The sequence below is a fragment of the Podarcis gaigeae genome (genome assembly GCF_964106915.1).
Source record: "Podarcis gaigeae genome assembly, chromosome: 3".
Classification (NCBI taxonomy): Eukaryota; Metazoa; Chordata; class Lepidosauria; order Squamata; family Lacertidae; genus Podarcis; species Podarcis gaigeae.
Window position 1 is genome coordinate 117,168,322 of NC_139680.1, and position 288,358 is coordinate 117,456,679.

Genomic DNA, 288,358 nt, shown 5'->3' on the forward strand with positions numbered 1-288,358 from the left:
GACGGGTCACTGATCTGATATGGCAGGCCTTTCTTAGGTTCTTATGAAATCACTGAAGGTCTTGGTCAAGGTTCATCAAACTTTTTCAGCAGGGGGCCAGACTATATTTTGGAAAAAAATTAATGAACGAATTCCTATGCCTCACAAATAACCCAGAGATGCATTTTAAATAAAAGCACACATTCTACTCATGCAAAAACAAGCTGATTCCCGTACTGTCCGGGGGCTGGGTTGAGAAGGCATTTGGGCCGCATCCAGCCCCTGGGTCTTAGTTTGGTAGACCAAATATTTTTTTCCAGCCTATAGTAGCAATTGCAGTGCCCTGTGCTACATGCTGTATCATTTTCAATTGCATTTTATTGCTTCCTTTAATTTTTGCATTGTATTACAATTTGCATTCCACATAACTTGTCTTAGTTTTCTGAGAGTTTCTATTGTTGCCTTAATAGTTTTAACTGTGTTTGGGGGTGGGGTGGGGGTGTCTATGGATAACCCCACGTAGAGAGTGACTCTGATAGAGCCACCATCCACATGGCAAGTTGCTCAAAGGTATTTCAGTGTGGGTGGTATTTTTCTTAATTTGGTGAATAAATCTCACCTGAACTGATCCCAATGGAAAGCTGGTCCATTATCCCATTTTGGATGTTCCTTACTCGTGAAGATTTTATCAGCCAGAAACAACAAAAGCCCACTTATTCAATTTATTTATAATAAATGATCATGTTCCACATCTACTGGACCTCTGAAAAAAGAATAAGACCCAAACAATGTCAGATTCTGTATTATTGAAAGTGAGTAGCTGATGAGCCTTCATCATCGCTTCCTAGAACTGCCAGGAGGTCAAAGGTCTTTCTCAATCTCCTTTTGCAACGACTTTTAATCTCTCTGAACAAATTCAAACTGCTCCTTCCCTGTTCCTCTGCTCAGATTCCAAATGTGATTCTGCTCCTGACCACTGACTGCAGCACGTTCAGTTAAAAGGGTCTCAGGCAGATGGGTGCTGAGACACCCCCTTTTTTTGAGGCATTGGAGAACTTTTCAGCTGTGACTTGCGACCAAACGGTCTGCCCATTTCAGCTCCGTCACTTTCTCTGTTTTCTAATCTTAGCCATTTTGCCAGCCAAATGGCTATTGGAATAAAGAAGATATTTCCACCATGGGTCTCCTGAGGGAAGGAGTTCCACAAGTGCAGACAAAAAAGATTGTCCCACATCCCATCTGTAATATCCAAGGCAACACGATGACCAAGTACAATGATATGATGTCAATATAAACTCTTTATATAATCTGTACAGAACATTGAATAGTATGAAATATATGAAATGCACTCTTTGCAAAACCAAATAAACAGAAATCTTATAAATCTCTGAAAGTCACAAAATATGCACTCTTGATGGATTCCCTTGAAAACATGGAACCAAATGAAAGTCTTATAAGTCTCTGAAAGTCTTTGTAGACTATGCAAGTCTCTGAAAGAAGCAATGGATCAGATTCTTATCTGGTGAAAACAAGCCGTAAAGCTTTGTTTTATGACGCCCAATGCTGCCGAAGTACAGTGTACCTCAGGTTAAGTACTTAATTCATTCCAGAGGTCAGTTCTTAACCTGAAACTGTTCTTAACCTGAAGCACCACTTTAGCTAATGGGGCCTCCTGTTGCCGCCGCGCCACTGGAGCACAATTTCTGTTCGCATCCTGAAGCAAAGTTCTTAACCCAAGGTACTATTTTTGGGTTAGCGGGGTCTGTAACCTGAAGCATATGTAACCTGAAGTGTATGTAACCCGAGGTACCACTGTAGTCCACAAACAGACGTAGTGAACAGTGATTCTGGATATACCTACTGCTTCGTGGAATTCTTCTTCAGCACAGCAGAAGGATACAAAAATACTTCATAAACTGCAAGTGAATTAATGAAACAATGACCTGCATATGCATGGTAACTTACAATAACTCAAATTATGATAAACTGTACGCATGAACTATCATGTCAATTCAATATGAAATAAAACCAAAAGTACATACCCCATCTATATAGTGAATGGAATTGTATAACAACAATTGCTATGGAGTAGTGGTCATCCCATCTGAACAGAGCTTGGATGCTGGAGGCGGGGGTCAGGATCAGGATGAGGCAAGAATCCCTCCAGTTGGTCTTCAAGAGAAGAGGGACCTCTTGAGCTAACATGGTCCTAAGCTGGTTGCCCCACTCTTCCAGATGTTCACAGCTCTCACCAGCCTAGCCAACGATCAGGGATGATGGAAGTTGGGGGAGGTCTGCAACATCTGGGGAACCACAGCTATCCTGTTCCTGATTCAAGAAACTTCTCCACCTGCTTCTCGTGAGCCTGAAACCCTTGCCTGATTTCTTCTCAAGTACCTTGTGTGGATAATGTCAGGGAGGCAACAAGGAGAGCAGGTCATTTGCAGATCAGAGAAAGATAGTGAAACACTAGCTAACTTAGTTTCTCTATTCAGGAAATAGAACAAAGAACACACAGAAACCTCTAAGGGTTACTGCTGTCTAGATCATGGGTAGGCAAACTAAGGCCTGGGGGCCGGATCCAGCCCAATCGCCTTCTAAATCTGGCCCACAGACGGTCCAGGAATCAGCCTGTTTTTACATGAGTAGAATGTGTGCTTTTATTTAAAATGCAACTCTGGGTTATTTGTGGGGCATAGGAATTTGTACATTTCCCCCCGCAAAAATATAGTGTGCCCCCCCCAAGGTCTGAGGGACAGTGGACCGGCCCCTTGCTGAAAAGGTTTGCTGACCCCTGGTCTAGATTAAGCAGTTGCCTGGACTGGCTTGTAACTCCCCCTCCCTTCCCTATCCCTCGGCGTCAGGCCCTCCTCTGTCTACGGTGAACCCCAAGGGACCCTTTCTGTTTCTGCCTGGTTCTCTGCTCTGAACATGTAATAGATTCCTCGTTCTGGGAGTTGGCCCGTTTCCTCCCTCGAGGATCCAAATACTCGACCTCTGTGCTTTCGCTGGGGGGCTGTTGGTCAAGAAGCATCCACCCCTCCCCCTCATCCAGATAAGCACAAATCAGAAGTCAGCATGAGTTTAAGGTGTGAAATCTGGAATATTTAGTCTAGGAATTAGCAGTCAGGAACCTCAGAGCAGGAGCAGAATGCAGCCTCCAACCTTCTCTGTCTGACCTTCAGAACTTTTCCTAGGCCACACCCCTCCCTGTCCAGACCACACCCCTCATTAGCCCTGCTGCACACCCTTCTGCTTGGCTGGAATATGTCCTTGCCCTCTGATCACGCCCTTCACTTGTCTAGATGGAGGTTCAAGAAGGGTGATTGTAGGAACTAGACTACTTTACATTTGTTGTTGTTGTTGTTTAGTCGTTTCCAACTCTTCGTGACCCCATGGACCAGAGCACACCAGGCACTCCTGTCTTCCACTGCCTCCCGCAGTTTGGTCAAACTCATGCTGGTAGCTTCAAGAACACTGTCCTACCATCTCGTCCTCTGTCGTCCCCTTCTCCTTGTGCCCTCCATCTTTCCCAACATCAAGGCCTTTTCCAGGGAGTCTTCTCTTCTCATGAGGTGGCCAAAGTCTTGGAGCCTCAGCTTCAGGATCTGTCCTTCCAGTGAGCACCCAGGGCTGATTTCCTTCAGAATGGATTGGTTTGATCTTCTTGCAGTCCATGGGACTCTTAAGAGTCTCCTCCAGCACCAGAATTCAAAAGCATCCATTCTTCGGCGATCAGCCTTCTTTATGGTCCAGCTCTCACTTCCATACATCACGAGTGGGAAAACCATAGCTTTAACTAGACGGACCTTTGTCGGCAAGGTGATGTTGCTCCACTCAATTTTACCTCTGGCCCCGCCCACCACTAGCATGCCCCGCCCACCACGAAAGGAATGCAGCCCTCTAGCTGAAAAAGGCTTCCCCTTTCCTGGGGTGGCGTAAACAGGACTGAGACTTATACCTGCTCAAGATTCCTGGCACATTGTTATATGCCTTAGCTAACCCACTGCCATCGCTCGCTTGGCGTCTGGCCAGTTCAGGTGTGACCAGGGAACAATAGCTCCACTCCCTAGCAAACTGTTGAAACACAATAACTATTTCATAGTAGAACTAGCACCATCCTCTCCTTGCTCTGGCAGGCCCCGTGTGAGCAGTCATGGACAGCAGCTTCCATTGCTTATTCACCCTTGAAGGGATGTCCCAAAGGATCTTCCCCCTATGCTTGTGAGAAGTTGAGCTAGGAGCTCTCAGGCTTCCCAGATCAATGGTGTGAAGCCTTCTCAGAGCTGAACGTGTGGTTGCCTTCTTGCCACAAAGCAGAATCCCCAGTGATTTGTGCAAAACAGCTGCATGGGAGCCCTAGGCTGCACTCATAATTTGGGGTCATATGCATGTGCAGGGGGAAGAAAACCACTAGTGTTCAGAAACTCCTGTTCTGTTGGTGAATTTGAGCCTACAAAGGGATCCAGTTGTTTGGAAGTTTTATCCTTCCATGATGCTCAGAGTTCTATTCAATAATAATAATAATAATAATAATAATAATTTATTATTTATACCCCACCCATCTGACAGGGTCTCCCCAGCCACTCTGGGCGGCTTCCAACCAAATATCAAAAACAATACAGTGTCAGACATTAAAAACTTCCCTAAACAGGTATTTTACTATTAAAAGTAAAATAGTTGTTTATTGTCTTGACATCTGCTGGGAGGGCATTCCACAGGGCAGGCGCCACTACCGAGAAAGCCCTCTGCCTGGTTCCCTGTAATCTCACTTCTTGCAGCAAGGGAACCGCCAGAAGGGTGTTGGAGCTGGAACTCAGCATCTGGGCAGAACGATGGGAGTGGAGACGCTCCTTCAGGTATACAGGACTGAGGCCGTTTAGGGCTTTAAAGGTCAGCACCAACATTTTGAATTGTGCTCAGAAATGTACTGGAGCCAATGTAGGTCTTTCAAGACCGGTGTTATGTGGTCTCGGCGGTCGCTCCCAGTCACCAGTCTAGCTGCCGCATTCTGGATTAGTTGTAGTTTCCAGGTCACCTTCAAAGGTAGCCCCACATAGAGCACATTGCAGTAGTCCAAGCGGGAGATAACCAGTTGTGATAGATAGCCCTGATATCAGCCATTAAAAAGAAAAATCCTCCTCCAGTATGTTAATAAACTACAGTTGTATTTATTTCAGGGATGGGGAACCTGTGGCCATCTGGATGCTTTGGACTCCCATGAACCCCAGCAAATGTATCAAATGGTGGGGGTTGATGGGAGCCTTAGTCCAAGAACCACATCTGGAGGGCCAGAGGTTCTCTGCCTATTATTTATTTCATTGTGAACATCGTCACAGGAAATACTGAAGTGCCTGAGTGATTGACTCACTACTAGTTTTCTGATGAGGGTTTCAGAAGTTGTTATGGCACATTCCCCATGAGCTAGAAACCTGGTATTTGGTATGCATGTCGCCAAAAACGCCCTTAACCGTGGCACAATGCCTTCAAACAAGGGATTTCAAATATGTTTAAGACCCTTTCACAGCACCTGGGGATATGAAATTTGATACACACCTGGCCCAAGACACTGATGCCTCCGTTCTGATGTGACCTGCATATATTTCTCCCTTAAAATTAAAATACCTCCATGCTAAATATGGTAGCAAAATAATGCTCATAACTGAATATCTGCATATTTAATTGTCAAATTTGATGTCTGTTTGTTAAACCTTTTAGCTTTTTATGTTATTTCTTCTACAGCCTTTATGTTTTATGGCTACTTTGATTTTTTTTTTATGACAAAGCAGCGTATAAATATTTTTATAAATAAAATAAAATAAAACTGGAGACTTTTCTCTCTCCTAACACTCAAACTCGCGGACATCCGATGAATGTTGGAAGGCATAAAACTGTAAACGTGTTCCCAGTTTCTTTGGTAACATTTTTTTTTAAAGCATCAGACCCACTGTGTGAAGCTTTCCCTGGACAATTTTCTTTTTCCCAGGCTCAGCTCATTTTTGAGTGCTGTTCTGCTCATGGAGCTCTTTGCTTGTCAGTTGAATTTAGCAGTCTCATCCAACTTTCAGTACATCTGAGATGCTTGCTACCTGCGGTGGCTGGTGCCCATTGGGACTGGTGGAGTGGAAAGCAGAGAGGCCAGTGGTAGGTAAAGCCAATGACATGCAGAGCCAACAGATTTCAGGTTTCTCTCCATCCTCCTCCCTGCTGAGTTTTGCAAGGTGCTACATTGAGGCAAAGGGACGCGGGTGGTGCTGTGGGTTAAACCACAGAGCCTAGGGCTTGCCGATCAGAAGGTCAGCGGTTTGAATCCCCGCGATGGGGTGAGCTCCCATTGCTCGGTCCCAGCTCCTGCCAACCTAGCAGTTCGAAAGCACGTCAAAGTGCAAGTAGATAAATAGGTACCACTCCAGCGGGAAGGTAAACGGCGTTTCCGTGAGCTGCTCTGGTTCGCCAGAAGCGGCTTAGTCATGCTGGCCACATGACCCGGAAGCTGTACGCCAGCTCCCTCGGCCAATAAAGTGAGATGAGCACCGCAACCCCAGAGTCGGCCACGACTGGACCTAATGGTCAGGGGTCCCTTTACCTTACATTGAGGCAATGGAGGAAGAAACTGCCCCACCTTGACTAGATGGAAACAACAAGGCAGGCGGATGAGGGCTGGCTATGTGCAAATTGAGGTTGGTGGGGCAGTGCCGCATTTGCCTCAATGGACCAGCTTCCTACAGGTGCAGAAGCGCAATCTTGCTTCTCTTTCGCATTGTACATGAAACAACAAAGCCTCCTGCAACGTTGACGTGAAGTACACTTTACCACTACAGCAATAAATGCAATGAGATTGAAATAATGCGATCAGATTCCTTTCCTTTATTGTGATATTATCCCGGAATGATCTTTGGCAAGCTGGCAAAACGTTTCTGTTTGACTTGAGCAACCAGGAGTGGAAGCATTATCCTATTCAATGGAAAGATTGGCCACTTCTAAGAATTTCTGTTGTTGTTGTTTAATCGTTTAGTTGTGTCCAACTCTTCGTGACCCCATGGACCTGAGCATGCCAGGCACTCCTGTCTTCCATTGCCTCCCGCAGTTTGGTCAAACTCATGCTGGTAGCTTCCAGAACACTGTCCAACCATCTCGTCCTCTGTCGTCCCCTTCTCCTTGTGCCCTCCATCTTTCCCAGGGTCTTTCCCAGGGAGTCTTCTTTTCTCATGAGGTGGCCAAAGTATTGGAGCCTCAGCTTCAGGATCTGTCCTTCCAGTGAGCACTCAGGGGTGATTTCCTTAAGAATGGAGAGGTTTGTTCTTGCAGTCCATGGGACTCTCAAGAGTCTCCTCCAGCACCAGAATTCAAAAGCATCCATTCTTGGGCGATCAGCCTTCTTTATGGTCCAGCTCTCACTTCCATACATCACTACTGGGAAAACCATAGCTTTAACTATATGGATCTTTTTTGGCAAGGTGATGTCTCTGCTTTTTAAGATGATGTTTAGCCACATTTATATCCTGCCCTTGAGGAGCCCAGAACTTATCCCTGTGGTTGGGGAAGGGCAAAAGCCCAGTGGCAGAACACGTTCTTGGCATGTAGAAGTTTCAAACCCCAACATCTGTAGGGAAGTGGAGGAAAGAGGAGATATCACCAGTGAGGTTAGAACAAGGCCAGGCTCCCTCAGGGCTGATGCATCAGGAGCTATTTTTCTGTTTTTCTTACGTTTATTTTGTGGTAGCCATGAGCTACATGTATACCAAATTTCAGCTTTGTACTTCATGTAGAGGTGCATTGATAATTTCAAGGGGAAAATACGTAAGAGCCGCAATACATTCATTTCACCAAGGAGTTACCCTACGTGCAGCAATCAGCACTATTGATTCAGCACCACGGACAACATACGGGATCACCAATTCAGGACCACGGACAGCGGCCACATGGGTTTGTATGTATGGTGGGAGAGAATTGTGAAGAACCAATTGGGAGTGCGGGTCTTTTTCCTCTGATGCTGTTTTTATTAATTTTTTGTTTGCTAATTTAACAAAGAAAGAAGGGGAAAGGTACATAAATAAAAGACAAAAAAAATAGTTCATATATAATACTAATAATAGCTTTATTTAAGCAAGCAAACAAACAAACTCTTCCCGGGCTTTTGCATCACTCAGAGCAAAAATATCACGCACACACATGTACAACCCAGACATAAAACAGCATAATATCAGAAATACGTTGGGCAGATTAAAAAAAAGCAAACATTTTAGAATGTGGGTCTACCACATAAAAATCATGGCAAGTATCCACTGATAATTTCTCTCCCTACATCTTTGCCTAATCCCCTTTCTAAACCATTTAAGCTACTGGCCATCACCAAACATCTTGTTGCAGAAAATGTTGTAGATTAATATAGTATTATTCTATATGTCCTGAATCTCCTGCGAATCAATCCCATTGGGTGAACCCAAGTTCCGGGGGGGGGGGGTCAATGAAAGAGGGGAAAAAGAGGGAAGAGGGAGTGAGATCTGCTTTCTGCCCACCGTCGCACGTTTTATAAATCTCTTATCTGTTGTTCGTTTTATTGTTGCCATTGCTATTAATTTATTTATTTATATCCTGCCCCTTTCCCCAGACCAGTACTCAAGGTGGCTCAAACAAATTGAAAGAACGTGGATGAATTACAAAAAGCCAAAAACATATATAAGAGCATCATTACAGAGTAATTAAACACTAATAGAATTAAGACAAGACAAAAAAGGCAGGTAATAAAAACAGCACAGCCCTATTAAAAGCCATTTCCTAACCGCCCCCCCTCAAAAAAAACCCCATTCAGTTCCCAAAGGCCTGTTGGAATAAAAGTGTCACCAGCTGCCTGTGGAAAGACAGCAAGGAAGGAGCCAGGCCAGCTTCTCTAGGGAGGGAGTTCCAAAGGCTAGGAGCTGCCACCAAGAAGGCCCTCTCCCATGTTTCTACCAAATGTGCCTGAGAGGGTGGCGGACTGAGAGTAGGGCCTCCCCTGAAGATCTCAGAGTCAAGACAGTTCTGTATGGGAGATGCAATCTTTCAGATAGCCTTTTATATGGTTTTATAGGTCAAATCCCACCTCTCCTCTGCACAAGATGATGTTTGTGGTTCTCCTCACCCCCATTTTTATCCTCACAACAACCCTGTGAGGTGGGTTAATTATTATTATTATTATTATTATTATTATTATTATTATTATTATTATTTTGTTTGTTTGTTTTTATACCCCGCCCATCTGGCTGGGTTTCCCCAGCCACTCTGGGCAGCTTCCAACAAAGTATTAAAATACAGTAATCTGTTAAACATTAAAAGCTTCCCTACAGAGGGCTGTCATCAGATGTCTTCTAAAAGTCTGGTAGTTGCTCTTTGACATCTGGTGGGAGGGTGTTCCACAGGGCAGGTGCCACTACTGAGAAGGCCTCTGCCTGGTTCCCTATAACCTGTCTTCTCGAAGTGAGGGAACCGCCAGAAGTCCCATAGCGCTAGACCTCAGTGTCCAGGCAAAATGATGCAGGGGGAGATGCTCCTTCAGGTATACTGGACCAAGGCCGTTTAGGGCTTTAAAGGTCAGCATCAACACCTTGAATTGTGCTCGGAAACATACTGGGAGCCAATGTAGGTTTTCAAGACTGGTGTTATGTGCTCTCGGTGGCCACTCCCAGTCACCAGTCTAGATGCTGCATTCTGGATTAGTTGTAGTTTCCGGGTCACCTTCAAATGTAGCCCCACATAGGGCGCATTGCAGTAGTCCAAGCAGGAGATAACCAGAGCATGCACCACTCTGGCGAGACAGTCTGTGGGCAGGTAGGGTCTTAGCCTGCATACCAGGTGGAGCTGGTAGATAGCCGCCCTGGACACTGAATTAACCTGCGCCTCCATGGACAGCTGTGAATCCAAAATGACTCCCAGGCTGCGCACCTGGTCCTTCAGGTGCACAGTTCCCCCATTCAGGACCAGGGAGTCCTCCACACCTGCCCGCCCCCTGTCCCCCAAAAACAGTACTTCTGTCTTGTCAGGATCTCAATCTGTTAGCCACCATCCATCCTCCAACCGCTTCCAGACACTCACACAGGACCTTCACTGCCTTCACTGGTTCTGATTTGAAAGAGTGTTAGAGCTGGGTATCATCCACATATTGATGAACACCCAACCCAAACTGAGGAACTGTGGCTGACCCCAAAGTCACCTGGTGAGCTTCATGGTTGTGTGGGGGATTTGAACCCTGGTCTCCCAGGTACGAGTTGGACAGTCTAACCAGTGCACCAAACTGGTTCATATGCCCTTGCCTTCCCTAACTTGGGAGGGGAGATTGTTCTTGGTGACAAGCCTGTTTCTGCTAGCTAAAAACCACTCCAGCTGAAGATTTTCCAGATACAGACACCTCTGACCTTGCTGCACACGGCGCACTCATCAGAAAGAGCCTGCCCAGCCAATACCCAAATTATTTGCCTTGGTTCTGACTTCCATCCTCCAGGACGACAGCTGGAGCTATGGGAAGTTGAGTATTTCAAGAGCAGTCGGAACTTCACACAACTTTTGAACTCCCCACGAACCATTTGTAAAAGGCCACTGTTCTTTTCAGTTTGGATACTACAGCTCTCAAGCACAGCCTCTGTGTTTGGCATTGTTCCCTCACTAGCCTTGACTTCAAATGCCTTTTGCGCCCCCCCCCTCCATTCAGTAGCATTGAATCTGAGTCAGAGCTTAAATGTGGAAAGACATCTAGTGAGAGATTTTGCTGGGAGAGGAGAAACTGAACTGCTGGATTGGTGGGCAGCCGAAGACATGCCCTCTGGTTTTTTTCCACCCACAATGAGGCAGGAGGGTAGGTTGCTTATTTTATTTTTATTAATTCATACACATGTTATATACACCACCTGGCCATCGAACTCACTGGATGACCTTGGGCCAGTCGCTGCCCCCTAGCCATAATAATAATAATAATAATAATAATAATAATAATAATAATAATAAATTTATTTAGACCCCGCCCATCTGGCTGGGTTTCACCAGCCACTCTAGGCGGCTTCCAACAAAGACCAAAAATACACTAAAATGTCACACATTAGAAACTTCCCTGAACAGGGGTGCCTTCAGTTGTCTTCTGAATGTCAGGTAGTTGTTTATCTCTTTGACATCTGGTGGGAGGGCGTTCCACGGGGCGGGTGCCACTACCGAGAAGGCCCTCTGCCTGGTTCCCTTTAGCTTTGCTTCTCACAGGGAGGGAACCGCCAGAAGGCCCTTGGCGCTGGACCTCAGCATCTGGGCAGAACGATGTGGGTGGAGACGCTCCTTCAGGTATACTAGGCCGAGGCCCTACCTCACAGGGCTGTTGTGGAGATTAAATGAGAAGGGGGAGAACCACAGACACCACCTGGAGCTCCTTGGAGGAAAAGGTGTGGCATAAATGCAATACGTAATAGGGGTTAATCATAAAAGAATACCAGTGTGGTGCACTATGAGGAATACATGCAGTACAAAGGGGAAAAATACTAAATATGTTCACCCAGATTCAACAAGCAGAAGCTAGCACAAAGGTGCCTGCTAGTGCAGGGGGCTACCCACCTCCCTGTGCAACCCCCCCAATCCCCCAAATTCACCCTGGATGTTCAAGAGAACCCCCAGACAGTAAGTGGAGGGAGAGAGGAGGGATAATTGGTCCATCTGGCGGACAGAAATGCTTATGTTGAAAGAACAACCAGAAGAGTGTGATGCTGAATTCCTTCCTTAGGGTTGTATCCTGTGTTGGTCACACTCAGAGTAGACCCATTGAAATGAAAGTGTACGACTTAGAATCATAGAATTGTAGAGTTGGAAGGGACCCTGCTGGATCATCTAGTCCAGGCACGGGCAAACTTGGCCCTCCAGCTGTTTTGGGATTACAAGGCCCACCATACCTAGCTAACAGGACCAGTGGTCAGGGATGATAGGAACTGTAGTCCCAAAACAGCTGGAGGGCCAAGTTTGACCGTGCCTGATCTAGTCCAACCCCCTGCAATGCAGGAATGTGCAGCTGTCCACATCGAACTTTCAACCTTGGCATTATCAGCGCCACGCTCCAACCAACTGAGCTATCCAGGCTGACTTAGGTCTATTAATTTCGACATGGAGCTGAATAGCAATGCATATTACTTTGCTTATTTCCTTATGTGCAATGGGGCCCCCTCTTTGAATGGCACTGTGTATTATTTCACTTATTTCTAAATGTAAGCCTTCTTGGCTGCTCTTGGAGGTAGTGGTTAAGAGCAGTAGTCTCGTAATCTGGGGAACCGGGTTCGATTCCCTGCTCCTCCACATGCAGTTGCTGGGTGACCTTGGGCCAGTCACACTTCTTTGAAGTCTCTCAGCCCCACTCACCTCACAGAGTGTTTGTTGTGGGGGAGGAAGGGAAAGGAGAATGTTAGCCGCTTTGAGACTCCTTCGGGTAGTGATAAAGCGGGATATCAAATCCAAACTCTTCTTCTTCTTCTTCACCCTGCTGAGAGGGCCCCTAGGCTCCTCCCCCAAAGTTCTGTGCCTAGCTGTCAACTTCTCCCTTTTTAAAAAGGGAAATTCCCTTATTCCGGATAGGATTCCTCACAAGAAAAGGGAAAAGTTAACAGCTATGGTTCTGCGCTGAGGACAGGGATAGACAGCAGCCAGCAAACTAGCGGGCAGCGCAGACCAGGCACTAAGGCAAGCAAAACTTCAGCACCACGGACAGCGATCAAGGGAAATAAATGCCCGTCAAAGGCTAGCAAGCCGCTCAAGGAATTCAGAAGCCTTTTGAGCTAAGAGATACTGTGAAGAGATTGAATCCAGCTCTCTGATCTTGAACTGGTCTGAGTCTCATGCTCTATGGACTGAGCAATATAAGAACATAGCAAGAGCATTAACGGATCAGGCCCAAACCCTGTCTGATCTATCGGAATAGATGGAGAGCAAAAAATGAGAGCTGTAGAAACTTATAAGGTTCTATATAGGGGTTTTTTGGGTGTGTGTGTAAGAATGTGGGGCTTCCAATTCAACAACGAGTGGGTTAGTCTGGTTGCTGTCATGAGAGGTGCAGTTAGCGGTGGGAGCAGAAAACCAATTTTGTTTTAGAGGAGTGGAATAATTTAAGAAGACGTGAATGCCTTTAAGTGGGTGTGCTTGGAACAGGAAGAACCAGAGACACTTATTCACTACTCCAAACCACTGCGATGTAAGCTAAAGTTACGTCTACAAAAAGGTGGGCTGCTCTGGGTCAGAGTAAGACCTTTGGAGGCACTGAACACTGAGAAGATTACAGTGCCCACCGCAGATGTAAATAAAAATAAATAAGGAATCAAAAGGGGGGAAGGGGGGAAGAGTGTGGAATGTAAAGAAAACTAACAAAGTTATGATTTTCCCCAAAATGATTAAGTTTTTTTTTGTTTTTAATAACAGGAACCTGGAAAACAGGTATCTGCTTTATACGCAGTCAGAACTTTGGGTCCATCTAGCCCAATAATGTCTACACTGACTGGTAGCAGCTCTCCAGGGTTTTCTCTCCTAGCCCTACCTGAAGATACCATTGGAGATTAAATTTGGGACCTTCTGCATGCAAAACAGATGATATAATTTAGCACTGGGGATGTTCCAGAGCTGGGAGGAGGAGGAAACAGAGGAGAAAGTGATCTAGCGCATTCTTTGCATCTGTGCTTTTGCAAAAGGTACCCAGATGAATAAAGTCAGCACAGGCTGCTGGACTAGGTGGGCCTTGGACCGGATCCGGCCCCATGGGGCTCTTGTGATGTTCTTAGGAAAGCTGACATGGAGGAACAGAACGGAAAGGAACCGTGCTATGATAGAGACCGGCTTTTCTGAAATAACTCAAGGGGGAGGATGACGTGGGGAAAATCCGGTGTTCCTGCTTGCAGGGCATCTTTGGGGCTGTTGGCATAGCCGGGGGGTGCAGGAAGAAGACCCCCCCTTAAGCGCTTCGGAGTGGGGTCACATACTCATTCCAAAGGAGGAAACCTGGGGCGGGGGTGTCTCCTTGGAGAAGGCGCCACTAGAGCAGGCCTTACGCTCGGCAGGTAGAGAGGCAGGCAGCCGGCGCAGGCTGCGCGCATCCCGGAGGGCGCCCCTCGCCCCCTTGCGGAGGGCGCCCGGAAGCACACATCTCCACCCCCTGCCCTCCACCCGCACCGCGGGAGGCCTCTCCGGGCCAGGGGCGTCGCAGGGACCGCCTCTCCCGGGATGGACGAGGCGAGGGGCGCAGAGGCGCGCGTGGCAGGGGCTGCAAAGAGGCCTGGCCGGGCGGGCCTGGGCGCACGCGGCCGGGGGGCTTCTTCTCGGCCGTGGCGGACGTGCCAGCCGGTGTGTCCGGTGGTCGCCTTCCTCCTCCTCCTCCTCGGCTGAGCGCCTGGCGGCTCTTCCCCGGCGCTGGCACTAGGGGTCCCCTAGCCAGCCTGCCTTGCCTGCCTGCCAGCCCCTTCCTGTGCGGCGGTGGCGGCGGTGGCGGCGGCTGCTGCTTGCGGGTCTGAGCAGAGGAGGAGGCGGCGAGCGCGAGCAGGCGGGCGGTGGGGAGGGGAGATGGGGGGCCCGGCCGGTCTGTAGCGCCTCCCTCCTCCTCCCCCGGAAGCGGAGGGGAAAGCAGGAGGAGGAGGGCGGCGGAGGCGGAGGCGGAGGAGGCGGCCGTGGGTGGCGGCGGTGGCGGCGGCGGGGAGGGCATCCCGAGCCCTGTGGCCGGAGGGGGCCCGGGAGGCGGGAGGGAGGGGCGGCAGGAAGGAAGCGGCGGGGAGGAGGAGGAGGAGGCGGAGGAGGAGGCCGGGGGAGGAGGAGGAGGAGGAGGGAGGGGAGGCAGGCGGCCGGGCAGGCGGCGGCGGCGGCGGAGGGAGCCGGGCTGCCGGCCCGGGCAGCAGCGGGGGAGCCCGGTGGCGGCGGCGGCGGTGGAGGAGGCGGCGGCGGCGGCGGCGGGGGGGCCCGGCGGCGGAGGTGATGGCGGCCAAGTCGGACGGCAGCGGCTTCTCGCAGCTGCACAACCTCGACGACCACCACTATCACCACCACCACCATCATCACCACCTGGCCGGGGGGGCCGCCGCCGCCGCTGCCGCCGCCGCCGCCGCGGGCCAGGGGGGCTGCGGTGGTGGCGGAGGCGGCGGAGGCGGCGGCGGGAGCTCGGACGACGAGGCCGGCGGGAGCAGCTCCATGCACATTTGCCACTGCTGCAACACGTCGTCGTGCTACTGGGGCTGCCGGAGCGCCTGCCTGCGCAGCCTGCTGGGCCGGGGGGCCGGAGGAAGCGGGTCGGGGGCCGGAGCCACCGACCCGCTGGCGCCGGGGGCCGGAGGTGGCGGCGGAGGAAGCGGCGGCGGAGGCGGCGACGGGCCGTCGGCGGCGGGGCTGGCGGTGGAGCGGCCGTGGCTGGACTGCCTGTGGATCGTGCTCGCTCTGCTGGTGCTGGTGGGCGACGTGGGCACCGACCTCTGGCTCGCCCTCGACCACTACGGCCGCCGCGACTACCTGTGGTGCGGCCTGACGCTGGCCTTCGTGCTGCTGCCCTCCGTGCTGGTGCAGATCCTCAGCTTCCGATGGTTCGTGCAGGACTACACCGGAGGAGGCCTGGGCGCCGTGCAGGGCCTCACCAGCCGAGGGCCTCCCATGATGGGATCCGTCGGGGCCGGCCGCCGCGCCGGGCATCGCCACTACCACGGCGCCGGCGGCACGCCCGGAGCTCAGCGCCTCTGCAGGCTCTCCGTCTGGATTTGGCAGTCCGTCATTCACCTGCTGCAGATGGGACAAGTCTGGAGGTAAGCGGGCTGGCGGGGCGGGTGGGGGGCTCTCTGCAGGTGGGGGGGTTAGGCGTCTGTCATATACCCCTCTCCCAAATATATGTAGGTACATGGAGGCAGGTTGGACAAGGCCAGTCTTCAAACGGCAGGTGGAGGAAGGATGACCTCAAAGGGTTATTGGATGCACTCAGGTAAAGGTGTTCTATTCCCTCCCCCCATGAAGGCTTTTGAAGAAGGGAGCAAGATTCCCCGTTCCAAGTAGAGACAGGAGAGTGACCCTCACCACTTCTCAGAAGGGCATGAGGGACAGTGGTGGGGGAGGCAAGAGGAAGCCCCCCCCGACTTTGCACATCTTTTGCCCCAGGAAAGGGTGACCCCCCTTCCTTTCTGCACCTGGAGGGCAGGTGACAGGTGGAGCAAGGTGATTTCCCTGCAGAAGCGTTTCGATGAGGTTATTCCTAGAGAGAAGGAAGACCCAGGCCGGGTGGGGGGAGAGAGAGGTGTAACCCCCCCTCCTCCTGTCCCTACATGCATCTACTGGAGTCATGGGAGAGACTGGGGACGAATGCCCCCCCTTCCTGAAACACAGGTAGGGAAAGGGGATTGCATCTTCTGATTCAAGAGCTTCTGGAGCAATGGGAAGCCAGCCTCCAGAATTTGGGCCAGAGATAGGGTGAGCTAGTCTGTGCATTCACTATGGTAAAGGATACAGACTTAACCCTCCTTAGGAATATTTCCTGTATGCACTATGAGGAAATAAACAGATAACAGGTTAGAGTGAACATGTACCTGGAGCCCTCTCCCCTCCCCCACCTCCCCCCCCAAAGGAAGCACACACAGCATATAATTGGGTGTAGCAGGAAAAGGGGGTGCTTTCGATGCACACCCATTCCCAAACTTAATCCCCATCACCCACCCCCAAAAAGCAGCAAGACTCACCTCCCAGACTGCGCTAGTGCAGTTGGGATATTTAAAGGAGGAAGGTAATTGCCCACTGCTATATAAGTTTCACGGATATTGGGGTGAGGAGAGATTCCCCCCCCCCTCTTCCAAAGACTGAGTTCACCCCATAAGAGAGGGTATAGTTGGCCTTGGATACTGGCACAGAGGAGAGGTGATATTCTGGGGCAATTGGCAGGCTCAAGGGCATCTCCACAAAGCGGGTCACCTGAAGAAGACATCTGGCCAAGTGTCTTTAGATCTAGAGAGAAAGGGTGTTCTGCACAGCTTCTAAAACAAAATATCGTTTTGTACAGGTGGACATAGGGAGGACTGCCCCACAAACCTAATTGTGGGGTGGGGAATTTGGCATTCTCCAATGCTTGGAGATGGAGAGGGTATGAAGTCAAAGGATAGGAAGGCCAGCCGCTGGTCCTCTACACTACTGCTGTACTACAATTCCCATCATCCCCTGGACCATTGGTCCTGCTAGAAGGGGCTGATGGGGGTTGGAGTCCAACAGCAGCTGCAAGGCCTGAGAGCCTCATCACCTTGTGTGGAATGAAATGCCTTAAAGCCATCATAGCAGAGAGGTGAAAGATATTCCACCCTAGATGCCTCCTGGGATGATAGAACTTTTGTAAGCATTTCCTGGAAGGGGCCTTTTTTGGACCCTGGTCATACCTTGAACCCAAACATGCATTTATGGAGCCTATTCTCTCTCTGTATGTAAGAAGATTCACACGACGCCAATGCTCCTGTTGTGGTGAACTGCAGGTCAGGCTGCAACTTAGTTGTAGGTCCTGACCCACCAGTTGAGGACCTGGGAGACGTGGGAGGGGAGCATCTTCTCCCTTCAGCCCTCCTCCATTTGGAAGGCACCAAGGTTGTAACCTAACAACACTCTCCCTTGTCCCCCATTGGACATAGGGGACTCTACCCTTGAATAAGGAACAGCTGTGGGGTGCAAAAAGGAAAGCACCTTACCCCGTATTTTTCTGGGGCTAGAAGACTGAATTTCCTTATGGCGTCTCTGTGTTGCAGAGAATATTTAAATGCATTTGTACCAAAGAGAGAGAGAGCCGTCGGAGAGTCCTCCAGGATGGGCTTTAATGATTTGAGATGTCCAGATAAATTCTCTGCACATGCAAGTGTGAGCAGAAAGTAGGGCAACAGAGAGATGGCTCCCTCCTTAAGACATGCACTTAGTGGAGAGATGGAGGCATCTTTAAGGGTGTGTGTGTGTGTGTGGAATTCAGAGTTGTAGCCACCAAAGGGTGGTTTACCTCCCAAATGCAACATTATATATAGGCCCAGAAGGGCTCTATCTCTCTCTCTTTACCTGCTATGCACAGAGCAACGAGGGCCTTTAGGGCCAGCTGTTCAAGAGAAGACGCAAACAGCAATATTCCAGAGAAAGTACTGATGGCCCAATCAGAACACCTGTACCTCACATCTCACACTGGAGGGTGGCCATGGGTCTTCCCTGTAGGACAGTGCTCACGTGTGGATTGACGTGAGGATTTGTGAATGTGGAGCTAGACTCCCTCCTCCCCTCCCTGTCCTTACACCTCCCTCCTCCCCAAATTCCACCCACATGGTTTGGCTACGTGAAACCCGGAGTAAGGAGGAGGACAGTCGATACCACTGCCGGACAGAGGGGGAGCTCTAGGGTAGGGTTGGCTTCGGCTTTTTGAGAGAGGAACTGTGGAGAAAGATGCAGAGGGTGTCCTGGAGAGACCTTTGCTAAGATGGGAAACCTTTGCAGGGAGAAGATGGAGAAGGAATTGCGGTGGGGGGGGGGCTTTTCTGGTGCACCCACCCAGGCTTGCCCACCACCTAACCGTTTCCCGCAAATGTGGTTGTCATGCGTCTTTCTGTGCACATGCCGAACCCTCTGGGGTTTTGCAAATTGAAATTAAAAGGGGGTGGTCGTAGCAAGATGCCAAAGTGAACGCTCTTTTCGTCTCAAGTTTTTGTGCAGAGATCTGAGAGCGCACGAGGCATTCTGGAGAGACTCTGGGCTTACGTAATCTGAATCAGAGAGGGTAGAATAAAGTTTGGAAGATGAAATGGTTTAGGAAGCCCCTTGCCTTAGAGATACGCCTATGTGCGTACGTGGATGCTCATCCACATGTGCGCATGAAATTAGCAAGTGGAACAAACTGAGCTCTCTTCCTTGCAATCATTTTATGTGTGTGTGTATATGATAAAGATGTAGTCAAAAATATAAATAAACAGGAGGAGGTTAGGAGCAGGAGGAAATGAAATGGAGGGTTAACCGATGTGTTCCTTTAATGACTGCCCTAAATATATATTTATATATATTGGTGGTGAAATAAGGAGGGTGGAGGGCTAGATTGTAACAATTTGAATTGGTGGGAGGGGAGCAGGGAGGTGGTTGATGCCCAGCGATGGTTTGATGCTCAGTGATGTTCAGATTAATTGGAAGGGCTAAACCAGCCCCGGCAGAATTCTCTGGATTGGCTTTGAACCGATTTAAGATGGAGGCAGCCTTTTTGAGAGGGTGGGGAGAAGCCAGGTTGGTGCTGGTGTGTGTGTGTGAGGGGGGGGAACATCCAAGGGGGGGGAAATGGAGATTGCACAGCAAAGATCGTTCGGAGAGGGGTGATGTAGGAAGGAAGGCACCCGCTTGTGTGTGTGTGTGTGGCTTGTATGAAATTGCAACCCTGGGAAAAACGCGACGGTGAAAACATGCATCACAGCAGCATAGATTTCCTTGCTTTCCCGAAATGTCATTTGCACCTCTTCTTGCAGAGGAGATCCCTTTTGCATGGCCTTATTTTTTCCATGCTAGCGTGTTTAGGGGAACGCAAGAGGGTTCTCCCCCCCTACACACAGACCTTCCCCAAGAGATTTCTGCTTTGCTTGTGGCACGAGAGAAACGGATGTGTGCCAAGTTCATTTCTCCTCCTGTGGTGTACCCAGGCACCAACCACATGCGCCAGTCCTCAGTAGCCGCTGGAGTAGAACACGTGTCTGGCATGTTGTGGGTCTCATTTTGGGGGCAACTGTGTGAGTACTTGGTGGTGTGTAAGGACAGGGCTGATCCCGATTCCACCTTCTTTCCCCACCCACCCTTCCCAAAATCCTGTGCCACGTTGGAACAAACGGTGCTGGTGAGATCCTGGGGTCCAATAGCACCCCAGCTGGATTCAATACATGGGACCACGCATTGCCTACTATGCGCTATTGCGCCGATCTCAGAGGCTCTGAATATTTGTTGCAACCAAGTTGAACACTTGGTTTTCCTCCAAACTTTGCTACCTGGAACAAGGGATGCGGGTTAAAACTGGCGTACGTTGGCTCTTTCGCTATGGATTAGCAGAGAAGGCTCAGTTTGGAATCCCGGACAGCCGTCATATCTGTTGAACAAATGCGTAGAGGTAACCGTTGTCAACCTTTCGTGGTTGTCATTTTGTATATTCTTAATTTTTTTTTTTTTAATGCCTCCTCGCTGGCTGTTATGACCGTCATTTGAATTACTCCTGGATGCCGCGGTGTGGCTAATCCGTACAGACACTGTTTAAAACTGCCTTTGCCAGCGGCGAAAATCTTTGCATATTGGACTGGTGAAATGTTTGCATTTGGAGGGGTTTGCTGGGGGAGAGAGAGCGGGGACTGACTCAGTCATTGCAAACGAATCAGTATCAAGCTTGCTTACCTTTCATGGTGATTGAGGAGAAGGGAGAGGGACGCTCGCTCACTGGTGTGGCACTTCCCTCACATGCAGAAGGTCCTCGGTTCAGTTTCCAGCCATGGCTGGAAATGTCCCCCTGCCTGAAGCCTCGGAGGAAAGCTGCCAGTCCGTGCTGGCAGTATTGATCTTGAAAGACATAAGGGCTGACTCAATTCAAGGGAGCTTCGTATGCTCTTACATTTGCAAACTCAAGCGCATGCATGCTTATCTATAATCCTTGTGTAGGGATGGATCTACAAACAGCGCATGGGTTCTTTTGTAGAGACGTTGATGTTATAAATGTATGAACCGAATTGCCTAACATGCTCTATAGAGGCATTGACCCTATTGCGAAAATCATTGTGCGGTAGTAGAACTTTTTCCTGGTGTTCGGAGCTGATGTGGTTGCAAGTTTAAGGTTGCTTTCACAGAAAGATCTAGGGATCTCTCACTGTGAACAGGGCATTTTGGGGAGGCGGGTTATTTACTTACTTACTTACTTACTTACTTACTTACTTATTTATTGCAGGGGAACAAGTTTATACAAATGAGAAGGTCTGGGTGGATGTGAGACAGGAACCCAGTTTGCACATCACTGTAAACTATGGGTAATAGTTTACTGGTCAATGCAAAAATCTGTGCCCGGGTGTTGAAATTGGGTGGTTATGGTTTGTTTCACTCCAACAAGTCACATTCCCCGGTTCAGACATAAAGCTAATCAAGGGAATGTGGTCTGTTCTCCCCCAATGTGGTAGAAGTGAAAAGCAAAGAGTCCAGTATATGAGTATGCACGGTAAACTATGGTTTGCCATGACACGTGAATAATGCCAGCATCTGAAATGTCATCAAGGAAAGTCTCGGAAGACTTAAATATTGCCATAGCTGCAAGCAGAGCTTTTTTTTTTTCCTGGAGGAACTCAAAGGTACGCAGTACCAGAACCTCTTTTTTGTTGTGTGACACTTCTGTTGCGTGGCAGTAAATATGGTGCTTACTGTAATAAATTCATGGTGAGTACCGGCACCTATCTTTCTAGGAAAAAAGCACTGACTGCAAGAATGTTAGTAGCTGCAAGTTGGCACGCGCTTATAATTCCTACCGTACAAGAACACAACTCAGTCAAACATGGTACATTGCAACGATGTCCTAAATTAACAGAAATTGTATGATTGGGGGAGACAGGAAAAGGAACAGTTTGAAAAACCCTATACACCTTTCGTTACATTTATGCAACAAAAGTTTAAAATTCATTGATAGGATGCCTTTTCACTGTGAAAATTTGTTGTGATTTATTTCTTGTTGCATTTTTATCCCACCTTTTGTCCAAGGAACTCAAGGCGACGTACACAGTTCTCTTCCTCCCCATTTTTATCTTCACAAGATCGCTGTGAGGTAGGCTAGGCTGAGAGACCATCACCCAGTGAGCTTCATGGCTGAGCAGTGATTTGAACTCAGGTCTCTTAGTTCCTAGTCCAGCACTCAAACCTCTACAGCAAACTGGAATGTTGTAATATTTAGGAGGTGATATACAGAGCAATAAATAATGATGTTGTGTATTAAATATTATTATTGTGTGTGTGTGTGTGTGTGTGTGTGTGTGTATATATATATATACACACATACTATATATATAGTATATACTATATTATATATAATACTATAAATATTATTATAGTATATATACTATAGTATAGTATATTATTATAGTATATAGTATATAAGATTAGGTTTCGTTATGTATTATATGCTATATATTAGTATCATAGGGTATGTTGTATGGTTGGTAAATTTAATTTTAAAAGATTGCCGTATGGAAACTTATATTTGATTGAGCAAAGTTATTTCATGTGGCTGGTTAGTCACACTGTTATTCCGCATGTAAGCTGCAGTTGAAATTCCCTCTTCCCTTTCCACCTTTTTTTAAAAAGCGAAAGACCAAAGTTTCCCGAATGTTTTAAGATTCTTGAAGACGAAACTCCCCCCACCCCCAATATGGCTGAAAAATTGTACTTGGTTGCATTTGAGAAAATCCTGCGTGGAAGGGAATTTGGAGAGGGTCAGAGCCTTAAAAACATCTCCAGCTGACTGTGAAAATGAAGGCTTGGCCACACCCAAGCGACATTTGCCAATAGGAATAAGGGGTACAGTGCAGATAACACGTCATGGGCACTCCTGAGATAGGTAAATGTAAAGGTAAGGTAAAGGACACCTTGGATAGTTAAGTCAAGTCAAAGGTGACTATGGGGTTGCAGCGCTCAACTCGCTTTCAGGCCAAGGGAGCTGGTGTTTGTCCAGCATGACTAAACCACTTCTGGTGCAATGGAACATCATGACAGAAACCAGAGCTCACAGAAACACCTTCCTGCCACAGCAGTACCTATTTATCTACTTGCACTTTGACGTGCTTTCAAACTGCTAGGTTGGCAGGAGCTGGGATAGAGCAGCAGGAGCTCACCCCTCGTGGGGATTCAAACCACCGACCTTTCGATTGGCAAGCCCAAGAGGCTCAGTGGTTTAGACCACAGCACCACTGCAAGCTTGGCTGACTTCTATGGTGGCCAAGACTTTGGAACTCCCTCCCTAAGACTGGCTTCCTCTTTGTTTCCCTTCTGCTGGCAGGTGAAGACTTTCTTGTTCCAACAGGCTATTGGGAATATATTGCTTTTAATGAAAGGGCTGGAACCATTTGGCTTTTACTGTAATTATTTGTTTGGTTTTAATACCAACACTCTACCAGTGTTTAACTGTTTTTTTTTTAAATTGTTCTTTCCTGTGTTTTTAGCTGTTGTCATTTTTATCTCTAAAATGCCTTTGGGGGGAGAAAGGCAGGGTATAAATTGTGGGCATCATTCTGTCTCATGGTACAATGGAATGAGCCTCCAGGGGTGAAGTCAAACCATTGTCTTAGCAACATTGACGTGACCTCACCTGGGCAGGATGTATGGAGGTCCTGGGCTACCTGGATGACAAGACCACCTTCTCGACCTTGCTGATGTGGTTCAAAGGAAAGCAGAGCAAGACATTTGGCACCAGCTTGGCTGCAGGAGTTGCTGGAAGGAGGCGTGCAATTGTGTAGCGTTTATTCGGCAGTTGTCTCTTCTCCTGACGATATCCCACAAAGCAGCGGAGGTTGAGGAGCTGAGTTTTCCTTCTCCTAGGTGGGCTACCTTCCCAGGTAGACGTGCCTCATTTGCTCCAGGTGTATAATTATACACAGTGGTACCTTGGTTCTCAAACTTAATCCGTTCTGGAAGTCTGTTCCAAAAGCAAAGCGTTCCAAAACCAAGGCACGCTTTCCCATAGAAAGTTATGCAAAACAAATTAATCCGTTCCAGACTTTTAAAAACAACCCCTAAAACAGCAATTTAACATGAATTTTACTATATAACAAGACCATTGATCCATAGAATAAAAGCAGTAATCAATGTAATATACTATACTATACTATACTATACTATACTATACTATACTATACTATACTATAAATAAGACAGTCAAGTGGTACCTCAGGTTACATACACTTCAGGTTACAGACGCTTCAGGTTACAGACTCCGCTAACCCAGAAATAGTACCTTGGGTTAAGAACTTCGCTTCAGGATGGGAACAGAAATCGTGCTCCAGCGGCGCGGCAGCAGCAGGAGGCCCCATTTGCTAAAGTGGTGCTTCATGTTAAAAACAGTTTCAGGTTAAGAACGGACCTCCGGAACGAATTAAGTACTTAACCCGAGGTACCACTGTATTGTAGATGATAATTTTTTTTAAAAAAAATTCTTACCTGCACTGATGATAGTCATTGTTTGATGGGGGGCTTTTATTCATTTCCGCAATCACATAATCAATCAATCAGTAGCTGAACTGGGTTTCACACAGTCACAAAAACAAATTAAGCAAAAAAGCCACAAAAACACAAAATAAATAGCCAAAACAAAAGTGCCAAACTTAATCCGTTCCCGAAGTCCATTTGACTTCCGAAATGTTTGAAAACCAAGGCACGGCTTCTGATTGGTGCAAGCGCCCCGGAAACAATAGCCGACAGCTGCGTCGGATGTTCGGCTTCTGAAAAACATTTGAAAACCGGAACACTTCCAGGTTTTCAGCGTTTGGGAACCAAGTCGTTTGAGAACCAAGGTACCACTGTACTGCAATCGTCGTTGTCGTTGTCATCACGCATTTACGTCCTCTCTATCCAGGCATGCAAGAGCGCTTAGCAGGGTTCAAGGACACTTCCCAGCCAGGAATTCCTAGTGTCAAACAAGTCCGATGAGGGATGTGGCTTGGGGAGACTTCTGAGGGCCAGATAAAGATGTCTGGAGGGCCATATTCAGTCCCTGGGACTGAATTCCCTCCTACTGTATTATAGAGGGCAAAAGTAAAGGGTCGCCATGAGCAGATGGCCGCCTCCCCAGATTTCTGCTGCAGGCCCCAAATGCCTTCCTTTGCTCAGAGAAAGGGAATATGTTGTCCCGTATCAGCTGCCCCAAAGTGGCACGCGGGTTCTTCGTTTCTCCAGCGGGTCCACCTTTTGTTTAAGCTGTGGCCACAAGTAGGTTAGTGGGTCATAATTTGCTCTGTCCTGAAAAACATAAGAAGTTTAGCTCGCAGCGGAGGCTGTATAATTTAATCCCCCTTCAGTCGGCAGCAGATTGCGGCATGGTGCGTCCAGAACGATGCGAATTCCCAGCTGCCCTTCTGGTGGACGGTCGCCGGGGGGAATCCCGCTCAGTTTACGTTGGAAGGTGGTACGGTTCTAGTGTTGGCAAACGCTCATGGGATCGAGTGCGACCCCAGGATGAAATCAAGGTCACAAAACCTGCCCTGTAGGGTGGCAATCCTCCTACTTGTGTGTACAAAGGAGGACAATGCCTTCTTTGCTGCTTCAAAGCTGAACATTGGGATGGATAATCATCTTTAAATGGTAATAATAATAATAATAATAATAATAATAATAATAATAATAATTTATTATTTATACCCCGCCCATCTGGCTGGGTTTCCCCAGCCACTCTTGGCAGCTTCCAACCGAATATTAAAATACAAAACCTATTAAACATTAAAAGCTTCCCTAAACAGGGCTGCCTTCAGATGTCTTCTAAAACTCTGGTAGTTGTTTTTCTTTTTGACATCTGGTGGGAGGGTGTTCCACAGGGCGGTCGCCACCACCGAGAAGGCCCTCTGCCTGGTTCCCTGTCACCTCACTTCTCACAGGGAGGGAACTGCCAGAAAGCCCTCAGAGCTGGACCTCAGTGTCCTGGCTGAACGATGGGGGTGGAGACACTCCTTCAGGTATACTAGACCAAGGCCATTTAGGGCTTGAAAGGCCAGCACCAACACTTTGAATTGTGCTCGGAAACGTACTGGGAGCCAATCTAGGTCCTTCAAGACCGATGTTATATGGTCTCGGTGGCCACTCCCAGTCACCAGTCTAGCTGCCGCATTCTGGATTAGTTGTAGTTTCCGGGTCACCTACAAAGGTAGTCCCACCTTCAAAGGTTCTGCAGAGGCATCGTGGCTAACGGCCTTCTAAACCAGCAGCCAAAACTATATGGCATGGCAGCAAATCTCACAAACTGAAGACGCATTGTGTGAAGAGGTACTAGCGAATTGCTATTCTGAGTCATCATTCAAAAAGCAAAGGCAGTGACTGAGGGACCAGGCCAAGGGTCAACTAGACCAGCACTCAACCAGATGCCTGTGGTACAGCCATAAGCAGGATCCAAGGACAAGAGCCCTCTCCCCTCCTCTGGTTTCCAACAACTGCTATTCATAAGAATTACTGTGTCCAACTACGGAGACACAGCACAGCCATTGTGGATAGCAAGCATTGGTAGGCCTCTCCTCCATGAATTAGTCCAAGACAGGCAGGTGGCCCTCACTGCCTCCTTCAGAAACAAGTTCCACAGTTTAGCTATGGATGGATGGCGGCTAACAGATTGAGGTTGAATCCTGACAAGACAGAAGTACTGTTTTGGGGGGACAAGAGGCGGGCGGGTGTGGAGGACTCCCTGGTCCTGAATGGGGTAAGTGTGCCCCTGAAGGACCAGGTGCGCATCCTGGGAGTCATTCTGCACTCTCCATGGAGGTGTAGGTCAATTCTGTGTCCAGTGCAGCTGTTTATCAGCTCCATCTGGTACGCAGACTGAGACCCTACCTGCCTGTCTCGCCAGAGTGGTGCATGGTCTGGTTATCTCCCACTTGGACTACTGCAATGCATTCTATGGAGCTGTTGTATTCTTCCTATATTCTGCTGTTCAGCTGTAGAGAATTGTCTCCCAACACATTTGTTCTCAGTTTCTCCTAGGTTTCAAATAATTAACACAGAGGCGTTCAGGCAGGTGAGGTTGTAAACATTTTTGCGGGCCATTACATTTGCAGGCTCCTTTGCAAGTCAAACGTTACCAGTTTACTTCCTGATCCAAAAAGATTCAGGATATGGGGGGAGGTGCACAGAGGTATTAGGGAAATAATATTTGTTTGTTTATAAAAAAAACTTACTCAGCGTGATTTATGAGGATAATAAAAGCAAAGAATGAAAAAATAAATAAAGCAGGATTATGCTCCTCTATAAAGTGTCTTATTCTTCTTTTTCTTTGGCAATCACTTGTAGCCAAGATTGTCTTCCATGAAAATGGTCTTAACAGTGAGTCCGTAAGTGACTGTGGAGGCCAATTCTGGATCCACACGTCCTTCCACAGTGGGGACATTGGTTTTGGGGCGGGAGTTGATCATGGTGAGGGTTTGCCAAGTGTACCTTCCTCTTATCACATTTCTCCCTTTTGTCCTGAGTTTGAGCATCTTCAAAGTCCATGACACCTTTGGTAAAGGCTGTTCTCCAACTGGAGTGCTCGCAGGCCAGTGTTTCCCAGTTGTTGGTGTTTATACTACATTTTTTTAATGAAGTTTCTTGGCCAGCCAGATATGTATTGATGGCTACTAGCCATGGCGGCAAAAGCACAGACTTCCTGCTGATATAGCTGATTGCCAGATGTTATGGAGTAGCGGGATGGTTGCCATGATCCTGGCTGTTGTTGGAAGGATGCTGAGTTGAATGGAACATCGTGTGAGCAAATGACTCTTAGGTTCTCGTGTTAAACCGGTGTGGGAAAGAGCATGGCATGGGTGAAGGGACCTGTCATGTGGAGAAGTTCAGAGGAGAGCAATTAAGGTGGTCTCCCCAGCCACTCTGGGCGGCTCCCAACAGAATATTAAAAACACGCTAAAACATCAGAGATTAAAAACTTCCCTAAACAGGGCTGCCTTCAGGTGTCTTCTAAAAGTCAGATAGTTGTTTATTTCCTTGACATCAGGTGAGAGGGCGTTCCACAGGGTGGACACCACTACTGAGAAGGCCCTCTGCCTGGTTCCCTGTAGCTTCACTTCTCGCAGGGAGGGAACTGCCAGAAGGCCCTAGGGGCTGGGCCTCACTGTCCAGGCTGAACGATAGGGGTAGAGACTCTCCTTCAGGTATACTGGGCCAAGGCTGTTTAGGGCTTGAAAGGTCAGCACCAACACTTTGAAATGTGCTCAGAAATGTACTGGGAGCCAATGTAGGTCTTTCAGGACCAGTGTTATGTGGTCTCGGTGGCCACTCCCAGTCACCAGTCTAGCTGCCAATTTCTGGTTTAGTTGCAGTTTCCGGGTCACCTTCAAAGGTAGCCCCACGTAGAGCGCATTGCAGTAGTCCAAGCATGAGATAACCAGAGCATGCACACTCTTGCAAGACAGTCTGTGGGCAGGTAGGGTCTCACCCTGCGTACCAGATGGAGCTGGGAGACAGCTGCCCTGGACACAGAATTGACCTACACCTCAATGGACTGCTGTGAGTCCAGAATGACTCCCAGGCTGCACACCTGGTCCTTCAGGGGCACAGTTACCCCATTCAGGACCAGGGAATCCCCCACACCTCCCTGGCCCCCCAAAACAGTACTGTTTTGTCAGGATTCAACCTCACTCTGTTAGCCGCCAACCATCCTCCAACTGCCTATAGACACTCACACAAGACAAATAGGGAGAACCTTGTTGTGGTGAGATCCTGCTTTTGGATTTCCCACAGGGGTCTGTTTGGTCACAGAACAGGATGCTGCACTAGACAAACCACTGTCCTGATCCAGCAGGCTCTTATCTATTATATGTTTAGCACAAAGGATCAAAAAGGGATTAGAGAGAGGATGGTAGCCTTCTCCAGGTATGTGATGTCACAAAGAAGAGAGCATAGATTTGTCTTGGAAGGCAAGGCTGGATCTAATGGGATTAAAGTACAGGAAGGTGGTTTTTGGTGGAATGTTAGAAGAAATCTTCTGATGGCAAGAACAGGTCAGCAGTGGAACCAGTTGACTAGAAGGGTGGTGGACCCTATGTGTCTGGAGGTCTTGAAGGAGAGACTGGACAACCATCCATTGGGCATGCTCTAGCTCAGTGTTAGGTTGCAGTCACCAAAATGAAATGTCTAGCTGGTATTTTTGGCCAAATGAGCTCTAAAGCCTTATTTTTCAAATGATGGGCTGTCTGTGATTGATTCTCAGTTAAACATCTGGCTAGTCCAGTGGACAACCTTGAGGTAGGTTAAGAACTTTGAGAACTTAAAGCAGAAAAGTCACTTTATCCAGGGACAGTCCATACCTACATTGGCCTATTCCTACCTCTTTTTCCTATTAGTGACACGGAACGTTCATAATGTAAGAATATTCTTCACAACTCTGAGCAGGGCAGTGGGGGTGGGGTAAGTGAAGACACGCAACGACAATTAACTATAATGTCATTCACTGCTCTGGCTCAGGCTGCATTTTGGTTCAGGGATTTTTTTCGGATTGTGCAGATAAAATATAATGGGTAGAATTCTGCAGGATGTATTGCTGGTGTGTGAAAACAACCAAGATCCAATAGTGCCCAGGTATATACCTCCAGATGGTGGAGATGTCAGGCATCATCCTAGTGACAAGGCTCTTCACTTGGTGGCAAGTGTCCAACAGTCAGGTGCAAAATGCGCCTGGCTCCTGGCTAGTTTTGAAAACTATTGAGGGCCAGACTAGATGACTTCCAGCACCCTCCCCAGTACTTTGATCCTGGGATACTTACTCTCATTGCTCTCCTCTGCAGTAAACTCACCAATCCACCTTAGGCAAGTGGCTTGGTCTCAGGCTGGCCAACCCTCAACCACAACTTGGGGATATTAACGCTGACCTACTTTGCAAGTTTGTTGTAAGGGTTGCAACAAAAATAGTTGTTGTTGTTTAGTCATTTAGTCGTGTCTGACTCTTTGTGACCCCATGGACCAGAACACGCCAGGCACTCCTGTCTTCCACTGCCTCCCGCAGTTTGGTCAAACTCATGCTGGTAGCTTCGAGAACACTGTCCAACCATCTCGTCTTCTGTTGTCCCCTTCTCCTTGTGCCCTCTATCTTTCTCAACATCAGGGTCTTTTCCAGGGAGTCTTCTCTTCTCATGAGGTGGCCAAAGTATTGGAGTCTCAGCTTCAGGATCTGTCCTTCCAGTGAGCACTCAGGGCTGATTTCCTTCAGAATGGATCGGTTTGATCTTCTTGCAGTCCATGGGACTCTCAAGAGTCTCCTCCAGCACCATAATTGAAAAGCATCCATTCTTCGGCGATCAGCACCCATATAAACAATAAGCACCAGCAACAACAGTAGTAGAATTATTAGCATCATCTCATCAAAGCTGTTTGTTTAGACTACATTAATGACGCATCTCCATGCCTGATAGTCACTGTGAAAGGCATGTGTTTGGGTGTTGCACGTGTATGCTAAACGAGGGATGCTTTAAAAACAATAACAACACAGCTCTGGAATGAATGGTGGAAGTGAAACCCTCAATATATTTAGAAGAATGGAGAATTGTTGCACATGAGCCAATCCCATGGTTTTCTTGGCTGAGCCTATGATGTCTCATAGTCTCGTGTGCCATATGGGGCAGGAGCCAGGATTCTGAATGGCCAGCTAGGGTGGCAGAGAAGACAGCCAAGAAGAGGGAAATTCAGTCTGAGATCTGGCAAAGGTGGTATGGAGAGGGCCAGAACCAAGCTGTATGGTGTTGGGTGTTTGGCTCAGCTGCAATGATGGCTCTGGGTGCACCAGCAATGATGTTGCCTTGATGGAGGTGGGCTCAGGTCTAAAGCACATTCTTTGCTTGCAGATGGTCTCAGGTTGAATTCCTGAATTCTCCTGGTAGGGCTGGTGAGAGACTCCACTCCTCAAGTGAAGATCTGGAGCATTTAAAGGGGCAATGCTCTGATTTGCAGCTGTGGTTTATAGTACCAAGCCCATCAATGGGACGTCCTCAGCCAGGGACCTCTGGAGTGGTTGGCAAAATGGTTTAGAAGGGCTTCTGTGCGCTTTGCTTAATTAACAGAACTAACTTTGCCAGAAGCCTGGATTAAAGTGTAAAAATGTCTTGAGTCAGCTTGGACATCTTTTAGAGGGAATTAGACAAACCCGTGTCAAATAAGTATTTTGTTGTGGCTGTGATTGCTATCTTCAATAGCCACCATAAGCCCCTTATACCAACTGTGAGAAGAATGCTCTTGCATCTGGTTGGCCGCTGTGACAACAGGAGACTGGATCAGCCTTTGGTCTGATCCAGCAGGACTCTTCTTCTGCACTAATAATAATAATAATAATAATAATAATAATAATAATAATAATAATTTTTTTATACCCCACCCATCTGGCTGGGTTTCCCCAGCCACTCTGGGCGGCTTCCAACCGAATATTAAAAACAATACAGCATCAGACATTAAAAACTTCCCTAAACAGGGCCGCCTTCAGTTGTCTTTTAAAAGTTGTTTATTGCCTTGACATCTGCTGGGAGGGCATTCCACAGGGCGGGTGCCACTACCGAGAAGGCCCTCTGCCTTGTTCCCTGTAACCTCACTTCTTGCAGCAAGGGAACCACCAGAAGGCCCTCGGCACTGGACCTCAGTGTCCGGGCTGGATGATGGGGGTGGAGACGCTCCTTCAGGTATACTGGGCCGAGGCCTTTTAGGGCTTTAAAGGTCAGCACCAACACTTGTGCTCGGAAACATACTGGGAGCCAATGAAGATCTTTTGGACCGGTGTTATATGGTGTTCTGTTATGTTCTTAGCGGTTGCAGATCTCTGCTTAGGGATGTCATTCAGGCATCCGGGTGGACCAAATAATTTCCCGGTCCTGTCTAGTGACCAAGTGGGGTGATGTCAGGGACTGGGCAGAGGAGGAAAGGGGGAGACTGCCTCCCCAGCCTGACCATTCCAGGGAAGAAGAAGACAGTTCAGAATTACAACAGGGGTTTGAGGGAGATCAACGCTCAGAGGAAGATGAGGGGGGAAGTTGGGAAACAATGGGAGAGGAGGAGGAGGAGCTGGCTGCCACGTTATCACTAGAAAGCATTGCAGACCCACCTTCTCCCACAACCTGGCGAGCCTTAAAAGTAGGAGAGCAAAGGCTCTTCTGCCGAGATGGTATGTCGGGTTGCCATATTTCAAAAAGTGAAAATCCGGACACAAAAGTTGTTGAGCTTTTGCATAATCTTTTAAGAAAAAGAAAAAGCTTTTGAGATATTTTTAAGGAAATTTGCAAAAAATCTAGACTTCCGACATAGGTTGCCATAATATAATAAAGCCTACATACAGCAACAGTGTTTTGTAGGCTCCTATGATGTAAGCCTGGCAGCCTGCTCCCTAAAATATCACTGGTTTGCTCCTTTCTATATATAGGGTGCCTACATTCTGCATGGACTGGTTGCATGGCCACACGCGCAAATGGCTTGAGATACCTATTAGGTCCATAAATTACCATATAGCATATTGTTGTTGTTGTTGTTTAGTCGTTTAGTCGTGTCCGACTCTTCGTGACCCCATGGACCAGAGCACGCCAGGCACTCCTGTCTTCTACTGCCTCCCGCAGTTTGGTCAAACTCATGCTGGTAGCTTTGAGAACACTGTCCCACCATCTCATCCTCTGTCGTCCCCTTCTCCTTGTGCCCTCCATCTTCCCCAACATCAGGGTCTTTTCCAGGGAGTCTTCTCTTCTCACGAGGTGGCCAAAGTCTTGGAGCCTCAGCTTCAGGATCTGTCCTTCCAGTGAGCTCTCAGGGCTAATTTCCTTCAGAATGGATCGGTTTGATCTTCTTGCAGTCCATGGGACTCTCAAGAGTCTCCTCCAGCACCAGAATTCAAAAGCATCCATTCTTCGGCGATCAGTCCAGCTCTCACTTCCATACATCACTTCCATACATACATATAGCATATATTCAACACAAAAAAACAGCGACAATTTGTTGTGACAAAGGACAGCTGGACATATAAAGTGCCCCATTGCCTTCAGTAGCTTAGGGCGTCATCAAACATAATCCAGCCCTGTATTCCAGCTATGTCTGGGAAATTCCGGGCGCATGACAACCCTGTGGTATGGGAAAGGAGAACACGATCAAGATGAATCCACATGATTGGAGTTTCCATATATTACCAAGGTGATTCAGGAACCCAATGTGCTGCTTTTTCCCCAGCAGACACCCACCCACCCACCACTTCAGTCATGCCTGAACTCGACTTAAGTGGCTTTTGTGCAAGTTGTTTGCTTTTTTACGTTCTTACATCGATTGAAGGTGATCTGTGGAATATTCTATGAAATGTGGCGGACTTGGAAGACACTTGACTCGAGTCGCTCAATATGAGGCTGGATTTGCACAATTGTTTACCGCATTGAAGCCTGCTGTTTTCTTAGGAGTGTTTTACACACAGAGAGAATAATGTACACACAAGCTTGGCAGATAAAGAGTCTAGATCCAAACCTTCGCAGCACATGTGTGTGGCGACAGCGTCCGAAATCTGCCAGGCACCGGGCTCATTTGGCACCCGGCTATCGGCCATGAAGGGACGCGGGTGGCGCTGTGGGTTAAACCACAGAGCCTAGGACTTAGCGATCAGAAGGTCGGCGGTTTGAATCCCCGCGGCGGGGTGAGCTCCCGTTGCTCAGTCCCTGGTCCTGCCAACCTAGCAGTTCGAAAGCACGTCAAAGTGCAAGTAGATAAATAGGCGGGAATCTGGCGGGAAGGTAAAAGGCGTTTCCGTGTGCTGCTCTGGTTCGCCAGAAGCGGCTTAGTCATGCTGGGCAGATGACCTGGAAGCTGTCTGCGGACAAACGCCAGCTCCCTTGGCCTATAGAGCAAGATGACCGCGCAACCCCAGAATCGGTCATGACTGGACCTAATGGCCAGGGGTCCCCTTTACCTTTACCCTTTATCGGCCACTTGCGACCATGCCTCTCCATCATCTGGAGGCAAATGCCTGGGGATAGTTGGATCTGGATTGTTTTCACACACTAATACCCCACCACGTAGGATTCTATCCATTATATTTTAGCTGCACAAACTGAATGAGTTTTAGGAACCAAAAAACCATATTGAAAAATATGACTTTCGAGCCATCTGGCCCCAAAATGGCAACTAGGTCTTCCCTTTTGGCAACCGTAATTCTGGTTTAAGGAACCATTTGTCACTCAGCTTATACAGTCATACCTCGGGTTACAGACGCTTCAAGTTGCGGTTTTGGTTTTTTTGGGTTACGAACCCGCCGAAACCCGGATGTACCGGAACAAGTTACTTCCCGGTTTCAGGGGTCGCGCATGTGCAGAAGCGCTGAATCGCAACCCACATGTGCACAGACACACCACTGCGGGTTGTGAACGCTGCAGGTTGCAAACGTGCATCCCACACGGATCATGTTCGCAACCCAAGCGTCCACTGTATATCTGAATTTCTAACTGCACAGCACGGGATGCAAGAACTCAGAGGTGTCCAATGACGTTGAACCTTGGAAGATGCAGGAAAGACAATGGGAGGCACTGCGCCGCATAAGCTATTCTTGATGAGAGACTTGTTTTATTCTTCAGAATTAAAACAGTGTGTGCTTTGAATCGTTTCTGGAGAAAACCAAAGAGCTGCCTTCACGTTAATATATAAAAGAAAGAAAACAGGGAGGTTATGAAGTTCAAACTGCATCGAAGCCGCACTTAACTTTTAGCTGCGTTGGCAAAAACCAAATAAATGGAGATCACCCTTCGAGGAATCGGTCTTGTCCACAATTGGTTTTAATTTACCTATTTAATAAAATGTACACACCCCTTTACTGTAAAAGCAAGCGAGCTAACAAAGAAACCTCAAAGCTGCTTACACAAAGAGAACGTTATCCGTAAAAAGAATTGACAATAATTTCAGACTTTGGAAAAGTTCAATTGGCAATAGACTAAAAAAAAGAGATTAAAACTCACATCAATTTTCTAAACATGTGGGCAGGGAGTTCCAAATTGTACGTTAGGGACCCCTGACCATTAGGTCCAATCGTGACCGACTCTGGGGTTGCGGCGCTCATCTCGTTTTATTGGCCGAGGGAGCCGGCATACAGCTTCCGGGTCATGTGGCCAGCATGACTAAGCTGCTTCTGGCGAACCAGAGCAGCGCACGGAAACACCGTTTACCTTCTCACAGGAGTGGTACCTATTTATCTACTTGCACTTTGACGTTCTTTCGAACTGCTAGGTTGGCAGGAGCAGGGACTGAGCAACGGAAGCTCACCCCATCACGAGGATTCAAACTGCCGACCTTCTGATCGGCAAGTCCTAGGCTCTGTGGTTTACCCCCCAGCGCCACCCACCAAAATACCAATTTTTTACAGTTATGCAGTGGGTGAGAGGCTATATGTGGGGCAATGGCTCCTAGCAGGCTAATCTTACGATCCCACGGAAAATGGCTTTATAAAAATGTGTATTTCCATGGGGTCCCCCCCCCCATTTTTAAATGTAAACTGATCTGGGGGGAACTGGAATTAAGACGAGGGGTTGTGGGTGGGTGTTGCTGTTGTGCCTGGCACCCCCTATCAAGAAGGGGGACCCGCCAGCTTAGCCCCCCTCCGGCGGTGCCGTCAAGTGAGATGGCAACCGCGTCAGCAAGCCAGCAGCCTCTGCGAGCCGCGAATGGCTTTAGGCTGGGATTGGACGCCATCCCAGTTCTGTCTAAGTCGAGGAAACACTCAACAGATTGTTTATGAACAGAAGGCAGCCAACAAAATGTACACACCGTCTGATGCAAAGGGGGGAGGTGGGAGTCGTTCCAGGAATAAAACATAAAGTACCTTTTGCAAAAAGAAAACCACACTAACATACGAAACCCTACGAAGAGATGGGGAGAGAAACAGGGAGACAGAAGTCAGTGAGACTCCTCAGTTGCCGACTCTTTGTCTGCTTCCTTCTACTGAGCCAGGGTGCAGCAACCTCACCACCATCTGATTAAATCCTTCGAAGACAGAGGTCCTATGGCTGGGTTGGGATGGTATGGGGATGAGGGACCAACTCCCTTCTCTTGCAGGGGCCCAATTAGTGCCAGTGCCTTCCATTAAGAGTTTGGGTGTAATCCTTGACGCCTCCCTTTCCATGGAGGCGCAGGTTACAACAACAGCCAAGGCAACATTTTTCCATCTTCACTGCATTAAGCAGTGGTCCCTTACCTTTCCCGCCCCAACCTGGCCACAGTGATCCATGCGATGGTCACCTCCAGGCTTGACTACTGTAACTCGCTCTACACAGGGCTGCCCTTGAAACTGTCCCACAAACTCCAGTGGGTGCAGAATGCTGCAGCGAGGCTCCTCACGGGGTCCCTGCCATGGGAGCCTATTCACCCAGTGCTCTACCAGTTGCACTGGCTTCTGGTGGAGTATAGGGTCAGGTTCAAGGTGCTGATTGACCTTTAAAGCCCTTTGTGGCTTAGGGCCCTCGTATTTACGGGATCGCCTCTCCTGGTCTGCCCCACAGAGGACCTTAAGGTGAATGAATAACCATAGTTTAGAGGTCCTGGGCCCTAAGGAAGTCAGACTGTCCTCCACCAGGGCCAGGGCCTTCTCAGTGATGGCTCCCACCTGGTGGAATGCTCTGTCCCATGAGACTAGGGCTCTTCAGGATTTAACCTCCTTCCGGCGGGCCTGTAAGACAGAGCTATTCCACCTGGCCTTTAATTTGAATTCAGGCTGATCTTTTATTTCCCTTCCCTTCTCTTCCCTCCCCCTCCCCCCTCCCCTTTTATGAAGATCACCCACTCTGAGACCCCACAGCTAATTCTCCCCTGGCCTCCTCGCTGGCCCAAGTAGGACCAGTTCAGCCAGCTAGCCCTGGGGATTATCTAATGCTTATTTCCCCTAAATTGATTTCTGAATTTTGAATTTTATTGTTATTCATGTTTTTATACTGTATTTTAGGCTGCTTTTACAATTAAGTGTTTTAAATTTGTTGTTAGCAGCCCTGAGCCCGGTTTTTGAAACGGGAAGGGCGGGGTATAAATAAAAAAATATTATTATTTATTATGATGTAAGAATCATAGAATCATAGAACTGTGGAGTTCTTCTGCTTCTCCTTCTCTCATAAGACTGCAGCCCCTGGACCTGCCGTGAAGCTGAACATTGGAAGATTCAAGGCAGTATAAAGAAAGGAGGTCTTCACATAGTGTCTAGTTAGACTGTGGAACTCTCTCCCACAGGAGGAAACCTTGATGGCATCAGAAGAGGGCTGGGCAGTGCTTCTGAACCCCAGTTTTCTGGAAACTCCAGGAGGGGAGAGTTGCTCTGGTGCTTGAATCCTGCTCTCTTGTCTCTCCCAGGCATCTGGTGGGCCAATGTGAGAACAGGATACTGGAACAGATACTTTGGCCTGATCCAGCAGGCTCTTCTTATATTCTCATGTCCCTGAATTTGTCCTCTTATAGCTGCCTCCTGTGGCAGTGAGTTCCTCAGTTTAACTACATGCTGAATATGCTCACATCCCCATTTTGTTATATTGGTTCCAAGTGGGGAACCCCTAGGTCAGGGGTCAGCAACCTTTTTCAGCAGGGGGCCGGTCCACCATCCCTCAGACCATGTGGGGGGGCAGACTATATTTTGGGGGGGGAATGAACGAATTCCTATGCCCCACAAATAATCCAGAGATGCATTTTAAATAAAGGCACACATTCTACTCATTTCAAAACACCAGGCAGGCCCCACAAATAACCCAGAGATGCATTTTAAATAAAAGGACACATTCTACTCATGTAAAAACACGCTGATTACCGGACCGTCCATGGGCCGGATTGAGAAGGCGATTGGGCCGCATCCGGCCCCCGGACCTTAGGTTGCCCACCCCTGCCCTAGGTCCTTGGCTTCTGATAACAGTAGTAGTGGTATGGAAATAGAGAGAGGGGGGCAGGCATTGAATGAACACTTGCTTCTCCCCCATGCTATATCAGATGACCATCTGGCGTGGAGAGGAGAGGCCCTGCACCAGATTAAAAGCTTTTTGGTCCCTGCATGAGGGCTGGACAGGGCTTTTGCCAGGCCCCCTTTGAAATAATTTATTGCCCGCACTGGGATACTAATCGACAGCTGCAGCCGTTTATTTATTCCCCAGGCCAAGCTTGTAGCAGGTAGATTTGAGTCCATTGATTTCAAACATGTAGACTTCGCTGGGGGAAGGTAAGGAAATTGTGTGCGCATGCACAAGCAGAGAGAGTGAGTATTTCCATATGAGTAGGAAAATGACAGTACCCCTAAATATATTTTTTTTTAAGAAAAAAAAGCACTGGGCCGGACTAATTCAGTCTGTGGTTCCTCACCTCTGTGTATCTTTATTTTTATATCTTTTTAGATGTATGTGGGAAATGTTCAATTTGTTTACTTTTTGATGAGTTTTATTTACTGTTTCTTCTTGGGATAAAAGCAATGACAAGCCTAGACAGCATCTTAAAAAGTCGAGACATCACCTTGCCAACAAAGGTCCGTATAGTAAAAGCTATGGTTTTCCCAGTAGTGCTGTATGGAAGTGAGAGCTGGACTATAAAGAAGGCTGATCGCCAAAGAATGGATGCTTTTGAATTATGGTGCTGGAGGAGACTCTTGAGAGTCCCATGGACTGTAAGAAGATCAAATCTATCCATTCTGAAGGAAATCAGCCCTGAGTGCTCACTGGAAGGACAGATCCTGAAGCTGAGGCTCCAAGACTTTGGCCACCTCATGAGAAGAGAAGACTCCCTGGAAAAGACCCTGATGTTGGGAAAGATGGCGGGCACAAGGAGAAGGGGACAACGGAGGACGAGATGGTTGGGCAGTGTTCTTGAAGCTACCAGCATGATTTTGACCCAACTGCGGGAGGCAGTGGAAGACAGGAGTGCCTGGTGCGCTCTGGTCCATGGGGTCACGAAGAGTTGGACTTGACTAAATGACTAAACAACAACAACAACATTCTACTGTTTACGACTACCTTTGTTATGTTTGCAATTACATACATTTTTTCATTTTGTAAGCTGACTTGAGCATGGATTTAACTATGGAAAGGTGCATGCAAATAAAATGATTAATAGATGAATGAGATCAATAGATAGAATGTGTGGTTTGGAGAAAGAGAGAAGCAGGAACTGCCCATAACTATCTTCCTCTGAAGAGGTACCTGGCTGACTGGTCTCATTCTGGAAGAAGAATATTGTTTAGCCTGGAGAAGAGAAGACTTGAGAGGTGATATTACAATATAGCAGGCCAAATAAGGGATGGGGACCCCTTGGCCCTCCAAATGGACTACATCTCCCATAATCCCTGGCCACTGGCCATTCTGGCTGAGTCTGATGGGAGCCAAACAACAGCTATTTTGCCCCTGGGATCAGAGGGGCATTGGTCTGATCCAGCAAGGCAGTTTTTAGATTCTCCTTGGTTGCGTCATTCCTGCGTTGGTGTTTTTATTTGCACTACGATGAGCCTTTGGTGGAGAATGTGTGTTTGCACACTGTTGAATCATTGGCAAAGATACTTAGTATAAAAAAGGTAAGAAAAGGTAAAGGACTCCTGGACAGTTAAGTCCAGTTAAAAGCAACAATGGGGTTGTGGTGCTCATCTCGCTTTCAGACAGAGGGAGCCGGCGTTTGTCCACTGACAGCTTTCCGGGTCATGTGGCCAGCAGGACTAAACCGCCTCTGATGCAACAGGACACCGTGACGGAAACCAGAGCGCACAGAAATGCCATTTACCTTCCCACCACAGCAGTACCTATTAATCTACTTGAACTGGTGTGCTTTCGAACTGCTAGGCTGGCAGAAGCTGGGACAGAGCAATGGGAGCTCACCCCATTGCAGGGATTCAAACCACTGACCTTCTGATCGGCAAGCCCAAGAGGCTCAGTGGTTTAGACCACAGCGCCACCCACATCCCTGCTGGTTGAGGAAGGACATCAAACAGTATTCATGGCTTGAGGAAATATGGTTTTTTGGGGTGGGTGTTATTTGCACGCAAAGTTGCTGTCAATGCCTCCTCCGAGCTGATGGCAAACATTTGTGCACAATGCGCATTACAATAAATGCTTGCAAAAATTGCTTGTTTTAGAGACAAGAGTTTGGAGCTCCTTGGAATGGGGTATAAACAACTTTTGCTTATGGCTTCCAATGGGACCTTCCTTAAACCTCTGTTGGGAATATTTATTGCAACCCAAAGGATTAAAATATTCATGTCTGGTTTTGGGATCTTTTGCCTGATAGTGACCCTTGTGATCAACAAAAGGTTTCCTGTCTTGATAATAGACTTTCCTTTGGGGATTGTATTAATTGGATGTGTGAATTAATTGCAGACTAAATTTCATTAGGCAGCCATTATCCTTGCATTTATATTCTTTCTGTCCCAAATCCTTCATGAAAACATCTGTTAGGCACCCAGAATAGAACTATGCATTTGAAGGAGCATTTTTACTGTTATAAAATTGGTGGATTCTACCATTAGATGTTTAAATTGCGAGTGTCCCTTTGAGAAATGTGTTTCTTCCTAGTCACTTCCTGAATGCTGCATGATTTCAAAAAGAAATTGAAATGTTCAACTACAAATCATCAGTATTACAATTCCTTATTTCTCTGCTGCCAGATTTGCCCAGGTTTTCGTCAAATAAACCACAGACCTTTGGTTCTCTCTAGAATCGTAAGAATTTCAGCTTTCTTTTAGAAGTTGCTAGCCTTCATTGATGCATTGCAGATTGGGTGAAAACATTTATTACTGTGATTTCCTTTCCTTTTTTCCTTTTAATATTTCCCATAAGCAGTTCAAGGTATAATAACCTCACATGAGCAGAGTTTTCTGCTGCAGTGAAATGCATGTATCTTCTTCGTGAAATGAAAATGGAATGTCTTATGTCAATATTACGAAACAAAAGGCAAATTTTAAAAGTAAAGGATTCAATCTTCTGAACAATTCAATTTCAAAAATCAGAAGCTTGACTGAATCTTCTTCACAAACTTAATTATTGCATATGTTAACTTCTGTTATGCTAATATAAATCAATGTTCCAGTATTTGTTTATTTAAGAGTATAAGAGCATAGTGTTCTAACAAGTTAGAGCACAGGAGGATAGTGTTATAACAAGTGTGGGCACAGGGGCATAATAGTATATCAAGTTAGACAACTGGTCCATTTCATAGAAACATAGAATTGTAGCATTAGAAGGGACCACGAGGGTCATCTAGTTCAACCCCCTGCAATGCAGGAATATCAGCTCAAGCATCCATGACAGGCGGCCATTCAACCTCTGCTTAAAAACCTCCAATGAAAGCGAGTCTACAGTCACCTGAGGGAGACTATTCCACAGTCAGACAGCTCTTACTGTCAGTAAGTTCTTCCAGATTTTAAGTCAGAATCTCATTTCTTGTAACTTGAAGCCATTGGTTCGAGTCCTACCTTCCAGAGTAGGAGAAAACAAGCTTATTCCCTCTTCCAGGTGACAGCCCTCGAAATATTTGAAGATGGCTATCGTATCTCCTCTCAGACTCCTCTTTTCATGGTAAACATACCCAACTCATTCAACCATTCCTCATAAGGCTCGATTTCCAGACAGTTGATCACCTTGGTTGCCCTCCTCTGCACACCTTCCAGCTTATCAACATGCTTCTTAAACTGTGGTGCCCAGAATTGGACAGAGTATTCCAGGTATGGTCTGGCCAAGGCAGAATAGAGTGGGACTTCCCTTATTCTGGAAACTTAACTTCTGTTGGGGACACAGGTGGCGCTGTGGGTTAAACCACAGAGCCTAGGACTTGCTGATCAGAAGGTCGGCGGTTCAAATCCCTGCAACGGGGTGAGCACCCGTTGCTCAGTCCCTGCTCCTGCCAACCTAGCAGTTCGAAAGCCCATCAAAGTGCAAGTTGATAAATAGGTACCGCTCCGGTGGGAAGGTAAGCGGCGTTTCCGTGTGCTGTTCTGGTTCTCCAGAAGCGGCATAGTCATGCTGGCCACATGACCCGGAAGCTGTAAGCTCCCTCAGCCAATAAAGCGAGATGAGCCCCACAATCCCAGAGTCGGCCACAACTGGACCTAATGGTCAGGGGTCCCTTTACTTTTTTAACTTCTGTTGATGCAGCCTAGAGGAGCATTGGCATTTTTTGCTGCTGCATCACAGTGTTGTGTGTTAAGACCCCTAGATCCTTTTCACATGTACTGCTAGTAAGCCAGGTGTCGCCCATCTTATATTTGTGCATGTGGTTCTTCCTGCCTATGTGCAGAACCTTACATTTGTCCCTATTGAAATTCATTTTGTTAGCTTGTGCCCAGTTCTCCAGTCTGTTGAAGTCCTTTTGAATTTAACTCAGCCTTTCTCCAACCTGGTTATACAACCCCCAAGTATTTGCAGCTAAGATTTCAGACACAACCAGGACCTGCAGACTTTGATAAAGGCCCCATTAGGACCACAAAGCCAGCTGCTCTAAAGATATTGGACGTGGGTGGCGCTGTGGGTTAAACCACAGAGCCTAGGGCTTGCCGATCAGAAGGTTGGCGGTTCAAATCCCCGTGATGGGGTGAGCTCCCGTTGCTCGGTCCCTGCTCCTGTCAACCTAGCAGTTCGAAAGCATGCAGTGCAAGTAGATAAATAGGTACGCTCCGGCGGGAAGGTAAACGGCGTTTCCGTGTGCTCCTCTGGTTCGCCAGAAGCAGCTTAGTCATGCTGGCCACATGACCCAGAAGCTGTATGCCGGCTCCCTCAGCCAATAAAGCGAGATGAGCGCCGCAACCCCAGAATCTGCCACAACTGGACCTAATGGTCTTTACTTTTTTTAGTCTTTTTTGGTCTTTACTTTACCTTTTGGGACACGGGTGGCGCTGTGGGTAAAACCTCAGCGCCTAGGACTTGCCGATCGTATGGTCGGCGGTTCGAATCCCCGCGGCAGGGTGCGCTCCCGTCGTTCGGTCCCAGCGCCTGCCAACCTAGCAGTTCGAAAGCACCTCCGGGTGCAAGTAGATAAATAGGGACCGCTTACCAGCGGGAAGGTAAACGGCATTCCGTGTGCTGCGCTGGCTCGCCAGATGCAGCTTGTCACGCTGGCCACGTGACCCGGAAGTGTCTGCGGACAGCGCTGGCTCCCGGCCTATAGAGTGAGATGAGCGCACAACCCTAGAGTCTGTCAAGACTGGCCCATACGGACAGGGGTACCTTTACCTTTACCTTACCCTTTACTTTTTTAACTTCTGTTGATGCAACCTAGAAGAGCATTGGCTGTTTTTGCTGCTGCATCACAATGCTGTGTGTTAAGACCCCTAGATCCTTTTCACATGTACTGCTAGTAAGCCAGGTGTCACCCATCTTATATTTGTGCATCTGGTTCTTCCTGCCTACATGCAGAACCTTACATTTCTCCCTGCTGAAATTCATTTTGTTAGCTTGTGCCCAGTTCTCCAATCTGTTGAAGTCATTGTGAATTTAACACAGTATTGTCTTTGCTAACCTTCCCCAATATGACTCCCAGCACCACTAAACATTTGCAGCTAAGATTTCAGACACAACCAGGACCTGCAGACTTTGATAAAGGCCCCATTAGGACCACAAAGCCAGCTGCTCTAAAGATATTGGCCATCCCTACATACTGTAAGGCTTCAGATGGCCTCAGCTCTGTGCTTAGACAACATCTCTCCATAGCTCCCATCCAAAAAATGCATCAGCTGGCTTGTGAGTACAAAGTGGTACCGTTCAGGAAAAGCTTCAATTCTGCCGATCGTATCAACTGGCCCTTTGCTTGTCAAAACTCGTAGGGTGCACAGATGCTGCAACACTGATGCACGTTGGGTTAGGCTCTCTCCGCCCCCCCCCAAACAACAAGCAGAGCTATTAATAAAAGCGATTAGAGACAAAATGGACTAGGTGGGAAGCTTTCGCCATGCCGAGGCAATCAGCTCATTTCAATTAATAATGTGGAGATTTGCTGCAATGGTGTCTGATTTTCTTGTTATGGTCGAAGCTGCATTAACAGTCCTTTGCGGTCGAGGCTGTGCATTCAAAATAACAACGGGGGTCTTTCTGTTGTGGGGGCATACCCCCTACACTTTTCCAAGTCTGTTTGTATTAGGTAGGAGCACTTCTATCCCCTGCTCCTTAATGTGGACTAGCACCCTGCTAGACCCTGGTGAGGAACCTTTGCAAGCTCGCTTTCCCTTGTGGCGAGTCTTCTCGGGGAGCAGTGCTGCCCCTTAAAAATCTCTCCATTTCTCCTCAAGGGGGTACAGCCTTAGAGGGGTAGATTGGCTGATGGAGCATATAAGCTCAGTTAGTTACCTGAAGAAGCGTCTCCACCCCCATCGTTCTGCCCGGACACTGAGGTCCAGCGCAGAGGGCCTTCTGGCGGTTCCCTCACTGCATGAAGCTAAGCTACAGGGAACCAGGCAGAGGGCCTTCTTGGTGGTGGCGCCCACCCTGTGGAACGCCCTCCCATCAGATGTCAAAGAAATAAACAACTACCTGACATTTAGAAGACATCTGAAGGCAGCCCTGTTCAGGGAAGTTTTTAATGTGTGACATTTTAATGTATTTTTAATCTTTGTTGGAAGCTGCCCAGAGTGGCTGGGGAAACCCAGCCAGATGGGCGGGGTACAAATAATAAATTACTATTACTAGTTAGCACCAACCACTCATTAGGGCAACCTGTCTGCTCCTTGGGAGCTCTCCAGGGTACTAAAGGGCAAATCTCCACCAGCACGTTTCCTGATTCCAAGCTCTGAACCATGGGTTCTTCCCATTGGTCCCCTGTTCATCCCAGCCAATTGCCAGTTCTGCTGCTGTTGTGGGCTCAGCCTCCCAGGACTGTATGAATTCAGATGTTTATTGGGGCCCAGAAAAGAGCCTACCTCCCCCCCCCCTCAATAATGCTGTCTTTTTAACTTTGGATAGACATCTTGTCTGTTGGGTTCTGATAACCAAAGTATGGCGCACATGCATTTTACTTAGGCTATAAGGGCCACACTCAGATATGTAAGGTGCTGGTAAGACCAGCCGTCTCTTGCATCTAGCCTGCACTCAGGCATCTTATAGATCAGTGTTTCTCAACCTGTGGGTCCCCAGATGTTGTTGGACTACAACTCCCATCGTTCCTAATCAGCATGACCAGGGGTCAGGGATGATGGGAGTTGTAGTCCAACAACATCTGGGGACCCACAGGATGAGAACCGCTGTTATAGATGAAAGGGCTGAGGGTAAGAAGACCACGGCTCATTGAAGGCTTTCTATTGTCCAAGGGATTTGAACTTCCTTGCTTACATGACATACTTTTGGCCACTGTGCTCCTTATACAAAAACCCTGCCCCTTTTCTTTCTGTTTGCCCCATTTGATATCCGTAAAGCAGAAGAATTGGGAATTGCAGTGAGAGCATGGGGAGGACGGGACTCGCTGCTGACCTATCAGGTTAAAAAACATTGTTACTTACACCTTCTGAAGGCTTGTGAATCTGATCCTCATTAGAGTAAGGGAACTCTTGCGCTGGAGTAAATTGCAAGCATGCATAATTTACAAGTTACATCATCTGTGGTTCACGGAAGGACCGGTTTGGGTGACAGTTCAGAACCTACGTTACGTGCAGATGTGTGCAACCCGACCCTGAGGCTCTTTATCCTTTGCAGAAGCAATTTATTGGAGGGGAAGGTTTAGACCAGAGAGACAGCGGGGGAAAGCGGTGCTTGACCCACCCAATCTTGCCACTTCTTAGTTCCAAATGCTTCCCTCTTTTCACCCCATTGTAGAAACATGGGAAGCTACACTATACTGAGTGCTTAGTGTCATACTAGGACCTGGGAGAGACCAGAAGATTCAGGAAAGATGAAAGAAACTAAATAATAATAATAATAATAATAATAATAATAATAATAATAATAATAATTTATTATTTATACCCCGCCCACCTGGCTGGGTTTCCCCAGCCACTCTGGGTGGCTCCCAATCGAGTGTTAAAAACAATACAGCATTAAATATTAAAAACTTCCCTAAACAGGGCTGCCTTCAGATGTCTTTTAAAGATAAGATAGCTACGTATTTCCTTCACATCTGAAGGGAGGGCATTCCACAGGGCGGGTGCCACCACCAAGAAGGCCCTCTGTCTGGTTCCCTGTAACCTCACTTCTCGCAATGAGGGAACCCCCAGAAGGCCCTCGGCGCTGGATCTCAGTGTCCAGACTGAACGATGGGGGTGGAGATGCTCCTTCAGGTATACTGGACCGAGGCCATTTAGGGCTTTAAAGGTCAGCACTAACACTTTTGAATTGTGCTCGGAAACGTACTGGGAGCCAATGCAGATCTCTCAGGACCGGTGTTATGTGATCCCGGCAGACGCTCCCAGTCCCCAGTCTAGCTGCCACATTCTGGATTAAATGCAGTTTCCGGGTCACTTTCAAAGGTAGCCCCACGTAGAGCGCAATGCAGTAGTCCAAGCGAGAGATAACCAGAGCATGCACCACTCTGGTATTGGAGAACAGGAAGGGACCGGGAGGAGGCTCATCTGATCCAGCCCCCTGCAATGCAGGAATCTCAACTAAAGCATCTGTGACAGATGATGAAGAAGAAGAGTTTGGACTTGATATCCCACCTTTCACTCCCCTTAAGGAGTCTCAAAGTGGCTCAAAATCTCCTTTCCCTTCCTCCCCCACAGCAAACACTCTGTGAGGTGAGTGGGGCTTAGAGACTTCAGAGAAGTGTGACTAGCCCAAGGTCATCCAACAGCTGCATGTGGAGGAGCAGAGACGCGAACCCGGTTCCCCAGATTACGAGTCCACCACTCTTAACCACTACACCACACTGGCTCTCTGCGAATCAGGCTGTGACGGCACTCTCTCCTATGGCAGTCAGTGATGGCGACAAACTAGGATGGCTTCAGTAGAGGACTGAACAAATTTATGATGATGATGATGATAATTTAGTATTAAAATACAAAACCTATTAAACATTAAAAGCTTCCCTAAAGAGGGCTGCCTTCAGATGTCTTCTAAAAGTCTGGTAGTTGTCCTTCTCTTTGACATCTGGTGGGAGGGCGTTCCACAGGGCTGGCGCCACCACCACCGAGAAGGCCCTCTGCCTGGTTCCCTGTAGCTTTGCTTCTCGCAATGAGGGAACCGCCAGAAGGCCCTCGGCGCTGGATCTCAGCGTCCAGGGAGAATGACGGGGGTGGAGACGCTCCTTCAGATATACTGGGCCGAGGCCGTTTAGGGCTTTAAAGGTCAGCAGCAACACTTTGAATTGTGCTCAGAAACATACTGTAGATCTTTCAAGACTGGTGTTATATGGTCTTGGCGGCTGCTCCCGGTCACCAGTCTAGCTGCTGCATTCTAGATTAGTTCTCTCTATGGCTACCATATCTACCCTCTGCCTCCACAGCGGTGGGGCAGTCATGTTTCTGGCTACCCGCTACTGGAAAGCACAGAGGGTGAGGTGGCTGTTGTGCTTGGGTCTTGTTTGCACGATGCCCACAGGCATCGGTTTGGCTAAGAAGAATTTCCGAGAGCAGGCCTGAGAGATTAGGCCGGGGTGGACAATCGTCAATGCAAGGAGCTTAAGGAAGCCCCTGTCCTAATTTTGTGATGCTGACAGGGTGAGGAAGATGTGAACAAAGGAGAGAGAAAGAGAGGGAGGGGGAGAGAAGGAAGGAAGGAGAGGGAAAGGGGGCTACACTACTTTTGTAAAAAAATGTATGCCACACGCATTGTAAAAATGTATGCCATACCAAGAATCATAGAAACAGAAATATAAAACAAACAATAAAGAAATATTTGATAACCCGTTCGAGTACAATAGAGTGCAATAAAATTGAACACCAACAAATAATAATTAGACAGCAATCCACTGTTAACAATTGCAATAAATAATGACTATCACAACGTTCAAACAAATTACTTCTACAAATTAACTAACTTAGAAAGCTAAACAAAATAAAATGCAAACGCAGATCAACACGTAACGTTCAAGAATAATTTGAAGCGACCCCCACCCGAATATTCATGTGTGTGAGGCTTGTGTGAGCAATTCATTGCCTTAATTGCTCCTGGTGGAGTACAGGGTCAGGTTTAAGGTGCTGGTTTTGACCTTTAAAGCCCTATGCAGCCTAGGACCCTTGTACCTACGAGACCACCTCTCCTTGTGCCCTCCATCTTTCCCAACATCAGGGTCTTTTCCAGGGAATCTTCTCTTCTCATGAGGTGGCCAAAGTATTGGAGCCTCAGCTTCAGGATCTGTCCTTCCAGTGAGCATTCAGGGCTGATTTCCTTCAGAATGCAGAGGTTCGATCTTCTTGCAGTCCATGGGACTCTCAAGAGTCTCCTCCAGCACCAGAATTCAAAAGCATCAATTCTTCAGTGATAGCCTTCGTTATGGTCCAGCTCTCACTTCCATACATCACTACTGGGAAAACCATAGCTTTAACTATTTGGACCTATGTTGGCAAGGTGATGTCTCTGCTTTTTAAGCCTGGCATAGGGTCTTCCCAAGAACGGTGTGTTGCCTTGGCAGTTGTCTGAGCCTTAGGAAAATCTCTACACGCTTTAGCCAAAGAAGGCTAGAAGATGACATGTTGCATTGATAGCCCACCTATTGCCAGAAAACTCAAATTGGCTTCGACCCACCCCAATTATGCCATGAAATCCAGTCTGATGGGTTTGATAAACTAATATAAACCATGCACAAACTCAAATTGAAATGGTTGTAGATAATTTATATCGTCCAGGATCTCTTGCAACTTCTCAGCTGCTACCGGCTTAACCAGGAAGCTGGTAGTTCATAGAGTTGTAAGGGACCCAAACGGCAGGGTGGATTTGATTTAAATCAAATTTATTTAAATCACAATTTAAATCTTTATTTAAATCACTACTCAGTATGATATAATCTTAATATTTACAACCAGATGAAGGTTTCATTTTTGGAATAATAAATTTTCAGAGTAGTTTTTACAGTTATATCAAAAATTACTGATTTGGTTATACTATTAGAAATACATTGACAGATAATTATGAAATCATTGTGAGGTTTAATAAGTTAACTGTTTATATTTGGACAACTTTTCTGTTGTACTTTATCGGAAGGAGAAAAATAATCATTTCCTTAATAACAATTTAAACAAGTTATTTAACTAAAACAATAACATTATAGCATATGTATCCATGTTTGTTAACTGATGTGGTTAAACAATTTTTTTAAAAAACCCTTAGACTGAGTTTTAGCACACATGAAAAACTTAAACAAATCCTTATTTGGTTTTTATCCATCCTGCCAAACGGTCAGCTAGCCCAAATCCCGTGCAATGCAACCAGACAGTAGTTTAAAACAACCATAGGAACCAGGCTAGGCTTCTTAACCAGGGTAGACTTCTTCATGAGCGCATGGACTTCTGTCTAATGGTAGCAGGTTCCACTCCATCCTGGACTGATCAGGCTAATCTCCCCATGCACAGACCATTGTTCTTCTTTTGATCTCCTTTCGAAGCCAGATCAACTTGTTGAAAGCCGTGCCATCGTTGCACCATTGGTTTCCTTTATCAACGGCAGATTTTGGGAGGGCAGAGTAAGGAAGAGCACGAGGTAACTTCAAGTTTGGGAGGGGTATTATATTATTGAGTTACATTATGGGGTGTTATGTTATGGAGATGTCAGGGAACTGCCATCGCAGCTAGCAGAGGAGGCGAGACTCAGCAGCGATGCTGGAGAGGGGTCAAGCAGGGAGAGAGGCGAGTCCCCGGCTGGGGAAGATAATCAGCGCTACACCAGGGATAGAGGGGGGCCAATGGGGGAAGCGGAGAGTAGGCTCCAGGACTCTTCACAAGAGACCAGCGAGGAGAGCACAAGTCCTCCGCTGCCTACGCCCACCCTGCGCAGAAGACTTTCGCGCAGGGAAAGTAGGCGGCGACTTGGCGTCAAAGAGCTTCTTTGCTGGAAGAGGTTCAAGAAACGCCCACTGACGGATTCTGCCAGCGACTGAACAGCCACGGAGTGGAGGGCTGTCCAGAGGGAAATGGCTTAACCAGGCAAACTAGCCCGCAGAGGCGGTAACTTACGCACAACCAACCCTTAAAGCCATTACAGGAGACCCAGCATGGATGGAGTTGCCCTCCTATGGAAGGAGCTTGGAGGTACTCCTGCATCCAACGTTGTCCATGGAGCTTCATGATGGCTTCAGTGGCTAGGAATTCCTATTCTCAGCTGTGACGGGTTCACCATCTTGGACAGAGATGACATGGCCGTTCCATGTTCTGATAACTTCCATGCGCTCTGCATAGGGCTGTCCTTAAAGGCAGCTCAGAAACCTCAACTGCTCCAAAATGCAGCGGCCAAAATTCATGAGTTGGGTTGCCTTTCAAAAATCATATAACCTGTGCTCCATAACTGCCCACTTTTCCTTAGGACGTTCCCATTTTCATTGGAGAAATGTTGGAGGGGATGCGACCTTCAGCCAAGGAGATAAGTAACTATATAACCTTCAAAAGACATCTGAAGGCAGCCCTGTACAGGGAAGTTTTTTAATGTTTTATTGTGGTTTTATATATGTTGGCAGTCTCCCAGAGTGGCTGGGGCAATCCAGTCAGATGGGCGGGGTACAAATTAATTATTATTATTATTATTATTATTATTATTATTATTATTATTATTATTGAATAGGACATCCCTATTTTCATTGGAAAAATATTGGAGCGTATGTGTTTATAGTGCCGCCTCTAGAGTTGTCCTTCCTTAGATGTGTATCGGAAGCTGTTTGTGAGGGACAATGGAGTATCGGGGAACAGGTGAGTCCATTTGAAGATTGGGATTGAAGAGCAATTATTCAAATTTGGAGCTCATTGTCATCGGGAGATTTATTTATTTTCTTAATAGAAGGAATATGGGGTTGCCTCATAAACCCGAGCCGTAGTAATAATGACGGCGACGAGAGCAACAAAACAAAAGGGCGAGGCGGGGATGGAGAGAGAGGAGGAGGTATAAAGGCTATTTTTAAAAATCAGGCCTGCTTCGCGTTGCAAGCAATCGTGTCAATTATATCAGAAGTCTGGCAGTAGTGAGGTAATGAAAAGGAGATTTGATTGCCGAGGCAAATGTAATTTACACAGCATTAAAATCAGGGATAAACGGCTCTCCAAAGCTGGCAGATCACATTCTTATGAGATGATTGTGGCTTTCTCTTCCCCTCCTCCTGCCCCGGCGTTCGCTGAAGAAAAAGGGTGCTGCTATTCTGGGCCTCTAATCCAGGTTCCTGGCAGCTATCAGGTCCACCCAGGCTCCAGGTGGTTTGTGCTGGAAGACTCAGCCGTCGCCACATTCATGCAGGGGTGGGAAAGAGCTGTTTTGGCTCGAGGGCCACATTTCCTCCTCAGCAACCTTCCAGGGGCCACATTGCAAGCAAGAAGTGTGTTAGAGTTCAAGGGTGCGTTATACACAAGCCGTAACATGAGAGGAGGGTGCAGAGAAGAGTTGGTGAAGGTGTGGCTCGGAAGAGAGTCCTGAGGGCCACGTATGGAATTCTGGAGGGCCACCATTGCTGCAGATATTATTAAATATTGTGCCGCTTGAATTGACTGGAAGCATAAGAACTGATTCCTTTGGAAACAAAGTGTTGTCCAGGCCCATGGAAATATTATTCCAACATTTATTTTATTGTTTTGACATCTTAGAATGGGGTACATGCAATGGTCAGTTCTCTGGTAATAATAATAATAATAATAATAATAATAATAATAATAATAATAATAATGGATGCTTTTGAATTGATGTTTTTGAATTAGAAGGGTCAGACTGAGTCCAAACCACAGGCCAGGCGGAACAGCTCTGTCTTGCAGGCCCTGCGGAAAGATGTCAAGTCCCACGGGGCCCTAGTCTCTTGTGACAGAGCATTCCACCAAGTCGGGGCCAGTACTGAAAAAGCCCTGGCCCTAGTTGAGACCAATCTAATCACCTTGTGACCTGGGACCTCCAAAATGTTGTTTGTGGACCTTAAGGTCCTCCGCAGGGCATACCAGGAGAGGCGGTCCCGTAGGTACGTGGGTCCTAGGCCACGTAGGGCTTTAAAGGTCAGCAACAGTCAACCCTTCTTCCCAGAGAATTCTGGGAATTGTAGTGCCATGAAGGGGATAAGAGTCTCCTGACTACTCCCAGCGCCCTTAATAAATTGCAGTTCCTTGATATCCTTTGGGGGAAGCCACATCTGTCTGTAGTGGTACGACAACGTGGCCTTTAAATTTACTTATTTTATTGCATTTATTTCTCACATTTTCCTCCATGGAGCTCAAGACGGCTAAAGAGCTCTCCTCACAACAACCCTGTGAGGCAGCTCAAGTGAGTACCTGGCCCAAGGTCATCCATTTCATGGCCTTGTGGGAATTCGAACCCGGGTCTTATCTCAGCACTCTAACCACTGCACCATACTGCCCTTGGCAAACACCTCATCTGAGCCTGGCACCGCCAGTAGCCCGAGGAGCAGGAGGAAGAGAGAGGATACACACACCCAGCAATTGCTTGCTAGCTAGCGCTGGCGATGCCCCTTTAAGAGCAAAACAATCTCAGGAAAGTGAGAGCTGACCTAGACAGAAGGAGAGACGTTTCAATGATCATAAATCAGCTCCTGATCAGACTATGGAACAGGGACGTCAGGGGAAGTCTTATTTATGAAGTGCCCAGGTAGAGTCGAAGGCACACAGAGGCTCATCTGTCCCCCAGGGCCCCCAGGCAACACTCCCTCATCGTTTTCAATATTGCAAGTTAGAATGGGCATTTGAAAGAGTTTGGGAGAATCCTAGGTAGTGAATTGCTTTGCTGCCATGCCTGGATCAGCTTTTGGCAGCCGGGTTCTCCCTGCCAGGCATGTGGAACTCACAACTCCCATCAGTGGAGGACGTCTGGTTGGCAGAGGCTGGTCTAGACCAGTGATTTCCAGCCCTTCCGCCTTGGTTCCATAAACTCATCCCCAGTGGTCACCACCCTATAAAAAGTGTTATACAGTACAGAGTAGAGGTTTGCACAACTCACTAAGGGAGATGTTGTTGTTGTTTAGTCGTTTAGTCGTGTCTGACTCTTCGTGACCCCGTGGACCAGAGCACGCCAGGCACTCCTATCTTCCACTGCCTCCCGCAGTTTGGTCAAACTCATGCTGGTAGCTTCAAGAACACTGTCCCACCATCTTGTCCTCTGTCGTCCCCTTCTCCTTGTGCCCTCCATCTTTCCCAGCATCAGGGTCTTTTCCAGGGAGTCTTCTCTTCTCATGAGGTGGTCAAAGTATTGGAGTCTCAGCTTCAGGATCTGTCCTTCCAGTGAGCACTCCGGGCTGATTTCCTTCAGAATGGATCGGTTTGATCTTCTTGCAGTCCATGGGACTCTCAAGAGTCTCCTCCAGCACCAGAATTCAAAACCATCAATTCTTCTGCGATCAGCCTTCTTTATGGTCCAGCTCTCACTTCCATACATCGCTACTGGGGAAACCATAGCTTTAACTATACGGACCTTTGTTGGCAAGGTGACGTCTCTGCTTTTTAAGATGCTGTTTAGGTGTGTCATCGCTTTTCTCCCAAGAAGCAGGTGTCTTTTAATTTCGTGACTGCTGTCACTTTTCCTTAGGATGTCCCTATTTTCATTGGAGAAATGTTGGAGGAATTGAGTTATGCAACCCACTAGGCAAAGAGAAAAGTAGCTGTACAACCTTTAGATGACATTTGAAGGCAGCCTTGTGAAGTTTTACTATGTTTCTATTTGAGGTGGAAGCCACCCAGAGTGGCTGGGACAACCCAGTCAGATGGGTGGGGAATAAATAAATATAATGATGATGATGATGAATGTCCCTATTTTCATTGGGGAAATGTTGGAGGGTATGCACTTCTAGACTGATGCCTAGAAAGCACAAGTCCAAGCGGTTTTGCTGTCCCCCTGCTGATTTCACGCTTTTTAGCAATAAATCAACACAACCGTCAATCCTGAGAAAGCCTGATTGACAGTCACTCCGATCTAGTGGTGAAGTCCGGGTGAGCCCTTGAGGAGCAGGATTTACTTCTGAGTAGAGATTCATAGGTAGGCATGCACATGGTTAGGGCACTGCACACAATATGTCCAAAAAGTTATCCACAAGCTTGGTCTGAGTGGGTGTATTCCTTCCAAGGCAATTCAATAATCACATCAACATTATTGGGTCCCTGATCCTTCCGTACCCCTGTTTCATTTCCGCCTCTCTCTCTGCACCAACACCAGAATCCTACAGTAGCCAAACTGTCATAAATGCTATTTCTGAGCATTAGTCACATGGTTATTGCTTTTTGCAAACGGAAAGGAACGCCAATTAGCGGAGAATAACTGGCTAGGACAAACCCCCGTAATTGGCGCAACAGAAGGTGATTTCAGCAAGGCTCCTTGATGGAGCCCGCAGCTGCTGGTTTTCCTCCTTTTCCCTCCCTTTCCCCTTTCCTCTCCCCCTCCAGTTTTCCTGAGCATCTAATAAATCGCTCATCTGCAGAGGCTTGTAAAAACGAACAGCGATTGCCTTTTATCAGCCTGTAATGTGCTTTCATCACCCAGGAGAAATATGTGATATTGATATTGAGTTGATCCCCAGAGAATTCCAGGAAGATGTCGTTAGTGGTTCTGTATTTAAGAACACACCAAGTTCCCCCAGTTAAAATGTCCGAATCCCTTTGTTAAAGCGGGAAGACAAATGGGCCCCATCACTGAAACCCCATTCCGCTCTAATGGACGGAATTCCTTTGATTTGACGGGTCGCCCTATACTCAGAGAGGTCAGCGTTCAGGGGACTCTAAAAGTTAACGCTGTTTGAAATGGCCCAACACTACCACATATGCACAGATGCCCCAAAGCATCTTGGTAAAATTTTGATAATAATTTGGGTTGAACAAATGATACGATTTGACTGATGCTTGTGCCACACCGGTAACATCTGAACCTAACGGTAACATCTGGCAAAGATTCCTTGACTCCTTCGGTGACCTTTGCCACTTCAGTGTAGGGATGAATCGATGGATGGATAGAAGGAAGGAAGGAATTTGTTTCAGTTCACATCCATAGGCGATCCTACCGAACTGACACTTTCTGAAATAATATGAGAACTGAAACACTTATTTGCACTTCTCCTAAGTTTGCTGTGTAGTTCTTCAGTCAAGTCAAGCAAATAATTTCTGCAGGCAGAAGTCAGTCAAGTGCCAGCCAGATGACTGCCAGAGAAGACTCCCTGGAAAAGACCCTGATGTTGGGAAAGATGGAGGGCACAAGGAGAAAGGGATGACAGAGGATGCGATGGTTGGACAGTGTTCTTGAAGCTACCAGCATGAGTTTGACCAAACTGCGGGAGGCAGTGGAAGCTAGGAGTGCCTGGCGTGCTCTGGTCCATGGGGTCACGAAGACTCGGACATGACTAAACGACTAAACAACAACAAAGATAGCAGAGCTGGGCATTTCCTCCAACTCTGGACTTTCCAATGGTAAAGAGCTGTTTTATAGTGGAGTGGACTCCCTTGGAAAAGTCTGGAGTCTCTTTCACTAGGGGTTTCTAAACAGAGTTTGGGTGGTCTCCTGTCAGGAACTACTGAGACATGAGGAACGGTTAAGGGAGTTGGGTCTGTTTTGCCCAGAGGAGAGGAAATATGAGAGCCATCTTCAAATATCTGAAGGGCTGTCTTGTGGAAGACGGAGCAAGCTTGTTTTCTCTTGCTCTGGAGGGTAGATCCCAAACCAATGGATTCAGTTCCAGGTAGGGTCTGGTGACTTCTGTTTAAGTGTATCTGAAGAAGTGTGCATGCACACGAAAGCTCATACCTAAAACAAACTTAGTTGGTCTCTAAGGTGCTACTGGAAGGAATTTTTTAATAATGGATTCAGGTTACTCAAAAAGGAGATTCCAACTAAACATCAGGATTCTGTTACTCTGTGATATGTCTGTGAGCCTTGCCTTCAGCTAGTGGTGGAGGGAGCAGAGAAGTAGTAGCTTGTCTTCAGGGATTGTGACTTTTGAGTCTCATGGGCCTACAGGTATTCCCAGATCATGACTAGTTACATCTCTATTCTCCAGTCTAGACTCCCTGAGTTTACGCACTATGGCTGGAAGGTCAACAGTCATGCTGAGATCTGCTAAAGTCCATGCCTATCTGGTCCATAGCTTTTTTACAGCCTACCAATTATAATAGTGATGTCCATTTCACATGCTACTTCTCTTCTGTGGTTGAGGGTCCACAATTCCCAGTGACTGACTGGGGTGGGTCAAATGCTCCTGCCAGGTCCCTGACACCACTGAGCAGCCATCCTTTGCAAGGAAGCAGCAGCTCCTGGGGAAAGGATGCTCAGCTCTCTCTCTCATTTCGTCCCAGGATAAATGACGGCAGGGTTGTTGCCTACAAGAGCTGGTACTAATCACTCCCCTGAGAAACGCCACGGAAACCTGTGAACAGCTTGTGAGAGCCACCAAGGGGATTTGGCTGCCAACACCCTGGAGTTCCCGATTTGGGTGCATAACGGGACGCGGGTGGCACTGTGGGTTAACCCACAGAGCCTAGGACTTGCCGATCAGAAGGTCGGTGGTTCAAATCCCTGCGACGGGGTGAGCTCCTATTGCTCAGTCCCAGCTCCTGCCAACCTAGTAATTTGAAAGCACTTCAAAGTGCAAGTAGATAAATAGGTACTGCTCTGGCGGGAATGGAAATGGTGTTTCTGTGCGCTGCTCTGGTTCGCCAGAAGCGGCTTAGTCATGCTGCCCACATGACCCAGAAGCTGTATGCCGGCTCCCTTGGCCAGTAAAGCGAGATGAGTGCCACAACCCCAGAGTTGGTCATGACTGGACCTAATGGTCAGGGGTCCCTTTACCTTTTTTAAGGAGTCTCAAAGCAGCTAACAATCTCCCTTCCCTTCCTCCCCCACAACAAACACTCTGTGAGGTGAGTGAGGCTGAGAGACTTCAGAGAAGTGTGACTAGCCCAAGGTCACCCAGCAGCTGCATGTGGAGGAGCCGGGAATCGAACCTGGTTCACCAGATTACGAGTCCACCACTCTAAACCACTACACCGCACTGGCTCTTAAGAGGGCCTTAACGGATCGGTGAGCTGGGCTGGTTCGTAACAAAACGAACTTCAATAGGGACAAAACATAAGGTTTTACCTTGGAAGGTGTTGGACTCTCCTCCATTGGACATTTTGAACAGAGTTTGGATGGCCATCTGCCAGGAATTCTCTAGCTCTGATTCTTCCATTGCACAGAGTTTGATTAGATCCCTTCAAACTCTATGTTTCAGCGACTTCCGAATTGAAAATGCTCAGCAAGGTCAGCTGCCCTGTTGCACAACAGTGGATTTACCTGCTTTTGACTCACTGGAGGGCAGAGAGGGCATTCCCAACCTGCTTTGCCAGCCCTTCCGATGGGTAAAAGGGCTACAAATTCAGCAAACCAATGAAGGAGGCATGGAAGGGCTGTACATCGGTGGTAGAGCATCTCCTTCACAGGCAGAAGCTCCCAGGTTCCATCCCTGACAACATCTCAAGGACATCTAAGAAACAGTCCACACCTGCAGCCCTGGAGAGCCTCTTCCAATCAGTGTAACAATACTGATTTAGAGTGACCAATACTTTGACTCTGTATAAGTGTGCTGGGCCCGGGGGTAACCCGTGAAACGCGGTCCAAGTCCAGTCCAGAATCTGTAGGTTCCACTAGGAGTCAGTCCAACAGGGTCAAGGCAGGACACAAGGCAGGAAACCAGGCAAGGAGAGGTACAGGATCTCAAGCAGGATCTGGCATACAGCAATGTTGCTCCTGCAACCTGGGGCAGGGTCCGACAGCCTTTTATCTTTGTAGGGGTAGCGGCCGGTCTTGATCCCCCGGCGACTCACCTCCCTGTCTCGCCCGAAGGCAAGCACTCCTCCTGTGAGTACTCAGGTCTCTCCTTCTCTCAGACCTCAGTCTCTGCAGCTCAGGAGACGTCGGTGGGTTACTAGACCCAGGGGCCGCCTCAGCCTCCCCTGATCCAACCAGTAGTGGAGCAGCTGTAAGTGATGGCGCAGCTGGAGGCAACGAGGTCATCCCCGCATCTGGAGCAGGGCAGGCTCAGGCCCCTGACTCGGCCCAGCTGGTGTTTGTTGCAGGGGAGCCTGTGCAGACTGGGACTCTTCAGGACCAGGCCCCAGACTTGGTTCAGATGGTGCCTGAGGCAAAGGATCCAGTGCAGACTGAGACTCCTCTGGTTCTGAGTCCAAGCCTGAGTCCCAGGCCATCACAATAAGGCAGCTTCCTATGCTCTTTCTGTGAGGCATGTGGAGGTGGAGACACCCCAGTGGTCGTTGGTCATCTTCCTGATGGATGGACCCAGAGTGTGTTGGCCACGTTCTTCCTCCACTGTCAGACACATCATGCCTCTGGATGCCAATTGATGGAACCACAGGGTTCCATCAACTGGGTGCTGTTGTGCTTGGATCCTGCTGGGGGGGGGGTTCATATGGGGGCATCTAGCTGGTCCCTTGGCCTGATCCAGCAGGGCTCTTTTTGGACTCCATTTGAAGGCTTCCCCTCTGAAGACAAAGGACGGCTGGTGTGTGTGTGTGCACGCACACGCACTGATTTATGGAGTCTCATATTTTCATCTTCTTTTCTGAATCTGTTCATGTTGCTAGCCTTTGGAGTAGGTGGGGGCCTGTAAGACAGCACTGTGTTCCATTTGTGTGTGTGTGTTTGTGTGTATGTGAGTGAGATAGAGAGAGGATCTCTTCTCAGCTCGGAGACTTAACTGCATGCCACGTACCATGCAGAACAAGTATTGCAAAGCTTTCTCATTATTGCATCCATTTGGGAGTTGCTTACAACTCTAACTAGTGTTGGATTTTCAACCCAGTGATTTTTGATACTTGGGAGAGGAGAATCACTTACATCAATGATTCGCTTTGTCCTCGCGAGAGGGATGGCTGAATCTGTCCACTTTAGCTTCTTCCAGTTTCTTGTTTCCCCAATCTTCAGTTCCTCTTCCCACATCAATCTGCATTTTAAAAAAATAGTGCTTGTGAAGCTTCGCATGCATTTCACTGCAAATTCCCCCTAACATTCACCGGTTGTACGCAACTTTGCCTAACACACATATTTCTGCAAAGTGATTTCCACCAAAATAATACATTTTTTCTGCCTTGTTTTCACCAATATGCTCATTTGAATGCATACCTTATCCTTGGCATATGCATTTTTGTACACACAATATGTTTTTTTTAAAAAAAATGCAACCTAAAAACCAATCAAACAATATAAAAGCCAAAAAGATGGAGATTCGGGAGAATTCATGCACATAGATCACGGTCCAATCTTATGGGTCAGGAAAAGCCCATTTTTGGGTCGCCAGCCTATGATAATATGTGTGTGATGCCATGTGCAGAATTTCCCCAGATGATCTAAGTGATCTTAGAGTGATCTTATTCAGGGGCAGGTAACCTGGTCCCATGAAATTATTAAATATTTCCATTCCAATGATCTGCCTCAGCATAAGTTATCTTCCTGTGTCATTATTTGGCTCTCTGAAGAATCACCTGCTACCTGAATCTTTCATTTGGCCATGCTGGGAATGGAACCTGGGTCTGCCTGTATGTCTGTATGTAAGTGTGTGCACTGGGGCCATAAGCGCCATTTCAGTAGGGAGAGCCTGTCCTCAGTTGCTCTCCCTCGATCTGGTCTTTAGAAGCTAAGCCTGTCTTGTCATTCCGGAAGAGACTTTCGTGCTGTCTGGGGCACTTAGGAACAGGGAGTTAATAAAAGTTCTTATAAAATGAAAATTCATTTACAGTGGCCGTGCTGAATTTTATTTTACAAGACCTTTGCTGCCCAGGAGTTTATTTAAACGTGTCAAAGGAATAGATTCCAAAGATTTCCATGATTTCCTCTTTCTTCTGGGCTGTTGGCAGTCGCCACGTTTGATCTTCTGCTTAGAATCGTAGAATCAGAGGGAATCTCGAAGGTCCTCTTGTCTGTCTACCCCATCCCATTCAGGAAATGCACCGCTGAATCAACCCTAGTAGACTTAAGCACTCTCAGCTACACCACACTGCCTTTTTCTGCAGCAAGGTAGGTTTGCAAGAGCTGAGCCTTGAGACATAAGAGCTTGCCTGATATTCCCGCGTTGCAGAGGGCTGAACTAGATCACCCTTTGGGTCCCTATGATAGGTCCTACTATCACTTGCAAATCTCCAGTGAAGGAGAGTCCCTTCCCCTTCCTAGGCCATATATTTATTTATTTATTTATTTATTATTTATACATACATACATACCGTATTTTTCGCTCTATAGGATGCACCGGACCATAGGAGGGGGAGAACGGGGAAATAAAACTCTCCCCCTCTCTGCTCAGCGCCCCTTCAGCGAAGCAGTAGGAGAAACGGAGCCCCTTCCATTTCTCCTCCCGCTTCGCTGAAGGGGCGCTGCACAGAGAGGGAAAACTGTGCAGCGCCTCTCCAGCGAAGCGAAGCCTGGAGAGCAAGAGGGATCGGTGTGCACCGACCCCTCTCGCTCTCCAGGCGGCTATCTGCAAGCCTTCGGAACGCGGCGGGAACTCCTGCTGTGCTCCGAAGGCTTGCGGATAGCTGCCTGAAGCCCCCGGAGCACAATGGGAGTTCCCTGCGCTCCGGGGGCTTCAGGCGGCTTCAACGAAAGCAGCATGAAGCCTCCGGAGCGCGGGGGGACCTCTCCTTCTGAGCTTAGGAGGTTTCATGTTGCTATCACTGAAGCCAAGGAGCCTGCATTCGCTCCATAAGACATACACACATTTACCCTTGATTTTTGAAGGGGAAAAAGTGCGTCTTATAGAGCGAAAAATAGGGTACATACATACATACACACACACATACCCTGCCCATCTGGCTGTGTTTCCCCAGCCACTCTGGGAGGCTCCCAACAGATAATTAAAAACATGCTAAAACATCAAACATTAAAAGCTTCCCGAAACAGGGCTACCTTCAGATGTCTTCAGCCGGGTAGGGCTGAGAGAGACTCCCTGCTTGAAACCATGGGAAGCTGCTGCCAGCCAGTGTGGAAACTACTAGGCTAGATGGCGGAACCATCTGACTTGGTCTAAGGCAGTGCCCTATGTAATTTGCTTTTCATCTGGGCAGGACAAGCAGGAGCCAAGGATTGCATAGCCCTGTTTCACTTTGGGATTTTTTTAATGGGGGGGCAGTCCTCTCCAAATCCCCCTTGTATCCAGTCTAAATTAAGAGTTACCAGACATCCCCAGTTCCTGGGGACAGTCCCCGGATCATAGCTGTCAACTTACAGATTTGAAAATAAGGGACCAGCAGCTTCGAAAATAAGGTTTCAGCAGCCAAAATAAGGGATTTTCCAGGCACAGGTATGAGCCCCTCCGAGCCAAAGGCAGAAAGCCCAGCCAGCAGCCAAACAAAGCCTCAATCAGTGGTTCCCACAGCGCAGCAACCCGGCAAAGGGGATGCAGCAAGGAAAACCACTGTCACCTCTCCGCTGGGAAGTGCTGAGCAAAGGCGAGTCCGCAGGCAACACGGCTGATTTGATTGGCACAAGGCATGCAAGCTCCACCCCCCAGTCATTCTTAGACTCCTTATTGGGTGAGCAACACAGCCAAGGAACCCAGTTGGAGGGAGAGGGGCTGCTTCCTTTGAAACCCGGGAAATTTAAGGGACATCATCAATAAGGGACAGTAGCGGGACACGGCACTGGGATAAGGGACTTTCCTGCCAAATAAGGGACGGTTGAGAGCCATGCCCCAGATTCACCAATCTGTCCCTGGACAAAATCTGTCCCTGGAATGTCCCCGGTTTTTAAATTAATGTCCCCGGATTTATGCCTGGGGACGTCCGGCGAAGCAACATGGGGGATGCCATGGGAGTGAGCAGCACCGAAGGTCCCGGCCACGTCAGAGTTCCAGCCAGCCAATCCACTGGCTGGGGGGGGGGGGTATTTACCCTTGATTTTTTGTTGGATACAAGCAGTGTCCAGTGCACAGCGGAATGATGAAAAGTACGTGCCAACATGCTCTATATTACTTTATTTACACTTCAAAGCTGGTAATTTACAGAAAAACATCTTCCCTCTGCCGGAGCAGAGAAAGGCATCCTCTCTCCTCTAAAGCACGGAGAGAATCACACTGAACTGCAAAGAACAGTGAAAAACAGGAAACCAGTGTACGTCACATCCAGTCTCCTTTCCCGTGAGAAAACCCAACAGCACTTGACTGTGGAATGTAAACATTGTCTTGTGACAAGCACTTCGCTGCTCAGTGAAGGAAGCAGAAACCAACATCCTCCCCCTTTCTGTGAACATCACTGGGCAGCGTGTTCGTACAATATCAGTACAAACCCAACTTCTGCACATAGGTACAGTGTTGATCCCTTGATACAATCTTGGACAATACATCAGCAGGAATTTCATTACCTGGCATATAGGACACCGTTACGAGTCCCTTTTGAATACGTTCCCTAGCATGTTGCAACTTCAATTGCAAGTGCTTCGTGCTTTGCTTACAACCTTCAGAATTCAGCAAAGCCAAACATGCTTTGTTGTCCTGGTAAACCTGGATTGGACATTTGACAGGAATTTTCATGTCTTTGCACAATTGTAACAACCATTCACCATCCTTAAGTGAATAAGACAGTGCATTCAGTTCAGCTTCACAAGTACTTAAGCTAACTGTTGTTTGCTTCTTGCATGACCAATCAAATAGACCCTGATTGTACTTATAGCAAACTCCAGACGTACTTTTCCTGTCTGTAGTGTCACTTCCAAAACTTGCATCTGCAAATATCTCAAGACCACCAGACTTCTGATTGTTAAATCTCAGTCTGTAATGCATAGTGCCTTTCAAATACCGCGCTATGCGTTTCAGAGCTTTCCAATCCTTAACAGTAGGATTGTTGACTTGTCTGCTTAGCAAATTACAGCTAACAGCAATGTCAGGTCTTGAACATCTGGCAATGAAGTTTAGCTTGCCTAGCACACTTCTGTACAGTGTAGTATCAGAAAATGCTTCTTCAGTGTCATCTACCTGATAACCTGTTGTCATCGGTGTGTCTACAGGGTTAGCATCCATCAGGTTTAGTTTGCTTAACACATCAGCAATTTTCCGTGACTGGTGTACTAGAATGTTACCATCTTGATCTCTCTCTATTTCCAGAGATAGGTAGTTGTTTACCTCACCAAGATCTTTTATGTCAAAGTGCTCTTTCAGTTGAGCTAGGGCGTTATTGTACATTGTGACATCTTCCCAAAAGAATAAAAGATCATCAACATAAAACAAACAATACAGTTTCTTTTGCCCCTCCTCTTTGACAAATACGCATGGATCAGCTTTCCCTTGCTTAAAACCTAGAGAAAACAATACTTCAGTGAGTTTTGTGTGCCAACACCGTGCACTTTGTTTGAGACCATAAAGGGACTTCTTCAGAGCACAAACAAATCCCTGTTTTACCTGTACGCCATCAGGTGGAAGCATATAAAGTGATTCATCTAGAGATCCGTACAGAAAAGCTGTATTCACATCATGGTGATTAATGTGTAGATTCTCTTCTGCAGCTAGCTTGAGCATAAGCCTAATGCTCTCATACCTCACGGTGGGTGAGTAGGTCTCGTGATAGTCTTCACCTGGTACCTGTGCAAAACCTCTGGCTACCAATCTGGCTTTGTGTCTGACTATCTTGCCATTTTGATCTGTCTTCGCTTTGAAGACCCATTTGCTTCCAAGCAGTTTCATTCCTGGAACTACTGGAACAAGGTCCCATGTCTTGTTCCTTTCCAAGGAATCAAGCTCAGCCTTCATGGCATTTAACCATGGCTCAGCTTCCTTTGAATCCAAATCCTGGATTTCTTGGAAACTTGAAGGTTCAAATACCTTCTTGGAGCTTTTAACAGCTGTTACTGCTATCTTGGCAAACTCATCAGCAAATCTCTTTGGAGGTCTGCCTTTTGTTGCTCTCTGTGACCTGCGAATTAGCCTTAAGTCTTCGACACTCTCCTCTTCCTTCTTAGGAGAAAAGTGACCTATTGTGAACAATGGTTCCTCCAATTCTTGATCAGAGCTTTCAGAGGGTCGCATAGAGGCTTTCGCACTCTTGAAATCCTCTGAATCACCCGATTCAGTTTCAGACTCAGAATCAGAACCTTCATCAGTGGGTGTGGGTTGTTGTGGTTGCTTTTGATTATCCTCAGTCTCATCACTGTCATCAGGATAACATTGGAAAATTCCCACATTCTCTCCCCACTTGGCATTGTACTCAACACTTCTTGTGAGCTTAATTGCCTTAGAGTCAGTCATCATTATTCTGTAAGACCCTTTCTGATAACCTAGAAAGATACCATGCAATCCACGCTTGTCTAACTTGGAGCTTTGTGGTGAGTGAACCCACATGTCAGAACCAAAAATTTTCATGTGTTTGATGTATGGCTTCTTGCCAAACATCTTCTCATAGGGGGTACAACCAATCGCTGAAGATAACCTGCGATTATAACTGTAAGTGAAACATGAGAGAGCTTCGGCCCAATAACTCTCTGGAAGATTGGCATCATGCAGCAAGGTTTTTAACCCTTGAAGCAATGTCTGATTTGCTCGTTCCGCAAGTCCATTCTGCCATGGCGAGCGAGGACTAGACAAATCGTGTTGAATTCCTTTCTCAGTCAGAAAAGCTTCAAACTGCTGAGAAGTGAATTCTCCCCCGCGATCACTGAAAAGAGTCTTTACCTTCTTACCATGCACATTTCCCAACCAAGTACAGAATTCCTTGAACCTTGGAAAAGCCTCTGATTTCTGCTTGAGATTGTACACATAAATATACCTGGAAAATGCATCAATGAGAACCATGAAGTACCTGTTTCCACCCAAAGAGGGCGCTAGTGGTCCAACCAAATCAGCATGAACAACCTGGTATGGTTCTGTAGCTTGCCTACTAGACACCTTACCTTTCGCAGCCATTTTCACTTTGTTTGCTGCGCATGCCTTGCACTTCATGTGGTACCTGCAGGGTTTAATAGTCATACCTTCAACCAAGGCAGGCATTTTAGATACTGCCTCAAAATGCAAATGACCAAATTTTCGATGAAAATCGTGAATACATTCTGCATGCAAACTTTTGTTAGAACCTGCAATGCAACAAGTGTCATCCTGCACAACATCATCAAAATACAAAACATACAAACGATCAACATATTCAGCATGCAATACATAATCATTTTTCTTTGTGATGATGCACCTTTTGTTCTTAAAGGAAACATCAATTTTCCGCTCATTCAGCTGTCCAACGCTGAGCAGATTATGCTTGGCATCTGGCACATAAAGCACATCCTGTATCGATAAGTCCAAACTGTGAAGAACAACAGTTCCGTAGCCTTTACTGGGAATTGTGTGGTCATCCGCCTGGTGAATCGCACCTTCCTGCGGTGTAAAAGACACGAACAGTCGCTTATCGTTGCACATGTGGTGGGTCGCCGCTGAATCAACAACGAAGAAAGATCTAGATGTCTTCTGGACCTCTGCAACCTTTGGAGTGAAGCGTGAGACCATTGCCTTGTGCTGCGTTGTCCTGGACACCGGACCTTTGCCTTTGCCTCGGCCTTTTCCACGCGATGAGCTTTCGCTGCGCTGCTCTGTCTTGGCCCTGGGATATCTGCATTCCCTCTTCATATGGCCTAGACGTCCACACGAGTAGCATTTCACTGCCTTCAAAGCTTTGGTGCCATCTGGTGGTTCCACTGCACTATGGGATGACGTCTGTGAAGTCTCCCCCTTGTTGATGCAGCTAGCACCCCGGCGATCCGCTTCATTCAATATCACGGCAGTAACATAGTCCACTGTTAGCTGAGCAGTTGGCTGTACAGCAATCTGAGTCGCAACAGACTCCCAACCTGAACCCAAAGATTGTAGTATCATAAAGGAATACACTTCCTCTGGAAAGTTGAGTCCTCTCTGTTGCAGCTCATGTCTCAGATTCTGCATCTCCATCAGATGTATACGCACATCTCCACCTTCAGCAAGAGCCATATTATGCAGCTTGTTAAAGTAAAACATTGTGGACCCAGCTTCTGTCCTCAAGTGAGCCTCTCTCAAAGCGTCCCAAATTTCTCTGGCTGAGGTCTTATCACGCAACAGACAGAGCTCTTCTGGGGATACTATCAACGTAAGAGTTCCCCTTGCCTTGGAATCCATAGCTTTCCATTCATCTGTAACTGGAGCTGGGGGGGTCTCTGTAATAACTTTAAACAGACCCTCTTTCCGCAGAATAGCCTCTGCATAGAGAACCCAGTCCGCATAGTTCTTCCTATTGAGCTTAGGAATCCCACAAGCATCCTGAAGGGCCATCATGACTTTGGCATTAGCCTTTAGCGTTATCTTTGCTGCTTTAAATCAGGCTGCTTTATACATGCTGCGTCTGTGTACAGCTGCTTCAATCCAAAAGCAAATTCAAAACAGCCTCTGCCTGTGAACCTGTGCCTTTCTGCTTAACTGCTTTGCTTATCTGCAGCTGCTTCAAACCGCATTCCAAAGGCAAGTTCAAAAGTGAAAGTTCTCTCTGCTGTCTTAAATTCATGCTGCGACACTGCTGCAGCTGTTTTACTTTCGATTTCCCCCAGCATAGGAAAAATTTATCCTTCTAGCCTTTTGCCTGTGCCACGGCAAAACCGGCTATAAAAGTTCAAAGTCCAGCCATAAAGCCATTAATTAGAAGCTGGCAGGCTGCCCGGAGCTGTAGCACATACCTCATCAAATCATCTTGACGCGCAGAGATATCGTCCGATCCGGCCCTCTGCATTCCGATCCTTTGCCGGCACTCCAATTCTTTGCTCCTTTGTTCCTTTGCCAGGAGCCCGACTTCTGGAGTCCATTCTCAAAACACTGCGTTTTTCTGGGCCCATAACCAAGTGTTGGATACAAGCAGTGTCCAGTGCACAGCGGAATGATGAAAAGTACGTGCCAACATGCTCTATATTACTTTATTTACACTTCAAAGCTGGTAATTTACAGAAAAACATCTTCCCTCTGCCGGAGCAGAGAAAGGCATCCTCTCTCCTCTAAAGCACGGAGAGAATCACACTGAACTGCAAAGAACAGTGAAAAACAGGAAACCAGTGTACGTCACATCCAGTCTCCTTTCCCGTGAGAAAACCCAACAGCACTTGACTGTGGAATGTAAACATTGTCTTGTGACAAGCACTTCGCTGCTCAGTGAAGGAAGCAGAAACCAACAGTTGGCAGTCGCCACGTTTGATCTTCTGCTTAGAATCGTAGAATCAGAGGGAATCTCGAAGGTCCTCTTGTCTGTCTACCCCATCCCATTCAGGAAATGCACCGCTGAATCAACCCTAGTAGACTTAAGCACTCTCAGCTACACCACACTGCCTTTTTCTGCAGCAAGGTAGGTTTGCAAGAGCTGAGCCTTGAGACATAAGAGCTTGCCTGATATTCCCGCGTTGCAGAGGGCTGAACTAGATCACCCTTTGGGTCCCTATGATAGGTCCTACTATCACTTGCAAATCTCCAGTGAAGGAGAGTCCCTTCCCCTTCCTAGGCCATATATTTATTTATTTATTTATTTATTATTTATACATACATACATACCGTATTTTTCGCTCTATAGGATGCACCGGACCATAGGAGGGGGAGAACGGGGAAATAAAACTCTCCCCCTCTCTGCTCAGCGCCCCTTCAGCGAAGCAGTAGGAGAAACGGAGCCCCTTCCATTTCTCCTCCCGCTTCGCTGAAGGGGCGCTGCACAGAGAGGGAAAACTGTGCAGCGCCTCTCCAGCGAAGCGAAGCCTGGAGAGCAAGAGGGATCGGTGTGCACCGACCCCTCTCGCTCTCCAGGCGGCTATCTGCAAGCCTTCGGAACGCGGCGGGAACTCCTGCTGTGCTCCGAAGGCTTGCGGATAGCTGCCTGAAGCCCCCGGAGCACAGTGGGAGTTCCCTGCGCTCCGGGGGCTTCAGGCGGCTTCAACGAAAGCAGCATGAAGCCTCCGGAGCGCGGGGGGACCTCTCCTTCTGAGCTTAGGAGGTTTCATGTTGCTATCACTGAAGCCAAGGAGCCTGCATTCGCTCCATAAGACATACACACATTTACCCTTGATTTTTGAAGGGGAAAAAGTGCGTCTTATAGAGCGAAAAATAGGGTACATACATACATACACACACACATACCCTGCCCATCTGGCTGTGTTTCCCCAGCCACTCTGGGAGGCTCCCAACAGATAATTAAAAACACGCTAAAACATCAAACATTAAAAGCTTCCCGAAACAGGGCTACCTTCAGATGTCTTCAGCCGGGTAGGGCTGAGAGAGACTCCCTGCTTGAAACCATGGGAAGCTGCTGCCAGCCAGTGTGGACACTACTAGGCTAGATGGCGGAACCATCTGACTTGGTCTAAGGCAGTGCCCTATGTAATTTGCTTTTCATCTGGGCAGGACAAGCAGGAGCCAAGGATTGCATAGCCCTGTTTCACTTTGGGATTTTTTTAATGGGGGGGCAGTCCTCTCCAAATCCCCCTTGTATCCAGTCTAAATTAAGAGTTACCAGACATCCCCAGTTCCTGGGGACAGTCCCCGGATCATAGCTGTCAACTTACAGATTTGAAAATAAGGGACCAGCAGCTTCGAAAATAAGGTTTCAGCAGCCAAAATAAGGGATTTTCCAGGCACAGGTATGAGCCCCTCCGAGCCAAAGGCAGAAAGCCCAGCCAGCAGCCAAACAAAGCCTCAATCAGTGGTTCCCACAGCGCAGCAACCCGGCAAAGGGGATGCAGCAAGGAAAACCACTGTCACCTCTCCGCTGGGAAGTGCTGAGCAAAGGCGAGTCCGCAGGCAACACGGCTGATTTGATTGGCACAAGGCATGCAAGCTCCACCCCCCAGTCATTCTTAGACTCCTTATTGGGTGAGCAACACAGCCAAGGAACCCAGTTGGAGGGAGAGGGGCTGCTTCCTTTGAAACCCGGGAAATTTAAGGGACATCATCAATAAGGGACAGTAGCGGGACACGGCACTGGGATAAGGGACTTTCCTGCCAAATAAGGGACGGTTGAGAGCCATGCCCCAGATTCACCAATCTGTCCCTGGACAAAATCTGTCCCTGGAATGTCCCCGGTTTTTAAATTAATGTCCCCGGATTTATGCCTGGGGACGTCCGGCGAAGCAACATGGGGGATGCCATGGGAGTGAGCAGCACCGAAGGTCCCGGCCACGTCAGAGTTCCAGCCAGCCAATCCACTGGCTGGGGGGGGGGGGGTATTTAAACCAAGGTGCAAGCCAGAGAGCTTCCAACACCGAAGTTGGGGGGGGCAAGCGAGGCGGTGAAAAAGAGGAGAAGCCTAGAAAAGAGCTGTGCTGCGTTGCAAGACACAGAGAGACAGAGCCTTGCGTGTGTGTTTTCATGCGTGTTTTCCCAAGACCAGCGAGCGCCTTTTTCTCAATATCTCTCTCCCCCCACCCCAACCTCTTTTTGGGGGGTGTTTGTAGATGGCCTCTCCGCCTGCCTTTTGTCAAGGTGCCTGACAACTTTGGGGGTCCCCCTAACTAAAAAAGGTCAAGAACTCTGGGCAACCCTTTCCTAAAATAATAAAGCATGAATTTTTATTTTTTTTAAAAGTGTCCCCGGATTCCTTGGAAAAAATATGGTAACCATAGTCTAAATGAAAGGCAGAGGCTCGTCTAAGAATGACCGTCTGTTCAGCTTCGTCATTGGCAGGAAACCTTTGCAGGATAAAAGTGATGACGTTGTGGAATCAGAAAATGGATTTCAAAGGATGCTTCTTCGTCTCCTCCTCCTCCTCCTCCTCCTCCTCCTCCTCCTCCTCTCAGTTATGGTTCTGCATTTGGGCTACAGGCTGAGGGATTCCATCTCCTGCCTTTATTATTTAATGTATTTCTTCTAAATATAGACGGAGAGCAGCGCAAACTCCGCCGGGAAGTTCTCCAGGGCAATCGCTACGCATTTCCCATTCTTCAGGAGTGAGCAATTAATGCTGCGAAGCTGAGCACCGCCCCACCACCACCCCGGGAGAAAAAAGCTCCTGGAGAAGGCAAGCCAGGATTTTCCCTGGAATGGCAGCTCCCATTTCAAGCTCCGCCTCTCCTCACCTCAGCCTCCAGGGCGGCTGTCCTTGCAAAATGGCTTTTTGAGCCTAAGGTGGGCAGGATGAGTGGCCAGAGAAGCAAATGAGGATTTTTACCTTTGTAGGCCACTGTCTACAGTCACACAACTCTATCTGTCCTCTATCCAAGCAAGTGAGAAGCGTTATTAAAGTTTAAGGGCGCCTTCCCACCAGGCGGAAACACTCAAGAAGGGTGTGCAGGAAAGGCAGTGAGGTTCAGTCCTGGGGAGAGGCCCAAGGAGCACATTGGGCCCCTGAGGGCCCCCACTCCTGGTAATGATGATGATGATGATGATGATACAATTTTTATTTATATCCCGCCCTCCCCAGCCGAAGCCAGGCTCAGAGCGGCTAACAACAATAAAAGCAACACAGCATTCTAAAATGAATTCATTCTAAAATAAATTCAAAATCAAATTAATGGCAACCATTGGGCTAGAGTTCTGCGAGGATTACCAAAGGATTACCAAGTGTTGGGTTCAAATCCTGCCTGCAGACTGAAATGATGTCCTGTCATTTATCCACCTAAACATTAGGAAGAACTTCCTGACAGTAAGAGCTGTTCGACAGTGGAATTTGCTGCCAAGGAGTGTGGTGGAGTCTCCTTCTTTGGAGGTCTTTAAGCAGAGGCTTGACAACCATATGTCAGGAGTGCTCTGATGGTGTTTCCTGCTTGGCAGGGGGTTGGACTCGATGGCCCTTGTGGTCTCTTCCAACTCAATGGTTCTATGATTCTATGTGGTGCATTTCAGGTTTCCAAAGTGCTTCTGATGCATTAGTTCAGGAGTCGCTGCAACAGCCCTGCAGAGTAGGCCAGCATGTGGAAGGGACCACGAGGGTCATCTAGTCCAACCCCGTGCAATGCAGGGAACTTTTTCCCAAAGTGGGATTCGAACCCACAACTCTGAGATTAAGATCCTATATTGACTGAGCTGATGATAGTAACAATAGCACGGTCCCACTCATTCTTTATTGAAGCTTACATTGTGCCTTCTGTGCTAATACCCCAGGGCAAATAAACATCACACAGTAAACATTGCAGAAAAATACAATATCCTTAATGCAATAAAAAAGGGGAGGGAGTCCATGAATATCCTGAGACCTAGGCACCCCTCCACCTTAAAAAGCCTTTCCCAAAGGACAGGTCTTCCACTGAGCTTAAAGCTGAACAATGTTGGCTAAACCTTTATGGGGTACTTATTGCATTGAGACCGAAGCTTTCATCGAGTTTGATATTTAACTGGCAGTCCGTGAAGATTTCTGAGAACTAATGTGATACAGTCTGGGGCATTCCGAGGCAGGGGGGTGCGCCCTGTGTGCCATTCCAAAGAGGGGGGGACAAAATGCCAACCCCCAATTGGCGGCACCTGCTGGGGCCTGCACCACTCGCCGCACACCCCCAGGACGCACATCATGCCCCCTCGGACGCATGCCACACTCCCTCAGATGTGCACCACGCCCCCTGGGACAAGCGCCGCTCTAGGTACCGGAGTGGGTTGCTCCGCCTCTGAATACAGTTGATTTGGTGTCAGGCCCACCAAGACTCTTGTTCGCTACACTTTGCAGTACAGTGGTACCTCGGGATGTGAACGGGATCCGTTCCGGAGCCCCGTTAGCATCCTGATGCGAACGCAACACGCGTCAGCACGTGCAAGGGTCACGTTTCGCTGCTTCCGCACATGTGCATGATGTCATTTTGGCCATCTGCGCATGCGCACGCGGCGAAACCTGGAAGAACAGTGGTACCTCAGGTTAAGTGGCTTGAGAGCAGTGCATGTGAAAAGGATCTAGGAGTCTTGGTTGACCATAAACTTGACATGAGCCAACAGTGTGACGCAGCAGCTAAAAAAGCCAATGCAATTCTGGGCTGCATCAATAGGAGTATTGCATCTAGATCAAGGGAAGTAATAGTGCCACTGTATTCTGCTCTGGTCAGACCTCACCTGGAGTACTGTGTCCAGTTCTGGGCACCACAGTTCAAGAAGGACACTGACAAACTGGAACGTGTCCAGAGGAGGGCAGCCAAAATGGTCAAAGGCCTGGAAACGATGCCTTATGAGGAATGGCTAAGGGAGCTGGGCATGTTTAGCCTGGAGAAGAGGAGGTTAAGGGGTGATATGATAGCCATGTTCAAATATATAAAAGGATGTCACATAGAGGAGGGAGAAAGGTTGTTTTCTGCTGCTCCAGAGAAGCGGACACGGAGCAATGGATCCAAACTACAAGAAAGAAGATTCCACCTAAACATTAGGAAGAACTTCCTGACAGTAAGAGCTGTTCGACAGTGGAATTTGCTGCCAAGGAGTGTGGTGGAGTCTCCTTCTTTGGAGGTCTTTAAGCAGAGGCTTGACAACCATATGTCAGGAGTGCTCTGATGGTGTTTCCTGCTTGGCAGGGGGTTGGACTCGATGGCCCTTGTGGTCTCTTCCAACTCTATGATTCTATGATTCTAAGTACTTAATTCATTCTGGAGGTCCGTTCTTAACCTGAAACTGTTCTTAACCCGAAGCACCACTTTAGCTGAGGGGGCCTCCTGCTGCCACCGCACCGCGGGAGCACGATTTCAGTTCTCATCCAAAGTTCTTAACCTGAAGCGTATATAACCTGAAGCGTATGTAACCCGCGGTACCACTGTAACACGCTCTGTTACGTCCGGGTCGCCGCGGAGCGCAACCCAAAAATACTTAACTTGAAGCACATTTATCCCGAGGTACGACTGTACAGTGGTACCTCGGGTTACATGCACTTCAGGTCACATACGCTTCAGGTTACAGACTCCGCTAACCCAGAAATAGTACCTTTGCTTCAGGATGAGAACAGAAATCACGCAGTGGCAGTGGGAGGCCCCATAAGCTAAAGCGGTGCTTCAGGTTAAGAACAGTTTCAGGTTAAGAACAGACCTCTGGAACGAATTAAGTGCGTAACCATAGGTACCACTGTATGCAGAACTCCTGAACCATCTTCAAGGGCTGTTCCATGCAGAGCACATTGCAGTAGTCTAAACGGGAGGTTGCTAGAGCATGGGCCAAAATAGCTCGGTTGCGCCTTGCATTTTCCACAAGGGACGGCAGCGTACGAATGAGGGTGGCGACACACTTATTTCATGATATGAAATAACGTTCATGTTCTGCTTTGATGTAGCAATTACAGTGTGTTGTGGGAAGCTTTTGTGTAAGTGGCGGAAAACCCCCGCCTGCCTCACAGTTCCAGGAAGGGAAGACCCCAACAGCCGGCCAGATGGTGTGTCAGAACCTATACGGCGTCCCGCAAGCAGCCCCCCAAGCCTCTATATCTTGGAAACGCAGGTGATTAGAGTTGGCAGTGAGCGAAGCTCACAGTGGCAAGCTGGCGTCCTCAGCAGTGGGATTGCAAAGTGAAATAAGGAGGGAGGAATTCTGGACGTCTTTAAACACTCGGCAGTCCCAGTTTGAGATTGTATATGTGCGTGTGAATACAATCCCCAAGAATGATGAGGGCAAACGACAGACACTGGTTCTTTCGGAAAGAATTCTGCATTGAAAGAATAGTAATTAAGACCACAGCACAATTAAAGACATCTCTGTGGGTTTTTGTATGAGGTTTACTTGAGTCTTCTAGTAACTGGCTAGTTGAATTTTTAGATTGGTAAAAGCAATGTTTCTGAAGGGAGAAGCATCTTTGGTTCCTTGTCTCCCATCCGATGTCAAGGAAATAAGCAACTATCCTACTTTTAAAAGACACCTGAAGGCAGCCCTGTTTAAGGAAGTGTTTAATCCTGTATTGTGTTTTTAATATTTGATTGGGAGCTGCCCAGAGTGGCTGGGGAAACCCAGCCAGATGGGTGGGGTATAAATAAATAATTATTATTATTATTATTATTTAGGTGACACACCCATCTATCATAACAGAGATCCTCTTAGAACAATCCTTCCTGTACAGGACAGAAGGGAGGTTTTAAAAGCACATTATTATTATTATTATTATTATTATTATTATTATTATTATTATTATTATTAAAAAAAATACTGCCTGATTAATCAGGGCACTTTCTTGAGCCAAGACTGGGGAGAGGATGGAGGCATTCAGACACTGACAAAAAATCCTTTTGTGACTATGAGATCCTGGCTTGCTAACTGTGGTTTGCGCAAGCCGCTTGTTTGAGTGAAACAGGTAACTGCGGTTTGTTGCAAACCACAAACGGAATATCCTCATGCATGAAGGTGGCGGTTGGCTGAAGGGTGCTGAAGGATGGCCCAGCTCAGGCAAAACTGTCTTAAAGTGGCACCTGAAAGCTGACAAAGCTTGTGACAGGCGTGCTTCCTTGGGGAGAGCGTTCCACAAATGGGGAGCCACCACTGAAAATGCCCGTTCTCACATGAAATATAAGAACAATATCTCGACTTAATAAAAACATTTTCTTTTTTTCTTTTATAATAATTTTTATTGATTTTAACATATAAATTATAATACATACCACAAAACTTCAGCACTTATACAATCTTTTTTTGGACTTCCATCAGCGCCTCTGATGACCCACCGTTTTAACCACTTCTTATGCATTTCTTAAATTCATATTGCCTTTAATTATCTTAACTATCCATCCTCCCCCTTATCCATTTTTGCAATAGTTCCAATAATTCTCCTCACAAAACTTCTTGCAAACCTACAAACATAGTTTTGATCATCACAAATACTTTTCAAGTAATTTGTAAATTTACTCCAGTCTTCTGTGAATTTCTGGTCCCGCCAATTTCGAATCCTTCCTGTTAGTTTGTCTAATTCTGCATAGTCCATTAATTTCATCCTCCATTCTTCAATTGATGGTAACTCTTCTTGCTTCCATTTTTGTGCCAATAATATTATTGCTGCCATTGTTGCATATAAAAACAGCTTACATTCCTTTCTATTTATATCATTTCCTACAATGCCCAGTGAAAATGCTTCTGGTTTCTTTATAAATGTATATTTCAACATTTTTTCCATCTCATTATATATCATCTCCCCGAAGTTTTTCACCTTTTTACATTCCCACCAAAGGAAAACACTTTCTTGAGCCAAGAGTGCCTCAGAGCTGATGGGTCACTAAGTTCTGTTCTGTGCATTAGCCTGGAAGGTGCAGATTGGGTGAGTTCATCTCAGAATGGGCACAGATTTAATTCCTCTGGCATCCCTACATTCCAGATCCCAAGATCTGCTGCTCTTGCAAGCTGCCTTCAAGGGCAGCCCCACCTGAAGCTCATTGCAGCAGTCAGTGGACTGATAGCAACTTGGGTGTAGGTAGGGATGAAGGAGAACCCAGCTGTGCATTAAAAAAATTCACTTTGGGGGATTTTGGCAGCTGGGATAATAATAGAACAGGCTCGGTGGAATACAGAGAGGCTGTTTCAGGCAAATGGACTCCCACTGATCACTGGAAAACAGCAAGAAAATAAAGCTGGGAAGCTGCGTCTCTGAAGAGAGAATCTTGGGTGCTCTCTGTGCTTTGAAAAGCAGCAGGATCATAGACCTTGAGGGATTCCTAGGGAGGTTCAACAACGGGGGGGGGGGGGGATAGATGTGTATGCATTAATACCTGTTCTCAGGAAAAGGTACGATTTGGTCGTGAGTAATTTTGCCTCAAAAGCAGGGTGTTTAATTGATGCAATCCTGAAGGCAAGAAAGAGAACATCTTGTTCTGTAGCAGCTGGGGTCAAAATCAGCAGATTATTATTATTATTATTGTTGTTGTTGTTGTTGTTGTTGTTGTTGTTGTTGTTATTATTATTGATTTTTATTAAGTTTTCCATATTTTTTATTATTATTATTATTATTATTATTATTATTATTATTATTATTATTATTATCATTATTAGCCAGCCTTTTCCCAGACTGGGCTTCAAGGCAGCTCACACAAATCAAAGCAAGACAGATAAAGCACAAGAAGATAAAAAGAGAAAATATAATAGGAATAGTAAACCTTTTCAGCAGGGGGCCGGTTCACTGTCCCTTAGACCTTGTGGGGGGCCGGACTATTTATTTTAAAAATAATAATGAATGAATTCCTATGCCCCACAAATAAGCCAGAGATGCATTTTAAATAAAAGGGCACATTCTACTCATGTAAAAACACACTGATTCCTGGACCGTCCGCAGGCCGGATTTAGAAGGGCTTAGTTTGCCTACCCATGAATTAAACTCTTAATAGAATTAAAAGTCTATAAAAAATACAAATCTATTAAAACACAGATCGTAAAACAGGACAGCGCTTTTAAAAGCCCTTTCCTTAAAAAAAGCAGTTGGTTTCCAAAAGCTTTTTGGAATTAAACAGCCTCTTATAAAGATGTCTGCAAATGTGGCATGAAGCCTGGAGACAGACAGTCAGGTTGTGTATCCTCAGCAGTGACCAGGGGAACAATGAGCGCTGGGAGGAGCACAGAGGGAAGAAATACCCTGGTGCATCTGCAGCAGCACAACCAGACTCCTCCATCTGCCCCAGCTGCAACAAAACATGTCTCTCCCGTATTGGTCTCTGCAACCTTCCAAAAGTTTGACTTCGTATATATAAAAAATACATAAATTACCAACAACCAAAACACAAACAGTGAAACCCCCCCAGGCGGCTGATACATTGGGTATACATAATCAATAATAACATAGTCAAATCAACCATATGTACAATTTTCTATTCTCCGTCCACAAGGTTTATTTAACTTTAAACATTTTAATTGCCCCCAAATTGTTCAAACCTACCCAAAGAATTCAGTATCTTCTCAAACCAATCCTCCTCTTTCTCACTGACCTTAAACTCTTTCATTCTGTGTATCTTGACAGTTAGATATTCTAAAATTATAATATTATTCAGTTTTTTCCTCCATTGGTTCACCCCTAGCTCTTCTGCATTTTCCCGGTTACTCGCTATAACCTGTCTGGCTGCAGTTACCATCAATTTCACCCATTTACATTCCTCTTTTGTTTTTAACTCGGTGCTACTCAGGCTAAAAAGAACCATTAATTTAGATATTCCCACTTTCCTACCCACAATTCCTGATATTTCTATACCAATCTGTTTCCAAAATTCATTAACTAACAGACAATCCCACCACATATGACTGTACGTTCCCATCACTCCACATTTCCTCACTTCCAGACTTGTACCAACAGTTTGACTTCATGCCCCAAAGAGCAGTCCTCCATTGTTTGCATTAGACAGACGGATGCCAACAATGTCTTAAAGCAGACACAGAAGAGCCCTCGCTGCCAAGCACCACTTGTCAAGTGGTTAGAGCAGGGTACCCTCCATATTAATTGATCTGCTATTCCGCCTGTTCCGTTGTCTAGTGGTCCCAAGCTATACAGGGCTTTGTCTTCTTCTTTGGCGATCCCTCGTAGCCGAGTAAAATTGTCTTCCATAAACACGGTTTTAACAGTGAGTCCGTAAGTGACTGTGGAGGCCAATTCTGGATCCACACGTCCTTCCACAGTGGGGACATTGGTTTCCGGGCAGGAGTTGATCACAGTGTGGATTTGCCAAGCGTGCCTTCCTCTTAGCACGTTTCTCCCTTGCGTCCTGAGTTTGAGTGTCTTCAAAGCCCATGACACCTTTGGAAAGGCTGTTCTCCAACTGGAGCACTTGCAGGCCAGTGTTTCCCAGTTGTCGGTGTTCATACTACATTTTTAAAGATTTGCCTTGAGACAGTCTTCGAACCTCTTTTGTTGAGCACCAGCATTTCCATTTTTAAGTTTGGAATAGAGTAGTTGCTTTGGAAGACGATCATCAGATATATACAGTCATACCTCATGTTGCGTTTGCTTCAGGTTGAGCGTTTTCAGGTTGCGTCCCGCGGTGACCCGGAAGTACCGGAAAGGGTTACTTCCGGCTTTCGCCGCTTGCGCATGCGCAAAATGATGTCACACGCATGTGCAGAAACGGCGAATCGCAACCTGCGCAAGCACAGACACGCAAACGCGGATTGCATTCTGCTCATGTTGCGAATGGGCCTCCGGAACGGATCCTGTTCGCAACCAGAGGTACCACTATACAGTGGGTTAAACCACAGAGCCTAGGACTTGCTGATCAGAAGGTCGGTGGTTCGAATCCCCACAACGGGGTGAGCTCCCGTTGCTCGGTCCCTGCTCCTGCCATCCTAGCAGTTTGAAAGCACGTCAAAGTGCAAGTAGATAAATAGATACCACTCTGACGGGAAGGTAAACGGCGTTTCCGTGCGCTGCGCTGGTTCACCAGAAGCAGCTTAGTCATGCTGGCCACATGACCCGGAAGCTGTACACTGGCTCCCTCGGCCAGTAAAGCGAGATGAGCACCGCAACCCCAGAGCCATCTGCGACTGGACCTAACGGTCAGGGGTCCCTTTACCTTTACCTTTACTAGCACCTTGATCCTGGATGGGAGTCTGGCAACCTTGAGAGGGCATCATGTTGGCTATCTAACACCAGGACCATGGGGACCCGGGTTCAAATCTCTTTATTTTTTTCAAAATAATTTTTATTCAGTTTTCCATCCATAACAAAGAAGACAAGACAATAAAGAAAACATACAACACGTATAATTTCAGGCTCTTAATTTCATGATCCTTACTCTCCCGACTTCCTCATACCTCCCCTTTCTGCATTCTCATGTCGAATTAGTTCAAATCTCAACCCACCTAGATGACATTGGGCCTGTTACATGCTTCCATCCTGACCCACATCACAGGATAGAATGGTAACTTCCAGACTTGGAACAGGAAGCGTTGGGCTCTCCTTCCTTGGTGGTTTTTAAGTAGAGGTCGGATGGCCCTCTGCCTTGGATCCTTTATTTGAGATTCCTGCATTTCAGGGGGTTGGTCTAGATGACCCTTGGGGTACCTTCCAACTTGATGACTCTATGGTTAATGTAGTGTAATTCCAGTTGCTGAAACCCTGGGATGGGAGGGGTGCTCTTGCGCTCAGTTCCTGCTTCCTGGTTTCCTCAGGCATCTGGCTGGGACACTGTGTGAACAGGATGCTGGATTAGATGAGCCATTGGCCGGATCCTGCAGGCTCTTCTTATTTTCTTAAATAGGGCAGAATGCTGCAGCTAGACTGCTCAAGAGCAGATTACTGGCGACGTCTTGCCCCGCTGCTGAGAGAATGGCACTGTTTGCCAATTTGCTACCAGGCCAGGTTCAAGGTTGTTGAGTTAATCCAAAAAGCCCTAAACTGTTTCAGCCAAAAGTACCTTAACGGCCAACTGATTCCTCAACTTACTGAGATCCCTTGATGAGATACTTCTGGTGTGCCCTTTGTGGCAGGAGATGCACAAGATCCAACAGAGCCTCAGTTTCCCTCTGGGGAGTGTAGGATTCTTCCCCAAAGGATTCCTACATAACCATTTGCATGAGCTTGGAACAGTTCCAGCAGCTGGGCTGACAGGTTTGAAATTTCCTGGATTTCCTCCCCTCCTTGATTATTTATTGATTAATTCATTTATTTTATCAATGAATCGCTCCCTGTGAAACCACCCTGAAGCATTTCAACAACACACCAGCAAGAAAAACAATTGCAAGTCCTATGCCATGGCAGTACTTAATTGGCACCAACAATAGTTATTTGACGCATCTTCCAGCTACTTTTAATTATAAACATATACACAAACACCATCAATGTGGGTACCTTCTGGCCTATTCCAGCAGCTGTCGGGAGACAATCAGAAGCAATTTTCTGAATTTTCAAAACTGAATCACGTTGCGGAACTGGTTCCCCCTTTTCAAGAATTGTATGTTTATCATTTAAAGCATGGGTTGTGCTTAGGTATTCTGCACCTCCTGGGCTTCCTCATACAAGGACTGCCATTCATTTTATTCTCTGCTTTATAGAGATCCTGGGAATCCCAGGAATTCTAGGTCTTTAGACAGATAACTGCAGGTTTTTCATATCTTGACAGAAAGACCTTCCCATTTTCTGCCACAACATGCCTCTGACAATGCAAAACCACACAGGTACACTTAGTAAATGTACTCCATAATTTATTTTTCTATCGGAAGAGTTCTTTCTAACTCAGAAGGCCACTCACTGGATTGCAAACACTGTGCGCTCCTGATAAAGCTATTACAATACATTCCCTCTGAATCTAGACTTGGGAATCAGGATAAGTGCACTTGATTCATGCATCGTAATAATAATAATAATAATAATAATAATAATAATAATAATAATAATAATAATTTATTTGTACCCCGCCCATCTGGCTGGGTTTCCCCAGCCACTCTGGGCACCTTCCACAGAGACCAAAAATGCACTGAAATGCCACACATTAAAAACGTCCCTGAACAGGGCTGCCTTAAGATGTCTTCTGAATGTCAGGTAGTTGTTTATCTGTTTGACATCTGATGGGAGGGCATTCCACAGGGCGGGTGCCACTACCAAGAAGGCCCTCTGCCTAGTTCCCTGTAGCTTTGCTTCTCGTAATGAGGGAACCGCCAGAAGGCCCTCGGTGTCCCGGCAGAACAATGGGGTGGAGATGCTCCTTCAGGTATACTGGGCCGAGGCTGTTTAGGGCTTTAAAGGTCAACACCAACACTTTGAATTGTGCTCGGAAACGTACTGGGAGCCAATGTAGGTCTTTCAAGACCGGTGTTATGTGGTCTCGGCGGCCACTCCCAGTCACCAGTCTAGCTGTGGCATTCTGGATTAGTTGTAGTTTCCGGGTCACCTTCAAAGGTAGCCCCACGTAGAGCGCATTGCAGTAGTCCAAGCGGGAGATAACTAGAGCATGCACCACTCTGGCGAGACAGTCTCATCCTGCATACCAGGTGGAGCTGATAAACAGCTGCCCTGGACACAGAATTGACCTGCGCCTCCATGGACAGCTGTGTGTCCAAAATGACTCCCAGGCTGCGCACCTGGTCCTTCAGGGGCACAGTTGCCTCATTCAGGAACAGGGAGTCCTCCACACCAGCCTGCCCCCTGTCCCCCCAAAACAGTATTTCTGTCTTGTCAGGATTCAACCTCAATCCATTAGTGGCCATCCATCCTCCAACCGTCTCCAGGCACGTAGTTTAGCATCCATTCCAAACAGCGTGAAAACCCCCCAGTTAGCATGCAAGTAAATTATATGCAAATCGACGCCAGCCCTTCCATCTCATGACTGTATTGCTATTGTGATACTGAAGTTGCCCAGGACTACTCTGGAGGGAACAGATTGTTAGAACGAGTCACAGATGGCAGCAGCCGAGTCCTTGAATTTCCAGCACGGCCACTTTGATTTATATTGTCCTCTGCTCCCAACATGCATCTAAGGATGATTTATCGCCGAGCTGCTTGGAATGAGTGAACTAATCGGGGGAGCAAAGTCACGGGACGATGTCTCTTTCTGACGTTAAGGCTGGGCTGGTGGCAGGGGTCACAACTGTTGCCCTCCAGCTGAGTTTATTTGATGATGATGATGATTTTATTCCCATTGCGAACTGCTACCCTTAAAATTTCTCCGAACGATTCTGCAGTCGAAATTGCCAGCAATTAAAATAATTTTGAAAAGCAATTTCATACGTACAAACAATTGAAAACAATCAATTAAAGATTTCATATCCAATACGGGAGCAATTCCAAATCCTATACAGCTACAGGTTGTGATCAAGATCTCTGCTTAAAGGAGTTGCTTTTTTTAAAAAAAAAGTCTTCAAAAGGTACTAAAAAGAAAAGAGAGACAGGGCCTGTTTGAATTGTATTGGAAGGGAATTCCAAACTAAGAGGTGTACCTCACTTAATGGCTAATCCTAATTCTTTTTCCCGACCTGCACCCCAGCAAGACTGCTGGTGATCTCGGGACTTAATGATTTTTCTGCCTCTTGTAGCAATTGTACTGTGTTGTACCAGATCCAGTGTGATCTTTTTCCTTTACTTCTTTTATTTCACACTGTTTTATTGCATTACAATTTGCATTGCTTAGATCAGGGGTCTGGAAACCAAGCCTTATGAAGAACGGTTGAAGGAGCTGGGTATGTTTAGCCTGGGAAAGAGGAGACTGAGAGGAGATAGAAGAGTCACCTTCAAATAACGCATTGAAGATGGCAACAGCTTGTTTTCTCCTGCTCTGCAGGGTAGGACTCGAACCAATGGCTTCAAGTCTCAAGAAAGGAGATTCTGACTAAACATCAGGAAGAACTTTCTGATAGTATGAGCTGTTCAACAGTGGAATGGTCTCCATCAGGAGGTTGTGGACTCTCCTTCCTTGAAGGTTTCTAAGCAGAGGTTGGATGGCCATCTGTCATGGATGCTTTTGTGCTGGGCCCGGGGGTAACCCAAGAACCGCAGTCCAGGTCCAGTCCAGAATCCATAGCTTCTGCTAGGAGTCAGTCCAACAGGGTCAAGGCAGGACATGAGGCAGAAAACCAGTCAAGACCAGGTACAGGATCTCAGGCAGGATCTAGCATACAGCAATGTTGCTCCCGCAACCTGGGGCGGGGTCTGTCAGTCTTTTATCTTTGTCAGGGTAACAGCCGGTCCTGATTCCCCGGCGACTCACCTCCCTGTTTCGCCCGGAGGCGAGCACTCCTCCTGCGAGTATTCAGGTCTATCCTTCTCTCAGACCTGAGTCTCTGCAGCTCAGGAGACGTCGGTGGGTGACTAGACCCAGGGGCCACCTCAGCCTCCCCTGACCCAACCGGTAGCAGAGCAGCTGTAAGTGATGGCCCAGCTGGAGGCAACAAGGTCGTCCCCACATCTGGAGCCAGGGCAGGCTCAGGCCCCGGACTCGGCCCAGCTGGTGCTTGTTGTAGGGGAATCTGTGCAGACTGGGGCTCTTCAGAATCAGGCCCCAGACTTGGTTCAGATGATGCTTGAGGCAAAGGATCTGGTGTGGACTGAGATTCCTCTGGCTCCGAGTCTGAGCCCGAGTCCCAGGCCATCACAGTTTTAGCTGAGATTCCTGCTTTGCAGAGGCTTGAATTAGATCAGGCTTTCTCAACCTCGGCCCTCCAGGTGTATTTGAGACTAGAATTCCCATCATCCCTGTCCACTGGTCCTGCTAGCTAGGGATCATGGGAGTTGTAGGCCAAAAACATCTGGAGGGCCAAGGAAGCTCCTGCAGCCAATCGGGTGCCCCGTTGGACATTTGGCTTCCAAAAATAGTTTGCAAACCGGAACAGTCACTTCTGGGTTTGCGACATTCAGGAGCCAAAACGTTCAGAAACTAAGCTGTTCAACTTCCAAGGTACAACTGTATATGGATTATATATATACAGTGGTACCTCGGGTTACATACGCTTCAGGTTACAGACTCCGCTAACCCAGAAATAGTACCTCGGGTTAAGAACTTTGCTTCAGGAAGAGAACAGAAATTGTGCTCCGGCGGCGTGGCAGCAGCAGGAGGAGGCCCCATTAGCTAAAGTGGTGCTTCAGGTTAAGAACAGTTTCAGGTTAAGCACGGACCTCCGAAACAAATTTCTTAACCCGAGGTACCACTGTACAGCATATGATCATTTTACATCTTTTACGTTAGAGACAATTGCAATTAAGGGATATATAAACGGTCAGAAGAAACGGTTTTCATATACATTCCATTTTTACGTGTGCATCTCGAAATCGCTCTGAGATGCTTCATAGGAAGTGATTCATAAACGGAATAATAGTAGTCACCGCTGCTTGAAATGGCAGCTCCGCCTGTGCCTATTGCAGTTGTGATGCTCAATTCATATGTGTCAGCTGCTGCCTGATGTGGCAAAGTGAGCCTGCTTGGTGGTACCAGCCCTCCGTAACCAGCAACCGTAATCCGGGTGATGCGTCCCAGCCCCAGCGCATGCCAGATCTGCCGTGCATCCGTTTGCCGCTTCCGCCTCGCGTGCCGTGCGAAATCCCTCGTTGCCCTGGCAGGGGAGGGGAGGAAAAAGCCCAGCTGAGCTGCAAAAAAAGGTGCGAGAGGCTTCCCCTCATTCTGCCTTCGACTGTCGTGACTTCAGAGCACATTGCGGCTGACACAGATTTGTAGCCGTCTCCATGGCAACCGAGACGGGGCGAGCTGTACGTGAAGTCTGTTCATTGTTAAGTTTCTAATTTCAGATGAGGCTGTCGGATTCTTCATCACTCTCTGGGGAGTAAGATCAGGCTATTTAATCTCGGCTTCCCGCACCCTCAAACTGCCAGGCCTCTGCTTCTTCTCAAAGACCTCAGCCACGCAATCCAGCACAGGATCAAGTACTGTGTAATATTTCAGGGGGTGTGTGTGGCTTTTCTCACAGCACTGTCCCCACCCTACAAACATGCGTATGTCATCTTTTTCCTGTCCTGGAGAGATATCTGTTCTGCAGTTATTTTGATGGGATCTTGTATGAACTGGGAGAGCAAGAGAAAGATCCCGCAGTCAGCACCTATTGGCCATTTCCTGTAACGCCAACAACACACCTTGCCTCAATCTTCGGAGCTCTTTCTCAACTGTGTTTGAAAAAATGTTTGCGAACTGAAGGATAGCTGTCTTTCTAAAGAATTTGTAATGGTTTTGGCTAACCAGATAAATCATAGTATCATAGAATTGTAGGGTTGGTTAGAAGACACTTTAAGGGTCATCTAGGCAAGAATCTCAACTGAATCATCCATGTCAGATGACCATCCAGCCTCTTCTAAGAAATCTTCACTAAAGGATAGTCCACAACCTCCTGAGGGAGACAGTTCCACTGCTGAACAGTCATAAAGTTCTTCCTGATGCCTGGTTCCATGTAACTTGGCTTCTCACAGCGAGGGAACCTCCAGAAGGCCCTCGGTGCTGGACCTCAGTGTCCAGGCTGAACAATGGGGGTGAACACTTCAGGTATAGTGGACCGAGGCCATTTAGGGCTTTAAAAGTCAGCAACAACACTTTGAATTGTGCTTGGAAATGTACTGGGAGCTAGTGTAGGTCTTTCAAGACCAATGTTATGTCTTATGGCAGCTGCTCCCAGTCACCAGTCTAGCTGCCGCATTCTGGATTAGTTGTAGTTTCCAGGTCTCCTTCAAAGGTAGCCCCATGTAGAGCGCATTGCAGTAGTCCAAGCAAGAGATAACTATTAGGATGATACCGTACTATGCCGCAAGCAGAGCACAGTGACTGATGTCATTTCTGGTGTGGCATTTTACGGAATGTTTCAGACTCCGGGGATTTACTTCTGAAGAGGGTTCCCGGCCCCCGTTTTCCCAACATGAATTTCCTCCCTTCTCCCCTGAAATGGTACGCGCTTTCGTTCTCAGAGATAGACCAGTATTCACCGTGAACTTCAAATGCAATTAATTAAAGGGCTGCAGGGTGTGAAAGTGGCTTTGACTGAGAGTGGGCTTAATCAGCTTGTAAGTTGCACCCGATTGTTGCACCAATGTGAAGGAAGACACACCTCTTGATACCTGAGTTATATATTTTTAGGATCCACCATATTTCTGTGTTTGCAAACTGAGTTGAATTCCTGGAGAGGGCTGAGTTCAAGTGACGCTCACTGGGTTGTTTGGACCTCTTGCTCTCAGCCTAGCCTACCTCACGGGGCTCTTATGAGGTCAAAACGGGGGCAATGTATATGGTCCTAGATGTTGGAAGGGATCCGAGGGTCATCTAGTCCAATCCCTGCAATGGGGGAATCTTTGCCCAGCGTGGGTCTTGAACCCTCAACTCTGAGACCAAGAGTCACATTCCCCACCGACTGAGCTATCTCTATGTCTACAGGAGCCCTTTCTAAGAAGGCAAGCAAACAAATAAGGACAAGGAGCTCAGTGTTTCAAGGAAGGGGTGAGATGGGAAACCCACACAGCTGGTTGTCGTTTCCATTTATAAACTCTGCAGACTGACAGATGTTGATCTTTCTACAAGTGTGGATTAATTGCTTCTTGATTGACCCTCGCATCCCTGGATTTAATCTCCAGAAGATGGCGAGCTCACACATTTGCGGGGATCTCGTGAATTCTCAGCTTGAGCACTGTTCTTCTTGCAGCATAGGAGTGGGGAATCCATAGCCCTGGAGAGGTTGTTGCGTTCCAACTCTCATCAGCCTCATTCGCCATGAATCAAGGTGATGGAAGTTGTAAAATGTGCAAAAAGAAAAGCAAAACAACACAGTATGTAACTAGGACATTCCTAGCATCGTGTCACACTGCAAACTTTGTGTGCATTTTTTTTATACTTCTGTTTTGAATTGCACTGCTGCTGTTTTCCAATATACCGTATTTTTCGCTCCATAAGACGCACCTCACCATAAGATGCACCTAGTTTTTAGAGGAGGAAAACAAAACAAAAAAAATATTCTGAACAAATAACTATATAGCCACCTTGTAATTTATTTGTTTCTTGACTTAACAGTTGCTTAGCACCTCCCATTTCTTTTGGACCACAATGGCCACTGTCCCTGGCCATTGCCTATACTGGCTGAGGATGGTGGGAGTCTTAGGCCATGGCACCTGGAGGGCCACAGGTAAGGGAAGGCTGATTTATGGGTCAAATCCTTGGATGGTGCTTCTGCCTAGTGGTCCTGCCCATTCAGACTTTGCATTAGCTGACTCATCCTCGGAATAAGCCTCTTCCGCTTTCAGTCTTACCCTTTGGCGTCCTTGCCAAAGCAGCTGGAAAAACGTTCTGATCGCACCGTAGGCAACTTATAGCCATTAGCCTCACATCTGGGCAGAATCAAGGCAGCACGATAAAGGACTGAATTGTGGGAGAGACTGAAAGGGAAAGAGACTCTTTGGCATCCAATGAAGTTGGGTGATTCAGGACAGGTAGAAGAAAGTGCTTCTTCAAGCTGCACCTTGGAAGTTCTGGATAGACGAAAGAAAAGACTTCTTCATGCAGGGCATAGGTAAACTATGGAACTCGCTCCTACAGGAAGCAAGGATGGCCACCAACATCATCATCATCATCATCATCATCATCATCATAAAAAATTTGTTATTTATACCCTGCCCATCTGGCTGGGCTTCCCCAGCCACTCTGGGTGGCTTCCAACAAAATATTAAAATACAGTAATGCATCAATCATTAAAATCTTCCCTAAACAGGGCTGCCTTCAGATGTCTTCTAAATGTCAGGTAGTTGTTTTTCTCTTTGACATCTGGTGGGAGGGCATTCCACAGGGCGGGTGCCACTACCGAGAAAGCCCTCTGCCTGGTTCCCTGTAATTTGGCTTCTTGCAGTGAGGGAACTGCCAGAAGGCCCTTGGCACTGGACCTCAGTGTCTGGGCTGGACGATGGGGGATGGAGATGCTCTTTCAGGTATACTGGACCAAGGCCGATTAGGGCTTTCAAGGTCAGCACCGACACTTTGAATTGTGCTCGGAAATGTACTGGGAGCCAATGTAGGTCTTTCAAGACCGGTGTTATGTGGTCTTGGCGGCCGCTCCCAGTCACCAGTCTAGCTGCCGCATTCTTGGATAGCTTTAAAGAAGGGTTAGAGAAATGCACGGAGGAGAAGGTTATCAATGGCTAATAGCCATGAAGATGCTAATAGCATCTTCCATAGCTGGAGGCAGCCATGATTCAGAACAGTGGCTGCTGGAATATACCGGACAGGAAGATGCTCTTTTGCTCAAATCTTTCATGCAGGTTTTCCATAAGTACCTAAGTAGCCACTGTGGGAACAGGATGCTGGACAAGGTGGGCCATTGGCCTGATCCAGAAGGCTCTCCTCATGTTCTTATCTACACCCTTGTGCAAATTAACTGAAACAAAGCATGTTTTCTATCTTACTCATAATCCTGTACTCAAAACAAACATGAAAAGTCAGTTGATCATTATGGTGTCGGAAGCCTGCCACTGATAGAAGGAATGATGCGCTCACCACAATACATTGAGGTTCTACAAAAGAGAGTTATTCCAGAGCTGGAAAAGAGGCATCCTGGCTGTACTGGGACATTGCAGCAGGATCTAGCCCCCTGTCACACATCGAAAGCGGTGAGGAAATTCATGACAGAGCAGCAAATACAGGTACTTGATTGGCCAGGGAATTCCCCGGAAGTAAATCCCACTAAGAATTTGTGGGCTATATGCAAAAGTCGCCTCCGTGCTGTAGACTGGATGACGATGGAGAAGCTCCTTCAGGCGCTGATTCAAGTGTGTATAGGGATCCGAAAATCAACAATGACTGTTCGAAACTAGTAGACTCCATGCCAAACGGTGTTCAAATGCTGCTTAAAAATAGCGGAGGTCATATCTGTTACTAATGTACGTATATGTGAGTTTTGTACATGTATATGTGAGTTTTGTACAATAAACTACATAGTTTCAGTTAATTTGTGCAAGGGTGTATTCCCCTGGAGATTCCATATTCAGCCGAACTTCTTCTATCAAGCAAGCTTTACCTATGGATTTTGCCGAGAAACTGGACTTCTTCCTTCCTTCGCAAATTTGTGTTCTTCTTCATGGAACAAGGGGATACCCTCCTCTTCTGATGAGCAGCTGGCCAGGGGCATTGATTCTGGACTTTGCTTTCTTAATCGGCCCATGAGTCACACCGAGGGCTTCTGGGAGGTGGCTGGTGATTTTTCTTCTGATCTCTGTCTTTCATATTTCACAAGAACAGTGAGCTGTCGAAGGGATTTTCCTTTGCTGCGGTGAAACACCCAGGACACATCTTCCAAGGTTAATTCAGTTTTGGAGAGGAGCAGGCGGAAAAGTGTGATGGTTGGTGGTGGGGGTTTTACATGGGAAATTTGCTTTATTGAAGGCAAGGCTGGAGAGCTCTCTCAAAAAGAACTCCTGGAGCTCTTTGCTTGTAAAGCATTATTAGTCAACGTAGCATAAAAATCCATAGTATTGTATTTCCCCAGATCCCTGTTGGGTCCTTTATTTGTGATAACAGCACGAGGAGGAGAGGGGAGTCATAAAAATGCTTGGGAAATGAGCCTGGCTTGCTGTTTCACAACAGAAAAGGTTTTTCTTAATCACAACGATGGCGTGTCTTAAGATAAATAATCCAGGAAACATGGGCTAAGGCAGCGACTCATCAAAAAGAGGCTCAGCACAGAAGGCGCTCAGAACATGTACTTGAGATCATAAGAACTTAAGAAGAGCTCTCCTGAGTCATGCTGAAGACCCATCTCGTCCATCATCCTCTTCTCATACTGGCCATTCAGAAGTGTACAAACTCATGCTGGTAGCTTTGAGAACACTGTCCCACCATCTCGTCCTCTGTCATCCCCTTCTCCTTGCGCCCTCCATCTTTCCCAACATCAGGGTCTTTTCCAGGGAGTCTTCTCTTCTCATGAGGTGGCCAAAGTCTTGGAGCCTCAGCTTCAGGATCTGTCCTTCCAGTGAGCACTCAGGGCTGATGTCCTTAAGAATGGATAGGTTTGATCTTCTTGCAGTCCATGGGACTCTCAAGTGTCTCCTCCAGCACCAGAATTCAAAAGCATCAGTTCTTCGGCGATCAGCCTTCTTTATGGTCCAGCTCTCACTTCCATACATCACTACTGGGAATACCATAGCTTTAACTATACGGACCTTTGTTGGCAAGGTGATGTCTCTGCTTTTGAAGATGCTGTCTAGATACATGTACCTAACTCTCATTTAAAAACCAACCAAATATTGGCCATCACTGCATCTTCTGTGAGCAGATGCCTTCATTTAAAGATGTGTCCTATATGAAGCATTTTCTTCTCTCTGTCAGCAAATGTTTACCTTCACCGGATGGTCCCTTTGGAGTCTGGCATTGTGATAAAGGCGGAAAAGCTTTTCTTCATCTACATTCTCCATCCTATGCATAATTTCTCACACCTCTGTCGCACAGACAATCCCCATTTTTCTCTCTCTAAACCACACTTTAGAAGTAGAAATAAGAGAAGCGGTGAAAATGCAATTAAAAACCGTACAGCATCTAACATAGTGCAGCAAATTTGCTACAGCTGGCAGACGCATCGTTAAGTGTGTCCGCCATGACCCAATTGTCAACTGGTCTGTTGGAGTCGTCATAGCGATCCGTAGTTAAAAGTAGAAGTTGGCAAATGTGGGATATAGCTATTACTGATAAATTAACATGTGCCATTAAGGTAAGACAGGGAATATGCAGGAGAAATGGTTTTGAGGAAGAGATATGGAAGGTGTTTGTAGAATTTGTACTGTTAAAATGGAAAGGGGTCAAACCATTGCAAAAGGCATTGAAATTTTGGGAGGTTGGATAGTTACGATGGAATGGTATCAGGGGTGGGGTGCACACTATTGTAATAACAACAACAACAACAACAACAACAACAACAACAACTAAAAATTAATAAATAGTAATATTTTTTATTATTTATACCTCACCCATCTGGCTGGGTTTCCCCAGCACTCTGGGCAGCTTCCAACCAAAGATTAAAAATACATTAAAACATCAGTCATTAAAAACTTCCTTAAACAGGGCTGCCTTCAGATGTCTTCTAAAAGTCTGGTAGTTGTTCTTCTCTTTGACATCTGGTGGGAGGGTATTTCACAGGGCGGGAGCCACTAGCAAGAAGGCCCTCTGCCTGGTTCCCTGTAACTTGGCTTCTCGCAGCGAGGGAACTGCCAGAAGGCCCTCAGAGCTGGACCTCAGTGTCCGGGCAGAATGATGGGGGTGGAGACGCTCCTTCAGGTATACTGCGCCAAGGCCGTTTAGGGCTTTAAAGGTCAGCACCAACACTTTGAATTGTGCTTGGAAACGTACTGGGAGCCAATGCGGGTCTTTCAAGACCGGTCTTATGTGGTCTTGGCGGCCACTCCCAGTTACCAGTCTAGCTGCCGCATTCTGGATTAGTTGTCGTTTCCGGTTCACCTTCAAAGGGAGCTCCACATAGAGCGCATTGCAGTAGTCCAAGCGGGTGATAACTAGAGCATGCACCACTCTGGCGAGACAGTCTGTGGGCAGGTAGGGTCTCAGCCTACATACCAGGTGGAGCTGGTAGACAGCTGCCCTGGACACAGAATTGAGATAGTCCCTTGGCCTGATCCATTGGCTCTTTCTGTGTTCTTGGTTAGCATTCTGTCACCCACCGAGCATGCTCAGTCCCCGTTAGGCTGATTGGCGGAGGAAAGGTTGCTCCCCAATTCTGATATCTCCCTCCAACTGAAGGGAGTCGTAGTTCAAACTAGCTGAAAACCCCCAGTTTACCAACAGCTGGTGTGTAGGATATGAATTAGGGATAATGATCTCTGCATTGACAACAGGCTCCTGGGCTAAGGCCTGGATTCAGCTCAGCACACTAAAAAGATAACAATGATGAAGCAAATTGTAAACCAAAATTACTCACATCTATCACCGCAAGCATATTTAATGACTAAGTAGCCCTGATATTTGAGAGATGTTGAAAGAAGGATGTCATTATGTAGGCGTCAATAGCGGGTCTTTAAAATTGTATTTAGATTTGTACATATTTGCACATATCGACAAAGAGATACAGTGGCCTTGGTTGTTTATTACCGCCACACACCTCGTAAACGGTAGGAAGAGAGAAGAGGTGTCTGTCGGCGTTTTGTTTAATTGTTTCACTACTGGAGAAAGGTTATGGCATTGCAAATGCTTCAGACTTCACAAGGGTTTCAAAACAACGGCAGATCTTTTGTTCGATTAGCAGGCCTGGAACGACTGTGGTGGGCTTCTCTGAACTCCTGATCCAGTCCTTCTCAAGGACGCACAATGGCTGTTAAGTAATACTTAAGCACAAAATACTAGGCAGAAAACACACAGCTATTGATGCTTAACCCCATGCTGCCTGGAGCCACGCAAGCAAAAAAAAAAGTTCATCTCAGGTGGCCCGCAGATTGAACACTAGAACAGGAAGCTGGACCATTAGGTCCAGTTGTGACCGACTCTGGGGTTGCAGCACTCATCTCGCTTTACTGGCCGAGGGAGCCGGCGTACAGCTTCCGGGTCATGTGGCCAGCATGACAAAGCCGCTTCTGGCAAACCAGAGCAGCGCATGGAAATGTCGTTTACCTTCCCGCCGGAGCGGTACCTATTTATCTATTTGCACTTTGATGTGCTTTCGAACTGCTAGGTTGGCAGGAGCAGGGACCGAGCAAAGGGAGCTCACCCCGTCGCGGGGATTCGAACCGCCGACCTTTCAATCGGCAAGTCCTAGGCTCTGTGGTTTAACCCACAGCGCCGCCCGCATGCTGTTCCCATACAGCAGCCTGAGCCAATAAAAATGTACAGTGGTACCTCTGGTTAAGAACTTAATTCGTTCCGGGGGTCCTTTCTTAACCTGAAACTGTTCTTAACCTGAAGCACCACTTTAGCTAATGGGGCCTCCTGCTGCTGCCGCACCACCGGAGCACAATTTCTGTTATCATCCTGAAACAAAGTTCTTAACCCGAGGTACTATTTCTGGGTGAACGGAGTCTGTAACCTGAAGCGTATGTAACCTGAAGCATATGTAACCCGAGGTACCACTGTATCTTATAAACAAAAAAAACCTGATTAGGGCATGAAGATAAGAGCCTGTTGGATCAGTCCAGCATCCTGTTCTCACAACGGTCAACTAGATGTATGTGCGGAACCCGCAAGTGGGATTTGAGCACAAAAGTCCTCCCTCATCCTGCGTTTTCCAGCAATTGGGTCTCAGAAGCATTCCTTGCCTCCAACTGTAGAGGCAGATCATCGCCATTGTGGCTAGGAGACACCCATAGCCTGAGAAGCGTGGCTGGTTTTTTGGCTTCAAAAACCATTCGCTCGCAACAGACTGATCCTTAATTCCTAGCAAAGCTGTGCAGGAAATTCAGAGAGCGTGGGAGAAAGGGTGCTGTGCTGGCCTCCTCCCAAGAGGCCATATTGTCCCTCCTGCCCAGACCGCCCGCTTTCAGCATCTCCTGGGCTCCCTCCTCGAGAACAGCCTGTCTGTGTTTCGACTATCGCAAACTGCTCCGTTTTGTAAACAGATACTTAAGTGAGTGTTATTCGGCGGCCTAGCAGATGGCTATTACAGCTGCCTCTTTCCCTTCCCCCTTACTCCCTCTGTTACGCATCTCCTCTACAATTACAGCTCCTCATTATTTTTCTCTCTGGCATTCCCTTGTTCTAATTTATTGGGAGAGAATTAAAAAAAAAAAAAAGGACAGCGAAAGTCAGTCATGGATCCTCGGGGCAGGGAATTAAGCCATTGTGTCAAGGACTCTGATCAATACAGCATCCCACACAGTCCGAACTGGGGATGTGAAGGTCTGGGGTTGGGAAGCAGAAAAATTGGAGGGGAAACCCCAGCTCCGTCCGTCTCTCTCTCTCCCCCCCCCCCCCGATTACTGTATTTTTTGCTCTATAAGACAGCTGGCATTGGCTCTCAGCAAACGAAGAACACAGCTCATCCTGCAAATTACCGTATTTTTTTGCTCTATAAGACTCACTTTTCCCCTCCTAAAAAGTAAGGGGAAATGTGTGTGCGTCTTATGGAGCGAATGCAGGCTGCGCAGCTATCCCAGAAGCCAGAACAGCAAGAGGGATCGCTGCTTTCACTGCTGTTCTGGCTTCTGAGATTCAGAATATTTTTTTTCTTGTTTTCCTCCTCCAAAAATTAGGTACGTCTTGTGGCCTGGTGCGTCTTATAGAGCGAAGAATACGGTACTTAGATGTTTTCTCCAAATTTTCAGAAGCAAATGGGCCAGGAATGGGGAAATGTGGGAAGCAATGTGTTTGCCAAGTATTCCTGCTATTTCACCTCACTGAGCTCAGCTGCTTGCTTGAGTACTTTGTTGTTTTATTAATATCATTTATGTCGCACTTCTCTGCTGACACACACAAGGCAACCAGCAAAATCAAAACAGCACAATGATTTGATAACCAGGTAATATACAGCAATTGTGACTGGTAGTTATCCTTCACAAATTTGCCTAATCCAGTTTCAAAATGCCACCCAGATTGGTGGCCATCACACAATTTATTTATTTATTTATTTATTTATTTATTTATTTATTTATTTATTTATTTATTTATTTCAATGTATATACCACCCTTTATCAAAAGATCCCAGGGCGATATACAACTTTAAAAACACACTACAGAACACCAGTAATAAAAATAATAATACTGACAGACAACCCAATAAGAAAATAGTCATTGTAATAACAGTCGTCTCCCCAACACTTTTACAGACCATAGATTATTTAATAGCTATAGGCCTGGGTCAGTATTACAATATTACAGGATAGTGGATCTTATAGCATATTAGTGGTAATATTACATATGAGCCTGTTCTACTGAGGAAGCCTAGGATGGCGAAATAAGGCTAATATTCTGGAAATCCTTGTCTTAGACTCTGTGAAAGGATTCTGTGGAACTGTAACAACCCTTCATGTGGATTATTGGATCACCGTATTTTTCGCCCTATAGGACACACTTTCCCCCCTCCAAAAATGAAGGGGAAATCTGGGTGCGTCCTATGGGGCGAATGCAGGCTTTCGCTGAAGCTTGGAGAGTGAGAGGGGTCGGTGCGCACCAACCCCCCCTCTCTCTCCAGGCTTCAGGAAGACATCCGCAGCCTAGGCAGCCCTGCGGGAGTTCCCGCAGGGCTGTCTAGGCTGCGGATAGCAGCCTTCAGCCCGGTGCGATGGGCGCCCTGAAGCAGAGCGCCCCTCGCGCCGGGCAGACATCCGCAGCGTGGGGAGCCCTGCAGGAGTTCCCCGCAGGGCTCCCCACACTGCGGATAGCAGCCTGCCGCCCGGCGGGCAGAGCGCGCTGAAGCAGAGTGCCCCGTGTGCCGGGCAGACATTGGCCAGCCCCACAAGCTCGGGGGACAGCAGGGAGGCGCAGCGCCGCCATCCCGCTGTTCCTCGACCTGGTTTGGTTTCCCCGACCTGGTTTTGGGGGGAAAAGAAAGGAAAAAAATTTTCCCATAGGTGCGTCCTATGGGACGGAGCGTCCTATGGGACAAAAAATACGGTATTCCACAGACAGGTGGAATAGATACTTAAACATGTATGGACCTTATGCATGAACGGACTAGAGAAGGAACTGATGCACTGGGTCTTCTGCTTTTTTCGCTGAGCTTTATGAGACTTCCGTTGAAATCTACAATTTGATACAATGAATAGTATACCTTATTTATTCAAAAGTACAGCTGGTTATGTCTTGTGTGTTTATTGGTTCCCCACAATGAGCATTTGGTTGGCCAGTGTGAGAACAGGATGCTGGGTTAGATAGGCCTCATTTTGCCTGATCCAATAGGCTCTTCTTACTCCCTTAGACTGTGGAAGGTAGGAAACAGCTACCTGACTTTTAGAAGATACCTGAAGGGAGCCCTTTCAGGGAAGTTTTTATTGTTTGATGTTTTACTCTGGTTTTATAATTTGTTGGAAGCCTCCCAAGGTCATTGAGGCAACCCAGTCAGGTGGGAGGGATACAAATAATAAATTATTGTTATTACTGTTCTTCTTCTTCTTCTTTGGCAATCACTCATAGCCAAGTAAGATTGTCTTCCATAAACACGGTTTTAACAGTGAGTCTGTAAGTGACTGTGGAGGGCAATTCTGGATCCACACATCCTTCTACTGTGGGGACATAGGTTTCTGGGTGGAAGTTGATCATGGTGTGGATTTGCCAAGTGTGCCTTCCTCATAGCACATTTCTCCCTTATGTCCTGATTTCGAGTGTCTTCAAAGCCCATGACACCTCTGGTAAAGGATTTTCTCCAATTGGAGCTCTCGCAGGCCAGTGTTTCCCAATTGTTGGTGTTTATACTACATTTTGTTTAAGATTTGCCTTGAGACAGTCTTTAAACCTCTTTCATTGACCACCAGCATTACACTTTCCATTTTTAAGTTTGGAATAGAGTAGTTGCTTTGGAAGACGATCATCAGGCGTCCGCACAACATGAGCAGTCCAACGAAGATGACGTTGAAGTATCATTGGTGATATTTGCTTCTTCCAGTACACTGGCATTAGTTTGCCTGTCTTCTATTATTATTCTGTGGAGAATGCAGGACAGCTCTTATGTTGCCCAAGCTGGCGTTTGAGCCTCTTTTGGAAGGAGATCCCGCCGCAAGATCCACCTTTCCGCAGAGCGTGTGAAATAAATAAGTAACAGAGGACAAGCTACTAAGAGTTTTAATCAGGCAGGGCTTAGTCATGCGCCTGGTCGCGGGCAGGAGGGTAGCAGCGGGACGGCTTTCGAAGGCTTGTCGGATTCTATTATTCATGGAGGTGTTACCGCCTTTGCTGGGTTAACTCATCAACCGCTGGTGCTGAGGGCCTGGCTGCTTTTATACAGCAGAAGGATCAACAGGGTCTAATCCTCGTCTGAGAAGCTGAAATTCTATTAGCTGTTGTGTCAGGGGGCTGGGAGGAAATCCTGTATAGATTTCCCACTTAAGGAAAGAGTCTTTTAAGAACTTAAGTAGGTAAGAGCTGTCTCTCGTGCTGTGTTAACGAGCGCCGCAGAAACCCGGCATTGAATCTTGGGCCGTGTTGGGAAGATCTTTCAGAACGTCGGAGGAGACCAAAGCCCAGGATCTTGACTCCGAGGGCCACCAGTCAGGTGTTTCTGGGGAAACCACAGTCTGGAAAAGAGCAAAATCACCTTCTTCTCTTCAGAATCCCCAGGAACTGGTACTCAGATGCTCTCTGCCTCTGATCCTTGAAGTTCTATTCTTCTTTGGCGATCACTCGTAGCCGAGTCAGATAGTCTTCCATGAACATGGTCTTAACAGTGAGTCCGGAAGTGACGGTGGAGGCCAATTCTGGATCCACACGTCCTTCCAAAGTGGGGACATTGGATTCCAGGCGGGAGTTGATCACGGTGTGAATTTGTAGCCACTGTGACTAGTAAAGTAAAGGTAAAGGACCCCTGGACGGTTAATTTCATTCAAAGGAGACTATGGGATTGCGGCGTTTATCTCGCTTTCAGGCCGAGGGAGCCGGCGTTTGTTTGACAGTGTAACAGTCTCCTTTGGGAGGTGGTAGACTCTCCTTCGCTGGAGGTTTTTAAGCAGAGGTTGGGTGGTCACCTGCCATGGATGCTTTAATTGAGATTCCTGCATTGCGGGGGGTTGGGCTAGATGACCCGTGGAACCCCTTCTAACTCTTAAGAGTCTATGATTCAACTTTATTTTATTTTGTCTCATTTTTGTTACGGTATCGTGCAACAATGCATTAACACAAGGAAGCATTGCAGAACAAGAAATAAGGTGGAATCACGTGCGGACATTTTTATTGCATCAGTGGCATGTTGCAGAAGGACACCTGCAAGAAACTAAATTATTTATTTATTTATTTATTTATACCCTGCCGGCCCCATCCAAGACCGGGCTCAGGGCGGCTAACAACCAATAATAAAAACAAGTTGATTAAAACAGTGGCGTAGCGTGGGGGGTGCAGGGGGGCCGGCCGCACCGGGCGCAACATCTGGGGGTTAGGGTTGGGGGCGCAAATCCACGGGTTAGGGGGCGCAAATCCACGGGTTAGGGGGTGCAAATTACTTGCCTTGCCCCGGGTGCTGACAACCCACGCTACGCAACTGGATTAAAATACAACTTAAAAAACAAGATTAAAATATTAAGATGCAGGTTCTTCACAGGAGGAGGAAGGAAAAAAGAAAGAGGGGGAAGGAATCAAATTGATTCTAAGCCAAAGGCCAGGCAGAACGACTCTGTCTGACAGGCCCTGCGGAAAGAAATCAGATCCCGCAGGGCCCGGGTCTCTTGTGACAGAGCGTTCCACCAGGCTGGAGCCAGTGTTGAAAAGACCCTGGCTCTGGTTGAGGCTAATCTAACTTCCTTAGGGCCCGGGACCTCTAGGGTGTTGCTGTTTAAAAGATGTGGCCCTCAGCTAATCTGAAGCTATTTATGGACCTTAAGGTCCTCCGTGGGGCATACCAGGAGAGGCAGTCCCGTAGGTACGAGGGTCCTAGGCAAAAGGGCAACAGCAGCCTGGACGAGCCCTGAATTGTCTTTCCAGACTTGCTTCAAGTCATTTTGACTGGGGAATCCCCAAGCTGAGCCTTATAACTCTTTGCCCTGCCCCTGCTTCTGAGCTACAACCTTTCCAGGTTCCATCCCTGGATAACCGAGAGCTTTGTCTGGTCGCCAGAGACAGGCACGGATTCTGTTTCCTGGCCTGCTGCCCAGTCGATTTCTCTTTCCCCCAGCCCTGCTTTCTATGAATGAACCAAACAGATTTGGCCGAGTGCCTAAAAGCTTTTTATCAATGGAATCAACAGTTTGCCGGATCAGCAGCAATGATGAGTCACAGCCAGGTCCTGTTTCTTCTTCTGAATACCTTGGACTGCAGAGGTCACCTGGCTCAGAGGTTGTTGATCAGAAGACAGCAGGTAGCCTGCAGGACAACAGCACACATGCTCTGTGGAATCACCTTTAGCCTGTGTGTGTGTGTGTCCACACAATATTCTAATGCCTTTCCATACTTCTCAAAGACATACGAAGCTGCCACATACTGAGTCAGGTCAGAGATCCACTTAGCTCACTATTGTGAACTTAAACTGGCTGCAGTTCTCTGGGGATTCAGACAGGACATTTTTAAAAAAAGTAAATAAATTTATATACCTTCCTTCATCCGTAGATCTCAGGGCAGTTCACAACATAAAATTACAATCTGGCGTTTCCCTCATTGCGAAAAGCAAAGCTACAGGGAACCAGGCAGAGGGCCTTCTCGGTAGTGGCACCTGCCTTATGGAACGATCAAACTTCTCCATTCTGAAGGAAATCTGCCCTGAGTGCTCACTGGAAGGACAGATCCTGAAGCTGAGGCTCCAAGACTTTGGCCACCTCGTGAGAAGAGAAGACTCCTTGGAAAAGACCCTGATATTGGGAAAGATGGAAGGCACAAGGAGAAGGGGACGACAGAGGACGAGATGGTGGGACAGTGTTTTTGAAGCTACCAGCATGAGTTTGATCACACTGCAGGAGGCAGTGGAACACAGGAGTTCCTGGCATGCTCTGGTCCAGGGGGTCACGAAGAGTTGGACACGACTAAACGACTAAACAACAATCATATCACCTCTCAGTCTTCTCATCTCCAGGCTAAACCCCCACCCCCTGGCTCCCTCAACCGTTCCTCATAAGGCTTGGTTCCCAGACCCTTGTTCATCTTGGTCTCCCTCCTCTGCACATGTTCCAGCTTGGTCAATGGCATTTTACCACTGTACTGTTGGGAGTGTATTAACTTATGGTCTGTGTGTGTGGTTTGGGAGCTGCACGGTCAGGGAAAAAACAATGCTGTCCAGGGTTGTAAAGACTGCGGAGAGAATAATTGGGTGCATTCTTCCCACCTTTGATCAAATCTATGCTTCCAGGTGCCATAAGAAAGCTGCAAAGATAGTGCAGGATAGTGCGCACCCCGGAAATGATCTTTTTCAGCTTCTGCCTTCTGGAAGAAGGTACAGGGTTATAAAGACTAGGACTAGCCGCCTGAGAAACAGTTTCTATCCAAATGCAATTTTGGTTTTAAACGCAGTGTAAGGTAGTCTTTGAGGGACACGGGTGGCGCTGTAGGTTAAACCACAGAGCCTAGGACTTGCGGATCAAAAGGTCACGGTTCAAATTCCCGCTACGGCGTGAGCTCCCGTTGCTCGGTCCCTGCTCCTGCCAACCTAGCAGTTCGAAAGCACATCAAAGTGCAAGTAGATAAATAGGTACTGCTCTGGTAAATGGCGTTTCCATGCACTGCTCTGGTATGCCAGAAGTGGCTTAGTCATGCTGGCCACATGACCTGGAAGCTGTACGCCGGCTCCCTCGGCCAATAAAGAGAGATGAGCGCCACAACCCCACGACTGGACCTCATGGGGTTACCTTTAAGTAAGTCTTTATGTGGGCATATTGTATTCAATTATGGAGTATCAGAGTTTTTAGGGGCTGACCAGGCTGGGATAGCCGGGATAGCAGGCTTGTGGGTTTTGAATGTCTGGTGGAGATTTTTTCAATTTCGTTGTTCTGTATGGGACAATGACAATAAAGATTATCATATCGTATCCTTAAACTGTTGTACCCAGAACTGTGGTTAGCAGTAATCTGTGAAATTAGCAATAATCTCATTGAGGAGTTGCCAGTTTGGAAAGTGGATGGCATTTACATTGGGATCATTCCGTGTTCTTTCTCCTAATCTCTCTGTGTGTGTGTGTTGTGTGGTTGTGTGTGTGTCTGTTTGCACTGCATTTCCTCCTCGAAAGAAACATCCGCTGCAAGGGAATGGGCCATCCGTCCTTGTGTTCTCTGTTCCATTATCCTGTCTCCTTTACGGGGCATTTTGCATTCCACCCTTGCTCCGGAAAATAAAAGGCGGCCTCGTTGCTTACAAGAAACTCATTTAGCCAAGCTTTTCTTCTTCGCTTGGTCCTCAGGGCAAGTCCATCCTCTGCCTTCAAACAACGCAGCGGCGCTCTGCTGCACGGCTTTGCCAACCCTCCATCTTCCCCTTCCTTTTGAAATGCACAGAATTATGCTTTCCCCGCCCCCCAAATTCCCTGTGATGATGAGCACAGTGCACCCCGGCAGCTGCTGCGGCTCCTGCGATTGGCCAGCCTCCTTCATTCTTGCCAAATGTGTGCAAGGGGGGAAGGAGGGCTTTGCAGCAAGCTGTTACATCACCTAAACGGGGATGCTAATTTGATTAACATATCATCGTGCTGACATTCGGGTTTGAGTCATACAAGCCCTCCCACCCATGCGATAGCAGCGTAGCGATCCTGTCATTATCTCTTCTTGCGGGGCATCCTTCAGGAAGCGGGGAAGTGATATTTCTTGGCACAGGAGGCCCTGAAAATCGTGACACACATAGGAAGACCTTAAAAAGTAAAGTGTTGTGAGACCTCTAGGGGTAGGGAGAAAGTCCGTCTTGTTGGCATTTTGACCAGAATCTGCGTCCTTTGCGCATCCTGAATGGAAACACATATCTCCTTTGAAAGTTGCCTTTTCCGTTGAAATACCTGGATTTTGCAATGCATTTCTCGAGCCAGCCCGAATGTGTGTATCAGGCAAAACAACATGCAAAGATGTGTTCGTTGGAAGAAATTTGCTCTAAAATGCAGGTGAAAATTCATGAGGATTTTTTAAAAAAGAAAAATCACCAGTTTCTGCAGAATTATGGGGAACTGAAATTAAGTTGGGGGGGGGATGAAAAATAGAAATAGACAGGTTAGTTCCCTCTAGGGATTGTCATCAATCAATCAATCAATCAATAAACAAACCTGTTACATAAATACCCCAAACTTCACAGAATCCTTTTAAAATGTCATTATGGGGTAACAGTGGTAGAAGAAGAGGGGAAATAAAAACATCCCTCGTTTAAAACTGTTGAATTGATTAGATTTATTATTTTTATTCCACTTTCTCAACGCATGCTGAGCTCACAGCAGCTCACAATAATCACACTAAACATGGTAACAAACATTGCCATCCCTATAATATCAAGCACCAATTGTGGTATTTGTATGTGCAAAATCTTCCCCAGGTCGTTTGACCCTTTTAAAAAATGTAGTTCTCTTTTTTCTCTCCTAGAAATGACTGGGCAAGATCTCTGCTGTTTTCACAGGAAAAACTCACTAACTCACAGTCTACAGCTGATAACAGAACCAGCTGAAAAATCTGCTTACTGTGATGACATCATAGAATTCTATACTAAAATAACTCTTTCATAGCATTTTGGATGCACCAGCTCCCACACAAATAGCATATACAGTGGTACCTCGGGTTAAGTACTTAATTCGTTCCGGAGGTCCGTACTTAACCTGAAACTGTTCTTAACCTGAAGCACCACTTTAGCTAATGGGGCCTCCTGCTGCTGCCGCGCCGCTGGAGCATGATTTCTGTTCTCATCCTGAAGCAAAGTTCTTAACCCGAGGTACTATTTCTGGGTTAGCGGAGTCTGTAACCTGAAGCGTATGTAACCTGAGGTACCACTGTAAAACAAACAACAACAAATTCATCAAAGCAATTAGTACAGTTCAGTAAAGTCAAAGTAACTCATCTTCTTCTTCTTCTTACACTTAGCCGAGTAAGATTGTCTTAGCAGTGAGTATGTAAGTGACTGTGGAGGCCAATTCTGGACCCACACGACCTTCCACAGTGGGGATATTGGTTTCCGGGCGGGAGTTGATCACGGTGTGGATTTGCCAAGCGTGCCTTCCTCTTAGCACGTTTCTCCCTTTTGCCCTGAGTTCAATTGTCTTCAAAGCCCATGACACCTTTGGTAGAGCCAGTGTGGTGTAGTGGTTAAGAGCGGTAGTCTCGTAATCTGGGGAACCGGGTTCGCGTCTCCGCTCCTCCACATGCAGCTGCTGGGTGACCTTGGGCCAGTCACACTTCTTTGAAGTCTCTCAGCCCCACTCACATCGCAGAGTGTTTGTTGTGGGGGAGGAAGGGAAAGGAGAATGTTAGCCGCTTTGAGATTCCTTAAAGGGAGTGAAAGGCGGGATATCAAATCCAAACTCTTCTTCTACTCTTCTTCTTGTTCTCCAGTTGGAGCACTCACAACTTTCCACTTATCAGTGCTTATGTTACATTTTTTTTAGATTTGCTTTGAGAGAGTCTTTAAACCTCTTTTGTTGTCCACCGATATTTTGCTTTCCATTCTTGAGTTGGGAATAGAGTAGTTGCTTTGGAAGACAATCATCAGGCATCTGAACAACATGACCAGTCCAACGAAGTTGATGCTGAAGAATTATTGCTTCAACACTGGTGATCTTTGCTTCTTCCAGTACACTGACATTAGTTCACTTGCCTTCACAAGTGATGTGTAAAATTTTTCAGAGACACCGTCGATGGAATCTTTCAAAGAGTTGGAGACGGCGTTTATAAGTGGTCCATGTTTCACAAACATACAGTAAAGTTGGTAGTACAATAGCTTTGTAAACAAGCATTTTGGTTTCCTTGCGAATGTCCCGGTCCTCAAACACTCTGCACTTCAATCACAAGAAAGCTGCACTTGCAGAGCTCAGGCAATGCTGAATTTCGGCACTGATGTTGGCTCTTGTGAAAAGATAACTGCCCAGGTAGGAAAAGTGATCATCACTGTCCAACATTACACCATTAAGTTGAATTTGTGGCACTGCAGAGGGATTGTTTTGTGCTTGTTGGTGCAGTATGTTGGTTTTTTGGATATTGAGCAATAGGTCAAGCTTTCCTTAAGCTTCTGCAAAGATATTTAGGATGGTAACTCATAGTATTGGCTGGACACTTCCTAGTCACATGGAACCTTGCTCCAGAAAAACATGGCGTTTCCGTGCACTGCTCTGGTTACCCAGAAGTGGCTTAGTCATGCTGGCCACATGATCCGGAAGCTGTATGCTGGCTCCCTCGGCCAATAAAGCGAGATGAGCGCTGCAACCCTAGAGTCAGCCACAACTGGACCTAATGGTCAGGGGTCCCTTTACCTTTACCTTTACCTATGTTCCTAATTGTCTGGCATGTGGAGCAGGGCCTTTTCAGCAGTGTCCCTCTGGAAATACATAAGCCTTCATCACTGCAAGCCTCTAGGGGGCCCCTAAAAACACATTCGTTTGGAACCGCTTTCTCTTAAATAAGGATGATGATTTATTAAATCTATTAGTCACTTTTTTGCCACGGCAGCTCAAAGCGACTTACAATATTTTAAGCAAAACAACAACAACAAAACATACAGACATTAAAACCAGCATTTTAAAAAGACATTAAAAGAGGGGTCAGCAAACTCTTTCAGCAGGGAGCTGGTTCACTGTTCCTCAGACCTTGTGGGGGGGCCAGACTATATTTGGGGGGGGGGAGTGAACGAATTCCTATGCCCCACAAATAACCCATAGATGCATTTTAAATAAAAGGGCACATTCTACTCATGTAAAAACATCCTGATTCCCGGACCTTCTGTGGACCCAATTTAGAAGGTTATTGGGCCTGATCCAGCCCCTGTGCCTTAGTTTGCCTACCCATGCATTAAAACATCCAACTTATAGATAGTTAAAAGCCAAATGCCTGATTAAAAAGGACAGGTTTTTGCCTGGCTTCTAAAGATATGTGACAAGGGCACCAGGCGAGCCTCTCTGGGGAGAGCATTTCACAAACAGGGAGCCACCACAGACAAGTCCATTCTCTTGTCACCCACCAAACCTCTTCGACATGGAGGACTTCGAGAAGGGCCTCAGATTATGATTGCAGTGTCTGGGTAGGTTCATACAGGAAGAGGCGGTTTTTGAGATATTGCAGCCCTAAGCCATTTAAGGCTTTATAGGTCAACACCAACACTTTGAATTGGGTTTTGTAAGCATGGCACTGCTTAAACTCTAACTGTAACATTTACTCTTCTTCCTGGGTTGAATGTTGTTTGTAATTAGTGTAATTGCTGGTTCTCGTTACCGGATGGCTTAATTGTTTTGGCATTCTGTGGTTTTATATTGACAAATGACTGGATCTTTCACAGCTCAATTTGACATCTGAGTGGATCTGTTCTGCAATGCTGCGTCCGGTGGAGAACTTTCTCCCAAGTCTCCGTTGGGTAGATTTTGCCTGCGCTCATCTTGGCCTGAGGTTTTAAGATTCAGTGATCGAGAATCCCTTGCAAGCCGAGCCCTGGAGCTACGCTTGTGTTTTAGCATGGGTCTATACGTGATATATAATTGATAATAGTTGTTCCTGTTATACTCGTCTCCAGAATGCAATTTTAATGAGGACAAAAAAAGTGGGCAGGGAGAGGTCTTTATTTTACATCGTACTCTCTCTATAAATACATTGCATTATTAAATGCAGACATTTCCTGCCTCCCATGCTCTTGGCTCTGACCAAGGACGCAAGTGGGCTCTTTCAATGAGCTCATCCAGGTTGCGGTTGCGTATGCTGCCAGTTCAGCACAGATGCACCGAACCCTCGTAGGAAATGGGGTCCTGGGCAATGGTGACACCCACTGGACAGCCTCGACTTCTCGTGTGATGGAAGAGGCAGCAAAATGTTTCTCTGACCTTTTTCTCTGCTTCACGTACATGATCATACAGCAACAGCCCATTCAAATACACAGTGAAAATAAAAACAGTGAAAATAAAATCCACCCCGTTTAAGAATGTTTATGTCAGCAGTCCTTTAAAACCCGGAAGTTGCCTGGTGCCTAAATAAGGCCAAAGCAGTCTCCATCCATTCCATTTCACATTTTGTGAAGTTTGGCCTCATTGAGGAGCAGTATTACAATGTGAGTGGGACGTGGGTGGCACTGTGGATTAAACCACTGAGCCTAGGACTTGCCGACCAGAAGGTCGGCAGTTCGAATCCCCGCAACGGGGTGAGCTCCCATTGCTCGGTCCCTGCTCCTGCCAACCTAGCAGTTCAAAAGCATGTCAAAGTGCAAGTAGATAAATAGGTTCCGCTCCGGTGGGAAGGTAATTGGTGTTTCCGTGTGCTGTTCTGGTTTCGCCAGAAGCGGCTCAGTCATGCTGGCCACATGACCCGGAAAAACCTTCTGCGGACAAACGCCGGCTCCCTCGGCCAGTAAAGTGAGATGAGCGCCGCGACCCCAGAATTGTTTGCGACTGGACTTAACTGTCAGGGATCCTTTACCTTTACCCAAAGCTGCAGTTGGCTTCCCCAGTAGACTTTGGGGATGAAGCGCTGGGGAGCGTTTCATACTGTGGATGCTCGGGTTGAGAACGTGATCCGTGCGGGAGGCACGTTCACAACCCACAGCGTTCACAACCCGCAGCGCTGCATCGGCATACGCGCGCGTTGCGATTCGGTGCTTCTGAACATGCACAAAGTGCGATTTAGTGCTTCTGCGCATGCGTGACCGCCAAAACCCAGAAGTAACCCATTCCAGTACTTCCGGGTTTCGGCAGGTCCTGAAAAAACGCAACCTGAAGCGGCTGTAGCCCAAGGTATGATTGCATTGCACAGGCCCACATGCATCGGTTTCCAAGGAAACTGCATCTGTGGAAGGAGCGATATAAGGGTGCGGGGTTGTGTAAATAATTTTTGTCTCCTTTCCTGTTCTTAATTATAGTGGTACAAACTATCCCCAGTGGTGTGCACAGAGCCAGCTACCAGCTCTGGAGTCTCTGCACCTTCCTTCTCTCATCCATGGAGCTTGTGAGGTCGTGAGGTCTCATCAGCTGGCTTCATGGCGACTCAAGCAGCCCCACTTATCATCCAAGAAGATGTTTCATTCTGTGCTGGGGGGAAAAAAGCGTGTTTACATAAATCTGCTTGGCGTCCATTGCTCCTGTAGAAATGGAGCGATGACGGCTTGGGAAATGGGAATTATAAATATGCATGGCACAGAAGCACTGCCACCTGAACAACATGACCGCCATAGTAGTGAGGACTAGAAACATAGCTGCCCTTCTTTAAGGGAGCATTTTGGGGATTCTTGCACCTGATCCCAGATTCTATGCCCATGGGAGCATAAATGCAGAACAGAACAGCCCCCAGGGGCCTTTCAATGCAAATACATACATGCAGTGCTTTTTTGCAACCTAAAAAAATGTTTATCAGTACTCTCATTTTCCTACTCACATTGTAATAAAGGTAAAGGGACACCTTACTGTTAGGTCCAGTCGTGACCGAGGGTTGCGGCGCTCATCTCGCTTTATTGGCCGAGGGAGCCGGCGTACAGCTTCCGGGTCATGTGGCCAGCATGACTAAGCTGCTTCTGGTGAACCAGAGCAGCACACTGAAATGCTGTTTACCTTCCCGCTGGAGCGGTATCTATTTATCTACTTGCACTTTGACGTGCTTTCGAACTGCTAGGTTGGCAGGAGCAGGGACCGAGCAACGGGAGCTCACCCCGTTGCGGGGATTCGAACCGCTGACCTTCTGATCGGCAAGTCCTAGGGTCAGTGGTTTAACCCACAGCGCCACCCACGTCCCACTCACATTGTAATACTGCCCCTCAATGAGGCCAAACTTCCCAAAATGTTTAGGAGTATGCATACCCCTGTGTCCCCCCCAAGGAAAAAAGCACTGCATACATGTGTCTGCTCAGTAAACTAGAAGTCATGGACATCCAATGAAACAGTGCGTAGTTAACCTATGGAACTCCTTGCCACAGGAGGCAGTGATGGCCGCAAACCTGGATGGCTTTAAAAGAGGATTTGACAAAGTCATGAAGGAGAGGGCTATTGATGGCTACAAGCCATGACAGCTATGATCTCCATCCACAGTTGGGTGCAGCATGCTTCTGAATTGTGTGGCGAGTTCCCGACCCCCCCCCCCCACAGGTGGAAATAATGACACATGACACAATTATTAAGGTTAATGGGCTAAATAAGGCCACAACTGTATTGGTTACAGGTGATGAACGGTATTGGCTTAGGCATTGGTCCTAAGGTTGGCAGTTCGAATCCCTGCAACGGCGTGAGCTCCCGTTGCTTGGTCCCTGCTCCTGCCAACCTAGCAGTTCGAAAGCACATCAAAGTGCAAGTAGATAAATAGGTACCACTCTAACGGGAAGGTAAATGGCGTTTCCGTGCGCTGCTCTGGTTCGCCAGAAGTGGCTTAGTCATGCTGGCCACGTGACCCAGAAGCTTTACGCCAGCTCCCTCGGCCAGTAAAGCGAGATGAGCACCGCAACCCCAAAGTCAGCCACGACTGGACCTAACGGTCAGGGTTCCCTTTACCTTTACCTTTAGGCGAAAACCAAGTGGCTGGTGCCAATTTGCCAAGTGGAAAAATTCCTACCAAGCCCCTCAACGGCGACCAACCAAGGTCCATAGTAAGGTGAAAGGATGAAAACCTAATAGGATGGGAGGATGGGAAAAACAGGAAGAGCTGGCTGGCAGCAAAGAGGGAGATCCCCGGCCGCATCCTGCCTATATAGGGCAGGCCACGCCCCCAGAGCCAACTGATTGGCTGACCAGGGGGTGATGCAGCCGGGTATCCCCCCAATCACGCAGAGCTGGCCACCACCCACCACACACGTGGAGGGGCCGCGAAGCCCACAACCCCACCTCCTCCTTAAGGCAGAAGTGCTTTCCAGTGACTGGAAGTTTTGAGTTTTGCTTGCAGGTTTCTGGTCAGGCACTGTGAGAACAGGATGCTGGCCAAGATGGGCCATTGGTCTGATCAGCTGAAGGCTCTTCTTATGCTCTTATGCCCACCCACTTCCTCCGCATTGCCCCGCATTGTTTCTTGGCCATGCTATGAAGTGCCAGAAAATTAAGTGATTTAATAATAATAATAATAATAATAATAATATATTATTTATTCCCCAGCCACTCTGGGCAGCTTCCAAAAAAAATATTAAAATACAGTAATACATCAAACATTAAAAGCTTCCCTAAACAGGGCTGCCTTCAGATGTCTTCTAAAAGTCAGGTAGTTGTTTTTCTCTTTGACATCTGGTGGGAGGGTGTTCCACAGGGTGGGGGCCACCACCGAAAAGGCCCTCTGCCTGGTTCCCTGTAACTTGGCTTCTCGGAGGGAGGGAACCACCAGAAGGCCCTCGGCGCTGGACCTCAGTGTCCAGGTAGAATGATGAGGGTGGAGACGCTCCTTCAGATATACTGAACCGAGGTCGTTTAGGGCTTTAAAGGTCAGCACCAACACTTTGAATTGTGCTCGGAAATGTACTGTGGGTCTTTCAAGACCGGTGTTATGTGGTCTCGGCGGCCGCTCCCAGTCACCAGTCTAGCTGCTGCATTCTGGATTAGTTGTAGTTTCTGGGTCACCTTCAAAGGTAGCCCCACGTGGAGCGCATTGCAGTAGTCCAAGCAGGAGATAACTGGAGCATGCACCACTCTGGCGAGACAGTCTGCGGGCAGGAAGGGTCTCCTTTAGAAGGAACGGCGAGGCTTTGGGCAAATGGCTGGGGTGTTTTCTCAGCAGGTTGATGGAGGAGTTGGGTGCCTGACCCACCTTGCTTCTGGCCTCAATTTGAGGTCTGGCATTCATCGCTCGGAGACGCACCCTTCCTCCTGCCAAGGGGGGCCCTGGAACGAGACACCATACATCCTTTCCCTGCCTTCTTTTGCATCAAGGCCTCCCACATAGCAAAGGCCAGCAGCAATGTGATGCAGACGAGATCAATAAAACCGTTAGCAGCGGAGACCCGGCACTTTGCTCTCCAAAGCACGTAGCCTCCTGGGCTGCAGTGCAAACGCCAGAAGGAGGGCAAGGATTGTCACAGGCCTGTCTCTGAGAGTGTGGTCCTGGGCAAGAGGGTAAGCTCACATAAGACCTGCAAGGAAATGTTGCAGCATAGTTTCTGGGCAAGGGTGCATCCTCCTCGATATGGCATTCCCTTCTCGCAGACATTCATCCACCCAAATTTTCCATTTCTCATTTCCACCTGACACTCTGCAATGCTCAGTTCTCCCTGGGCTGTTTCGGGTGCTTGGGTTTTTTGGTTTTGCTGTGTCACCTTGTAAACCTTGGGGTTCCCCTGAGTACTCCAAGACTGCCCTCATATTTCTTAGTAAACCTGTTTTGCCTTGGCTCCATGCATGGCCCAAGTTTACTATTAGCAGGAGTGACGCGTTGCATGCATCCGTATTTGGAAGATGATTTCTAAACGAGAGCAGCTTGTCCTTAAAATAGCACCCTTCCGCCTTTTCTTCTTCCTCTCCCCTCTCTTCCATCACTTATACAGTCTACTTCTGTCCAGCCATACTCAGAAATAAGTCCCCTGTTTGGGCTTCCTGTAGGATTGCTCTCTTCTCTCTCTCTTTGGCGATCATTCGTAGCTGAGTAAAATTGTCTTTCATGAACACAGTCTTAACAGTGAGTCCGTAAGTGACGGGGGAGGCCAATTCTGGACCCACACATCCTTTCACAGTGTGGACATAGGTTTCCGGGTGGAAGTTGATCACGGTGTGGATTTGCCAAGCTTGCCTTCCTCTTAGCACGTTTCTCCCTTTTGTCCTGAGTTCGAGCATCTTCAAAGCCCATGACACCTTTGGTAAAGGCTGTTCTCCAACTGGAGCGCTCGCAGGCCAGTGTTTCCCAGTTGTCGGTGTTTATACTATTTTTAAAAAAGATTTGCCTTGAGATAGTCTTTAAACCTATTTCGTTGACCACCAGCATTACGCTTTCCATTTTTAATTTTGGGATAGAGTAGTTGCTTTGGAAGACGATCATCAGACATCCGCACAACATGACCAGTCCAACAAAGTTGATGTTGAAGAATCATTGCTTCAACACTGGTGATCTTTGCTTCTTCCAGTACACTGACATTAGTTTGCCTGTCTTCCCAAGTGATGTGTAAAAAATTTTGGAGACACCGTTGATGGAATCTTTTGAGGAGTTGGAGATGGCGTTTATAAGTGGTCCATGTTTCACAAGCATATAGTAAGGATGGTAGTACAATAGCTTTGTAAACAAGCATTTTGGTTTCCCTGCGAATGTCCCGGTCCTCAAACATTCTGCACTTCAGTTGGGAGAAAGCCGCACTCGCAGAGCTCAGGTGATGCTGGATTTCGGCATCAGTGTTGGCCCTTGTGGAAAAATAACTGCCCAGGTAGGAGAAGTGACCAACATTTTCCAATGTTATACCATTGAGTTGGAAACCACAGAAAGGGAGAGTTGCTCTTGTGATCGAATCCTGCTTCTGGCCTTCACCTTGGGGCATTTGGTTGGCCACTGCGAGAAGAATATGCTGGACTAGATGGACCACTGGCCTGATCCAGCAGGACGTTCTTACCTTTTTAAGTGACCATGAGCCATAACAGTGAAGGGAAGCCTCCATCGCAAGGGGTTGTATACCTCTGAATATCATCTGGGACACACAGAGGGGAGAACAGGCTCAGACAGCATACCTGTTGTAGTCCAACAATTTTGGAGGGCACGAGGTAAGGGACTGTTCCCTTGTGTTTTTATTTTCTGGTTGGTACTGCGTGTGTTTAATCTACACTCCACTTCCCCACTAAAAGGCAAATGACCTAATAAAATAATACATTTAAAAAAGAAGAAAAGAAAAGGCAAGCCCTTTCTGAACAGGCTCCCGGGGTCTCCGCTTCTGAATTTTTGCTCCGAAAAGCAGAGAATCAACCGCTCGCTTTACCGTCTTCTTCTCATTATGGAAATCCACAGAGAGCAAGGTGGTGCAAATCATCCCCAATTATTTCTGTGAAAATGTTCGCCTCCCTGGGAAAAAAAAGGGAAAGGGAGGGGATCGTATGCTCAGATCGCTTCTTTTTTTACGTGAAAAGAAGCAATGAAAGAGCCTCGTGGCACCTGAAAGAACTAACCAATTTATGATGTTGTAAGCTCTCATGACTCAAGCCCACTTTCACTTGTTTCGCCCTCCCTTGACTTCCATCTCCTTCCTTGTCTCTTTGCTCTGCATCAGTTTCTAAGTTGTAAAGTCTGTAGGGCTGGCATTCTTGTACTCTCTAAAGTCACGGGATGCCTGATGTCATAGATAGATAGATAGATAGATAGATAGATAGATAGATAGATAGATAGATATAGATAATAGATAGATAGATAGATAGATAGATAGATAGATAGATAGATGATAGATAGATAGATAGATAGATAGATAGATAGATAGATAGAGATAGATAGATAGATAGATAGATAGATAGATAGATAGATAGATGATAGATAGATAGATAGATAGATAGATGATAGATGATAGATAGATAGATGATAGATATAGATAGATCATAGATAGATAGATAGATAGATAGATAGATAGATAGATAGATGATAGATAGATATAGATAGATGATAGATGATAGATAGATAGATAGATAGATAGATAGATAGATAGATAGATGATAGATAATAGATAGATAGATAGATAGATAGATAGATAGATAGATGATAGATGATAGATAGATAGATAGATAGATAGATAGATATAGATGATCGATAGAGATAGATAGATAGATAGATAGATAGATAGATAGATAGATGATAGATAGATAGATAGATAGATAGATAGATAGATAGATAGATAGAGATAGATAGATGATAGATGATAGATGATAGATAGAGATGATAGATAGATGATAGATAGATAGATTAGAGAGATAGATGATAGATGATAGATAGATAGATAGATAGATAGATAGATAGATAGATAGATGATAGATTAGATAGATAGATAGATAGATAGATAGATAGATAGATAATAGATAGATAGATAGATGATAGATAGATAGATAGATAGATGATAGATGATAGATAGATAGATAGATGATAGATATAGATAGAGATTAGATAGACAGACAGACAGATAGATAGATACAGTAGATAGATAGATACAGGTAGGTAGCCATGTTGGTCTGACACAGTAGAAATATATATATATATAATAATAATAAAATGTCCAGTAGCACCTTAGAGACCAACTAAGTTTGTTCTTGGTTTGAGCTTTCGTGTGCATGCACACCTCTTAAGATACACTGAAACAGAATTCACCAGACCTTTATATATAGTGAGAGGGTGGGGAGGGGTATTACTCAGAAGGGTGGTGGGAGATGGGTGATTGGCTGATAGGTGTGGTAAGCCAGTTGACGACTGTTAACGACTGCAATTGGTCTTACAGGAAAAAGCAAGGGGTGAGATGGCCAAAAATAGCTTTATCGTGTATAATGAGATAAGAATCCAATGTCACTATTCAGACCAGGTCTCTCTGTGGTTTTAAGTTTGGTAATAAGTTGTAATTCAGCATTATAAGTTGTAATTAAGTATGCAGCTGCTGGGTGACCTTGGGCCAGTCACACTTCTCTGAAGTCTCTCAGCCCCACTCACCTAACAAGAGTGTTTGTTGTGGGGGAGGAAGGGAAAGGAGAATGTTAGCCACTTTGAGACTCCTTCAGGTAGTGATAAAGCAGGATATCAAATCCAAACTCTTCTTCTTCTTCCAAGGAACAAGAATCCACCACCTTCTGAAGGAGTTGGTTCCACTGTCAAACAGCTGTTGCCATCAGAAAGCTCATCCTAATTTTTAGTTGGAATCTCCTTTCTTGCAATTTGTATCCATTGGCCTGGGTCCTCTGGAACAGCAGAAAGTGAGACTTTCAGATATTTGAAGATGACTATCCTCTCATCTCTTGGTCTTCTCCTCTTCAGGCTAAACATGCCCAGCTCCCTCAACCATTCCTCATAAGGCTTCATTTCCAGACCCTTGATCATCCTAGTCACCCTCCTCTGCACACCTTCCAGCTTCTCAATATCCTTCTTAAATTGTGGTGCCCAGAACCGGACACAGGACTCCAGGTGGGGGCTAACCAAAGCAGAATAGAGTGGTGCTATGACTTCCCTTGATCTTGACACTAGACTTTGTTTGATGCAGTCTAGAATTGCCTTAACCTTTTTTTTGTTCTGCTGTCCGATCTGTTAGAATTCCTTTTGGATTTCCAGAGCCGCGATGGGAGGACGAGGGTGTGAGGAAGAAGGAAGGCTTTGATTAAGAGCTTTGCTGCTGTGGTAGAACATCTGCTCTCAGCCAACATTTTCTTGGAGCATGTCTACGATGCAGCTCTGATCCCTCACAATTCCCCTCCCTTCCCTCCATCTCTGTCTCCACGCTTGTGCGCCTTCTCAGCTGCCGGCCGCATGACCCACAATGCACTCCAGCAGGCCTGGTCCGCCCCAGTGAACATCTCGAGGACCTCCGAGACTCAGGGAGGAGGGCACGCGAGGCCTGGAATGTGTGCCAAGTCCCAAAGTGCATCCTGTTGCGGCAGAAGGACAGAGCTGCCATTACGCCTGTCATGTTCGCAATAGCTTGCAAACACACAACTCACTCATTTTCCCCTTTCTGCAATCCTTTTTGGCACCTATCATTTTCAAGCAGACTTGAGGTGGGGGGGGGGGAGAAACAGCAGCACCGAACTGGAATGCGGCAGTTGGGGGGTGTCACGGGCTTGGAAACTGTCGACAGAGAAAGCCGCCTTCACACTCCCACAATGCATCTGTATCGACGTCCGGCCTGGAAGCACCTGCAATCTTGCATAGTCTGTTGATGGGCTGGTTTTTCGAGAGCAGTTGTGAGCCTAACCCCACTTTCCTGTGCGTGAACCCAATTGAACTCCATGGGGCTTACATCTGAAAAGACACGGTTGGGACTGCAGCCGATATGTAGACATAAACTACTTCTCTTTAAGTCACTGTGGTGTACACCATAACAGTGTCCCTGTTTTCCAAGGTCGGTCTTGGATTTATAGAAGCTGTCACGGTTTCTGATTTGATCCCTGAATGCCCCACTTTTCCTTAAAGGTAAAGGGAACCCCTGACCATTAGGTCCAGTCGTGACTGACTCTGGGGTTGCGGCGCTCATCTCGCTTTATTGGCTGAGGGAGCCGGCGTACAGCTTCCGGGTCATGTGGCCAGCATGACTAAGCCACTTCTGGCGAACCAGAGCAGCACACGGAAACGGCGTTTACCTTCCTGCCAGAGCGGTACCTATTTATCTACTTGCACTTTAACATGCTTTCGAACTGCTAGGTTGGCAGGAGCAGGGACCGAGCAACAGGAGCTCACCCCGTCACAGGGATTCGAACCGCTGACATTCTGATCGGCAAGTCCGAGGCTCTGTGGTTTAACCCACAGCACCACTGGCATGCCTTTTCCTTAGGATGCCCCTATTTTCATGAGAGAAATGTTGGAGAGTATGGAGTAGGACATCCTTATTTTCATCAGAGAAATGTTGGAGGGTATGATGTCCCTATTTTCATCAGAGAAATGTTGGAGGATATGGAATAGGATGTCCTTCTCTTCATCAGAGAAATGTTGGAACGAATGGAATAGGATGTCCCTTTTTTCATCGGAGAAATGTTGGGAGGTATGCCGTAAACTTATAAGATCCTGAAATTCAGGACAAATGACAAATGCTGAAACAAAACAGGTATTTAAGCAGGTGATGAAACAACAGAATTTTAGGTGCTTGTTTGCTTAAAATAGGAACATCATTCCAAATTACTGGTACCGCTACACTAGAAACCTGAGTTTGCAGAGAAACTTAACAGTCGTAACAACTTTCAGACTGAGAATCATCTTGATATCTAGCCCTGCAACTGTGGACAAGAGGGAAATCTACTCATATGTTGGTGTGAACTTGCCAAATCTGCAGATTCTGAACCATAACTCAGCTCTTCTTTGAAATCCACACACCTCTGAATTTTTTTTTTTAAAAATTAGGTCCTCAACATGGGTTTTTTTTTTTTGTTGTTCACATACACTATGCCATAAACTCATATGGAATTGGATCCAGCAGCTCTGGCTCCTTGCCATTGTTTCTCACAAAGTTTCTTGGAGGAGCAAGCTGGCGTTTTAGTTCAAACCAAATTCCCTTTTCCTTTCCTTCTTTTTTCTTTCTTTCATTTGCTTTCACACGCTGCAAGAAGCTGTCTCTGCTCTTTGAGTGCTTAATATGCTCAATTCGCACATTAATTCTCTTGGCCAGAATCTTGCCCTTCACTTTCTTGTTCACAATAATGCCCACAGCATGCTGGGTAATGTTGTTATACCCTTCCTGTCTTGCCATGGTAACATTTGTGGGGCATGCCTTTCTGAATTGTGCCCATGCCCTTTATGTCAACAATATCACCCTTCTTATAGTTGCGCATGTAGGTAGCAAGAGGGACACCACCATGTTTGCGAAAGGGTCTTGAAAATATGTAACGTGTCCCCCTCCTCTTCCCCTTGGTGTTGGTCATCTTGATGGTTTACTATAAGATGGCGCTGAATTTTGTGGTGCTGGACTTTAACCGGCCTCTGTCCTGTCCCTGCTGCAGGACTCGTCTTACGAGTCTGTTCTCGGGACAGAAGATGCATCAGGCTGAGCCAGCTGCCCCTGGGGCAAGGCCTGATAGATACGGAGGGGCAGAGCTGATAGTGGCAGTTGCTTCGTTCTGCCCTCCTCACCCATGTTCAGTTCAGCTCTTGTCAAATCCAGGGAAGGCTAACCCGCTTCTGAGGAACTGGGTTCCTTCGCTGTCTTTTGCCGGAGCCAAAATATCAAGCAGACTTTCCCCCCCAAAACAGGAGAAGTTTCCTTCCATGTTCGTCTGAGCATTCCGGGCTCCTCTGCTGTCAGCTTGGCAAACTCAGCAAGGATTCTCCGCTGGGGGTTTGCACTAGAAACTGTCCCGTGTCCTCAAGGGACTCACTTCTTTACCCTGACACTAATACTACTACCGAACGCCTCTTTGGCGCCACACAGAAGTGACAAAATCCCTCCCTGCGGAGGCTCAAAATCTATCGGAGACAGAAAAAATGGTATGGGCATAGGAACACAGGAAACTGCATTGAACTGAGTTGGTGATCTAGCTTAGCGCGGTCTAATAATAATAATAATAATAATTTATTATTTGTACACCGCCCATCTGGCTGGGTTTCCCCAGCCACTCTGGGCAGCTTCCACAGAGACCAAAAATACACTAAGATGTCACACATTAAAAAATTCCCTGAATAGGGCTGCCTTCAGATGTCTTCTGAATGTCAGGTAGTTGTTTATCTCTTTGACATCTGAAGGGAGGGCGTTCCACAGGGCGGGCGCCACTACCAAGAAGGCCCTCTGTCTGGTTCCCTGTAACCTCACTTCTCGCAATGAGGGAACCGCCAGAAGGCCCTCGGAGCTGGATCTCAGTGTCCGGGCTGAACGATGAGGGTGGAGTCGCTCCTTCAGGTGTACAGAACCAAGGCCGTTTAGGGCTTTAAAGGTCAGCAGCAACACTTTGAATTGTGCTCGGAAACGTACTGGGAGCCAATGCAGATCTCTCAGGTGTTATGTGGTCCCGGCGGTCACTCCCAGTCACCAGTCTAGCTGCCGCATTCTGAATTAGTTGCAGTTTCCGGCTCACCTTGAAAGGTAGCCCCACGTAGAGCGCATTGCAGTAGTCCAAGCGAGAGATAACTAGAGCATGCACCACTCTGGCAAGACAGTCTGCAGGAAGGTAGGGTCCCATCCTGCGTACCAGATGGAGCTGGTAGACAGCCGTCCTGGACACAGAATTAACCTGCGCCTCCATGGACAGCTGTGAGTCCAAAATGACTCCCAGGCTGCGCACCTGGTCCTTCAGGGGCACAGTTACCCCATTGAAGACCAGGGAGTCCTCCACACCCACCTGCCCCCTGTCCCCAAAAAACAGTACTTCAGTCTTGTCAGGATTCAACCTGACTACAGTGACTATCAGCACCTTTGGACAAGTTATGGCTAGTTGGAGGCAACACCCAGCACCCTCAGCCCATAGCCAATGCCCCAGAATATTTGTGAGGCCAGCCAATATTTGTGACCCTGTCCCTGCTCTGTTGCCATTCCTGTCAAGTGACCCTTTTTCAGAGGTATACCCCCACTTTCTCTGGGGGTGCCTCAGGCTCTGCCTTCGTCCCGGGGCAACCGGCGTTGGATGGCAGCGAGGGGAAGGCAGGTGGCATGGCGCTCTGGCAAGGTCGCGACAAAGCATCAGACGAAAAAAAGGAGCATCTTCCGGTCCGACACTCTAGCACAGGGGTGGCCAACTCCCAAGAGACTGTGATCTATTCACAGAATTAAAAACTGGCAGTGATCTACCCCCTTTTGGAGGCTTCAGGTCAAAGCTGTTGAGCTTGTTTTAGAAGAGAAAGCCCTGTTTTTGTGGGGTTCGGGTCAAAGCTGTTGAGCTTTTGTAGGAAGACCCAGTTTTTTTTGGGTTCAGGCAGAAAGGGGAACGCCAACAGATCGCTGGGGGAAACAAACAGCCTCACTGAGTAAACTCCATCTTCCATTCTGCAGATCAGGAAACAATGGAGGGCGGAGCACTGGGGCAGGGCAGGATTCTATTTTACCTACGCTAAGGAAAGAGACCCAGTGATTGACTACAATCTACCAAAACCAGTAGATTGCGATCGACAGTGGCGTAGCGTGGGGGGTGCGGGGGGGGCCGGCCGCACCAGGCGCAACATCTGGGGGTTAGGGTTAGGGGGCGCAAATCCATGGGTTAGGTGGTGCAAATCCACGGGTTAGGGGGCGCAAATTACTTGCCTTGCCCCGGGTGCTGACAACCCACGCTACGCCACTGGCGATCAACCAGCTGGACATCCCTGCTCTAGCACAATCCTGTTGATTTCATGCCAGAGCCGCGGAACGAAAGCCACTCGTTTTTCAGTCCTGCAAGACCGAAGAATGGGTTTCTTTTGCTTTCGTGCATGCTCAAGATAAAAAAACTGAGCGTTCCCATTGCAGTGGGGAAAATGTTGGGTGGCATGTCTGCTGCCCAGCAGTCAGTTTTGTAGACTGCTGCTTAAAATTCAACCGCTGTCTCCTCAATACAGTGGTACGTCAGGTTAAGTACTTAATTCATTCCGGAGGTCCGTTCTGAACCTGAAACTGTTCTTAACCTGAAGCACCACTTTAGCTAATAGGGCCTCCTGCTGCCGCTGCGCCATCAGAGCACGATTTCTGTTCTCATCCTGAAGCAAAGTTCTTAACCCGAGGTACTATTTCTGGGTTAGCGGAGTCTGTAACCTGAAGTGTCTGTAACCTGAAGCGTATGTAATGTCACTCCAGGTACAATGTCACTCCAGGGGCACTGTGGGAAATTAAAATGGCTGCCCAGGGGAGGCCATTTTGATTTCACACATTACCCCCGGAGCTCTGGTTATCTCAGGAGCTTTCGTGAGAACATTGGAATGGCAGCTCCTGACACGAACCGTCCTTCATCTCTGGGAAGCCCATGGAAAGGGGACCACTGAAGAAAGGGGGAGCCCAACAGAAGGCTGTTTGGGCTGGACTCTCAAAAGTGGGCTCTTTCTTGGTCCCACAAAACAGGTTTTCCCAACGTGGGGACCTGGGGCTGTTTTGGACTACAACTCCCATCCATCCAATACCAATATGCTTTTGTCTGGGGAAACCACTGGAGTCTGCAGAACATGCTTTATACCGTAACTTCCCACCATTTGTTTATTTAAGCCAAGGAGCCACCACTGAAAGGGCCCTGTCATGGGTTAGTGCCAACCAGGGGGCAGCACCACCTACAGCTCCCCCCACCCCACCCCGCTGATTGTAGGGTATAGGGGGGTCCATATTGGGGGAGGTTGCTCTTTTAGGTACTTGACCCTGAAGCTGTTTAGGGCCTTGTATGCTTTCTGTAGTCTGCACAGCCATGACAGCACTTTGTTTTAGAAAAGGTAACTTGGATTGAATGGAGGTAGCTCAGTGGGTTAGAGTGTGGCAGTGAGAACGCTGAGGTCACAGGTTCGATCCCTGTATGGGACAACTGCATATTCCTGCATTGCAGGGGGTTGGACTAGATGGTCCTCAAGGTCCCTTCTAACTCTCCAGTTCTATGAATACCACGTATGGAGCCCAGGGAGGAAAGAAACTGACACGTGAACAAAAACGGTGTGCGACTTGAGGAGAATTCAACCGACGGATTTGGTCTTGATCATACAAGCCTTGTTCATAAAGGGGGAGATGTTCAACAACACATTCAGGGGGAAACTCCCTCAGGATTAGGCAGCCAATCAGAGCCTGTTTTACCTCAGAGAGGGTCATGTTGCTGTGCCTGGTTGCTAGGCAGCACCTCTACCCATCCCTTCATTGGCTACTTGGCTTTAAGGTCAAGAGAATTAACCCTTGAGCTGCGCACAGAATGAGCCCTGCTGTTGCACTTCCAACATGCTGCTTCTAGGAGTGCACCCCTGTTCCCCCAATTTTTGTGATAACCGTACACTTTCCACACTTTTACTCATAATTTCATGCTAGGTATACGTGTGTGTGTGTGTCTGTGTGTGAACCCCTTTCTGATCTTAAAAGCAGCATCTAGTGTGTGTGTCCTCCTTTTCTGATTGGCAAGACCCCAAGACCCCAAGACCCTGTCCTCAACCCCACACCTTCCCCTTTCCTCCATGGATCCTGCTTCCAAGGCTGTGCTGGTTCTCTGAGAAATGGTACTGTCTGATTAAGACGGATAGATTGGTAAGAAGCATCCAGTGTGACCAGAATAGAAAACACGGCAGCTCCTGGCTGGCTTGGGGGGCAGAAAGCCAGAAAATAGCTTTGCTCGGAAGATGATTTCCATACGAGTGCAGCTTGTTCTTAAAATAGCATCTTTCCTCTTCTTCTTCCTCTCCCCTCTCTTCCATCACTTATACAGTCCAGTTCTGTCCAGCCTTACTCAGAAATAAGTCCCCTGTTTGGGCTTCCTGTAGGATTGCTCTCTTCTCTCTCTCTTTGGCAATCCCTCGTAGCCGAGTAAGATTGTCTTCCATGAACACGGTTTTAACAGTGAGTCTGTAAGTGACTGTGGAGGCCATTTCTGGACCCACACGTCCTTCCACAGTGGGGACATTGGTTCCTGTGTGAGAGTTGATCACAGTGAAGGTTTGCCAAGGGTGCCTTCCTCTTAGTTAGTTTCTCCCTTGCATCCTGAGTTCGAGTGTCTTCAAAGCCCATGACACCGCCTGCTGCTTACGTATGACCTCAACACAAGGTGAGTTGGTGGCAAAGCAAGCTTTCTTCTTGGTAGGGCTGTCTGTGTGACCAGCTATTGTCTAACACTGCCCACCAAGCCTGGTATTGTCTGCTCCCTCCCCAGGTCAACAAATGCCATCTGTCCCTCACTTCCCTCTATGGCACATGCAGAGACCCCCTTCTTGACCATTGAACCCCATCATCCAACAGAGCCTGTCTTTGCACGCAGGGGAATTAGGTGTCTGGTGTGTGACATAATTGGGGAAGGGGGAGCCTTATACATGGGGGCGTCTTATAGACGGGAAAATACAGTAATTAGGAAGGGAGAGCAATTTGTTTGTGTTTAGGTGCCGTGTTCCTGCCAAATCTCCCAGATTTGGCTTGCACTCTAAGAGGGTAAAAAGGTAAAGGGACCCCTGACCATTAGGTCCAGTTGTGACCAACTCTGGGGTTGCGGCGCTCATCTCGCTTTATTGGCCGAGGGAGCCGGTGTACAGCTTCCGGCTCATGTGGCCAGCATGACTAAGCCACTTCTGGCGAACCAGAGCAGCGCACGGAAACGCCGTTTACCTTCCCTCCGGAGTGGTACCTATTTATCTACTTGCACTTTGACGTGCTTTCGAGCTGCTAGGTTGGCAGGAACAGTGACCGAGCAATGGGAGCTCACCCCGTTGTGGGGATTCGAACCGCCGACCTTCTGATCGGCAAGTCCTAGGCTCTGTGGTTTAACCCACAGCGCCACCCGCATCTCTTCTCTAAGAGGGTAAGAAATGGCAAAATGAGATGAAGGGAGAGAGAGAGAGAGGGAGAGGGAGGCAAGGCAATTGAGCACACTCACAGGTACTGAGCCTTCCCCACTCTTACATAATGAAGTTACATAATGGCTCAGAAGTGCCGACTGCCTACTCATTTGCCCTCTTCTGCTGGGTCTGATCTGCCGAGAGTTGAGCAGAGGTGGCCTGTTTGCTCCCACCGTTGCTCGTTCACTCTTAGGGCAGGTTGACAGCAGGGACAGGAGACCCTGGGGGTTAGCAGCGGACCTCCAATGTAGGGATGGGCTTTGACATGTGCTTGGTGGTGCCAACCTCCTGGCTCCAGCCATTCCTTCTCCCAGACACACACACACACATACTTCCTAGTCTGATGCAGAAGGAAACGGGCTGGGGGGGAAATACATTCATCCCCTCCCTTGTCTTTTTGGCGAGGTACTTACTGAGCCCACCCAAAGCCCACCCCCCTCTCTCTCCCTCTCCCCCCCCCCCGTTAGAATCCTGCAGCGTGTTTCCTTTAAAGAGCCCGTGACACTTGTTGCATTTCCCTTGGCAGCAGATGTTAAAGAGTTTCCAGGATCAAAAGAAGCAGACATCATGTCAGAAACAATTATTGTACCGCAATGCCTATGAGCTACTCATTCATTCCAGGGACTTTTCTTTAGATCGGGGAGAAGAGGGGAGGCAGAAAGATCATGGTCAAAGCAAACAGGAGCGGAAATGTTGCTTCATCGCTTGCTTGCTCACTCTGCAAGATGGGAACCTATTTTACAGGGCTGATGTGAGGATTACAACAGCAACCAAATGTAAGGTAGGATTGAGGCAATTCTAGGCTGCCTCAAGAGAAGTCTAGTGTCCAGAGCAAGGGAAGTCATAGGTAAAGGTAAATGGACCTCTGACCGTTAGGTCCAGTCGTGTCCGACTCTGGGGTTGCAGCACTCATCTCGCTTTATTGGCCGAGGGAGCTGGCGTACAGCTTCCGGCTCATGTGGCCAGCATGACTAAGCCGCTTCTGGCGAACCAGAGCAGTGCACAGAAACGCTGTTTACCTTCCCGCCAGAGTGGTACCTATTTATCTACTTGCACTTTGACGTGCTTTCGAACTGCTAGGTGGGCAGGAGCTGGGGACCGAGCAACGGGAGCTCAGCCCGTCATGGGGATTCGAACCACCAACCTTCTGATCGGCAAGTCCTAGGCTCTGTGGTTTAACCCAAAGCACCACTTGCGTCCCTAGTCCTGCTCTATTCTGCCTTGGTCAGGCCACACCTGGAATACTGTGTCCAGCTCTGGGCACCACAATTTAAGAAGGATGTTGACAAGCTGGGAGGTGTAGAGAGAGCAACCAGAATGATAAAGGGTCTGGAAACGAAGCCTTATGACAGCCTTTCTCAACCTGTGGGTCCCCAGATGTTGTTGAACTACAACTCCCACCACCCCTAGCTAGCAAGGCCAGAGCTCAGGGATGATGGGAGTTGTAGTACAACAACATCTGGGGACCCACAGGTTGAGAACCACTGCCTTATGAGGAACAGTTGAAGGAACTGTTTAGCCTGGAAAAGAGGAGACTGGGAGGAGAAAGAGCCACCTTCAGATATCTAAAGGTCTTATCATATGGAACAGGGGTCAGCAAACTTTTTCAGCAGGTGGCCGGTCCACTGTCCCTCAGACCTTGTGGGGGGCCGGACTATATTTTGGAAAAAATATATGAACAAATTCCTAAGCCCCACAAATAACCCAGAGATGCATTTTAAATAAAAGAACACATTCTACTCATGTAAAAACACACTGATTCCTGGACCGTCCGTGGGCCGGATTGAGAAAGCGATTGGGCCGCATCCGGCCCCCGGACCTTAGGTTGCCTACCATACAGAAGATGCATGGAGCTAGTTTTCTCCTGCTCCATAGAACCCAAAGCAGTAGATTAAAGTTACAATAAAGGAGATTCCGACTAAACATCAGGAAGGGGAACAGTTTCCCTCGGGAGGCTGTGGGCTCTCCTTCATCAGAGGTTTTTAAAGGAGAGCTTAGGTGGCCATTTGTCCTGTATGCTTTAGTTGAGATTCCTGCATTGCAGGGGGTTGATCCTCTCCTTCCTCCTGGGCCGTGTCCTGAAAGTGGTGGTGGGGGGAGGAGTGTTCAGACCCCTGGGCTCTCATTTGTGGGGTGCCTCAGGGTTCCGTCCTCTCCCCCGTGCTTTTCAACATCTACATACAGCTGCTAGGAAAGATCATCAGGGGGTTTGGGTTAGGTGTTCATCAATATACGGATGATACCCATCTCTGTTGTTGTTGTTGTTTAGTCGTGTCCGACTCTTTGTGACCCCCTGGACCAGAGCACGCCAGGCACTTCTGTCTTCCACCGCCTCCCTCAGTTTGGTCAAACTCATGCTGGTAGCTTCAAGAACACTGTCCCACCACCTCGTCCTCTGTCATCCCCTTCTCCTTGTGCCCTCAATCTTTCACAACATCAGGGTCTTTTTCAGGGAGTCTTCTCTTCTCATGAGGTGGCCAAAGTCTTGGAGCCTCAGCTTCAGGATCTGTCCTTCCAGTGAGCACTCAGGGCTGATTTCCTTCAGAATGGAGAGGTTTGATCTTCTTGCAGTCCATGGGACTCTCAAGAGTCTCCTCCAGCACCAGAATTCAAAAGCATCCATTCTTTGGCGATCAGCCTTCTTTATGGTCCAGCTCTCACTTCCATACATCACTACCGGGAAAACCAGAGCTTTAACTATACAGACCTTTGTTGGCTACCTCTCTTTTAAATCAGAACCAGTGAAGGCAGTGAAGGTCTTATGTGATTGTCTGGAGGCGGTTGGAGGCGGTTGGATGGCAGCTAACAGATTGAGATTGAATCCTGACAAGACAGAAGTACTTTTCTTGGGGGACAGGGGATGGGCGGGTGTGGGCGACTCCCTGGTCCTGAATGGGGTAACTGTGCCCCTGAAGTACGAGGTGCTCAGCCTGGGAGTCATTTTGGACTCACAGCTGTCCATGGAGGCACAGGTCAATTCTGTGTCCAGGGCAGCTGTTTATCAGCTCCATCTGGTACGCAGGCTGAGACCCTACCTGCCCACAGACTGTCTCGCCAGAGTGGTGCATGCTCTAGTTATCTCCCGCTTGGACTACTGCAATGCGCCCCAAGTGGGGTTACCTTTGAAGGTGACCCTGCTTTGCACCCTCTTGAGTGCTTTTGCCTGGCCAGAATCTGACCCTGAACTGTGACAATGCCTCTTGTTTGCTTAGATGCAAAACAGAGAGGGGTTGGGGAGCCTGCAGTGTAAAGAGAAGAATTTCATTCTTGCTCCACCCACTGGACCTGCCTGCCATCAACATGTGGCCCCTGGAAAGTTGTCCAGGAGGGATTGTGGCCCTTGGCTTGCAACAGGTCCCCCTACCCCTGTCCTATTGCTGTAATAAACTGGCGACTTGGAAGAGCGACAGGCAAGAGAATCTTTCACATAATGTCATGAGCTACCCAAGTGATTTTAAACACCTATTTCCCATGCAATCCAAACCTAATAAATACTCTACTTCTTTTCTCCCCACCACTGCCCCCCAGAAAGGAACTGACCTCTGCATAGATTACCATATTTTTCACTCTATAAGATGCACCAGACCACAAGACGCACTTAGATTTTGGAGGAGGAAAACAAGAAAAAAAAATCTGAATCTCAGAAGGAAGAACAGCAAGAGGGATCGCTGCACAGTGAAAGCAGTAATCCCTCTTGCTGCTCTGGCTTCTGGGATAGCTGAATATATTTTTTTCTTGCGCAGCCTGCATTCACTCTATAAGATGCACACGCATTTCCCCTTACTTTTTAGGAGGGAAAAAGTGAGTCTTATAGAGCAAAAAATACGGTATTTGTTCAAAATGAGCACACCTGTGGCCACAAGGATTTTACATCTCTGCAAACCTGCACGGGATGTTCCTTTGCTTCCTGGATCTTCCGATGTCTGACTTCGCGAAGGGGATTATTAATCATTAATGCGAAACGTTAAACGCTGCTAATGCTCATGTATTTATTAAGCTATCTCTGAGGTTCATTAAACAGGCACACAGTGTAATTAGCCTCTTGCAAATCTTTTGGCATCCCCGTCCCAAAGACGTTTCTTGCGAGAGCGGATAGATCCCACTGAGTCTGGTGGAAATCATCTGTAAGGAAGAGTCTTGAGGCAGATCTGCCATCGGCCAGCCTCCCAACTTTTAGGGTCACCCTGACCAAGAAGGAGAACCATCTGCTCCAGTCAGATGATCCATGATAGCCTTCCATTAGCAAAAGGCACTACAGTCATACCTCGTGTTGCGTTTGCTTCAGGTTGAGTGTTTTTAGCTTGCGTCCCGCAGTGACCCGGAAGTACTGGAAAGGGTTACTTCCGGGTTTCGCCACTTGCGCATGCGCAGACACTCAAAATGCCATCACACGCATGCGCAGAAGCAGCAAATTGTGACCCACACATGCGCAAACGCAGGTTGCGTTCTGCTCAGGTTGCGAATTGGGCTCCAGAATGGATCCCATTCACAACCAGAGGTACCACTGTAAATAATAATAATAATAATAATAATAATAATAATAATAATAATAATAATTTATTTATTTATATCCCACCCTCCCCGGCCAGAGCCGGGCTCAGGGCAGCTAACACCAGTAAAATTACAAAAAAATAAAATAAATGGGGGGGTGGAGAAAAGAAAAGAAAACCAATTTAAAATACAAGTTAAAATACAATTTAAAATGCAGCTTCATTTTAATAGTAGCCCATAAATCAAAACCATAAGGGGAAGGAAACAGAAGGGTCAGACTGAGTCCAAACCAAAGGCCAGGTGGAACAGCTCTGTCTTTCAGGCCATGCGGAAAGATGTCAAGTCCCGCAGGGCCCTAGTCTCTTGTGACACAGCATTCCACCAAGTCGGGGCCAGTACTGAAAAGGCCCTGGCCCTAGTTGAGACCAATCTAACCACCTTGCGACTTGGGACCTCCAAAGTGTGGTCATTTGTGGACCTTAAGGTCCTCCGTGGACCTTATTTTATATTTATTTTTAGTATTTTATATTTATTTTTAGCCCCACCTTTTTCTGGGACAGGGACTCAAGGCAGCTTTCAGATAAAAACGAGAACCGCTGAAAACTTGAGGGTAGGGATGAAATAATAATTTTTTAAAAATTTCAACATTGAGTTAAAACTAGCTGTCTACCTACCTATCTAATCCATTGAAAACATACAGATTTTGCTGAGTTTCCTGCCTTGCAGGGGGTTGGGCTGGGTGACTCTACAATCCCATGATTCAATGAGAGACTTACAATAAAAAAGCATGTGGCAGGATTCGAATTAGGGACTTCTAGCCCAGACGTTTACTTAACTTCCTTAACGGCATGCGCGTTCATTCAGTGGTGTAGAGATGACTTGGGGCCGCGTGGAGAGTTCGTATGAGGTGAGCCCAGCACTGTTCAGGAAGGGCTTTGCAGAATAAGCTATTTCTAACCATCTTTTCTCAGAGGCACAACGTAGTGAGTGGTCTGCGTTTGGCACGAGATCTTCTCCCCAAGGAGAGCATGATGGAACAACAGGAATCTGTAAACCGTGTTCTCTGAGGTTAGTATCTCCTGGAGCAGATGGCCTTGTATCCGGATTTCTAGGTTGAATACATATGGTTTTTTCAAGCATGCTATTTCAGACTTCAGTTATAAAAAAATTAAGAAATTAAAATGTTACATGCGCCCCAATCGTCAAGCAGCTGACCTCAGATTCCGGTTCCTTGGAACAAAGGTCACTGACCGTGATGTCTTTTTGATAAATGGAAGGGACCACATCTAGTCCAACCTTCTGCAACGCAGGAATCTTTTGAAAACTTAGAATAGAATCATAGAATCATAGAGTTGGAAGAGACCACAAGGGCCATCGAGTCCAACCCCCCTGCCAAGCAGGAAACACCATCAGAGCACTCCTGACATATGGTTGTCAACTTGGGGTTCAAACCCACGACCCTGAGGTTGAGGGTCCCCTGCTCTGCCGACTGAGCTATCCCAGAAACCGATGGTGTCAGGTGTGCGTGCAGGAGCCAGGCCCTGTGACCAATAGGACTTTGCAGGACTGGGGCCTTCCTAAGTTTGTTCTGAAGAGGCAAGGCGCGGCCGCACAGGTGAGGCCGACTGGTAACTCACTGCACCTGGTGGCAAGAGCTGGGAAGGGATATAAGGTCAGCATTTCCCTTCAGCTCTTTGCCACAGCAACATGTTTCCTATCTTGCTGTGTTTGGCTTCTTGCTTCCTGATCCTTGAACCTCAGCTTCTTGACTCCCTGCTTCTTGATCCTCGACCCCTGACTTCTTGACCCCTTGCTTCTTGATCCTCGGACCCTTGACTTCTTGACTCCTTGCTTCTTGATCCTCGGACCCCTGATTTCGTGACTCCTTGCTTCTTGATCCTCGGACCCTTGGCTTTGTGACTTCCAGCTCTCTGACCCTCAGACTCTTGGCTTCCTGACTCCTGGCTTCTGGCCCCCCATTCCTGCTCCCACCTGACCAGCTTGCCCCCAGTCCTGGCGTCCCCTGCCAGGACTTCGATCGCCCATAAACAGGACCATAACAGATGGTCTGGCTCATTATAAGGAAGCTTGGAATATACCCATGAGCTAACCTGAGGTCAGATCCTGCCTGTGGGTTTTCCATGCACATCTGATTGGCCACGGTGAGAATAGGGTGTTGGACTACATTGGCCAGTGTCCTAATCTAGCAGGGATCTTTGTGTAACCCTGAGCTACGGTTGAGGGAAGGGAAATAATAGTGCCACTGTATTCTGCTCTGTCAGACCTCACCTGGAGTACTGTGTCCAGTTCTGGGCACCACAGTTCAAGAAGGACACTGACAAACTGGAACGTGTCCAAAGGAGGGCAACCAAAATGGTCAAAGGCCTGGAAACGATGCCTTATGAGGAACGGCTAAGGGAGCTAGGCATGTTTAGCCTGGAGAAGAGGAGGTTAAGGGGTGATATGATAGCCATGTTCAAATATATAAAAGGATGTCACATAGAGGAGGGAGAAAGGTTGTTTTCTGCTGCTCCAGAGAAGCGGACACGGAGCAGTGGATCCAAACTACAAGAAAGAAGATTCCACCTAAACATTAGGAAGAACTTCCTGACAGTAAGAGCTATTCGACAGTGGAATTTGCTGCCAAGGAGTGTGGTAGAGTCTCCTTCTTTGGAGGTCTTTAAGCAGAGGCTTGACAACCATATGTCAGGAGTGCTCTGATGGTGTTTCCTGCTTGGCAGGGGGTTGGACTCGATGGTCCTTGTGGTCTCGTCCAACTCTATGATTCTATGATTCTATGAGGGAATGAATTCATTCTGGTCCACATTTCCTAATCCGTGCTCCCTGAACCGAAAAGCAAACAGAAACACAGCTATCCTGTGGACTAGGTGAGCCACTGGGCCTCTCCCAAATCAAAATTTCTGTGGTTCTATCCTTCAAAGAGGTTTATCGATGAAGTTTGCTAGCCAAAAGAATTATATGAAGAAGTGTCTATTAGAGGAAGGTGCACACAAACACACACACACACACACACACAAATGTATATGTTAGTGAAAGCAACATGCAAAAATGCATTACATTCAGGGAGATGGCTTGCAGAAACATGCAGACAAAGATGTGAACAAAAATGAATATTGAATATATTAGGACAAATATCCCTGGAGAGACACTGCCAGTCAGTGTAAAAATTTACTGAGCTAGATTGACTCCGTATCAGGCAGCTTCCTATGCCCCAATTTTTTAAAAAATAATAATAATTAGTATTTTTTCAAATTAAAATTTAACAATCACATATCCAACATACATCATGAAAATAAGATTCCAAAGAATCTCCCGGACTTCCCTCCTCCCCTTTGTGAGTCCTATTGTTAGACATTTCCTCCTGCATCTTTTATAATAATCCAGATCTTTTACATCTCCATTGTACCCATAAATTCACCATTGAACTAACAAGTGTCACTAACAATTTTAACTACTTACAATGATTTTTAAGATAAATTATAAATTTCCCCCATTCCGTATTAAAATTTGGGTCTTCCTGAATTCTGATTCTTCTGGTCATTTTTGCCATTTCGGCATAATCCCATCAACTTAATCTGCCATTCTTCTCTAGTATGGACTTTATCTGCTTTCCAGCTCTGGGCCAGATTTTGTGCAATTTATTGTTGTTGTTTTTTAATGCTTCTTCTTCTTCTTCTTCTTTGGCGAGCCCTCGTAGCCAAGTAAGATTGTCTTCCATAAACACAGTTTTAACAATGAGTCCGCATGTGACTGTGGAGGCCAATTCTGGATCCACACGTCCTTCCACAGTGGGGACATGGTTTCCGGGCAGGAGTTGATCACAGTGTGGATTTGCCAAGCATGTCTTCCTCTTAGCACGTTTCTCCCTTGCGTCCTGAGTTCGAGTGTCTTCAAAGCCCATGACACCTTTGGGAAAGGCTGTTCTCCAACTGGAGCGCTCGCAGGCCAGTGTTTTCCAGTTGCTGGTGTTTATACTACTTTTTTTAGATTTTTACCTTGAGAGAGTCTTTAAACCTCTTTTGTTGACCACCAGCATTATGCTTCCCATTTTTAAATTTGGAATACAGTACAGTGGTACCTCTGGTTACAGGCGCTTCAGGTTACATACGCTTCAGGTTACAGACTCCGCTAACCCAGAAATAGTACCTCGGGTTAAGAACTTTGCTTCAGGATGAGAACAGAAATCGTGCTCCGGTGGCACGGTGGCAGAGGGAGGCCCCATTAGCTAAAGTGGTACCTCAGGTTAAGAACAGTTTCAGGTTAAGAACGGACCTCCAGAACGAATTAAGTTCATAACCCGAGGTACCACTGTAGTTGCTTTGGAAGACGATCATCAGGTATCCGCACAACACGACCAGTCCAACGAAGTTGATGTTGAAGAATCATTGCTTCGACACTGGTGATCTTTGCTTCTTCCAGTACACTGGCATTAGCTCGCCTGTCTTCCCAAGTGATGTGTAAAAAATTTCAGAGACGCCACTGATGGAATCATGGACATGGGATGAGGTAGGCTGGGGAGAAATGAGAAAGGGAGAGTAAATTGACAGGGACCCCTTTCCCTATCCCTGTAGCCCTGAGCAAGTGAACAGGCCTGAGCAGAACCTGACCGCGAGGGCTTGTTCCTTGTTCCGTAATGTGCAGTGACACTCTGTCGGGAAGGGAGCTTCACGAAGGAAGCGGCACTCGAGTCTTGGCTCTGGCTCCTCTCTGCTGTGCTCAGACGGCTTCTACCTTGGCAGGGAGCCCTCTGCAAACCTGGCCGTTCAGACAGTGGCCCACTGCCGAGGAGACGCTTGGTAGAGGGCAGTCCTGCACACACACACACTTCATCTGCTTCCAAAATGCTCGTGGCTGTGTAAGGAAATTGGACGAGGAATGTGTGTGCGCATGCACCCACTGAAGGCAGGCATGGAAAAGCACATGGCTCCTTCCGTGTGCAGTGGCATTTGCAGCCAGCTGCAGAATTGCCACTTAGAAATGGATCGTTTCACCCCTCGCCTTCGATTGCCATGCTGCTCCATCCCTGGTATACTTCAGATGCGTTGCGAGATCTAAGAGGCCCAGGCGTTGGGCACGTTGGGGGTGGAATCGCAGGAGGAGATAGCAGAGTCCCTGTCAAAGGGCATGGAGGGGGGGCCTTCGAAGAGTAAACCGAAAGCTTGGAAAGGGGAGAAAGAGAGATAAAACTTGATTCGCATTAGCCAATGGCCATAGCAACAATAAAACATTACAGTATACAGTGGTACCTCGTGTTACATACGCTTCAGGTTACAGACTCTGTTAACCCAGAAATAGTGCTTCAGGTTAAGAACTTTGCTTCAGGATAAGAACAAAAATCATGCTCCTGCGGCACGGCAGCAGCAGGAGACCCCATTAGCTAAAGTGGTGCTTCAGGTTAAGAACAGTTTCAGGCCTCCGGAACGAATTAAGTACTTAACCTGAGGTACCACTGTACGCAGAAATGGAAATTTGATATAAAAGCACAATTTAAAGTCCTGAATCAGCAGTCAGTTAGTGGCCCTTATTCTGATTGCCCCTGCTATGAACCTGGCCACCTTTGCCGTTATCTGCTCATTTTGATCTGATAGAAGAAAGGACATTGTGGCAGTGGCTGAGCGCCCTGGGATGGTTAGTACGAATGGGGTGATGATCTCGTTCCTCAGGTCTTTGTAGAGAGTACAGGACAGGAGAAAGTGTGCCGCTGTTTCGGTGCTACCGTCTCCACAGGGGCAAAGACGTTTCTCAGATGGGATCTTTTGGAATCGAGTGCCGCAGTACCCCCCCCCCCGAGTACCGCAGGTGGCAAAACATCCAGTCTTGCAAGTGTAAAAGCACGTCTGTATTTTGGAATAATAAGTTTGTGCAGATATGGGGCCAGGTCTGAAGTTGGAACGGGGATCGGACAAATTTGTGGAGGGGAGGGCCGTCAGTGGCTCCTAGCTGCAACGGCTATGCTGTTTCTCAGGTGTGGCAATGAGTGCGAATGTTAGTTGCAGAACCAGGCATCGGGCTCCCTGTACCCCAACCCATTTAAATCAGAGACCAACAAGGCTTATTTGGGATCAAAACAGGCTACAGCTTTGTTGAACACAGATGAAAGAGGTTTGGCTTGGGCATGGGGCGATCAAAATACTTTTGGCCCGCCCGCCAGAAGTGATGCGTAGGTCAATCCAGGCTGGGGTTCCTAAGACTTACATCCAATAGGGTGACCCCCGAAGGGACAGCTGTTTGGGAGAATGCCTTCGGCCCTGGCCCCCCCTGGGCCACATGGACATAGCCACTCCCCCAAATCCCTTTAATGGGATACCCCAGCATTTGGAGGGGTAGGCGGAGTCTACAACAAGGGTCAGCAAACTTTCAGCAGGGGGCTGGTCCACTGTCCCTCAGACCTTGTGGGGGGCCGGACTATATATTGAAAAATGAAAATGAAAATGAACGAATTCCTATGCCCCCCAAATAACTCAGAGATGCATTTTAAATAAAAGCACACTTTCTACTCATGTGAAAACACACTGATTCCCAGACCATCCACGGGCCGGATTTAGAAGGCGATTGGGCTGGATCCAGCTCCCGGGCCTTAGTTTGCCTACCCATGGTCTACAACCTCCCCTCCATCCAAAACAAAGGATTGCGCCAATGCCCAACCAGTTGTGACAATTGCTATGAGGTAGGCAAAACCGCCAGGTCAGTGCCAATTAGCCCAGTGGGCAAATCTTACCTGGCCCCATCAAGAACGGTGACCACTGTAGCCACAGCAAAGCCATTGACTATCAGCTTAAACCGAAGGTGGGCAGGTGGGGAGAAGCGGCAAGGGAACCGATGGGTAGTACCCTAGGTGGGGCCTGCTCAAATGGGCAAGGGGAGGATCCAAGGGAAGCCTACCTGCTCCGTTGGCTCCACCCCCTGGCACAGCCCAAGTCTGCATTTGCCAAAGCAGGGTGTAGGCTAGGATCTGGTTCCGGATAGGTGGTTGGGGCATGGCAGTTCCAGTTATCACATCGCAGGGGGCCCTGTGAAGCCTCTGCCGTCCCACAACGCCACTGCCCCAAGAGGGGTGAGCGGACTGGCTGGAAGCAATAGTAACTTATGCACAAAAGTGGAAAGACCAAGAAATTCCAACTAAAGAGGAACGGCAGAATAAACAAATAGAACATGTGGAGTTGGAGAGCGTGACAACAAAATTTAAGGATCAAGAGGAGGCGCTGTGAAGGAAGGAGTGGAAACCCCTTTGAGGAGGTATAACAGATAAAGTATAAGGGACGCGGTTGGTGCTGTGGGTTAAACCACAGAGCCTAGGGCTTGCCGGTCAGAAGGGCGGTGGTTCGAATCCCCACGACGGGGTGAGCTCCCGTTGCTCAGTCTCTGCTCCTGCCAACCTAGCAGTTCGAAAGCACATCAAAGTGCAAGTAGATAAATAGGTACAGCTCCAGTGGGAAGGTAAACGGTGTTTCCGTGCGCTGCTCTGGTTCTCCAGAAGCGACTTAGTCATGCTGGCCACATGACCCGGAGGCTGTACGCCAGTTCCCTCGGCCAATAAAGCAAGATGAGCACCGCAACCCCAGAGTTGGTCACAACTGGACCTAATGGTCAGGGGTTCCTTTACCCTTTACCTTTTTAACAGATAAAGTAGGATCTTAACTGTGAGTAGCAGTAATAAACAGGATACTAAGCAGAGCGAAAGAAGGTGATTAAGAGGGAAAATGCAGTAGGACAAGGAGGAATTTGGAAACCTTGGAGGTTTCAGATTTTTGGATAGATGAAGGCAATTTAAATCCATATGTTTTAAAACTTTGGAAAATCCTCAAATTAAATAAAGAATGGATACTAGTTGCTGGGAACAGTTCTGTCCCCTTCATCTCTCCCTTGACTTCGGCACCAGGAGGGTCAATAATTTTAACCTAGAGTGCCTTGAGGGGAGGTCGCAGGCAATAGGGGAGGGCTTATAATTTCGCACACCGTCCCTCACCCTCTCCCCACCACCAAGTAAATCCCTCCCCACAGCTGCCTTCTTCTCCTCAACAAAGATTTGGGGTTCAGGGGTGCCGCCTCAAGTAAAGGAAGCAGCCAAGTGGAAGGGGTCGCCGCACGGAGGGATATGACTGGCGGGGAAGGGTTAAGCAGCCCCCCCAACCCCTATTTCTCTACTAAGAATGGCCTCATTTTCTGCTTTGCTTTTGGAGCGACCCGAGTCTGCTGGCGGAAGTCCCACCCGGCCCAGAGAAGCATCCTGTCTTGGGAGCACAAATCCCAAATTTTCGTTCCACTCCCCGACCCCCCCCCCCATCATTCCCCCATCAGCCATTTACTGAATCTTCCCAGCGTGGCACCGGGCAGCTAATTGTGCAATAGATAATCTTGTTTGTTAGGCTTATCGTCAGCCTTGTTAACCTCCCAACAGGGGTTTTTTCTAATTTTCCCTAAGTGCATTTTTGCCTCTGGCGTAGCTATCCTGGCTTGGGGGACTTCCCTACAGATGCTCATTTGTTTGCACACAGAAGCGCCTCTTGTTTTCCGTTTCTTGCATACGAGGGGCAGACAGATCTCTGTCCACTATGGTTCCACTCCTTTTCTGCGTTTTTCCCATATTTGTTCTCAGCTTTCCCTATTTCTGCAGGTGTGTTGTTATGGGCATTTTTTTAGAAGGGGAAATTTGTCAGCATCTTAGTGCAGTTTTCTTGTGATGGTGATCGCAGAATCATACCTGCCTCACTGTCATGCAGGAATCTCAGCTAAAGCATCTGCCTGGCTTTCAATTTGAACTTAGCCTGATCTTTTCCTTACCCTTCCTTCCCCCCCTCCCCTTTTCATGAAGATTACCCGCCTCTGGGATCCCACAGCTAATTCTCCCCTGGTCTCCTCACTGGCCCAAATAGGACTAATTTATCCAGCTAGCCTTGGTGATCATCTAATGTTTATTGGATGGGTTTCCCCCCTAAATTGATTTTTGAATTCTGAATTTATTGTAATTCACATTTTACGCTGTTTTTTGTTGCATCAATTAAGTGTTTTAAATTTGTTGTTAGCCGCCCTGAGCCCGGTTTTCTGAACCGGGAAGTGCGGGGCATAAATAAAAAATTAATATTATTATTATCCAAAACTTCACCCAACCTCTGCATAAATCCCTCCAGTGAAGGAGAGCCCACAATGAAGATGACAATGAATTAAATTTATGACCAATCCATCACCAACAGAGCCAAGGGGGGCGCTACAGCCGTTTGGAACTGAGATCTTTCCCTGTCCTCAGGGGCGAACGAAGGCGTCGTGACACCCGGGGCATGGCGTCGCTACGTAGGGCCCATGAGCGGCATCACTATGTACGACACATAGCAATGCCGCACATGCGCTGTACATAGCGGTTTGCTGGCGGCACCGCTCCAGCACCATATGGATAGTGCCGGGATCCCACCACTGTCCTTACAGCACTTGAGCGGCGCCGGTGACAAACCGCTATGTACAGCGCATGTGTGGCATAATTACCTATAGCGCATGCATGCGCCGCTGCCGCACATGTGTTGTACATAGCGGTTTGCTGCCGGCGTCGGGATCCTCTGCTCGTGGCTGAAGCCGTGAACGGAGGATCCTCCACATGCGGCTGCAGTGGCACAATTGCTGCTCGCGCTGCCGTGAGCCCCCGCGAGGTGTCTTCTTGTCACCCCCCCAGACATGGCACCAGGGCGCACTGCCATCCCACCCCCCCGTTGCAATGCCACTGCCTGTCCTACCTGGAGTTGCCAGGATTGGACCTTTTGCATGCACAGCACACGGTCTACTGCTGAGCTACAGTATGATGGGTGAGCATTGTGCAGCGTTAACTGTGATTCTGCTGCGCTGCCACAGACGTCAAAATGTTTCAGCTCTGCCGGATCGCGCGGTTGCATCTCTGGTAATGGTTATTTACCGTGGCAGCCGCATTCCTCAGGGGCGTCGAGTGTCTCTCTGCCCTGAGTGAGATCCTCAAGTACACGAGAGGTCAGGCCTTCTGTGTACCTGGATTTCAGCTGCGGGACCCCTGTCCTCAAGATATTAGGATGTCCAATGATGCTGTCACTTGCAGAGCAAGGACCCTTCGCTTTGCATTAGTTCTCCTGCGTCGGTGGGCCTCGAGGTTGGGGGATGTGGACCGCAGGGCTCTCTTTAAAAAGAAAGAAAGACAAGTGGACATTCTCACCCCCATCTGAAGGGCAGGGGAGAGGTCCCCCTTGCGTATCGAAAAGAACAGGTAGCTGAATTGCCCCATTAGCAGAAAATCAATGGAATCGGTCATAGCACAAGGAACAGCCCATGTTCATGTGTTTTTGAGTTCCACAGGGCTCTCCGCAATGTCTAGCCCAGCTGGAAAGCTGCCAAAGATGCAAGGAAAAGGATGTGAGGAAAATTTTTCTTTTCTTTTCTTTTTTTATTCAAAATTATAACAAGACATATTATCCAAAAACATATCATCCTTGTTCCCCCCCCCCATTTTTCCTCCCTCCCCCCCTCCCACACAACCCCCACCCCCACCCCACCCTCGACTTCCCTCAGTTCCAGTCTTTGGTTTCTCTAAGAATGCTGTTTTCTGCATGTTACAAAGTTGTATAGATCCTCAAATTATTTAGCTGATTATTATCAATAAAAGGTTTGTGAATGTTTATTCAAAACCTTCCAAGGAGTCCAGTTCTTTGTACTGGACTTTGTAAAGGGTTCCCATTCATCCTTAAAGTCACAGTTATCCTTGTCCCGTAGCTTATATGTCAATTTTGCCAATTCTGCATAGTCCATCAATTTTTCTTGCCATGATTCTTTAGTTGGGTTTCTTCAGTCTTCCATCCTTGTGCTACCGGAATTCTCGCTCCTGTTGTCACATACATGAAGATGTTTTTCACCTTTTTTGGCAGGTCTTTCCCTACAATCCCCAACAAAAATGCCTCGGGTTTTTTAACAAATGTTAAATGGAACATTTTCTTACAATCCCACCACATATGATAAAATGTCCCCTCCTTTTCCTTACACTTCCAACATATATTTGAACTAGTTTTGTACATTTTCCCTAACTGCACTGGTGTTGTGTACCATCTGTAAATCATCGAGGAAAAATCAAACGGGACAGGTTATAAACGGTGTGCAGAAAGTCTGATGTAGAAAAAGAGGGAAATAAGGCTTTAATCATGTGCAGAGTGCTTTTCCCCTGAGCACGGCGTGATACCAGGGCTCAAGTCAAGGGAAGCAGTGTGGGGCGTGATGATTAGGTTGCCAGGACTTAGGTCTGGGTATCCTGGGTTCAAATTCCCGCTCGGACATGAAACCCACAAGGGGGACTTGGAGCAGCTCCTCAGCCTCACAGGGGTGTTGTGAACAGCGAATGGGGAGGAGCGGAACCGTGTATGTCAACTTTAGCTCCTTGGAGGAAAAGTGGAAAATAAATGGGAATAATAATAATAATAATAATAATAATAATAATAATAGAGTAAGCCAGGGCTGAACTGATATTACCTTTGCTGGTACCTTTCCTACTGGAAGACCGGACAAACGCTAGAATATTAGCAGTGGCGAGGTTTTTATCGGTGGTTGCAGGAACCAATAATCGCTATCTTTAAGTCTGAACAAAATGCTTGCTTAACCTGGAGGTAGGCTGTCTGAATTGTGCATTGCTTTGTAACGATTTGTTGGGTCTCTGGACTGTAATAAAGATTTAAAAAATAAATAAATAAAATAATAAATAAAATAAAAATAAAAATAAAAATAATAAAGTAAAACAATAAACACGGGTAGCGCTGTGGGTTAAACCACAGAGCCTAGGACTTGCCGATCAGAAGGTCGGCGGTTCAAATCCCTGCGATGCGGTGAGCCCCCGTTGCTCGGTCCCTGCTCCTGCCAACCTAGGAGTTCGAAAGCAGGTCAAAGTGCAAGTAGATAAATAGGTACCGCTCCGGCGGGAAGGTAAACGGCATTTCCGTGTGCTGTTCTGGTTCGCCAGAAGCGGCTTAGTCATGCTGGCCACATGACCCGGAAGCTGTACGCCGGCTCCCTCGGCCAGTAAAGCGAGATGAGCACCGCAACCCCAGAGTCGGCCACGACTGCACCTAATGGTCAGGGGTCCCTTTACCTTTTTAAAACAATAAAAAATGGAAATGTATAAAGATACAATCAGATAAAACTGAGGTGGAAAACTGCAGGAGAGGAGAAGGCTGACGTGATTGGATCCTGAATCTGGGCACCTGGTTGTCCACTGTGAGAACACGATGCTGAACTAGAGGGGTCATTGGCCTGATCCAGTTGGACTCTTCTTGTGTTCTTAGGGGCAGCGACTGGAGGGAGGGGAGGTAGAAGACACGTGCTTACACAGGTCCCAGGTGAAGTATAGGCTCTTGTGAAGCAAGGGAGTTAAACCAGGCTGCCATGGGATTGGGTGTAGAGAAGATTCCATGGGACTTCTGCAGCTGAACTAAGAAGCATCTTTTCCATTGCCTCAGCGCAGAGAGAACATTAAACACATACGAATGACCCGCCGGATCAGGCCATCAACCTGACGTTCAAACTCGTCGGCATTTCGGTGTCGATTTCTCCAAAGGCACAATTTTTTGCCTCATCTGCGCATGTTTTCACTGCGATGCTCTCTAATGCAGTGTATCGTTTTCACCAATCTAATTAATTCTATGCATTTTTGTACATGTCAGTTCATGGGTAGGCAAACTAAGGCCCGGGGTCCGGATGCGGCCCGATTGCCTTCTAAATCTGGCCCACGGACAGTCCGGGAATCAGTGTGTTTTTACATGAATAGAATGTGTCCTTTTATTTTAAATGCATCTCTGGGTTATTTGTGGGACATAGGAATTCGTTCATTTTTATTTTTATTCTTCAATATATAGTCTGGCCCCCCACAAGGTCTGAGGGACAGTGGACCGGCCCCCCGCTGAAAAAGTTTGCTGACCCCTGTGTTAGTTGGATGGAGACAATCATTGCAACATTCCAGAGGACTGGGAGTTCCAAAAGGTGGTTGCGTTTCGGTCCTTGCATTATTTCAGAAAGTGTGGGTTGGGCTGTTGTTGTTGTTGTTGTTTAGTCGTGTCCGACTCTTCATGACCCCACACGCCAGGCACTCCTGTCTTCCACTGCCTCCCGCAGTTTGGTCAAACTCATGCTGGTAGCTTCGAGAACACTGTCCCACCATCTCGTCCTCTGTCGTCCCCTTCTCCTTGTGCCCTCCATCTTTCCCAACATCAGGGTCTTTTCCAGGGAGTCTTCTCTTCTCAGCAGGTGGCCAAAGTCTTGGAGGCTCAGCTTCAGGATCTGTCCTTCCAGTGGATTGGGTAGGTACGCCTTTAAAAGTAAACGGAGCTGTACTGACACACACAAACACACACTTCTCCCAGTGCTCCCACTGAGATATTTTCCTCCTTTTAACGCTGCCATCGAGTGGGTCAATATAACGCTATCGCTCTGCCTCTGATATTACAGGAGGCAGGCGAGGCGAGAGGGGGCCTGTTGTCGCTGCGTTGCCGACCGCCGAGGAGATGATCCCATCAAACTCCCCAGCAAATCCCATTCGGTAGCGTTAAGCCGAGCATTAAATGAATTAATTGGCTGGAAAGTGAGCCTGCCACATGCGAGGAAGTGGCTGTCTTGGGCCCAGAGATGACAAGAGTGCTCAGCAGAGCCGTCCTTCCCTGAGACAAGATTCCATCGTTGGCTTTTAAGGACAGGAGAAGAAGAGCCATACTGGATCAGGCCAAATGCCCATCCAGTCTAGCATCCTCTTCTCACAGTGGCCCACCAGATGCCGCTTCTGGGAAACCCACAAGCAGGATCTGAGCACAAGAGCAACTCTCCCTTTCTGCAGTTTCCAGCAACTGGTTTTCAGAAGCATTGTTGACCCTTAACAGTGCGGATAGAGCACAGCCATCATGGCTAGCAGCCATCCATAGCTCTCCTCCATGGGTTTGTCCAATCCTCTTTTTAACACCATCCTAGCTGCACAAAGTACTTATAATAATAATAATTTATTATTTATACCCCGCTCATCTGGCTGGGCTTCCCCAGAATGGCCTTCAACAGAATATTAAAATACAATAGTCTATTAAACATTAATAATAATAATAATAGTAATAATAATAATTTATTTATACCCCGCCCATCGTCCATCTGGCTGGGTTTCCCCAGCCACTCTGGGCGGCTTCCAACAAAATATTAAAATACTGTAATACATCAAACATTTAAAGCTTCCCTAATCAGGATCATAAAAGTAGAGTTGGAAGGGCCCCGAGGGTCATCTAGACCAACCCCCTGCAATGCAGGAATCTCAGCTAAAGCTTCCATGACAGATGGCCATCCAACCTCTGCTTAAAAACTTGTAAGGAAGGAGAGTCCACAACCTCTGTTCCACTGTCAAATAGCTCTTACCCTCAGAAAGTTCTTCCTGAAGTTTAGTCGGAATATCCCTTCTTGTAACTTCAATCCATTGGTTGTTGTTGTTGTTGTTGTTGTTGTTGTTGTTGTTGTTGTTGTTGTTACTATCCTATGGTTCTAAACATGCAGAGAACTGTAACTGTAACAGAGAACATTTTGACATTGAACTGGTATGAAAATGGCTTAATGACGTGTGTCTGTGTGTGCCTTTGTAGACTATGGGGAATTTTTTTTTTTACAGTATTTAATGTTGCCTCATTGTGGGAGAATCTGGGGAGTTTATTCAAACTTCACCCAACAGAAGAACAACAAAGAAGAACTGCCAGCTCTGTTAGGGTTCTGAGGGTGATGAACCTTCCCCAGATTTCCTGTCCATTTTTATTTCAGGCAGGCTGACGTTAGGAAGAGGCAGGAGCCACAGAGAGGGGAATTAAAGGTGGCAGAGAAGGTGACAGCAGGAGGAATAAAAATGAGCAAAGTGAAAAGGAAGGTGAGAGGGAGAGGAAAAGGCAATGGCAGCAGGTGGAAGGAAGTAAAAGAAGGCGACAGGGGTGGGGGGAGAATGAAAAGACGAAGAAGAAGAAGAAGAAGAAGAAGAAGAAGAAGAAGAAGAAGAAGAAGAAGAAGAAGAAGAAGAAAGGGAAAGGGGAGGGGAGGGGCCAAGAACGGAGCACGATTTCTGTTCTCATCCTGAAGCAAAGTTCTTAACCTGAAGCACTATTTCTGGGTTAGCGGAGTCTGTAACCTGAAGCCCAGTATACCTGAAGGATCGTCTCCACCCCCATCATTCTGCCCAGATGCTGAGGTCCAGCTCCAAGGGCCTTCTGTCAGTTCCCTCACTGCAAGAAGCTAAGTTACAGGGAACCAGGCAGAGGGCCTTCTCGGTGGTGGCACCCTCCCTGTGGAATGACCTCACATCAGATGTCAAAGAAATAAACAACTATCTGAGGTTTAGAAGACATCTGAAGGCAGCCCTGTTTAGGGAAGTTTTTAATGCTTGATGTTTTCGTGTTTTTCATAATCTTTGGGAGCCTCCCAGAGTGGCTGGAGAAATGTAGCCAGATGGGCAGGGTATAAATAATAAGTTGTTGTTGTTGTTGATGATGATGATGATGATGATGATGATGTTATAACATCAGTGGCCCACCAAATGTCTATGGGAAACCTGCAAGCAGAACCTGAGCCCAAGAGCACAGCCATCATGGCTAGTAGCCATCAATTTAGCTTTCTCCATGAATTTGTCCAATCCTTTTTTAAAGCCATCTAAGTTGTTGGCCTGTTGTCTTTGTCCGTGGAGTTTTCTTGGCAGGGATACTGGAGTGGCTTGCCGGTTCCTGCTCCAGTTAAGAGCTGGATGATAAAGAAGGCTGATCACCGAAGAATTGATGCTTTTGAATGATGTTGCTGGAGGAGACTCTTGAGAGTCCCATGGACTGCAAGAAGATCAAACCTCTCCATTCTGAAGGAAATCAGCCCTGAGTGCTCACTGGAAGGACAGATCCTGAAGCTGAGGCTCCAACACTTTGGCCACCTCATGAGAAGAGAAGATTCCCTGGAAAAGACCCTGATGTTGGGAAAGATTTCTTGATATCCTTGTGGGACATCTTCAGGAGAAGAAAAGGCTAAGGCCCTACACGAATTCGGAGTGCAGTCTCTAAGATGGCTGGATGGTGCCTTGTACACCTCCTTCCTGCAACTCTTGCAGCCAAACTGGTGCCAGACATATTGCTCTGCTTTCCTTTGGACCCCACAAGTGAGGCTGAGAGGCGAGTCTTGTCGTCGGGGCAGCCCAGGATCTCCATCATCATCTTCATCATCATCATCATGATGATCATTCTTATTTATACCCCACCCTCCCCAGCCAGAGCCGGGCTCAGGGCAGCCAACACCCATAAAATTAAAGTAAAAACATAATGGGGGGGACCAATTTAAAATAAGGTTAAAATCCAATTTAAAATGCAGCCAGTGTGGTGTAGTGGTTAAGTGTCACGTAATCTGGGGAACTGGGTTCGCGTCTCCACTCCTCCACCTGCAGCTGCTGGGTGACCTTGGGCCAGTCACACTTCTTTGAAGTCTCTCAGCCCAACTCACCTCACAGAGTGTTTGTTGTGGGGGAGGAAGGGAAAGGAGAATGTAAGCCACTTTGAGACTCCTGAAGGGGAGTGAAAGGCGGGATATCAAATCCGAACTCTTCTTCTTCTTCTTCTTCTTCTTCTTCTTCTTCATTATAATAGTAGCCCATAGATCAAAACCGTAAGGGGAGGGAAACATAAGGGTCAGACTGAGTCCAAACCAAAGGCCAGGCAGAACAGTTCTGTCTTGCAGGCCCTGCGGAAAGATGTCAAGTCCCGCAGGGCCCTGGTCTCTTGGGACAGAGCATTCCATCAAGTCGGAGCCAGTACTGAAAAGGCCCTGCCCCTAGTTGAGACCAATCTAAGCACCTTGCGACTTGGGAACTCCAAAATGTTGTCATTTGTGGACTTTAAGGTCCTCCGTGGGGCATACCAGGAGAGGCAGTCCCAGGCTTGTTGCCTGAGGAGGTGGTCCCTTTGGTGTTGCCAACAGAGAAGTTTCACTTCACCCCTGGAGGTGCACTCCATTGGCTCTCGAGACAGACAAATGCCAGTAGCCTAGATCTCCCTGCAAACTGTCAGCAGGCTGCAGAGCCCTGCCCTGAGGACTTTCCTGTTCCTGTGTGACGGAACGTTGGGTGTTGGGTTTTATCCGGCTAGATGGTGGAGTTCGGTTCCTCCACAGCATAGCAAGGACAGGCAGGCTGCACGTTGTAACAGGAGTTATAACTCTCTCTCTCTCCCTTCCCTGCCCCAGCTTGCCTGTAGCACTGGGCTGGCAGAAGGATTTGCTTTGACAAGTGAGACTCTCCAAAAAGAACAGACAGCAGGAAGTTTGTGTTTGTGTATGTGGGGGGGGGTGGTAGGCTGCGGATGGAGAAATGCAAAGAATTGGAACACTTCGATTCAAATCTGCCACTCCTGCTTGCTCACGTGTAAGAAAACCATTGAATAAGGGAGGCAAGGGGCAGAGGGAAGAGGAAGACCAGACCTGTTTGGTTGGGATGGTCTAGGCTTCCTCTAATCTGTCCCCTGTTAATGCTGGTGCTTGTGAAACATGGACCACTTATAAACGCCATTTCCAACCCCTCGAAAGATTTCATCAGTGGTGTCTCCGGAAAAAAATACACATCACTTGGGAAGATAGGCGAACTAATATCAGTGTACTGGAAGAAGCAAAGATCACCAGTGTTGAAGCAATGATTCTTCAACATCAACTTCATTGGACTGGTCATGTGTTGATGCCTGATGATCGGCTTCCAAAGCAACTACTCTATCCCAAACTTAAAAATGGAAAGTGTAATGCTGGTGGTCAACAAAAGAGGTTTAAAGACTGTCTCAAGGCAAATCTTAAAAAATGTAGTATAAACACACACAACTTGGAAACACTGGACTGCGAGCACTCCAAACCCCATAACTGAATACAATATATCCACATAAAGACTAGCTTAAAAGTAAAGCAACCCCTGACCACTAGGTCCAGTCGTGGCTGACTCTGGGGCTGTGGTGCTCATCTCATTTCACTGGCCGAGGGAGCCGGCGTACAGCTTCCAGGTCATGTGGCCAGCATGACTAAGCCGCTTCTGGCAAACCAGAGCAGCACACGGAAACATTGTTTACCTTCAGAGCGGTACCTATTTTCTACTTGCACTTTGTGCTTTCGAACTGCTAGGTTGACAGGAGCAGGGACCGAGCAACGGGAGCTCACCCTGTTGCAGAGATTCGAACTGCCGACCTTCTGATCGGCAAGTCCTAGACTCTGTGGTTTAACCCGCAGCACCAACCCAGAAGATTGATAAAGTATGTATAATTATTGTTCTGTGTATATTAATCACCAACGTGTTGCATGAGTTACACTACTTCTATCACAGCAGCACAGGTTGCATTTTTCCAGCCTTTTCGATATTGACACATACTTTTGGCACACAGGTGTCCAGAGGATGCTTGGCAGGTGTAGTGTTGTGTAGTGATTACAGCGTTGGACTAAGGGCTGGGAGATCTGTCTTGGAGCCATGAAGCCCCCTGCCACTCTCAGCACACAAGAGGCTCTGCGGGGAGCAGGCAGTGTTTCAGATATTTGGGAGTTTGATAAGACATTGGACTGGTCCATCAGCCAGGCTCTTTTCTCTCTTAGGCTCTTGCGTTCCAATGTAGCTACTTCTCCTTTCACTGGCTAATCACGTGAAATAGATAGCAAGAGGCTCAAGGAGGCAGATGTTTTCTTCACAGTCACGCAGGTTGCGAACCCAATTGTTTTCCGAGAAGAAACACCCGGAGTTAGCGCCATCCAGCAGTCGGCAAACAGAGAGAACGCTGTGAACCTCATCCTTACAGGAGAGTGTCAAGTGCTAAGTGAGAGTGCCGAGTGCGAAAGTCACCCACGGCAGTCTTGCGCTAGACGCCGAGCAAGGAAGACATTTCACATTTGCAAGCAGTCAGTTTGAAGGGGGGGGCAGCCTTGGGGGCAGAAGATTGGTCGCCAACCTGCTGCCCTTCTGGATTTGGACTACAACTCCCATCTGCCCCAGGCGAGTTGTAGCACCAAACTACCAGAGAGCACCAGGTTGTCACACAGCAAGCATTTGGACCGATCAGCTTAGTGGGGTGAACAATAACGCCTTTATCCAGTTGCAGGTAAGAGAAAGGGGGTGCATTTAGACAATTTTTTGAATGGTCCTGCAAACCCCCCCCCCCAAAGTTTTTGTCTCCCTTTGACAGCTGGCATTGGCTCTCAGCAAACGAAGAACGCAGCTCACCCTGCAAATTACAGTATTTTTTGCTCTATAAGACTCACTTTTTCCCTCCTAAAAAGTAAGGGGAAATGTGTGTGTGTCTTACGGAGCGAATGCAGGATAGCTGCACAGCTATCCCAGAAGCCAGAACAGCAAGAGGAATTGCTGCTTTCACTGCGCAGCGATCCCTCTTGCTGTTCTGGCTTCTGAGATTCAGAATATTTTTTTTCTTGTTTTCCTCCTCCAGAAACTAGGTGCGTCTTGTGGTCTGGTGCGTCTTGTAGAGCGAAAAATATGGTACTCAAAATAAAAACCAGCTTTCGAGAGGTTGCTGTTTGAAGAAACAACTGCTACTTGCAACATGCGCCCTTCCACACCCAACAAAGCAATCTGTCCTGCGTGGGGCTTCCCCTGAACTCGGTTCAGAAGATGCAAAGTGCAGCGGCTTCATTGCTCACTGGGACAGACAATGATGGCCAACAACTTCTTGTTGTTTAGTTGTGTCTGACTCTTCATGACCCCATGGACCAGAGCATGCCAGGCACTCCTGTCCTCCACTGCCTCCCACAGTTTGGTCAAACTCATGTTAGTAGCTTCGGGAACACTGTCCCACCATCTTGTCCTCTATCGTGCCCTTCTTGTGCCCTCCATCTTTCCCAACATCAGGGTCTTTTCCAGGGAGTCTTCTCTTGCCATGAGGTGGCCAAAGTCTTGGAGCCTCAGCTTCAGGATCTGTCCTTCCAGTGAGCACTCAGGGCTGAGTTCCTTCAGACATCTGAAGGCAGCCCTGTTTAGGGAAACTTTAATGTTTGATGCATTACTGTATGAGCGGCTCAGGACAGGGCCGGCAACAAATTTCTTGATATCCTGACACTCTCCTGCCTTGTGCTTCTGCGGCAACCAGGCTAGGCAGATGAAACATGAACACACACACACACACACACACACACACACACACGGTCTTGATGTTCTTAAGCTGCGCACTCACATCCCTCCAGCGCTGCATGAAGTGGCCACGAGCCTGCGTGCCCCTCACCTTGTCATTCTATTTGGGTCAGCTCGGCTGCCGGAGCGTTTTGATCAAGGCGGCAGGGAGTTGTGGGAGAGGGAGAGGGAGAGTTCCCCCCACGATGAATGGGAGGGTTTCATCTCACTCTCCTGAGCCTAAAATAAATTCCACGAGCCGCTCATTAAAGCGGAGACTGGAAGTTGGAACTTCCTAATGACTCCCAGCTCCGGAGTGCTGGAACTTGGCGCTTTTGTGTTTTTCTCGTCGCGCGGGGCGGGGGAACGGGTAGTACACCTTTGATTCTTCAGGCAGGGTGTGAGGAAAGGAGTCTCGTGGCAAAGAGTGAGATCAGAGTCGAGGTGAATGGCGGGGAGACGGGGAAGTGAATGCCAGGAAGAGGAACGCTGGCAGCGGACTTTCTTCCTCCAGTCCTTTAAGTGAAACTAGGTCTGAGCAAGTATTCGCAGGGCCCACTCTCAGCTGACTGCGCTGGAGCCCCTGAACATCTTTGCTTTTGCTTCATATCAAAGCACGATGCAGTGGATAATAATAATAATAATAATAATAATAATAATAATAATAAGTGGTACCTCAGGTTAAGTACTTAATTTGTTCCATAGGTCCGTTCTTAACCTGAAACTGTTCTTAACCTGAAGTACCACTTTAGCTAGTGGGGTCTCCTGCTGCCGCTGAGCCACCGGAGCACAATTTCTGATCTTATCCTGAAGCAAAGTTCTTAACCTGAAGCACTATTTCTGGGTTAGCGGAGTGTGTAACCTGAAGTGTATGTAACCTGAAGCATATGTAACCCGAGGTACCACTGTAATAATAATAATAATAATAATAATAATAATAATAATAATAATAAAATTTATTATTTATACCCCACCCATCTGGCTGAGTTTCCCCAGCCACTCTGGGCGGCTCCCAATCGAGTGTTAAAAACAAAACAGCATTAAATATTAAAAACTTCCCTAAACAGGGCTACCTTCAGATGTCTTTTAAAAATAGGATAGCTGCTTTTTTCCCTTGGCATTTGATGGGAGGGCGTTCCACAGGGCAGGCACCACCACCGAGAAGGCCCTCTGCCTGGTTCCCTATAACCTGACTTCTCGCAATGAGGGAACCACCAGAAGAAACTTGGAGCTGGACTTCAGCGTCCGGGCAGAACCATGAGGGTAGAGATGCTCCTTCAGGTATACTGGGCCAAGGCTGTTTAGGGCTTTAAAGGTCAGCACCAACACTTTGAATCGTGCTTGGAAATGTGCTGGGAGCCAATGCAGATCTCTCAGGACCGGTGTTATGTGGTCCTGGCGGCCACTCCCAGGGTTGGAGGGAGTGTGCAACAGCAAAAATATGGGGGGAAGCCACTAGGAATTTAAACTGCCCATGTTCTTACATAGATCCAGGCATGCCAATGCCTCCAGGCAGAAGGGTCTTTGGCCCCCTCAATATTTGCTGGCAAGGGTCTGGGCACCCTTGATGTTGTGGGAGTTGGAGGAGGTTGAGCATAGCTGACTCCTGAGCACAAGAGAGAAAGCTATGCCCATGCCTGGGCTCCATGCTCAGTCTCCTCGTGATGATGAGACATTTCGCACTTCGTGCATCGCACTTGATGTCACATGTGCATGTCGGGGGCATGTCACACTCACAGCGCACATCATGTGCATGACATCACACGCACACAGCGTGCATTCTCTCTCTCCCCGCCCCCCAATCTTGGGTGCAAGACAGCGCCTTTGCATAGATCTATGACTGGCCACATCTTGAGCACCAGGTTGCCACAGCTCAGAAAGTATACAGTGGATGCTTGGGCTGCAAACGTGATCCGTGCAGGAGGCACATTCACAACCCGCAGCGTTCTCAAACCACAGCGCCACATCTGTGCACGCGCAGGTTGCGACTCGGTGCTTCTGTGCATGCGCAAAGTGCCTAAATCCGGAAGTAACCCGTTCGGCGCAGTGCGCAACCTGAAAACGCACAACCTGAAGTGTCTGTAACTGGAGGTATGACTGGAGGTATGACTTGCAAAAGTGGAAAATGTCAGCCAAGGGGGTAAGGTAAAGGTAAAGGGACCCCTGACCATTAGGTCCAGTCGTGGCCGACTCTGGGGTTGCGGCACTCATCTCGCTTTACTGGCCGAGGGAGCCGGCGTACAGCTTCCGGGTCATGTGGCCAGCATAACTAAGCCGCTTCTGGTGAACCAGAACAGCGCACGGAAATGCCGTTTACCTTCCCGCCGGAGTGGTACCTATTTATCTACTTGCACTTTGACGTGCTTTCGAACTGCTAGGTTGGCAGGAGCTGGGACCGAGCAACGGGAGCTCACCCCGTTGCAGGGATTCGAACCACCGACCTTCTGATCGGCAAGTCCTAGGCTCTGTGGTTTAACCCACAGCGCCACCCGCATCCCTCAATCAAGGGGGTAGAAGTTCATAAAAGTTATGCATGGCGTTAGGGAAAGTGGCTAGAGAACTATAAAGGTTGTAAGATGCAGGACCGATAGAAGGAAATCCTTTTTATCGCAGTGCATATGATATGCACTCTCCGATGATGTTGTGGTGACCACCAGCTCAGATGGTTTAAAAAGAGGATTGGACCAATTCGTGGAGAAGAGGGCTATCAATGGCAATTAGACACAATGGTTGTATTCTGCCTCTACAGTTGGAGACAGCAAGCACTTCTAAATACCAGTTGCTGGAAACCACAGGAGCTCTTGCGCTCAAATCCTGCTTCCATGTTTCTCCAGGGCCATCTGGTCAGCCACTGTGAGCAGACGATGCTGGACTAAGTGGGCCATCAGGCTGATCAAGCAGGTTGTTTTTGCGTTCTTAGGAGCAGTTCCCTTCTGTGGGAGGGTTGCGACTTTTGGGTCTCTTTAGTCTATAGAGAGGGACACGGGTGGCACTGTGGGTTAAACTCCTGGGCTTCATCAGTAGTTAAAGCAAATAAATACAATATCATGATCTCACATCTCGTGTGTTTATTGAGGACTACAGCTCCCATCAGCCCCAGCAAGCATGACCAATGGCCAAGGATAACAGGAGTTGTACTTCAGCAACATGGAGGGCCAAAGGTTCCCCATAATTTGCTTTATTTGCACATTCTGTATTGAGTGTGGCTGGGATGCGCTTCCCAGTTCCCTTCCAAATCTATGACTCAATGATGCTTGTTTGGTGATGGCAGGTGAGAGGGCCTTATCTGCTGGGGTGCCTCGGGTATGGACCTCCTTTCCACTGGAGGTGAGAAGATCCCTCTTTTTGCTTCTGTCCTCCTGAAGACCCTTCTTCTTTTCTTCTTCTTCTAGCAGGTCTTGATTTTTATTGCTTTGTAGATTACTATATGTTAGTTCTGGCACTGGCAGTGCCCTTTGTAGTGTTGCAGTATTGTTATTTTTTGCGTACTTAATTAGGAGTTGTTGTGTTGTTGTTGTTGTTTTTAAAAAAGAAGATTGCCACTTGGTTTTGTGTGCTTAAGCATTTCGCAAAAGCAGGCTACATTTTTTTGCAAAGCAATTTTCCATAGCGTGATGCGTTTTTGTTTTTTTCCAAGTTGTTTTTACTCATGCAAGCAATTATCTGCACGATTTAGCCTCCTACATCCCTTTTTGTAAGTGTTACTCTGCTAGAGAACTGCACTGCAAAATCTGCAGAAGTACACAGATTACTGAAAACAATATACAAAAATACATCATATTATTAATAATACTGGTAATTTGCACTTATGAGCTGCTTTTCTTTACAAAACATAACCCAAAGTGACTTACAAAGCAGACTGAAGATTAAAACCAGTATAAAACCAGAACAGAATAAAACCTAAAAAAAAACATTCATGCATATAAAGGCAGGTTTAAACCTTCCCCCACATGGGAAGAGGCCGCAACTATTTTAAACCCTGCAAATTAAGGGCCAAAAAAAAGGGGGAAATGTTTTCACCTGGTGCAAATCCATTTTACTAAACTGATGCATGCCTGAAATGACTGCATATTTAGGGAAATGTTGGGCAAAATTGCATAAAGACTTATTAGGAGATACACTGATGAACTTTCACAAGGATGTTTCATGTAACAATTCTCCTGTGAACGTGGGAATGTCGAGAATGGATGACTGAGCGAAGGAGAAGTGCAGGAATGGACAGATTTGCCCGTCGGTATTGTCCATGCAGAATGTCGCCCATTATAATAATAATATTATTTATACCCTGCCCATCTAGCTGAGTTTCCCCAGCCACTCTGGGCGGCTTCCAATCAAGTGTTAAAAACAATACAGCATTAAATATTAAAAACTTCCCTAAACAGGGCTGCCTTCAGATGTCTCTTAAAGATAAGATAGCTGCTGATTTCCTTCACATCTGGCAGGAGGGAGTTCCACAGGGAGGGCGCCACTACTGAGAAGGCCCTCTGCCTGGTTCCCTGTAACCTCACTTCTCACAATGAGGGAACAACCAGAAGGCCCTCAGCACTGTATCTCAGTGTCTGGGCAGAATGATGGGGTGGAGACGCTCCTTCAGGTATACTGGACCGAGGCCGTTTAGGGCTTTAAAGGTCAGCACCAACACTTTGAATTGTGCTCGGAAACGTACTGGGCGCCAATGCACATCTCTCAGAACCGGTGTTATGTGGTCCCGGTGGCCGCTCCCATCACCAGTCTAGCTGCCGCATTCTGGATTAATTGCAGTTTCCGAGTCACATTCAAAGGTAGTCCCACATAGAGCGCATTGCAGTAGTCCAAGCGGAATATAACTAGAGCATGCACCACCCTGGAGAGACAGTCTACGGGCAGGTAGGGTCTTAGCCTGCGTACCAGATGGAGCTGGTAGACAGCTGCCCTGGACACAGAATTAACCTGCGCCTCCATGGACAGCTGTGAGTCCAAAATGACTCCCAGGGTGAGCATCTGGTCCTTCAGGGGCACAGTTACCCCATTCAGGACTAGGGAGTTCCCCACACCCACCCGCCTCCTGTCCCCCCAAAACAGAACTTATGTCTTGTCAGGATTCAACCTCAATCTGTTAGCCGCCATCTATCCTCCAACCGCCTCCAGGCACTCACACAGGACCTTCACCGCCTTCACTGGTTCTGATTTAAAAGAGAGGTAGAGCTGGGTGTCATCTGCATATGTCCGGCGCATAACAGACCAACCGACCTTTCTGTGCACATTCTTCGCTCTCTGTGCTGACTCATCTCTGGAGATTCTGCCATGTCACCTTGGGAGAGACTCCAACACTGGAAAGATTGTTCCTAAGGCAAGGGAATCTGTGATGCTGCCTCTGGCTCTGACAAATGACCTCAGATCATGCCACGTCCTGGGGAGGTGGCCTCTTGGATCAGGTCCCTGCAGGGATAGGAATAAGTTCAGGAATGGCGCTTTGAAAATGGCATGTGATGGCCGAGGGCTTCGGGTGAAGAGATGGAAAGGGAATAGAATTTGAAAAGCAGCACTTTCGTTTGAGGGAACAAGAAGAGGCTAAGTCAGGAAAAGGAGTTGGGTTTTGTTTTCATTCAGATCAAGCCACAAATCCCCAGTGTATTTCTAACTGCACAATTGAAATATACTTGGAGTCGAGAGTGGATTTCACACTCTTTATTCAGCTCATAGTGGTGAGGAGGAATGAAAGTTCCCCCAGAATGTCTGCTTTATATACATTATTTACACAATGGGCCCCACGTGATTGGCTAATTCCGGGATTCTCCTGTAGGCCAATCAGGTTGCGGATTCACTTCCACCTGGAGCTGGATTGGGTGGCTCCTGCGGACCAATCTGCTGCATTCTGGGTCAGAGCCACAGCAAACAGCAGAGTCACATAGACCAGAGGAAGCTACCTCGTATGAATCCAATCCAACTAGCTCAGTTTTGTCAGCAGAGGCTCTCCAGACCATATTCTCCCCATAGGAATCTGTCCAGGCTCTGAGTTCTTTGCCCTTCTCTTGGTCCCATCACCTTCACAGACACGCTTGTTATGGAAGCAGGAGAGGGCCTTCTCGGTGGCTGCTCCGAAACTTCGGAACAGCTGCCCTTGAGAAACTAGATTGGCTCCCTCCATGCTGTCCTTCCGCTGTTAATTGAAAACCAACAGGACTTGGGAAACAGATTAGGGTTTTGGAGGGGGGGGTATGGAAAAGGAAAGGGACGTGGGTGGTGCTGTGGGTTAAACCACAGAGCCTAGGGCTTGCTGATCAGAAGGTCGGCGGTTCGAATCCCCGCGACGGGGTGAGCTCCTGTTGCTCGGTCCCAGCTCCTGCCAACCTAGCAGTTCAAAAGCACGTCAAAGTGCAAGTAGATAAATAGGTACCGCTCCGGCGGGAAGGTAAACGGTGTTTCCGTGCGCTGCTCTGGTTTGCCCGAAGCGGCTTAGTCATGCTGGCCACATGACCCAGAAGTTGTATGCCGGTTTCCTCGGCCAATAAAGCGAGATGAGCACCACAACCCCAGAGTCTGTCATGACTGGACCTAATGGTCAGCGGCCCTTTTACCTATGGAAAAGGACTTTTAATCATGCTGCACTGTTTTTATGACTCGGTTTGGGTTTCATATTGTTTAAATTCTATCAGAGTTCAGTCACTCTTTAATGACTTTTTTTAAATACGCCTTTAGCTTTTTGTGTTTTGTCTGTGTTGCTTTATTTTGTGTTGGTCTCCTTCAGTTTCCTTCTGGGGAGAAAAGGCAGAATATAAATAAATGCATTAGTAAGAATAGTTGTTTTTTTCAGAAATGGGTCTTTTCCAGCCCTACCTGGTCATGCCAGGGGGTGGAACGCAGGGCGTGAAGGTGCCATACCGATGAGCCATGGTCCTTGGGTGCATAATCAACTCACCCTCCTAGCAAGAGAAGGTTGTTTTCCTGCTTTATGCCACCCATTTTCACCCCAAGTTACGTTTCAAAGCCTGCACTTGTTTCAACCGTGACAGAATCGCTCCCCCTGCCCTCTGGCATTCTAAGGGGAAAGGGAGTCAGAGCGGTACTGCTGGACGCAGATCGGTTCGATGGCTGTGGGCAAGTCACTTAACCTCTGTGCCCCTGTCTTTCTGCACCCAGCTGTGCACGAGGATTGGGCCCCTCAGGGGATCAGGAGGAATTCCAGCAGGCAGAATCCACTTCTCAGTTTCGTGCAATGTTCACTCAGCCGCTTATTTCTTTATTTCTTTAATATATTTTTTAAAGGCGTTTCACATTGCTCGGCTGTTCTGAGCCAGGCAACAATAACATGTGCAAAAAAAGTGGGAAATCAGCTTCACTTATTTGCTTCTTTTTTATATACATTTTTATTAATTTTTAACATATTAATTAACATTCATACAACAGAACTTCTCATCTTATACAATATATTTTTTTTGGACTTACATCAACACCTCTGATGATTTTCCGTTCTTATCACTTATTGTGCATTTCTTAATTTCATATTACCTTTAATTATCTCTAACTAATAATTCTCCTCATTGTCCTTTTTGCAATATTTCAAATGATTCACCTTACAAAACTTCTTGCAAACCTACTAGCGTAATCTGTTCATCACAATTACTTTTCAAATAATCCATAAATTTACTCCGTTCTTCTGAGAATCTCTGGTCCCGCAGGTTTCGAATCCTTCCTGTTAGTTTATCTAATTCTGCATAGTCCATAATTTTCATCCTCCATTCTTCTTTGGTGGCTAATTCTTCTTGCTTCCAATTTTGTGCCAATAGTATTCTTGCTGCCGTCGTCACGTATGAAAATAACTTACAATCCTTTCTGTTTATATTATCACCTGCAATGTCAAGTAAAAATGCTTCTGGTTTCTTAATAAATGTATATTTCAACATTTTTTTCATCTTATTATATATCATTTCCCAGAAGTTTTTCACTTTTTTACGTTCCCACCACATGTGATAAAATGTTCCTTCGTCAGCTGCAGTTATTTTACATGGCATTCCGAACCCCACTTGCAGCTCCAGCCCTGCAAGTCCCTCTCTCATAACACTGGACCAGGTTGGAAGGCTCAGGGTCGACAAAAGGATAGACTCCTTCATCCAGTGCGTAGTTTAACTGTGGAACTCACTTCCACAAGAAGCAGTGAGGGCCAGTAACTTAAATTTATGGAGGAGAGGGCTATGGGTTGACTACTCTGCCTCCTCGGTCAAAGACAGTTGCTGAATACCAGTTGCTGGAAAGCACAGGAAGGGAGACCACTCCTGTGTTCGAATCCTGATGGCTGGTTTTCTTTGGTGGACATCTGGTTGGCCACTGCGAGAACAGGATACTGGACTAGATGGGCCATTGGCCTGATCCAGCCAGCTCTTGATAGTTTATGCTGCCTCCTAGCATCTCACCCGGCTATCCGGCAGAAGTTGCCGTGCCCAGAAATAAAACTCAACTCCCAGGATCTCGTTTTGCATACAAAATCAGGTTGCAAAATGCAGAGTCAGGATCGGGACAGATGGAGAAGACTTGCTTGCGTGATTAAGGGGAAGCCACAAGCGGTTGAGTCGTTTCATGTTTGGAATGGGGGTCTCTGCTCTTCAAATCCAGTGGTTGGGGCAGGGAGGAATCCTGGCTTTCTCTCGCCTGGCTCCATGTTTGGCTTGTAATCCCCTCAAAGGGCAAGGTGTGCGAGTGTGTATTTGTTTACAAATGGTTCCAGATCCTACATGATCTTTTCTCTGGGCAGGGATAGCGGGTGAGTAATACAGAGCAATAAATATCAAAGAGCTGTAAAAACGTCAAGAGTTGCATGTGTAATGGAGCTGACATGCTCTGAGATTGTGTGTTTGTTTGTGTGTGTATGTGAGTGTGAGTGTGAGTGTGTGTTTGAGAGAGAGAGAGAGAGAGAGAGAGAGAGAGAGAATGAGAGAGAGAGAGAGAATGACAACCAGAGTGAGGACCACAAGCAACATCTTTTATAACCAAGGAAAAGTCAAGAAACAGACATTTGTAATAGGGTGGGATTTGTATTTTTTTATTCTTGCTAATGCAGGACCACTTTTATCATCTATTATTCTTATGCTTTATTCTGTGTTGTGTGTTTTGAATGTTTCACATGTTCATTAAAGGTAAAGGGAGCCCTGACCATTAGGTCCAGTCGTGGCCGACTCTGGGGTTATGGCGCTCATCTCACTTTATTGGCCGAGGGAGCCGGCGTGCAGCTTCCGGGTCATGTGGCCAGCATGACTAAGCCGCTTCTGGCGAACCAGAGCAGGGCATGAAAATGCCGTTTACCTTCCTGCCAGAGCAGTACCTATTTATCTACTTGCACTTTGATGTGCTTTTGAACTGTTAGGTTGGCAGGAGCAGGGACCGAGCAACGGGAGCTCACCCCGTCACAGGGATTCAAACCGCTGACCTTCTGATTGGCAAGTCCTAGGCTCCGTGGTTTCACCCACAGCGCCACCCACGTCCCCCACATGTCCGTTAACATTTTGCAAATTGCTTATAGGCGTTTAGCAAAAAGCGGGAGAACCAATGTAAATTAGAGCCACAACAGACGTCGCCCCCCTTCTGGGAGGCTTCTCACAGGGTCATTTTGTGAGAACAAAACTGAGAAGGGGTGGGGATATGCGAGTGCACAGCCCTTTAACACCTTGGAAGGAAGATGGGATATAAATATAATAAATTTATAATAAGAGATAAAAGCCGGGAGGTGATATTGCGTACAACAACCTCATAAGGCAGGTCAATATTACTATCTCTTATGTTGCAGGTGTGGGTGAGGCAGCTCTACAATTCCGTGATTCTAACGCATATATGTATTCAAATGAATATAATTATATATAAAGATTTACAGTGCTACCTCTGGTTACAGACGCTTCAGGTTACAGACTACGCTAACCCAGAAATATCAGGTTAAGAACTTTGCTTCAGGATGAGAACAGAAATCGCATGACGGTGGCAGCAGGAGGCCCCGTTAGCGAAAGTGGTACCTCAGGTTAAGAACGGTTTCAGGTTAAGAACGGATCTCCGGAACGAATTAAGTTCTTAACCCAAGATACCACTGTATTGGGACGCAGGTGGCGCTGTGGGTTAAACCACAGAGCCTAGGGCTTGCCGATCAGAAGGTCAGCGGTTTGAATCCCCGCGATGGGGTGAGCTCCCGTTGTTCGGTCCCTGCTCCTGCCAACCTAGCAGTTCGAAAGCACATCAAAGTGCAAGTAGATAAATAGGTACCTCTCCAGCGGGAAGATAAATGGCGTTTCCGTGTGCTGCTCTGGTTCGCCAGAAGCAGCTTAGTCATGCTGGCCACATGACCCGGAAGCTGTACGCCACCTCCCTCGGCCCATAAACCGAGATGAGAGCCACAAACCCAGAGTCGGCCACAACTGGACCTAATGGTCAGGGGTCCCTTTACCTTTACCACTGTATTAAATGAATAAAATCAAGTGTGTGTGTGTGTGTGTGTGTGTGTGTGTGTGTGTGTGTAAACTTATTGGCTTCCTAAGCCCAGATATCAACGGCGAGTGAGGTGCTGACTTCATTCTTTTATGCAGTAAGGGAAACAGATACATTTCGGCGCATATTGTGTGCAACAGCTGGGTGAAAAGTGCCTCTGGGCATGGGCAGAGTGCAAACCCTTCGCCAGGGAGAAAATGCAACCGGGCCTTTATCTTTAAAACTTTCAGGTCAAGAGGGCACAACGCCCACAATTCGTGGCTGGAGTGTGAGCTGGCATTTCACTGAGAAGCTCCCGTAGGAGGTGGAGAAAGGGGGGGGGGGAGATCCTCGCCCTAAAACGCAGGCCTCCTTTCCCCCCACCCTCTCAACCCTGTTTCTGCCTTTGCAGCCATTTTCTGAGGAGTAGCCAGGAAGGCTGTGCAGGAGAGGCGAAGGCTCACGTCCTCTCTGGTTCCCTGGCAGTGATGGTGCCTGATGCAAATGTGCTCTGCTCTCTGTGGATCCAGAAGGGGAGGCGGCCCCTTCGCTAATGGAGGCAGTGCTCCCGAGGAGCTAAAAATAGCAGCGATCAGAGGCTGCGGTGTCCAGATCCCTCGCAGCCACCTCCCCGCTGGTTATTCCTGTACCTAGCGCAACATTGATTTTAATGGTGCAAGGGACCAAAGGGGGGGGGGGCTTCATCGCTTAACGCCCACCCTTTGGCTTGCCATCTGCTCTGTCTCTGAGGTCAAAAGAGGGTCACGGCATGGCTGTACTTTCCCCGTCACAACAACCCTGGGAGGCAGGATCACCAGAACCCTCCAAACCAAAAGCATGGGTCTTCCTGGAATTATGTCTCTTTGGAATGTGGGCAGCTGCCTGGTGGAATGCTCCCCGTGTCCAACACACACACACACACACACACACACAGAGAGAGAGAGAGGGGGGGGGCTTGTGCATGGAAAGGCAGCATATTGGAGAGAAAGTACATTTCCGAGCACAATTCAAAGTGTTGGTGCTGACCTGAAGGAGCACCTCCACCCCCATCGTTCTGCCCGGACGCTGAGGTCCAGCGCCGAGGGCCTTCTGGCGGTTCCCTCGCTGTGAGAAGCAAAGCTACAGGGAATCAGGCAGAGGGCCTTCTCGGTGGTGGCACCCGCCCTGTGGAACGCCCTCCCACCAGATGGCAAAGATAAAACCAACTACCAGACTTTTAGAAGATATCTGAAGGCAGCCCTGTTTAGGGAAGCTTTTAATGTTTCATAGGTTATTGTATTTTAATATTCTGTTGGAAGCCGCCCAGAGTGGCTGGGGGAACCCAGCCAGATGGGCGGGGTATGAATAATAAATTATTATTATTAGATTATTATTATTCTCCATGATGCTCTGGCTTTGCGGGATCGTGAGAGCAGAAGAATTCCTGCATCGCAGGGGGTTGGACTAGATGACCCTCAGGGTCCTTTCCAACACTGCAATTCTGTGGTTGTGTAAAGAGCCTTGCTGGGACAGGACATGGGGACAGGGGACAGGATGCTGCTAGTCAGTGTGGGCAATACCGAAGGGACGCGGGTGGCGCTGTGGTCTAAACCACTGAGCCTCTTGGGTTTTCCAATCGGAAAGTCAGCGGAAAGTTTGCTGACCCCTGGCCTAGCCTACCTCACAGGGTTGTTGTGCGTAGCCACCTTGAGCTCCCTGGATATAAATGCAATAAGTAATAAATAGTTTCCGCAGGACTGGTGGACAGGCAAGCGAACATTGAGATTTCAGCTCCCACTTCTTGCTGGTTTACTCGCTACTCTACTCGTGGTCTAAGAAGGTAGGGTTGGATGTAGACTGCTCCGTCCCTTCCCTGGGCCTCATAGTACTGAATCCCTTGCCGGCTTACGCCAAAATAAGTGTGCTCATTTCCCTTGTACAAAACGCTGCCACTGCAGTACTTCTTTCCTCCTAAGGCAGCCACCTAGGGCTACGTAAGTGGGCAGGTTGTCCGGCCCAATCAGTATTGCGGCCTGACACAGCTGTCAGCGAATGCACAGCGCAACTCTTGTGGGTTTTCTTTGAACTCTGGGGTCACGCTTCCCCAACAGGACTCTCAACCTCAGCAGGAGAAGAAATATGATGGACAAGCATGTTCACCGCCGCCCTCTAGTGGAACAAGACACTTGGCTCACAAACTCAGTCGATTCCCTTCTCCTTTCCCCCCTCACTCTTTTTTCCTTTTGGAATAGCAGCTGATCTGGTTTCTCCAGCCCTTCCTCTGTCTGGTTTCCTCCTCCAACTATTTTGTACTACAACTTCCATCACCCCCAGCGCAGCCGTATGACTCTGATGGGAGTTGTAGTCCCAAACAACTGGACAGCATCAGTTTTGGGGAGGATGGCTTGCATAAATATGTTTTAAAATGCCCCATATTTTATTTTATTTGCATTCAGGAGAAGAAAATAATAATAATAAATAATAATAAAAATTTATTTATATATCCCGCCCTCTCCATCCGAAGCTGGGCTCAGAGCGGCTAACAACAGTAAAATAATACAGTATTCTAAAATCAATTCATTATAAAATCAGTTTAAATCAAATTAATGGCAACCATTGGGGTAGAGTTCTCTGAAGGATTAGCAAAGGAGGGGGTCAGGCTGTGCCTTGGCCGAAGGCCTGGTGGAACAGCTCTGTCTTGCAGGCCCTGCGGAAAGATGTCAAGTCCCACAGGGCCCTGGCCTCTGGAGCATTCCACCAGATCGGGGCCACAGCCGAAAAAGCCCTGGCTCTGGTTGAGGCCAGCCTAACCTCCCTGTGGCCTGGGGCCTCCAAGATGTTTTTGTTTGAAGACCGTAAGGTCCTCCGTGGGGCGTACCAGGAGAGGCGGCCCCTTAGGTACGAGGGTCCTAGGCCGTATAGGGCTTTAAAGGTTAAAACCAGCACCTTAAACCTGATCCTGTACCCCACAAGGAGCCAGTGCAGTCGGTATAGCACCGGATGAATGTGATCCCGTGGCAAGGACCACGTAAGGAGTCTAGCCGCGGCATTCTGCACCCGCTGGAGCTTCTGGGTCAGTCTCAAGGGCAGCCCCATGTAGAGTGAGTTACAATAATGCAGTCTGGAAGTGACCATCGCATGGATCACAGTGGCTAGGTCAGGGCTAAGGAGTGTACACTACACAAATCTGGAATGGAAACTGTAAAGCAGTTGGATGGTGCCTTGTATGCTTCCTTCCAGCAACTCCTGCAGCCAAGCTGGTCCAAACGTATTGCTCTGCTTTCCTTTGGACCACATCAGCGAGGCCGAGAGAGGGGTCTTGTCTGGGCAGCCCAGGACCTCCATTCACATTGCCTAGGCTTGCACCCCAGAGAGGTCGCTTCAGTGCAAAACAGTGCAAAAACACAGCAAAAACAACGCAGGAGGCAGCAGTTACAAGTTACCGATTTCTGCAGCCACAGCAGGCGCTGTGATTCCCCTGCAGTTTGACTTCACTCCTGGAGGCACACTCCATTGTCTCTCAAGACAGACGGATGTCAACAACAGAACCATTTATTTTGTAAAATTTATACAGTCATACCTCATGTTACGTTTGCTTCATGTTATATTTTTTCAGGTTGGGTCCCGCGGCAACCCAGAAGTACTGGAAAGGGTTACTTCCAGGTTTCGCCGCTCACGCATGCACACAAGCACCAAATCGCACCGCGCACCTACGCAGATACGGCACTTCAGGTTGCAGGCTTTTCATGTTGCGAACGGGCCTCCGGAACGGATCCCATTCGCAACCAGCTGTACCGCTGTACTCTGCTTCATTGCGGAAAACCTCAAAGCAGTTTCCAAACAGAACAGAACAATAGGGTTATTCGTTTTTTAAAAAAAACATTAAAACATTCACAAATGTTAAAACCAGCAGTGAACTAAAAGCACATCTGCTTTCTTAATAGCTTGTCTAAATTAGGCTTGTTGCAACAAGACGGTTTAAATTTTGAAGGCAGAAAAAAATATTGGGGGAAAATGGAGGTTTCTAAGCAGAGGTCATCTGTAATGGATGCTTTAGCTGAGATTCCTGCATTGCAGGGGGTTGGACTAGATCAGGCATAGGCAAACTCAGCCCTCCAGATGTTTTGGAACTACAACTCCCACCATCCCTGACCACTGGTCCTGTTAGCTAGGGATCATGGGAGTTGTAGTCCCAAAACATCTGGAGGGCCAAGTTTGCCTATGCCTTGACTAGATGACCCCGGAGGTTCCTTCCGATCTCCAGTTCTACAATTCTAAGATCTGCATCTGGGGAGAAGCAAATCAGCTGAAGTGGGAATCAAAGGCCATCGCACAGAGGAGAGGAACCCACTCTGAATCACACCAGGTGGGTGCAAAGCCTAGGAGACCCCAGAGGGCAGCTTCTGCCATTTCCTCCCTAGGAGGAGGAGGAGACTAGCAGAGATCTATTCACCAAGACGTGGCATGGAGCGGGGACTGCCAAGGAGGTTCTGGGTCTGGCCTCCAAGGTACATGCAGCAGCAGCAGTGAGCAATTACCATATTTTTTGCTCTATAAGACTCACTTTTCCCCTCCTAAAAAGTAAGGGGAAATGTGTGTGCGTCTGATGGAGCGAATGCAGGCTGCGCAGCTATCCCAGAAGCCAGAACAGCAAGAGGGATTGCTGCTTTCACTGCACAGCGATCCCTCTTGTTGTTCTGGCTTCTGAGATTCAGAATATTTTTTTTCTTATTTTCCTCCTCCAAAAACTAGGTGGGTCTTGTGGTTTGGTGTGTCTTATAGAACGAAAAATACGGTAATTCCTTGGAGAACAGACCTGCTGCCTGTATGGATCCTGCCAGTTTCTGGAAACCACAGGAGGGGAGAGTGCCCTTCTGCTCAGCTCCTGTTTTGCAGGTTTCCCACTGGGACATCTGGTAGGCTACTGGGGGAACAGGATCCTGAACTAGATGGGCCGTTGGCCTGATCCAGAAGGCCCTTTTCATGTTCTTAATTATGCAACCTGAATTTGCCGCTATGTGGTTGAATCCCACCCACAAAGTAGGAGAAGCCTGGAGGCCACCTAAGAAAGGTGTTGCAGATTGTTGTTCAGTCCCAGATGGCATCGTGAATCAATCTTGCAATGGGAGGGGAATTTTGCACATGCTCAGAGACATTTGAGCTGCCTCTTAGCATGTGTAGAATACCACTCTCCGCCACTGCACCACACATCCCATAAACCAAAGGTGACAAGCTAGGTATAGAAGAGGCACTGGGAATGGAGTTGAGAGATGACCTAACCTGGGGAGAAAACAGCAAAGACCTGATGAAGAGAGCACAGCAGAGGTTATATTTTCTGAGCAACCTCCAGAAAAATCTCTCAAAGGACCTGTTGATGCCATTTTACCATTGCACTGTGTATTAACTTATGGTCTGTGTTACAGATAGTTAGCCGTGTTGGTCTGCCATAGTCAAAACAAAAAAATTCCTTCCAGTAGCACCTTAAAGACCAACTAAGTTAGTTCTTGGTATGAGCTTTCGTGTGCATCTGAAGAAGTGTGCATGCACACGAAAGCTCATACCAAGAACTAACTTAGTTGGTCTTTAAGGTGCTTATGGTCTGTGTGTGTGGTTTGGGAGCTGCACGGTCAGGGGAAAAACAATGCTGTCCAGGGTTGTAAAGACTGCAGAGAGAATAATTGGGTGCACTCTTCCCACCTTGGATCAAATCTACGCTTCCAGGTGCCATAAGAAAGCTGCAGAGATAGCGCAGGATAGTGCGCACCCCGGAAATGATCTCTTTCAGCTTCTGCCTTCTGGAAGAAGGTACAGGGTTATAAAGACTAGGACTAGCCGCCTGAGAAACAGTTTCTACCCAAATGCGATTTTGGTTTTAAACTCAGTGTAAAGTAGTCTCTATGGGAGTATATTGTATTTAATTATGGGGTATCAGAGTTTTTGGGACATGGGTGGCGCTGTGGGTTAAACCACAGAGCCTAGGACTTGCCAATCAGAAGGTCGGCAGTTCAAATCCCCGTGACGGGGTGAGGTCCCGTTGCTCAGTCCCTGCTCCTGCCAACCTAGCAGTTCAAAAGGACGTCAAAGTGCAAGTAGATAAATAGGTACCGCTCCGGCAGGAAGGTAAACAGCCTTTCCATGCACTGCTCTGGTTCGCCAGAAGTGGCTTGGTCATGCTGGCCACATGATCCGGAAGCTATACACCGGCTCCCTCGGCCAGTAAAGCAAGATGAGCACCGCAACCCCAGAGTCAGTCACGACTGGAACTAATGGTCAGGGGTCCCTTTACCTTTATCAGAGTTTTAGGGTGCTTAGAGTTTTAACTAGGCTGGGATAGCAGGCTTGTTGGTTTTTGAATGTATTATGTAGATTTTTCAATTTCGTTGTTCTGTATGGGACAATGACAATAAAGATTATCGTATCGTATTGTGTCATATCTCACTACGGATGTGCCAGAATTGGAGATGGCTTTCTGGGTTTTCTTCTCCTTCAGTCCTGGCTCTGAGCTCTCCTCTAGTTTTTCCTCTCTCATTGATTGCCAACCAATCCACTTGAGTTTAGCCGCACATTTGTCAAGCCGAGTCTAGACATTCCGCAAACATTTGTTCCGGGACACGGACATTTGCCATTCCCTGCAAACTGCTGAGGAACAAGGTTAGCTCACATTTAGAAGCGCGTCTGCTAACTCAAGTTAATCAACCATTAATTAACCCAAGTGCAAACGGAAGCAGGAATCATAATGCAAAAAATCTCCTCCTGAAAAGCTGGACCTACCCAAGTAGCAGAGGGAAGTGGTACGGTCTGGAGGCAGGTGAGAGGGACCGTACCACTTCAGGCGGCAAGTGTTTGTGGCTGGGAAGGGGAAATCAAAATTTTGAAAGCTTAATAATAATAATAATAATAATAATAATAATAATAATAATAATTTATTATTTATACCCCGCCCATCTGTCTGGGTGTCCCCAGCCACTCTGGGCAGCTTCCAACAGAATATTAAAATACAATAGTCTATTAAACATTAAAAGCTTCCCTAAACAGGGCTGCCTTCAGATGTCTTCTAAAAGTATGGTAGTTGTTGTTCTCTTTGACATCTGGTGGGAGGGCTTTCCACAGGGCGGATGCCACTACCAAGAAGGCCCTCTGCCTGGTTCCCTGTGTAGATAAGTTTTTAATGTTTGCTCTTTCATGATGCTTTTATATTTTGGGGGGAAGCTCCCAGAATAACAGGGGTGACCCAGTCATATGGGCAGGGTACAAAATGTTTAGTTGTTTAGTCGTGTCCGACTCTTCGTGGCCCCATGGACCAGAGCACGCCAGGCACTCCTGTCTTCCACTGCCTCCCGCAGTTTGGTCAGACTCATGCTGGTAGCTTCGAGAACACTGTCCCACCATCTCATCCTCTGTCGCCCCCTTCTCCTTGTGCCCTCCATCTTTCCCAACATCAGGGTCTTTTCCAGGGAGGCTTCTCTTCTCATGAGGTGGCCAAAGGATTGGAGCCTCAGCTTCAGGATCTGTCCTTCCAGTGAGCACTCAGGGCTGATTTCCTTCAGAATGGAGAGGTTTGATCTTCTTGCAGTCCATGGGAATCTCAAGAATCTCCTCCAGCACCAGAATTCAAAACCATCAATTCTTCGGCGATCAGCCTTCTTTATGGTCCAGCTCTCACTTCTTCTCCTTCCTCCTCCTCTTCTTCTTCCTCCTCCTCCTCCTCCTCCTCCTCCTCCTCCTCCTCTTCTTCTTCTTCTTCTTCTTCTTCTTCTTCGAGCCAGTGTGGTGTAGTGATTAAGAGCGGTAGTCTCGTAATCTGGGGAACCGGGTTCGCGTCTCCGCTCCCCCACATGCAGCTGCTGGGTGACCTTGGGCCAGTCACACTTCTTTGAAGTCTCTCAGCCCCACTCACCTCACAGAGTGTTTGTTGTGGGGGAGGAAGGGAAAGGAGAATGTTAGCCACTTTGAGACTCCTTAAAGGGAGTGAAAGGCGGGATATCAAATCCAATCTCCTCCTCCTCTTCTTCTCCTTCTCCTTCTCCTTCTCCTTCTTCTTCTTCCTACTACTACTACTAGCCACAATTTCTATGCTCTGCCTCCACGCTCAAAGACAGTAATGCTTTTGAATACCAGTTTCTAGAAACAGCTAAAGGGGAGAGTGCTGTTGCATTTGGGTCCTGTAGAATAGGCTTCTGGACCAGAAGGACCATTGGCCTCATCCAGCAGATTCTTCTTATGTTCTTACATTATGTTCTTCAGGATTCTGGCCTCCTTTTCTCTTTTGCTCTGCCTCTTCTTCAAGCCTCCCCTACCTTCCGAAAACCCATGTCCCTGGCTTTGTTTGAGAGCTTCTGTAGCGTAGTTGCTAAGAGACTGATCGTGTACAAGTTTCCCACGGCTCGCCTTGTAATTAGCTCAGTTTTCCCGAGCTTTCATGGAGAACTCCCAGTGAAACTTCTCTGGAAAAAAAAAAGCTCAGAAGGATTGAGGCTGGGGAAACTGCTGTGTGTCTCCCACCCATCCGCTTTCCTAGCCAAATGTACTTTTAGGAAGAGAGCTGCAAAACGGGTTGGCTGGTGACGTTAAAGACCTTGTAGGTTTCAGCAGTTAGGTCTGGCTACATCCATTGTCACTGGGACAGAATTTTAGCCCATTTCAATGACCCAAAAGGCACCAGAAGGTCTAGTTCCTATGCATAAAAAGGAAAAGGGACCCCTGACCGCTATGTCCAGTCACGGACGACTCTGGGGATGTGGTGCTCATCTCGTTTTACCTGCCGAGGGAGCCAGCGTACAGCTTCCGGGTCATGTGGGCAGCATGACTAAGCCGCTTCTGGCGAACCAGAGCAGTGCACGGAAACACCATTTACCTTCCCGCTGGAGTGGTACCTATTTATCTACCTGCACCTTGTGCTTTCGAACTGCTGGTTGGCAGGCAGTTCATAAAGGTAAAGGTAAAGGGACCCCTGACCATTAGGTCCAGTCGCGGATGACTCAGGGGTTGCAGCGCTCATCTCACTTTAATGGCTGAGGGAGCCGGCGTACAGCTTCTGGGTCATGTGGACAGCATGACCAAGCCGCTTTTGGCGAACCAGAGCAGCCACAGAAACGCTGTTTACCTTCCCGCTAGAGTGGTACCTATTTATCTACTTTCACTTTGTGCTTTCGAACTGCTAGGTTGGCAGGAGCAGGGACCGAGCAATGGGAGCTCACGCCATTGCAGGGTTTCAAACCGCCGACCTTCTGATCGGCTGTCTCTTTTGGTTTCGCTCAGCTTTTCCATCATCCACATTGGTTGCCATCGCTGCTTTCTGCCGGAGTGAGTTTCATAGTTTAACGAGATTTGCTGCATGGAGAAGGCCTTTCTTTGTCCTCCATCTTCCAACATGCTAAAAAATGCTAGCCTCCAAAGTTCTCCAGCGACTCACTGCACGCCGAGAAAGACTTCTCAGAGAGAAGCTTAAGATCAGCCCCCTGCCCCTCCAAGTCCGTTGCTGCTCAAGCAACCATGGTGCTCTGATAGCCAGAGCCATCAGACCTGGCCAGCAGCTCTGCAAATATCATTATCTTTTTCCAATTTGATTTATAGTTCAACTGTGCAACGAGAGGCCTGTGCGAATTTGCTCGGAGGTCATCAATCTGGCGTTCATTGCCTGGTTATTATAATGTAGCAAGGCTGTGGCTGCAGGGCCTTTGCACTACCAAACGCTGAGCCCAAACTGGGGCAGGGTTATTGAACGGGGAGGGGGAGTGTGCTGACCCTCCGCGAAATGCACTCACACTTTTAGCAGGGGTTTGCGGCGCTTTGCAAAAGGTGGCGCAAGCGTTTCTGAAACACCATCAGGAATAGCATGCCACCCGTACATGATGTTGGTGTTAAAGGGGCTTGAACCAGCTTCCTGTCTTTTGCCAGGACAGGTTTGTGGTTCTTGCACAAGTGTGTGCAAAGCACTGAATAACTCGGGCGCAGGATACCTTAAGGGGTGCCTAACCCAGTGCGTCCCATCCCTAAGATCGTCTAGAGAAGCACTATTCGTGTTTCACTATGAGCCAGAAGCATGACGCCTTTCCATGAGGAATCATGCCTTCCACGTTGTGGGCTCAGATCTGTGGAACTCCCTCCCACATGACACATTCCACATACCACATAGTTAAAACTATGGAACATGCTTCCATCAATGGCAGAGGAAGGGGTGTGCGGTGGATGCATGCCGCCCTGGGTGTCATCACTGAGGTGGGTGACAAAATGACAAAAATATGAGCTTAAAAACAAAAATTGGGCTCATGAAACTTTTTAGTTCAGTCAACAAATGTAAGGAAATGCCGCTGGCACTGGGCACCACACCACGGGGGCCGGCACTTACCATGGGATTTCCATGTACCCAAGCCACACATCTCTCCTGGGAGTGACATGGTGGCTTGGGTGCATGCAGGCTCCGCGCTGTATGAAATGGAAGTGTGGGACTTGCGTCTGCCCTCTGCCTCTCCCTCAGCCACCCTACAGCTGAGGGGGGCAGCGGAGAGGCTCCATGCAGTGTGTCCCGCCCCCATGGGCAGCTCGCCCACCCCCCAGCTGCAGGACACATGCACCGCACTGGGCACCCGAGCAGCTAGCTACACCAATGGCTTCCACAAGAGATGGTGGTGGCCACCAGCTTAAAAAGGTAAAGGTAAAGGGACCCCTGGCCATTAGGTCCACTCGTGGCCAACCCTGGGGTTGCGGCGCTCATCTCGCTTTATTGGCTGAGGGAGCCGGCGTACAGCTTCCAGGTCATGTGGCCAGCATGACTAAGCCGCTTCTGGCGAACCAGAGCAGTGCACAGAAACGCCATTTACCTTCCCACCGGAGCGGTACCTATTTATCTACTTGCACTTTGATGTGCTTTCGAACTGCTAGGTTGGCAGGAGATGGGCCCGAGCAACGGGAGCTCACCCTGTCGCGGGGATTTGAACCGCTGACCTTCTGATCAGCAAGTCCTAGGCTCTGTGGTTTAACCCACAGCACCACCTGTATCCTGCGGTCACCTGCTTAGATGGCTTTAAAAGAGGATTGGGCAAATTCATGGCTTAGCAATGGCTACTAGCCACGGTGGCTGTGCTCTGCCTCCACCATTGGTGACCAGTACGTTTCCGAGCACAATTCAAAGTGTTGCTGCTGACTTTAAACCCCTAAACGGCCTCGACCCAGTATACCTGAAGGAGCATCTCTACCCCCATCGTTCTGCGCTGACACTGAGATCCAGCGCTGAGGGCCTTCTGGTGGTTCCCTCCCTGTGAGAAGTGAGGTTACAGGGAACCAGGCAGAGGGCCTTCTCAGTGGTGGCACCCGCCCTGTGGAACACCCTCCCACCAGATGTCAAAGAGAACAACAACTACCAGACTTTTAGAAGACATCTGAAGGCAGCCTTGTTTAGGGATGCTTTTAATGTTTAACAGACCACTGTATTTTAATACTTTGTTGGAAGCCGCCCAGAGTGGCTGGGGAAACCCAGCCAGATGGGCAGGGTATAAATAATAAATTATTATTATTATTATTATTATTATTATTATTATTATTATTAAGCTGCAGCAATGCTTCTGAAGACCAGTTGCTGGAAACCAAAGGAGGGGCGAGTTTCTCTTGTGCTCAAATCCTGATTGCAGGTTTCCCACAGGGATCTGTTTGGCAACTGCAAGAACAGGATGCTGGACTGCATGGGCCATTGGCCTCATCCAGCAGGCTCTTCTCTTGTGTATGGATATTGGATGAAACCACAAAAACAGCATTGCAACACAATGTCCCCTCTGCCTCTTCTCCTCTTGGTTTGCTCTCAGTGATGTCACAGAACCAAAACTGATTGCCTGTGTGGCACAATGATGTCATCATGGTCATGGTACGTTCCCCGATTAACAGGGATGGAGCCGTTTAAAATGCCCTTTTCAGGTTTGGGTTGTGTTTTTTGAAGCGTGGAACCTGAACAGCGGCAGATGTGGGGGTTGGGGGAGGGCCATTGGCTGCGAACAAGCACATGAAATGAATGCAGGAGTGGAAAGAAAGGTTTGGGGGGTGGCAATTTGCAATCATTCCTTCCTTTCCCCCCACCAGCACAGTCACTACTCCATCGCGGCAACTTCCACAGCAAAAATCAAACCTCATGAAAATTCAGTGCAGCGTGAAAGCGGAATTTAAGAAAATGAGTTTTCACCCAAGCCACGGTCTCTCTCTCTCTCTCCATTTACATTTCTGAATGCCCTCTATGATTAGATCAGATCGCCACCTTGTGGAAAATCTGGGTCATTTCCTGTTTGTGAGGGAACGCTCCACAAACCAGCTCCCCCTCTCCCCAAAGCAAGTAGGCTTTGTTTTGCTGCTGCTGCAGCAGCAGCAGCGGTTTTCAAAACATCAGGGATGTTTGGACACAATACCGAATATTCAGTATCAAGGCAGAGAAAAATGGGGCACACTCTGCATGCTCTGCACATTTCACCAATGAAAAAATAGTAGTGTAACACGCTGCCCCATATTAAATGGAGGTCGAAAACCACCTTGAATTTTTTGTGTGCCCTGTGAAAGGGCAGTGATTTTTATGAGGTCAGAAGAGATTTTCAGGATGTGCACGGTTTCCTGTTTGCTTTAACTTTGCAAGGTACTTCAGGGGTCTTTCCCCTCTTGTTTTTAAAACTTTCTTTTTTTAAAAAAGACATAATGTCTGCTTGCAAGAGCCCAAAGCTTCCTCTAGTCTCCTGGCTCAGCTGTACCCCCTAGAATACCCACATAAAATAGACTACATCCACTCTGTGCATTTGAAGCAGTCTCATATCATTTATGGAGACGCGGGTGGCACTGTGGCTTTAACCACAGAGCCTAGGGCTTGCCGATCAGAAGGTTGGCGGTTCGAATCCCCGTGATGGGGTGAGCTCCCATTGCTCAGTCCCTGCGCCTGCCAACCTAGCAGTTCCAAAGCATACCAGCGCAAGTAGATAAATAGGTACCGCTCCAGCAGGAAGGTAAACGGCGTTTCCGTGCACTGCTCTGGTCACCAGAAGCGGCTTAGTCATGCTGGCCACATGACCCGGAAGCTGTACGCCGGCTCCCTCGGCCAATAAAGCAAAATGAGCACCGCAACCCCAGAGTCAGCCATGACTGGACCTAATGGTCAGGGGTCCCTTTACCTTTACCTTTTACATATCATTTAAAACAGTCAAACCTTCCCCCCAAAAAAGATCCTGGTCATTGTGGTCTGCATGCAATATTAGGGGAAATCAGTTTGCAAAGAAATTGTATATGTCAGGTAGAAACACATGCAAACTTGTGTATATTAGGAGGTATTTGCATAAAAAAACCCACATCTTTTGCTGAATTTCTATGAGGACTTAAAAAAATAAATGCAGAATTCTCAAACTGATGTGAATTGAAGCTCGGAAGAATGAGAAACTGAAACTTGTCCACCCCTTAACTTAAGGTGTAGATCCTAAATGAGTGAGAGGGAAGGAAACTCCATTAAATTGGCACGGATATACACTGAAATTAAATGCAATTTTGGAAACAGCAGACGTAAAATTAAGAAAATCTCTTCCCCCCCCACTCCAACACCCTTTCCCCTCTCATCGTGCCCTGACTACTCCTAGCATATAAGGTGAACAGTTATTCATTTATCAGGAAAACATGGAATTAGGCTGGTGCGGTATAGTGGTTAGAGTATCAGACTAGGACCTGGGTGAGACCTGGGTTCAAATCCTCGCTCATTAGGTGACCTTGTGCCAGTCACAGCCTCTCAGCCTAACCTACCCCACAGGGTTGTTGTAGAAATTGAACGAGGAGGGGTGGACAATGTATACCACCTTGAGCCCTTTGAGAAAAAGCTGGGGTAGAAATGCAATCCATACATACGTACTATTCCTCTTAATATTTCATATTAACAAAGATTCTGCTTCTGAACTTTAAGCCCAAACATTTGTCTAACGTAGGGAATTGCAGAAACCCAGCTATTAAAATTTTTTTGTGCGCTTTTTGGAACCTTTCTTAAGGGCAGCCAATTCGATAGCTCCTGCCTGCTCATGTCTTTCCTGTGTCTGTCCCATCTTAGAGGCACCATAATTACTTCCCCGCAATCTCACATATTCGATCATTGCGATGGTAAGAAGGAATAGCACTGGGACGAGCTTTTGCACAGTTTCTACTGGCCCTAATGAAATTTAGCAAGTGGGTTAGGAACATAAGAAGTTGCCTCATTCCGAGGGCAGGCATTGTTGTCTACTGTCTGGCAGAGGCTCTCCTGTTTCAAAAGCTGGACATAGTCTAACCACCATGTGAGCTTTGTGTGAGCACATCTGTATGAGGCTTATCAATAAATATGTATGGAAATAATCACATATGCACATATGCAAATATAATTGATCGGTTGATCGATAACGAAAGCTCCTGCAATTACTTTAATTGAGCAATATCCCTAAAATGTAACTGTAGGAAGCAGGAAAGTGAAAGCTGAATTAATGGAAAAGAAGCTCTAGCTCTCTTTCATATTAGAACCAGTGAAGGCGGTGAAGGTCCTGTGTGAGTGTCTGGAAGCGGTTGGAGGATGGATGGCAGCTAACTGGTTGAGGATGAATCCTGACAAGACAGAAGTACTGTTTTTCAGGGACAGGAGGCGGGCGGGTGTGGAGGACTCCCTGGTCCTGAATGGGGTAACTGTGCCCCTGAAGGACCAGGTGCGCAGCCTGGAAGTCATTTTGGACTCACAGCTGTCCATGGACGCACAGGTCAATTCTGTGTCCAGGGCAGCTGTTTATCAGCTCCATCTGGTATGCAGGCTGAGACCCTATCTGCCTGCAGACTGTCTCACCAGAGTGGTGCATGCTCTAGTTATCTCTTGCTTGGACTACTGCAATGCGCTCTACGTGGGGCTACCTTTGAATGTGACCTGAAAACTACAACTAATCCAGAATGCGGCAGCTAGACTGGCAATTGGGAGCGGCCGCCGAGACCACATAACACCAGTCCTGAAAGACCTACATTGGCTCCCAGTATGTTTCAGAGCACAATTCAAAGTGTTGGTGCTGACCTTTAAAGCCCTAAACAGCCTCAGCCCAGCATCCCTGAAGGAGGGTCTCCACCCCCATCTTTCTGCCCAGACACTGAGGTCCAGCTCTGAGGGCCTTCTGGCAGTTCCCTCCCTGTGAGAAGTGAGGTGACAGGGAAGCAGGCACAGGGCCTTCTTTAGTGGTGGCACCCGCCCTGTGGAACGCCCTCCCACCATATGTCAAAGGAAGAACCAACTACCAGACTTTTAGGAGACATCTGAAGGCAGCCCTGTTTAGGGAAGCTTTTAATATCTGAAGGACTATTGTATTTTAATATTTTGTTGGAAGCTGCCCAGAGTGGCTAGGGGAGACCCAGCCAAATGGGTGGGGTATAAATAATAAATGATGATGATGATGTCCTTTGATCTGATCTGGTCACGAGCTCACCTTCTCCCTCCCTTCTTTCTCCCCTTGTCTCCAGGTATATCCGAACCATGTACCTGGGGATCCAAAGCCAGAGGCAAAAGGAACACCAGCGGCGCTTTTACTGGGCTATGATGTACGAGTATGCAGACGTCAACATGTTGCGCCTCTTGGAGACTTTCCTCGAGAGCGCCCCACAATTGGTGCTACAGCTCTGCATAATGATCCAAAAGAACCGTGCAGAAACCTTACCATGTAAGTTGCCCTGGGTGGGGGGAGACACTGTGTACGGGGAGGGGGGATACACCTCCATGTCGGCAGTGACTGCTCCCCTTGATCCATCGCCAGGCCCTAGAACATGGTAGCAAACGAAGCCCTGCCTCCTTTGTGGCAAAGCCTCTGCCCATTTCCGCTCGCTGTGTTTCCTGCGGGAGATGGGCCAATTGAGGGGCCAATTGAGGCACAAATGCCTTCCCCATTACCCTCTTTCAGTGTGGCTCTGGGCTCCAGTTTCCAAACCTTTCCAAGCCACTGTCCCCTCGGTTCCATAAACTCCTCCCCATTGCCCTACTGAAAGCATTATTCAGATGAGCGGTTTTCACGACCCGCTGATAACACAATAAAATTCAAAACAGCAACAATGAATTGCACATTGCTGCAAAACCCAGTTGAAACTTGATTTGTTTAATTACCGTATTTTTTGCTCTACAGGATGCACCCACCATAGGACACACCTTGTTTTAGAGGGGGAGAACAAGGGGGAAAAAATCTCTGCCTCTCTGCCCCTTCCATTTATCCTCCCACTTCGCTGAAGGGGAGCTGCACAGAGAGGGAAAGCTGTGCAGCGCCTCTCCAGCGATGCAAAGCCAGGAGAGCAAGAGGGATCAGTGCGCACCAACCCCTCTCACTCTCCAGGCTTCAGCGAAAGCAACGCGAAGCCTCCGGAGCGCAGAGGGAGCGCTCCCTCTATACTTCGGAGGCTTCGCGTTGCTATCGCTGAAGCCAAGGAACCTGCATTCGCTCCATAAGATGCATGCACATTTCCCCTTAATTTTTGAAGGGGAAAAAGTGCATGTTATAGAGCGAAAAATACAGTACTTCAATGAGACTGATTGACTTGATCCAGCGATACCAGCTGTTCAAAGTCTGATATTCATTGGCAACTCCAGTGCCGCGGCCACCCCACGGCCGCCCCCTTGCCCCTAAGCACTGCCACCACCACCTGGCAGGTTGTGCAGGTCCCGGGGGGAAGGTTACTGCTACCATAGTCAAGGTTCAGTCCTGAGTCACTAGCCTGGAAATAGTCCACAAGATGAGAGGCAAGGTCCGAAACAGGGAGCCGGGCGGGGACAGGAACACTCGAAGATCAGAAGCAGGAAGCCGGGCGGGGAACAGGAACACTGGAGGAACAGGACTGGATGCTGGCCAATACAGCTCTTCAATGATGACGTTGCTCCCACAACCTGGGACCGGGCTGATTGGCCTTTATCTTCTCTGAGGCCAGGGGCGGTCCCGGCCCCCAGGAGCCCCGCCTCCCTTGGCCTTAAGGCGAGCACTCCTTCTGGGAGAAACCAGTTCCCTTCGCCTCTCTGCCCTAAGCCTCTGCAGTTCAGGAGAGGCTGAAGGGTTACTGGGCCCAGGGGGAGACTCACCTGCAGGCACTGAGTCTTCAACCAGCTCTGGGGCCAGAATGGATTCACCTGGTGCCTGCTCCTGAGGATCTGACACAGGTGCAGGCTCCTCAGAATCTAGGCCTTGCCCCAGTTCAGCCCGCCCTGGAGGCGGGGACTCCTGTGCCGGCTAGGATTCCTCCGGTTCAGCCTCTGAATCGGATTCCCAGGCCATCACACAGGTGATCCTAGTGCCCACTTTGGGAACCATGGCTCAGAAGCGTACTCAAGACTTGGAAAACCACAGCCAATGTAACCGACAGCAATGATACCGTTACAGAAGGGAGGAGATTATACTGTAGCTAAACTTGATGGGAGTGCAGTGGATGGTGGTCCATTAGAGCGAATGGGTCACTGGCCCACAAATTTCCATCTGTCCTCAGCTAGCTCCCACCTGCCTGCCTTCTTACAACTATTCCAGGGGTTGCCACTGCCCGCTGGCATAGTCTCAATGCTGCCCTTGTAGAAATCAGCAGGAAGAAGAATGAGGATGCCCATCCTTGGCTCTCTGCCTCCACTTGCTGCCTTCCAATCTTAGCATTACTCCACATTTTGCACTAGTATCATTATTGAATTACCCTTTTAATTCTGTTGGTGCTAGCCAGCAACAGACCAAAATTTGTGTGCATGCACACATACACCGCTCTTTCGCACGCAAGCCATAAATCACACTCACATCTGTGAGAAGCCAGAGATTGTTTCCTCTATAGCTCAGTCGGTAGAGGACGGGACTCTTAATCTCAGGGTCACGGGTTGGAGCCTCATGTTGGGCGAAAGATTCCTGCATTGCAGGGGGTTGGACTAGATGATCCCTTCTGTGATTCCTCCAGTATTTTTTATTGATGAAGATTGAAGGAGCAATGCTCTTTAGGGGCTGTCCCTCGTGAGTCTGCCAGGGGGGTCTAGTGGGAACCTGTTCTTCCACCATTCAATGCTAGAGGGCCTATCTTTGCTTGCAGAAGGTCCCAGGTTCAATCCTGGACATGTCCAGTTTAAAAGGGTCAAGTAACAGGGACGCAGGTGGTGCTGTGGGTTAAACCACAGAGCCTAGGACTTCCCGATCAGAAGGTCGGCGGTTCGAATCCCCATGACAGGGTGAGCTCCTGTTGCTCTGTCCCAGCTCCTGCCAACCTAGCAGTTTGAAAGCACACCAGTGCAAGTAGATAAATAGGTACCGCTGTGGTGGGAAGGTAAATGGCGTTTCTGTCTGCTCTGGTTTCCGTCAGTGTCCTGTTGTGCCAGAAGCAGTTTAGTTCTGCTGGCCACATGACCCGGAAAGCTCTCTGTGGACAAACACCGGCTCCCTCGACCTGAAAGCAAGATGAGCACTGCAACCGCATAGTCGCCTTTGACTGGACTTAACCGTTTGGGGTCCTTTACCTATAGAAGTCCAATGAGCCATATTCAGACCACCAGCTCTTATATCTCAGCCAAGCTTTTTACTCATGAAGTCCTAGAAGGTGAGCTGTCATGTCGACGAGTCTGCAGCGGAAAGACCTGGCAAGCGAGATGCAGCTCATAGGCTTCACCTGTTCATGGGCAGTTATAATTAACTTGGTCCCTTCTGATTTCACAGTACCATGATCAGTTTTTAAAATCATTGCTATTCTTTCATTAGCAAACAAAACTAGCACAGTTTTCCAACAGTTCAAAGACAGCCGAGAGCAACTGAGCATGGTCAGGTGTAAAGATAAGGAGACAAAATATATATATGAATAAGTATTAAAAGAAACTTGCGCAAAAGAGACAATATGACATTTTTCTAAGATAAGACATGAACACATCAAAAACTCATATAATCACAAAGTGGCAGATGAAATCATATTCCGATGGAATTTGCCATCCATGTGATTGAGTTGTTAAATAAGCTTAAACAACAACAACAGTCCAATGGGTCTACGTCCCCTCTTGAGAGCCCAAAGTTAGTGGGTTAGTTTCTCCAAGGTGGCTATAAATAAGGCTTTCTTAAACCAGTTCACAACAGAGTACAGTGATACCTTGGTACTCAAACAGCTTGGCTCCCAAACAAATCAGCTCCTGAACGCCGCAAACCCGCAAGTGAGTGTTCCAGTTTGCGAACGTTTTTCACAAGCCGAACGTCCGACATGGCTTCTGATTGAGTGCAGGAAGCTCCAGCAGCCAATTAGAAGCCACACCTCGGTTTTTGAACAGTTCTGGGAGTCAAATGGACTCCCGCAACAGATTAAGTTCGAGAACCAAGGTACCACTGTACATAGAAGCCTCCCACGCAGGGAATTGTTGGTGGACAGTGAGCCTCATCGCCATGCACATCCATGCAGATGGTGGCCTGGCGTTATTGCAGCACAGGCATGCTCCCGTAGGAAGTCCTGCTTATTTTACTCTCTCTTCTCTTCCTCCTCTAGATCTTTTTCGCTACCCTGACCCGCATTGTAAACATGCTCCACACCTGCCCCCCCCCCCGGGGGACGATGATGTGGGCCGCTGCGTCCCTTTTGCTTCCCGTTTAACTCTGTGGGTTTGTGTGTGTGTGTGTTCTCCCGGCAGGTGTGTCCTCTGTCGCCTCCCTGATGTCCCTGGCTTGGGTGCTAGCCTCGTATCATAAGCTTCTCCGGGACTCCAGGGATGACAAGAAGAGCATGAGCTACCGAGGGGCCCTTATCCATCTCTTCTGGCGTCTCTTCACCATCTCATCCAGAGTGATCTCTTTCGCCCTCTTTGCTTCCATCTTCCAGCTCTATTTCGGGATCTTTCTGGTGGTCCACTGGTGCGTCATGGCTTTCTGGATCATCCATGGCGGGACAGACTTCTGCATGTCTAAATGGGAGGAGATTCTCTTCAACATGGTGGTAGGGATTGTGTACATTTTTTGCTGGTTTAATGTCAAGGAAGGGCGGACCCGATACCGAATGTTTGCCTATTACACTGTAGTCTTGACGGAGAATGCTGCCTTGACGCTCCTTTGGTATTATTACAGAGACCCCGACACCACTGACTCGTACGCTGTGCCAGCACTCTGTTGCGTCTTTCTTAGCTTCGCCGCCGGGGTGGCACTGATGCTATTGTACTACGGCATCCTGCATCCCATGGGGCCAAGAGCTAAGATCTTTGCCAGCTCCTGTTGCGCCGAACTGCTCTGGGGCATTCCTTTGCCCCCTGATGTTGAACCCATGGCTCCCCAGACCCCAGGGTACAGGGCGGCCCAGGCAACGCCCACCAGAGCGGCCACGGAGCAACAGGAGGAACTCACGGCTGAGACTTGCTTGCCAGTTTTCCAAGTGAGAGCGATGGTACCCTCGACTCCGTCCGGGAGGCCCTACCACCCAGAAGGCCCTCTCATTAAGATAGACATCCCAAGGAAGAGGTACCCGGCTTGGGACGCCCATTTTGTAGACAGGAGATTAAGAAGGACTATAAACATTCTACAGTACGTCACCCCGACCGCCGTAGGGATTAGATATAGAGACGGACCTCTCTTGTATGAATTGCTACAGTACGAATCTTCACTTTAAATGCTCCTTTAAACACAAGCACACATACAGACATGCAGACACACAGACACACACACACCTAGACACACACACACAACACACACAACACACACACTGTCACAGACAAACAACAAAAGAATTAAAAGAGGGAAATTGGGGGTGGGAAAAAGGCGGGTTAAATGTTTACGGTCATGAACACAGCTCATGAAACTAACCTTCCAATAAGTTTTCTTTCTGGTTGCTGTATGTATTTAACTATATATATATATATATATATATATATATATATATATATATATATGAGAATGAGAGATCCTCGATGTTTTGTAAGTAAAAACAAAAAGAAAAACTTTCCTTTTGTTTTTTACGCGCAGGAGAAGAAGAAAAAAACAAAACAAAAAAATCAACAACGCAAAACCAACCAGTATTTTCAAACTTCCACGCTTTCAGAGGTCGGAGGAAAGCAAACAAGCTCCGCCTCTGAGTTTTATACCTTACACCAAGTGTAGGACATTATCATAGGGATTGGTGCTGATTGAAAATAATAATAATAATACTAATAATAAAAAAATATATATAACAAACAAACAAAAAAACCTACAACTGCCTTATGCCCTTAGGTGCTGAGTTTCATTATGTACTGTCACCTCCCTCATGCAAAGCTCTTTGACGGTTTTAACGACAGAAATTATATATATATACATATGCGCGCACGTACAAGACGGGTGTGCGCATATACAGTTATGTCTATATATGTATATAAATATATATATATGAAACTAGATTTTTTAAAACAAAAATCAGATGAAGAGGAAATATAATTGCTCTTATTAGATTGGCGCAAAAAGAAAAAAGTGAAAATGCCCACGCTTAAACTTGAAGAGGGTCCATGTTCGTTTTATGATTTGGCATGGGAGTTGTTTTAATTGAACGTATTTCAGTTCCTTTTATGCAGGCCAGTCTGTTTGTAATGTTATAACTGCATTCCTGATGGGGGGGGTGGGGGGTTAATGGGGGGGGAAGGGGAAGGGGAAGAGGAAGGGGGGTGATACTTTATGTTTCACCATACTGAGCTTGTATCTCAGGGTGTAATCCTATTTCTTTCCAAGCCAATGAAAATCCAGTTTTTGACTTGCACCCGCTGTGCTGCGACTCACCAATTGACACGTCTTTGGGCAGCCAGACAGTCTTCAGCCAGTCTCTCTTCTGAACCGGGCACCCAGTTCACTCAAATAGAAGCTGGCTCATGGACCCCCTAAAGAAATCCATGCGCACATCAGTTTCTTCCATTGAACTGAATGGGGAACCCATTGCATCAGTAGACTGCAGCTCGCCTGCCTGCAGAAAATAACAAAACAAGTTATTTCATTGGTTTTCATTGCAATTGATATTGGGATCAATACAAAACAAAACTTCTTTGATTTGTTTCTGGAAGAAATTTATTTTTTTAAAGATGGCCTTTAACTCTTAAACTGAGTACCAAATACTAACGATGATCACGGTGAGGATTACGATAACAGAACTTAAAAAGTATTTATTTATTTTTTAAGTTCCATCATGGCTTTCCCCTTCCCCTCCCCCAATCATTCTCAGTCTTAATAAAACTCAGCATAGTAGCAAAAAGAAAGTCAATTTAAAGGCACAGTTCTGGAGCTTTGGCTGGTAATTGGGCTTTGATCTGCAGGCATCATTTTAAGGCTTTAAAGAGGGAGACGTCAATTGAACGTTGTAACGGTGCGTCTCGTTTCGTGTCAGCCTTCAAGTGATCTTAAAACGGTATTCTGTGATTTGTTTGTGTTTTTTCTATTTTCTAAAGAAGGAAAACAAAAATGAAAAACGAAGGATGGGGATTAGCTCATCACTGGTGTGTTTCCGGCAAAAATTTGGTGCTTAACATTTCTGTTGTTTAATCGTTGTGATGGTTGAGCCAAGAATTGCTTGGCTTCGCTCATAGTGCTTTCTGGGGGAGCTGCAGAAACAAACTGGTTTTCTTTCCCTGGTGCTCTTTCCTGTATGTCCGTAGGAAGGAAGACAGCATCCAGCAACATCACAGCTTAGTGTAGAGTTCCACCAACCTCAACGTTTTGACCTCGGCTTGCAGGAAAACTGAAAAGCTAGACTCTTTATTTTAACATGTTTGATGATGTCAGGAGGTTTATACATTTGGTTGCTTTCTCCTCTGAACTTGAGTTGCAATGGCAGGCAGTGCACACTAACCTTCCACTGAACGAATGTTGCTTCTATAAATGAATTCTTCTCTCATCTAGGGCAATCTCTCCAGCCCCCCAAGGGGAAAAGGTGGGGAGGGGACACAAGCAACCCACCAGAAGCTCGTTTCAGTTCAGTGGATATGACTGCATTTTCCGTGTATCTGTGCAAATTAAAAAACAAAACAATAATTCAGAAATACTGTTAAATGTTTAAAATTGCAGCAGCAGCAACAAAGACCCAAAATCGATTGCGTTCAAAAGAGAAGATCAACATGGGGGGACCTGGGCGTGAACTGTGGCGAAATATGTGTAACCACTTTTTAAAATATGATTTGTGAAAGGGTTTTGAAAGCAATCATACCAACTTTGTATTCTTATGTTTTTAAAGCTGAAAGTTTTTTCCCACCTGAATATACCTGAGCAGAGAAATAACTTTTACAAAGGAGATGTGCACTGCTGTGGTCTGGGCAATATTATTATTATTATTATTATTATTATTATTATTATTATCCTCATGATTAATTATTTCAATTGTTAAACATTTCTCAGTGTAACGTCTGAAGAGGTTCAAGGGTGTTATTGTCAAAAACAGACACATTTTCTTTTTCTTTTCTTTTTTTAAAAAAGAGCCACATTTTTACTGGTCTCAGGACAATTAATAATTATTTTGCATCTTGCACCTCTGGGCTTCATGTTGCTGTTCGTCCTGCGACAATATTTTTATAAGAAAAGTGGTGCCTGTATTTCCCATCCTTGTTTTATATTTTATTCTCTCCCACTGCCATCCACTCCGGTTGCCAGGGACAGTCTCTTTATTTTATGCCCCAGATAAAACATTGCTTTGATTTTCCCCCTGTTTCACCCATGGGAGGGGATGTAAGGCGCAGCTTCCTAAAATATTATTAAATGACGCCCATCTGCCTAGAGTTTCTTAGGTTTCTTAACCCTAGGCTGCTCCAGTCTGCCTCTTTATTGATCATCCATCTTGATTTGCTTGTACAAAGCTTAAGCTATTCCACCTTTCCTTCAAAAGGAGCTCCCGAGCAAATAGTTCTCCTCCTTCCCATTTTTTCTACACAACAACCCTGCAAGGGAGACTAGGCTGAGAGGGAATGACTGGCCCAAGGTCATCCCAGTGGGGATTCGAACACAGGTCTCTCGGGCCTTGGTGCAAAACTAACCACTACACCAAACTTGTTTGATTATATCCATTATTTATTGAGCATTCCTTCTGGTTTGTTTGTGGGACGGGGGTGTTGTTAATGCATTTCCCCCTGTCAAATTCCTACCCACAAAAAGTCCAATTTCTTTCTTTCTTTTGAAGTTTGTTGGTTTGTTCCAGGGCAACTGAGTGCTTTAATGTACATTAATTTTGCATTTCCTAGATTCTCACTCGTGTTCTCTCTTCAAGAGCCAAGATTATCTGTTTGTTGAGCATTCATCCCGGTTTGCTTGCACAAAGCTTACACGGAGGTTAGATTAAACACAGTATTCATCAAGCATTTGTTACGGTTTGCTTATGGGGAAGTTATACGATAATGAGCATTCATCCTGATTCCCTTGCAGGGTGTTTACATGTCTTCCCGTTAGTCATTCATTCATCCCACACTTTTCAATACTCTTCTCTGTCCCTTTCCAAACCACAAAAAGTCTGAGTTTTGGTTTTCCTTAGGTGGATTTGACATGCTAGGGCACTTTAATCCATTTTAAACCTGGGAACCTGAGTTTCTGCTATGCACTTGAATTCCTCCCCCAAAAATAACCTGACTGTCTGGATTTGCAGAATAATGCAGTTGAGGAGAAGCAGGGGACCTTTTTTTAATCTATTTTTATTCTGTCCTGAAGTAATTTATAGGAAAAAAAGAGGTAAAAATCCCTGCAAATAAAAGCTAGCACATCAGGGATAAAATTCCACCTCAGTCATCACCCTGTTGTAGATAGCTGAATGAACCAAGGACTCTCTATCTTGGCAGCTGCCGATCTGTAAGACTTCAGGTCTCTCTGTTTCTCTGTCTCTTGATTGTATCTCACTCTCTTTCTCTTGAATATTCTGCAATGGGAAAAGCGTCCCATAAGTAGAAAACTAGCAGTGAAGAGGTTGGACCAGAATCTTTCTCCCTGATATGCTTGCCTTCTGCTTGCAAGGCGAATGCTTCTTTGTTTTCAAAATGGGTTAGAAAGGAGAATTCCCACAGAAGAAAGGGCTGTTTTTGTGGTGAGCATCAGCCTGGCTTCTGGTAAGGGAGGCACCAGGCACAGGACCCTGTTACAAAAAATATAAAATGCCAGAAGGCTCGTGCAGAAGGTGCTGTGTAAATTACCCTAGTTTTGCATGTGAGCGTCGACACCAGCGCTTTGAATTCAGCCTAGACACTGCTGGGCCGCTAACTGGATTCTTCTTTCAACACTGGTGCGGCATGGTTTGAACAACACACGGAGTGTGTGGAGAGAAGATAGCCCTGATTGAGAAGCCTCGCATCATGAAATCTAGCATGTCAGGGAAATTAGTGTGACTGGAGAACCCAAAGTTAGCAAGATGGATACAAGGCAGCCGGCTGGGGTTGAGGGAACTTATTGTCCAGAATGTTTCAAAGGAAAGAAAGTTGGGGAGACTGGTTTGGAGTCCAGATTTTAAGCCATTAATGGTTCCCGTTTAAAATGAAGGCTTCGAGGAACCGTTGCGAGGCTTCCCAAATCGTTTCCATTCACTTTGCTGTGTGGAGGTTTTCAACCAGGGTTGCTGTTGTTATTCAGATTTCTTGCACAAACACACTCGACACTGGGGTAGGCTACAGCCATATAGAAAACGGAAGAATAAAACCGTTTAAATAATAATGGTAATAATGGTAATTTTAGTATTTATACCCCGCCCATCTGGTTGGGTATCCCCAGCCATGATTTACAATTAAAAAAAAATACAATTTACAATTTAAAAACAACAATATAGGGCAGAAGTAGCCAGTCAGCTTTCCTTCATTTTTCCCTTTGCCTTAGTTCTCCCCTCTTTGACTTTCCCTCAACTCAAACTTCTTCCTCACACCACAAATATACTTATATATTTATATTCAAATTTCCATCCCTCCTGTTCTCCAGGAAGCTAACAAAGGCACAGAAAACAGTATTTCAGAAATACGAAGTAATCCCAAAATCGCCATCATAAAAACTATTTCCTTCTCAGATCGCCTAGCGATTGGGGGGGGGATGGAGTTTCCCTCAGAAATTTTCCCAATTTTCTCCTCAGAAAAAAAACAGGATCTGGTGAGGGCTCTAAACGTACAATATTATTTTCTTCAGGCACAATATATTCACAGCTGGTTTACAGGAGTAATTTGATATTTTGACTGTGGCTAGTCAGTCACTGACGTCCCCTTAACAAACATCCATGTTTGGATTTTGAGGTTAAAATTTTGGTTTTGGGGTGCTGGGGTCACACTTTTTGAACCTAAAGCCATCATGTTTCTTTCCCCTCAGATTTTTTCCCCTTCACATTTTTCTTTCCTCCCAAATTTTCTGTCAGAGCTCACCCTTCCCACACGTTGGCCCCCATGACATCGTCTTGTATTCAGTAGTCCCAAACCTGTCAAATCCTATTCAACAAGTCCCGTGGGTTTATTCAGGCGGTTCCTCTGTAGAACCTTTATAAAATATATACTTCCTAAATAGCTGGTATCCTGTACCTTCTTCATCAAACAGTTTAGATGCCAACTTCAAAACAATTCACCGTATTTTTCGCTCCATAAGACGCGCCTGACCATAAGATGCACCTAGTTTTTAAAGGAGGAAAACAAGGGGGGGGGGGAATTCTGAACGAAACAGTGGATGTATGATTTTTGTGGTTCATGCTGTGGCCACAGACATGTGATCTGACGGTGAATTTGGGGTGACCCAATGCAAAAATCCTGAGGATCCATGTGGATCCATGCTTTGTAACCACGTTTTTGCGCCATTGCAGCCCCAAGCAACAGTGAGTGCGTTATTTTTTTGGTGCAGGCTGTAGCCATGGACCTGTTTTGTGATCTGATGGTGAATTTGGGGTGACCCAATGCAAAAATCCTGAGGATCCATGGGCTTTTACCTCCCTCCTCCCAGGCAGCCTCCGCTAGCGTCCCTTATCTCTCTCCCGATCCCACCGATCAGCTGCTTCCTTTCAACACTCCCTTCCCTCTTGTTTGCCTTAGTGTCTTTTCCTTAGCTGGAGCAGTTTTTTGCTCCTCCTTTTCTTCTATTTTCTCTCCTTATTGCTTTAGTCTTCCTGTTTCCCCCCTTTGCAAGTTCACTATCTTTACCTCCCCCTTCCCAGGCAGCCTCCTTTATCTCTAGTGTCCCCTTATCTCTCTCCCGATCGGCAAACAATCAGTGGCTTTGTTTCAACACCCACTTCCCTCTTCCAAAAAAAAATTATGATCTGCTTTTCTCCCCTGGGCAATTCAGCTCCAGGGACCACGCATTCGCTCCATAAGACGCACAGACATTTCCCCTTACATTGAAGGAAGAAAAAAGTGTGTCTTATGGAGCGAAAAATACGGTAATTTGATATTTTGACTGTGACTGGTCAGTCACTGACGTCCCCTTAACAAACATCCGTGTTTGGATTTTAAGGTTAAAATTTTGGTTTTGGGGTGCTGGGGTCACACTTTTTGAACCTAAAACCATCACGTTTCTTTCCCCTCAGACCCCCCCCCCTCACATTTGAGCGTTTTGAATGCATTATAAACATGCACCAGATGGCGCTGAAGAGCAAAGAAAAAAATTCTAAACGGTTTTCCATAGCATTTTTTCTTTCGTTATAACAATTGAATTTCTGAGTTATTCATAGCGGCTCCCCCCCCCCCCCCCCGTGTGTAGATCCACGCCAGGCTATGAATCCCTGCTTCTCTATTGAGCTTAGCAGGTGACCTTCAAACAGTCACTGTCTCTTAACCTAACCTACCTCCCAGGATTGTTGTGAGGCTGAAATGGAAGGAAAGAGAGAAAGAGAGAGGGCTTTTGCGCAATACCTATGCAAACTGCCCGGAGCTCCTTGTAGGAAATTTGGAATAGAAATTTAAGAAATAAATAACACAAGAGCCGGTTCCAGTTATGGGGGTTTCTTCCTTCTGGAAACATACTCTGCATAAGCAGAGTTGGTGCTGCAAATTGAGGGTAGAATTTCAAAAACTCAGCCACTACTTCTCAGCTTTATTTATAGGAGTATTGTGAGGGAGACCTGGGCGTGCTGCCTGGAGGTCTTTGAGGAACAGTGGGAAGATAAAGAGAAGCGGATGGTGCAATAGATGTGAGACTCTTCCCTTTGAATGGTAAAAGCCAAGGGTTTCTGCATAGAAACACACTCCAAACTCATCTCCTGGTCCTCTATCCAGGCAAATGAAGAAGGATTATCACAGTTCAAGGACACATTCTCTCCCAGGGAAAATGTGCACCTGAGCTGGGTGGTTGAAGCTGGGTGTTGCCTAGGGGTAGGGGGTATGGACCAAGAAGGAGTATGTCAACATGGGAAGAGTCCCAGGGGCCATGCAGAGAAGGCTAGAGGGCCACATTTGGCCCTGAAACCTGAGGTTCTCCACCCCATGCTAATTCAACACACACACACACACCCCACCGCATGCCTGAAAGTCTGGTGCTAAGTCAACATTCCCCCTGGCATGCTTGATAGGCTTGAAAGTCTGGTGCTAAGCTAATGTTCCCACCCGCCCCTGCCCTGGCATATTTCAGCAGAAGCCCAGAGGTGCGCTGGGGTAGCAGGGAGGAAGTCTTAATACTGCAAACTGGCAAAGCACACGTCCGACTCTTAGTGCTCCTGGCACAACGCACTCGCTTTGGAGTCGGGGGTTTGGCCTGGCTTGCAACTTATTCTACTGCAAAAACTTTCTCGTGCCTATTCTGCCGTGCCACTTTTGGGCAGAAGATTCTGTTTTCCGGTTTATGATTTTATTTTTTATTTTTTTTGGTCAGGAGGCCCTATCAGCGGGTCAGTGGGAAATTGCTGGTGGTTCCTCCCCCCACCGCTGCACAGCAAACCTCCCCCCAAAATTTCGCAAAATTGAACCGCGGGTGGCCTATTTGGAATACTTCCGTTTCACACAGGGAAAGCGCTTCTGTTCCCGAAGGCTGTGTGATGGTGCTTCCACAGTTGCCTGTTGCTCCAGGGCTCCTTGAGAGAATGGCCTATGACTGTTCTATGCGGGGGGGTAGGGGTGGGGTTGAGGGGGGTTGACAGGGGTCAGCGTTCCTCTTCAAGTCTCAGGTATATTCTGGTGCAGAGAACCTCAGCTGATAGTGAGAGCATGTGAAGGCTAACCCCAAAGAAACATGGGCAAATGTTTCATTGGTCCATTCCGTCGCAGACACTTTCGGTATTCTTTCTCTTCCCTTTGCTGGTATCTGAGCACAGAATGGGTGGGGGAACTTTCCTGCAGAGTCATTGCTAAATGCTGATCCAGTATCAAGGTACTTTGCACGAGGACAGTCTGTGGAATCCAACAAGAGAAGGGAATGGCTGCTGTGTGTTTTCCCATTGGATCCTCTTTGGTTCAGTCGGTGTTGTGCATCACTTAATGGGCTCTGCACTTAATTAAATTGGATGACCTGGAACTATGATGGGCAGGTGGGAAACTTGAAAGGGCTCCTGCACCTTTAATGTGTAGCTGCCCTTGCAGAAATTCCCTCTTCTAAACAATTATCAAAGGTGCATGAGCCCCATCTTCTTCGGCTTCTGGCCTCCCTAACTGAAGCTGAATGTGTGAATTTTTTTAATTGTACGGTGGGATCCTTTTGGAACACACACAGAAAGCTCAGGACCTTCTGAAGGCTCTACAGCCTGTATCACAGGGAATGATATATATATATAGGATTTGAGGTTCTGTTTGCTTCCATGATAAGACAATGTTGAGGTTGCGAGGGAAACCACTCTGACATTTAATGAATGGGAAATGGCAAGTTCTCTGTGCCCAACTATGCTCTGGAGGTCTTTGCACGATGTGGCGTCCGCCCTCTAACCTTTCTGTGTCTTCAACATACCTATCTGTAAATGATGTGTTCACCTTGACCTACCTCACAGGGGTGTTGTGAGGCCCAGTTGACCACCTGCCAAGCACGTGGGTGAAAGGTGCTAAACAGTATTGAGACGTTCTTTGCCTTTGTCGTTTGTCGTTCATTTTATACTACCGCATGCCGCAGGAGTGCTTTGTGAACCAGGAACTGGAAAGAACAACAACAAGGTCTCCGCTAGCATCGGAGGGTCCCACCTGCCCCATGTACGTTTCTGCAAAACGGTATTTCCCTTTGCGTAAAGTCAAGGCACAAGGCTTTCATGAGGCTGGTTCACGCCTACATGTGATCACTTGTTTACCTGATGAGTCCCAGCTAGAATGTGTGAAGAAGCCTCTGTTGAAAAGCTTTGGGTCTGGCGTGATACAAACATTCTGACTACGGTGTATGCTCTGGGACAGCACGTTCACAGGTACCGTCGCTTGATGGTGCACTCGTCACGGCGAACCAATCCCATATCAAACCTCCTGCTTCCACCTTCCCCCTGTTAATGCCTTTCAGTGTACGATGCATGCCATTTTCTAAATGTTTAATAAGTGATTCTCTTCCTGACCTGACCAGCTTCCTAGCCAATACTCCATGGCAGTTGTGTTAGTCTTAGGCTCGCCATCTTCCTGTTGAAACACAGTGAAATGCTTGCTCATACTTTGGGGACTAGCCTTGATTCAATATGGGGGGAAGCCAGCCTATAGCTGTAGGAAATGGAGAAACCCCTCTTTGCTTGACTCAGATAGGTTTATTTGATTGCCTTTGTGATTCCTCATTGCCTAGCATATGAACCTTTGTTGAATTCATTATATGGGAGCTATAATTTTTTTATATATAAAAATGTTACTTGTTCTTGTTAATCTTTCAACTGCATTAACTTACGCGAAAGAGCGGTGGCGATGGCAACGAACGAGTGAAAGCAACATAAAATCTTGTTCAATGTTTCCTATCTAATTCCTCCCAAGACTATTGGCTATGATGCAACAAACCATGGGACTAGTTTTGTGTACTCAATGGGCTTTAGGCATGGGTCCCCCCCCCCAAGAAAAAAACGTTGCATGGCAAATTGCATTCGAAACTGGGGGAAGCAACCTACAACACAGCATGGATTTAACGTTCAAAGGGATTTGCTCTTCAAAAAAAATGAAAAGTCAGAGTGCCCACCAGGCATGCCCAAAGTGGATCATTGGATCTGGACCTTTGCCAGTAAGCGAATGGGGTGGGGTTGAGAGAGCAGGGTTTGTTCCAGCAACAGGTCAACTCTCGTTGCCATCCAGTCTTCCTATTGAAACATAGAGGCGTCATTAACTGAAGTGCAGGCAATGGTCTTATTCCTGGGTCACCCAAACAAGGCTTACCAAAAACTAACAAAATTCTCATCCTTTTTTCTTTGTTCTTTTTTTGATGGGGGGGAGTGGTGATGATACCCTCTGTCTTTGTTTAAGCAGAAATTTGGTGGCATTGTTACTGTGGTCCAAATGAGGTTGTCTAGGGAAACCTTCTTTGATGCTAGGTTTTTGCTTGAGTTTATCATCGTGATCCCCTTGTGGCAACCACCCGTCCCGCTCCCCCAGGGAAAAAAATGGTGCCAGAAAAATAACTTTCTCTGGAAACAGAGAATGGCCAAAACATTTTAGTTTGTGAATACCATATGATTGACCACCCTTCCTTACTTGTGAGGAATCTGGTCCGTGCCACACAAAGCTGTGTCTACACTGGTGCCTGACAGCGTAGAATGGACCCTGCTGATCTCTGTTGAAAGAGCACCAAAGTGGTAGAGAAAATCATGCTTTTCTCAGCACAGCTGACGTCACGCAGGCACTAATGCTTCAACCACTGCAAGAACTGCATCCGTCTGCAGTGCTGTACATCTCAACGCATCACCAGCCCATGGTGCAGTATGCATATTTCATGTGCAGCTAGCCTGTCTATTTGTGCCACTGCAGACACAGCTCAAAACACTGGGCCCCCACTCACATGCATCAAAGTGAGCTACAAGAGCCTGGTCGGACACCCGTTCTTTTCCCCCCATGCTAGTCCTTCTCTGTCGCACTGCTCTTATTAAACACCTGTGCCTTTAAAAGGCATGGCCTCGGCTGGGCTGTTTTGAGGTGCAGTGCATGAGGCGCTAAAATGGCGAGCTTTTGCAGATAGATGGTAAATGCTACCTGCTTTTCAAGTCTACTTGCAAACATCCTTTTCAGAGGAGTCATCTGCAAGGACTGCAGCACTTTGGACTGCAGATGGACTAACATGATTCAGTGGTTCCTTGCCCCTAGAACGCTAGCATGTCAGGGAGATTGCTAGGCTGAAACCCATATTCTTGATCTTTTCTAAACAGAGGACGGTCCTGTTCCTCTGACCCAGTCTGGATGCTTCTTATGGATGCTAAGGGTGTTGAGACCTAGAGAAGAGAGGGAGTGGGGTGTGGGGGTTCCAAATGAGGGGGAAAGGTAATGGCACAGTGAGAAAAAGAGAATTTCAGATGTGATCATGGTTCCACAATACCCGTGGCCAGCTCCACATTGGGGATCTGAGGGACAGTTGTCCTTAAAGCATGTAGCATGGATGTGGGCACTGGTTTGCTTGCTTTTCACCAGCACATCTTCTTAACTTATGGCTCCCATGTGGGAGGATGGTTAGAAGGCTTCAGAATTAACCTTCAGCATTGGCACAGTGAAGTCATGTGCGTGGGCAGCGGACAACCATGCACACAGCCCAAGATTCCATGGTGGCTCCTTGCATTGCTGAAGAGGCAAGCCCCTCTTTGGGAGAAAAAAAGGTAAACGGAAAAGTAGGCTTGCCTCTTCAGCCTGTGGTGGAAACATCAAAAAAACCTCTTCAGTATTTTCCGCTTTTATTTTTCCCTTGGGACCACTGAAACACCACTGTCCCCATACTGCAGCTGAAGACGGGGTGAGCAATAGAAATACTGTAGCAATCACAGAAAAACTGTCTTAGGGTTCTATTATGTTTCCATCAACCTTTGCCATTCCTCCGTCTTCTAAACAACTGGGAGGAGGGAGGATGTTAAACGTGAAAGTAGAGACTGGTCTGGTGTCAATGTTTCACGTTCTTGGGCATCTGCCAGGCTTTCATCATGCCAGCAGGGCCACTACTGATACCTGCCCTGGGTCCTTTTATATTTTTTCCCTTGCTAACATCTCTAGTTACAGATAGGTAGCCGTGTTGGTCTGCCATAGTCAAAACAAAAAAATTCCTTCCAGTAGCACCTTAAAGACCAACTTCATACCAAGAACTAACTTAGTTGGTCTTTAAGGTGCTACTGGAAGGAATATTTTTGTTTTAACATCTCTAGGTTATCCTGTGGCTAGGAGGTTACAATCGTGCCAACAGTCCCTGCAAGGCTGGAGCCAACCCGGGCAGGGATTGCTTTCTATCTCAAGGCATAACCCACCACAAAGTTCTTCCTTAGTGAACCCTGGATCCGTGTTGAGAGTTCAGCAGCTAGACCAGGCATAGGCAAACTCGGCCCTCCAGATGTTTTGGGACTACAACTCCCATCATCCCTGACCACTGGTCCTGTTAGCTAGGGATCATGGGAGGTGTAGCCCCAAAACATCTGGAGGGCCTGAGTTTGCCTATGCCTGAGTTAGACTTCATGGTGGATCTTTCTTTATCTACATCTGTATTTCCCAAACTCAGGTCTCCAGCTGTTTTTGGACTACAATTACCATCACCCCAAGCCACTGGTCCTGCTAGCTAAGGATGATGGGAGTTGTAGTCCAAAAACAGCTGAGGACCAAAGTTTGGGGAACACTGGACATGGACGTTTTGAGACTGAAGTGTTAAACACAGGAGAGACCACGGTGGAATAACACATTCCAGCGAAGCAAAAGCTCTTGAGGAAGGCACAGGTGTCTACTGAGGGCTGTGGGGAGGGGGCAGGGAAAGCCACAAGGGCCTGATAGAAGAGTTTGGAGGGCCACATTCAGCCCTCAGTCCCGGCATTCATAACAGAACAATGTAGGCAGAAACTGTGGAGTTGTTTCATACTGGTACCCAGCGGACTGCCATTGGTGTAATGCGGAGGCTGTAGGAAAACAAAGAGTCATTTCAGTCATGTTCACATACCCACGTGGCAAATTTCCTACATGGATATCACCTCTGCAGGGGAAACTGCATGCACACAATCATGCACAATGAGTGTGTGTGTGTGAAGCCTCAGTTGGTGGAGTATTCCCGCAATACCTGTAGGTGGACAAAGTGGCAAATGGATTGCTGGTTCCCTATTTGACGTTTGTGTTTTTAAAACATCTATATAATGGCCTTTCTTCATACTAATTTCAAAAGCAGTTTGCAAACCTAAAAATGGCAGCAGTGAAACATATATATATATATATACCGTATTTTTTGCTCTATAAGACGCACCAGACCATAAGACGCACCTAGTTTTTGGAGGAGGAAAACAAGAAAAAAAATATTCTGAATCTCAGAAGCAAAAGCAGCAACCCCTCTTGCTGTTCTGGCTTCTGGGATAGCTGCACAGCCTGCATTCGCTCCATAAGACACACACACATTTCCCCTTACTTTTTAGGAGGGAAAAAGTGAGTCTTACAGAGCAAAAAATACGGTATATATGAGAAACAGCTGAATGAGGGTTATAAAAGTGAGGAGCAGTTTTCTTTTCAAAGGGCAACCAAAGCAGAAAAGTTTCCAGAAAGTTAGCAAGCAGGAGGCCAAGTGGGTTTCTCTTGGTAGAGAGTTCCATAACATTGAGGCCACCACCAAGGAGACTTGGCTGCTAATGGAGGCTTACGTAGCCTTATAGTATAGAATTTGGAGCAGAGCTTCCTCAGAAGAACTCAGGTATGTGGGGCAGGCAGGCTCATTAGGAAGAAAGTGTTCCACATGTGGATGTCATCATTTATTTTTATTTATTTAACAATATGTATAGGCTACTTCATAAATAAAAACTGTAAGCAGTTTACATAATATTATTTATAGAATTTATATAGAAACCCACAAAATAAAATTTAGAAACAAGTAGACAAGATTACATGCCTGGTTAGGCTTGGTGTGTGTGTGAAGGTTTTAGTAGGTGTTAGAAACATATGTAGTCATCTACACGTAGGATACATACAATTTTCAACACAGAAGTGGTACCCATGTAGAAAATTCATGTGTGAAGAAGCCCTTGGGAATAAGCAGTCTTTGATTGAGAGACACTATGGTGGGTTGGGGTGTCGTCATCTTTCCAGCTTTGCTCCCAATTAAATCATTCCCATTCTCCCATTATATTTTACTGTACTGGTTTAGGAAACATGAAATCCTGGGTGGAAACGAAGGATTGCTCCAAAAGTCTTTGAAGCCAATGAAAAGATCGCTGTTTAAATCTCAGCAGATTAGTAACCGTATTGACTTTGATCGACGCAAAGTCAACACCACTTCTGATTATATAGCAAGGTAAACGCCCAACTTGGCCACTCTAACATAGACCTCTTTGGGTCTGTTCGCATTTGAAAAACAAAAAAGCCTCTCTCTTTCATGGATAAATTTTTGGTGCTAGGTGGAGATTTTGCCAGAAACAAATTCCATATGGTTTTTGAGGTAGCCAAGAGAACATTCCAGTCTCCAGCCAACCAGCATGATGTATGCTGATTTCAGGACAGTTCTGCTAGTGACTTGCTTGAGAAAAGAAGGAAGCTAAGTTTGGAAAGGAATGTGTCTTAAATCTGAGCCAAAATTTCAAAGGTCTTAAGTTGTTTGGATGGACTGGGCAAAAAACAACAACACCAATGCCAACAAACAATTGGTGCTATATATTTTTTTTTGGCCAAAATGGTGCCTGTAACTTTCTTATTTTATTTTATTTTTTACTTTTAAATTGCAGTGCTGTTGCCTTGCACAGAAGAAAGCAGATATTTATACACTTTTTTTGCATAAATAACTATGGTACATGTGTTGTGGCGTGTTGGACTCCCTCATTTCCATAGCACGGCGTTGAGGGTGTTTCTCGTGATCTTAGCCTGGCTCTGACCTGCTTCTCCTCCTGTGCAGATTTACTCGTAAATAAGCCCCACTGAGTTCATCAGAGCTTACTCCCAAGTAAGCGTGCACAGGATTGCACGTTTGGCTTCCTCGTTCCCCACTCTAGGACTTGAGTTTGGTTGCAAAAGCTTAGTCTTGGTTCCAGAGGAAGCACATACTAACTATTTAGAAGAGATTTAGCATTGCAATATATAAATGTAAAGGTTGTTGTTTTCTGAAGGACCTGTTCAGTTGGTTCGTTTTAGTTGCATGATCTCTGCAAAGTTCCTGAATGATAGACATGAATACGGGGCCGACCCAGAACGTTTTGACACCTGAGGCAAACCACATAATGGTGCCCTCCCACGCAGGAAGAAGGGATGAGTGAAGGTCAACATCAGGAACAAGGTGGGGAATTAAATCCAGATTCCCCGACAGGGTTGAAGTGGGAATCAAAGGCTGTCATGGGGGGAAGGGACTCACTTTGGATCACGCGAGGCAAGTACAGAGCCCAGAAGACCCCAAAGGGCACCTCATTTTCTTCCCAGGGTGGGAGGACACCACCAGCACATCCTATTCACCAAGAGGTCACTGTAGAGGCAGCATGCGGAGACTGCTGAGCAGGTTGCAGATCCAGCCTCCAAGGAGCATGCCACAGCCCTTACTATTACCAAGTCCCAACGTCAGCAGTGGGACATGCATTCCTTGGAGGCTGGATCTTCAGATCCTGCCGCCTGAGGCAGTCGCCTCATGGGTGGGCCGGCCCTGCATTAATAGGTACCTCTGTGACCTGTGATCCAAACCCAGAACGCCATTCCATGTTTTACACACTACCGGTCTATATAGAGGATAACAAGGTTCCAGACCTCATTGCTTCCTGGTTGGGGACTTTGGATTTGCTGAGCCTTTGTTGCGCTGACTTGAAATATAGGAGCTGAGGAGACAGCTAGATCTGGTGTCTGATAGAAAATGACTGAGGGTACGGTAAGGTAAAACTAGAACAATATTCCTCTGTTGGTTTTAGCCCTTTTCATTTAACATAGCTGTCAACCATCCCTTATTTGGCGGGAAAGTCCCTTATCCCAGCGCCGTGTCCCGCTGCTGTCCCTCACTGATGATGTCCCTTAAATTTCCCAGGTTTCAAAGGAGGCAGCTCCTCTCCCTCCCTCCCTGCCAGCCAGGGAGGAGGGAGGCTCCAACTGTGTTGCTTAGCTGCGTTGCTCACCCAATAAGGAGTCTAAGAACGACTGGGGGGTGGAGCTTGCATACCTTGTGCCGATAAAATCGGCTGCGTTGCCTGGTGACGGTGGTTTTCCTTGCTGCATCCCCTTTGCCGGGTTGCTGCGCTGTGGGAACCACCTCTTGAGGCTTCGTTTGGCTGCTGACTGGGCTTTCTGCCTTTGGCTTGGAGGGGCTCAGAATTTGAACTTCTGGACAGAAGTGTCCAGAAAATCCCTTATTTTCGAGGCTGCTGGTCCCTTATTTTCAAATCTGTAAGTGGACAGCTATGCATTTAAGTTGAGAGTAGTTGAGCATAATTTTGAAATGGTAGCTGTGCTTGCAAGACCAGATAATAGGTATAGAACTTAGGTGGCAGGGGGTTGGATTGAAATGGCATGCTCTGCCCCCAACCCCAGCTTCCATAGTATACATCTTCTGTACAGACTCCATACAGTCTATAGATAGATAGACAGACAGACGAATAGATGCAGGCATTGCCTCTTTGCAGAGGAACGTAGGTCTGGGTGAGAGCAATCAAAGGCCACCACTCTGATGTCTTCCTCTCCATGTGTTCAGTATTCCAATATTCAGTCATGTGATCAGAGGTGTGGTTTAGGTTGCGCTTGCTGAGAAGCCATAGCCAGTCCAACTTCTGGGTATCCAGCTATGGTGTCCCAGCAGCCAAGAGAAGGGCAACTTGGACGAAACTGAGGGCAGGGATGGGGACAACAGGGAAGGTGTCCCATGGGTTATGTGGCAGAGCAAGGCTGAAATTCAGTGGGAATGACCTTAGAGGAGCAGACAGATATGGAAGGGCAGACCAGACTTCAAAGTGGAGACACAGGGCTATATCCAACGTCCGTCATATTCAGAGCAGACCCATTGAAATTAAGAGATACGTTCATTGAAATTAAGAGATACGTTCATTGATTTCAATGGGTTTTCTCTGAGCAGAACTGAGCTGGGTACAAGCCACAGATCTTTGCCTTAACACCTAGGTAGGAGCTCAGATTGAGCACCCTCAGTCAATTATTCCATAACAATTTGGAGGGTGCTCAGTCAATTATTCCATATTTATGAGCAAACACAGAAGAACAAAGTGGATTATCCCCTTAGATGATATTTCCTTCTTTTAAATAATAATATTATTATTTTTAAGTCATTGCATGAACATTGCAATGCATGCTGCTTTTTCTCCCCATCCCCAGTGAACGTTGTGCTTCCCTCATTTTCTACAACAGTGCTAAGATTTCTTTTCCTGGTAGTGCCAAATTCTACTCTCTGGGGGTCAGCCGCAATGAGCTGCCACCAAAGCTGAACGGCTTATCTATGTCATACTGGATGTCCACAATTTGAAGATGGCTGACAATCCCATAATTGTTTTGGGAATGTCCAGAAGCTCAAGGATACACAATTAGTGACCCAAATTCACTTGTATACATCTGGAAACCAGAACATAGATATTTTCTGGCATTCAGGGAATTCACCTGGAATTGCCAACATTCACATGAAGATGTCAACCTTCCATGAATTTTGGACGTTCACTGTAACATCTGAAGAACAGGGAAGCCTGGGAACTGTGGTTCTTTGAGGAGGACATGGGAAGTCTAGCACAGAATTCTCTTCGCCCTCAACCAAACTCCAGTTCCCAGAATCCTGTGGAGGAAACCATAGCAGGAATGGCACCAATATTTGTGATATAGATATGGCTGAAGAGCCCGCTTGATGTCGGCCTTGATATGACCAGAATTTGAACTGCCTCCAAGACATCCCCATGGAGTCTTCAACGCCTTTAGTCCATTTCTTCCAGCCTGTGAGGGCAGGATGAGAGGGAGGATGCCAACAAAACTTCGCTTCTCCAAATCCCATGGTGCCTTTTCCAGTGGTGCTCCCTATTTCACATAACCCAAGGCAAACACTTGCTGTGGCCACAGAGAATGCCAGTATTTCCTCTCTTTTATCATATGCCAGTGCAATATAAGACTTCCGTGCATAAACATAGATAGATAGATATAGCTATAAGTACATCCAATTAGAAAGTAGGTGTGCTTCTATCTCTGCACACAATAAACTCAAACACAACTTTGAAGGAGATGTCAGTTGCCATTCTTGCCAAACGGAACACTCTCCTTTTCCCAAAGGCCTCCTTGGAAAGTAGGAGGCGTGAACTGATGCAAAACTACAATGGCCAGATTATTTCATTTACTAAACTTATATTCCACCTTTCCTCCCAAAGAGGCCCAGGGTGGCAATGAAGAGGGAGGACATTGGAGATACATCTTTGAGAAAATGGAGACGTTTCAGAGAGGGCTCTTTATTTACATACCGATGCCAACATTTTATTTTTAGTAAGATCAGTCCCCAGTGTGAGTCTTAACTGTCATGGTGGAGACAGGATCTTCTCCACTGCGGTCCCAAAAACTGGAACAGCCACATCCATCTCACGCCGACAATTTAAATCTTCCATTGGCTACTTAAGACAGTTTACTCTGGCCTTTGGAAGTGAAATGTGTGTTTTTGGCCATCCTCCCTGTAAATGGAATTATTTGTCGTATCTCTTCTATGCTTCTTATCACTGTTGCTTTATGGTTTTCCGAGAATGCGTTATTTTGCCATGGTGTTTTTAGCTTATGTAACTCACCCCGGGACCTTTAGGGGGAATGGCAGGTATGAAATACCAGAAATAGATAAGTAAGTGGCTTCCTTTGAAGAGGTGCCAGAAGCTAATTCTGGTGAGGGGAAAATGAGGACCCTCACTTCTTCAGTCTGCTCCTGTGAACGCAGCGAGGAGAAGCCATGACAGTTTAGGTCTGTGGTTCCCAACGTGGGGCACAATTTGATTTTTAAGGGGGGGCGATTCGAGAATTGATTTATTAACAGTTAACGGCCTTTTAGGCTTCGTCCACATGAATAGGAGTTCACTTTTTCCCCCAAATAATATTTATTATTTCAGTAAATAAACATAGTAAAGAAAGAAAAGATTAACAATAATAAAGACAAACAAAAAATAGAAGAGAAAGAAAAAAAGAAATAAGATACATACAACATATTACCACTTAATTAATTAAAACTAAGTACCATCCATCTTCATAAACATAGTATTTGACTTCCTCGAATCTCTTCCATCCGAATTTCTTAGTAATTATATGTAGCAGTTTCCAATATCAGTGTTTCAAAAGACCATATCGCAGTCCTAATCATATTACATAGCTTTCCTTATCATACATTTTCACTTTTTTGAATAATAAGAATTATATGTTACCTGAGGTATCAGGATTTTAGAGATGCTTAGGTGGGGCATGGCCAAAAAAAGGTTGGGAACCCCTGGTCTAGGTGAACTGTGGATGCTTTCTCTTGCCATGTTCTGAAAAGGCTGACAAAAGACAGACCCCCCCCCCCAAAAAAATGGTGCTGTTACGTAAGTTTCACTTATTTTAAAGTGAGCTCAGCGGGGGCTAGTTGGATCTATGCTATGATAATAATAATAATAATAATAATAATAATAATAATAATAATAATTGCACTTTTCTATTCCAAAAGTGCATTAGAGTCCTTCACATGACTGAACTCATTGAGGTGGATTGCTATGAGGACGGTGGCAGGCGACTGCGACTTGCCTCAGGGCTGCTTCGTCGGCCAAGGGGGATGATCTGGCATTTGACACCCCACCCCCAAAGATCCTGGCCCTTTCTATGGATTATGAACTCTTAGTGACCCAAATAATGTAATATATTTCATCATACGGGAGTGTTTGGAGAGAACGTTTGGGTCTTGTTGGCTCCCTGCTTTCGCCTGCTCTGTGGAACACCTGTCTTGAACCCAACATGGCAGCCATAGCTCTCTGACATGTGATTCCCATGTTGTAAAGAAGGGCAGCTCTGGGTTGGTCCTGCTCAGAGGGAGAGTCCAGCCCGTCTTATAATAATACTATTATCACAATCAGTGCTGTTTTTTCTAGAAAAAGAGGTGCCAGAACTCACCACGAACGCCTCTCTTTCTTCTCTTATAATGGCAATGGCACCCACCTGAGAGGTGCCAGAACTGAGCATAGCTGTCAACTGTTCCCTTTTTTTAAGGGAAATTCCCTTATTCTGAATAGGATTCCTCACAAGAAAAGGGAAAAGTTGACAGCTATGGAACTGAGTCCTGGTGAGTTCCGGCTGAAAAGTGGGGGAAAGTCCGGATTGGAATAGCGAGGGCAGTATTCTTTGATCAGCTCTAACCTCCCCGCAGCCCTTTATAATTTGTCTCTGTGCCCCCATGTTGCCCCAAGTGATTGCCCCACCTTCACCCAACTGGTGCCATCCTGGAGGTGGTTGGTTAAGGCCAGTTTAAAGAGTTGCTGCAACCTGTGCTAAAATTTCTGGCAAATTTGAGGCCGGGTGGGGTGGCGGCAGGAGGCGGGGGGGAAGAGAATGGCCCTGAATAATGTCATTTTATACAAAAAGTAGGAACGCCGGTAATTATTCTGTACAAAAGGTGCTAGAATCCAATTTCATTTTATAGGCTTTGGTTTGTGGGGCCGATGAGTGTGTTTGTGTGTGCGCTCGTGTACATGAGTTACGCAGAATTCTCGGTGTGCATCCTTTTCTGTCGGTTGCTAAAACCCTGTGTTGGTTCGAAAACAAACATTTTTTTATTTTGTTTTATTTCTTGTGACGAGCTTTTAAAAAGTATTTTTTAAAAATGCACAGCTCCTGCAACCTATGTAACCAGAAAGGATGGTTCCCTCCTCATGCTCTTAAATATAAACGGTTGGACTTATATTAACTGAACTTGAGGTGGAGAGCAAAGCACAAGAAGATTCTGAAATAGATATATATTTTTAAAGAACTGTCTTTCAATTGGGCAAAGGATAGAGGGGTATATAAATATAAATATATATATATATATATGAGAAACGTTCATTATTCCATTCTGACAGGAAATAACAGCAGTGCTCATCTAACAAGCTACTTGGGGGGAAGAGAAAGTTTGTTTCTGAAAAGTTTTTATATTTATGAGGACTTATTGGTGATAAATATTTATGCTTTAATTTCTCAATTGCTTAAAAAAAAAAACCTGGCTGTTTCACATAGAATTCTTACCTCAAGGTAGCTTTTAAAAGAAAAGGGGGAGAAAAAGAGTTTTTTGTGTTCTCTCCCCCCATTTTTTATTTTTAAAGAAACAAAACCATGAATGAGCAAAGGGGGTGGAGATAATTCAAAGTTTTTTTGTTTCCCCCCAAAATTTTTATTAGTTTTCCCATAATTATAAACAAACAAGCACAAAAACCGCAAACAAACATCAATCATAACCTTATTAAGAATTACACTTATTAACATTGTTAAGTGACTTCCTCGCTTCCCCTCGGTTGAATTTCAGTGTATATCCTTTTAACGGTTTTCCAAATCACATTTCTTATAAAATTTCACTTGAAGATTAACATCCTTAAATCTTTTCATTTTGAAATTAAATATATTAAACTTATATAAAATCCTAAGCCTATTAAGTATCTGCGAGCTGTTTCCAATTAATTTAACTTAACATATTTAAGTAAATAATCATTAAATTTTGTCCATTCTTCCTGATAGGGGATAATTCAAAGTTTGGTGCTGACACCCAACCATTTCTGGTGCTTATCTTTCTCCACACTAGTGGTGTCACAATGGGGGGCGTGACAAGAAGGTACTCCGCGGTGGCTCGCGGTGGCACAATCAGGTTCCTCCATTTGCAGAGGATCCCAGCGACGGCAGCAAACCACTATGTACAGCACATGTGCGGCGTCGCACACATGCGCTGTACATAACGCCAACGCCCATGCGCTGTACATAGCGATTTGACACCAGCGCTGCTCGAGCGCAGTATGGACAGCGGTGGGATCCCTCCGTCGCCACTACAGCTGCATGTAGAGGATCCTCTGTTCGCATCCGTACGGCTCTGGAGCGGAGGCGCCGGCAAACCACTATGTACAGCGCATGTGCGGCATCACTATGTATGGCGCATGCGTTGTACGTAGCAATGCCGCACATGCATCCCACGCAGCTACGCCGCGCCTCGGGTGTCACGACGCCTTCGTTCGCCCCTGTTCCACTCTTCCCTATAACATGTTTTCCCCTTGTTGTCTTATTTTATTGTTGTTAGCCGCCCTGAGCCCGGCTTCGGCTGGGGAGGGCGGGATATAAATAAAAATTTATTATTATTATTATTGTTATTGGTTTTTTATGTTGCTCTGAAAACTAAATTGCATAAGATGAGGGTTTTCTTTTCTTTTTAAGTCTTAGGAAGTAGCAAAAAAAAAAAAGTATTTAAAAGAATACCAATTTGCATGGGGGAGAAAACCCCGAGGCGGAACATATATGAAAGAATGGATATGGAATTAATGTCATGTGTTAACTACCAAGCTTGTGTGGTTGTGTGACTGTGGATATGTGGCTGTAAATATATTTTCATGTGTGACGTGTAGCATTTGATGAGGGGCACAAATATATAGCTGTGTGAGTGACGTGTGTGTGTGTGTGTGTGTGTGTGTGTGTAACTGAACAATGACACAAGGAGATCCCAATGCTATTTTATCAGAAGTTGCACTTTTTCACCTTGATGAAAAGCCACTGTTCACAACTATGCAATCTTTCCATCTCGCTCTCTCTCTGTCTCTCTCCCCTCTCCATCCATTTTTTTTCATATGGAGGCATACACACACACACACACACACACACGTACGTGTTTGTTTTCCTTTTTGTACAAACAAAACACCCGTACACACAAAGTTCCAAACCCTGGTTCAAGGTGAGACTACTACAGTGACTTTTCTCAAAATTATAAGAGCTAACAAATAAAGAGACGAAACAAAAGGGATTTTTTTTCCTGTTGCATATTTTTAAGAGGAGGGAGGAAAAAGGAGATTTTAAGTACTTCTCTATATGTTCTACTTGATGTCTTCTTCGAGTTTCTGTTGAATGGGTTTTTAAAAAATATATAGATATATATATATAAATATTATTTTGTACCATTCTTTTTCTTTCTTTCCTTCTTCTGGCTTAGATTTTTTTTTTAATACCCCCCCCCCTCCAAAAAAAACCACAAATCTCGTTTTGTACTTGTAGGTATTAGGGATGTGAAAACCTGGGCAAAATTTGGCTTTACTTCAAATCCTGTGTCACGTGTATGTTTTCTTAAATATATTAAGATGTTTCACGCCGTTTAAGATGCACTTTACAGTTCACATTTCTGAAAACAATGTCTATATACAATATGCCTCCATTTAGATATATTAACTGGCCTTCGTTTAAGGTTTTCTGTTACACGGACCTCAGACCCAGGCTGATGCACAGTATCTACCTTTGTGCGTGATAAATTAATTTAGATAAATTTAATTTAGTTTCTGGCTCTACATAACCTCTCGTCTGCTACCATGCATAGACAGGGATCTCCTGTGCATTTAAGGTTCCCCATCCACTCCAATGGACAGAGCCATTCAGTGCGCTCCAGAAGTTGTGCAGGAGTTCTCAGGCTAGTGAGGGTCAAGGGTAGACTTTGGTAATTTTTGGTAGTATGGCGTCCTGAGTGAGGCCAAAATTTGGTGACCCCCCTCACCACAAATCTACTCGATTATAGATCTCGATTTTGAGCCCTCTTGGCTCAAAAGACCAGTGACAGATATCTCTCCCCTCCAGGGCCGGATTCAGGTTTGATGAGGCCCCTAAGCTACTGAAGGTCATGGGGCCCTTTATATGTCCAGCTGTCCTTTGTCAACAACAAATTGTCACTGTTTTTTTGTGTTGAATATATGCTGTATGGTGATTTATGGACCTAATAGGTATCTCAAGCCATTTGCGCATAACAAAATATGTATTTTAATATCAGATAACAGGTACAACAGCTTGGCCTACATTCAAGTGTGCTGCAGTCTACAGCTGTGTGCTACATGTTGTCCATTCAGAATGTAGGCACCCTATATATAGAAAAGAGCAAACCAGTGATATTATAGGGAGCAGGCTAGCAGGTGGGGCCCATGACTTACATCATAGGAGCCTACACAAAAAGAAAACACCTTTGCTGTATGTAGGTTTTGTTTTAATTGTTTTTTATCTTATATTTTGGAAATGTGCATCCAGTGTTTTCTTTCCTTTAATTTTTTTTGGGAGCCCCAAGAGAGTGGGGCCCTAAGCTATAGCTTGTTTAGCTTATACGTAAATCTGGCACTGCTCCCTCCATAGCTAGCGGTGGGTCTGCCTCAAAAGATTTTGAGGCATCTTCATGCACCTCATTGAGTCGTCAAAGAATTCAGACAGGAACAGAAACGGGAGTGGGAATCTCCGATGTCCACTGCTTCATCATTCCAGTGAATGTGCTGTTGTCACTTTCGGCCAGTGTGCATGTGCGCTGGGCTTCCTTCGCATTGAAATAAATGGGGTAATGGCAATGTAATTTACATAATTAATTACATAACTTAAGCAATTTTACCAACAGAAACCCTACTGAGGATATTTGGCAAGATAATAATAATAATAATAATAATAATAATAATAATAATAATAATTTATTTATACCCCACCCACTCTGGGCAGCTTCCAGCAAATCATTAAAATACAATAATTTGTCAAATATTAAAAGCTTCCCTAAACAGGGCTGCCTTCAGATGTCTTATAAAAGATAGTTTAGTCAGATAGTCAGATAGTTGTTTCATTGACAGTGGTCCAACATGGCAGTGATGTGGAATTAAGAATTGGAGTGATCATTCTGCGATATTATGGCAGTGGACAAAGCTGTATTGTAACTTTTGAATAAATGGTTATCTTATTATTAGTATTAGTATTAGTATTAGTATTAGTATTATTAAAAGTAATTTCACCACACCAGACAGTTTCCCACAATGCCCCCAACAAATCATCACTCTGGGGCATCGTGGGGAATTAAAATGGCCACTCCCACTGAGGCCTGCCATTTTAATTTCCCACAATGCCCCAGAGCAATGTTCCATTGGAGCATTGTAGGGAATTCAAGTACAGTAAATCCACCCGCCTTTGTGCTGGTGGGCCCTGCAGCTGTGTGAGGATGCCAAGGGTTGATGCCCACCCTGATGATCTCTCAGGCTTCCACACAGCTGCCAGACCCAACAGCAGGCAGGTCCAGTGTGGATCACAGACTCTTCATTGCCACGTCTCTGCCATCCAAGGGGGAATTGGTAGCTGCCCATTTCAGGCTTCTGGCTTTTTAGTGCAGCAACTAAGATGAATGAATCTGAAATATACACAGCTAAAAATGGAGCAGAAGGAGGTGCCTTATTTCTCGGGCGCTCCCAGGCATTTCATGTAGTGCTGAACAACTACAGTACTACCTTGGTTTTCGACTTCCGAAACGTTCAGAAAACAAGGCGCAGCTTCCAATTGGCTGCAGGAACATCCTGCAGCCAATCAGAAGCCGTATCGGACGTTCGGCTTCCAAGGCACAATTCGCAAACCAGAACACCTCCTTCCAGGTTTGCGACATTCGAGTTCCAAGTTGTTCGTGAACAAAGCGGTTCAAAAACCAAGGTATGACTGCATGGCTAAAAATAAAGAACCATCAGAAGGGAGAGCAGAGGGGACCACAAAATAGCCTATAAACAGTTTGCAGCTGGACTGAACAGGTGAACGGGTCACCTGGCCTCAGTCTTGCCCACCCCTACCCCCCAGGCAAGATGTATTTTTATTTTTGTTTAAATTATAGTATCCCCCCTCCCCAGATTTGCATCTACATGTAAATAAACCAGCATCTGCGAATTTTATTTGTTTGTTTCATAAAATTTACGAACCACCTAATGGTAAAAACCCTCAAAGCTAGTTGACACAAAAAAGATAAAGTTATCGCTGAGAAAAATAATAAGGTAAGAGTTTAGAAAAGTGATGTGAAAATGTGGAGAACCAAACTTAGAAAGGTGAGAAAGTGAAACTGGCAGATTTCTAGTCTGGACCTGGGAACCTGTGCGTTCAGAATACATGGTCCTCCACAACACGCTTCTAATATTGAGTCAGGCCTCTTCTTTCTTCTTCTTCGGCGATCCCTCGTAGCCGAGTAAGATTGTCTTCCATAAATACGGTTTTGACCATGAGTCTGTAAGTGACTGTGGAGGCCAATTCTGGATCCACGCTTCCTTCCACAGTGGGGACATTGGTTTCCGGGCAGGAGTTGATCACAGTGTGGATTTGCCAAGCGTGCCTTCCTCTTAGCACGTTTCTCCCTTGCGTCCTGAGTTCGAGTGTCTTCAAAGCCCAGGACACCTTTGGTAAAGGCTGTTCTCCAGCTGGAGCATTCGCAGGCCACTAGGGAGGACTAGACAGGCCACTAGTCCACAGAGCTGAGCTTTATCATCTCTGCCTGGCTGGGGTCTCTCTTGAGTTCTCACCTAGCCATGCTGCTTGAGAGCCTTGAAGCTGGAGAAGGAAGACTTTGAACCCGGGACTTGACAAAGGCATTGCAAAGCATCTCAAGGATGCTCAGCGCCCTGGGCATTCCAACCTTCGAAAGATGCTGATTTCCTTGAGCGTCCGCGTTAGATCCCCTGCGTTGCTTCAGCTGGGGCTGTCAGAATGATGAGGCATCCCAAATCACGAGCCACTTCCCTCCGTCAAGGCCAGGGCATTGCTCACAGAGCGTTACTTTAAGGGTCACGCCACGCCACGATGCATAATGTCTCTGTGCTCACTCATCTCGCCTTGGTGAGGCTGGGCTCTGTACGTCCAGCGCTCCCGGTCCACCTCGCCCCTTTCCACCCCATTGCAGGAGGCTTGGGATGATCATCCCTCTGAAATTTCCTGTGCTTCAGTTAGCAATTTTTCCACTGAAGCCTTAAGGAACACTCAGAACCTTCATTTTATTTTAATGGCTCCTTGCAGCGTGAGTGAAGGAAGCCTCAACCTTTTAACCCTCTAATTAATCAAACAACTTTTCTCTTTTTCCATTTCTGAATTCGTACCTTTTTTCTTTGGCTTGGGACACTACGATTTGCTCAGTTTATAAAGAAAGGCATCTGGTTGGCCAATGTGGCTACTGGACTAGATAGCTGGATCCTTCCTCTTATGATTGTTACAAGACGCTCACCATTCCCTAGAACACCTGTTGGAGTACAGCAATGTGCATTGGGCAGTAGAGAAAGTTGCTATCTAATCTGGCCCCTGTGTCAGTGTATTTCTGTGGGTAAAATAAGAAGGTCAGCAACTTCAAATCTAAAAAATAGGTCAACAACATTGGGAGGGAAATGCAAAAAAAGCTCAATAACTTTGGGGCAAAATTGTAAAAAAAAAAAAAACCTGAACAACTTCAATCCCCATAAAAGGACAAGAACTGTGGTCGGCCCTCACGCATGTTCACTTCATCAAATCTGGCCCTCTTTGAAAAAAGTATGGACACCCCTGATTAAGCAGATCTTTCTTTTTTTGGAAAAATCACTCTGGTGCTGTTTCTCACTGATTTCACTTAAGGGTGGTTGGCCATTTCCAAACTAAATTCAAAAGGGTTCTGCGGTTCCTCAGGTGGAGATGATCAGGAGTTCCCCACTGAGGAGGGGAATAGTGGGAGACAAGCTCTCCTGAACAAAGACTGACCCAGCACTGTTCACCTTCCATCCCTGGACTGGAACAGGAGAGTTGACTGTGTTTCAGGACTTACTCTCAGTTGGTTTTAGGAAAGAGAGACTTTCTGGCCTTCCAGGTGAGCCATGGGCCATTCCAGACTGACATAATCTGCAGTGTGCCATTGAAGCAATAATAGCACATTAGTGATGGATTGGGGCAACCCAGTCAGATGGGCGAGCTAAAAATTATTATTATTATTATTATTATTATTATTATTATTATTATTATTACTACAGTGGTTCCTTGGTATTCGGATAGCTTGGCTCCTGAACAAATTAGCTCCCAGACGCCACAAACCCAGAAGTGTTCCGGTTTGCAAACGTTTTTCGGAAGGCGAACATCTGACGCAGGAAGCTCCTGCAACCAATCGGAAGCCACGCCTTGGTTTTCGAATGGTTTTGGGAGTTGAACAGACTCCCAGAACGGACCAAGGTTGTTGTTGTTTAGTTGTTTAGTCGTGTCCAACTCTTCGTGACCCCATGGACCAGAGCACGCCAGGCACTTCTGTCTCCCGCAATTTGGTCAAACTCATGCTGGTAGCTTTGCGAACACTATCCAACCATCTCGTCCTCTGTCGTCCCCTTCTCCTTGTGCCCTCCATCTTTCCCAACATCAGGGTCTTTCCCAGGGAGTCTTCTCTTCTCATGAGGTGGCCAAAGTATTGGAGCCTCAGCTTCAGGATCTGTCCTTCCAGTGAGCACTCAGGGCTGATTTAGTTCAGAATGGAGAGGTTTGATCTTCTTGCAGTCCATGGGACTCTCAAGAGTCTCCTCCAGCACCAGAATTCAAAAGCATCAATTCTTCAGCGATCAGCCTTCTTTATGGCCCAGCTCTCACTTCCATACATCACTACTGGGAAAACCATAGCTTTTACTATACGGACCTTTGTTGGCAAGGTGATGTTTCTGCTTCACCTGTACCACTCTATTATTATTATTATTATTATTGTTATTAATCGTGGGCTTTCCACACATCACATCCCCAAGGTTGCTGTATTATTGCCATCTGGAGGGGTACCTTTGCACCATAGCTCAACAGAAGGCGAGCAAAAAAATTTAAAAAAATAATAAAGCAGAAATTTGCGACATGAAAAAGATGCAGGATTTCAGAAGGAAGTCACGGGACGTGCACAGACTGGAAGTGAAGCAGTGTGTCCACCGTTGAAACAGCACAAACAGTACTGGATGGAGAACAGCATATAACTGCCCCAATACCATAATGAGCACAAATAATTATAAAGGCACAACAAAAAGATACCTCAAATGCGCAGGAGGTTACTGGTGGTCTTCAGCAGACACGCTGATGCAGAAAGCATCTCAAAAAGAAAGGGGATAACTTGAAATCTGCTGAAATAGGCTCTAATTCTGTTCTGCTTCTCTCCATCTCTCTATTCCCCCTCACCTACCCCGGTTAAGCCAATTTTTGCTCCAGGAGTTTCCCATCACCCCAGTGTTTTGTATCTACCTCACTATGATTTATTTTCTTTCCTGTGCTTTTGGTTGTGTTGGAGGTGACCTGTAGATAATGTATATATATATATAATATATATATATATATATACACAAATATATATTTTTTGCTTTGCAATAAAACTCAAAGCTATAACACAGAAATATCCATCAGACGTCATAACCTTTATTGTCGTGGTGAGCTTTATTGTTGTAAAAAATGTATCTGAACCCTGTGTCCCCCCCTCTCCCGCCTTTCCTATACTCCAGAGTCAATATTCTTGCTATTTCTTCACTATTTCTTCAGTATCATTCCTTTGTCAAAATGATATTGTATTTTAGGGATGTTGGCTAGATACCAGAGTTTTCAGATCAGACTACAAGGTTGAATTCCAAAAGGTTCTTCCCTTTGTGACGTTCTGTAACGGAAAGGACTTGATCTTCCAGTGTTGGTCAACCAGAGAACATCTTAGAGACAATAAGCAGCCCCCGTTGAAACCCATAGGGGTCCCAATCTTAAAAGGATTTAATTTTAAAACCCAACTTTGTTTTCATTAACTTTGGAAGGCGCGAGTGCTTTGTGCTGCTAATCTAAATACAGTGCTACCTCAAGTTAAGAACTTAATTCGTTCCAGAGGTCCATTCTTAACCTGAAACGGTTCTTAACCTAAGGTACCACTTTAGCTAATGGGGCCTCCTGCTGCCACTGCGCCGCTGGCATGCGATTTCTGTTCCTATCCTGGGGCAAAGTTCTTAACCTGGAGCAACCACTTCCTGGTTAGTGGAGTTTGTATCCCAAAGTGCCTGTAACCCGAAGCATCCGTAACCCGAGGTACCACTGTACATCTTTGGAACCTTATCAGTGGGACTTGCTTCCAAGGAAACATGCTTAGGTCTGCGGGAATAAGCCAGCGACAGATCCAGAAAATCAAGTGGGGTACAGTGGACGCTTGGGTTGCAAATGCGATCCGTGCGGGATGCACGTTCACAACCCGCAGCGTTTGCAACCCGATTCGCGATTCGGCACTTCTGCGCATGCGCAAAGCTCAGTTTAGCGCTTCTGCGCATGCGCGACGGCCAAAACCCGCAAGTAAATCGTTCCGGTACTTCCGGGTTTTGGCGGGTGCGTAACCCGAAAAAACGCAACCTGGAGTGGCTGTAACCAGAGGAATGACTGTACCTCAAAAGAATGTGGAACAATTCAAGTCTTCCTCACGTTTTTTAAAGGTGTTGGGGGGAGGGAGATCAGGTCCGGGAGAATATTAGAATGGAAACCTTCTCCCTGAGTTGTGCACTTCCTTCACACAGGGAGTTTTTGCCTTCATCCTGAAATGGCACAGTCCCCCAAAGCCTGTCTGTGCAGATGGTTCCTAACACAATTGGAAGCAGCTTCCATTGGGTGCTAGGTTGGTGTTATCGTGAATGTTAGTTAAAGACATTTGTTTAAGGCAGGGGACAGATTTAGGTTACAGGCAGGGCGTTATGATTTCTAAAAATGGACAGCAGCCAGTGCTTCTTGATCCCAGAATGCTAGGTGTGTGGCCTGATGTCTAGGGCACCTGGAAGGGATATGTTCAGCTAGTCGTCTCCATCTCGGGACTGCCTATAACAAGGGTAGGCAACCTAAGGCCCAGGGCCGGATGCGGCCCAATCGCCTTCTCAATCCGGCCTGCAGACGGCCAGGGAATCAGCATGTTCTTACATAAGTAGAATGTGTCCTTTTATTTAAAATGCATCTCTGGGTTATTTGTGGGGCATAGGAATTCGTTCATTATTTTTCCTTTCAAAATATAGTCCGGCCCACCACATGGTCTGTGGGACGGTGGACCGGCCCCCTGCTGAAAAAGGTTGCTGACCCCTGGCCTATAAGTTGACCTGACAGTTAGAGTTTCAGGTAGGTAGCCGTGTTGGTCTGACGCAGTCGAAATAAAAATATACAAAGTTAAAAATTGTCCAGTAGCACCTTATAGACCAACTAAGTTTCTTCTGGTATAAGCGCACGCACACGAAAGCTTATACCAGAACAAACTTAGTTGGTCTATAAGGTGCTACTGGACAATTTTTTATTTTGTATATTTTTATTTTGGCAGTTATAGTGTCCAGCATAATCTCTGTACTTTGTTCTGGGTTTTTCCCCCCCTCATTCCCCACCCACCTCACCTGCCCCCTGTTTCATGCGACATCTTTCCTGCTGAAGGGTTTTGGGTGGACTCAGAAGCTTGACGCGGTTTTGCTACGTTTCGGTCAGTCCTAATAAGTGAATGCCATAGTTAGAGCACTTGAAAGGTACCAAACAGTTATGCTGAAGAGGAAGCCATGGTGTGGTTGTTGTATGTCATTTGTGCCACTGTGTGGACTTCTGACTTAGAGACTGCCGCAGGTGGAGGGTTGAGGATGCAGGGAGTGAGTCTTGGGTTCAAGTTCTCTCCCAGGGAGTCCATCATTTTTCTCAAGGAACGTTGGAAGAAGGCTATGATTGTTCCCATTTTACAAATAATAGCAAAGTGAGGGCGGGTGAGAGAGAAAATGGATAACAGTTAGCTCAGAAATCTACTCCTTGAGACCCTGGTGAAGTGGGACATGAATTGCTAGGACTACTGACCACTTATATATACATCTTTGAATCTACAAAGGGCTTTAGAACTTCTCACTGTCCTTGCCCTCACGACAACATTGCGAGAGAAGTTGCTATTATTGAGGCTTGGAAGGCAGTGACTTGCTCCGGCAGATGTGGGTCCTCTAAGGTGCATCTCGCTTCCCCTGAATGGGGAAGAAATTTAGGAGTCCAGAACAAGAACACTGTGGGATTTGGGTAAAAGAGCCGTCACAATGTTATAAAGCATTGCTTGAAATGCATGTCAGGGCTGCATCATCTTAGACTCGATTTCATGAGGCGTCTGCCTCAACATTATTATAATTACCGGATTTATATTGGTTGCAATCCTGGAAGCTTTTAAGGCCGCTTAAACCTCGCTGACTTCAGCTGGATTTCAGCAGTCGAACCGCACAGGATCGCAGCCGTGATGCCTGAAGTGTTTCACAAGCTTTGGTAGGGGCGGGGGAGTCATGAAATAAAAGCTGGTTTAGTCCCCAAGGTGGCTTTACAACCCAAGAACAGTTCTTTTGCGACTTATGCAATGGTTCAACAAAGAAAGATCCTTTTATTCAGGATCTGATCTGGTGTCTCTGCAATTCTGGCTTGATTCATTATTATGGTCTATTCTTAGCTATGTCTAATTTTTTCCCCCTTCAGGGTGGTATTGAAATGTGGAAACCAATATGTCTAAATAAGGCATCACCTTTTGCAGGTCGAGTGTGGATTTGAAATGGTTTTGAAGTGGGGGCGGGGGCAAGAATCTTGTTGTATTGATGACGAAGATGTGTTATTTTTCTCAATGATGTATGTTTGAGTCCAAGGGCTTTGTCGCTCCATCGAACTTTCTGAGGGTATTCTGGTGTGTCTCTGGGGTTTCTGCACGTAGCCAAAAAAAAGAAAAGAAAAAAAGCCAAATGACTTCATCACCTGCCCACCCTCACTCCCTCCTGATCTGAGCATTCATATGCCCATTACTTTATTTTCCTTTTTTCCCTGACTAGTTTTGGCCCTGCATTCTTCTTTAAAGACATATCTACATTACAAATTGACGCTGCTTCCAGCCTTGCTGGGGAAAAAAACAGGTCTCAGAGCAAAAATGACTGGGAGATACTGTATTTTTCGCTCCATAAGACGCACCTGACCATAACACACACCTAGTTTTTAGAGGAGGAAAACAAGGAAAAAAATATTCTGAACAAAACAGTGGGTGAGTGATTTTTTTTTGGTGCAGGCTGTAGCCATGGACATGCTATGTGATCTGATGGTGAATTTGGGGTGACCCAATGCAAAAATCCTGAGGATCCATGGGCCTCCCCCCTCCCAGGCAGCCTCCTTTATCGCTAGCCTCCCTTATCTCTCTCCCCGATTGCTTACCGATCAGCTGTTTCCTTTCAACACTCCCTTCCCTCTTGTTTGCCTTAGTGTCTCCTCCTTAGCTGGAGCAGTTTTTTGCTCCTCCTTTTCTTCTAATTTCTCTCCTCATTGCCTCAGTCTTCCTGTCTCCTCTCCTTCAAAGTTCGCTGTCTTTACCTCCCCCCTCCCAGGCAGCCTCCTTTATCTCTAGCATCCCTTATCTCTCTCACCCATCAGCAAACGATCAGCAGCTTTGTTTAAACACCCACTTCCCTTTAAAATAAAAAAAAAGCATGATCTGCTTTTCTCCCCTGCGCAATTCAACTCCAGGAACCACACATTCGCTCCATAAGATGCACAGACATTTCCCCTTACTTTTTAGGAAGAAAAAAGTGTGTCTTATGGAGCGTAAAATGCGGTAATTATTAAGTTCCAGCTTTCATTTTTTTAAAGTAATATTTATTAAAGTTTTAAGGGTTACAAAAAGAAAAAAGAGAAAACACCAAATTAAGCAAAAACAAGACAACACATCACAATAAGGAAAAAGAAAGAAAAAGAAAAAAACACAGAAAAATAGAAACAATTAAAAAACACAACAAGCATTCCCATAACTTATCTTTCATTTGCTTGTTTCCTTGTCCTCCTCACACCTCCCTTTTTTGTATTCTAGTTCGGTTAGCTATTTCAGCAAATCCTTTCCATTTTTCTCAATTTTTGTCCTATAATTTATCTTGATATAATCTAACTTTACTTTCCCTCCTTTCACCAATTAACAGTCTATTTTTACTTAATCCTTTATAACATTTCTGCTAAAGCCACATAGCTTCATTCCAACATCCTTCTAACATTCCTTAATTTTACAATGTTTCTGTAAATAAACTTTAAATTTCTTCCAATCTTCTTCCACCGACTCTTCTCCCTGGTCTCGGATTCTGCCAGTAAGTTCCAGCTTTCAGACTGTACTGGAAGTGGGGGACAGGATGGGACGGGACGCACAAATATCTGAATGCTTTCCCATATAGAAACCACACTGTCTGTTGAAAACAAGGGTTGTTTGTAGCCTGTCCTCCTCCTGCTTGACAAGCTGGACAAGCAAGAACACAGGATAAGCCCCCGCTGGATCAAACCAGCAGCCCATCTGGTCCAGCATTCTGTTCTCACTGGCAAGCCAATGAGCAGGATTCGAACACAACAGCACTTCCCCACCTGCGGCATCCTGATATTCAGGAATATCGCTGCCTCTGATCACAGAGGCAGAGCATAGACATCATGGCTAGCTTGTGTGTGCAAAGTATACACACACACACACACACACACACACACACACAGTAATTTAATTTTAAATAAATTAACTGAAAGTTAATAAATGCCTAAAGATTTCAGTTGTTTCCTGCTAACACAAGGAAAAGGCCAAATGCTAAGAAGTCAAAGATAAATACTGAGACATCAGTATAATGATTTTATGGGCTCCAAGCTGGAGGGCTCCAATACCCTCCAAACACCCTGTGAATTCCACCCATGGAGGGGCCTGTTACCTGAAAGATGCTCCAAGCTGTAGTTCTGATACATTGGGTGGCCATAAATGCTCCGCTCGTGAAATAACAAGGCATGAACCTGTTCCTATTTCTCAGTGAAAACAGGGGCATTCGTAGAATCATGGAGGTGTAGAGTTGGAAGGGACCCACAATGCAATGCAGAAATCCCAACTAAAGCATCCATGATTGATGGTCACCCAACCTCCAAGGAAGGAGAGTCCAACTCCTTCCGAAGGAGTCTGTTCCACTGTTGAACAGCTCTTACTGTCAGAAAGTTTTTCCTGATCATAGAATCATAGAGTTGGAAGAGACCACAAGGGTCATCGAGTCCAACCCCCTGCCAAGCAGAAAACACCATCAGAGCACTCCTGACATATGGTTGTCAAATGTTTAGTCGGAATCTGCTTTCTTGTAGCTTGAAGCCATTGGTTCGAGTCCTCCCCTCCAGAGCGGGAGAAACCAAGCTTGTTGCCTCTTCCATGTGACAGCCCTTGAGATATTTGGAACATGGCTACTGTATCTCCTCTCAGTCTCCTCTTTTCCAGGCCAAACATACCCATCTCCTTCAACCACTCCTCATCAGGCTTGGCTTGTAGAAGGCTTGGCATTCCTGAATGTGAAGCCAAGTTTTTTGAGAGAGTTGAAGGCTGATGTAGACATCATCTTCCAGTGATAACAAAACTGGGCATTTGACAGTGGTGCCCATCACTAGAGCATCCCCAGCTACAAGACGTGTACTGAACATGCAAAGCAGCTCTGTTGAAAAGTCTTAGGTTTGCAGCGATACGAAAGTTCTGCTGTGGCTCATTCACACATGCCAGCCCTTGCTGGGTGTGGCTGTCATTCGCAAAATGCTTGCATGTGCGAACAAGCCACAGCGCATGGCATGACTTCACATCCTGCCCTTCTTGTTGAACCTTTTCAAGTTCTTGATCTTCATACACTTGAGGGTCGCCTCTTGTAGACAAGCATCTCATTGTTCCCACAACCCTCTCACCTTCAGGCTGAAGTCATCCATTTGTTTCTGGGCTGCCCAAATTAATGCTACTCTCAGCCTAACTTCAAGCACCCTTTGCAGGTAACCAATTCAGTTCTGCTGAGCTGGTTTAAATCTCCCCCCAGTCTGGAGACACATCAGGGGACCAGGACGGCTTTAGATCCTTAGGATCCATACCATTTCTTGGTCCTTCTCCAGCATGCCCCCAGTAGATCCTCAGAGCCCTGGGGAATGGGGACCTGGCTTAAGATCTCTGACATCAGAGCTCTGCCTCTGGTGTCAAAAGAGGGAGAGACCACATAACCTATTGGTTGTATTCAACTGACTTTTACCCACAGTTAACCCCTTGAACGCGGGTGGCGCTGTGGGTTAAAGCCTCAGCGCCTAGGGCTTGCCGATTGAAAGGTCAGTGGTTCAAATCCCCGTGGCGGGGTGCGCTCCCGTTGCTCGGTCCCAGCGCCTGCCAACCTAGCAGTTCGAAAGCACCTCCGGGTGCAAGTAGATAAATAGGGACCGCTTACTGGCAGGAAGGTAAACGGCGTTTCCGTGTGCGGCTCTGGCTCGCCAGAGCAGCGATGTCACGCTGGCCACGTGACCCGGAAGTGTCTCCGGACAGCGCTGGCCCCGGCCTCTTGAGTGAGATGGGCGCACAACCCCAGAGTCTGGCAAGACTGGCCCGTACGGGCAGGGGTACCTTTACCTTTACCTTTACTATTTGTCGTCTTCTGTTTGAAAGTCTTTCGGGTGAGTAGACTAAGTTTGCATCGTCACCTTCATCCCTCTCCTTTGTCGCTTGCTTTGGTGTACGTCTCAAATCATTTCCCTGCCCTTTGTGCATCAACTCACTACCTTCTCTTTTTCTCATCCAACGCTCTCCCAAAACCTCTGTGAGTACCCTTACATCAATATCTTTTTTTAAAAAAATAAAGTTTTTTATTTATACAACAAGAAAAAAGGGGAAAAAACACAAATACCAAATTACACACAAATTACAAAAATAACCATAGACACATAATTTTCTTAGCAAACAATAAAACACCTATTGGTCTTAACACTAAAGACCCAACCTCCCGTCTATTCCATATTTCAAATTCATATTACTTTTTGCCAATACACACTTTTATCATAATTAAACTTATTCTCAATAAATCTAATTTCTTATATCTACCTTGCAACTATTACTGAAGTTCCTTGAATGCTGCAACATAATTTAAACTACTATATTTATTTTTCAGATAATCTTTGAAAACCTCCCATTTTGAAACAAATTCCTGTTTTGATTTATTCTTTATTTTTTCTGATAAACCATCTAATTCAGCATATTCTGTCAGCTTTTGGATCCAATCTTGTATAGAGGGGATTTCATTACTCTTCCATTTTGCTGCGATCAAAACTCTTTGTAAAGAGTTTTTACATCAATATCTCTCTATCGCCCTCTTTGACAGTCAATTGTCAGTCAACACCTTCCCACACCTTTAATCCGTCTGCCTGAATTAAGTCTCTTTGAGAAGGGACCCTGCTATTTCAGTGTGCATACAATCGGTGCTTTTAAAATGTTACATGGTGGCTGCAATGGAAAAGCAACACACACTCCCTTTAGTATGTTGATTGGGCAATGGAACCATCAGGTGGGGTTGGAGGAAAGTTTAAATTAGGCATCATTGGCAGCAATTGTGCTCAGATCTAGAGAAATGTGAGAAGAGGTGGGTGTGGAGCTGACTATTGGGTTGCGATTCATGGTAAATTGGTGCCCTGGCTCCACACACACATATACACATACACACACAAACAAACATTGCTTACCCAAAGTGGTGCTTAACATTTTCCAAGAAGTCTGGTGGAAGGACAAAGCCCTAGAAGCAAATAACACATGTGACCATGTCCTCATGTATATCCAACTTTTACATTTTCTTTCAGTGTTGAAAGTTTAAAAACAAAAAAACAAAAAACAAAAAACCACAAAAAAACAGATTACATGCTTTTTATTAAGGCAAAACAATGTGCTTGTGAATTTGTGATATTGCTGTTATTTTGTAAATGTTTAAGAAAAAATGTATTTAAAGTTGGATAGCCATTCTGTGCTGGGTTTTTAACTCTGACTGGTGCATACACTCTAAACATCAGGGACCTACTGTACATACAAAACAAACAGCTACAATCTACAGCTACTGTAAAACCTAGATTCACAACTTTTACTGTAATTGAAAACCTTGCACTGTAATGGTTATTGTTTAAAAAAAACTTGTCAGAAATGATTTTGTATCTTTGATTATTATATATCTGAAATTTTAACATATTTGTATACTTGCCATGATAAACCAGGGGGAAAGCATTTGACACAGTCGAATTTCCTTTGTGTGATCCAATGCATGCATTGCTTTAAGATGTGGGTGGGAGGGAGATGGGTGGAGACAACAAATTAAAAAGGTGACCCAATTCATCAGCTTAAAAAAGAAAAAAGAGAAGCTTAAATTCCAAGCCACACACTGGTTCAACTGACGCTACAGCTGAAAAGATGAACCACCAACAACAGTAAACACATCATGTTATCCTTGCAATTCCTTATCAGTGTGGTATTGTCTAGCTATATTTCCCAACAGTGCATCATGGGTAGCTAAAAAAAATAAAATTCAAGCCGATATGAGATCTTTGAAATCACACACGACCACAAATTGATTTCCTTTGTCTTCCCAAGCCAACTTTTGATTTTGAATAAAAGGACTTGGAATCAACATGATGTCATAGTTCTTCCTGCTTTTCAATACCAATACACTCTGCGTCCAAGCGTCTTGTTTCGTAGTGAAGAGAATTTTTGACGTGGAGACAATTTTGAGACGATTTTCTTCCTGCTTTCCTTTCCTTCTTTTCTTTTACCCTACTGTGGATTAGGTATTATTTCCATATGATCTTACCCATTTCGTAGAAAATACCGTTTTCCCCTCCCTCGGCCTGCTTCCCTCCTTCCTCATGTCATTCCATCTTTTTTACAAAAGAAAAAAATATATATATACAAACAAAGGAACAAATACTCTTTTTCTTTTCTCTCTTTCTCTCTCTCTAGGATGTGTAATGTTGTGTTGTCCGGATTCTGTATAAAAAAAAAATATGTATATGATGATGTATCTGATATTTGGCAGCTCCTGGCTGCAACTTTAACCAATATAATTAACAAAGAAATGCATAATGTTGGTGTTTTAAAAAGTTTTAAAAAAAACCTAGTTAAGATGTTTGTGTAAAATTGCATGGTTTAAAATGTACTTAGTGCATTGAGAAATGTTGTTGAGTTCCTTGGTGAAGGATGGTTTGCTTTTTGATTCTAATGGTGGTTGGTTTGTTGATCAGAGTATCCTCTATACCGTATGTCTTGCTTTATTTCACATCTTCCCCCCCTTTCTTTCATTTTGTGTCCCTCAAGACCTTGCATAGCATTTATCTATCAATATATGTAATACTGTTCCTTAAAACCAGGTTGTGGAAACATTTCGTCTGGGGAAAAAAAGGATTTCGCATCATGCTTTGAATTCAGTTGCATTGGGGTTGTTGTTTTTCTGTAACAAAGATTCAGGTCTGAAGCACCTAGCTACTTCAATAAGCTCCTTTAGCTTTGGAAGGAATGCACATTATTATATTTATGTATTTATTAATTAAAAAATGTTTCTGTGCCACTGGCCTGCCAGAATATCCAAAGCAGGTTACAGCTGTAAATATTCTTCGTACAGCATTAGAAAGCGCAACAATGCCATTTAGGCAGTGCAACAATGGGAAACAGCTTATAAACATCTCATAAACAAATCAGGAAAATTTACCAATAGAAGCAGCACCTACCTATCACTAACACACCCAGAGAATTCAACCTCTTAATGTCATCAAAATAGTAAGGATTAGTGCCTGTCCAACATGGCTGAAAACAGTTTTCCATAACCAGGGCAATATCACCCCTTGAACATCACCCAGCTAATGTCTGAAGGTGTGAGCCTTTGGAGAATGAACTCCTCACTGCATATCCTCACTTTCATGGACACCATGTATCTGTGATCCTGATAGCGGACCACAACTAAACAGATGCCATTTTTAGAGGCAATGAACAAGATTTCCACACTGGGGTTAATTCTATCCATTCATCCTTGCAATTTCCCTTAGATTGTGATGATGACTAGGCATGGGCAGGTAGACGCCTACCTATACACCCCAGAAATAAGATGAAGCAGATGGAATAACTTCCCAAATGTCCATGGAGCACCTGAGAACTAATTCTGACACTCCAGTAGCTCTCCTGGCCAGAACCAAGACTCTGGCCTATGAGATTGTTGTTTTTTTTTATTCTGGGGCCAGAAGGTCTCAGAACTTGCTTCGGTATTTAATTTGCCCAAAAGGTTTGCTGGTGCAAACAGACACACATACTTAAATCCACTTGAAAACCTTGAGTTTTTCAGAATTATTGCACTACTCTACCAGGAACCTTTGTGAAAGGCGACTGCACCAATTGAAAAGAGACTGTGTCTAAGCCACAAAAGGAAGGCAGTTTTAAATTTGTTGAAACACCACAGAATTATCTTCAATCCCAAATAATCCCTGGGTTTGGATGATTGGTTTCGATCGCAGATAATTCTATAATGTCAATATTAAGAAACAAACGTCATTGCAGGGAACAGCATAAAGTTAACAATAAAACTACATCCATAAAGCGAAAAACAAAAAATCATTTTAGGAGTTCAGCAAAGAGCTATCTGTAATCCAAGGAAAGGTGTAATTCCAGGGGTTCCTAAGAAGTGTCTTTGATGGGTAAATTGTTTTCCAAAAGTTGTTTTTTTTAATGGCAGTGCAGGGATTGCCAGATTTTAACACTGATCCAAGATATAAGGGTAATGATCTGGCCCTGGGGTGAATTCCTGGGGTGAATTTACATGATCAGAGTACCTACCCTGAGATAGTTCCTTCAAAGGTTGCTTTCCTGAATCAACAAAATATTTATAAAAGCTGCAGGGGATCCCAAAAGGTGGACAGTTAATAAAACAATGGCTTACTGAATAAAATGAATAGTAAAACAATTAATTGGGGGAAGGGCAGAGATGTTTAAAAGCAACATAAAATATCACAGAGAATGTAAAAGCTCAGTCTGACTGAGGTAGTTTCCTATATAACCAGTGATAAAAGATCATGGCACTAATGTAACTCTCTTGATTCACAATCATATAGTAGAGAATGACGTTCTGCCTCGGGGTGTTCATAATAACATGGTCTCCTGAGGTCAAAATAAACTCTCTGACTAGCATGCACTATCCAAAGATGAATGATGCTGAGGCTAGGGACATAGGATTCTGCCTTCTGCCAGATCAGACCATTGGCCCATCTTGCACACTATGGTCTACAGTTATTGGCAAAGACTCTCCATGGTTTCAGAAAAGGAGTTTCTCTCACCTGAAGACACCAGGGAATGAACCTGGGACCTCCATTCCAGGCAGCTGTGGTGTACTGGTTAAGAGCGGTAGTCTCGTAATCTGGGGAACCGGGTTCGCGTCTCCGCTCCTCCACATGCAGCTGCTGGGTGACCTTGGGCCAGTCACACTTCTCTGAAGTCTCTCAGCCCCACTCACCTCACAGAGTGTTTGTTGTGGGGGAGGAAGGGAAAGGAGAATGTTAGCTGCTTTGAGACTCCTGAAGGGGAGTGATAAAGCGGGATATCAAATCCAAACTCCTCCTCCAAACTCCTCCTACCATTGAGTTACAACTTTCCCCTAAGGAAAAAGCGCAAGTGGTGCAGGAGCATAAAGAATCCCCAAGGCCTAAAATGGAATGCTTGCAGGGATTAGACATCAGTCCCTCAAGGAAGGAACAAAGGAAAGCTATCTCTGGTTCCTTCCCAGCTCCCTGGTCATTTTTCTTCCATTCCTGACTCCTAGAAAGAGGCTGGCTACTCAAGAAGAAGAAGAAGAGTTTGGATTTGATATCCCGCTTTATCACTACCCGAAGGAGTCTCAAAGTGGCTAACATTCTCCTTTCCCTTTCTCCCCCACAACAAACACTCTGTGAGGTGAGTGGGGCTGAGAGACTTCAAAGAAGTGTGACTAGCCCAAGGTCACCCAGCAGCTGCATGTGGAGGAGCAGGGGAAGCGAACCCGGTTCACCAGATTACGAGTCTACCGCTCTTAACCACTACACCACACTGGCTCTCACAACAATTATTGGTGCTTTCTGGACCTCCTCAGCGTTTTATGTCAATGAAGGTTCAAAAAGCAGTTGGGGGCTCGAAAGGACATTGGGTAGCTTCTGTTACTACTCTGAATTCTTCTCATCTGATCCTCCAGATTAGGTGAACTTCCCCTATTGCCCTGCTGTATCCCAACAGCATGAGAAGATTGGGAAGGTTGGAAATGATAGATAGACAGACAGATAGAAGATAGATGATAGATAGATAGATGATAGATAGATAGATGATAGATAGATAGATAGATAGATGATAGATAGATGATAGATAGATAGATAGATAGATAGATAGATAGATAGATAGATATGATAATACAGCTCTATTGTGGAACTTTCAGAAGATGTTCCCTCTGCTGGAATCAACTTAGAAGGCCACGCAATAATATACTTTACAAGCTCATCTATGAGAGATGCTCTATAAGGAACATTCTGTCTTTTCAGAGACATCTCTTTGTGACAGGGAGGAAGAAAGGTGAATTTATTTATTTGGACAACATTGTATACTGCCCAATAGCTAACATTCTAATGTTAATTTATAAGCCATAAAGGAAATTAAAACAAACAAGGAACACATAATCACACACACCAAACAGGTAAACCATATAAAACAGCATTAACTAGCACTAAAAGTTCTGTAAGATAATAGAAGGCTCTTCATCTAGTGCCCAAGGACTGTAGCAAGGGCAGCAGGCGAGCCTCTGTGAAGTCCTGTAACTGGTTTGTAACTCTTTTCCAGTTTGTTTATGAGAAATGTGCTGGGGAAGAGTTAGCTTCCTAGTTTCAGCACCACGGACAGCAGATTGCAGCCTCCCTGTTTAAACTGTTGAGTCCGCTGTTTCCTCTGCAATGGCACCTCTTGTCTTTTCCAGATATCATAAACAGTTCTGCAACCACTAACAAGAGTTGAAAAAAAGCTTTATTTCATGCCGGCCCCTGGTGAAATTCAGGTAACTGGAGCAGTTCCGTGCTGCATCTACCAAAAGTTATCACATCCTGCGAATATGTGATGCGGTTAAGCAGTTGCTGAGCTTCCATCCTGCAAGATAAATAATAATAATGACGACTGTTCTGAATGCCCAACCAGTAGTTAATATAAAAACCCTTTAAGATAGGCCAATATTATTTTCCAGTCATTTCAGATTTGAGTTTTCCCTCAGGCCGCTTAGATGGATTTCCCTACTCAGTGCTATTTTCCTGGAACAAGAGATACCAGAACTCACCATCAGCACCTCCCTTGTTGTCTTGTAATGGCAATGGTGAGTTCTGCCTGGAAAAAAAGCCTTGCCCCTACTTGTGGCTCACAAAATAAGTCATATCGTGGTGTACAAGATCTTAAAAAACAACAACCCTGCAGTCCCTGGCATGGAGTAAGATGGGAGGAGAGGTTGCTCATTTTCTATTATTAAATAGTGTGTAAACAAGTTATTGGGACGCAGGTGGCGCTGTGGGTTAAAACCTCAGCACCTAGGACTTGCCGATCGAAAGGTCGGCGGTTCGAATCCCTGCGGCGGGGTGCGCTCCCGCTGCTCGGTCCCAGCGCCTGCCAACCTAGCAGTTCGAAAGCACCTCCGGGTGCAAGTAGATAAATAGGGACCGCTTACCAGCGGGAAGGTAAACGGCGTTTCCGTGTGCAGCTCTGGCTCGCCAGAGCAGCGATGTCACGCTGGCCACGTGACCCGGAAGTGTCTCCGGACAGCGCTGGCCCCTGGCCTCTTGAGTGAGATGGGCGCACAACCCCAGAGTCTGTCAAGACTGGCCCGTACGGGCAGGGGTACCTTTACCTTTACCTTTTTAAACAAGTTATTACACGTGATGTGTTGTTGAGATGTTTTCAGAATGCATTTAAATATGAAATACAAAAGTGCAGGAAGTCAGAACTGTAAACGATGCAAGAAAGTAGGATTTGGAAAGAACATGGGCAGGGGATAGTTTGAGATTTGATTCCTCTACACCATGGGAACAATCGGATAGGAACCTCTGGGGCTAAATCACAGAGCCACCTCAGCACACATGCAGAGCATCTGAACATCCCAAATCGGCCACTATCCTTCAAAATTGGCCACTGCCCTTCAAAAGGGTGTCGCCTGCCTGCCCACAGCACTTCAGACTGAGGCTGAAATATAAAAGTCTGCAAAATAAGTTCTGAAAGATAAGAACATTTGGAAGAGTCCGCTCATCTAGTTCAGCATTCTGTACTCCCAAGACTTCACTGTTCAATAAAGCCCATCACTGTTTCCAGGCTGGTCCAGATGTTGGTAAACTTGTTTTATTACAGTTTATTGCACATACCACCACCCCTCCAATTTCATGCAGGAATTCATGCATGAGTCAAATAGCTTGATTTCCACAACTTATTTAAAAGGGGGGGGGGAGGAGTGGAACAGTCAGAAATCCTGTGAGCCGCACTTCTGTGCTCACACAACCTACAACATGCTGGAAAACAACAGACACAACAGCATCTGACCTGATCCTAAACTTCGTCTATTATTGGAACATGCAGGTAGATAAATGCACATCTAAAATGTCAGGTGTGTGAGACAAATGCAGGTTTGGAAATTCATATCAAACAGGTATAGTCGAGTTCACTTTCGGGAACAAACCTGGTTTTTCTGCTACATCCCATGAGAAATGCCCACAGATAGGTACATGGTCCTGTGAATGCCTTCTCTGATACAAATAGGATTGTGGTCTTATTTGGGGAAACAGAAAAAAGCCCTGATACAGGTTGGTGTGAAAGTTGTCCTCTACATCTGTAACCTCAATCCCAAATGCTTTATCTATTTTCTTTTAAGAATTTTTCTAAAGGCCCATAACTTGAAAATATTTGTGGTGCTGCACAAAATGAATAAAAACAAATTGTGAAGTCTAAGCTATAAGAATGCTTTGTAAAACTAGCCTGAACAATATTTATCCAATAACACTACCTTGAAAAAAGCTGGTGGGGAAAAATATTGCTTAAAGAAAGTCTTGATGAGGCACCTAAGAGAATAAATTGTTAGTGCCATACTAATTTCTAGGGCAAAGTGTATCCCAAAGTGTAGGTTTGCTACAATGCTAATACCCTAGGGACTTGCTAAATGGATCTCTGGGGAAATGTGGTACCCATAGGATGACCTCACTTGATCTCTCGCTCATTGCTTGGAGGTAAGAACCATTGGGTTAGATCCAGGTGGGAATCATAAAATTGGAATGATTTTCAAGGTCATCTAGTTCAACATCAATGCAGGGAATCCGGAGGTCAACCATCCCCAGTAGGGACTGACCAGTCTCTGTGCTTGAAGACCTTCAGTGAGTTAGAGCCCCCACCACTTGTCAAAATTGATTCCATTCTCAAATTACTCAAGACTAATTCATTTAACATAGCCTCCCCCTAAAATCAACAGAAGTTAGCTCTGACTTTACTGAAGTCCCACTGATTTCATTAGGAACTAAGAGCCACTAACTAATCCTGGATCCCAACAATTGTTTTCCATGGAATCAGTCAGGGGTTGCCAACCATTTTGGGCCCAGGGAGCCTCAAACGGGATGAATTACTGTGGACACCACACATGTTGCAACTCTTCTCTCCTAGCTTTAGCCCCTTTGCTTCCCCCCCCCCAGCCCCCAAAAATCGCAACAACGCGACAATTAGGCTGGAAAAAAAGCTTTTGACTGGGTAGTCTTCTTTCATTGGATTAAAAAAAAAATCCCCTCTATTTAGCTAACTATAGCTTCTTGCTTCAGACCTTAACTTCCATAACTGCCTCTTTCCCTGTTCCATGTGTAAGGTGTTTTAATTTTCCTTTAATTTCTTTTTCTGCACTTCCGAGACTAGTCCTTTTTAAAAAATGCAAAGTGTGAATTGTTGTCATCAGCTTCATAATGTTCATTAGGTTTTATCTTTTTTTCTGCTCTCCACCAAGTTATTTTCAATGAAAGTCAGTGGCTGTCTTCCCTTGGACACTAATGAATGTATATATCGTTAAGTGGCAGAATACACAGGAGAGTGGTTGAGTTAAGGATTAGAGGGGATTTGGTAAAGCCTGTTTATTTTTTTAAAATGAGTTAAAGCATTTAATATTTTACCACCATTTACGTGGTTTTGGGGAACCAAGATTATGTCAAGATCTCATACCAAAACAAGCCAAAATCTGTCTGAGTTGAGCGTCTCTTCTTCCACAAACCATATTTTAGATGATACTTTAAATGTCATTTTAAATGTTTTATTGAAACATGTACTGATGAAAAAAAGAAACAAACACAAAAAACACAAAAAAACAAAATGTCATCTTGACAAAAGATTTATACATGACTCAGAAAGTATTTATTTCAATTTTGTACCTTTCCATTTTAATACATTATACTGTATTGATTCAACTGAGATAATATAAACAGTTCATTTTAATAATATCATTGTGTGTGGCTGATTATTTCTCTCCACCTGGTTCTTCCCGTGAATGCTGATAAGCTTCACAAGCCTCAGATGGGAACAAGTTCATCGCAGGTAAGGGGGGCGAAAGGATATTAACCAAGAGGGAGGGATGAATCTGTAAATTTTGATTTCTCTCTGCTTCTCATTTTCCCAGTCTCAAATTCAGTTCTCTACATTTCTGTAGCATTTTGCCTTAACGATTTAACAATCTCATGAAAATTCATAAGCATTTCAATGCAAATGTCTCCTAATAAACACACATAGCGTTCGTATTAATAATAACGTAGAACGCCCTTCCACCAGATGTCAGGGAGATAAACAACAATACAATTTTTAGAAGGCATCTGAAGGCGTCCTTGTACAGGGAAGTTTTTAAATGTTCAATGTTTTACTGTGTAGTGTATTTTGTTGGAAACCACCCAGAGTAGCTGGGGCAACCCAGTCAGATGGTCAGAATACAGATAATAAAAATAGTAGTAGTAGTGTTTGGTAGCCACTGAGAGCCTTATGCTCCATGAACTAACACCCCTTTTAAGCTAAATTGGTGCCCATCACTACTTCTTGTTGGCACAGAGGGTTTAACTAAAATACTGTGGGGTAAAGTAGTTTCTTTTTGTCAATTCTGAAGCACGCAACACTCAGCTTTATTGAACAGTCCTGAGTTCTGGTATCACGAAAGAGGGAGAAAAGTTTCACACTATCCAATTGCTTAAAAAAGGTAAAGGGACCCCTGACCATTAGGTCCAGTCATGGCTGACTCTGGGGTTGCAGTGCTCATCTCGCTTTACTGGCCAAGGGAGCCGGCGTACAGCTTCCGGGTCATGTGGCCAGCATAACTAAGCCACTTCTGGCGAACCAGAGCAGCGCACGGAAACGCCGTTTACCTTCCCGCCAGAGTGGTACCTACCGTATTTTTTGCTCTATAGGACGCACTTTTTCCCCTCCAAAAATTAAATGGAAATCTGTGTGCATCCTATGGAGTGAGTGCAGGCTCCTTGGCTTCAGCTATAGCAACGCGAAGCCTCCGAAGCACAGAGAGAGCACTCCCTCCGTGCTCCAGAGGCTTCGCGTTGCTTTTGTTGAAGCCTGGAGAGCGAGAGGGGTCTGTGTGCAATGACCCCTCTCGCTCTCCAGGCTTCAGGGATAGCTGCCTGAAGCCTCCGGAGTGCAGTGGGAAGTCCCACTGTGCTCCAGAGACTTCGGGTTCCTTTTGCTGAAGTTGGGAGAGCAAGACTCACCCAGCTTCAGCAGAGAGGGAGAGCTGTGCATCGCCCCTTCCGCAAAGCGGAAGGAGAAATGGAAGGGGCTCTGTTTCTTCTGCCACTTCGCTGAAGGGGCGCTGAGCAGAGAGGGGAAGAATTTTTTTTCTTGTTCTCCCCCTCTAAAACATGGTGCGTCCTATGGTTGGGTACGTCCTATAGAGCGAAAAATACGGTATTTATCTACTTGCACTTTGATGTGCTTTCAAACTGCTAGGTTGGCAGGAGCAGGGACAGAGCAATGGGAGCTCACCCCGTCGTAGGGATTCGAACCGCTGACCTTCTGATTGGCAAGTCCTAGGCTCTCTGGTTTAACCCACAGCACCACCCATGTCCCTCCAATTGCTTTACACAATGCATAATTTTATGCACCTCTATCAGGTCCTCCTCTGATTCACTTTTCTTTTTTAAAAAAATATAATATTTATTAACAGTTTAAAGATTACAAAAAGAAGAAAAAGAATTAAACAAGACAATACGATACATTACAAAAAATACACACTACATAAAACATTGAATTAACAAAACAAAACAAAACAATTAAAAACACATCCAATAATTTCAATATCTTATCTTTCATTCACTTGTTTCCGCGACCTCCTCACACCTCCCTTTTTGTATTCCACTTCAGTTAACTGTTTCAGCAGTTCCTTTCCATCTTCCTCTACTTTCTGTCCTGTAATTTATCTTAACATATTCTAACCTTATTTTTCCCTTTAATGCATTAACAGTCTATTTGTACTTAGTTCCTTATAACATTTCTTACCTGGCAGGGGAGATACCATGATCACTTTTCTAAACGAAAACAACAAAAAAAATCACCCTGATAAATCCAGTTGTCCTTTTTTGTACCTTTTCCAGCTCCACAATTTCTGTTTTGAGATGGGGTGACCAGAGGTGTAGGTAGCAACCCAAGTGCAGTCACACAATGGTGTTGCATAAAGACATTATGATAAGGGTATTTTCAGTTCCATCCCCTTACTGGAGGATTTGCAAAATAAACCATGGAAAGAGAAGAAGGGAAATCATTGATATTTTAAGGATGTTTAAATGAGTATTTTAAATTGTAAAACAGAAAATTTAATAAACATTATATATATATATATATATATATATATATATATATATATATGTCTCATTTGGATTCATTTGGCTTGCCAGTTGCTGAAAGTGACCACGAGGTGATTGATAATATCATCATTTATCCGTTTTAGACCCTTAAGTAGCAGCAGTTGCCATTGTCCTGTTCGCCTCTGCGTAGCTCCATCTCTATTATTGATATATCGCAATGTTTAGCTGGTGATATATCGCGATACTGAAAACCAGTTATCGCCTAGCTCTAATACAGGGCTGCCATCAGATTTCTTCTAAAAGTTGTGTAGTTACTTATTTCCTTGCCTTGGGGGTCGCATAACTCCATACCCTCCAACATTTTTCCTATGGAAAAGCTGGACATTCCAGAATCAAATCAGAAACTGGGATGGATTCTATAAATCCAGGACTGTCCCTGGAAAATAGGTCTGTGATATTAGGATTGCAGCAGAGAGCACCAATTTACCTTTAGTTCTCCAGTTCTTCTCAGTAGTTCCACAGAACTGGTGAGTATTTACTGATCGCACAATGCAAGGATGTGGGCTCATTGCTTACAGGATAACAGACTGAGATTGAATCCTGACAAGACAGAAGTACTGTTTTGGGGGGATAGGGGGTGGGTGGGTGTGGGGGACTCCCTGGTCCTGAATGGGGTAACTGTGCCCCTGAAGGCCCAGGTGTGCAGCCTGGGAGTCATTTTGGACTCGCAGCTTTCCATGGAGGCACAGGTCAATTCTGTGTCCGGGGCAGCTATTTACCAGCGCCATCTGGTACACAGGCTGAGACCCTCCCTGTCTGCAGACTGTCTTGCCAGAGTGGTGCATGCTCTATTTATCTCCCGCTTGGACTGCTGCAATGTGCTCTACGTGGGGCTACCTTTGAAGGTGCCCCGGAAACTACAACTAATCCAGAATGCGGCAGCTAGACTGGTAACTAGGAGACCACATAACACCGAGACCACATAACACTGGTCTTGAAAGACCTACATTGGCTCCCATTACATTTCCGAGCACAATTCAAAGTGTTGGTGCTGACCTTTAAAGCCCTAAACGGCCTCGGTCCTGTATACCTGAAGGGGTGTCTCCACCCCCATCATTCAGCCCAGACACTGAGATCCAGCACCGAGGGTCTTCTTATCTTTAAACGACATCTGAAGGCAGCCTATTTAGGGAAGTTTTTAATATTTAATGCTGTATTGTTTTTAACACTTGATTGGGAGCCGCCCAGAGTGGCTGGGGAAACTCAGCCAGATGGGAGTGGTATAAATAATACATTATTATTATTATTATTATTATTATTATTATTATTATTATACACTCATAGGGAGCTCTCTAAATCATAAGATGTCAAGGAACACGCACCCACACAAGTAATTCATGATAGGAAATGCCACTTGTCCAAAGGTCTCTGAAGCGGATGCAGCTGGAATGGTTAAAAGCAAACCAGTACCAGGAGCGGGGAACGCTGCAAAGGAATTTTCTAATCCAGCCAATCAGTGATCCAAGAGCTGCACAGCGCTGACCTGAAAGAAGAGATGTCATGCATAAAAGGCCACAGGGAAAATTGGAAGGTTTGCAGCATCTAGAGATGAGAGACTGCAAGATGTAGGAGATGAACAACCAAGATACTGGTAAATACTGCTTGTATTTTGACAGCCTGCCTAGGGATCTGGCTGCCATTACCACGATTTGTGTTCCTGGCTGTCGCGCGTATCCTCTCTCCCAATCCAAGGTGTGTGAAGAAGGAAATCCCCTCTGCCTCCATCCCACCTATAAAGGTAAAGGTAAAGGGACCCCTGACCATTAGGTCCAGTCATGACCAACTCTGGGGTTGCAGCGCTCATCTCGCTTTATTGGCCGAGGGAGCCGGTGTACACATTCTGGGTCTTGTGGCCAGCATGACTAAGCCGCTTCTGGCGAACCAGAGCAGCGCATGGAAACACCGTTTACCTTCCCGCCAGAGCGGTACCTCTTTATCTACTTGCACTTTGACGTGCTTTTGAACTGCTAGGTTGACAGGAGCAGGGACCGAGCAACAGGAGCTCACCCCGTCGCAGGGATTCAAACCGCTGACCTTCTGATCGGCAAGCCCTAGGCTCTGTGGTTTAACCCATAGCGCCACCCGCATCCCTTCCCATCCCACCTGAGGTGTGGCTAAATGCTAAAATGATCTGCTAATATGCTGTGGTCACTTTCAAACCCTTTCCAGCCTCTGGGCAACATTCCGGGGTCACATGTGGGTGGATGGCAAAGAGGAAAGCAAAAGTGGGGACAGCAATGAATGTCAATCTTACCTTTGTACAGATACAGATACAACTATGCGCTGTGGTCTAAACCACTGAGCCTTTGGCTTGCCGATCAGAAGGTCAGCGGTTCGAATCCCCATGACGGGGTGAGCTCCCGTTGCTCGGTCCCTGCTCCTGCCCACCTAGCAGTTCGAAAGCACTCCAAAGTGCAAGTAGATAAATAGGTACCGCTCCGGCAGGAAGGCAAACGGCGTTTCCGTGCGCTGCTCTGGTTCGCCAGAAGTGGCTTAGTCATGCTGGCCACATGACTCAGAAGCTGTCTGTGGACAAATGCCAGCTCCCTCGGCCTATAGAGCGAGATGAGCGCCGCAACCCCAGAGTCATCCGCGACTGGACCTAACAGTCAGGGGTACCTTTACCTTTTTACAGACACCTCACACCTCTGACCTCCAATCAGGCAGGCAAAAGGGATATTGAGAGCTCAAGGACACCATCCAGGCAGGCAAAAACGCTTTGTTGGCAAAGCAGGGCTGGTGAGGACTCGCGATTAGTCCTTGGGCCTCCGACTGCCTACCCCTGTTTTAAATCCTCTCCAGCAAGCTGCCTTTATTTACTTGGCCAATAGATCTGTGTGCTGCTTTTCACTGAAGCGACTGACGACCTGCAAGCCAAGTGCATTATAAAATGCAATTTAAGATCGTGCAAAATGCAAAATCTCAAAAGAGTACAGTGGTACCTTGAATTAAGAACTTAATTCATTCTGGAGCTCCGTTCTTAACCTGAAACTGTTCTTAACCTGAAGCACCACTTTAGCTAACGGGGCCTCCTGCTGCCGCTGCGCCGCCGGAGCCCGATTTATGTTCTCATCCTGAAGCAAAGTTCTTAACCCAAGGTACTATTTCTGGGTTAGCAGAGTCTGTAACCTGAAGCGTCTGTAACCCAAGGTACCACTGTATTTCAAATCATTGCAACACTCATGCAGCATAGCAGAAAATTATCGAAATCAGGCAAAACGCACGCACGCACACACCGCCAAATCCTACTTCTGCAACACAGATCGAAACAGTTGCTAAAGGCTGCAGTAAAAGAGATGGCTCTTTAGACTCAAAACCCATAAGCTGTGGGACTTGTCCGATGTCCCCAAGATCATATTCCCCACAATTATGGGACCACCATCGAAAATGCCCTCATCTGAGAACTCACCAACATAGCTTCCTTTATAGGTGGGTACCTCTGCAATGTTTTAAAGACCACAAGCAGATGGGTTGCACCTAGCGGAGGCTATTAAGGCAAGTAGGGTTGTTGTTGTTGTTTAGTCGTTTAGTCGTGTCCGACTCTTCGTGACTCTATGGACCAGAGCACACCAGGCACTCCTGTCTTCCACTGCCTCCCGCAGTTTGGTCAAACTCATGCTGGTAGCTTTGAGAACACAGTCCCACCATCTCGTCCTCTGTCATCCCCTTCTCCTTGTGCCATCTATCTTTCCCATCATCAGGGTCTTTTCCAGGGAGTCTTCTCTTCTCATGAGGTGGCCAAAGTCTTGGAGCCTCAGCTTCAGGATCTGTCCTTCCAGTGAGCACTCAGGGCTGACTTCCTTCAGAATGGATAGGTTTGATCTTCTTGCAGTCCATGGGACTCTCAAGAGTCTCCTCCAGCACCAGAATTCAAAGCCATCAATTATTTGGCGATCAGCCTTCTTTATGGTCCAGCTCTCACTTCCATACATCACCACTGGAAGGCAGGTGGGGTACTGCCCCACTAACCTCAGTTTGCCCTCATCCAGCCCCCACCTGGCTCCCTATCTACTATGGCACTGGCTTCTGGCTTCCCCCTCCTTAGTCTCAGTGTTACCCTTGCAGAATTCAGCTAGGAGGAGAACGGAGAAAAAAGTAGAATGAGTTTGTGCTGGTCCCGGGGGTAAGGTACCGTAGGTGTAAGCAGAGTCCACACGAAGAGGGGCGAGGTCCGAGGCGGAGAGCCGGGCGGGGAACAGGAACGCTGGAACAGGAGGCCAAGCAGGGAACAGGAACACAGAAAGGTCCGAAGCCAACAACGACGTTGCTCCCGCAACCTGGGACCGGGCTGACTGGGCTTTTATCCTCTTCTAAGGCCAGGGGCGGTCCCGGCCCCCAGGAGCCCCGCCTCCTCTGGCCTTAAGGCAAGCACTCCTCCTGGGAGCAACAAGTTCCCTTCGCCTCTCTGCCCTAAGCCTCTGCAGATCAGGAGAGGCCGAAGGGTTACTGGGCCCTGGAGGAGGCTCACCTGACGCCACTGAGTCCTCAAGCACCTCTGGGGCCAGAAGGGTTTCACCTGGGGCCAGCTCCTGGTGCTCTGCCACAGGTGCAGGCTCTTCAGCATCTAGGCCTTGCCCCAGTTCAGCCGGCCCTGGAGGCGGGGACTCCTGTGCAGGCTGGGATTCCTCTGGTTCAGCCTCTGAATCGGAATCCCAGGCCATCACAGAGTTGGTTATAGGTCCACCTACTGTTGTCATCTCTGCCTTCTTCCCTACCAGACCCAATGGGCACCAACCACCATTAGCTGGAACTGAGGTGCTTATACCTCAAACACAGTTCCCTCACTGTGAGGAGAGAAGTTACAGAGAACCAGGCAGATGGCCTTCTTGGTAGTGGTGCCCACCTTGTGGAACGCCCTCCCATCAGATGTCAACGAGATAAATAACTATACAACTTTAAATAATAATAATAATAAATTTTTATCTATACCCCGCCCTTCCCGGTTCAAAAACCGGGCTCAGGGCGGCTAACAACCAATTTAAAACACTTAATTATAAAAACAACATAAAATACAGTATAAAAACTTGAACAACAATAAAATTAAAAAATCAGTTAGATAATCCCCAGAGCTAGCTGGCTGAATTGGTCCTACTTGGCACGGCGAGGAGGCCAGGGGAGAATTAGCTGTGGGGTCACAGAGCGGGTGATCTTCATAAAGGAGGGAAGAGAAGGGAAATAAAAGATCAGGCTGAATTCAAATTAAAGGCCAGGCGGAATAGCTCTGTCTTACAGGCTCTGCGGAAGGAGGTTAAATCCTGCAGAGCCCTGGTCTCATGGGACAGAGCATTCCACCAGGTTGGAGCCATCACTGAGAAGGCCCTGGCCCTGGAAGAGGATAGTCTGACTTCCTTAGGGACCTCTAAACTATGGTTATTCGTGGACCTTAAGGTCCTCTGCGGGGCAGACCAGGAGAGGTGGTCCCGTAAATACGAGGGCCCTCTGAAGGCAGCCGTGTATAGGGAAGATGTTAAGAACGTAAGAGCCTGCTGGATTAGGCCAATGGCCCATCTAGTCCAGCATCCTGTTCTCACAGAGGAAAAGCAGATGCCTGGGGGATCAGAGCACAAGAGCAACTCTCCCCTCCTGTGTTTTCCAGGAACTGGTATTCAGAAGCATTGCTTCCTCCAATTGTGAAGGAAGAGAGCACAGCCTTCATGACTAGCAGCCTCTCTTCCATGAATCCACCCTAAGCAAACTCAATACAGTGGTACCTTGGTTCTCAAATTTAATCCGTTCCGGAAGTCTGTTCCAAAACCAAAGCATTCCAAAACCAAGGCGTGCTTTCCCATAGAAAGTAATGCAAAATGGATTAATCCGTTCCAGACTTTTAAAAACAACCTCTAAAACAGCAATGCACAATGAATCAATCAGTAGCTGAACTGGGTTCCACACAGTCGCAAAAACAAAAGAGCTGCAAAAACAAAAACACAAAATTAGCAAAAACAGACAGACCTCAGTTTAATACTTAAAATGGAAGTGTGGCGCTCAAACTGGAAGCGTAACTCTCAAAACAGAGCATGTTTGGCTTCCAAAAAAAGTGGACAAACCAGAACGCTTACATCCTGGTTTGCAGTGTTTGAGTACCAAGGCGTTTGAGAACCAAGGTACCACTGTATTGCCTCCCAGTGATTTGTCATGACAATATACACAAACCTTCAGAAGAGGGAGAAAAAGGGGGAGGGGGTACTTTTAGGATTTTTTAGGAGCAGCTGTTTGTTTGTTTGTTTGTTATACGTCCTGGGTTGCCTTGGGCAAGATCAAACGACTAAGAAATTATTATTATTATTATTATTATTATTATTATTATTATTATTATCCTATCTAGTGCCCTGCATCCTGACTGCAATGGTGGCCAACGAGATTGGCCTAGGAGCTACCGGGGAGGCGAGGCTTTGGTGAAAGTGCGAGCTTCACCAGTTGGATTTTCAGCTGCATGGCTGAGAGCGAGCCAAGAGATAAGCTCTTGCATGGAGGTGCCGCGATGGAAGCGAAGCACCGCCCGCTGAATGTTAGCAGCGCAGCTGGAGGAAGAAGAGAAATCCAACAGGTGAAGATCAGCCCGGTTGAACTCCAGCCTGTTGAGCAGCAGCCGCTTTGAAACGCAGCAGCCCTCGCCTAACGCTGCTGCTGTCTACGCTACTGCCTGCTCCGCGCGCAGCGCAACAACGGAGGTGTAAGCGCCGCCGCCCTGTCCCATTCCTCCTTCCCCCCCATCCCCGGGCGGCTCTCCTTAAGTTTAGCGGCTCCCTAGTTCTTCCTTCCTCCGCTTTCTTCCAATCAGGCGCCATTTTAGACGGCCGCGATGCGCCTGGCAGGAGCTAGGCCCCAAACCAAGAGGGCGGCAGCGGCAGCGTGGTCGTCATCACCGCGCGCCAGCCTCTCTGGGAGGCCCCCTTCCGCCAAGATGGCGATGCTAGCAGAACGTGAGTATGAAACCGGCTGAAAGGACGGCAGGGAGAGGAATGAAGGGGCGGCGGGGCCCGCTCTTCGTCTCGCGGTCGTTGACGACGCCCCGTCACGCCAGGAGAGCCCCGCTGGGCCCGGCTTCCCCCCACCCCGCCCCGCCCACCCAAAGGGTCCCGCTCAGCCCCAGTCTCCTGCTCCAGACCGAGGACAGCCAGATGCCTCCGGGGCATAGCTGTCAATTTTTCCCTTTTCCTCATTATCAACCTTTATTACGGTCCAGAGACCCAACAAATCGTTACAAAGCAATACACAATTCAGACAGCCTGTTGTTGTTGTTGTTTAGTCGCTTAATCATGTCCGACTCTTCGTGGCCCCCTAGACCAGAGCATGCCAGGCACTCCTGTCTTCCACTGCCTCCCGCAGTTTGGTCAAACTCATGCTAGTAGCTTCGAGAACACTGTCCCACCATCTCGTCCTCTGTCGCCCCCTTCTCCTTGTGCCCTCCATCTTTCCCAACATCAGGGTCTTTCCCAGGGAGTCTTCTCTTCTCATGAGGTGGCCAAAATATTGGAGCCTCAGCTTCAGGATCTGTCCTTCCAGTGAGCACTCGGAGGTGATTTCCTTCAGAATGAGTAGGTTTGATCTTCTTGCAGTCCATGGGACTCTCAAGAGTCTCCTCCAGCACCAGAATTCAAAAGGATCAATTCTTCAGCGATCAGCCTTCTTTATGGTCCAACTCTCACTTCCATACATCACTACTGGGAAAACCATAGCTTTAACTATACGGACAGCCTACCTCCAGGTGAAACAAGCTTTTTGTTCAGACTTAAAGATCATTGGTTCTTGCAACCACCGCTAAAAACTTCACCACTGCTAATGTTCTAGCGTTTGTCTGGTCTTCCAATAGGAACCTGACATAGTGATCCTCTGATTTCCCCGGGAAAGGTACCAACAAGGGTAATATCAGTTCAGCCCTGGCTTGCTCATATTTCGCACAGTGCAACAAAATATGTTTTATAGAATCAATGTCTTGAGCACATGAGCAAAGTCTGTCCTGGTAGGGAACTCCTCTCACCCTGCCATCCAACACTGCAGAGGGAAAGACGTTTAGTCTGGCTTTGGAGGAAAGCCTTCGATTGTTTGTTACTGTCAGGTTTTTAATGTAAGATGTTAACTTAAAGACATGCCCATATTGTACTCCTACCGCCAGCGGGTACTCCTAATTTCTTGCGAGTAATCCTATTCGGAATAAGGGAATTTCCCCTTTAAAAAAGGGGAAAGTTGGCAGCTATGCTCCGGGGTCCCCGCTTCCAAGTAGGGTTGCCGCCTGCGCTGCATAACTCAGGATTGCCGCGTATTTCAGTGTAGAATGCTGTGCGTCCTGTATTGAGACAAATTTTGTCCTGTATTTCAGGCAGGGTGGATGTGATTTAAATCAAATCTATTTAAATCACTAGTCATTAAATTTATTTTTTCTTCTTCTTACAGAAATACATTCCTGCTGGTATAATCTTAATATTTACAACCAGATGGAGGTTTCATTTTTGGAATAATAAATTTTCAGAGTAGTTTTTACAGTTACAGTGGTACCTCTAGACACGAACGGGATCCGTCCCAGAGCCCCGTTCGCATCTAGAGGTAAACGTATCTGGCAATGGCACGTCTGCGCACGTGTGCGTCGCTTTTCGCTGCTTCTGTGCATGCGTGTGACTTCATTTTGAGCATCTGCGCATGCGCAAGCAGCGAAACCTGGAAGTAACGTGCTCCGTTACTTCCGGGTTGCAGCAGAGTGCAACTCGAATGTGCTCAACTCGAAGCGTATTTAACCCGAGGTATGACTGTATATCAAAAACTGCTGATTTGGTTATACTATTAGAAATACATAGACAGATAATTATGAAATTATTGTGAGGTTTGATAAGTTAACTGTTTATATTTGGACAACTTTTCTACTGTGCTTTATTGGAAGGAGAAAAATAATTATTTCCTTAATAGCAATTAAAACAATTTATTTAACTAAAACAATAACATTATAGCATATGTATCCATGTTTGTTAACTGATGTGGTTAAACTTTTTTTTTTAACCCAACTTAGACTGGGTTTCAGCACACATGAAAAACTTAAAACAAATCCTTATTTCTTGATTAATAGCCTTTGGACTACAATGTAACTTAAATAGAAAACTATCTTTAGAAAGAGTTTCTTCCTCCAAAAGCATTTTATTTTAAAAATCCAATTTATTTATTTTTTTAAAAAATCCAATTTAAAGTGATGGATTGCTTTGGAGTCACTTCAGCACCACATTGGGGGGGGGGGAATTGTTCACCAACTCCCTACCCCCCCCCCCAGCCCTGTCTTGTATTTTGCCAGAACAAAGATGGCAACCCTACTTCTAAGGAAAAAAGTAGGAAACTGGGAAACAAGGGGAAAGTGGCTCATTGAGGCCTGTGTTTTATGACGTGCTTTTTTGTGTACACTGCTCTGAGGCTAATTTGACAAATTTTCCTGACTTGCTGGCAAGCTGAATAGGAGCAGCCCATTCTTGTTGCGGGTTCTGTTCTTCTGGACACGTCAACTGGCGGTCATTGCCACCTCCTGTAAGAAGCTCTGCTGCCTATTCTTACTCTGCTTATTCGTTTGCTCTGCAGTGCCCTGGCCCCTGTGTGAATTTAAAAGCCTAGAGGCAGTTAGTGGAAGGGCTTCATGGAAGGAGAATGGTCTGTCATTGTCCTTAAAGAAGCCAGTCCTGGCCAGGAGGGGAGAGGGAAGAGCAAGCCAGAGGGAAAAATTCTTTTCCAACTTTGGGGGCTTAACTTAGCTTTCTGTCTCTCTCTCTCTCTCTTCTCAGCACGTAGGAAGCAGAAGTGGTCTGTGGATCCCCGGAACAGCGCTTGGAGTAAAGATGAATCAAAATTTGGCCAAAAGATGTTGGAAAAAATGGGGTGGTCAAAAGGCAAAGTAAGTCTGCGTAGCAAAAAAAAATAATATGAACGGATCAGAGGTGTGTATCTGCCTTGTGTGAGCCAGAAGGAGATGCGTGCTGAAATAGACAACGCTTCTGTCGTAAGGAGAAGGGGTTACCCTGGGATTGTAGTGCCTGATCCATCCCCAGCCAAGCCACTTGCAGCCTTCCCTTCCCTAGCCTTCCAGCTCCTCAGATAGAAATTGTGTTTGTGGCAGCAGGGCAGGCTGTCCTCCTGCATGTTTTTCACCTGCTAAGCGGGTAACACAAACTGGTGAACTGTTCTTTCCTTCTCTGACACACACACAAAAATGCACACACAGGTTTAATGAAATTTCAGCAGCTAGCATGGCTTTGTGTTTATGACTTTAGAAATGCATTTTTTTGCATTTTTACACTGTTCACTGCTCCCAGCTCCCATGGTAGGAAGGTCAGTATGGAAATGGAATCCATCTTTGAAGGGTAGCTACCTCTGGCTCCATCCATCAACCAGGGGATTCAGGGCTGCTGGTTGATGTCTGTGTGTGTGTGTGTGTGTGTGTGTGTGTCTGTGTGTGTCTGTGTGTGTATTTGGGATGTGGTGTTGTTATCACTATTACAACCTGTTGTATGCCACCTTGGAAGGCACACCATTGAAATGCAAGTTGGAAACCTTTTTGAGACAAATAAAATAATTTGCAAGGTGCTTCAGCCTCCCTCAGATGATTTCATTACTCTGCTTCTCTTTCTGCCAGGGGCTTGGAGCTCAGGAGCAAGGCAACACCGAACACGTCAAGGTCCAACTGAAGAACAACACTCTGGGCTTAGGAGCAGCCGCCAACCAAGAGGTGGGTGGAGTGAATGGAAACGAGGTCTACATCTGCTCAAATCAGGCACGAGCATTCAAATTCACATTTATCTGCCTATCTTGGAATTCATATTGCGAGTTTTCCATTCTCTGCGGAGCTCCAGATCCTCAGGGTTTGCAGAAGGGGAATCAACCCTGTAAAAATGAGCAGATATGCAGACGGGCTTGATTTGTATTTAAAGTTCATGGAAAAAGACTTTGACTAGTTCTTGTTTTGGGTTTGCACTGAATAATTTGGATTTTTGTGCAAGTGCAGTCTGTCGTTTGGAATTGAATTAGATCACTTGTCATTTTAGCAACTAGACAACAACTCTTTTCCAGCATCATACCAAGCCCAAGATTACAATTAAGGAACTATCGTTTAGTGTGATATCTCAGTTGACCACCCATGGTTTGCAGTCATCTGCCAATTTGGTTTTGAAATGATGATGGCTATGCTCTGCCTCCACAGTTGAGGCAGCAACACTCCTGAAGACCAGTTGCTGGAAACCACGGGAGGAGGAGAGAGTTGTTCTTGTGCCCGTGTCCTGCTTGTGGGTTTACCTTTGTAGCACCTGCTTCACCATTGTGAGAATGGGATGCTCGACTAGATCAACATTCTTGTTGTTGTTGTGTCGTTTAGTTGTGTCCGACTCTCCATGACCCCATGGACCAGAGCACGCCAGGCATTCCTGTCTTCCACTGCCTCCCGCAGTTTGGTCAAACTCATGCTGGTAGCTTCGAGAACACTGTCCCACCATCTCGTCCTCTGTCGTTCCCTTCTCCTTGTGCCCTCCATCTTTCCCAACATCAGGGTCTTTTCCAGGGAGTCTTCTCTTCTCATGAGGTGGCCCAAGTATTGGAGCCTCAGCTTCACGATCTGTCCTTCCAGTGAGCACTCAGGGCTGATTTCCTTCAGAATGGATCAGTTTGATCTTCTTGCAGTCCATGGGACTCTCTAGAGTCTCCTCCAGCACCATAATTCAGAAGCATCAATTCTTCGGCAATTAGCCTTCTTTATGGTCCAGCTTCATGGATCACTGCCTTGCTGTAGCGAAGGGGCTTGAATAACTCAGAGAAGCTATGAGCTATGCCGTGCAGGACCACCCAAGATGGACAGGTCATAGTGGAGAGTTTTGACCAAACGTGATCCACCTGGAGCAGGAACTGGCAAGCCACTCCAGTATCCCTGCCAAGAAAGCTCCATGGACAAAGACAACAGATCACCATTAGCCTGATCAAACAGAGCTCTAATCACTTTGTTAGTCATGTCTGCCAGTCTGGTACCTGCAAGCAGTCTGGTACCAGAGGCCTTCTCTGGTGCTTGTAGGGTCCCCTCTTCCCCCCAAAAAAGGCTTAAGAGAGACATACCGTAGCCAGTGGATTTGGTTGTGATGTGTATTTGGTTGTGAGTCTGTGTGGTGCCCACAACAGTTTTCCTGGTTTGCAAGGAAAACTGAACCCCCTCAAAGACTGGTGACCTTCTTGTGTGATATTTTGCAGGACAACTGGATTGCCCATCAGGATGACTTCAACCAGCTTCTGGCAGAGCTGAACAACTGCCACGGACAAGACGCCCCAGGTATGGGAGTGAGCTATGAAAGGGCTTTGTGACTTGTTCCCTTTGAATCAGCTACCAAGTAGAATCATAGAGTTGGAAGAGACCACAAGGGCCATCGAGTCCAACCCCCTGCCAAGCAGGAAACACCATCAGAGCACTCCTGACATATGGTTGGTAAGCCTCTGCTTAAAGACCTCCAAAGAAGGAGACTCCACCACGCTCCTTGGCAGCAAATTCCACTGTCGAACAGCTCTTACTGTCAGGAAGTTCTTCCTAATGTTTAGGTGGAATCTGCTTTCTTGTAGTTTGGATCCATTGCTCCGTGTCCGCTTCTCTGGAGCAGCAGAAAACAACCTTTCTCCCTCCTCTATGTGACATCCTTTTATATATTTGAACATGGCCATCATATCACCCCATAACCTCCTCTTCTCCAGGCTAAACATGCCCAGCTCCCTTAGCCGTTCCTCATAAGGCATCGTTTCCAGGCCTTTGACCATTTTGGTTGCCCTCCTCTGGACATGTTCCAGTAAACTTATGCTATGCCATCCTTGGCCAGACGAGGGCACTGCTTCCACTTTTGTGATTAAAATTGAAACCACAAACTTACACCAATGGCCAAAATTGTGGAAACCTTTTGGGGAAAGTGTATTTTCGAGGTTTGATGGCTCATAACACCTGATTGGCTTTCTAAACACTCATGCTGATTGGCTACATTCAAATGAAGGAAAGTTACTGCATATCAACCTAAGCAAGTTTTGCTTCCTTTTTCTGGTTATTTGGCTATAACTTTTGATAGAATATATAGATAATTAAACAAATTTCATTGCATCACATTCTTCATTAAATTATATTTCCATTGATATATAACTTTATGGTATTACTCCCAAAAAAAGTGGTGTTATGAGCAATCAAACCTCAGAAATACACCTTTCCCAAAAGATTTCCACAGTTTTGGCCACCAGTGTACACACAATCTGGCCAAACAGAATGAGAGGTGTGTATTGCTGAAGGTGTGTGGGAGCAACTTTTTAAAAAATCTGTTCTAAAGAAATAAAGTAATACAGAGAAAAAAGATGGGAAGTGGTGGTTGGGAGAAGTGTATAATAAAATAAAAAGTTACAAAAATTCAGTGAATGTACTCCCATACATTCTTATATAAACTGATATGTTATTATCCAAATATATATGTAGATGTTAATATTCTACTACATTCTATACAGCCTCCTTTCAAACGTTGTCATATTTATCCAAACAAAGTCTACGTCTCTAAGCAGTCCATTCATAAGTTGCAAGTGTTGTCCTATTATCAATCCATTGATTAAATGGTATCATACGTGTGCCGTATTTTTCGCCCCATAGGGCGCACCGCCCCATAGGACACACCTAATTTGGGGGGGGAATAAAGAAAAAAATATATTCCACCCCCCCCCCAGGCACGGGGCTGGCGCGGGGGAAGCCTGAGCTTCCCCCGACCCCAGCCCCGAGAACAGCCTGCTATCCGCAAGCCTAGGGAGCCGCGCCGGTCTCCCCAGGCTTGCGGAGAGCTGCGGGAAGCCCGGGAGTGCAGGCAGCTCTGCGCAACCCTTGGGAGCCCGGCGCGAAGTTGCGCTGGTCTCCCTAGGGTTGCGCAGAGCTTCCTGAAGCCTGCATTCGCCCCATAGGACGCACACACATTTCCCCTTCATTTTTGGAGGGGGAAAAGTGTGTCCTATAGGGCGAAAAATACGGTATATTATTCCAGTTCGTCAGTATCAGTCTCTTGGCCACCATTAGGGCACATAGAATCCATTTTTTGTTGTCTTGGGAGTGACTTGAGTTGTGCCTCACTTCCTAGGCTTGAGTTTTAGGAACATTGGAAGCTGCCTTATACTGAATCAGGCCATTGGTCCACCTTGCTCATTTTTATCTACACACTGATAGACAGCTGCTGTCCAGGGTTTAGGCAACGAGTCTCCCCCAGCCCTACCCGGATATGCCAGGATTTGAACTCAGGACCTGGATGCAAGGCAAGTGCTCTGACACAGAACTCTGGCCCTTCCCCATAGACTAGTTTAGACCAGCCCTTGAACTACACAGCACATAGCTGAGACATTGACTGACAGGCAGCAGGCTTGGGATGAGCAAAAGGGTAAAAAAATGTTGTACAACTTGGTGTACTAATTATAGAATTCCACAGGCTATATCACGAATTGGTGTGAATCAAAGGAAGAACAGCCATTTCATCCCTGCTAGAATTCACCAGGGGCACAATGCAGAAGTTAAGCTTTTAAAGCCCTAAACGGCCTTGGTCCAGTAAACCTGAAGGAGCGTCTCCACCTCCACTGTTCTGCCTGGACACTGAGGTCCAGCGCTGAGGGCCTTCTGGCGATTCCCTCACTGCAAGAAGCAAAGTTACAGGGAACCAGGCAGAGGGCCTTATCTGCAGTGGCGCCCACCCTGTGGAACGCCCTCCCACCAGATGTCAAAGAGATAAACAACTACCAGACTTTTAGAAGACATCTGAAGGCAGCCCTGTTTAGGGAAGCTTTTAATGTCTAATAGGTTACTGTATTTTAGTGTTTTGCTGGAAGCCGCCCAGAGTGGCTGGGGAAACCCAGCCAGATGGGTGGGGTATAAATAAATTATTACTATTATTATTATTATTATTATTATTATTATTATTATTATTAAGAACTTTGCTGCTGAAGTTAATGTGGGAATCATAGAATTGTGGAGAGTTCTCAAGGCTCATCTAGTCTATCCCGCCACAATGCAGGGATCGCTACTAAGGAATCCCTGACTGACAGCCGTTCATGTTCTGTTTGAAAACCTCCAGTGAAGGAAAGTGTTTTAAGCAGGAAGTGTGAGGAGGGTCTCTCGGATCAGAAACCGAGTGAGGTTCGGCAGAAGGCAGCCCATGTCTTTGCCTCATACAGGAACTTCTGCTTGTGTTTCCAGAGGCCGCGTCCAAGGAGGAGAAAAGAACCTTTAGCCTGGAGGAGAAATCTAAGAGTGCCCGGAAACGAGTTCATTATGTGAAATTTGCCAAAGGTAAGGGAGAAAGCAAAAGGAGAACAACACCAGATCACCAGTCATCTCCTGGATACAGCAACTGTTGCACGTTTCCTGGGGAAAGTCGAATCGGGGGCTTGTTTGTTTTCTGGGAAATTTCCCCAGGCTTTAAAAATCAGTTGGGATTCATTAGAGCATGTTCTGACCTCTGTTTAGTAAGCATAAGTCTGCCCTGTTCATGGTATGTTCCATAGCCTGCAAAGGTTTTTGCTTTTGCGACTTAAATGTGCTTTAAACCTTACTCAGAACTTAACTTGGATATTACTTTTATCAGTAAACTCAGTGTTTATAAGACAACTCAACAGCACATATTGCCTTTAAATTGCTTAAATGTGAAGATAAAAGATTTGAAGGTAGCTAACATTCTATTTTAGCTCTGCTAAGGAGGTGTGCATTAGATAAATTGAGAGATTCCTTAGGTAAATCAAGTTATCAGTGGATGGGGAGTTAATTACAACATTGAAACTACCCAGTTGAATTGGTATTATTCATTATGTTACTGTATATAGTAGAGGCAGCCAATGTGATGCCTTCCAGATGTTACTGGACTACAACTCCCATCAACCCTTGCCAGTATGGCTGATAGTCAGGAACGATGGGAGTTGTAGTCTCATCTCTGGTGGTAACCATGTTGCCTACTCATGATTTTAAAGGTGCTGAAATGGAACATCGTTGTTTCCAGTGCTTAGATCAGGGGTCAGAAAACTTTTTCAGCAGGGGGCTGGTCCACTTTCCCTCAGACCTTGTGGGGGGATGGACTATATTTTGGAGTGGGGAGAAAGAATGAATTCCTTTGCACCACAAATAACGCAGAGATGCATTTTAAATAAAAGCACACATTCTACTCATGTAAAAACACGCTGCTTCCCAGACCGTCAATGGGCCGGATTTAGAAGGCAATTTGGCCGGATCCGGCTCCCAGGCCTTGGTTTGCCTATCCATGGCTTAGATCAACAGTGCTGGCCACACTTAAAATTCATTGCTGTTATTTAACACTGGCAATTTGCCTAAAATTCTCTAAGTGCCGTACATATATTAAAGATATGGCAGTCCCCATCTGCTGGGCTCTCAGTCAAATAAGACACAACACGAGAGGAAAGGACAATGAGGAGGGAAGAGGAAAGCAAGTGCTGGAGCAGCTGCTCCTTCGGCTAGTAGCCTTCACTAGTCCTCTGCTCCATGAATTTGTGCAGTCATCTTTTAAAGCCATCCAAGTTGGTAGCCATCACTGTATCCTGTGGGGGAGATTTCCACAGTCCTTTCCTTGTTCTGAATCCTCCAGCACTCAGCTGTGTCGGATGCCCATGAGCTCTAGTGTCATGATAGTGCCTCTTTTGTTTCACCCCAGGAAAAGATCTCTCCTCCCGAAGCGAAGATGACCTGTCTTGCATTTTTGGGAAACGGCAAGCCAAGAAAACACAGGTATGGGACTCGTTTTGATTTCCCCCTCCTTTCACCTGCACTCGGTCTAGTTGCAAGCTGTCTTTCCCTGAGTACAAAATCCACATTAGGGTGACCAGGTCATCTGGACAAACTTGGCTTGCAATCCTATTTTTGCCCTAAGCTCCTTGGAGGAAAGTGAGGGGTGTGAATCCAATTGATCAATCAATCAATAAAACAGCGGTTCTCAACCTGTGGGTCCCCCAGATGTTGTTGGACTACAACTCCCATCATCCCCATCAAGCTCTGGCCTTGCTAGGTAGGGGTGATGGGAGTTGTAGTTCAACAACATCTGGGGACCCGCAGGTTGAGAAAGGCTGCAATAAAATAACAACACTAATAAAACACACATTGGGACATACATTTCATTGCACATGATGGGACCTAGAGTAAGTATGCATATCATTGCGCTGTCAGGTGGCATTGGCATGTTAAATCAGTTGCACACAGAAACACCCCCCTCTGTTGTGCATTGACCAGTCATAGGCACACTCAGCCCTCCAGATGTTTGGGGACTACAACTCCCATCCATCCCTGACCACTGGTCCTGGGAAAGAAGGGAAAGAAGATTAAGTCCCGACCAGAGAAGAATGGCAGGTTAAGTTGATGGATTATTATGCTGAAATGGCAAAAATGACCGGAAGAATCAGAAACCGGGAAAACCAAAATTTTAATAATGAATGGGGGAAATTTGTGATTTATCTTAAAAAACCATTGTAAACAGTTAAAATTGGTAGTAGGATGGGAGAAACACTTGTAGTTTAATGGTGAATTTTGGATATAATGGAGAGGTAAAAGATTTGGATCATCATAAAAGACGCAGAAGGAAATGAATAACGATAGGACTCACAAAGGGGAGGAAGGAAGTCCAGGAGATTCTGTGGAATCTTGTCTTTATGTTGTACAGTGGTACCTCTGGATGCGAACGGGATCCATTCCGGAGCCCCGTTCACATCCAGAACAGAACACAACTCGCATCTGCGCATGCATGGGTCACGATTCGCTGCTTCCGCGCACGCGCGTGACGTCATTTTGAGCGTCTGCGCATGCGTGAGCGGCGAAACCCGGAAGTAACCCGTTCCGTTACTTCCGGGTCGCCGCGGTGCTCAACCCGAAGCTACTTCAACCCGAGGTATAACTGTATGTTGGATACATGTTTGTAAAACTGTAATTTGAAAAATCATTTTTTTTTTTAAAAAAAAAAAAACCTTCCAAAATTTAGAATGAAAATACACTGAAACCAGATTAAAGCACACACCAGCTTCCTCTAAACACCTGGGTCGGCTTGCCTAAGCAAACGTGTTTCCAACAGGCACCAAAAAGAGCACAGTGAACCCGCCTGTCTGATATGAATCGGCGGGGAGTTCCAAAGTGTAGGTGGTGCCGCACTAAAAGTTCTTAGAAATGGGTGTTATGTGGCACTCGTAACAGCGCCAGTTCTTCTGACTGAAGTAGCCAATTGGGTGTATTGGGTAAGGCAATCTTGCAGGTACACTGGTCCAAAGTTATTAAGGGCTTTATGCGCTGACAGCAACACCCTTGAACTTGGCCCAGGACCATTTTCTGTCACGGTGAGTCAGAGGGAGCCAACGTGTGGCCCTTCAGATGCTGCGGCCGTCTCTCAACTCTGAACAGCCCCGGCACCCTGGGGAGGCGGCGTAGCCCCTATAGAGAGCACCACGTTGACTACCCCTGCGTTGAGCTATCCATAGTACCGCATGGAGCAGCTCTTTCCATCTTTCGCGATGGAATTTGGAGCTGTCGTGCTGGTGTAAATCAAATCCACGGTTTCAACATTAGCAGCGAGATTGTGATGAGTCACCGGTGGAAACTGTCACCGGTTGATAGGTCTAGATCGAGATCTAGGCCAGATTAATTGTCCTTTTCCCAATGCAGGAAAAAGTGTGTGTTTGTGTGTGTCGCTTATGTTTGGGAGTTGAACCAGCGTATCTGACCTGATCCATAAATAAAATATTCAGCTTCCTGGAATCGGCTTCTGGCTTGGGTGCCTTTGGAAATGGGGATTAGGCGGGTTCAGAGAGGAGGTGTCACGACAAGCCGATCTGCAGCAAAACATGGCCGTGTGGAGTTTCCCAGTTTTGGGTTCTAGCCTGCCATGCCCTGCTCCAGGAAACTCCGTTCTGTTACGACTCTTGCCTGCCTGCCCCCGCACCCCCCCCCCCCGTTTTCCTGCCCCACCTCTCAAGAAATACCAGTCCATGCCCACTGAATTTTCTCAGAACTCACTGGGCTAATCTGGAGTTCCCCTTCCCTTGTTTCGTATTTCTGAGAAAGCTTTAAAGTCCGCTCCACCCCTGAGCATATTTGATGGCTCCCAAGCCTGATAATAACTTCCTAGTCTAAATAACTCAGTTCGTTACAGCTAATAACACCAAGCTTGCAGGTTCGATCCCTGCTGCATATTCCTGCATTGCAGCGGGTTGGACTAAACGATCCCCAGGCTTCCTTCCAACTCTGAAATTCTGTGATTCCTCCTGTGTAGACAGTGCAGAAGATGTTTCGGGAGAAGCACTCGCTACCCCTTTCCCCTCCCCAGATGTGGCCACATGTGGGTCTCTGTTTCCGTTCCTTGGAAACTTGGCACCAAACAGAGGGCCTGGATATGAAGCCCTGGAGCACATCAGTTTCGGACCTGAAAGAGCAAGGGATCGCTGGCTGTGAGTGTCCCCGTATCTCTTCCGGCCGAGATAGGAAGAGTCCTGGTGTACATCAGGAACTGGGGTTCTTCTGACAGAAGGAGGCTCACCAGGGCTTCAGCCATCTCTGCGTTCGCTCTCTGGTCGCCTTGGGCGAACAGCTCACCGCTACCGATAGCAACTGCAACCCAAGCTTCTGGCTGGGACATCTTCAGCCTCAGAGCTTCCCCGCGGTCTCAGCTCCTATATCCTTGAAAGACTGTGATAACCGAGGGATTCATATTTTCTCTCTCTCTCTCTTTCCTTTTTTTCTCCGTCGCTTATCCAGCAGCTGCTTAGCCGGTGACACAACACTGACATCTCCCGCTATCTCGCTCCCAGCCCGTTGGAAAGCAGGCATGTCAAAACTGACCCTAACCAGTGATGCTTTTGCTTTTGGGGAGAGTTCGGGAGAGAAAAGTCAGCCACGGAGAATCGGGTTTTCTTCTCTAAAAGATCATCTGCAGCAGGAACAGACTATTCCCCCAGCCTTGGCCAACTGGGTGCCCTTCGTGGTTGTGCTGATTGGCGTCATAGTCCCAAACCAGAGAGAGAGAAAACGGGCATAAGAGAGCCTGCAGGATCAGGCCAGTGGCCCTTCTAGCCCAGCATCCTGTCCTCACAGGGGCCAACCAGATTCTTGCAGGAAACCCACAAGTAGGATTTGAGCACAAGAGCAATTCTCCCCTCCTGGGGTTTCCAACCACAGGGATGCAGAGGCTTCGTTGCCTCTCAGCTGTGGAGGCAGAACATAGCTGTAATGTTCTATTTGGTAGCCCTCGATAGCCCTCTGTGGATTTCACAGATTTTCTGTGGCAGTGAGTTCCCTAGTTCAACTGCACAATCTCTGGGGAGCACCAGGTTGGCAAAAGCTGGAGTATAACACCGAGAGCCTCTCTCTTCCAGCAGGGGGCGCTAACTCTCCAGTCCCTTCACAGAGATGGGCTTGTTGAGTATTCCCAGTTTTGTGGAGGGGAACAGCTTGTGAATGGTTGTTGTTTAGTCATGTCTGACTCTTCGTGACCCCATGGACCAGAGCACACCAGGCACTCCTGTCTTCCACTGCCTCCCGCAGTTGGGTCAAACTCATGCTGGTAGCTTCAAGAACACTGTCCCACCACCTCGTCCTCTGTCCTCCCCTTCTCCTTGTGCCCTCCATGTTTCCCAACATCAGGGTCTTTCCCAGGGAGTCTTCTCTTGTCATGAGGTGGCCAAAGTACTGGAGCCTCAGCTTCAGGATCTGTCCTTCCAGTGAACACTCAAGGCTGTTTTCCTTCAGAATGGAGAGGTTTGATCTTCTTGCAGTCCATGGGACTCTCAAGAGTCTCCTCCAGCACCAGAATTCAAAAGCATCAATTCTTCAGCGATCAGCCTTCTTGAATGTCCAGCTCTCACTTCCATACATCACTACTGGGAAAACCATAGCTTTAACTATACGGACCTTTGTCAGCAAGGTGATGTCTCTGCCTTTTAAGATGCTGTCTAGGTTTGTCATTGCTTTTCTCCCAAGAAGCAGGCGTCTTTTAATTTCATGACTGCTATCAAGAAGGTTAGTTCCCTAGTTTAACAGTGCACTGCGTGAATAAGTACTTTTCTCTGTGCTGAAGCTTCCAGCATTCAGCTTCATAGGAGCCCAGGCCCTCCAGGATAATCATCATCATCATCATCATCATCATCATCATCATCATCATTTATACCCTGCCCATCTGGCTGAGTTTCCCCAGCCACTCTGGGCGGCTCCCAATCCAGTGGATATCATAGAATCATAGAGTTGGAAGGGCCAGTGTTGTCCAACCCACCGCAATGCTTGAATCACAATTTCTCAGCTCATCAGGAACCGCTCCTGACTGCTTCCAGTAAAACTTCTGAGAGACAGGGTGGCATTGGGGTTGCAGAGCATCTGGAGGTCCAAACTTTCAGTCTGCCAGGAAGTTCAGTGGGCGATGCTGGACCTCTTGGTACCTTTCCGCCCGAGTCCACCCCACAGAGTTGTACTGATGATAAAATAGGGGCAGGGGGTTAACAGCTTTGTTAGTTAATCAAATCATCACAAGGCTAATTGCATGTGGGCAAGATACGTACATCGGAGAGGAATAAAAATGTGGTTGGGGACCAGGAAAAGATGGTCACCACGTTTCTTTTATTTTTATTTATTTATTCAATTTATACACCGCCCTATAAGGGACGTGGTTGGCGCTGTGGGTTAAACCACATAGCCTAGGACTTGCCAATCAGAAGGTTGGTGGTTCGAATCCCCATGACGGGGTGAGCTACCGTCGCTCAATCCCTGCCCCTGCCAACCTAGCAGTTTAAAAGCACGTCAAAGTGCAAGTAAATAAATGGGTACCGCTCGGGCGGGAAGGTAAACGGCGTTTCCGTGTGCTGCTCTGGTTCGCCAGAAGTGGCTTAGTCCTGCTGGCCACGTGACCTGGAAGCTGTACGCCGGCTCCCTCGGCCAATAAAGCGAGATGAGTGCCGCAACCCCAGAGTCGGACACGACTGGACCTAACGGTCAGGGGTCCCTTTACCTTTACACCGCCCTATACCCGGAGGTCTCAGGGCAGTTCACAAACAAAGACCACCACATATAAAATCAAACCAAAAACAATAACCCAACCCCCCCAAAAAAGAACCACATTCAATAAGATCAACTAAAGGCCTGGTTAAAAAGGAACGTTTTTGCCTGGCACCTAAAAGCATGTAATGAAGTCGCCAGGCGAACAACCCTGGGGGGAGCATTCCACAGACGGGGAGCCACTGCAGAGAAGGCCCTGCTCTCATGTTCCCACCCTCTTGAGGAAAGGGCACATGGAGGAGGGCCTCGGAAGATGATCTCAGGGCCCAGGTAGGTTCATATGGGAAGTGGCAATCCTTGATGATAATTCTCTGGCGTTCTTACGATCCCAGCTCTTAATTGCTGGGATAAATAACTGTATTTATTAGGATTCACTCTTCTAGCTGACTCCCAAGTCTTTCCCTACAAAGGCAAATCTTCCTGTCCTTTCCCCTCCCACCCATATTGAGGGGGCTTAAGGCCAGCCAAGTATCATCCCACTGTGGACTTCTGTTCCTTTCCCAGTGCCACGTAACACACACACACCCCAGCTGCCACCCCTCTTTTCTCTCCACCACCGCTAGCAAACGTCAGGCCTCGTTCCGGTCTGAGAACTCGCTTCCTTCGAGACAAATCGTGAGGCTGAATGAAGCTGTCATTAGTAAGCTCTATTGGGGGGGGGCTGTATTCTTCCCCCCTTTTTTCCTTTTTATATTTTCTATCTCAAAACAATAGCTGTCTATCCGAGCGGACCTAAATAGGAAACGTTGACACCTATTCCTCCCGCTTCTACAGGAGACAATGAAGCAATTGAAAATATTGATTGGCAATTAGACGTGTCTCTCCAGAGACCTCTGCCTCAAAAAGCCCAGAGCTCTCCTTGAACTTGGGACTGGGAATTTCCTTACATGGCTCCCCCTCTGTTTAGATCTCCTTGCTTGTAAGGGAGGAAAACACATGGTGTTAGTTCCTCTCTGGTTGGACTTCCTTGACCCCACCCATTGCACGCTCTCTCTCGTGTGTGTGTGTGTGTGAATATGCACAGACATGAACATGCATATGTAATATATTAATTTCTCCTCCGTTCCTCCTTCCTCTGTCCAACTGTGTTTCCTGACAAAAGGCCTTATCACTTGCGAAAAGTGTTCCTGGAAGAGATGTAGGGTTTGGGGAACAAGCTGTGGGTCAGAACTGACTAAACGTAATCCCGGCATTGTCTTGCAGCGAGAGGAAAGTGCCTGCTCACAGGGACATGTTAAAATAAGGAGTCAGGGCTCTGGCTTGCCAACAGACGCACCTGCCTCTCTCTCTCTCTCTCTTTCTTTCTTTCTTTCTTTCTTTCTTTCGTCCCTCTTTGCCATATGATCCTCGATTGGGAACCGCTTTCCTCTCAAGCACGTGGTCAGCAGCCTGCGTGGAAAAGCGACCCGTCAGATCCCTTCCCTTCTTTAGTCATGTTGAGTGGGCATTTTTCCGGATGACACTCTCTCATCTTAAGGCAATTTCCTGATTACGAACACATTTTCTCGCTCAGGTTTCCTCTCCTGACTCACGTTTCCTGGTGGTTGTCATAGGCATCAAGCAGGGACTCATAGAATCGTAAGAGTTGGAAGGGACACTGAGGGTCATCTAGTCCAACCCCCTGCCCAAACGCAGGGCTCGAACCCACAACCCTGAGATTAAGATTAGTTTTCTTTTTTAAAGAAAATGAAATTAAAAATAAGTATGCATATATAAGGGGACGCGGATGGCGCTGTGGGTTAAACCACAGAGCCTAGGACTTGCTGATCAGAAGGTCGGCGGTTCGAATCCCCGCGACGGGGTGAGCTCCTGTTGCTTGGTCCCTGCTCCTGCCCACCTAGCAGTTCAAAAGCACGTCAAAGTACAAGTAGATAAATAGGTACCGCTCCGGCGGGAAGGTAAACAGCGTTTCCGTGCGCTGCTCTGGTTCGCCAGAAGCGGCTTAGTCATGCTGGCCACATGACCCGGAAGCTGTACGCCGGCTCCCTCGGCCAGTAAAGCGAGATGAGCGCCGCAACCCCAGAGTTGGTCACGACTGGACCTAATGGTCAGGGGTCCCTTTACCTTTACCTTTTATGCATATATAAAGGGGTACTCAGTCAATCAAGCGTTGTGAGCCCTGCCAGTTTGATTAACTGGTGGTGTTTGAAGAGGCAAGGAGGCTCATAAAACCACTTCATGTGGGAACTTCCTACTAACTTTGCCTAATGAAACAAACAGGAAGCGAGCCAACTCCTTACAGTAACCAATTAAAGGATGAAAATATATATGTTTACATCTTGTCTCTTATGTGTGTTGCCTGTTAAGTGTATGTGAGCCTGTTCCTTGCGTCTCTGTCATTTTAGAAATGTTTAAGGGGTTTGTGTTTAAAATCGGCCACAACATCCACAGAATGCCTTTCTTAAGTGTGCGTAGTTTAAAATTGCAAGCTTGCTTCAAGTTTTAGTTTAAAGAAACCATGTTGGACCTGATCAACTTAAACATAGCATGTTTATAACACGGGGAGCCGCCCAGAGTGGCTGGGGAAACTCAGCCAGATATAAATATATGTGGGATATAAATAATAAATTACAGTGGTACCTCAGGTTAAGTACTTAATTCGTTCCGGAGGTCCGTACTTAACCTGAAACTGTTCTTAACCTGAAGCACCTCTTTAGCTAATGGGGCCTCCCGCTGCTGCTGCACTGCCGGAGCACAATTTCTGTTCTCATCCTGAAGCAAAGTTCTTAACCTGAAGCACTATTTCTGGGTTAGTGGAGTCTGTAACCTGAAGTGTATGTAACCTGAAGCGTATGTAACCCGAGGTACCACTGTTGTTATTATTCTTATACAAGAGTCCCATGCTCTACCGACTGAGCTACCCCAGATAACAGTTGTGGGGGGCATCCCATTTGGCAGTGCATCAACCATTGTGGGCTTGGAGCAATCGACTGTATTCCATGAGGACTAGAAAGCTGCCTTCATTTTGGTTTTGGTTTTGGTTCTCCGTGGGCTCCATGGAGCTGGATAGAATCAAAAGGCCACAAGATCCACCATGGGGTGTAGAGCATTGGTCTTCTTGCTCCAAGATGGCTCATGACAGCAACAATACCCCCCTCCCAAAATACCATATTTTTTGCTCTATGAGACTCACTTTTCTCCTCCTAAAAAGTAAGGGGAAATGTGTGTGCGTCTTATGGAGCAAATGCAGGCTGCGCAGCTATCCCAGAAGCCAGAACAGCAAGAGGGATTGCTGCTTTCACTGCGCAGCGATCCCTCTTGCTCTTCTGGCTTCTGAGATTCGGAATATTTTTTTTCTTGTTTTCCTCCTCCAAAAACTAGGTGCGTCTTGTGGTCTGGTGCGTCTTATAGAGCGAAAAATACGGTATACGGTGAAGGGTTAAGAAATTGACCCCCAAATGCACGCTTGGGGTTAATGTCCCTGGATGTCTTGAAAAGAAGGACTCATGCGTGGAAGATTTCGACAGCTGCTATTCTCTGCCTCTACAGTCAAGAGGCAGCAGTGCTTCTGAATAGCAGTTGCTAGAAAAGGCAGGAGGGGAGACCGCTCCTGTGTTCGAATCCTGCTCGTGAGAACAGGATGCTGGACTTGGTGGACCACCGGCCCAATCCAGCAGGCCTCTTCTTACGCTCTCACGTGAGCCAAATCCTGACCTTTTAAAACCTTTTGGTTAATCAGGAGAGAGTAAAACGTATTGCTGCGCAGAAAACTGGCTTCTCAGAACGTGCAGTTTTTGTTCCCTGTCTTCTCTCTCTCTCTCTCTCTCTCTCTCTCTCTCTCTCTCTCTCTCTCTTCTTCTCCCCCACCCTTTTCCTTGGTGGAAAAGCTCGCCTCCAGCCATTCATTCCTTGGGGGGTTTGTTAGGGCCCAGTGTGAGACCAAGGCGGGAGGGGAGGGATATGAGAGAGAGAGAGTTTGCTCTCTTTGATTTATCATCCTGCCTTCCCGTTCGGTCACTTCTCTAGGCTAAAAGAGCCACGTTGGCTGTAATGTGTCGCCATTAGAGACCAAACATTAGCTGGGATAACCCATCATGGCTCACAGTGAAAAATGTCCCCTGATTGGCTAATTAATCAGTCAAAAGGGGAATGACACGACTCTTCGGGTTGAGGGACTCCTCCGCAGAGGTAAGCAGCCGCGTTGATGAATGGTTTCCCGGTAAATTCATATATCAAGAAAACTTAGTCATTTTTAACTGTGCTTTGGAGGAAAGCTGGCTTCCTCACGGCGCCCCCCCCCTTGCCCAGCACTGTTTCTTCTTCTCCTCCTCCTCCTCCTCTTCTAGCTTTTGCACTCCCCACTTCTTCCTTTCCCACCCCCGTTTTCTGCTGCCTTTGCTTTTTAAGGCTTCATTGGAACGTGAGAAATGGGGGGAGTGGGGCAGAAGGCTCTGTGGGGGCAGCCGCAGGAGATATTTTGCCAAGACAGGAGTGGGGGACTCTGCCCAGCCCAGCCCCATTTCCTTTGGCAGGAGGGCAGGGGGCACGTGTCAATTTAACATCATTATTATTATTACCGTAGATTCCGGCGTATAAGGTGACTTTTTAACCCCGGAAAAGAGGTTAAAAAGTCGGGGTTCGCCTTATATGCCAGGTATAACGTAGGCGGGCTCTGTGCCGGGAGAAAGCCACCCGGCAAGGAGCCCACCGCTGCTGCTTTGGAAGCAGCAGTGGGCAGGCTCAGCTCCGCGCCAGGCGACTTTCTCCCGGCATGGAACCGCCCAGTGTATTAGGTGACTGGGCGTATTAGACGACCCCCCAAATTGCAGCTGCCAATTTGGGGGGCCGTCTAATATGCCCAGTCGCCAAATACGCCGGAATCTATGGTACTACTACAGTGGTACCTCTGGAGGCGAACGGGATCTGTTCCAGAGCCCCATTCGCATCCAGAAGCGAACGCAACCCGCGTCTGTACAGCTCGCGATTCGCCGCCTCTGCGCATGCGCATGACATCATTTTGACCGTCTGCACGAGGGACGATACCCAGAAGTAACACGCTCCGTTACTTCTGTGTCACCGCAGCGCGCAACCCGAAAATACTTATCCTGAAGCTACTTCAACCCGAGGTATTACTGTACTACTAAAGGTAAAGGTAAAGGTCCAGTCGCAGACGACTCTGGGGTTGTGCACTCATCTCGCTTTATTGGCTGAGGGAACCGGTGTTTGTCCGCATACAACTTCCAGGTCATGTGGCCAGCATGACTAAGCCGCTTCTGGCGAACCAGAGCAGCGCACGGAAACGCCGTTTACCTTCCCGCCAGAGCGGTACCTATTTATCTACTTCCATTTGACGTGCTTTCGAACTGCTAGGTGGGCAGGAGCTGGGAGCGAGCAACGGGAGCTCACCCCGGCGTGGGGATTCGAACTGCCGACCTTCTGATCGGCAAGCCCTAGGCTCTGTAGTTTAACCAACAGCGCCACCCGCGTTCCTTCATTACTACTACTACCAAGCCCCTATACCTCAGTTGGTTAGAGCATGGTGCTGACAACAACAGGGTTGCAGGTTCAATCCTTGTATGGGGCAGCTGCATTTTCTTGCATTGCGAGGGGTTGGACTAGATGATCCTCAGGGTCCCTTCCAGCTCTACGATTCTACTATATTAATTTATATCCCGCCTTTTTTCCTGGACCAGGACTGAAAGCGGCTTAACACAGACTTGAGCATTCGGATAAAAGTACAAAAAAGGGATTATTGGTTTCCTTTCACTCTTATTTTTATTATTTATTCTGCGTTGTTTTATATTGTATTTCTGCGTTGCAAACCGCCCTGAGATCTATGGATGAAGGGCAGTGTACAAATTCAATAAATAATAACAAGAAGGTGAATTTTTTTTATAAAAAAAATGATTAAACTCTCAACACAATAAAAGCAGTAGAACGAAATAAATCTGTTAACATACAGATAGTAATAGCAGCGCAGCACTATCAAAAGCCCTTTCCAAATAAAAATAAAATAAAATAAAAGTCAGTCCCCAAAGGCCTGTTGGAATTACACCGCATTCACCTGCCACCAGAAAGACATCAAGGAGGGAGGCAGTGTCATAGAACTCGTTGACATCCAGTGGACCTGAATGTTGGAAGATTCAGGACAGATAAAAGGAATGGCTTCTTTGCACATAGTTAAACCCTGGAACTCACTTCCACAGGACCCAATGATGGCCGCTTTCTAGATGGCTTTAAAAGCGGATGGGACAGATTCGTGGAGGAGAGGGCTACTTGCCAGGATGGCTAGGAAACCACAGGAAGGGAGAGGGCTCTTGCGCTCATGTTCCCCTTGCAGATTTCCCACAGGCATCTGGTTGGCTGCTGCACGGCAGGGGGTTGGACTAGATGACCCTCGAGGCGGGGGGGGGGGTCCCTTCCAACTCTACAACTCTGATTCTGTGACTAGATGGGCTGTTGGCCTGATCCAGCCAGAGGCTCTTCCTGCGTCCTTAGGTAAAGAAATTTTGCATCAGACCTTTCTGTCTCTGGAATCTGAAGCCAAGGAGGGAGCGAAGGAGCAGTGCCAGTCCCCCCCCCCTTGGAAAGTGAAATAGCTGCTTCCACTTTTGACAGTTTGTACTTAATGCATCACTTGAGCTGTTGACTCCCTGACATGTATTCATTACAGCTCAGGCTCCCCCTGGTCGAACCCTTGCAGGCGGCAAAGCAATTTTCTCTCCCTCCTTCCTTGTTTTTATTTTATAAGGAACGGAGGTGGCTTGGAGGGGAGAGAACCTGGAATTTCATTTTTTTAAAAGCCAAAGGAATGCTTCACTGTATTTAATTGCCATGGATACTTCTCCCAAGGTTCCATGTCCGCCCTGCATCCTTATCTATTGTTTTAACGAAATTGACGTCCCGCCCCCCCGATTAAATTCACTGTTCAAAGTGGCAGTGTTTTCAAATATCCCGCTGTCTGCCAGGAGCCTTGGCACTTTGACCATATGACAGTCTCCGATAAATGGTCGTTACAGCAACAACAAGCCTTAATAAATTATCTTCATGAGTAGGTAGAGGTCCAGCATAGGAGATAAGAGTGTTTGGTCCAGGGAGGTCTGAGTTTGGAATTCTTGCTGAGCTGGGAAGGTGATTGTTGTTTATTCTCAAGAGTTTCTACCTCCAGGGCTGTAGAATAACCCCGTGTAAGGTAAAAGGTCTGGGACACGGGTGGCGCTGTGGGTTAAACCACAGAGCCTAGGACTTGCCGATCAGAAGGTTGGCGGTTCGAATCCCTGCGACGGGGTGAGCTCCCATTGCTCGGTCCCTGCTCCTGCCAACCTAGTAGTTCGAAAGCACATCAAAGTGCAAGTAGATAAATAGGTACTGCTCCGGCGTGAAGGTAAACGGCGTTTCCATGCGCTGCTCTGGTTCGCCGGAAGCTGTACGCCGGCTCCCTCGGCCAATAAAGCGAGATGAGCACCGCAACCCCAGAGTCAGCCATGACTGGACCTAATGGTCAGGGGTCCCTTTACCTTTAAGGTAAAAGATAAAGGACCCCTGGACAGTTAAGTCCAGTCAAAGGTGACTCTAGGGTTGCGGTACTTATCTCGCTTTCAGGCCGAGGGAGCCGGCGTTTGTCCACAGACAGCTTTCCGGGTCATGTGGCCAGCAGGACTAAATCTGGCGCAATGGAACACCGTGACGGAAACCAGAGTGCACGGAAACGCCGTTTACCTTCCCGCCACAGTGGTACCTATTTATCTACTTGCACTTTGACGTGCTTTCGAACTGCTAGGTTGGCAGGAGCTGGGACAGAGCAACGGGAGCTCACCCCGTCGCAGGGATTCGAACCGCCTACCTTCTGATCAGCAAGCCCAAGAGGCTCAGTGGTTTAGACCACAGCGCCACCTGCGTCCCTATAACCCCATGTACACCTCCATGGGCTCCTTGTAGAAGAATGCAGCCCACCTAAACTCTGAAGGCAAGGGCATGCAAAGAGTGGCTTGTGGAAAAGGTCCTTTGTTGGAGCTTTTGAAGTGGATGTTGGGTGGCCACCTGTCATGGGTTCTTTAGATGTGATTCCTTCATTGCAGTTGGAGGCAGGATCTGTGATGATCTCAGCGCTTCAGCAGGTTCATGCCAGTACTGCGAGTTCTTGAGCTGTTGGTTATACGTCACTGTTTGTTTTTATCCTAAGCCTTTTTGTCTTCATCTGGAGAAAGGTTCCCACAGCTACTTACAATGATTAATAATGGAGAGTTCCTCACCTTAGGCTTAACAGTCTAAAGCACATGGCACAGAAGGAAAGAGGCATTGGGAGGGAGGAGGCAAAAGGTAAACTCGGTCACCTGTTCTTAGTTAAGCACACCAGCCTCTCTCACTGCATGCGATTCCAAACCTGCCTATCAGTTTTTCTCACTCACACACGTACATGCATGCCAGCCAGGTCTCGAGCTATTTAGTCCCCTTGGCCTGCTTGCTTTCTAAAGCGACTTGCAACCGAACTTCACCGGAAAGCAAGCAGACCAAGGGAACTAAATAGCTTGAGACCTGGCTGGCGTTAAGAGCTCAGTTGGTTAGAGCGTGGTGCTGATAACGCCAGGGTTGCAGGTTCGACCCCCCCCAACAGCTGCTTATTCCTGCATTGCAAGTGAGTTGGACCAGATGATCCAACTCTGTTCTGTGAATCCAGAGCAGCTTACAGCTGGCCAAGACAACATGCCCTGCCCTCAGTCTCACAACCCGAAAGGACGCCATATGGAAACGAAAGGGATTGGGATGAAGCCAGTGGAGCTGTCCTGCTTTCCTTCTTTTCCTCTGCTGCACCCTGATGTTACCGCTGCCCACACTGGGGTGGGGGGCGCTGGGAGAGCGTGTGTGCGTTTTGCCCCTGCAGCCATTTTTGCCAGTTGGCATCCTGGGTGAGAATCAAACAGCGGGCTTTGCGTCTGCAGCTCACCCTCTTAAACCACCACAGCGCTCCAGAGCTCTCAGTTCCCAGCTGACGGAGCTGTCCTGCTTCCCTTCCCTTCTGTAGCCGGATGGAGGGAGCTGCTCTCCCAACACCCTCGGTAGCTCGCCCTTTTAAACCACCGTGCCACCCCAGAGCTCTCCGCTCCCTTCCCCGACAGCCTGTTGTTCTCAGGTGAGGACGCCGTGGGTGCCAGCGAGGGGCTTGCACAAACACAGGGAACGCTGGGCAGAGTGTCACCCTTTGTGCGCCAGGAGATCTGGGTGGCAGTTCGGCGCTAGTGCCCCATGATTTATGGGCTTAGCCAAGCCTACATTTTGGGCGCCCCCTCCCTGAATTGCTGCCCTGTATTTTGTACTGGTTTTCCCAGTAGTGATGTATGGCAGTGAGAGGTGGACCATAAAGAAGGCTGATCGCCGAAGAATTTATGCTTTTGAATTATGGTGCTGGAGGAGACTCTTGAGAGTTCCATGGACTGCAAGAAGATCCAACCTCTCCATCCTTAAGGAAATCAGCTCAGAGTGCTCACTGGAAGGACAGATCCTGAAGCTGAGGCTCCAGGACTTTGGCCACCTCATGAGAAGAGAAGACTCCCTGGAAAAGACCCTGATGTTGGGAAAGATGGAGGGCACAAGAAGGGGACGACAGAGGACGAGATGGTGGGACAGTGTTCTCGAAGCTACCAACATCAGTTTGACCAAGCTGCGGGGGACTGTGGAGGACAGGGGTGCCTGGCGTGCTCTGGTCCAGGGGGTCACGAAGAGTCGGACACGACTAAACAACAACAACAACATTTTGTTCAAGAGGGCCCATTCCTCTGTCCCTTGCCTTTAAGTATTTGGGAACATGGGACTTGCCTTAAATCATTTTTTTCCAGGGTGGGTGCGACCTCCATCTCTTCTCCCCACCCTGCCTCAGAGAGTTGCCCTCTCTATTTCTTCACCCCCACTGCCCACTTCGCCTTGGCACAAAGAAGGACGCTTAAATAGGGCTTTTCTGTTCCTTCAGGAGAAATTAAGCATTTCTTCTTTTCTTTTCTTTTTTTTAAGCCTACTTAGCTTGTCAGCCTGGATTTATATTGTCATAGTTCACTAGGGAGAGATAATAGGGACGGCTTTGATGTTTGAAGCCACTGCCTGGCCTGGCACAGTGACCGTTTTAGCAAGCAAATGCTAGATCGGGCTACTTTTATTAAAAGTATATACTGCCCTTCCTCTGAAGATCTTAGGACGGTTCCCAAGATAAAAATACAGGCTAAAAGCACAAATAAATAGGGGGAGACAGTAACACACACACAACCACACCCACACACACACCATTTAAAAGGCTGTGAATCAGCCAAATGCTTGGTTGAAGAGGAACGTTTTAGCCTGGCGCCTAGAGATGTATAATGACAAACCACCCTGGAGAGAGCATTCCACAAATGGGAGCCACTGCAGAAAAGACCCTGTTCTCGTGTTGCCACCCTCCAGACATATTTTGGAGGAGGCACACGGAAGAAGGGCCTCAGAGGATGATCTCAGGGTCAGGGTCCTTTTCTCACAGTGGCCAATCGGATGGCTGTGGGAAACTTGCAAACAGGATTTGATCACATGACCCGCTCTCCCTTTCCCTCCAGCTGCGGAGGCGTTAGGAGCCATGGATGGCCTTCTCTCTGAATGACTCCTTCCTCTTCTAAAGCCATCCAAGTTGGTGGCCCTCGCCGCCTCCAGTGGCAGTGAGTTCCAAAGTCCAGCAATTATTATCACTGTCATGTTTGTTTATATCCTTTCTTTCCCCCAGCCTGGGACTCCTGCAGCTGTTAAACTGCTAAGAGAGAACCCCACCAAATGTGGAGGGTTACTGCTGTCCCTTGGCATTGCTGACGGCAATAACGTCCCAAAGGAGCAGCAATAACATGCACACAGCCAGGAATGCGGAGTTTTGCCCCCTGCGTTTATTTTACTGCTCTCCAAAGACAAATTCTCCTGCTTGCTCCCGAGTCTGGAGAATGTCTCAAATTGGCCGGCTTCTCTCCTCTTTTCTTGGCTGGCTTTCCGAACTTTTCCTGTCCTGGTCTCCCAATATCTCTATGTAAACACACACAAACCGGATTCCTTTCGGGGCGCTGGCTGCACAGATCCAGCATACTTTCTCTTTAATCGCTGGAAAGGAAGGGGTATTTCTCTCTTGTCTCTCTCTCTCTTTCTTAATGCTGTTTTTCAAAGGCTCTGTGTTTCCACAGAGGTTGCCTTAATGCCTGTGTGGACTGTATAGAAAGAAGAAGGAAAAACCAGAACTGTAAAGTTGAAAGGGACCTTGAGGGTCATCTATTTCAACCCCCTGCAGTGCAGGAACTACAACTAAAAAAATCCCTGTCAGGTGGCCATCTAACCTCTGCTTAAAAACCTCCAAGGAAGGAGAACCCACCACCTTCCGAGGGAGACTGTTCCACTGTCGAATAGCTTTTACCACCAGAAAGCTCTAATATTTAGTCAGAAGCGCCTTACTTGTCAGTTGAACCCATTGGTTTGGTTCCTACCCTCTGGGGCAGCAGAAAATGAGCTTGTCTTGTCTTCCACCTGGCAGCCCTTGAGAAATCTGAACAGTTTCAGCTCATCGTTGGGCTCCCAATTCCCTTCCGCCCCGCTCAATGTAGCCTAAATGGCAAGGTATGATGGGACTTGTAGTCCCGTAACATCTGGAGGGCCACACCGTTCCCCAGCCTTCTTTATGTTGCTTGTGGACATTCCGTGACATCGCTGCATTGCAGCCAATGGCATGGCAAGGCCGTCAAGTGCTGCTTGTTTGTTTATAAGTCAGCTCGTGTAGGTCTGTTGGTGAGCTGTCCTGACCCTCGCGATGTCATAGAATGCCCACAAATATTCTGTCACTGAGCAGGAAAGGAATCTCCCTATATATTGAGTCAGATCATTGGTCCATTGGCAAAAATGACACAGAAAATAAGAAACCAAAAAGGCATAAAGTTTAATAACGAATGGAATAAATTTATGGTATACATGGAAACAGAGGTAAAAAACCTAAAAATCACAGTAGGTATGATATAACGCTTGTGATGCAAAGAGTTTTCTGAGGAAAAGAAACTGCAGATAGAAAAATGTTATAACACATTCCGAGACGAAGGGAAGTCAATTAGTGTTGTGTGAGTGTTGTGTGAGTTGTGTGTGAGTGTTGTGTGAGTTAATGTAAGTTAATTTGTTGGTGTTTTATGTCAGGCGATGCTTTTTTTTCCTTTTCTTTATTATTATTTCCTTCTTTTATATATTTTTTCTCTGTGTGACTTTGTTTTGTATGTTGTCTTTGTTTTAATTGTATGATGTGACATAATGAATCAAAATCAATAAAAAAAGAAAAAGAGATTGAGCATGATTGAAACTGGCTGGTTTCGCATCCAGATCAGGGATCGAATCCTCGATCTCACCAGATCTTCAGAGGTGATCCAGTCAGTGCAGTTCGGAATGGTCGGCGAAAGAGAGCTCCTCCATCTTGGGGACTGTCAAGCCAAATTGGGTGCCAATATCTAGTAGGAAAAAAGACATAGAAGATACATATACAGCGGGACCTCAGGTTAAGTACTTAATTCGTTCCGGAGGTCCGTACTTAACCTGAAACTGTTCTTAACCGAAGCACCACTTTAGCTAATGGGGCCTCCTGCTGCTGCCGCACGATTTCTTTTCTCATCCTGAAGCAATGTTCTTAACCTGAAGCACTATTTTTGGGTTAGCGGAGTCTTTAACCTGAAGCGTATGAAACCCAAGGTACCACTGTATTTGCAACACCAGTTTCAAATATTGCACACTTTTAATATTCAAATGTCAAAGCTGCATTATTCAAATTGGGATCCCTGTCTAAGGACCTGTTCACCTCATGTACCATTCTGATGTTTAAAAGCAGGGCAGATAGGGACCACGAGCCAACCCGTTCGCTTTCTGTTGGCCAACGCGGCTTTCCCATAGAGTGATTCTTCCATATCCGTTATCATCTTCATTAAAAAGGTTTGTAAAGCATGCAAAGCAGGCAGGCTTATGCAAACGAAGCAATTTTGCTGACTTGCTTAACGAGGACTCCTCTTGGCATTGACTTCAAACGGCCCTGATCGCAGCTCTTGAGCATCACTCTGTGTACAAGTCTGTACAGTAAAAATAAAAATTGAGCCCTTCAGTTGGCAAGCCGTATCAATTAAATTGACACCCATTCCCATAACTTGCTTGGCACGGGGGGAAATCAAGTGGTATAGGACAAAAGAGATGCTGGAGATTTTTCACCCTGCCAGTCACGAGGACTGGAATTTTGATATTTCACAAAATGCCTCCCCTCTGCTTTCTAAATCTCTCTTCATCATTTGAAAATTCTCAGTGTGCATCCTCAATTTTTTGCTTGCTCCCCAACCAAAAGCCTTGGTAATTTTTTTTTTTTAAATATCTTCCATCTTGCCCACACACGTATTCCTAATCACACTTATCTGTATAGTTTCCTTCCATCCCGCCTCTCCTTCGCTCGAGGCAGCTTGCAGATCGATAGAAATGCAACAGCGAAATCCAATTAAAAACCTAACAAACCCAATACACCAAACCAAATCCAAATGTCAGCAAATCAAGCTGACATCAAGTTTGAAGGCCCGCCTTAAGTCTCAAAACAGCCTTCAGGGAGCCAGAAGTGTGGAATGTTTCTGGAGATACTTTGGGAGTTTTTTTCTGTGGCTTCAGCCAGAGGCCACAGCAGAGAAGTCTCTGCTGTTCTACATCAGCAAGCATATCCATTAGAGAGCCAACATCTTGGTCTGGGTACAAAGGTCCAGAGGTGGATTTAGGGCAGTGAGAGGGAAAACTGTGCAGTGCCTCTCCAGCGAAGTGAAGCCTGGAGAGCAAGAGGGATTGGTGTGCACCGACCCCTCTCGCTCTTCAGGCTTCAGGCGGCTATTCGCAAGCCTTCGGAGCGCAGCGGGATCTCCTGCTGCGCTCCGAAGGCTTGCGGATAGCTGCCTGAAGCCCCCGGAGCACAGTAGGAATTCCCTGCACTCCGGGGGCTTCAGGCAGCTTCAGCGAAAGCAACGCAAAGCCTCCGGAGCGCGGGGGAAGCTCTCCCTCTGCGCTTCGGAGGCTTTACGTTGCTATCACTGAAGCCAAGGAGCCTGCATTCGCTCCATAGGATGCACACACATTTCCCCTTCATTTTTGGAGGGGGAAAAGTGTGTCCTATAGAGCGAAAAATATGGCAGTTAGTGCTTGCCCAGCTTTGGGAAGGAGATGGCAAGGCTCCAGGGCCCTGCCAGAGCCCTCACACCTCCTTTCCCAAGCCCTGTGCCTTGCTTTCCCAACTTTGGAAAGGCACTGAGAGGGCTTTCAGTGGGCATCAGATTTTGGCCTCGCAGAGGGCGCCATATTACCAGGGTCCATCCCTGTTTGAGACATCTAAGCATGCGGAAAGAGTACTGAAATCCAAAGGTACGTTAAGGTCAGCTCAAGGCCGACGTAAGGCCAATCTAATAAATAATTATAACAAATAATAATAATAATCTCCAAGAAAGGAGATTCCGATTCAACATCAAGAAGAACTTTCAGACAGTAAGAGCCGTTTGACAGTGGAACAGTCTCCCTTGGGAGGTTGTGGATTCTCCTTCCTTGGAGGTTGTTTTTTTTAAAAAAAGATTTATTCATTTTTCTTCTTCATTCATTACATACATCTCAATTTCTTAATATTTATTATGTATTCCTCCCTCCCCTCCAGGGCTTCCCCCAACTTCCGCTTCTGGTTTCTTTCTCTTTTCACCCACTTTGCTATCTCCTAACAGAGAATCTTATTAATAACATAACATCAAGCCTAAAAACCTAAAAATAAAAGTAAATACACTATAATATTTCACTATTTTCTGAACATTTTCTGATACTGATAATGTGAATGTTTATTTAAATCCTGCCATCAGGTCTATTGACTTTCTTTGTTTCTGTAAATATCATATAAAAGGTTCCTATTCTTTTTCAAAGTCTCTGTTGTCTTTTTCTCTTAGTCTATCTGTCGTTTTTGCCAGTTCTGCATAGTTCATCAACTTCTCTTGCCATTGTTCTTTCGTTGGTATTTCTCCAGTCTCCCAATTTTGTGCAGTCAACTTTCTTGCTGCTGTAGTGGCATACATAAAGTCCTCATTTCTTTTGGTATGTCTTGGCCTAAAATACCTAGCAAAAAGGTATTTCTGGGGTTTTTTTACAAAAGTTATTTTCAACATTTTCTTCAATTCATTGTATATCATTTCCCAGTAGGCTTTTACCTTTTTACAACCCCACCACATATGATAAAAGGTACTGTCTGTGTCACATCTCCAACACTCTTTTCTTTTCGTTTGTATACATTTTTGCCAGTTCAACCGGTGATAAATACCATCCGTACATCATTTTCATATAATTCTCTCTCAATAACATACAATCTGTAAATTTCAAATTTAATTTCTACAATTTTACCCAGTCCTGAAGTTGTATATTGTGTCCTATATCTTGCGCTCCTTCCTTGGAGGTTTTTAAGCTGAGGTTGGATGGCCATCTGTCATGGATGCTTCTCTTGAGATTTCTGCATTGCAGGGGGTGGGACTAGATGACCCTTGGGGTCCCTTTCAACTCTGCAGTTCTGTTAGTCTAAGGCATCATGCAGCCTCTTGTGCAGGGCCTTAAGCAACAACGCAGTCCATCTTCTGCCAGCTCCTATGCCGTGGGGGGGGGTCACACAGCAGTGCCCCTGCCAGAACATCCTCTACAACTTCATCTTTGGATGCAGCCCCTATATCTTCCCAGTGGAGAATGCTAAGGACCTGCATTGCAGGGGGTTGATCTAGATGACTTTTGGGGGTCCCAGCTCTACGGTTCTCTGATTCCATGGACCTACGTGAAATCAAAACCCTCTGATCTCTCCTAAAAGCATAGTGATGGGTCCAATTGTCGTTCACACCCCATAATTTATCCAATTGACCTTTTCCCTAATAATCTTATTTTTTCACCATCAGTCCGCATGGGAGCTCCTCCCTTTTTGGAGAAAGAAGGCTGGATATTTATAAAAACCCGTAAACAAATGATAGATCAGTTCTAACTGATCTATCAATGGGATATAAATATTAAAATTATTATTATTACAATGGGGAGATAGGGTCATTTGAAGAAGGGTTAGATGAATTAAGAAAAACAAGATGTGGCTCTGATTAATGTAGACATTTGTTTTGATTCCAGGCTATAGAAAACAATGAACGCTGTAAAGGAGAAATTTGTATGAGAGTAGATTGAATATTATGTTAAATGGACCATTCTTGATCCTGCTTGTAGAATATATTGTCTTTTAAGGAAACAAAATCTGAATCTTGAAATTCTGTTCATTGTGGTGGAGGGGGTAGTTTGTGTTTATATTTATATCCAAGCAATACGACTGTTGTATTGCAGTTTGCAATGGGAAATAGAAAACTAATTTTTAACAAGAGAGGGAAACCGCTGGATATCAAGAGGAAGTTCAGGCCTCGGGAGCAGGGCATGTTGTTGCGGTTCGGGGGGAAAGTCGTCCCCTCCAGATTAAGCGTGCTGAGAAACCACAAAGTCCACCCTTTCTGGTTTTAGAGGTGCGTGGGGAAATCGTTCACTTTCGACCGGCTTGGCCTCTTCCGCCCACCCCAGCCCCCCCGCCGGCAATCTCGTTCGAACAAGCGAAAAGCTCGCCTTGCCAGCCTTGGTGTGGTGCGTCTGCGCCAGGAGAGTAGCCGGAAAAGCCGATAAGGCTCCCAGGACAGAAGTCTTTGTCCTTATCTCGGCAGAGCACATGTGCTCACTGAGTGTGCATCCTTTTCCTGTCCTCGGATCGGGAGACGTAAACTGACCATCTCCCGACAGCCGGGACTTCAAACGGGGGGCCCAGAACGTCTGCAAAGCGGGAATTTTTTTCTTCTTCTCCCCCCACCCACCCCACGACTTCAGAGGCCAAAATGGCAAAAGTAGGTCGCTCCTTGTTTTGGGAAGCAATGCAGAGAGCTGGCCACGGAGCAGTGAGACAGGGTGGTGCTTTTGTTTTGTTTTCGCTTTTTTGATCCCGTGAAACTTTCTGATAATAACAGCCGTGCCCGTCCAAAACTTTCCTTGTGTATATTTTAGTTTTGACCGGCGCAAATCCAAAACGCTGCCTTGCTGCAGTTTGTTTTTAAGACGTTTCCCAGGAAGGAAAGTTAAGAAAGCTGGCAAGGAGAGAATTTATATGCTTTCGTTCTTCAGCTCAGATTGTACTTAAGTTAGACCCAGAGAGAGGAGTGTGATTTCTTGGGAGGAGTTTTGCAGCAGTGACCCAGCGTTTGACCATCGAGGTCGTTTGGAGGCAGCGGTGTTTTAAACGGCTGTCAGGAATGTGCCAAAAAGAGTTTGACTGGAGCCCCTCGCCAGGGCAGGGCATCCCGGGTGCCAAGCATCTGAAAGCTGCCTTGCGTGGCATTGGCACACGGGCTCCTTTAATAAATAATAATAATAATAATAATAATAATAATAATAATAATAATAAAATAATTACTTCCCACCCTCCCCAGCCGGAGCCGGGCTCAGAGCGGCTAACAACAATAAAAGGAACACAGTTTACATAAAATCACAATCAATTAATTAAAATACATTCTAAAATCAGTTCATTCTAAATTCAATTCAGAATCAAATTAATGACAACCATTGGGCTAGAGTTCTATGAGGATTACAGAAGGGGGGGGGGGTCAGACTGTGCCTTGGCCAAAGGCCTGGTGGAGCAGCTCCGTCTTGCAGGCCCTGCGGAAAGATGTCAAGTCCCGCAGGGCCCTAGTCTCCTGTGACAGAGCGTTCCACCAGATCGGAGCCACAGCCGAAAAAGCCCTGGCTCTGGTTGAGGCCAGCCTAATCTCCTTGTGGCCCGGGACCTCCAAGATGTTTTTGTTTGAAGACCGTAAGGTCCTCCGTGGGACATACCACGAGAGGCGGTCCCATAGGTACGAGGATCCTAGGCCATATAGGGCTTTAAAGGTTAAAACCAGCACCTGATCCTGTACTCCACCGGGAGCCAGTGCAGCTGGTATAGCACCGGGTGAATGTGATCCCGTGGCGAGGACCCCGTAAGGAGTCTGGCCGTGGCATTCTGCACCCACTGGAGTTTCTGGGTCAGTCTCAGGGGAAGCCCCACGTAGAGTGAATTACAATAATCCAGTCTGGAGGTGACCGTCGCGTGGATCACAGTGGCAAGGTCAGGGCGAGAGAGGTAAGGAGCCAACAGCTTAGCTTGGTGGAGACATTGGTGCGCTAATGTCTCCTCCAGCCTTCACCCACCTGCCTGCCCCAAACATTTTGTACTATGCCTTGTAGGAGAGTCCCAGGTTTGCAAAGGAGAAACCTTCCAGTCCTGCTAGCTGAGATGCCCAGGGATGCTCTGCTGGGTGCATTGTGTTGTCAGCCTTGTATTATCTGCAGGGACCTTCCTTCTTCCTGATTTAGAATTTCATCCCAGGGGCCCTGCCCACCCAGGCCAACCAATCGGGTTCTGCTGCTGGACAGGAAGGGTCGTAAGAGACTTCCTCTCCCAGCTCAGGATTTCGCCTCCGCAATGACACCTTTCCTGGCTCTGCAGTATTTCTGTCTCCCTCAGCTGTGATTTAAAAGAAACCGCCTTGCAGCAAGTCAGGCCATTGCCCTGCCTAGCTCAGCGTTGTCTGAACAGCAGTGGCTTTTTGAGGCAGCATGGAAATGGATCACACAGCTAGATGGGATTCTTCTCTCTTCCATCCTCCGCAGGCCACTTTTTGGCAGCAGGTTGGGGCTGCCCACCTGCCATCTGGCGCCGGCATGGGTCAAAACAAAACCATACGTGGACAAAGGTGCTGAGCATAAGTAGAACCTTCTGGATTTGGGCAATGGCTCATCTGGTCCAACATCTTGTTCTTTCCATGGCCAACCAGGTGCCTGTAAACCTGCAAGCGGGATTTAAATACAAGACAACAAGCCCCTAAACTACTGGTCCTTGGCATTAGGTTGTTGTTGTTTAGTCATTTAGTCCTGTCCGACTCTTTGTGACCCCCTGGACCAGAGCACGCCAGGCACTTCTGTCTTCCACTGCCTCCCACAGTTTGGCCAGACTCAGGCTGGGAGCTCCGAGAACACTATCCAACCACCTCGTCCTCTGTCGTCCCCTTCTCCTTGTGCCTTCCATCTTTCCCAACATCAGGGTCTTTTCCAAGGAGTCTTCTCTTCTCATGAGGTGGCCAAAGTCTTGGAGCCTCAGCTTCAGGATCTGTCCTTCCAGTGAGCACTCAGGGCTGATTTCCCTCAGAATGGATCGATTAGATCTTCTTGCAGTGCATGGGACTCTCAAGAGTCTCCTCCAGCACCAGAATTCAAAAGCATCAATTCTTCGGCAATCAGCCTTCTTGATGGTCCAGCTCTCACTTCCATACATCACTACTGGGAAAACCATAGCTTGAACTATATGGACCTTTGTTGGCAAGGTGATGTCTCTGCTTTTTAAGATGCTGTCTAGGTTTGTCATTGCTTTTCTCCCAAGAAGCAGGCATCTTTTAATTTCGTGACTGCTTGGCATAAGGTGCTTCCTACCAAGTCAAGCCATTAGTCCATCTAGGCCATCGAGTCCAACCCCCTGCCAAGCAGGAAACACCATCAGAGCACTCCTGACATATGGTTGTCAAGCCTCTGCTTAAAGACCTCCAAAGAAGGAGACTCCACCACACTCCTTGGCAGCAAATTCCACTGTCGAACAGCTCTTACTGTCACGAAGTTCTTCCTAATGTTTAGGTGGAATCTTCTTTCTTGTAGTTTGGATCCATTGTTCCGTGTCCGCTTCTCTGGAGCAGCAGAAAATAACCTTTCTCCCTCCTCTATGTGACATCCTTTTATATATTTGAACATGGCTATCATATCACCCCTTAACCTCCTCTTCTCCAGGCTAAACATGCCCAGCTCCCTTAGCCGTTCCTCATAAGGCATCGTTTCCAGGCCTTTGACCATTTTGGTTGCCCTCCTCTGGACACGTTCCAGTTTGTCAGTGTCCTTCTTGAACTGTGGTGCCCAGAATGGACACAGTACTCCAGGTGAGGTCTGACCAGAGCAGAATACAGTGGCACTATTACTTCCCTTGATCTAGATGCTATACTATTGATGCAGCCCAGAATTGCATTGGCTTTTTTAGCTGCCGCGTCACACTGTTGGCTCATGTCAAGTTTGTGGTCAACCAAGACTCCTAGATCCTTTTCACATGTACTGCTCTCAAGCCAGGTGTCACCCATCTTGTTTTTGTGCCTCTCATTTTTTTTGCCCAAGTGCAATACTTTACAAGGCAGTTCACACAAAAAACAACACAGTGAGAACACGGAATACATAGTAAGGCAAATATAAAAGCAAAGCAAAGGCATAACTCCTCTCCTGCAGAAACATACTATGATTTTGAGGTTATTGTTGTTTAAGGTTGTTCCAGTCTGTTGTTTTAGTTTTAGTTTGGAGAAAAGGGAATTGAGAGGCCACATGATAGAACAAAGCATGACTTTGAGAAAAGGTATAGAGAAAAGTTCTCTCTCATGACACTAGGAGTTGCGGACATGGAATGAAACTGGGACTGAGGACAAGTAAGAAAGTCCTTCGTGTCGTGCATAGTTAAACTGTGGAACTCCCTTCCACTGGAGGCTGTGAGGGCCGACAGGCTCTTGTTACATTCCTATGCCAGTACTTTTCCGAGCACAATTCAGAGTGTTGGTGCTGACCTTTAAAGCCCTAAATGGCCTTAGCCCAGTATACCTGAAGGAGCGTCTCCACCCCCATCCTTCTGCCCGGACACTGAGGTCCAGTGCCGAGGGCCTTCTGGCAGTTCCCTCACTGCAAGAAGCCAAGTTACAGGAAACCAGGCAGAGGGCCTTCTCGGTGGTGGCACTTGCCCTGTGGAACACCCTCCCACCAGATGTCAAAGAGAAAAACAACTACCAGACTTTTAGAAGACATCTGAAGGCAGCCCTGTTTAGGGAAGCTTTTAATGTTTGATGCATTACTGTATTTTAATATTTTGTTGGAAGCCGCCCAGAGTGGCTGGGGAAGCCCAGCCAGATGCACAGGGTATAAATTATTATTATTATTATTATTATTATTATTATTATTATTATTATTATTATTATTTGCTATCAGGGATGTGGGTGGTGCTGTGGTGTAAACTCTTGGGCTTGCTGATCAGAAAGTTAGTGGTTCGAATCCGCACAACGGGGTGAGCTCCCGTCGCTCTGTCCCAGCTCCTGTCTACCTAGCAGTTCGTAAGCATGCCAGTGCAAGTAGATAAGTAGGTACCGCTGCAGTGGGAAGGTAAATGGCGTTTCCGTGCGCTGCTCTGGTTTCAGTGTTCCATTGCACCAGAAGCATTTTAGTCCTGCTGGCCACATGACCCGGAAAGCTGTCTGTGGACAAACGCCGGCGTCTTCGGCCTGAAAGCCAGATGAGCGCCACAACCCCATATTCGCCATAGTCACCTTTGCTATCGCCTGCTACCAAATCCTTTTAAAACTTGAGGCTCTAGGGGTCGAACTAAGACCCAGTAAGCAGGGGGGGAAAGCAGGCCCAGAGAGCAAAATCAGCAGCGCTGAGTAAACCCTTCCTTACCCACCAAGACCGACGCACCTGGGCACAAGCTGTCGGATTGCAGGACAACAGTTCAAAAGTTGGCCCAGGGATGGCATCGCCCTTGCAGAGTGCCCCGTGAGAACTCCATGTCCCAACATGCCCTTCTGTCTTGATCATGGGCAGCCGGCTTGGCTCAGATTTACGGCGCATTTCGTCGGGACCTGCCAGCTTCCCGGCCCAGCCTCACCTCCTTGCAAACACGGGGCCAGGAGCTGCAACTTGGTTTTGTCAAGGGACGCCTGCGGTGACCTTTTTGCCCCTTTGGGACATAAAATACAAATTGAGAACAGAATGTTATAACAGCTCGAGGTGCTTGTCCTTGTAGCTGCTTAAGTCTGTCCCGTAACGCTGATCTATGGCCCCGTCCCGGGGACTTCCGAGCAACACGCATGAGCAGCTCGACGCAATTCACTGCCACGAAACGTGGTTGAGCTTGGAGAGGGCATAAGACAGTTGGGGACCTTGTGGCAGGTCTCTGGACGGTGTGAACGCCAGACCTGCAAGGATTTCTGATGCCCAGTTGTTTATCGGGGACACCAGCAATATGACAGAGTTTTCACACCACAGTAAACTCTAATAAATGGCTTGTGGCGAATGCGCAATAGCCATTTTTCCTAGCCATCAGGAGCAATGAGCCAGTTGCAGTTACGGTCATCTCCAAACCGGGGGTTGTGGTTTGTTTCGCTTCAAGCCAGCTGTGATGTTGAGACAAAGTGTGTACTAGGCTTAGCAGTCCCGGGTTTCTCTGAGCCAAGGGCCAAGCCAAGGAGGGAGAACATCAGTTGCCCTCCAGATGTTGTGGAACTATAGCTGCCACTGGCTGTAGCCAGCATGGCTGATGATCAGCAAGAACTGGAATTGAGGTCCAGCATTAGGATGTGTCATTTTAGGGGGTGAAACTTAATTTTTGCAAATTTCTTCAGAGAGGGGTCTTAAAAATACGTTTTTGTAGTATGAGGAATACGGACTTGCTATGATTTTTGTCACAGGACAAGGTTTATCTTGGTGAGTCTACGTTTGGTGAAGAAGCACATAAAGTCTTTTCGGAAAATCAAAGAATTTTAATTTTACCTTCTGAAAGTGTCAAGAGCCCTGCAAAAGAAGGAAAACCACACACCCAGCAGATCTGGCTTACAATATTTTGAAGCAGGTGAAGTAATGTGCATTACCATCTAAAGCAGTTGTTCTCAAACATTTTTTCCTCTGGGCCACACTTTAAGAATAAAAATTGGCTCATGCCAGACCAATTTTTTTGGAAAGCGAAAAAGAACAGCTCCTGGCAGTGCTTGATTTTATACACAGTGCTTGATTTTATATATGTTTATACACAGCCTAAAACATAAACGAGCCTCTTACATATGTATCTTAAGTATGTATACGAACTCAGCAAGAGGTGTGAGCTTGCTGTCACCGTGTAATCTCATTTATGTTACGTCTAATTTGAGACAAACGAACTCTCGTTTCCTTATCAACACAAAGAAGCCTTTCTCTCTTCTGATCTTTCATGCTTATCAGAGTTGAAAATCCCTGCGCACAACAACAGGTCATGGAAAAGTAAGGAAGAATAGGCAGTGCTCTTGAAGAGAGGCTTGAGTAATGCTTCTGGTTGTATATCCCCCCAAAATTACAGTGGTACCTCGGGTTACAGACGCTTCAGGTTACAGACTCAGCTAACCCAGAAATAGTGCCTCGGATTAAGAACTTTGCTTCAGGATGAGAACAGAAATCGTGCTCCAGCGGTGCGGCAGCAGCAGGAGGCCCCATTAGCTAAAGTGGTGCTTCAGGTTAAGAACAGTTTCAGGTTAAGAACAGATCTCCAGAATGAATTAAGTTCTTAACCCGAGGTACCACTGTATTTTGATACTATACTGCTCGGTTGATTGTCCTTGAATCTTCCCGCCGATCCTGACACCCTCTCCTGCCATGCCCTTTGACAACCACTGCTGTGAAGAGAGGTGGGCCTCTGGAAGATCCCTGCACCCAGAGTTTAGGGTAAAAGGTAAAGGGACCCCTGACCATTAGGTCCAGTCACAGACGACACTGGGGTTGTGGCGTTCATCTCGCTTTATTGGCCAAGGGAGCCGGCATACAGCTTCCGAGTCATGTGGCCAGCATGACTAAGCCACTTCTGGCGAACCAGAGCAGTGCACAGAAACGCCGTTTACCTTCCCGCTGGAGCAGTACCTATTTATCTACTTGCACTTTGATGTGCTTTTGAACTGCTAGGTTGGCAGGAGCTGGGACCGAGCAACGGGAGCTCACTCCGTCACGGGGATTCGAACGGCCAACCTTCTGATCAGCAAGTCCTATGCTCTGTGGTTTAACCCACAGCGCCACCCACGTCTCTTAGGGTAGCCTTTCCTAACTTGGTGCCCTCCAAAACGTTTTGGACTTCAGTATCCATTGGTCCCAGCCGGCAGGTGAGATGCTGGTGGAGGTACATTACAACTGCATCTTACATATGTTCTGGGATATACACAACTCCCTGCCTCATTTGGGATTTAACTTGTGCGATTTCAACCAGCCAGATGCCAGGGACTGGACTGAGGAGGGATGCTGGTTTGCAGAGTTCACAGGCTGCAAAGGGTAAAACCTGGGAAATATTGGGGGAGCCAAGAGAGAAGCAGGAAGAAGAAGCACCGGGGGGAGAGTGAGCTGGCAGACTCAGTGTCTCTGAAGAGCATTCCTGAACCCCCCTCTCCCAGAACTAGGCGGGCACTGAGGGTGATGGAACAGAAAATTCAGAGGCAGAAAGCTCAGTTCAGCCGGTGCAGGAATGACGTAGAACAAGGGTAGGCAACCTAAGGTCCATGGGCTGGATGCGGCCCAATCACCTTCTCAATCCGGCCTGCGGACGGTCCGGGAATCAGCATGTTTCTACATGAGTAAAATGTGTCCTTTTATTTAAAATGCATCTCTGAGTTATTTGTGGGGCCTGCCTGGTGTTTTTACATGAGTAGAATGTGTGCTTTTATTTAAAATGCATCGCTGGGTTATTTGTGGGGCATAGGAATTCATTCATTTTCCCCCCAAAATATAGTCCGGCCCCCTGCTGAAAAGGTTTGCTGACTCCTGATGTAGAATAAGGGAGATGGAGTGGAGTTGGGCTTTACTTGGAGCAGCGCCATTATTTAATAGAGACAGTGTTCCTTTGTCTCTCTCTCTGCTCTGTGAATACTCAATAAAACCACAGAGCCTAGGACTTGCCGATCAGAAGATCGGCGGTTCAAATCCCCACGACGGGGTGAGCTCCCGTTGCTCGGTCCCTGCTCCTGCCAACCTAGCAGTTCAAAAGCACGTCAAAGTGCAAGTAGATAAATAGGTACCACTCCACCGGGAAGGTAAACGGCGTTTCTGTGCGCTGCTCTGGTTCGCCAGAAGCGGCTTAGTCATGCTCGCCACAGGACCCGGAAGCTGTACGCCAGCTCCCTCGGCCAATAAAGCGAGATGAGCGCCGCAACCCCAGAGTCGGACACGACTGGACCTAATGGTCAGGGATCCCTTTACCTTTTAAGAACTCTTTTTGGTTATCTGTTTGCCTGCCGACGGGGAGGGATTGTAATTCCCTGAAGCCTTGACACCAGCCTCCCAAGCGCGTATGGTTGAAATCACGCAGGCTAAATGCTTGTGAAATGCAATATTACTATACGGGCACAGGAGGTGCCCGTGGGTGCCGTGTTGGAGACCCCGATTAGGAGCTCCCGACCTGGAGACCAGAGCTATAAGGAATTCAGGGCTACTGTCCGTAATCTAGTTTCTGCCACACAACGTTTCTGCCACAAGGACGAACTGAAAGCTTACCCCCACCCCCTGGGCAAGTTCTTAGCTCCCCAGGCTTTGCATCTGAACTTCCTTTGACACCGGGTTGCAAAAAACGAGGGCTCTGCCAACGTATTCCTGGGTGAGCAACGGGCTGCGGGGAAGCCTCCGGGCTTTTCTCATAATCCCTGCTTCTCTCCCGATTCGGGATTCCAGCAAAACAGGAAATGCCTGTTGCTTCCACCCTCCTGACAGGATTGATTGGGTTGTGCAGAGTTAATTAATTCTACCGGCTACCCCACCCCACCCCCCGCTCCCAATTAACAAATCTTATTTTATTTCATGACGAACCAGATTATTTGTTGTTCTCCCTTGAAGCTTCTTTTTTTCAAAATGTAATAAAACGTTTGGCACATATACAGAACAAGGCTGCTAAAAGATTGTGGATTTTCTTTTGCACATATTTATAACATGAAATAAAAGTGGAAAGGGGTATCTAGAGCTAAACATAGAGGAACAAATTTACCTACGGAGATTGAAGATAATAAATTAGCATCACAAGTTTCCAAATAACACAAATGGCTTTACGTTATCCTGTACCTTACCACTCCAGTACATTAAAAAAATAATAATACTCCGTTTCTTAATCAATGCATTATTCTTGTTGCCTTTCCTATGTTTAACCACGCATACGACGTCCCTGATTTTAGTTATCCAGTCTCTCGAGGATGCTGTTCTCAGTCCCCAAATAATAACGCTGGCAGCAGTTAAGAGATGTTGCGTTAATTCCCATTGATGTCCCCCAGCCTCCATTTGCCTAAATAAATAACTAAAGGAATCGCTTTTCTCCCGTCTCCCTTCCCCGCCCTTCCCAGAGGGTAACCAACCAAAGTTCCCAGAGCTGCCAGTTATTCCCAATTTCAAAAGCCTAGTACATGGTTTCCTCATCTCTCAGAAGCCAAGCCCTTCGCTTGTTGACACAGCTTCCTCCTATAATCTCCGCTGGAATCCTTTTCCGTCTTCAGGGTTTTTCCAGGCTCCTGATGGCATCATTTTTTCCAACAGTCTTATCTTGGCCATCTCCTTTAACACCCCATTCTTTTTCTTTAAAAAAAAATTTTTATTAGTTTTACATTTTAATATTCCACACATTTATCATATAAAAGAGAAATAATTAAAGAATCTAAATATCCCCCTACCCTATGACTTCCCTCAACTTCCCCTTCCGGTTCATTAAATGTTTACTACTTCTGCTTAATTTGTTTTCCACTATTTCGTTAATCTTTTAATTAAATGCTCTTACGCTATATTCTTATCATTTTTTTTAATACCATATTTTCTTTCCAATTATGTCTTACACTTAATTAATTACCAAATTGTTGTTTCTTAATCTTTACATTTGTTTCCTTAATTGTGTTTACTCAAATCCTGCCAATGAGTCCATTTCTTTGCAGTATTTCTGTAGATACAGCATAAACGGTTCCCAATCGTCTCTATTGTCATTTATCTCCTAAGTCTTCCCGTGAGTTTCGCCATTTCTGCGTATTCCATAAGTTTAACTTTCCATTTTTCTTTCGTTGGTATCTTGTCGCCTTTCCGTTTTTTAACACCCCATTCTTAATCCACCCGACTGTGGGCCTGTTAGTGCAAATTTCTTTTTTCTTTTCTTTTTTTACTTTTAATTCTGAGTTTTCCTTACTCTCCACCCCATTTCCTCAAGCCTTTGTTCTCCCTTCCAAATCCCCACTGGTTACTTGGCCAAACCTTGTGGACAGAACAGTCTGCAAATCGAAACATTCAGCTGCCTAACGGCTTCATCAGAGGCTGCCATTTGCTGCTGGAGAAAACAGAATTGCTATTGCTCCCTCTCCATTCATGAAATACCTTGTCTTGTCTTGTTAGCAGACCAGCCAAAGGGGCGGTTGCCTATAAGCATGTGCAGAGGGCTCTCGTCACTGAGTCCCCATTGTTGGCCCCAGTTCAATTGAGACTTGGCAAATCACTCTTGTGGACAATTGATTGATTGATTGATTGATTGATTGCAATTATAACCACCTTTTTTTCTCCAAGCAGCTCAATGTGTTTTTCTCTCACTCCTCGTTTTAATCCTCATTTTAACAGCCCTGTTGCAGGGATTAAAATTTCACGAGGACGGGTTTCCTTTGGCTTTTTCGTTTATCCCTCACCAAGACAACTTCCTGTTCAGTTTTCATTTTTTTGAGAGGTGTGTTATCCGAAACTTTACCTTGACATTCCGAATCTTAAAACTGGGAGACTTAAAGATTAAGGCAATAATGACTATATATATACAGAAACAATACCTTGACATGAACTCACTTGCAGTAGACAAATACAAATAGTAAATACAAACTAAGAGACTAAGTACAGATTAAGAAATAAGAAAGGATACAAAACTATATGCAGAACAAAAATAATACACTCTAAACCAGAAAGGGAAGTTGGGGGGTATATTGAGTATGTAAAATGTAATTTGAGTTTCTTGAACGTTTTAAAATTTGTTTTAAAAAACCTTAATAAAAATTATTTTAAAAAATAAATTTCAAAACCAATTGCTAAAATTGTTGGATATTTTTTTTTTAACTCTGCACTGTTGCGCACAGATTACTCATCCTCCTTGGGGAAAGATGACGATTCCCCAGCCTTCCAAGTGCCCAGTCATGCTTTGACTTGATCCGTTTGGCTGTGGGTCAAGACAAAAGAGATCTTTGGATGGGCGGGATAGGCCTCTTCATCTTTCTGCCTCGTCATAAAACAGGCCCTTCCATCCTTGGCTGCAGGTGTGCATAAGCGTCTTGGGCCATCATCTCTGTTGCTTACGCCTCAACATATTTCTCTGTCTTTAGGATCCCAAACAGCTACCGTGTCAGGAAATATTTCTTAAAGCGTGCGTCTCGTGTTACCCAAATCGCCCGTTCGCAAAGGAGGCTTCCTACTTTCTGTCACGTCGCTGCCATTAGGTGTAATTGGGTCACCTTCGCACACTGTCAAATGCCAAGACGCACATCGGACTCACTTGTCCTCAGAGGAGACATGCCCAGAACTGTGACTCATTCAGAAACACACTGTGTAGACTCCTTTGAGCAGGCTGCCTAAGGGAGACAGTGTGATTAATTTGTTTTTTCTCCATTTGGGGAGCTGTAGTAAGTAAGTAATGATTTGAAGTATATATTTTTCCTGATTAAATTCATGCCCTGTCTTTCCTCGCAAAGGAGCCCTGGGCAGCAAATAATGAATAATAATAAAGACATATTTAAAACTCCTCAGAAACAATTCTGATACAGATGCGAACTGCTAAAGATCTCAACTTACTATTGTTATTCTTACTTATTAATTTATACAGTGGTACCTCTGGATGCGAACGGGATCCGTTCCGGAGCCCTGTTCGCATCCTGAAGCAAACACAACCCGCGTCTGCGTGTGTGTGGGTCGCGATTCGCTGCGTCTGTGCATGTGCATGACCTCATTTTTGAGCATCTGCACATGCGCGAGCGGCGAAACCTGGGAGTAACATGTTCCATTACTTCTGGGTCGCCGCGGAGCGCAACCCAAAAACGCTGCACCCCTTTGGGACTTTTTACACAGCAGACTGCTAGTGAATTGAAATCATCATCAGATCATAAATCAACAGGCAGTACAGCAGAGGATTGGCACATAACCAGACCTGAGCGCTAATACCCTGAGACTGCCTGCGTGAAGTTTCCTCCAAGCTCAAGGTGCTCCACCATTTTGTTCTCCGTTTCATCATCGCAGCAACTCTCTGATGGGAAGAACCGTTGGGCAGTGGAACGGACGCCCTCGGAAGTCTGTGAATTCTCCTCTTCTGGAGGTTTTTAAGCAAAGGTTGGATAGCCATCTGTCGGGGATTCTTTCGCCATGATTCCTGCGCTGCCGGGGGTTAGACTAGACAGCCCTTGGGGTCCCTTCCAGCTCTTCATTTCTTGCCTAGCATCCAGCAGGTGCCAGCCAATTTTCACCTGGCCAGCCTGCTTGGAAATAGCCATTTGCTGTACCTGCCTGGTTTCCATAGCTCCCTCGCAGGGAACCCTTCATGCGAGGCATTCCTGGCACCGCCCCGTCTTTTCCCAGATGATTGATGGTCTCCCACCAGTGTCCCCGAAACCGAATGTGCGAGTTTGTTTGGGGCCTGGCACTGCCTTTACCTGTCTCCATGCCCCGCTGCCTTCATGCTCAGTGGCCCGTGGTTATTAAAATTCCTGTTCGATACAGGGGCCTCTGGCAGGCTTCCCTCTCTTCCAGGACTCACCTCGTTTCTCTGAGCTCCAGTCTTGTGGCCAGGCCAGGTCTGGCGTTGGCTCGAAGGGAGTTAAAAGCCCTGTGTTCCTGTCAAAAACTGTGCTCCGCGCACCTCCTTAGTGGTAATTAATGTGTCTCTGGCCGGATTTGCAAAGGCGGCTTTGGAAATGCATCTCGGCCTGTACAGGTTGCTTACGTGTGTCAGAGCAGTCTGTGGAGGGAGCGATCGGCTAGAGTTGGCAAAGGGGTGGTGGAGACATTTGTCATTGTGTAAAGTGTGGCGTCGGAACTGGTATGCAGTCAGAAGGAGAAGGGAGGGAGCCTTTCATAAAATCATAGACTTGTAGAGTTCGAAGGGACCTCCAAAAGTAATCTAGTCCAACCCCTGCAGTGCAGGAACCACAGCTAAAGAACCCCTGACCAACCTCTGCTGAAAAACCTCCTTGGGAGGCAGCCCATTCCACTGCTGAACAGCTCTTACTGTCAGAAAGTTCCCCCTAATGTTTAGTTGGAATCTCCCTTCTTGTAACTTGAAGCCATTGGTTCGAGAACGGCAGAAAACAAGCTTGCTCCATCTTCCGTGTGACAGCCCTTAAGATATTTGAAGATGGCTATAATAACTCCTCTCAGTCTCCTCCTAAACATACCCAGCTCCTTCAACCGTTCCTCATAAGGCTTGGTTTCCAGACCCTTGATCTTCTTGGTTGCCCTCCTCTGCACACGTTCCAGCTTGTCAACATTCATCCTAAATTGTATTGACTTTCAGAACCTCCGGGACGTGGGTGGCGCTGTGGGTTAAACCACAGAGCCTAGGGCTTGCCAATCAGAAGGTCGGCGGTTCGAATCCCCGCGACAGGGTGAGCTCCCATTGCTCGGCCCCTGCTCCTGCCAACCTAGCAGTTTGAAAGCACGTCAAAGTGCAAGTAGATAAATAAGTACCACTCCGGTGGGAAGGTAAACGGCGTTTCTGTGTGCTGCTCTGGTTTGCCAGAAGCGGCTTAGTCATGCTGGCCACATAACCTGGAAGCTGTACGCCGGCTCCCTCGGCCAGTAAAGCGAGATGAGCACCGCAATCCCAGAGTCGTCCGCAACTGGACCTAATGGTCAGGGGTCCCTTTACCTTCAGAACCTCAGAATGTTCCTGTACCTGGATCAGGCCAAAGGGGACCACATATCGCCCAGCATCTTGTTCTCACAATGGCCAACCACAAGGCCATGAGCAGGACCTGGGTGCTTCATCGCTCTCCCTGCTTGTGATTCACAGCAACTGGTATTCATAGATAATTGAATCATGGAACGGTAGCCCAACCCCCTGCAATGCTCCAACAATGGAGGTAGTGCACAGATGTTCCAGTTACAGATAGGTAGCCGTGTTGGTCTGTCATAGTCAAAACAAAAAAATTCCTTCCAGTAGCACCTTAAAGACCAACTAAGTTAGTTCTTGGTATGAGCTTTCGTGTGCATGCACACTTCTTCAGATGTGTATCTGAAGAAGTGTGCATGCACACGAAAGCTCATACCAAGAACTAACTTAGTTGGTCTTTAAGGTGCTACTGGAAGGAATTTTTTTGTTTTGCACAGATGTTGTAGCTAGTATCCTCCATGAATTTGTCTAAGCCTCTTTTAAATCCATCCAAGATGGTGACCATCCATGCCTCTTCTCCCTCCCCACACATACTCTCAATGGCACATCTGCCCAGTAAGTATATGCCCCAGGATGCATTATCTCTTCACTGTATAAATTTATTAGTTTCCTTTAAAATTAAGCCCAACCCCTGCTCTGTCAAATGCAATTTTCCACTGCCTTCGGGCTCACAGGCCCTTTTCATATATATTGTTTTCCACGTTCACGTATGAGGCGTTAATGCAGTCGTCTGCCCTCCTGGCACGGGACTTGGGAATTAGTGTCCTAATGACGGAGAATATGCAGATTTGCTTCGTTAGGAGCAGAGCAGGCAAGCAGCTTCCTGCTAGACCTCCGCTCCAAATCCCAGTGCAACAAAAATAACATTGCACTTGAGATTCCAGGAGTGTTTCTTGGGGCATTTAAAAAAAACTCTGGCTCATACTCTCCTTTAGAAAAAGAAAAGATAGAAAAGATTTGCTTGGTCCCTGGGCTGGCCTGTGCCCAACTGTTAGGTGTATTTGTGTTCACAGGGCTTTGCCCCGTGAAACAAAAGCCTCTTGCAAGCCTTCACTAACTTGGTGCCTTCCATATGTTTTGGGCTGAGCCTGATAGGATTTGTAGTCTAAAAGATCTGAAGGGCATCTGGTTGATGAAGGCAGAACGGTTATTTTACAAGATGGAAGATGGAGCAATCTTCTTTTCTGCTGCTTCTATGTCCTTCACTGGAGGCTTTTAAAGAGAGGTTGGGTGGACCATCTGTCAGAGATTCCTTTTTCCAACGAAGGAGAGTCCCTCCAGAGCAGGAGAAAACAAGCTTGTTCCCTCTTCCATGTCACAGCTCTTCAGATATTTGCAGATATCTATCATTTCACCTCTCAGTCTCCTTTTTACCCAGGTTAACATCCCCAATTCCCTCAGCCGTTCCTCATAAGTCAGTGACATAGTGTGGATGTAGTATTTAAACAGATTTCTATTTCAATTCCAAATCAGTGTTCACCAATACCTCCTCCTTCTTCTTTTTTTATAATATTTATTAAGGGTTTTTTAATTACAACACAAAAACAAAACATACAAAAATATCACATTTTATAACATATTTTTTTATCCTCTTTGGACTTCCTCACATCTCCCGCTCCTACGTTCCAAAATTATAAAAAATTAGTCCAGCAATTTATCACCTTGTCCCCACCTTACAATCTAGTTTTCCAATGTTATATCTTAAATTTTAGATATATTCATTTCACTCTTTAAAACATTTAGCTTAGCCTAATCATTATCTAAAAATTGATTTTTTCATGAATTTAACTTATCTTCATAATTCACTTCATCTGATTCGATGGTGCCAAATAGTTTATGATCAAGCATCCTCCTTAACATTCATACAGTTTACAATATTTTTGCAAATAGTCCTTAAATTTTTTCTAGTCTTCTTCCACCGTCTCCTCTCCCAGGTCTCGGATTCTGCCAGTCATCTCGGCCAGTTCCATATAGTCTATCAGTTGCATCTGCCATTCTTCCAGTGTGGGTAGATCTTGGGTTTTCCAATGCTTAGCAACGAGTATCCTTGCTGCTGTTGTTGCATACATAAAAAATGTTCGATCCTTCTTTAACACCCCTTGGCCAACAATACCCAAAAGGAAGGCCTCTGGTTTCTTAAGGAAGGTATACTTGAATACCTTTTTCAGTTCATTATATATCATTTCCCAGAAAGCCTTCACCTTGGGGCAAGTCCACCAAAGGTGAAAGAACGTTCCTTCATTTTCCTTACATTTCCAACACTTATTATCAGACAAGTGGTATATTTTTGCAAGTTTGACTGGGGTCATGTACCATCTATATATTATTTTCATTACATTTTCTTTCAAAGCATTACATGCAGTGAAATTCAGCCCAGTAGTCCACAACTTTTCCCAGTACCAATACCTCCTTCTGCTCTCCCCAGTCTTTTTACGTTAAGAGAGAGAGAGATAAAATTTGATTCGCATTACCCAATGGCCATAGCAACAGTAAAACATTACAGTATACGCAGAAAAGGAAATTTGATATAAAAGCACCTGAATCAGCAGTCAGTTAGTGGCCCTTGTTCTGATTGTCCTTGCTATGAACCTAGCAACCTTTGCTGTTATCTGCTCATTTTGATCTGATAGAAGAAAGGACATTGTGGCAATGGCTGGGCGCCCTGGGATGGTTAGTACGAGTCGGGTGATGATCTCGTTCCTCAGGTCTTTGTAGAGAGCGCAAGACAGGAGGACGTGTGCCGCTGTTTTGGTGCTACCGTCTCCACAGGGGCAAAGACGTTTCTCAGGCGGGATCTTTTGGAATCGACCCTTAAGTACCGCAGATGGCAAAACATCCAGTCTTGCAAGTGTAAAAGCACGTCTGTATTTTGGGATAAGAAGTTTGTGCAGATATGGGGCCAGAGAATCAAAATGGAGAGGTGGAAAATGAACATACCAACGTCAGAATTTCCTTATAGTGGCCAGGTTGTTCTGATGCTCAATATCTTTTAGACATTGACCAATTAGACTGTTTACTTTAGTGGGGCCCTTTTTATGTTAATATTTTACTGGAGCACTAAGTCTGCCATCTTGGATTTAGCCTAAGCAGTCTGCTGAACTGGGAAAGCACTTTCATTATGTACAGCTCTGAGAAAGTTTTGTGCAGGGGATAATCATTAAGGAAGGTTTATATGAGGCTTACTAGACTTAAAGAATTGTAGAGTTAAAAGGCACACCAAGGGTCATCTAATCCAACCCCCTACAATGCAGGAATCTCAGCTAAAGCATCTGTGACAGATGGCCATCCAAATCTCTGCTTAAAAACCTCCAAGGAAGGAGAGTCCACCACCTCTTGTGGTCGCCTGTTCCATTGTCGAACAGCTCTCACTGTCAGAAAGTTCTTCCTGATGTTGGGTCAGAATTTCCTTTCTTGTAAATTGAATCCATTGGTTCAGGTCCTGCCCTCTTGAGCAGCAGAAAACAAGCTTCTTCCATGTGACAGCCCTTGAGATCCATGAAGATGGATCATCTTCTCTCATATCTCAGCCTTCTCTTCTCCAGGCTAAACAATACCCAACTCCCTCAACTGTTGGGAGGCAGTTTGGCTCACTGACTTCATCTCTCTCCCCTTTCACTTCGCAGGCTGCAGAATCTCCAAAGGAGGACCAGAAAGAGGAGGAGGACCCATCAGATGAAATGGATTCTGGCAACACCGTAACCAGTGCCCTTACCGTGCAGGAGTATTTTGCCAAGCGCATGGCCAAGCTGAAGAAAGCCCAGCGTGAGGATGACTTCAGGACAGCTGAGTCTCCTCCAGCGATGGCTGAGGAGTCGGAGTGTTTGGTAGCCCAGCCCATGAAAAGAAAGTACCCCAAGCATGGTTGTTCTGAAAGTGAGGATGGCCTTGAAGGACCAGAGGCAAAATGTCCCAGGGATCTTGGCTCAAGTGAAGAAGTGGAGAAGCTCAACACCCAGAAGAAGAAGAAGAGGAAGAAGAAGAGGAAGAAATCTAAGCACTCCAGTCCTGGCGGTGGCAGCCTTAGTTGCAACGGATCTCAAAATGGCGCCCAAGAGAAAGGAAGTTGTGGCTCAGGAACTTCCGATGCAGAAAGCAATGACTCAGAAGGGCCAAGTGGAAAGAGAAAGAACAAGGGCAAAAAGCTAGACAGGGATGCAGAGGCAGATGTCAAAAAATTTAAGAAGAAGAAGAAGAGGAAGAAGGAGACACTCTCCAGTTAACAGTTAATACACTCTGCAGACTGTTGACCTGGTTGAATTGTTGGTTTTTGGTTGCCCTAATGTATTAGCCAGGTGCCCCAATGTGCCCACATTCATACATAGAAGTAGGGAGATTATCTCTCCCTCTTTCTCACACATGTACAAACACAAACCATGCATTGAAGGAACACACCAAGAGTTCTCATGAAGCCACATACTGCCCACCCCCTTCTTCTGCCCTGCACAGTCACCTTGAATTTTCGGCAGGTGGGGGTGTGATAACCCCTCACCCTCTCAGGTTCGTTCAGCACAAAGGAGGGTCATCGGGACCCCCTGTGTTTTCTGAAGCAATCCTGGGCTCGTATTCATAGTTCCTTCCAACCCCCAGCACACACACAAAATCACCAAAAGGAAGAGGACCTTCGATTCACTCTCCAAACAAGACAGTTAAAGTCAGAGGAGGACTCTTTCTACTCGGTTCTGGTTTTATTCCGGGCTCGCTTGATAACTTAAGAACCAAATCAGCAAGCCTTCAATCCAGTTGCTCCAGAATCCACTGGTGATTTCGGTGAATTGAATGAATTAACAAGAAACTCCTGGAAAAGAACATCAGTGGTACCCTGATTTCCACATGTTGGCAGATAAGTGATGGGATCAATACAGGTGGTTGTTTTGGGCACACCTGCCCTGCCAGTGGGTGCTGCAGGGGGTCACCTACCTGGGCAAGGTGTGGTCCCCGTCTTCTCAGTGGACCAACAGTAACACCCCAGACAGCACCAGGTGACTGGATGTTTCCACCATTTGCATTTTCCCACAATGCCCCTGGAGGTACACTGCCTCCAGGGGAATTGAGACAGAGGCTAGACCCAGCTCTTTGGAACCACAATCTTTTTTTAAGAGAGCTCCAAGGCAGCCATCACCACTGGGCTCTGCCAGGGTACTGGTACCCCAACTTTGTGCCCTCCAAATGTTTTGGACTATAACGTCCATCGGCACAGTCATGTGACACAGCAGTGCTGGCAGGGTCTGATGGGATTTGTAGTTCTGGAGGACACCAGGTTAGAGAAAGGTGACCTTGGCTCTTTGATTCTTAACACCCGCCATCACTACAGAGCACATTAGGATTGTGTGTTCTGTTTCCTTTCAACACTCCTCCCAGCCTTTTCTCTTAATTATGAAATGCCTTGATTTATGATGCTTCGGTTGGCTTTTCCGGCTTGCGTAAGGACTCGCCATGATATAGGATGCCATACTCATTTGCTGCCACGTTGGCAGAAACCAATCACCCTACCAGGCTTCGGGGAAATGATGTGATGGCTAACCTAGGCAGCCTCTGTAACAGAGCCCCAAAGAAATATCCCTGCAGAGATTGGACGGGGTGGGGTATCTGTTAATTAGTGGTTTGCAAGAAATCAAAAACCTGCATTCCTTAGGTTTTGTTGGCACACTTCAAAAGAGCACCAGGCCTTGAGTGCAGGCAATGAATCACTGCTAGCAAAACTCTGCATCGCTGCCTATTAATGCGTGAATCCCAAGACGCCCTTCAGCCTTGGTTGCTAACTCCAGATTGCCTGTTTGGGTAGTTGTGGGTTTCGGGCTCCCTAGCGAGTCTTCCAAATAATGAAATGAAGCTTTGGGACGGAGGCCTTCTCCAATGGAATTTGGTGTGTGTTGGGTTGTTGTTGTTTTTTTAAGAAATAAAATCTCCCCCGTCTACACTTTGATCTCTGTTTTGGTGTGTCTGCGAAGCTTCACACGCAAAATGCAATTATTTTAACAAAGGGGAGCGCCAATCTCGGTGGAAAATCAGGTGCGAGACCAACACGGTAAACAGATCGAGCAAACGGGGTGTGTAAGAAGCCTGTGGCTGGTTTGGAAATGATCGGAAGATCACCGTATTACTCGTAATCCCTGCACACGCATGAGTACAGTCTGCTCTTTCGCTTTGGCGCATGAGATCGTAGCATTGCGGAGTTGGAAAGGACGTTGAGGATCATGAAGTCCCAACTCCCTGCAATGTAGGAATCTTTTGCCCAACATGCAACCCACGACCCACATGCAACCCACAAGATTAAGAGTCTCATGCTCTAACCAACCAAGCTATTCCAGCTGTTAAAATACTTTCCTCCCTCACATCCCATGTTCATCACTGTTTCCTATCTGCTGCTTCCATCTCGAGCAGCCAGAATACAATTTTGCTGTGGCCCGTCATGCATACCCAGGGATCCCCAAGGTTCCCTAGGAATCAAAATTGTTCCTGCCGTGGCTTCCACAACCTGGTGCTCTCCAGAAGTTTTGAACTCCCGTCAGCTTTTGCCACCACGCTCCCTCCTGCCCCCTTTTGTTTTGAATTTTAACAGGGAGAAATGTAAAGTATTGCACTTGGGCAAAAAAAATGAGAGGCACAAATACAAGATGGGTGACACCTGGCTTGAGAGCAGTACATGTGAAAAGGATCTAGGAGTCTTGGTTGAACACAAACTTGACATGAGCCAACAGTGTGACGCGGCAGCTAAAAAAGCCAATGCAATTCTGGGCTGCATCAATAGGAGTATAGCATCTAGATCAAGGGAAGTAATAGTGCCACTGTATTCTGCTCTGGTCAGACCTCACCTGGAGTACTGTGTCCAGTTCTGGGCACCACAGTGCAAGAAGGACACTGACAAACTGGAACGTGTCCAGAGGAGGGCAACCAAAATGGTCAAAGGCCTGGAAACGATGCCTTATGAGGAACGGCTAAGGGAGCTGGGCATGTTTAGCCTGGAGAAGAGGAGGTTATGGGGTGATATGATAGCCATGTTACCTTTACCTTTAGGTTCAATTCTAATCCTTCTAACCTCCTTTGGGGTAGGTTTGCGGGTTTGGCAGAAGGAGATAGGATCTGCCCACCTGGTGGAAACTCTAGTTCACATGGCCCTTAAATATAAAATATATGATGATCTCCACCATCAGTTTCTAGACCATCTATGTATTCCAACATGGAAACCATAGACAGAGGTTATACGCTTCTTATTACAGGGTAAAGACCAGGAGCTCACCAAGACAGTACCTAAGTTCCTCTATTTGATTTTTTGCCACCGAAGCACGTTACAGGATCCTGCCCTTGCTGGAAACCCACAGAGATGAAACAGATTGTTCGCTTCTTCCCTTGGGCAGGTGGCTGTGCTGTTGGGGTGGCGACAGAATCGCACTGGCTTATTTATTCTGAATGTATTCTGAATGTGGGGGGACGCAGGTGGCGCTGTGGATTAAAGCCTCAGCGCCTAGGACTTGCCGATCGAAAGGTCGGCGGTTCGAATCCCTGCGGCGGGGTGCGCTCCCGCTGCTCGGTCCCAGTGCCTGCCAACCTAGCAGTTAGAAAGCACCCCCGGGTGCAAGTAGATAAATAGGGACCGCTTACCAGCGGGAAGGTAAACGGCGTTTCCGTGTGCGGCTCTGGCTCGCCAGATGCAGCTTTGTCACGCTGGCCACGTGACCCGGAAGTGTCTCCGGACAGCGCTGGCCCCTGGCCTCTTAAGTGAGATGGGCGCACAACCCCAGAGTCTGGCAAGACTGGCCCGTACGGGCAGGGGTACCTTTACCTTTACCTTTATTCTGAATGTGCCTATATGATGCCAAGAAAGGTGACTTGACTTGACTTGACAAAAGTTTGACCATCCCTGCTTTAGAGCAAAACGGGAGCCATCAACAGGTCAACAGATTTCAACTGACATTGAAATAGCCATTCGATTTAGTCATTGCTAAAATAGCCTTTTGCAATGGTGCAAAGAAATGGGAGAGAAGGTGAAGCCATGTTCAGATTCGCCCCTGAATTTCAGAAGGAAAGTGTCGCCTTCATTCCGCACTGCTTCAAACACACTGGAATCAAAGCCTTCAGCTTTGTGGTTAAAATCATCATTCAGTCAACAAAAGTTTTCTGGTTGATTAATTCATCAGGTAAACGGATCAGATGTTGCAGCTTTGATAAATACGAACCTCTTAGATCAGCCTTTCTCAACCTGTGGGTCCCCAGATGTTGTTGAATTACAACTCCCATCACCCCTAGCTAGCAAGGCCAGAGCTCAGGGATGATGGGAGTTGTAGTCCAACAACATCTGGGAACCCACAGGTTGAGAACCGCTGCCTTAAATGAAAGCACCTGACCAGCACCTCCCCAATAAAGGGTGAGCCCCCGATGACATAATAGGCTTAGTGGCCAAACAAAGCCTGGCCAATTAGTGAACCAATTTCTCTGCCTTGTTATACAATCTGCCTGTATCCGTTACCCCTTCCTAGGGCTCAAGGTAGAAACTGGTTTTTTTAAAAAAAATTAAAACTGTATGACAGAGTTGTAGAATGAAATAAAAACAGTAAGCCATGACACAAAATTACAATCATGCTTCACCAAATATACGGTATTTAAGTACCCCACCTGTTATGAAGAATGAGAATGAGAACGGCTAAGGGAGCTGGGCATGTTTAGCCTGGAGAAGAGGAGGTTAAGGGGTGATATGATAGCCATGTTCAAATACATAAAAGGATGTCACATAGAGGAGGGAGAAAGGTTGTTTTCTGCTGCTCCAGAGAAGCAGACACGGAGCAATGGATCCAAACTACAAGAAAGAAGATTCCACCTAAACATTAGGAAGAACTTCGTGACAGTAAGAGCTGTTTGACAGTGGAATTTGCTGCCAAGGAGTGTGGTGGAGTCTCCTTCTTTGGAGGTCTTTAAGCAGAGGCTTGACAACCATATGTCAGAAGTGCTCTGATGGTGTTTCCTGCTTGGCAGGGGGTTGGACTCGATGGCCCTTGTGGTCTCTTCCAACTCTATGATTCTATGATTCTATGAACTTTCTGACAGTAAGGGCTGTTTGACAATTCTCCCTCTGGAAGCTGTGGACTCTCCTCTCCTTGGAGGTTTTTAAGCAGAGGTTGGGTGTCCATCTGTAAGGAATGCTTTAGCGGAATTTCTTGCATTGCAGGGGGTTGGACTAGATCATGGATAGGCAAACTAGGGCCCGGGGGCAGGATCCGACCCAATCGCCACCTAAATCCGGCCAGCGGACGGTCCAGGAATCAGCGTGTTTTTACATTAATAGAATGTGTCTTTTTATTTTAAATGCATCTCTGGGTTATTTGTGGGGCATAGGAATTCGTTTATTTCCCCCCAAAAAAATATAGTCTGGCCCCCCACAAGGTCTGAGGGACAGTGGACCAGCCCCCTGCTGAAAAAGTTTGCTGACCCCCGGACTAGATCATGGATAGGTTAACTAAGGCCCGGGGGCCGGATCCGGCCCAATCGCCTTCTAAATTCGGCCCGTGGACGGTCCGGGAATCAGCATGATTTTACATGAGTAGGGACAGTGGATCAGCCCCCTGCTGAAAAAGTTTGCTGACCCCTGGACTAGATGAAACTCGGGAGTCCCTTTGAACTGAACAAGATTGTTAAGGAGCTACCCCCACACATCCAAGAACAGATCCTCACCAACACACCAACAGAACCTCGACCAGGAACTTTCTATCTTCTACCTAAAATACACAAACCAGGAAATCCAGGACGCCCCATCATTTCAGGTATTGGCACTATTACAGTGGGTGTCTCCGGTTATATGGACTCTGTTCTGAAACCATATGCCATCAGTGCTCCCAGCTATGTACGTGACACCACAGATTTTCTGAGGAAAATACAATCTTTAAATAATCTTCCCAACAATACTATACTAGCTACTATGGATGTGGAATCTCTGTATACCAACATCCCACACAACAATGGTTTACAAGCTATAAGGAACACCATTTCAGATAAAACCACAGCGGACTTTGCCACCAAACTCTGCCAATTTGTCCTTACCCACAACAACTTCAAATTCAGTGATGACCTGTTCCTTCAGATCAGCGGCACAGCAATGGGCACCCGCATGGCCCCACAGTATGCCAACATCTTCATGGCAGATTTAGAACAACGTTTCCTAAACTCCTACCCACTCAAACCTCTCTTGTACCTGCGATACATTGACGATATTTTTATCATCTGGACACATGGTCAACAGACCCTGGACACCTTCCACCAGAAATTCAATGATTTTCACCCCACAATCAACCTAACAATGAATCAATCTATGCAAGAAATACATTTTTTGGACACTACTATAAAAATACAGGATGGGTGCATAGACACCACCTTATTCCGTAAACCAACTGACAGACAAACATATCTACATGCCTCTAGCTACCATCCCAAACATACCAAACAGTCCA

The 288,358-nt window shown here is 46.7% G+C and overlaps 2 protein-coding genes and 1 pseudogene across 3 annotated transcripts; 2 read left to right on the forward strand and 1 right to left on the reverse strand.

Moving 5' to 3' along the window:
* Nucleotides 1–14,925: 14,925 nt before the first annotated feature.
* XKR6 (XK related 6) lies at nt 14,926–176,588 on the forward strand (the record flags this gene model as incomplete). Its single annotated transcript, XM_083733382.1, has 3 exons — nt 14,926–15,740; nt 171,129–171,325; nt 175,267–176,588. 3 exons carry the CDS (start codon nt 14,926–14,928, stop codon nt 176,229–176,231), a joined length of 1,977 nt encoding a protein of 658 aa, XP_083589508.1. The 3' UTR covers nt 176,232–176,588.
* Nucleotides 114,614–115,148, reverse strand: LOC310842031 (large ribosomal subunit protein eL21 pseudogene; annotated as a pseudogene). The gene has a single exon. The product of its transcript is annotated as a large ribosomal subunit protein eL21 pseudogene (transcript).
* Nucleotides 176,589–231,791: 55,203 nt separating the features above from the next.
* On the forward strand, nt 231,792–283,839 carry PINX1 (PIN2 (TERF1) interacting telomerase inhibitor 1). The gene is made up of 7 exons (XM_083733667.1): nt 231,792–232,118; nt 234,951–235,060; nt 235,799–235,891; nt 237,394–237,472; nt 240,389–240,481; nt 241,851–241,924; nt 281,546–283,839. The coding sequence occupies exons 1-7, from the start codon at nt 231,998–232,000 to the stop codon at nt 282,140–282,142; spliced, it is 1,167 nt and encodes a 388-aa protein (XP_083589793.1). The 5' UTR covers nt 231,792–231,997; the 3' UTR covers nt 282,143–283,839.
* The last annotated feature ends 4,519 nt before the right edge of the window (nt 283,840–288,358 follow it).

Bases quoted from the DNA above. Each gene is read 5' to 3' on its own strand.
- PINX1 (XM_083733667.1), top strand. From the start codon at position 231,998: ATGCGCCTGGCAGGAGCTAGGCCCCAAACCAAGAGGGCGGCAGCGGCA. The intron at 235,061-235,798 runs GTAAGTCTGCGT...TCTTTCTGCCAG, and splicing joins TGGGGTGGTCAAAAGGCAAA to GGGCTTGGAGCTCAGGAGCA. The intron at 237,473-240,388 runs GTATGGGAGTGA...TTGTGTTTCCAG, and splicing joins CCACGGACAAGACGCCCCAG to AGGCCGCGTCCAAGGAGGAG.